General features: G+C 40.6%; 6 protein-coding genes across 8 annotated transcripts; 4 read left to right on the forward strand and 2 right to left on the reverse strand.

Annotated features, from left to right (window-relative positions):
* Window positions 1–1,503: 1,503 nt before the first annotated feature.
* Window positions 1,504–68,107, forward strand: LOC115149079 (androgen receptor). Of its 2 annotated transcripts, none has more exons than XM_029691588.1 (8): window positions 1,504–1,834; window positions 14,972–15,123; window positions 18,348–18,464; window positions 58,578–58,856; window positions 59,059–59,203; window positions 61,840–61,970; window positions 63,411–63,562; window positions 63,731–68,107. In XM_029691588.1, the coding sequence occupies exons 2-8, from the start codon at window positions 14,994–14,996 to the stop codon at window positions 63,887–63,889; spliced, it is 1,113 nt and encodes a 370-aa protein (XP_029547448.1). In that variant the 5' UTR covers window positions 1,504–1,834; window positions 14,972–14,993; the 3' UTR covers window positions 63,890–68,107. The 2 variants fall into 2 exon arrangements, with proteins under 2 accessions (XP_029547448.1, XP_029547446.1); XM_029691586.1 differs by lacking the exon at window positions 1,504–1,834 and adding an exon at window positions 2,203–3,635.
* Window positions 68,108–74,372: 6,265 nt separating this feature from the next.
* Window positions 74,373–121,179, reverse strand: ophn1 (oligophrenin 1). Its single transcript, XM_029691589.1, has 24 exons — window positions 120,658–121,179; window positions 105,447–105,542; window positions 100,744–100,805; window positions 94,836–94,907; window positions 93,420–93,521; window positions 93,098–93,208; window positions 92,498–92,602; window positions 92,230–92,359; window positions 91,124–91,224; window positions 90,789–90,880; window positions 89,945–90,023; window positions 89,677–89,710; window positions 89,458–89,520; window positions 88,359–88,433; window positions 85,676–85,760; window positions 84,688–84,746; window positions 81,893–81,998; window positions 81,318–81,477; window positions 80,969–81,119; window positions 79,294–79,617; window positions 78,934–79,081; window positions 77,499–77,549; window positions 76,558–76,606; window positions 74,373–76,264 (listed from the first exon to the last, which is right to left on the reverse strand). Exons 1-24 carry the CDS (start codon window positions 120,809–120,811, stop codon window positions 76,253–76,255), a joined length of 2,421 nt encoding a protein of 806 aa, XP_029547449.1. The 5' UTR covers window positions 120,812–121,179; the 3' UTR covers window positions 74,373–76,252.
* Window positions 121,180–127,670: 6,491 nt separating this feature from the next.
* Window positions 127,671–134,768, forward strand: LOC115149082 (protein YIPF6). Its single transcript, XM_029691590.1, has 7 exons — window positions 127,671–127,769; window positions 128,310–128,438; window positions 132,052–132,130; window positions 132,420–132,462; window positions 132,581–132,706; window positions 132,885–133,042; window positions 133,311–134,768. The coding sequence occupies exons 1-7, from the start codon at window positions 127,737–127,739 to the stop codon at window positions 133,430–133,432; spliced, it is 690 nt and encodes a 229-aa protein (XP_029547450.1). The 5' UTR covers window positions 127,671–127,736; the 3' UTR covers window positions 133,433–134,768.
* Window positions 134,769–144,739: 9,971 nt separating this feature from the next.
* stard8 (StAR related lipid transfer domain containing 8) lies at window positions 144,740–183,003 on the forward strand. Of its 2 annotated transcripts, XM_029691592.1 has the most exons (15): window positions 144,740–144,941; window positions 145,979–146,012; window positions 159,106–159,177; window positions 162,408–162,489; window positions 167,252–167,315; window positions 167,596–168,914; window positions 169,125–169,298; window positions 170,247–170,406; window positions 170,637–170,835; window positions 171,248–171,458; window positions 178,899–179,013; window positions 179,381–179,602; window positions 180,313–180,530; window positions 181,441–181,617; window positions 182,331–183,003. In XM_029691592.1, the coding sequence occupies exons 1-15, from the start codon at window positions 144,897–144,899 to the stop codon at window positions 182,446–182,448; spliced, it is 3,210 nt and encodes a 1,069-aa protein (XP_029547452.1). In that variant the 5' UTR covers window positions 144,740–144,896; the 3' UTR covers window positions 182,449–183,003. The 2 variants fall into 2 exon arrangements, with proteins under 2 accessions (XP_029547452.1, XP_029547453.1); XM_029691593.1 differs by lacking the exons at window positions 144,740–144,941; window positions 145,979–146,012 and adding an exon at window positions 154,749–155,091.
* Window positions 183,004–186,215: 3,212 nt separating this feature from the next.
* Window positions 186,216–217,442, reverse strand: LOC115148308 (relaxin receptor 2-like). The gene is made up of 18 exons (XM_029690237.1): window positions 217,289–217,442; window positions 211,071–211,232; window positions 210,717–210,788; window positions 210,351–210,456; window positions 210,120–210,191; window positions 208,085–208,156; window positions 207,047–207,118; window positions 206,598–206,669; window positions 206,427–206,501; window positions 206,101–206,172; window positions 190,385–190,456; window positions 190,204–190,275; window positions 189,184–189,255; window positions 189,018–189,089; window positions 188,178–188,407; window positions 187,614–188,024; window positions 186,918–187,130; window positions 186,216–186,781 (listed from the first exon to the last, which is right to left on the reverse strand). The coding sequence occupies exons 1-18, from the start codon at window positions 217,440–217,442 to the stop codon at window positions 186,585–186,587; spliced, it is 2,268 nt and encodes a 755-aa protein (XP_029546097.1). The 3' UTR covers window positions 186,216–186,584.
* A 5,408-nt stretch (window positions 217,443–222,850) lies between these two features.
* On the forward strand, window positions 222,851–228,763 carry steep1 (STING1 ER exit protein 1). Its single transcript, XM_029691594.1, has 7 exons — window positions 222,851–223,105; window positions 223,799–223,916; window positions 224,135–224,176; window positions 224,535–224,679; window positions 225,365–225,454; window positions 225,675–225,767; window positions 228,460–228,763. Exons 1-7 carry the CDS (start codon window positions 222,982–222,984, stop codon window positions 228,520–228,522), a joined length of 675 nt encoding a protein of 224 aa, XP_029547454.1. The 5' UTR covers window positions 222,851–222,981; the 3' UTR covers window positions 228,523–228,763.
* The last annotated feature ends 59,595 nt before the right edge of the window (window positions 228,764–288,358 follow it).

Consider the following 288,358-nt stretch of genomic DNA (forward strand, 5'->3'; position numbering starts at 1 on the left):
TAATGTGACGTGGGTCCTGAAATCCTTGAGTTTCAGGCCACTGTATTAGGGTAGATACTTGTTGTATTGTGTAAAATAATGTAATTTTAATGGTAATATATTCACTTAGGATTTCACTTGGTAAAGATCACAGGACTGAAGATGTATGAATGCAACAACCATGTCACTAACAAATACTGTCATGGGTGGTAACACTACAATTCACTTGAAAGGCAACGTACTCTGGGAAATATGCAAATATGGCTTTACACTAAGCAGTGTGTTAATTTAACACTAAAAGGTGTAGACCCCTATAGTCACTGGACCAGTGTTAAATTGATTTAACACTGGAGAATTTGCTGTGTGCATGTCCACTACACTCAGCCAACTCCAACCTTTTTATTATAGGCTACTTATAGGTCCTCATTTCAACCCAATCTTATCTAAGTAAGACATTTCATGATTTTCATATTTTATATTCACATTGAAATACGTTTGACTGTCTAACCTACTCGTATCAATAGGATATTTATATATACACTACCGTTCAAAATTTTGGGGTCACTCAGAAATGTCCTTGTTTTTGAAAGAAAAGCAAATTTTTTGTCCATTAAAATAACATCTAATTGATCAGAAATACTGTGTAGACATTGTTAACATTGTAAATGACTATTGTAGCCGGAAACGGCTGATTTTTTATGGAATATCTACATAGGCATACAGAGGCCCATTATCAGCAACCATCACCCCTGTGTTCCAATGGCATGTTGAGTTAGCTAATCACTTTAAAAGGCTAATTGATCATTAGAACTTTGGCAATTATGTTAGCACAGCTGAAAACGGTTGTTCTGATTAAAGATGCAATAAAACTGTCCTTCTTCAGACTAGTTGAGTATCTGGAGCATCAGCATTTGTGGGTTTGATTACAGGCTCAAAATGTCCAGAAACAAAGAACTTTCTTCTGAAACTCGTCAGTCTATTCTTGTACTGAGAAATGACTGCAATTCCATGCGAGAAATTGCCAAGAAACTGAAGATCTCATACATCAGTGTTTACTACTCCCTTCACAGAACAGCGCAAACTGCCTCTAACCAGAATAGAAAGAGGAGTGGGAGGACTCAGTGCACAACTCAGCAAGAGGACAAGTACATTAGTGTCTAGTTTGAGAAACAGACGCCTCACAAGTCCTCAACTGGCAGCTTCATTAAATAGTACCTGCAAAACTACTTTGAAGAATCTCAAATATATTTTGATTTGTTTTAACACGTTTTTGCTTACTACATGATTCCATATGTGTTATTTCATAGTTTGATGTCTTCACTATTATTAAACAATGTAGAAAATAGTATAAATAAAGAAAAACCCTTGAATGAGTAAGTGTGTCTAAACTTTTGACTGGTACTGTATATATATACATGTATTTTGAATTACTTTCTGTGGGCCAACTGGCCTTAATCCAATGATATTTATTTAGTCATTTTAAGGAATGCTGCCAAACTCACAGGCTGACGACAAAAAGCGCTCAAGGACATTGGAAGATAACTTTGTCCCTGCGCAAACTTGCAGCAATCCAAACATTCTTAAAAACCAAGCATTAATTGCTGTTCTTCCGGGGTGTGTTCAGTTGTCTGACGAGTTTTTTGGGTGCATCACTCTTTTGTAGGCTTGCAACTTTATGGATATTAAACGTTAGCCTACTAGAGGAGTTTCATGATTGAAACAGGCACCGCTTCCCCCCGGTTACGCATTTGCCAGATTGGACACAGACAACAGGGAAAAATAGCCACGATTATAGTCCATCGACTTCAGAACATCACTTCAGTCAGGACAAATTTCATTTTCGCCTTCATGGATGGTGAGCGCAAATCTGACATTTAGGATACTTCTGTTGGCTTTATAATGTCAAAATGTATGCAGTAACTTTTTTTTATATATGAATCCGTAAGCATTTTATGAAATAACGACATATTTGTTTTCATAACCTTTTTATATAAACTGAGTAAATCATTTTTGGTGTAGGCTAAATATTTCGGACAAAAAATCGATTAAATTACGCAATAGGCCTATCCTCCTATTTTTTAAAGATAGGTCTAATTAGCTGACTCATTGTTTTGTGACTTTTTACTTTCTTGTCAATGAACTTGGTCAATACGTTTACGTTTTCACAAACCTAATTTTTACAACTCAGACGGCCAATCACCGTAAACGCCGTTTTTTTGGACTATGGAGACTCCGGTTGGATTAGGAGGAGTTTGTGACTCCCCAAACCTAGTTTTTCGCGGACCTTTCCAAAACGTTTTCCACAACGTGCAAGCACTGCCGAGTAACACGACTGTCACTGAAAGCCTGGACTTTTGTAGTTCAAAGTACAGTTTCTTGCAGAATAAACAACCCTGGGAGATGCGCCAAACGAGCCGGCAATCACCCCGAAAAGAAATATGGTCAGAAACTGCTCGCAATTCTGATATTGAAGTGAGGGAAGACAACAGCGTTTGTTTTTGCAGAACACTCGAATCAGTGGCATGTCGTATCCATTTTGCCAAAAGCTCAAAAGGGAACAAAGCCGGGTTTTCCTATTTGAACGAATCAGACAATCCAAACGCGAATGAATACGGATCGTGTCGCTCTGGACAGCAAGTCTCCAACACGGAACAACAGTCCTGTCAACCTTCTGTGTCCCATCACGGAAATGAGTTAAATCCTAACAGTGAGGCCTGTGTGGCGAGCAGTTGCTCCAGTTCTGCCTGCAGCACCATCTCAAAAACGGCGAGGGAGCTCTGCAACGCTGTCTCTGTGTCACTGGGATTGACCATGGACGCAAATGAGATGACTGACCTGGGACCTAGTCACGCACCATCCAGCGTAAATCACCAAAGTCAAGAAAACTATTTGTTTGAGGTGCCTCTATTGAAATGTTCTGGAGCTGGAGAAAACGTCTCCATAACAGAATACCAATGCCCCAGTGAGCGCAATGCCAAGCCACTACAAAGTGATAAACAACTAGTTGAGATGTTTCAACGTTCCCCTGCAAACAACCTTACAGAAAAAGTGTCGACTATACAGCACCTTAGCTCCGGACATACATCCACAGATGAACAGGAGTTTAGACTGAATGAAAACAGGGATGACCCGACTTCAAAAGAAACAGATCATTTTTTGAATACAGGAGCTCGCTCAGCGTCTTATCATTTTGACCAACTGTTGCCAGCACACTTCAATCAAACCGAAACAGACAGAAACTCTTCTCCTGTGTTCTACAAACCCCCAGCACATGTCGGTGAAACTGGAGAGACTATGGAGGACAAATATGCTGACTACTTACAACAACAATACAGTGTCAAGATAAAATCTGAGGCCTTTAATAGGCATAATGAACCTGCCGGAACGTCATGGGACTTTCAGTACAGGTATAATGACAATGACAATACACAATATGGACCGAGGCAGGGTATGAATTCATACTTTGCGGGACCGGACACTGCGTTCATTTGTAACCCTCGTGAATTTGAGAGGGGTGGTGGACTTGTGCGCAGAGAGCGGCCAACTCCTGAGCAGTGGTACCCGGGCGAGATGCAAGGGAGGATGACCTATCCCAACTCCCCATGCATAAAGAATGAGGTTGGTGACACTCTGGATGTCTCTTACACAGATGCCAGGTAAGAACTTTATTGACATGCACAAATACACAGAAACACTTTACATTACAGTGCCCTTATTATGGTGTATTTAACCTACATTTGTAATTTCAGTGTGACAAAGCAATCTGTCACCTGTCACATTTTACAATGTTATGGGCTGCATAATTCTTAATTCCCTCTTCCAACAGACTATCACAATGTACTATAATAGGGTGGCTACTGTTATATTGATAATATGTATTTGATGAAAAAAATCAACTACCCCTTTGCCATATGGTAATATTGCAAATTATACAGTTTTGTGTTTATTTTATTATCTTTAATAAATGTAGCACTCTCAGTATTACTCTCTGTGGTGGTTACTGCAGTAGTAACATAGAATAAATTCTGCATAGGTTAGGCCACTATTGATCCTGAAAACAATAGCCGTGAATAGTGTTGAAGGAACAGAAAAAACAACACATTTAACAGTTCAGATTTGTACATCCTAGAGGAATTGCAAAGTTGCACCTCCATATCATTGTCATTACAGCAAATAAAGGTGTTATAAGCCTACTTTGTAGACTACTTTGAGCATCTATAGTTCTAAGCTCTGACTAGTGTATATCCATAGTGCTTGTCTGTTTTTGCTTTTTTAAAGAAATAAGACCTTCTAGGCTTCATTAGAACTTATTTTATTATTATGTTGTCTGTATAACTTTTTCCTAGAATTTGATTGGACACAAAGCCACATGCCGCATGATTTACGTATCTCGATCGCAAAATAATAAATGTGTTGTTGAATTGATTAACAATGCTTTTCATAGGATACTTCGAAAATTAACTCTTGTCCAACTTAAATCCTGCTTGTGGAATGTGCAACTAATATCATGCAAAAAGCAAGCATCATATTTGTACTGTCTGTATTACACTGAGTACGGTCGTTGAGCAAATGTTGTTGTCTTTAATGTTTTACTCACAGTGATTTGGTGTTTGGTGTAGTAGGATGGATGGAATGACACAAATAGAGCCCTTATTGGACCACAGGGTATATGGTGTACACTATTTTCATTCAAAGGTAGTCAAATCAATGTCTCAACCTTAGAGTGAACCTGTAATTTTCAAGAACTTGTCATGTTGCCTACAGAATAAGAGAAATGCATTATATATACAGACTACACTCTTAGGAAAAAAAAGTTCCAAAAGAATTCTTCAGCTGTCCCCATAGGAGAACCCTTTTTGTTCCAGGTAGAACCCTTTTTGGTTCCAGGTATAATAACTCTTTTGGGTTCCATGCGGAACCCTCTGTGGAAAGGGTTATACATGGAACCCAAAAGGGTTCTTCAAAGGGTTCTCCTATGGGGACAACCAAAGAACCCTTTTAGGTTCTAGATAGCATCTTTTTTCCTAAGAGCAGGGTTCCCCAACTGGTAGACCACCAGCCAAAACGTTTTCAGAGATTTTTTATTTTTATAAACTCAAAAAATGTCAGCAAATCAGCTCCAAGTGCTTTTAATTTTGAAAATCTGGTCCAAAGTATTTCCACACATAATAGAGAGACACGTGATTGTATACAAATGTAAGCAGGTGTGAAATTATGTTTTAGTCAAATGTATGTATTTGGGCTTTGTAGGCTGTCAATTTACAGTCTACAAATTATTTGTAATTATGTTACGGCCCCCTGACCAACCACTCACGAAAAATCAGCCCGCAGTTGACTCTAGTTGATGATCCCTGGTGTACAGGCTCTGTGAAGATAGGCTTTTTAGGGGCTGTAACAATTCAATGAGCAGACTTTCTTATCTTTCACACAAGACACTGCATCCCCTAACACTGAGTGGAGGGAGAAGTTTGTTATCGGTCCAGTCACATTTTTTTAACTCAAAAAATGGTTAGTGATGATCTCAATTCCCATATATTCAGAACAAGAAATGCTATAAAATCTTGTTTACGGTATAAACCATTTACTAACATGATCATATGAGATGTGGGCCACTTCATTTAAATTTAGTTACAAGAGATTTAGAAACAACATTCTTCCTTCCTGCCCATGAGAAAGCATTTTTGAATCTGAAACATGTTTGAATCTGTAGCTCAATTATTCCCAACCAGAAGACAAGACTTAGACAATATGCATCTCTATAATATCTGTTACAGGGAGTAATATTTCTCCAACTCAGGATAATAGTGCATCATTGGTGCCCTTACCTGTTGATTCATTTTGCCCTGTAGTTTGGAATTTTGGTATTTGCATTTACAAGATGTTTCTAAGATAGTGAAGTGGTATGGAATTTATATCAAACAGTTGCATGTATTGTAATGGGTAGCAATAACACTAGATTTGCATGTTTGTGTGTACGGCATTCCTCGTTTCCACATTGTCAGAAGTCTGTACATTTAGCACTACTTTGATTAATGTCATTAGACAGAGATCTAGTTTTACATGAGTTAACTGGTGATCTACTTTACTGCCCGTTTGACAGCAGCCCCACATCATTCATACACATGGCCATATTTTAGAATATCTTTGTCTGACTTGGAGAGCTCATCTATATACATTTTTAAATGGTCTGATAGGCCCACTATAACTGAGCCCTAGCTTGAGTTCCTATGTGAATTTGATTGTTTATTGAATTACCCCGTAGACAAAGTAATATTGTCTCTGTCAGAAAATGTTTCACATTGTGGCATTAACACTTACATTGTTCTGATCTGCAATATAACAGCAGCAACTACAATTATACCAAACATAGACCTGTTACATCACATTGAATGCTTTTACGATTTGTATTTTAGTCAACATAAACAGTAACCCCTCTGGTGTGTTCACAGTCCTAGAAGTATCCTATAGCCAGTTTATAACTGTGAAGGGACATCCAGACCATGTCTTTTCAATTATACATGAGTGCTAATTGTTATAGCTTCCTCTATAGCCCTCAAACTCAACCCTGGACCTCGAAGCCAGTTCCACTGCATTCCCCTCTAATCATGGACTGATTTAGACCAAAGCAACTCATTTTTTTCCTTTCAATTAAGACCTAGACAACCAGGTGAGGTTGAATACCCCTGCTCTATAGGATGCTTTTATAAGCAATGTATTATCCAATGGTGTATTTTTTTTTAACGAACTGCAACTATAACAAAGCATGTCTGATCAGGCTTCATCCAACTCTGGAAGTAAACGGAGATAATTCACCAACCATGTGATGTTACGGTGTACTATGGATAAATGTTACAATTGGTCAGTAATAATATATTATCAATAGAGAATATATACTGTGGTTCCAAAAAGATCAGCACAGGAACATGGAACATGGAAGTGTGGAAGAACAAGATAGGCCTCTAAAAGGCTTGTTAGACAAAGGGTCAATTAAGTTGTCAATTTCTGTTGCAGAAATTATGCTCTGTTTGGTGTGAAAATGGATTTTTGTCTTACTAAGCAGTCACTGGCACCTAACACTTATTTTTGGACTGTTCCTTACCTTTAGCTGTCATCACCATGTCATGAGAGGCATATTTGCATATTTGTAACTATTAATGAAGATGACGTTCTATCGTTTCCACATTATAGCAGCCGGACGGATTTCCACCCAATATCACACAGGCAGTATACTTCTTTACACTGTAAGTTTCAGGTTTAAAAAAACAACAACTATTAGTTACCACCACATTGAGCATATTTACTTAACATTTCAGGATGATGGTTTGAGTTTGTAGTTAAATTGAAAAAAAACCCCCAATAAAACATATATTCCTGCATTCGCTATTCAAAATGATATAAAATTTGCTTTAAAACTAACTCTATCCATGAAATGCTGGTGTTTTTAATGAGTTTTCTCTAGAGTATGTCAAATGCGATGCTGTTAGTGCATTCAGTGCATATTGTTTGCTCAGTACTGTTACTATATGTGTGTTTATTCCACCATCACTCCCAATCAGTGTAGGATTAATAATCCCTGTGGTATTTCATCAGAATTGTCTGGCTGTAAAGTTTAATCATCTTTACCAGAGGTGGCTCACCCCTTCCACCACTCCCTCTCTCGGATCACTCTCACTCCCCACTGGACTAAGAGTGGGCTTCATGCCTCAGATCCCTCTTGTCCTATTTGATGTCGCTTCCTTGGCCCCATGGCTCATTATGGCATTGTTTTTATACACTCACAACACAAGCAGGTGGCAGCCTGCAATGCACTGGGCTTTATGACTGGGAACGGTTGTTTTGAATTTGTTTCGTCATTTGAGGTGTGTGTGTGTGTGTGTGTGGGGGGGGGGGGACAAAGGGCTGGATGCACTAATGGTCAGTACTCCACTGCTGCTTTTGATGACCTAACCATCTGATCCACTCACTAAATGAGACAGTGAATTTACCTGAGATTCTAAATTACTCTCCAAATTGCACCTCAAGCGTGAAAGTGCTGTGCTAATGACAATTCGCATGTCAAAGTCACACACCACCTGCAGTGTAAAATATTATATGGATTGCAAGGTCTAAAATGTCTAAGTGCTATTTGCGTCAGTTTTTGAACTTACAAACCATATGGCTATTAGCTCCAATTGGCTTATGGGCAGCATTCTTGATATCAGCCTCCTGTTATATCAAATTCAGAATAGCTTATTATGCTCATGTGGAGTAGTCCTTCACCTAGGCGACATTTATTGGGGGAAATGTTGAATGTGAATTTCATTTCAAACTGGTTAGATGGGGTGGGTAGGGAAGAACCGGGATAAAAGTATAAAAATATTAATAAAAATATTAATAAAAATATTGTTATTTAACCTTTATTTAACTAGGCAAGTCAGTTAAGAACAAATTATTTATTTACAATGACGCCTACCCTGGCCAAACCCAGACGACCCTGGGCCAATTGTGCGCCGCCCAATGGGACTCCCAATCACAAAAATGAAAATGACATATGTTTGGAACCTTAAATAACTAAACACAACTCTACAACCAAAAAACACTTCCTGGTCTGTTTTTTACTTACATCGCTCATAACCAGTTTTTGTTGATAACTCTGCGAAACATGGTGGGACTAGGCTGTTTCTTTGCAGTGAGCTCATCCTCCACATTAGGAACGTGCTGACTTGACTACATCATTCTAGCTTCTGTGTTAGCTAAGAAAATGGGCGTGTTACTTTCGCCACGTGTTACTTTTGCCCCGGCTCTCCCTGACAAAGGACATCCGCTTTGATTCAGTAGAATTCTGTGGTTCCAAGTCTTTGACAGTGAGGCTGAACGGTAATTTCAGAGGAGTAAGATTCTTTCCAATATAAAATGACATACTTTTTTAATCCTTGATGATTTTAACAATACAATTTATAAAGTGGAGATGTTTTGCCTAATAGAGTTTTATGAATAGTCCAAATGGTCAGAACCAGTCTGAAATACAATTATTCAGCTTTTCTGATAATTTCTATTTTCCCCTGCCTTGCCATGCCTGCCCTATACATTCACATTAATACGCCATGTTGACATCCACAGGATATGCCATCAACATATTAATGGCCTGCAGTATTGCCACCTATCCTAAATGCACTTCTCATTTTGGAATTCCAAAAATTCTAACTATTTCCCTGAAATGTTTATTGCAAAAGTGGATAACGTCTACATTTTTTTTTCGGAGGTCTTTGCTGATTTATTTAGATTTTCCCATGATGTCAAGCAAAGAGGCACTGAGTTTGAAGGTAGGCCTTGAAATACATCCACAGGTACATCTCCAATTAACTCAAGTGATGTCAATTAGCCTATCAGAAGTTTCTAAAGCCCACATTTTCCGGAATTTTCCAAGCTGTTTAAAGGCAGAGTCAACTTAGTGTATGTAAACCTCTGACCCACTGGAATTGTGATAGAGTGGAATATAAGTGAAATAATCTGTCTGTAAACAATTGTTGGAAAAATTACTTGTGCCATGCACAAAGTACCGTAATTTCCGGACTATAAGCCGCAACTTTTTTCCCACGCTTTGAACCTCGTGGCTTAAACAATGACGCGGCTAATATATGGATTTTTCCCGCTTTCAATTTTTTTTGAAAGGAGATGACTTCAGTGGTTTCAGTGCATAGGAGGAGGAAGATAGTGACCAATGACTTTCTTGGTAGGCTACTGTTTACTGCTCATTTTTTATTTTTTGTTACAAGCCGTGTTTCGTTAAAGCCTATTTATTTTTGTTACAAGCCGTGTTTCGTTAAAGCCTATTTATTTTTGTTACAAGCCGTGTTTCGTTAAAGCCTATTTATTTTTGTTACAAGCTGTGTTTCGTTAAAGCCTGTGTAAAGTTCATTTGTTTCAATGTACCGGTAGGCACCTGCGGCTTATAGACATGTGCGGCTTATTTATGTTCAAAATAATACTTTTTTTAAAATTCAGTGGGTGCGGCTTATATTCAGGTGCGCTCAATAGTCCGGAAATTATGGTATATGTCCTAACCGACTTGCCAAAACTATAGTTTGTTAACAAGAAATTTGTGGAGTGGTTGAAAAGCGAGTTTTAATGACTCCAACCTAAGTGTATGTAAACTTCTGACTTCAACTGAATATAGTCATGTCAAATGAAATATTTAGCCACTGATAGCTGTTCAGAGGTAACTATGACAAAACTGAGCCTTGTGCTTTATTCCCTTACAGCTGGCCTCTCTTGCTCTAGATTCTGACCGAGAGTCAGTGGGCATTTAGCATACTGCAGAAACTGTAGAGATGACTGTTTTGGTGATTGGTTATAAGCTTTGTCCTTGCCTTCTTTATATAGAGCCTTGACATCTTACATTACGTGTCATTGAATTATAGTTATGTCTGTACACACTGTCCAATCTCTTCCTGTGCTCACGGCTGCAGTAGAGCACCCCTCTTGCCCCCCTGGCCCTGGCACTTCTGTTCTCACCTTTCCCACACTCTCTCATCATCACACCCTCTGTCCAGCTCTAATGGGAGATCAGACAAATTCTGATCTCACTTAGAAACTGTGAATCTGAGGGAGAAAAGTGAAAATGATTCAATAAATCTGGATCTGTTAATAAAATAAAATGTTGGTTAAATGCATTTGAATTCAATCAGCATCCCTTTTGATTTAAACAAAACTTTAATGTAAGAAGTGGTCAGAAAGGGAAGGTTTGGACCTGAATGCCCAAACATTCATGAGATAAAGATGCTCAAAGTTGAGCCATTTTGCCTACTTTACCATACCATGAGACATCCATGTCTTCATCCCTGAAAAATAAGTTTGATATATTTTAAAAGTTCACACACAGTGTTGTCAATCAATTGTATTATTTAAAAAAAGAAAAAAAAAGAATAAAAATAAAATATATAAAAATAAAGGAATACAAATTGTAATTTACAACCTTTAACATAAATGATCGAAAACGTGTAAACTATGATTTTTTTTCTCCATATTTGCATATGTTATAGCTTACACTCTATTTCACATCATCTGAGGTTTTGTGTTGTGCCCACCATCGGTTAAGACATGGCATGCTCTTGAACACAGATTGGGTGTCATTTCAGTCATAGGTCCATTCTATGAATTATATTTCTATCTCTTCAGACCATTGCAATGTTGCTGGTACACCGTTGACATTTAAATTGAATTGACATTTTAACAACTAATTAGTTACTATAACACAGATCCATGTGTCAACTTAAACGGTCAAGTATGTCAACTTAAACGGTCAAGTCTATTCTATTATCTATATTGCTATGATTTAAATAGGTTTCCTATGGAGGATTGACAATAACATTTAAAACAACAGATATACCCATTCAAGTCAACATTCTCTGATGTGTGGATCTCCAAACATCTTTGTGGTATCATTTGAAAGTTGACATTTTATTTGTATTCCCATTTCAGTACATTTATCAGCCAAAACATTGCACCCACCTTGTATTCAAGAGCATGTTATGTCAAAACCGATGGCAGGCACAACACAAAAACCTTAGATGATGTAAAATAGGGTCTAAGCTACAACATATGTGATTATGAATTTTACGCTTTTCTAGATAATTGAATTGTTAAAATGTCATTTCTTAAATAAAATAAATACAATTCTCTAGAAATGATCTTATACTTTGACAACCCTGTTTGTAAGCTTTTAAATGATATCAGTCTCAACCGTTTATCCATTACAGTGGTGAAGACATGGATGTGTCATGGTAGGGTGGGGTATGCAAAATAGGTCAACTTTGAGCACCTTTATTTATTTATTTTTAAAATATTTTTTTCACCTTCATTTAACCAGGTAAGCTAGTTGAGAACAAGTTCTCATTTGCAACTGCGACCTGGCCTAGATAAAGCAAAGCAATTCGACACATACAACAACACAGAGTTACACATGGAATAAACAAAACATACACTCAATAATACAGTAGGACAAAAGAAAACAAAAAGTCTATATACAGTGAGTGCAAATGAGGTAAGTTAAGGCAATAAATAGGCCATGGTGGCGAAGTAATTACAATATAGCAATTAAACACTGGAATGGTAGATGTGCAGAAGATGAATGTGCAAGTAGAGATACTGGGGTGCAAAGGAGCAAGATAAATAAATAAATACATTATGGGGATGAGGTAGGTAGATAGATGGGCTGTTTACAGATGGGCTATGTACAGGTGCAGTGATCTGTGAGCTGCTCTGACAGCTGGTGCTTAAAGCTAGTGAGGGAGATATGAGTCTCCGGCTTCAGTGATTTTTGCAGTTCGTTCCAGTCATTGGCAGCAGAGAATGGGAAGGAAAGACGACCAAAGAAGGAATTTGCTTTGGGGGTGACCAGTGAGATATATCTGCTGGAGCGCGTGCTACGAGTGGGTGCTGCTATCGTGACCAGTGAGCTGAGATAAGGCGGGGCTTTACCTAGCAGAGACTTGTAGATAACCTGTAGCCAGTGGGTTTGGCGACGAGTATGAAACGAGGGCCAACCAACGAGAGCGTACAGGTTGCAATGGTGGGTAGTGTATGGGGCTTTGGTGACAAAACGGATGGCACTGTGATAGACTCCATCCAGTTTTTCGAGTAGAGTGTTGGAGGCTATTTTATAGATGACATTAACGAAGTCGAGGATCGGTAGGATAGTCAGTTTTACGAGGGTATGTTTGGCAGCATGAGTGAAGGATGCTTTGTTGCGATATAGGAAGCCGATTCTAGATTACATTTTGGATTGGAGATGCTTAATGTGAGTCTGGAAGGAGAGTTTACAGTCTAACCAGATACCCAGGTATTTGTAGTTGTCCACGTATTCTAAGTCAGAGCCGTCCAGAGTAGTGATGCTGGACGGGCGAGCAGGTGTGGGCAGTGATCGATTCAATAGCATGCATTTAGTTTTACTTGCGTTTAAGAGCAGTTGGAGGCCACGGAAGGAGAGTTGTATGGCATTGAAGCTCGTCTGGAGATTAGTTAACACAGTGTCCAACGAGGGGCCAGAAGTATACAGAATGGTGTCATCTGCGTAGAGGTGGATCAGAGAATCACCAGCAGCAAGAGCAACATCATTGATGTATACAGAGAAGAGAGTCGGCTCGAGAATTGAACCCTGTGGCACACCCATAGAGACTGCTAGAGGTCCGGACAACAGGCCCTCCGATTTGACACACTGAACTCTATCAGAGAAGTAGTTGGTAAACCAGGTGAGGCAATCATTTGAGAAACCAAGGCTGTCGAGTCTGCCAATAAGAATGTGGTGATTGACAGAGTCGAAAGCTTTGGCCAGGTCGATGAATACGGGTGCACAGTAATGTCTCTTAGCGATGGCGGTTATGATGTCGTTTAGGACCTTGAGCTTGGCTGAGGTGTACCCATGACCAGCTCTGAAACCAGATTGCATAGCGGAGAAGGTACGGTGGGATTCGAAATGGTCGGTAATCTGTTTATTAACTTGGTTTTCGAAGACGTTAGAAAGACAGGGTAGGATAGATATAGGTCTGTAGCAGTTTGGGTCTAGTGTCACCCCCTTGGAAGAGGGGGATGACTGCGGCAGCTTTCCGATTTTTGGGAATCTCAGACGATACGAAAGAGATGTTGAACAGGCTAGTAATAGGGGTTGCAACAATTTTGGCAGATAATTTTAGAAAGAGAGGGTCCAGATTATCTCTTGAATGTTTTGGCATTCAGGTCCAAAAAGTCACTTTCTCGGCACTTCAACAATGGAAAAGTTTGTGGTCATATGCATATCCTTAAAAAACATAGGTGCTGGGCTAATAAAGAATACTAGTAAATAAGAAGAAGGCCTGCACACTCTTTAAGTTCCCAATTCACCACTTATTGCCTATGTTTCGATTTGAAACTAATCTTCGCCAGGTCAAACAAAAAACCTGAAGAAGATCGGTTTCAGATCGAAACGTAGTCAATAAAGCAGTGAATTGGGAGCTTAAAGAGTGTGCGGGCCTTCTTGCTCTTTACTACACCTCTACAATGGGCAAATATGTATGGAAATACTACACCTCTACAATGGGCAAATATGTATGGAAATACTACACCTCTACAATGGGCAAATATGTATGGAAGGTTTCGTTCAAGTCAAAAGGGGTCATTCAATTCAAATGGATTTACCCTTTTCACTATTTCTATAGAACCACACAAATAGGTGATGCACTTGATGGTAGTAGTATTGCACCTGAGCCCTCAATGTGAGGAGTCCTATAGAATGCCAGCCAGAGGCAATCACGTTTCATTTTGATCATGGACTATGGTCCAGATTGGGTGTCAGCTTCTATGTGAGGTGTTGGTCATTTTGCCCCTACTAAGTCAGTGGCTTATAGCTAACCATGTTTATTTTTAGCAGAAGATCAACTTGCTTATGTGACATGCCTTGCATAATGTTAATTTCATCAGAGCAATTGCTCTGTGTTTGTCAATTATCATGTGGACAATGAAGCTCTGCAGTTATACTATGATAGTTTTGATGAATTTGAATATTTTAGACAAGTCCACTAGTCCTTTCTCAATGGTTTAACCCCTATAGAAAAAAATACAGGCCTCAAGCATTAGGTTCATGGTCACTTCATGGTCCTGTATGGCTCAGATGGTAGAACATTGCGCTTGCACTGCCAGGGTTGTGGGTTGATTACCGGGCCCACCCATATGTAAAATGTATGCACGCATGACTGACATAGAAGCTGACACCCAATCTGGACCATAGTCCATGATCAAAATGAAACGTGATTGCCTCTGGCTGGTAAGTCACTTTGGATAAAAGTGTTTGCTACATAGCATGTATTATATTACTTTTGTTAAAATGGCAGGAAACGGCTTATCAGAGTGTATGTAGTGGCAATAGAGAGGCAGAAGATAATAGGAACGCATATACTTATTGAATGATGCTGTTGACTAATTCTGTACTGTTTGTGTATGTTTTTGTTCTTTTCTAAAAGCTTTTACTATATTCCTAAAGGTTTGAGGGTGGCAGCGACCACATGTACCCCATGGAGTTCTTCTTCCCGCCCCAGAGGACCTGTCTGATCTGTGCAGAAGAGGCATCCGGCTGCCACTATGGAGCACTCACCTGTGGCAGCTGCAAAGTGTTCTTCAAGAGAGCTGCAGAAGGTAAGACTTGATTAAGTGATATGCCGTTGCACCTCTCCATACAGAAGACAGAGCAGAGCATTAATGGTGGAAATGGGATCCATATGTCAGAGCCACCTCTCATGCTTTTTGGAAATAATGTCTTTATGTATTACACTGAACAAAAACATACAGTGCATTCAGAAAGTATTCAGATCCCTTGACTTTTTTCACATTTTGTTACGTTACAGCCTTATTCTAAAGTAGATAAAAAAAAAAAAAATGTAATCATTAATCAACACACAATACCCCATAATGACAAACCAAAAACAGGTTTTGAATTTTTTGCAAATGTATAATATATATATAAAACTTTTTACACTTTTTACACTTTTTACATAAGTATTTAGACTCTTTGATATGAGACTCGAAATTGAGCTCAGGTGCATCCTGTTTCCATTGATCATCCTTGAGATTTTTCTACAACTTGATTGGAGTCCACCTGTGGTAAATGTAATTGATTGGACATGATTTGGAAAGGCACACACCTGTCTATATAAGGTCCCACATTTGACAGTGCATGTCAGAGCAAAAACCAAGCCACGAGGTCGAAAGAATTGTCCGTAGAGCTCAGAGACAGGATTTTTGTCAAGGCACAGATCTGGAGAAGGGTATCAAAACATTTCTGTGACATTGAAGGTCCCCAAGAACACAGTGGCCTTTGTCATTCTTAAAAGGAAGAAGTTTGGAACCACCAAGACTCTTCCTAGAGCTGGCCGCCCGGCCAAACTGAGCAATCGGGGGAGAAGGGCCTTGGTAGGTGACCAAGAACCCAATGGTCACTCTGAAAGAACTCCAGAGTTCCTCTGTGGAGATGGGAGACTTTCAGAAGGACAACCATCTCAGCAGCACTCCACCAATAAGGTCTTTATGGTAGGGTGGCCAGACTTAAGCCACTCCTCAGTAAAAGGCACATGACAGCCCGCTTGGAGTTTGTCAAAAGGCACCTAAAGGACTCTCAGACCATGAGAAACAAGATTCTCTGGTCTGATGAAACCAAGATTGAACTCGTTGGCCTGAATGCCAAGCGTCCCGTCTGGAGGAAACCTGGCACCATCCCTACAGTGAAGCATGGTGGTGGCAGCATCATGTTGTGGGGATGTTTATCAGTGGCAGGGACTTTGAGACTAGTCAGGATCGAGGGAAGATGAACAGAGCAAAGTACAGAGAGATCCTTGATGAAAACCTGCTCCAGAGCACTCAGGACCTCAGACTGGGGTGAAGGTTCACCTTCCAACAGGACAAAGACCTTAAGCACACAGCCAATACAATGCAGGAGTGGCTTCGGGACAAGTCTCTGAATGTCCTTGAGTGGCCCAGCCAGAGCCCAGACTTGAACCTGATCGGAGAGACCTGAAAATAGCTGTGCAGCGACGCTCCCCATGCAACCTGACCGAGCTTGAGAGGATCTGCAGAGAAGAATTGGAGAAACTTTCCAAATACAGGTGTGCCAAGCTTGCAGCGTCATATCCAAGAAAACACGAGGCTGTAATCGCTGCCAAAGGTGTTTCAACAAAGTACTGAGTAAAGGGTCTGAATACTTATGTAAATTTAATATTTCAGTTAATTCTTTTTTTCTAAAAACCTGTTTTTGCTTCGTCATTGGGGGTATTGTGTGTAGATTGATGAGGGAAAAAAAGATTGAATCAATTTTAGAATAAGGCTGTAACGTAACAAAATGTGGAAAAAGTCCAGGTGTCTGAATACTATAAATGCAATATGAAACAATTTCAGCAATTTTACTGAGTTACTGTTCACATAAGGAAATCAATCAATTGAAATAAATCATTTGGCCCTAATCTATGGATTTCACATTACTGGGCAGGGGTGCAGCCATGAGTGGGCCTGGGTGGTCATAGGCCCACCCACAGGGGGCCAGGCCCAACCAATTAGAATCCGTTTTTCCCCACAAGGGCTTTATTACAGCCAGAAATACTCCTGTTTCATCAGCTGTCCAGGTGGCTGGTCTCAGACGATCCGGCAGGTGAAGAAGCTGGATGTTGCAGTTCTGGGCTGGTGTGGTTACATGTGATCTGCGGTTGGACGTACTGCCAAATTCTCTAAAACAATGTTGGAGGTGGCTTATGGTAGAGAAATGAACATTCAATTCTCTGACAACAGCTCTGGTGGACATTCCTGCAGTCAGTAGGCCAATTGTATGCTCCCTCAAAACTTGAGATGTCTGTGGGATTGGGTTGAGTGACAAAACTGCACATTTTAGATTGGCCTTTTATTGTCCCTAGGACAAGGTCCACCTCTGTAATGATCATGCTGTTTAATCAGCTTATTGATATGCCACATCTGTCAGGTGGATAGATTTACTTGGCAAAGGAGAAATGCTCAGTAACAGGAATGTAAACAAATTTGTGCACCAAATTTGAGAGGAATAAGCTTTTTGTGCGTGTGGAACATTTCTGGGATCTTTTCTTTCAGCTCATGAAACTTGAGACCAACACTTTTACATGTTGCGTTTATACTTTTGTTCAGTACAGATGTAAATTATGTTATAAGGAAAATTGATAAATGTATTTCAAAGGAAAATTCCCATGGTCCATAGTATGGTTGATTTGAAATATGTCAACAGAAATCTAAAGTTACATTCATCCTAGCCTATCCCTCTGGGAAATCAGATTTAAACACAAACATTCTGAGCTACCAAGGCAAGTTAATCAGGCTTTTACTGACAATTACATCTAATCCATTACTATTTCAGTACAATGGCAGTTTTGGATGCAAAATATTTTTGGATGCAATATAGTTTCTCTTTAATTGACCATGCTCTGCCATGAAAATAACAGAAAACACCAGCTAAAATGCTGCCTTCCAGCTCCTAGGTATTCATTTGTTTTGTTCAGGATTTTCCTTTCTTAATTGAACTGCGCATGGAAGCCGCATAACTGCCATCAAACCATGCCATGTAAAATGATAGATTTGATTAATTCAATATGCTACTTATAGAGCATGTCAATGTACTCTTCAACAAAAGTGTGTACACTGAGGAGATTTTATAGTCTAAGCTTCTGCTTTTTATGATCATCACACTGGACATGATAAGCAAGAGAGCAAAACGTATAACTGTTCCGGCTGTAATCATTCATGATGTAACTAACAACCATGTTACAACTTACAACCATGACGTACCTTTCTTAATCATTCAAAGTAGAATTTCGTATTCTAATTCTTATCTTTGTTTGCATCTTTGTTAGGGAAACAGAAATACCTGTGTGCCAGCAGAAATGACTGCACCATCGATAAGCTGAGAAGGAAGAACTGCCCATCATGTCGACTGAGGAGGTGTTTTGAAGCTGGGATGACCCTCGGAAGTAAATACAACTATTATGTCAATTTCTTAAGTCTATGAGAAATAATCAAAGTACTTAGCCATCCATCCATCCACCCACCCACTGATCGATAATCATGGACAAAAGTTTGTGAATGTACAGTTACATACACTCACCAGCCAGTTTATTAGGTACACCACCCCGTTCACGAAAACATATCGCTCCTACAGACAGTGGCTGTGGGTTGCTATATAAAGCAGGCAGACAGGCATTGAAGCTTTCAGTTACTGTTCGATTGAACGTTAGAATGGGCAAAATAAGTTGTGTGGTATGATCGTCGGTGCCAGGTGCGCCGGATCCAGTATCTCAGAAACAGCCGCCCTCCTGGGCTTTTCACGCCCGACAGAATCTAGGGTTTACCGAGAACGGTGCGACAAACAAAAACATTCAGTCAGCGAAAACAGCTTGTTGATGAGAGAGGTCAAAGGAGAATAGCAAGAATCGTGCAAGATAACAGGTGGGCTACAAACAGACAAATAATGGCGCAGTACAACAGTGGTGTGCAGAACAGCATCTCGGAACACACAACTCGTCGATCCTTGTCACGGATGGGCTATTGCAGCAGATAACCACACCGGGTTCCTCTCCTATCAGCTAAAAACAAGAAGAAGCGGCTCCAATGCTAGACAATTGAGAATTGAGAAGAAAAACATTGACTTAAACATTACAGCGAGTTCAGTTTACTTCAGTCCCAAGACCTCAACCCAATAGCATAGCTGCGGGAAGTAGGGGTGCTGAGGGAACTAAAAAAATACAATAAAAATAGTGCACTTGGCCTTTATTATTCCCCACAGCACCCCCACCCAGCGGCAATGCCCAATAGAGTATCTTTGGGATGAGATGGAACGGGCTGTTCGCGGCATTAATGTACCACTGTCCAATCTACAGCAACTGCGTGATGCCATCGCATCAGCATGGAACAACATTCCTCTGGAATGTTTCCGACACCTTGTAAAATGTCTCCGATACTTCAAGTGGTTCTGGAGGCAAAGGGGGTCCGACCCGATACTAGATGGCTCTACCTAATAAACTGGCCAGTGAGTATATATGGGCCATCCTACAGAAGTGGTGCAAATTGGGGGTTGAAAAAAAGCTCATTTGTATCCTATTTTTCCCCAAACATTCAGCACGTCTTCCAACATACAGTGCCTTCAGAAAGTATTCACACCCCTGACTTTTTCCACATTTTGTTATGTTATAGCCTGAATTTAAAATAGATTCAATTGAGATTTTTGTCTCTGGCCTACACACAATACCCCATAATGTCAGAGTGGAATAACCTATTATTATTATTATTTTTAACAAATTCATAAAAAAAGAAAAGCTGAAATATCTTGAGTCAGTAAGTACCCGAGTATTCCTTTGTTATGGCAAGCCTAAATAAGTTCTGGAGTAAAAATGTGCTTAACAAGTCACATAATAAGTGGTACGGACTCACTTTGTGTGCAATAGTACATTTTAACATGATTTCTTTAATGAGTACCTCATCTCTGTACCCCACAAATACAATTATCTGTAAGGTCCCTCAGTCGAGCAGTACATTTCAAACACAGATTCATCCACAAACTCCAGGGAGGTTGTCCAATGCTTCGCAAAGAAGGTCACCAATGGGTACAAATAAAAAAAGCAGACATTGAATATCCCTTTGAGCATGGGGAAGTTATTAATTACACTATGGATGGTGTATCAATACACCCAGTCACTACAAAGGTACAGGCGTCCTTCTTAACTCAGTTGCCAAAGAGGATGCAAACTGCTCAGGGACTTCACCATTAGGCCAATGGTGACTATAAAACAGTTACAGAGTTTAATGGCTGTGATCGGAGAAAACTAAGGATGGATCAACAACATTGTAGTTATAGTACTCCACAATACTAACCAAACTGACAGAGTGAAAAGAAGGAAGCCTGTACAGAATACAAATATTGCAAAACATGCATCCTGTTTGCAACAAGGCACTAAAGTAATACTGCAAAAAAAATGTGGCAAAGCAATTAACGTTTTGTCCTGAATGCAAAGTGTTATGTTTGGGGCAAATCCAATACAACACCTTACTGAGTACCACTCTCCATATTTTCAAGCATAGTGGTGGTTGCATCATGTTATGAGTGTGCTTGTAATCGTTAAGGGCTGGGGAGTTTTTCAGGATAAAAAATACCACTCTCCATATTTTCAAATACCACTCTCCATATTTTCAAGCATAGTGGTGGTTGCATCATGTTATGAGTGTGCTTGTAATCGTTAAGGGCTGGGGAGTTTTTCAGGATAAAAAAATAAACGGATTGGAGCTAAGCACAGGCAAAAAAGCAGAGGAAAACCTGGTTCAGTCTACTTTCCACCAGACACTGGGAGATGACTCTACCTTTCAGCATATTTGAAATATTTACCTGAATTCCTTACCACTCCACTAAATTTGTCCCTACCGAAACATAGTAAAAAAGTTGCAATAAAGGAAGAACCAGTAGTGATCATTTTGATTAACCTTCTATTACAGATACTTTTTTAAATTTAATTTTCATACAAAATTAACAAAATAGTAAAAACATTGTTTTTTTACCTGATTTTCAAAACCTAGAGAAATATAATCTCTATTGTTCTCTGTAAAATGTTTGTTGATTGTATGAATCTGAAACTTGTTTATCGATTGAATTAGTTATGCATCTAATTCATTATATTGTTAGATGTTTAAATTATTCCTTTACCTATGTTTATTTAGGAAAAATAAGAGGTGTTTCAGTATGAAGTGTCAATCAAATAAATGAATTGAGGACTCTAGATGGATGTGACTTGTTTTAGTATAGACATTGCAAAGACCAAGACCACTAGATCAAGAGTCCGTGGGCCCTTTCTTCAATTGTAAGATACTCAAGTAGAGTAAACTCGAGTATGGTATAGTAGAGTAGAGCACAGAGTACATTAGAGCACAGTACATTAGAGTGCAGTAGAGTATGGTACAGTACAGTAGAGTACGGTACAGTACAATAGAGTACAGCACAATACAATACAGTAGAGAACAGTGAATTACAGTACAGTATAACACATTATAGACATCCAAGTTTTGGCCAAATAGATGTCAATGTTTGGGCTCTTGAAGGGTTGGAGCCCCCTGCTGACTAAGCATCTCAATACTCTACACTTTTTCTTGAAGCGTGCATTTGTCTACTACCCACATGGTGATCCTCTGTAGCTCAGTTGGTAGAGCATGGGGTATGCGACTTTGTAATGGAGATGGCCTCAATGATGCTGCCCATGTTGTCACAGACTCCAAAGATACAAAGAGGAGATCTCTGTATATATCTATGGTTTCATTATAGTTTCGGTTGTGGCCGTTTTGGTTTGGACAATTTTTACATATATTTTACATTAAACTGCAAATTAAAACGTCAAAAAACAAAATTTTTCCATCAATAGAATCAATGTAGGGACATAGGCGGTGGGTGAGTTTCAAGTTTGGGGAAGCTAATTTTCACCATAAAAATTCACCTTTCTAAAAAAGCATTCCATGCATCATCACATTTGTAGACTTATGTAAGATAGCCTACTATTTGTAATGTGATGAGTAGATTGGATACTCATTTAGGCTAATAATATAACTCAATCACTGTTCACAAAAAAAGATTGTTCAATGCATGGCGTATAGCGTAGAGTAGACCTAAGCTATATGCTAGCCTATATCAGACACGCTTCTTCATTCTTTGCATGGGAAAAATGTGGCCTTTTTATAAACAAATGTTATGCAATTCTACTACACTTTATATGACTGGAGACATTAGCAGAATCTTGTTTAATATGACAAGTTGCAAGGGAGCCTACTCTAATGATACTGACAAACAGATCGACATTGTCCATATAATAGGCCTACGAGAAGGGGAGACACAAATAGAATATGACATCCAAAAATTTGGCACTGACCCAATGATAACATTTTTATATGCGCAGTGCGCACTCACCAGGGATATGGTCAATGCTCTTCTCTGGTGCCAAAAAGATAGGCTATACTGTTGTTCACACAATTAAGTTGAGAATTTTGATAACTAAAAGCCAGATTAGAGTATTTTCATTGTATTCTCTTTACAGCAATAGCCATTTGCTTTCCAAACTATGTCTTCCCGTGATTGTATTTTTAAATATTGCGTTATGCCTGGCTGGGCCTCTCTACTTTTCACTGACAGTCGCAACTCAACAATAATCTATTTGTTATTTGCCGTGTAAGCTGCACAAATTGGTTGCGCTGCCCTTCCTTCCGACTGTAGGCAATGCAATTTAATACAATTATTTGAAAATAAGCTAATTATCCTCTGAGGCCAAATCATGCATTAGTAGCCTATTTTGATAGATTTTATTTCTGTATAGGCAGGAGTAGGCTAATTAGGCTATATATTTTGTTGTCAATTTAATTCAATTTACTTTAGGGAAAGCTTCCTTTAGCCTAATGGATGAGCCGCCTATGTGTAGGGAGGTAACTTGATATCATGAGGGAATTGCTTAGACCACACTTACCGGTAGGACTAGATATCTCACGAGCTCTGGCAGAGAAGTAGCCTATATGACCTCTTTAAAAGTATCCTAAATGTACAGATAAACTATCCATCACCAGTAAATGAAGGAACTTCAGAGATAATAGGCTGGTTTATGCTGAGATCAACATGCTTTTATTAGCCTACTAGAATCTCATACAAAAATAGTTTTGTGATAGGCCATCAATTAAAACCCTAGACCCCCTCCAATTCACACACCGCCCCAACAGATCCACAGATGACATAATCTCAATTGCATTCCACACTGCCCTTTTCCACCTGGAAAAAAGGAACACCTATGTGAGAATGCTGTTCATTAACTACAGCTCAGCGTTCAACACCATAGTGCCTACAAAGCTCATCACTAAGCTAAGGACCCAGGGACTAAACACCTCCCTCTGCAACTGGATCCTGGACTTCCTGACGGGACGCCCCCAGGTGGAAAGGGTAGGCAACAACACATCTGCCACGCTGATCCTCATCACTGGGGCACCTCCGGGGTGTGTGCTTAGTGTCCTCCTGTACTCCCTCTTGTACTCACTGTTGAAGTCGTGGCCAAGCATGACTCCAACACCATCATTAAGTTTGCTGACAACAGTGGTAGGCCTGATCACCGACAACGATGAGACAGCCTATGGGGAGAAGGTCAGAGACCTGGCAGTGTGGTGCCAGGACAACAACCTCTGTCTCAATGTGAGCAAGACAAAGGAGCTGATCGTGGACTATAGGAATAGGAGGGCCGAACAACTTACATACACTAAGTTGACGATGGTCATTATGGCCAAACAGTTCTATTTTTGTTTCATCAGACCAGAGGACACTTCTCCAAAAAGTACAATCTTTGTCCCCATGTGCAGTTGCAAACAGTAGTCTGGCTTTTTTTATGGCGGTTTTGGAGCAGTGGCTTCTTTCTTGCTGAGCGGCCTTTAGGTTATGTCGATATAGGACTCGTTTTACTGTGGATATAGATACTTTTGTAGCTGTTTCCTCCAGCATCTTCACAAGGTCCTTTGCTGTTGTTCTGGGATTGATTTGCACTTTTCGCACTAAAGTACGTTCATCTCAAGGAGACAGAACGCATCTCCTTCCTGAGCGGTATGACGGCTGCGTGGTCCCATTTTGTTTATACTTACGTACTATTGTTTGTACAGATGAACATGGTACCTTTAGGCGTTTGGAAATTGCTCGCAAGGATGAACCAGACTTGTGGAGCTCAACAATTTATTTTTGAGGTCTTGGCTGATTTCTTTTGATTTTCCCAAGATGTGAAGCAAAGAGGCAGTGAGTTTGAAGGTAGGCCTTGAAATACATCCACAGGTACACCACCAATTGACTCAAATGATGCCAATTAGCCTATCAGAAGCATCTAAAGCCATGACATAATTTTCTGTAATTTTCCAAGCTGTTTTAAGGCAGAGTCAACTTATTGTATGTAAACTTCTGACCCACTGGAATTGTGATACAGTGAATTATAAATGAAATAATCTGTCTGTAAACAATTGTTGGAAAAGTTACTTGTGTCATGCACAAAGTAGATGTCCTAACCGACTTGCCAAAACTATAGTTTGTGAACAAGAAATTTGTGGAGTAGTTGAAAAACGAGTTTTAATGACTCCAACCTAAGTGTATGTAAACTTACGACTTCAACTGTACATTTCTTGTGTTACTTTTTAATTGATTACATTTTTTTAAACTTATGTTTATTTAGTAAATATTTTATTAACTATATTTCTTGAACTGCATTGCTTGTAAGTAAGCATTTCACTGTTGTGTTTGGTGCATGTGACAAATAAAATGAAAACATAGTAAACTTTCATGATGACACTTCGTTTAATCGTTGAAGTGTTGGCTAATGGTTTACTGAAACATAAGGAAGCTATCCGATTTTCAATAGCACCCATGACAACAACCTATTAATTTGATGATAAGGGAGAACCGTGCATATTGGATGGATTTGGCGGACTGGTTCCAAAATATATCCTCCCATTGCAAGGATCAACTTGCTGTGGCATGCAGTTTTATAGACTCATGCAGTAGTAGCAGTAATAATAATAAACTATTCCTACCTTACTATTCTACGCAAGTTGATGCGTTCTGATTAGACTATTTCAAATACTTCAAGCAATAGTCAAAAGCCACTTTCTGGACCCCAAAAATTCTGAGGTGTGCACAGATTATTTGGACAATAATGTTGTGTGGAGTCGTTTTTTATTAGCGGGAAGAAGTTTAACTAATGTCTAATTCTGTCTTTGGTAAACAAAAGTGTCACAATACATAGGGGCATATTTATCAATCAGGGCATTTGAAGCCGAGCAGAGATCTTCATGCCTTCTGCCAAACCTGGTCTGATATCGCAAAGGAGATTCATCCTGTCCCTTTGGGGATTTAGATTATTAAACAGTATTTTAGGTAGCGCAGATTATCTGCGTGGAGCTGTTTTTACACACACCTGGCCCCTATTCCCAGTGATTAATAATTGTGTCCTTGGTTTACCATTGTCCTGTCGATTATTGTTACAAACAAATTATTATTTACAATGAGGGCCTAGGAACAGTGGGTTAACTGCTTTGTTCTGGGGCAGAACGACAGATTTTCACCTTGTCGGCTCAGGGATTCGATCTAGCAACCTTTCGGTTACTGGCCCAATACTCAAACCACCAGGCTACCTGCTGCCGTTGTGGATTGTGCAGATGATTACGGGTCTAGTCCCGTGTGTTAATCATTGTGCGCGTGTGTTATTATTCAAGGTACTCCTCGCTCTTTTTTTGGGGTTCAACCCTGTGTTTTGTCACGTGTTTGTTTGGTATTCGTCCCTGTGCCTTTACACGGCACGCCGTAATTTGGGTACAATAAAAAACCCTATTACGCATTCCTGCTTCTGTCTCCCGAATCATTCATACCAACGTGACAATTGTGCATGCCCTTGGTGGCAGTCTGGTTGATTACAGCCAAAAGCTGTTTTGTGTGGTTTGTAATGAGTCTCTTATAGAACGTCTTATCAATCAGTTGCCTGAGTACTTCAGTCGTATAGACAGTGTAGTTGTGTACAATAACAGCACCTCCCTTGTCCGCTGGGAGGTTGAATATAATATGTGTCATTCTGGAGATTTAATACTAGAGCCGCCTGGCCTTTTAGCCTATAAGTACCCGCTAGAGAACGTTGCCGGGTGTCACCTTTAGCAGTTCCATCAGATGCATATCAACCTGCAAGCTGCAACAAACATACTATAAGCACGAAGGCTTGATAAATAGTGCATAAACTATTATAAAGTATTAATTGCATGAATAAATATTCATGGAAATATATACATTTTCAAAATAACAACAATAGTTATTTGTTTAGAGGGTCAAGGATATGTTTTGTATAATTCTATAAAGTCCTAGAAAAAACGTAGGCCTGTAGCCTATTTTAATTTCCCTTACAATAAAAACAGAGTGAAATCCATTTAATCAACTTTATTTGTAGATTCGATTAGTAACAGAGTTATAATAATTAATAAAGTCCAGTTACAGCTTCTTTAGACAAAGTAGAAACTAAAAAGTTAAGTCCAGCCAGGTGCACAGGTGAAATAATTTGCTGTATTCCTAAACAAAAGCACCAGTGCATGAACAATTGTTTTCATGAATAGGATATTTTAATTTAATTATGTGTATTGTGTTACTAGTTTTTGCTTAGTAGCCAGAGCAATGCTGGCCACGCAAGTGGTCATGCATATACAGCACGGATATTCTTGGAAAAAGTGACATTTGGAAATAGAGGTTCACCTCTTGAATTATGAGAGTTATTTGACAAAGGTACACCTGCTCGTCGAACATCTCATTCCAAAATCATGGGCATTAATATGGAGTTGGTCCCCCCTTTGCTGCTATAACAGCCTCCACTCTTCTGGGAAGGCTTTCCACTAGATGTTGGAACATTGCTGCGGGGACTTTCTTCCCCGCAGCAATGTTGGGCGATTAGGCCTGGCTCACAGTCAGCGTTCCAATTCATCCCAAATGTGTTCAATGGGGTTGAGGTCAGGGCTCTGTGCAAGCCAGTCAAGTTCTTCCACGCCGATCTCGACAAACCATTTCTGTATGGACCTCGCCTTGCGCACTGTGATGCTGAAACAGGAAAGTGCCTTCCCCAAACCCTTGCCACAAAGTTGGAAGCACAAAATCGTCTAGAATGTCATTGTATGCTGTAGCGTTAAGATTTCCCTTCACTGGAACTAAGGGGCCTAGCCCGAACCATGAAAAACAGCCCCAGACCACCATGCATTCGGGCAGGTAGCGTTCTCCTGGCATCCGCCAAACCCAGATCCATCGGACTGCCAGATGGTGAAGCGTGATTCATCACTCCAGACAACGCGTTTCCACTGCTCCATAGTCCAATGGCGGTGAGCTTTTCACCACTCCAGCCGATACTTGGCATTGCGCATGGTGATCTTAGGCTTGTGTGCAGCTGCTCGGCCATCGGAACCCATTTCATGAAGCTCCCGACGAACAGTTCTTGTGCTGACGTTGCTTCCAGAGGCAGTTTGGAACTTGGTAGTGAGTGTTGCAACCGAGGACAGACAACTTTTACACGCTACGGGCTTCAGCACTCGGCAGCCCCCTTCTGTGAGCTTGTGGGGCCTACCACTTCGCGGCTGAGCCATTGTTGCTCCTATGCGTTTCCACTTCACAATAAGAGCACTTACAGTTGACCGGGGCAGCTCTAGCAGGGAAAACATTTTACAAACTGATTGTTGGAAAGGTGGTATCCTATGACGGTGCCACGTTGAACGGCACAGAGCTCTTCAGTAAGGACATTCTACTACCAATGTTTTGTCTATGGAGATTGCATGGCTGTGTGCTCGATTTTATACACCTGTCAGCAACGGGTATGGCTGAAATAGTCAAATCCACTAATTTGAAGACTTTTTCCACATTTTGTTATGTTACAGCCTTATTCTAAAATAGATTAAATTGTTTTTCTACCCTCATCAATCTACACACAATACCCCATAACTACAAAGCAAAAACAGGTTTTTAGAATTTTTGTCAATTTATAAATAAAAAAATTAAAAGCATTCAGAGCCTTTACTCAGTACTTTGTTGAAGCACCTTTGGCAGCGATTACAGCATTGAGTCTTCTTGGTTATGACGCTACAAGCTTGGCACACCTGTATTTGGGGAATTTCTCTCATTCTTCTCTGCAGATCCTCTCAAGCTCTGTCAGGTTGGATGGGGAGCGTTGCTGCACAGTTATTTTCATCTCCGGAGATGTTCGATCGTGTTCAAGTCTGGGATCTGGCTGGGCCACTCAAGGACATTCAGAGACTTGTCCCAAAGCCACTCCTGCGTTGTCTTGGCTGGGTGCTTAGGGTCGTTGTCCTGTTGGAAGGTGAACCTTCACCCGATCCTGACTAGTCTCCCAGTCCCTGCCACTGAAAAACATCCCCACAGCATGATGCTGGCACCACCATGCTTCACCATAGGGATGGTGCCAGGTTTCCTCCAGACGTCACGGTTGGCCTCCAGGCCAAAGAGTTCAGTCTTGGTTTCATCAGACCAGAGAATCTTGTTTCTCGTGGTCTGTGATTCCTTTAGGTGCCTTTGGCTGAGGAGTGGCTTCTGTCTGGCCACTCGACCATAAAGGCCTGATTGGTGGAGTGCTACAGAGATGGTTGTCGTTCTGGAAGGTTCTTCCATCTCCACAGATGAACTCTGGAGCTCTGTCAGAGTGACCATCGGGTTCTTGGTCACCTCCCTGACCAAGACCCTTCTCCCCCAATTGCTCAGTTTGGCCGGGCAGCCAGCTCTAGGAAGAGTCTTGGGGATTCCTAACTTCTTCCTTTTAACAATGATGGAGGCCACTGTGTTCTTGTGGACCTTCAATGCTGCAAAAATTTTTTCCACCCTTATGCAGATCTATGCCTTGACACAACCCTGTCTCGGAGCTCTACGGACAATTCTTTTGACCTCATGGCTTGGTTTTTGTTCTGACATGCACTGTCAAGTGTGGGAGGTTTTATAGACAGGTGAGTGCCGTTCCAAATCAAGTCCAATTAATTGAATTTACCACAGGTGGACTCCAATCAAGATGTAGAAACATCTCAAGGATGATCAATGGAAACAGGATGCACCTGAGCTCAATTTCGAGTCTCATAGCAAAGGGTCTGAATACTTATGTAAATGAGATATTTCTGTTTTTATTTGTAATACATTTGCAAACATGTCTAAAAACTGTTTTTGCTTCGTCATTATGGGACACTGTGTGTAGATTGATGAGGGAAGATGTTTGTTTAATCTATTTGACAGAACTCTGACAGAGCTTTTTGACAAGAGACGGTGCTGGAGAAGATGGCTGATGTTTTACGTGCTCCTAACCGATTGTGTATTTATGTTCGTTTTTTTGCGTAGTTTGTAACTTTTTTTAAACTTAATTTGTACATAATGTTGCTGCTACCGTCTCTTATGACCGAACATAACTTCATTAGAACAGCGATTACTCACCACGAACTAGCAGAAGCTTTTTTTCCCTTTAACAAGTCCGATGAGCCTGACGTGAACGACATACTGCTTTCCCGGGAACAAGCCCAAATCCCAGTCATTTGCGTGAAGAGATGATGGAGAAAAAGAGGACAAAGGTTGGGCTGCCTTCTGAGAATTCATAAGCGATCGAATACCCCCGCCTTCCGTTCTACTAGCTAACGTGCAATCATTGGAAAATAAAATTGATGACCTACGAGGAAGATTAAACTACCAACGGGACATTCAAAACTGTAATATCTTATGCTTCACGGAGTCGTGGCTGAACGACGACATTATCAACATACAGCTGGTTGGTTATATGCTGTATCGGCAGGATAGAAGAGCGGCGTCTGATAAGACAAGGGCTATGCATGTATGTAAACAACAGCTGGTGCACAATATCTAAGGAAGTCTAGGTTTTTCTCGCCAGAGGCAGAGTATCTCATGATAAGCTGTAGACCACACTATCTACCTAGAGAGTTTTCATCTGTATTTTTCGTAGCTGTCTACATACCTCCACAGACCGATGCTGGCACTAAAACCACACTCAATGAGCTCTATTCCGCCATAAGCAAACAGGAAAACGTTCATCCAGAGGCGGTGCTCCTAGTTGCCGGGGACTTTAATGCAGGGAAACTTAAATCTGTTTTACCAAATTTCTATCAGCATGTTAAATTTGCAACCAGAGGGAAAAAAAACTCTAGACCACCTTTACTCCACACACAGAGACGAGTACAAAGCTCTCCCTCGTCCTCCATTTGGCAAATTTGACCATAATTCTATCCTCCTTATACCTCCTCTTTCTATTCTGGTTAGAGACAGTTTGCACTGTTCTGTGAAGGGAGTAGTACACAGCGTTGTACGAGATCTTCAGTTTCTTGGCAATTTCTCGCATGGAATAGCCTTCATTTCTCAGAACAAGAATAAACTGATGAGTTTCAGAAGGAAATCCTTTGTTTCTGGCCATTTTGAGCCTGTATCGAACCCACAAATGCTGACGCTCCAGATACTCAACTAGTCTGAAGAAGGCAAGTTTTATTGGTTCTTTAAGCAGAACAACAGTTTTCAGCCCTGCTAACAAAATTGCAAAAGGGTTTTCTAATGATCAATTAGCCTTTTAAAATGATAAACTTGGATTAGCTAACACAACGTGCCATTGGAACACAGGAGTGATGGTTGCTGATAATTGGCCTCTGTACGCCTATGTAGATATTCCATTACAAATCTGCCGTTTCCAGCTACAATAGTAATTTACAACATTAACAATGTCTACACTATTTCTGATCAATTTTATGTTATTTTAATGGACAAAAAAATAGCCTTTCTTTCAAAAACAAGGACATTTCTAAGTGATCCCAAAATTTTGAACGGTAGTTTATTTCTAAATTCTAACAAAATACACCAGTGACATCATTTAGGAGATTAAGGTTGTGAGCATACTGTTTCTAATCAGATCGACAAATATCTTCTAATGTATGTGTGTCTACGATGCCATCTTTAGAGCACAGCATTTTCTGCTTGGTTTCCAGAGCTTTGAAAGAGAGAAGTTAATTAGTCTACTACAGATATCTGATGATGCTTCTGTTAGTTAAAGGCGTATTGTGGTGGGTCGGGTGATGTGCCATCACCTGGTGATATTGGTTGGCTTATGACACATTCATTCTACAGTCTTTTAGTGTGTATTTCGGTAGTGACATCAAAAGGTGGGACAGCATTTAAAAAAAAGATGTTTAACAATAAACAAAACTACTAATTAGATCAGTATATTTCAGTGTAATAATATAACAATTCAAGATGTTCTACTGAAATAGCAGTGTTTAAAAAAATTATAAAATCATTAATAATAGTGTTAATTTTCAAACAAGAAGTTTAGGAGTTTGGGACAGCCACCTTTCAATACAAATAGGTGTATAAACAATTACTTTTGACTATATTAATTAAACAATATGTTTGTTATTGCCTTGGATTGAATTTGAACATATCATGATGTAAATAAATGCCCTGTTTGGAGACTTAACAGTTTTTTAAAAATAGTTTTTTGGGGGTGGGACTGCAATTTGCCTCAGTTCTGTAGAATCCCCCATATACAGCATAAGACCCTCAGCACATTTCCAATTTTAGGGCATACAACTGAACTTCAGAGTTAAACTCAGCATGGATTCTTTAGAATAAGTACCAGATTTCTTGTGAATGTTGCAACCCGTACTACACATCTTAGCCAGCTTTGTTGAATCGCTGCATCACAAAGGAGAATACTACTGGTAATCAAGCCCCTGGCTGTGCCACCAGGCAATTTAGACCTATTTCATTCACTTTTCCTTAGCTGTTTGTCGTATGAGGTCTCAAAGATGGACATGTTCTGGACTAATTTTAGTTCTTGTGTTAAATTTTCACTCCCTTCCATTTTCTCATTCTGTTAATGGTGACAACTGCACAGAGAAGCACAAAGTAGACATGAGACACGTGAATTAAAGGAGCAGAAATGCTGGTAATTTAGCCACCAGATGCTGACAAGCCCATGGGGGGAAAATGTGATGTGATGCTGTGATTGTCAGGGAAAAGGTACCTCCATTCCGGATGTAGTTAGAAAGAGCCTTCCTTCTCCTCAGATGCTTCTCTCATGGATTTTTATTGTGCACTGTGTACTTTCTCACAGGTACGTTTTGGACTGTAATTTGAAAGCTCAGACGAGAGCTTCAAATGTGAAAGATTCTTCTCTGATTACGGAATAATGCATTGTTGAATTTGCTACTACTGAAAAACGGAAGAGATCAGTCAAGTATAATTGCATGGAGGTTTTCATTTAGAATGCTGAATTCCATATTACGTTATTACTCTCAGAACTGTAATTACTTTCCATAATAGAACATTTGATATGGCAGTTCATTTTACAGATCCACTTTTCGCTATTTCATTTAGCAGAGGTTCATTGAAAGAGAAAAAACCTTGAAAATATAATCGAATAACCTGGGTGACCTTTTCTTGCTCCCAACCTTCTCATTAGCATATAAAAAGAGACATGTCATATGGTTACAGGATATACTTTCTTTGTTGGCTGAGGCCTAGTAATCAAACCTGGGATTAAATATGTTGTGTCTAGAAGGGTATAGTAACAGTTGAAGGTAATTACACCAACTGCCAATACCCACCCTACCTCTTCTTGCTTAAAAAATTAATTATGACTTGAACTTGAGACTTGGACCTTTTCCCATTATCCAACGGATCATTAAACGTTCCTCTCTGCATTTGCCTTGGTGAAGGGCAATTTAAATACCATGATGAATTCAATGTTTTTGAAGAGTGTAGAAATCTCTAACAAAACTTTGTGCAGGAAAGTAACAAGCAAGTGCCAAAGATTTGTTTGACTGTGCTAGCATATGTTAGTTCACCATTACCTTTATGAAAATGTGTCAATGTATATTGTCACGCCTGCTACCGCTCCCCCTCCCTGACGCTCGAAGGCGCCAGGCTCCCCAGCATTACGCACTCCTCTCACCATCAGTACGCACACATGCCTTTCCACGTCATACGCATCAGCGTATTATTGGACTCACCTGGACTCAATCACCTGTTTATTACCTCCCCTGTATTTGTCAGTTCCCCATCTCTGTTCCTCGCTGCTGCATTGATTGTCGAAAGTCGTTGTTTTGCCCGTGTGCTGACGCTGTGCCTGTCTTGTTTCATGTCTGTTCCTTATTAAATGTTGACTCCCCGTACCTGCTTCTCATCTCCAGCATCGGTCCTTACAGTATATACTACTGTTAGACGATTAAAATCATATTTTTTTATTTAACCTTTATTTAACCAGGCAGGCCAGTTGAGAACAAGTTCTCATTTACAACTGCGACCTGGCCAAGATAAAGCAAAGCAGTGCGACAACAACAACAGAGTTAAACATAAACAAACGTACAGTCAATACCACAATAGAAAAATCAATGTACAGTTAAATAAAAGTCCTGTCTTATCTGGGGGGGGGGTTCTACTAAGATATATGTCATTGTTTTAAGAAGGATCTATTTGATTTTGAATTTTAAGACCCCTTGAAGAATAAAACAATACATACAAAAAATATTTCATGAAACGTTTTATTTGGCCTTACTGATATTAGCCCATATTGAATGACATTTTAGTCATTTAGCAGACGGTCTTGCTCAAGAGCACATCGACAGATTTGTCACCTACAGTGAGGGAAAAAAGTATTTGATCCCCTGCTGATTTTGTACGTTTGCCCACTGACAAAGAAATTATCAGTCTATAATTTTAATGGTAGGTTTATATGAACAGTGAGAGACAGAATAACAACAACAAAAATTCCAGAAAACCGCATGTCAAAAATGTTATAAATTGATTTGCATTTTAATGAGGGAAATAAATATTTTATTTCTGGCTCCTCAATCCTGTAGAAAATGTGTGGGCAGAACTGAAAAAGCGTGTGCGAGCATGGAGGCCTACAAACCTGACTCAGTTACCCCAGCTCTGTCAGGAGGAATGGGCCAAAATTCACCCAACTTATTGTGGGAAGCTTGTGGAAGGCTATCCAAAACATTTGACCCAAGTTAAACAATTTAAAGGCAATGCTACCAAATACTAATTGAGTGTATGTAAACTTCTGACCCACTGGGAATATGATGAAAGAAATAAAAGCTGAAATAAATCATTCTCTCTACTGTTGTTCTGACATTTCACATTCTTAAAATAAAGTGGTGATCCTAACTGACCTAAGACAGGGAATTTTTACTAGGATTAAATGTCAGGAATTGTGAAAAACTGAGTTTTTAAATGTATTTGGCTAAGGTGTATGTAAACTTCTGACTTCAACTGTAGACTAACCAGGTGAATCAATGTAAAAGCTATGATCCCTTATTGATGTCACTTGTTAAATCCACTTCAAATCAGTGTAGATGAAGGGGAGGAGACCGGTTAAAGTAGGATTTTTAAGCCGTGAGACAATTGAGACATGAATTGTGTATGTGTGCCGTTCAGAGGGTGAATGGGCAAGACAAAAGATTTAAACGGGGTATGATAGTTGGTGCCAGGCGCACAGGTTTGAGTGTGTCAAGAACTGCAATGTACGCTTAACAGTTTCCCATGTGTATCAAGCATGTTCCACCACCCAAAGGACATCCTGGCAACTTGACACAACTGTGGGAAGCATTGTAGTCAACACGGGCCAGCATCCTTCTGGAATGCTTTCGACACCTTGTATAGTCCATGTAGAGTGCATCTCAATATTAGGAAGTGTAATGTGGGGCTCAAGTATTAATTCATTTTCAGCTTGACATTGTTTAGCTATACCTACAAATCTGAAATAATACCAAATGCCATGTGTACCTCTTAATTAATAGATCTCCTCCACTCGTCTGAGCCATTTCGTAAAGAATGTGGAAATCAGTATATTGTATATGTTTAGATTTCCTCTAAATTGGGTGAGTTACAGAGAAAACCCATGTCTTTGTTGCCTTTGTTTGGATTGGCATCAGTTTGAAGGAGGCGTAGATCTTAACCTGACCTATTTACTATGTGCAAAGATCAGTGCCAAGATAAGATACTAAAATTGTTAATATATTTGGGAATCCTTGGAGGAATGTTTTAATTATTTTCTTTCTCTAAATTACATGAAAGGTTATTTATTACATCTGAAATAGAAATGTCATGATTTACCAGCTTATTATGATTCAGCTACTGAGGCACTTTTCATTACGCAGATTGAAAAAATAAAATGAACAATAATGCTGGGATCCAAGGGTGCACCGATGGTTCACTCTACATTTCCTTAAAGGGGCAATCTGCAGTTGCTTCATCCATTTTTGGACAAGTGTTTGGTTTTTGCCAGACATAAAGGGAATCATGTCGTCCAACAAGTTTGGGGCATCTAGCCATATAACATTCTTCCAAGAGACTTGACCAGTCTTGACAGGTGCGTTTTGGCAAACTTGAGTTGACTTTTTAAAGACATGAGTCTCGTTATGTCTGGCAAAAACCAAACACTGCATTCCATAGTAAGAACCTCATCCCAATGGTCAAGCATGGTGGTGGTAGTGTGATGGTTTGGGGATGCTTTGCTGCCTCAGGACCTGGATGACTTGCCATCATTGAAAGAACCATGAAATCTGGTCTGTATCAGAGAATTCTAAAGGAGAATGTCAGGCCATCCCTCCATGAGCTGAAGCTTAAGTGCAGCTGGGACATGCAGCAAGACAATGATCCAAAACACACAAGCAAATCTACATCAGAATGGCTGAAAAGCAAGAAATATAACATTTTGGAATGGCCTAGCCAAAGTCTAGACCTAAACCCAATGTTATAGCAGGACCTGAAATGAGCAGTTCATGCTCAAAAACCCACAAATGTTGCTTAGTTAAAGCAGTTCTGCATGGAAGAGTGGGCCAAAATTCCTCCACAGCCATGTGAGAGACTGATCAACAACCACAAGAAAGTGTTTGGTTGCAGTCATTGCAGCTAAAGGTGGCACAACCAGTTATTGAGTGTAAGGGGGCAATAACTTTTCCCACAGGGGCATTGGGTGTTGTATAACTTTGCTAATTAAATAAATAAAATAAGTGTACAAATGTGTTATTTGTTCACTCAGGTTTCCTTTATCTAATATTAGGTTTTGGTTGAAGATCTGATAGCATTCAGTGTAAAAAATATGCAAATATAGAAAAAACAGAAAGTGGGCAAATACTTTTTCACGGCACTTATAGAAAAACAGCATAACACATTACAAACTACACTAATCCCAACGTTAAAATATGGAAACAATTTGTTTGCTGTGTTGAAGTACATCCATTATAATACTGTAACAGTACAGTAAATGATTGCTACATTTGTTCAGCTGCTAATAATATCAAGGTGTATCCCTGTGACATGGTGTGCCCATTGACTCTGCCAAGTGTGACCTTACCAAATGCTCTGCCTACTGTTGCTATGGCCATTGATTCCCAACATACAATCCTCCCCCTCACATTGCTCACCTAGTTATCCTTCACAACTGGTATATTTTTTCTCTGTGGAACATTGGACTCTTTTAACAATTCAACTCTCAAACATGTGTGACACTAAATGCATGACCATGTGTCATCCCTTGCCCTGGTGTATTTATCTTTTATGCATTTGAAACAATTATGGTAATATTCAAGATGAGATTTTTCCTTTCCTGTGGCTGGGTTTCTATGGATGGCTTAGCTAGATAACGTATTGGTAGTACATGATACGTTTTGGGGATTAATATGTTTATATTATATATCTCCACCATTATATTTACAATTGCTTCCAAACATGTATTTCACATGAATAGGCTCTGAGAGGGTTAAAACAGGTGTTCACATGTACAGTATACTGTATAAGAACTGGACAGGTCTTTTCTGGGCCTGTGCTCATAAAGCGATATGCCAAGCTAGAATTTAAATAGTTCTCAGAGCCATGACCTAGTGCCTATGAGGAGGGTAGTGGTAGTGGGGGCTAAGCCTGTTGAGGCACACACTGAGCAAATTCATAATTGTTACTCATTTATTATATTAATAATTTGTTTAATAATACTGTTCTCAATATTACTATGCATGTTTTAAGCATAACGCCCTTCGTTAATGGCACAAACACAAAGACTGAGAATATGAAGTCTCAAGTTCCCATGATTGCATCCAGGTTAGAGCTACTATGCATGCACCACATGTTGAGGGACATCTATAGTCAATGATTCAGGGGCTTCTTAAGCCTGGGATAAACGGGGAAGCAGACTGAAGATCCCATATACGCAAATCCCTTATCCTCTAGATTCCACCTAGTGTCCCACTGTGATGAACTAAACTACTGACCTGAGAAATAACTATGCACAGGAAAACTATTCTCACCTTAGACTTCAACAAAACGTTGTAAAAGCAGCGAGGATGTCTCTTATCAACCTTAGCCATACCATTCAGTTAGAGTATTTGAAATGCCTATTAGGTTATTGATCCGATAGTTGGGATGCAACAATTAGTATTTCTCTGTCACTCACACTCCCACGCAAGTGCCAAGCACGGGGCGGCAGGTAGCCTAGTGGTTAGAGCGTTGGACTAGTAACTGAAAGGTTGCAAGATCGAATCCTCAAGCTGACAAGGTAAAAATCAGTCGTTCTTCCCTTGAACAAGGCAGTTATAACCCACTGTTCCTAGGCTGTCATTGAAAATAAGAATTTGTTCTTAACTAACCTGCCTAGTAAAATAAATCTAGAGGCAGCTGAAATAACCGTGTGAACCTAGAGCTCAGCAACTCCACAGTGTTGGTGTTATCTGGCAGAAATAATTATATTGAGTGAATGGTGGGTTATATACAGTTGAAGTCGGAAGTTTACATACACTTAGGTTGGAGTCATTAAAACTCATTTTTCAACCACTCCACAAATTTCTTGTTAACAAACTATAGTTTTGGCAAGTCGGCTAGGACATCTACTTTGTGCAGTACACAAGTAATTTTTCCAACAACTGTTTACAGACAGATTATTTCACTTATAATTCACTGTATCACAATTCCAGTGGGTCAGAAGTTTACATACACTAAGTTGACTGTGCCTTTAAACAGCTTGGAAATATCCAGAAAATGATGTCATGGCTTTAGAAGCTTCTGATAGGCTACTTGATAATCATTTTAGTTAATTGGAGGTGTACCTGTGGATGTATTTCAAGGCCTACCTTCAAACTCAGTGCCTCTTAGCTTGATGTCATGGGAAAATCAAAAGAAATCAGCCAAGACCTCAGAAAAACAATTGTAGACCTCCACAAGTCTGGTACATCCTTGGGAGCAATTTCCAAACGCCTGAAAGTACCACGTTCATCTGTACAAACAATAGTACGCAAGTATAAACACCATGGGACCACACCGCTGTCATACTGCTCAGGAAGGAGATGCGTTCTGTCTACTAGAGATGAAAGTACTTTGGTGCGAAAAATGCAAATAAATCCCAGAACAACAGCAAAGGACCTTGTGAAGATGCTGGATGAAACAGGTACAAACATATCTATATCCACAGTAAAACGAGTCCTATATCAACATAACTTGAAAGGCCGCTCAGCAAGGAAGAAGCCATGGCTGCAAAATTGCCATAAAAAAAAGCCAGACTACGGTTTGCAACTGCACATGGGGACAAAGATTGTACTTTTTGGAGAAATGTCCTCTGGTCTGATGAAACAAAAATAGAACTGTTTGGCCATAATGACCATCATTATGTTTGGAGGAAAAAGGCAGAGGCTTGCAAGCCAAAGAACACCATCCCAACCGTGAAGCACGGGGGTGGCAGCATCATGTTGTGGGGGTGCTTTGCTGCAGGAGGGACTGGTACACTTCACAAAATAGATGGCATCATGAGGGGCGAAAATTATGTGGATATATTGAAGCAACATCTCAAGGCATCAGTTAGGAAGTTAAAGCTTGGTCGCAAATGGGTCTTCCAAATGGACAATGACCCCAAGCATACTTCCAAAGTTGTGGCCAAATGGCTTAAGGACAACAAAGTCAAGGTATTGGAGTGGCCATCTCAAAGCCCTGACCTCAAACCTATAGAACATTTGTGGGCAGAACTGAAAAAGTGTGTGCGAGCAAGGAGGCCTACAAACCTGCCTCAGTTACACCAGCTCTGTCAGTAGGAATGGGCCAAAATTCACCCAACTTATTGTGGGAAGATTGTGGAAGGCTACAATTTTTAAAGGCAATGCTACCAAATACTAACCACCGTGCTTCTACACCTGCATTGCTTGCTGTTTGGGGTTTTAGGCTGGGTTTCTGTACAGCACTTTGAGATATCAGCTGATGTAAGAAGGGCTTTATAAATACATTTGATTTGATTTGATTAATTGCGTGTATTCTTCTTCTGGCCCACTGGGAATGTGGTGAAAGAAATAAAAGTTGAAATAAATAATTCTCTCGACTATTATTCTGACATTTCACATTCTTAAAATAAAGTGGTGATCCTAACTGACCAAAGGCAGGGAATTTTTACTAGGATTAAATGTCAGGAATTGTGAAAAACTGAGTTTAAATGTATTTGGCTAAGGTGTATGTAAACTTCCGACAGGTGTATCTTTTTTCTAAAATGTCCGCGAGTTCCGGTAATTTAGTGCTAGCAAAGAAGAATGCCGAATGGGTTGATGGTGAGACGTCATTAGTAGAACCTCTTCCCGTAGTGTAAATTATGCTATGTTATGCTTGAAAGTGTACAAAGCAGGATTAGCGTGCACGAGATGCTTAAGGTAACAAATGGAGAGCAGCCATTTTTGTTTTTCCTCTGTCACGTTGAAATTCCTCCGTCTTGTTCGACGGAAGTCCTACCCCTCTGTACTTCCGTTTGATGTCAGCTTTCTGCGATCGTGACCCCTGGGGGAGAAGAATCGTCAGTAAAAAAAAAAGATTCATTATTTGTGTGTCACCAAACGTGTATCACATTTATATCAAGTGGTTACTTATGATATCCAGCCAATCTCAACTGATTTGGATATCGTTGTCTCATTCAATTTAACTAAGAGGTAAAATTGCCAGACTACCTTTTTCAAATGGACATTTTAAATAATATCCAAATTGATTGGTTTCTACAAATGAGACAATTTAACCTTTTAATCATTAATCTTGGTACAGCTACGCTTTCAGGTTAATTAAAGTTTAATTCCCAAATAGCCTATACAGGTTTGAATTATCATTAACATTGATTAATCAGTCAAATTTGCTTTTGCAAAGCTCATTGATTATAACTACCCAGTACTGACGGAAGTCCCGCGTTCGCGGGAATCCCATGTGGCTTCGACCTTAGGGTATGTGAACCTGGTGGTGAATGCACCCTAACGTTTAAACTCCTGGTTACACTTATGATAATCCAGCCATTCTCAATTGATTGGATATCATCGTCTCATTTAATAAATTAAATTGTCGAACATACCTTTTCAGGTTCTTCCAATCAAATGAGACATTTTAAACTTTTCCATATTAACCTAGATGAAGAAATGCTCTCAGGTTAATTAAAGTTGAATTCCCAAATAGCCAATATAGTTTGATTTATCATTAACATTGATTAATCAATTCAATTTACTTTTGCAAATTCATTCACGTCCACCTCCAACATTACTGATGGTTCATTAACGTCTATAAATAGATTAAAATCAAACTTTGGAAAAATAGGAGAAAAAAAATCCCCCCCTCTCAAAAGTTCTAATAATGTGCAAGCTATCAGACGGGGTGGTCCCCACTCCCTCGCTAATTAGTGAACACCTCACACATAAAAGGATTGATCTCTGACCTCAGCAGTGATACCAACCCTAACTATGCCATTAGCGGAAAAAACCAGTAGAAATCGCGACAAAGGCGGAGAGAACTGGGAAACGAATGACAAACGCAGAAAAGGGAAAAATACTGCTAGCTATGAAACTGCGTTTGAAAACTGAACAATTACATTTTAATTATTAAAAGCAATTGCAAAAACTTATGACGATGAACGAGCACAAACTCTTCAACAAAATCGTCTTCTACAGGAACAAAATCGTCTTCTCCAGGAACAACTCAATTTAGCCAAAATGAATTACGACGATGTCCACGCCCAACTAGATAAATCTGACGAGTTATCTACGAACAAGAGCTCGCAACTTGATAACATGCATGAAGTTTTGTTGAACGTAACTCAAAGTAACAATGTTCTACTCCAAATGCTGCAGACCAAAGACGATCAGTTAATGAACATAATGACTAAGTTGGATGACAAATCAGCAGAACTCATTGAAGTCGCTGACCTAATGAATGATGAGAAAACTCAGATGATGAAGATGGAAATATTGATTTCTATGCAAGTGTAGGAAATCTCATCACTGAATCTTTCGCTCCGTACTCAAGACCTCTATCTGCAAACCATGACAGATAAGTTTGAGACCGAACGGAGCAAGTGCGACACTCAGGTGTCCAAAATCAGTACTCTAAGCGCTCAAGTGGACTCTGCAATGCAGCAGAATACCACCCTTAGGTACCATCTGGAGGAATTCCAGAGTGGTCACGCGCTACAGCGTGACTACCCAACCAAGTCTTCTCCTCTTGGCCATTCGGCACTGAGTAATATGGCGCCTCTACACCAACGAAGCCAAAGCTTGGCTTTTCTTCTTGGCCTTTCAGCCCCAATTTCCCCACAGGATGAAGCCAACTTTCCGCCCGCTTGATTCGGAACGCCTTGACAGACTCGTCAAAAATTTCCCCACCTTTGACCCCGTTCCAGGTCAGCCAAACGATACTGAGACATTCCAAGCTGACATAGAGGACACATGGATGGCTGCCCGAACGCTATGGGTTCTAACAGGGTTTACCTGTTGAAGCGAATGTCGAATAGACACATCTACAACAGCAACACGTGCTAAACGACTACGCTAAACTTGAAATTAGAATTCAGTGGTTCTACGACTCGCAAACACAATAGCTCACTGGCTAACACTGTCAAACAAGCTCGGAATTAACACAGCTTACTATCATAGGCTTCGGTCAGCTTACTTTGGCCTACTCACTGAAACAGGAATGGAAGAGCTGTTAACATTCAAACAAATGTTTCTGTCAAACATGTATCCCACCTTCATTACCTACTTGGGCCCTACAGCCCACGTTGGCTTGCCTATCTTACAACAGAGAGCTTGCAAGCACAGCTTTTGAGGCATAAAAAGCTCGCAACACTAAGAGCCCTGACAACTCGGTTTTTAAGTTTGACCAGGTGCATTATGAGGTATTGGAACGTTGAGAGATGATGCACAACAGCGGTTTCTACCACAACTCCAATAACCACCGCGGTCTAAATAACTGTAAAGTATGTCGCCATCGAAACGACTACCACTACAATCGACCTGTTCGCTATGTTCCTGCACCCAACCCACTCAAAGTGTCAGAGCACAAGTGTCACGTGTGCTCCCTCTCCGGCCTCTAGGTCACCAGGCTGCTCGTTATGGCGCACACCTGTCACCATTGTTACTCGCACCTGAGCATCATCAGACTCACCTGGACTCCATCACCTCCCTGATTACCTTCCCTATATATGTCACTCCCTTTGGTTCCTTCCCCAGGCGTCATTGTTTCTGTTCCAGTGTCATGTCTGTGCGTTGTTTGTGTTTTCTTGTTTTGTATTATGTTACGTTTATTTATTAAACACACTCCCTGAACTTGTTTCCCGACTCTCAGCGCACACGTTACAACAAGGGTAACAAAGCGTTAAAGGACGATCAAAACGTAGACCAATGTTCTCTAGAAGTTCCACTATGTGAGGAACTAAAGCGAGAAAAATTTGAGAAAAAGGGTAAAAGATAAGTCATAAGGACTAGACAGGGAATTACCGGATACCAGGTCTGCAGGAATTAACACCTTTAGCAAGGACGTTAAAAATCTAATTTCTCCTGCTCTTACTCGAGACCCTGTCCAGGGCCCGCTCGATCAAGAAACAAGCCCACAGGTTTTGTCTGTAGACTCCGATACAAAAGTTGCAAAGAAAAAGGTCAAAAGCTTCGCTAAAGCCAAGCCCACTCAAAATCCGAAAGTCGATCTGCTTTCACCTTGAACGGAAACGGCACATCACGTTGTTGCAAACGACTGCTTAACTTGTCATTTGCTAATTGTTTCGGGCGCGACAATATCGCTCATCCCTCAAACATTGTTCAATGATCTCAAAAGGGCTTTGAAGCCAACTAAACATTGGTTAAACGTAGAATGATGCGAAACTACACTTTGAGGTTTCCCTCAGACTACCTCGCCACTCACATTGAGAATATTGCGGAAACTACACTTCCAGGATGTATCGCTTGGTCACCCTGTGTATGTTACCAGCCTCAAATTTGAACCCCTGCTACTCGGAGCAGACTTGATGGATCGGTTACTCCCACTGATGGATTGAAACACCAGCCATGTATGGTCACAGTGCCTTCCCCACTGACCACACTGTCTTCCCCCAATGCTAACTGCAACACAGTCATCCACGAGGGGCATCTGTCAAAAGCACGCCTTGAGAAAAATACGTTTCGAAACCTCTCGGTGGAGAATCCGATCCAAGGAGATATTATGATATCTTGACACATTCAAGATCACATTCAACATTCAGATCCGTGAGGTGCAGCATTCCCAGCCGAACCCCGGGGGGGCCCAGATAACCGGATGTTTGTGCTTGATGCTATCCCCTCCTCGGTCCTGGAGTGGGCCCACTCCTCCAGGCTTGCCTGCCACCCAGGCTCCCGTCGGACCCTGGCCTTTGTGTGGCAATACTTTTGGTGGCCTACCAACGGTCCCGGACGTCTCCGCCTGCACGGTCTGTGTGCAGAACATGACTCCTCTGCAAGCAACGGCTGGTCTCCTTCAACCACTGCCTGTCTCTCACTGTCCCTGGGCTCACATATCCCTTTACTTCGTCACGGGTCTTCCCCCGTCTGATGGCAACACCGCCATCCTGACAGTATTGGACTGTTTTCCAAAGCCGCGCACTTTATTCCTCTCCCCAAGCTACCCTCTGCCATAGAGACGGCCCAGCTCATGGTGCAGCAAGTCTTCCGGATCCATGGACTCTCGGTGGACATGGTCTCCGACCAGGGTCCTCAGTTCTCGTCCCCGTTCTGGAAGGCATTCTGCATGCTCATTGGGTTGTCGGCCAGCCTATCCTCCGGGTTCCAACCCCAGTCCAACTGCCAGTCGGAGCAAGCCAATCAAGACCTGGAGATGACTCTTCGCTTCCTTGTCTCCGTCAATCCCACCACTCTGTCAATCCCAAACCTATGTCTCACAGCCCTTTGTCTCCTATTTCCAGGCCCACCCCTCTCCCTCGTCTCATCCATGGCCAACCAGTGTAGACGGTGAGACGCCTCCTGAAGGTTCAACCGTGGGGCAGGTTATTCCAGTACCTGGTTGACTGGGAGGGTTATGGCCCGGAGGAGAGGTGCTGGGTCCCCGCTAGGGACATCCTGGACCCAGGCCTCATCGCTGAGTTCCAACGCCCGCACCCTGGTCAACCAGGTATGCGCCCCTAGGGGGGTACTGTCACACGCTGATCTTTTTCACCTGTCTTTGTGCTTGTCTCCACCCCCTCCAGGTGTCGCTCATCTTCCTCATTATTCCCACTGTATTTATACCTGTGTTCTATGTTTGTCTCTTGCCAGATCGTCTTGTCAGGTCTTACCAGCGTGTTTCCAGTCTCCCTGCTTTCTCATGTTATTTTTCCTAGTTCCCCGGTTCTGACCATTGTGCCTGCCCTGACCCCGAGCCTGCCTGCCGTTCTGTACCTGCCTGACTCTGACCTGTTAACTTCTATGGGCTACGTGGGGGCCCACCTGCGGGACACAGCCAGTGAAATATCAGGGCGGCAAATTCAAAAACAACAAAATGTCATAATTCAACTTTTTCAAAACATACAACTATTTTACACCATTTTAAAGATACACTTTTCTTTGATGTAACCACATTTCTCTTTGATGTAACCACATTGTCTGATTTCAAAAAGGCTTTACAGCGAAAGCAAAACATTAGATTATGTTAGGAGAGTACATAGACAAAAATAATCACACAGCCATTTTCCAAGCAAGGACATGTGTCAATAAAACCCAAAACACAACTAAATGAAGCACTAACCTTTGACGATCTTCATCAGATGACACTCCAAGGACATTATGTTACACAATACATGTATGTTTTGTTCGATAAAGTTCATATTTATATCCACAAACAGCATTTCACATTGGCACGTGATGTTCAGAAAATGTATTCCCACCAAAACGTCCGGTGAATGTGCACATCAATTTACAAAAATACTCATCCTAAACGTTGACAAAATATATAATAATTATTTAAAGAATTATAAATAGACTACCCCTGGATGCAACCGCTGTGTCAGATTTTATAATAGCTTTACGGAGAAAGCACATTTTTCAATATTCTGAGTACATAGCTCAGCCATCACGGTGAGCTATTCAGACACCCGCCAAGTTCGGGGCAACCTAATCTCAGAATTAGTATTAGAAATATTCTCTTACCTTTGCTGATCTCTGTCAGAATGCACTCCCAGGACTACTACTTCCACAAGAAATGTTGTTTTGTTGGAAATAATCCATATTTATGTACAAATACCTCCGTTTTGTTCGTGCGTACAGATCACTTAGCCAAAGGCATAACGCGCGAGCGCGGAACGAGAGACGAAAAGTCAAAATGTTCCATTACCGTACTTAGAAGCATGTCAAACGCTGTTTAAAATCAATCTTTATGGTATTTTTAACGTAAAATGGCGATAATATTCCAACCGGACAATAGCATATTCATTCAAGAAGAAAAAGAAGGAACGGCGTGCTCGCGTGACTGCGCATATCCAATCCCTTTGTTGCTAGGCAATCCACTCAGAAACTGAGCTCCTATTATCTGCCCAGTGACAGGAGAATGCTCAAACCACTTTCTGAAGGCTTTAGACAGCCAATGGAAGCATTAGGAAGTGCAACGTCACCCCACAGACACTGTAGCTTCAATAGAGAATCAAAAGAAGAACTACAATTCTCAGACTTTCCACTTCCTGCTTGGATTTTTCTCAGGTTTATGCCTGCCATATGAGTTCTGTTACACTCACAGACACCATTCAAACAGTTTTAGAAACTTCAGAGTGTTTTCTTTCCAAATCTACTAATAATATGCATATTCTAGTTTCTGGGCCAGAGTAGTAACCTGTTTAAATTGGGTATGTTTTTCATCCGGCCGTGAAAATACTGCCCCCTAGCCCAGACAGGTTAACGTACTTCTGCCTATCCGGACCCCGAGCCTGCCTGCTGTTCTGTATCTTATTGACTCTGCCCTGGATTATGGACCTCTGCCTGCCTTTGACCTGTCTTTTGCCTGGCCCCTGTTTAGGTCAATACACATCTGTGACTCTAGCTGTCTGCATCTGGGTCTTATCCTGAGTTCTGATATGAGATGTTTCTACAACTTGATTGCAGTCCATCTGTGGTAAATTCAATTGACTGGACATGATTTCGAAAGGCACACACCTGTCTATGTAAGGTCCCACAGTTGACAGTGCATGTCAGAGCAAAAACCAAGCCATTAGGTTGAAGGAATTGTCCGTAGAGCTCCGAGACAGGATTGTGTCGAGGCACAGATCTGGGGAAGGGTACCAAATATTTCTGCAGCATTGAAGGTCCCCAAAAATGAGGGGACAAAAATGAGGGGACACGAACAACAGGTATAGGCCTATCAAAAAGGTTATTTATTATAAACCAAAAACTGTTAACTTTAAACAAAGAAAAAGGAATGAGGTGTGGAAATGTCATAATGTAGGGTGTATGTAAAGTGCAGGGATGCATGAATCTGTGTGTGTGAATATGACTGAGTGGAAACTATGTAAAACTACAAAGGAACAAACAAAACAGGATCATACCTGGAGGAACAGAGAGAGAGAGAGAGAAGAGTGGGTAGTGAAGCAGTTTAAATACCCTGAGCCCAGGTGGCTCCAATCACTAACGACCCTCCTCTGCCTGCAGGAGGAACCGCCCCCGCACTGCAGAGGAGGGGCCGTGACACCCCTCTCCTTAAAATGAGGGTCCCACCCTCAACACAAATTTCGACCCAACATATTTAAAACAATCCAAAGTTCCCCCCCCCCAAAAAATAATAAAATAAATTTAAAAACGGATACCAGTCCCGGCTCCTAGCAGTAGCCCCGTGTCCCCTAGCTGACTGTCCGCCCCTCAAACTCGGCAGCCCTGGTACCTGGGGAGCAATTTAAGAGGAAGGAGGCGCAGACAGCCCGCAGGGGTCAGCAGAGAGAAAATACCAACTAGGTTAAAGGAGCACGGGACAGAGCATCAGCAATGATATTATCCTTACCACTATTGTGTCTAATATCGAGGTTGAATGGTTGCAAGAACAAAGGCCAACGCATCAGGCGCTGGTTGGGATTTTGCAGGGTCTTCAGAAAAATAAATGGGTTGTGAACACAGTTAAAGGGGTCAAACCAGAACCAACATAGACTTCGAAGTGCTGTAAAGCCCAAATGAGACCTAAAGCCTCCTTTTCAATTACAGAATAGTTTTGCTGATACTTATTACATTTCCGGGAAAAGAAACTGACTGGACACTCAACATTGTCATCATTTTCCTGGAGAAGCACAGCCCCAGCACCGATTTGACTGGTGTCTACCTGCAATTTGAAAGGTTTCCCAAAATTTGGTGCTGCCAACACGGGTGCCAAACACAAAAGAGCCTTAACTGCATCAAATGCCTCTTGACACTGGGTGGACCAGATAAATTCAGCCTTGGCCTTCAACAGATTGGTCAGTGGGGACACTACTACCGAAAAGTTTTTACAGAAAGCACGGTAGTACCCCGCCATTCCCAGGAAGCGCATCAGTTCTTTCTTTGTGGAGGGCTGTGGGAACTGCTTCACAGCCTGGACCTTGGCTTCCACGGGACAGACAACACCCTGACCAACAACCTTGCCTAGGTATGTGACTGTAGCTTTGGCAAACTCACACTTTGCCAAATTGATAGTCAACCTGGCCTACACCAGTCTTTCGAACAGGGCTTGCACTCTCCAGACATGCTCCTCCCAGGAGTCAGAGTAGACGACCACATCGTCCAAATACACGGCACACCCTTCCAGACCTGAGACCACCCGATTCGTCAGCCTCTGGAAGGTGGCTGGAGCATTCCGCAAGCCATCACTGTATAAGAGAACAAACCAGATGGAGTTATAAAGGCAGCAATCTCACAAGCTCTTTTGGTAAGGGGCACTTGCCAATATCCCTTTAAAAGATCACATTTGCTAACATACTTTGCTGACCCAACTTGATCGATACAGTCCTCCATCCTAGGAAGAGGGTAAAGGTCTGCTTTAGTAACATTGTTAACTTTTCTATAATCAGTGGAAGGTCTGGAAGTGGAATCAGACTTTTTGACCAGAAGACAGGGTGAAGCCCAATTTGAACATGGCTCCGCAATACCATTGTCCAACATATACTGCACCTCTGTTTCCAATTGCAGTTTCTTCTCCTCAGATACACGATAAAATCTGTTTGATAGGCTTAGCATCTCCGATGTCTATGTCATGCTCAATTAAGTGGGTTTGCGATAGAGTGTCAGAAAACAAAAAAGGGTAGCTTCTAATAAGAGCTACCAATTCATCACGTTTCTCAGAGTCTAAATGATCTACCAAAACCCCAAGGTTTTGCAAAGTCTGGGAGTTTTTCAACCGACCTTGTAAGACCTCATCCGAAACCCTAACTACATCCTCTTCTCCCCCCTCCACAAAGTTAAAGCCACAAGATGCAGTGACTGGAGCAGCAGTCAATGCTGACCTCACTGCTGGAGTGCCTTCCACTTTGCTTAGATCCCGGGAGTGGTAACATTTTAACAGGTTCACATGGCATAATTTAGAGGACTTCCTATGACCAGGGGTTTCAATAAGATAGTTCAAATATGACACTTTACGCAACACAGTGAAAGGACCACAGTATTTTGCCTGAAAAGGTGAACTTACAAGAGGCAGAAGAGCAAGTACACGATCACCAGGACTAAACTCACGGAGCTCAGCCTGTCCGTCATATTTCAGTTTCATTTTCTGTTGAGAACATTTTAGTTTTTCTTTCGCCAGTTCACCAGCCCTATACAACTTCAGCCTAAAACCATTTACATAGTCAATAAGGTTCCGAGGTGGTTCCTCAGGCAAACAACCATCCTGCAGCACTGCTAAAGGCCCATGCACCTTATAACCAAACACTAAGTAATTTGGGCTAAACCCTGTGCTTTCCTGCACTACTTCACGAGCAGCTAGTAACAGCCAAGGTAACCCCTCTTCCCAATCTGCAGACAGTTCTGTACAGTATGCACGAAGCAAGGATTTTAAAGTTTGATGAAAACGTTCCAAAGCTCCCTGACTAGGCATGGAATGCAGTAGACTTATTGTGTTGAACTTTAAGCTGTTTGAGAACCTGAGCAAATAAATGGGAGGTAAAATTAGACCTCTGATCTGACTGGATGATTTTTGGAATCCCAAATGTTGAAATAAATTGAGTTAACGCTTTAACTACTGATTTTGAAGTTAAGGTACGCAAGGAAAAAGCTGCCGGATATCAAGTTGCTTGACACATAACAGTTAATAAGTAACTATGACCTGACTTGGACCGTGGTAAAGGCCCAACACAATTGATAATAATATGCTCAAAAGGTTGCCCTGCGGCTGGTATTGGATACAAAGGTGCTGGCTTTACAACCTGGTTTGGCTTGCTTGTATGCTGACATGTATGACAAGTTTTAATAAACTGAGCTACATCCCCCTTTAAACGTGGCCAGAAAAAAATAACGGAGTACGCGATCATAAGTTTTACGAACACACATATGACCTGCCACATCACCATGTGAAGTTTGCAACGCTTTATTTCGCAAAGTAGTAGGTACAACTATTTGAAAGACTGGTTCTCCTAGACCCTGATCATAGTGTGGAACCCATTTCCTAACCAACAGCCCATCAAGAAGAAAATAACACTGAGCACTATTCCTCACCACTGAATCAGGAACAACTTTATCAAACAGATGAGCCAAGGTAGTATCGGCCTTTTGCTCAGCCATCAATGAATCTCTTGAACTAGTCAACTGTTCTAACTGGAGTTTGACTGGCAACTCAAGACTTTCTGGCTTACTCTCAACCTTATTACGAGAGGCAGCGTGGGTAACAGCACAAACTGGAAATACCTCAGGAGATACACAGTTGCGATCTGGAGATACCCTTGCTGGGGACACTGAAGGTTGCTTCGTAAAGATGTTTAGTTTGCCATCTGCCCACACCTTACTACCTGCCAAGTCATTCCCCAAAATCATGTGGACTCCCTCTACTGGCAACTGGGGTCTAACCCCAACATCTACATCACCCTCTACCAGACCACATTTTAGGGTAACTTCATGTAAAGGAGAAGAGAATGGAACTAAACCCATACCACGTACCATTACACAACTGCCAGTATCAGAATCCTTAGAGAACGGCAAAACAGATTCCAGAATAAAATAATCTAAAGCTCCAGTGTCTCTTAAGATCTTGATTGAAACATTTTGGTTGCCATCTACCAGGGACACTACACCATCTGAAATAAAGGCTGAAAAAGCTGGCATCACAGCAGGTTTAACTTGACCTGATTTTTTTTATTTAAGTAGAGGACAATCTTTCTTCCAATGTCCTTTAACTAAACAGTAGCGACAGGTATTAGCATTAACCGGTGCTTTAAGTCCTCCAGACCCAAACTTCTGCTGAGCCCTTTGGAAAGAAGCTCCAAAAAAAGGTGACCTACTATTCCTAGAAGTAAAGTTATTTTTATGGTACATGTCACTGTTTGACTCAAAATGGCTTTTATGTGTTAGCCTCTACTCAATTCAATTCGCATGACATAACAATATACATATTGCCACTCTACTCATCTGCAAGGACTGCTGCATCCCTTGGAGACTTAACTTTACGTTCATTCATGTATGTAGCAACCTGGTCACACACAGAATTTTTGAACTGTTCTAACACAATCAAATTAGACAGACCCTCAAAAGTACTAACTTCAGAAGCTGTACACCAACGATTAAATGCAGAAGTCAAATCACGAACAAACTCAGAATAGGTTTGTGAATCTAACTTTTTCCTGTAACGAAAACGTTGACGATATGCCTCTGGCACAAGCTCGTAGACCTTCATAACTGCTGATTTAACTTTAGCATACACTTTACTGTCAGCTACACTCAGTGCTGCAAAAGCCTCACGTGCTTTACCTGTAAGTAAACATTGCAACAACACAGTCATGTCCAAATCTGACCAAGCTCTAGCTTCTGCAATATGCTCAAATAAAGCAAAGTATGTGTCTGGATCTGACTCATCAAATTTAGGCAACAAACGAAGATTCTGTGAAACATCAAACTGTGGTAGTCCTTCTGGTCTATTAGCGCGATTGAGAAATGCTATCTCCAACTGCATTTGCAACATCTCCCTCTGCTGCTCAAAAATTAATGAAGGGCTAGACTGAAAACTTGTACCCTAACTACTAGCAGACTGACCCCAAAAAAACACCTATTTCCCTAAGACCCTGCTTTAATTTAGCTTTAACAGTCTCTTTAATTTTTTTTAGCAACAATCTCAATCTGATAATGTTCAGCAATTTCAATTAACTGCTCCTTAGTACACAACTCTAAGGCTACCTCTGAAGGAGCTTGAACAAAACTACTCAGAATGGAAGACATTTTCCTCAACCAACACAACTATTACAAATGCTAAAAAAAAATACACAACTCACCTGCTGTCAGTCTGGGTTCAAGGACAGGAGCCACACCCCACTATCCTCCAAAAACAACTACCTAACTGGCCCTGGTCTTCGTGCAGTCACATGTGGTGGGGTTTTATGCACACAAAACCAGTGGAGTGGAAAAGACAACCAGAACTGGCGGCCCCCCATAACCACGGAGGTGCTCCCGAGCCGATGTAGGGGAAAAGGAAAAGGGAAGCTCTACCCACGTTCACTGCCACCTAAAACAAAAACACCACGAGCCTCCTATTGACACTCGATGATAAGCCTGAACAGGAGAGGACTCCCACTTGAACAAAAACCCAGAAAAACCCAGAGTGAATTGCTAACCAAATTTAGCTACCAAGCTAACTGAACCAAAATAACACATGGCTCTCAACGCTCTCTTCAACAATATTGGCCCAACCAAAACATCCCCTCAAACAAAAAATTTGGCAATCTGAACTAAACTAACCCAAGTTAACTATAAAACAATAGTCAAATAAGCCAAATTACAAATAAACAAACCTATCAATAATAAAGCAAAGACAATCTAGACAAAACCTTAACCAACTATGACAAAATGTTAAAGTAAACTAAAATACTAAAGTAAGACTAAAGTACAATTAACTTTAATTTACAGACGAGCCCCCACTTGTCACAGGCCGGCTCATAGCCTGTGGCAAAAATGAGGGGACACGAACAACAGGTATAGGCCAATCAAAAAGGTTCTTTATTATAAACCAAAAACTATTAACTTTAAACAAAGAAAAAGGAATGAGATGTGGAAATGTCATAACGTAGGGTGTATGTAAAGTGCAGGGATGCATGAAGTTGTGTGTGTGTGAATATGACTGAGTGGAAACTACGCAAAACTACAAAGGAACAAACAAAACAGGATCATACCTGGAGGAGCAGAGAGAGAGAGAAGAGTGGTTAGAGAAGCAGTTTAAATACCCTGAGCCCAGGTGGCTCAAATCACTAACGACCCTCCTCTGCCTGCAGGAGGAACCGCCCCTGCACTGCAGAGGAGGGGCCGTAACAGTATATAAATACACAGTTTGAAAAACAGTATCAAGGAAACAGGAAGTGTCCAGTCTCTATATACAATACATGGGACAGCATCGTTGGCTGTGTGTGTTTGAGTGTGTGTGTACAGTGCCTTCGGAAAGTATTCATACCCCTTGACTTTTTCCACATTTTAAGTTACAGCCTTATTCTAAAATGGATGAAATTGTTTTTTCCCCTTATCAATAGACACACATTACCCCATAATGACAAAGTAAAAACAGGTTTTTAGAATTGTTTGCTAATTTATATAATAAATAAATAAAAAATATCACATTTACATAAGTATTCAGACCCTTTAACTCAGTACTTTGTTGAAGCACCTTTGGCAGCAATTACAGCATCAAGTCTTCTTGGGTATGACGCTACAAGCTTGGCACACCTGTATTTGGGGAATTTCATCTCATTCTTCTCTGCAGATCCTCTCGAGCACTGTCAGGTTGGATGGGGAGCGTCGCTGCACAGTTATTTTCAGGTCTCTCCAGAGATGTTAGATCGGGTTCAAGTCCGGGCTCTGGCTGGGCCACTCAAGGACATTCAGAGACTTATCCCAAAGCCACTCCTGCGTTGTCTTGGCTGGGTGCTTAGGGTCGTTGTCCTGTTGGAAGGTGAATCTTGACCAGAGAATCTTGTTTCTCATGGTCTGAGAGTCTTTAGCTACCCTTTGGCAATGTCATGTGCCTTTTACTGAGGAGTGGCTTCCATCTGAACACTCTACCATAAAGGCTTGATTGGTGGGGTGCTGCAGAGATGGTTGTCCTTCTGGAAGGTTCTCCCATCTCCACAGATGAACTCTGGAGCTCTGTCAGAGTGACCATTGGGTTCTTGGTCACCTCCCTGACCAAGGCTCTTCTCCCCCGATTGCTCAGTTTGGCCAGGCGGCCAGCTCTATGAATAGTCTTGTTGGTTCCCAACTTCTTTCATTGTGTTCTTGGGGACCTTCAATGCTGCCAACATTTTTTGATACCCTTCCCCAGATCTGTGCCGAGACAGGACACAATCCTGTCTCGGAGCTCTACGGACAATTCCTTCGACCTCATGGCTTGGTTTTTGCTCTGACATGCACTGTCAACTGTGGGACCTTATATAGACAGGTGTGTGTCTTTCCAAATCATGTGCAGTCAATTGAATTTACCACAGGTGAACTCCAATCAACTTGTAGAAACATCTTAAGGATGATCAAAAGAAACAGGATGCACCTGAACTAAATTTTGAGTCTCATAGCAAAGGGTCTGAATATTTATGTAAATAAGGTATGTTTTTTTTATACATTTGCAAACATTTACAAAAACTGTTTTTGCTTTGTCATTATGGGGTATTGTGTGTAGATGGCTGAAAAAAGTTATCTTTAATCAATTTTAGAATAAGGCTGTAACGTAACAAAATGTGGAAAAAGTCAAGGAGTCTGAATACTTTATGAGGGCACTGTATGTACATGTGTTTGTGAGTATGGGCGTATGCATGTGTGTGAGTGTATATGTGAGTACAAGAGTCTGCTTGTGTATGAGGTGTGTCTGTGTTGTTAAGAACACTTTTTTCTGTTGATTTTTCCCTATTATACAAATGGGTGGGTCTAACACTGAATACTGATTTGTTAAAATTGCATTCCAGCCGGTGTCTATTACACAATTTGCCACCGGGTAAATCTATGACGTTAAAATGCCTATTTACTCTGTTCCTTCTGACTGCGCAATCCACTATCTCATCAGCCCAGCCAGGCAACTTATAAACTTGATCTCCACTTTAAAAAGCATCTATCTCGACCTTATCTCACATTTCTTTTAGACTAACATTTAGTTTTCAACAGCCGAGATTTGTATAAACCTTGCTGTCTGTCTCTCCGACATTTGCAACATTATCTATAAATTATCATTAGAAAACCCTTTTGCAATTATGTTAGCACACCTGAAAACTGTTGTCCTGATTAAAGAAGCAATAAAACTAGCCTTCTTTAGAATAGTTGAGTATCTGGAGCATCAGCATTTGTGGGTTCGATTACAGGCTCAAAATGTCCAGAAACAAAGAACTTTCTTCTGAAACTCGTCAATCTATTATTGTTCTGAGAAATTAAGGCTATTCCATGCGAGAAATTGGCAAGAAACTGAAGATCTCGACTCCTCACAAGTCCTCAACTGGCAGCTTCATTAAATAGTACCCGCAAAACAGCAGTCTCAACGTCAACAGTGAAGAGGCGACTCCGGGATGCTGGCATTGTAGGCAGAGTTGCAAAGAAAAAGACATATCTCAGACTGGCCAATAAAAAGAAAAGATTAAGAACACAGACACTGGACAGAGGAACTCTGCCTAGAAGGCCAGCATCCTGGAGTCACCTCTTCACTGTTGATGTTGAGACTGGTGTTTTGCGGGTGCTGTTTAATGAAGCTGCCAGTTGAAGACTCTGAAGAATTTATTTGGGCTACAATTTCTGAGGCTGGTAACTCGAATAAACTTGTCCTCTGCAGCAGAGGTAACTCTGGGTCTTCCTTTACTGTGGCGGTCCTCATGAGAGCCAGTTTCATCAAAGCTCTTGATGGTTTTTGCGACTGCACTTTTCCAGATTGACTGACCTTCATGTCCTAAAGTAATGATGGACTGTCGTCTCTCTTTGCTTATTTGAGCTGTTCTTAACATAATATGGACTTGGTCTTTTACCAAATAGGGCTATCTTCTGTGTCACAACACAACTGATTGGCTCAAACACATTAAGAAGGAAAGAAATTCCATAAATTAACGAAGCACACCTGTTAATTGAAATGCATTCCAGGTGACTACCTCATGAAGCTGGTTGAGAGAATTCCAAGAGTGTGCAAAGCTGTCATCAAGGCGTGGCTGCTTTGAAGAATCTCAAATATACAGTTGAAGTCGGAAGTTTACATACACCTTGGCCAAATAAATTTTAACTGAGTTTTTCACAATTCCTGACATTTAATCCTAGTAAAAATTCCCTGTCTGAGGTCAGTTAGGATCACCACTTTATTTTAAGAATGTGAAATGTCAGAATAATAGTAGAGAGAATGACTTATTTCAGCTTTTATTTCTTTCATCACATTCCCAGTGGGTCAGAAGTTTACATACACTCAAATAGTATTTGATAGCATTGCCTTTAAATTGTTTAACTTGGGTCAAACGTTTCGGGTAGCCTTCCACAAGCTTCCCACAATAAGTTGGGTGAATTTTGGCCCATTCTTCCTGACAGAGCTGGGGTAACTGAGTCAGGTTTGTAGGCCTCCTTGCTCGACACGCTATTTCAGTTCTGCCCACAAATGTTCTGTAGGTTTGAGGTCAGGGCTTTGTGATGACCACTCCAATACCTTGACTTTGTTGTCCTTAAGCCATTTTGCCACAACTTTGGAAGTATGCTTGGAGTCGTTGTCCATTTGGAAGACCCATTTGCGACCAAGCTTTAACTTCTTGACTGATGTCTTGAGATCAATATATCCACATAATTTTCCTGCCTCCTGATGCCATTTATTTTGTGAAGTGCACCAGTCCCTCCTGCAGCAAAGCTCCCCCACAACATGCTGCCACCCCCGTGCTTCACGGTTGGGATGGTGTTCTTCGGCTTGCAAGCCTCCCCCTTTATGGCCAAACAGTTCTATTTTTGTTTCATCAGACCAGAGATAATTTCTCCAAAAAGTACGATCTTTGTCCCCATGTGCAGTTGCAAACCGTAGACTGGCTTTCTTATGGCGGTTTTGGAGCAGTGGCTTCTTCCTTGCGGCCTTTCAGGTTATGTCGATAGAGGACTCATTTTACTGTGGATATAGATAATTTTGTACCTGTTTCCTCCAGCATCTTCACAAGGTCCTTTGCTGTTGTTCTGGGATTGATTTGCACTTTTCACACCAAAGTATGTTCATCTCAAGGAGACCAAACACATCTCCTTCATGAGCGGTATGATGGCTGCGTGGTCCCATGGTGTTCATACTTGCGTACTATTGTTTGTACGGATGAACGTGGTACCTTCAGGAGTTTGGAAATTGCTCCCAAGGTTGAACCAGACTTGTGGAGGTCTACAAATTTTTTTCTGAGGTCTTGGCTGATTCTTTTGATTTTCCCATGATGTCAAGCAAAGAGGCACTGAGTTTGAAGGTAGGCCTTGCCAATTAGCCTATCAGAAGCTTCTAAAGCCATGATATCATTTTCTGGAATGTTCCAAGCTGTTTAAAGGCACAGTTAACGTAGTGTATGTAAACTTCTGACCCACTGAAATTGTGATACAGTGAATTATAAGTGAAATAATCTGTCTGTAAACAATTGTTGGTAAAATTACTTGTGTCATGAGTAGATGTCCTAACCAACTAAATTCCCCAAATACAGGTGTGCAAAACTTGTAGCGTCATACCCAAGAAGACTTGATGCTGTAATTGCTGCCAAAGGTGCTTCAACAAAGTACTGAGTTAAAGGGTCTGAATACTTATGTAAATGTGATATATTTTTTTCATATAAATTAGCAAACAGTTCTAAAAACCTGTTATTACTTTGTCATTATGGGGTATTGTGTGTAGATTTATGTGGAAACATTGTATTTAGTCAATTTTAGAATAAGGCTGTAATGTAACAAAATTTGGAAAAAGTAAAGGAGTCTGAATACTTTCCGAAGGCACTGTATATCATAATTAAACTTTGAATGGGACATTATTTGAAAGAAGTTGGCTTTTCACTATAGCTTACAGTGTGACATATCTTCTTAGTCTCACCTGTCAAGAGTATGCTCTCCCTTGGTACGTCCTTCTTTGTTGTTCTTTTGTTACATTTAAACTTTCATTGCTCTCACGTTTTCCTTTCCTCTGATTTGGCAATTGTTAACAGTGTTGTGGAAATTCATGAAAACTGAGAGAGACTTTGTCATTTCTTCAAAAAATCATCTTTATTTAATATTTTTTAATTATTGCAATAATGAAGCTGGTCTACCGCACGCTCTCAGGTGTGTTGCTGAGAGTTTAACCTTTAATGAAAAAAACAGATCTTTTATAGGAGACCTAAAAATGCTTAGTCAGGGCTGGTTCCACCCCTCCAATGCTGATCGGGGGGCATCATAAGTCACCTTGGGTTAATCTCCTGTGGGCATCTGCACCCGGTGCCATTTCCCAGATGCAAGAATGATTAGACGCATTTTTTTTTTATTTAACCTTTATTTAACCAGGTAGGCAAGTTGAGAACAAGTTCTCATTTACAATTGCGACCTGGCCAAGATAAAGCAAAGCAGTTCGACAACATACAACAACACAGAGTTACACATGGAGTAAAACAACATACAATCAATGATGCAGTAGAAAAAAAATAAGACTATATACAATGTGAGCAAATGACGTGAGATAAGGGAGGTAAAGGCAAAAAAATGCCATGGTGGCAAAGTAAATAAAGTATAGCAAGAAAAACACTGGAATGGTAGATTTGTAGTTTGAAGAAAGTTCAAAGTTAAAATATAAATAATATGGTGCAAAGGAGCAAAATAAATAAAATAAATAAGGGATTGTTCTACTCCTCCAGGCTATCTCTATCTCGGGTCACACACACCACATCTTATCTATGGAATGCCAGCTGTAGGTTATTATCACCAAGTCATGAATCAATAGTCAGCTCAAGCTCCAGAGGCCCAATCAGTCCCAAAGACACAGATGAGAGAGTACTCATCAAAGCTATTAGAGATGCATAAACAGTATTATAGCATAATCTTGTAATTTCTCTTACAACAGCTGCACCAAATATTACACTATTCTTCTACCATTACTCATCCGTGTCCCATTTCTTGACCTTATGTAGCACGTAAACTGAAGAAGATTGTACAGCTGAAGAGTCTGGAGGAGGATCTGCCCACCCAAGGCCCCACTGATGCCATCCAGGGAGTCTCTCCCCAATCCGGCCTGAGCTTCCATTCCCAGCTGGTGTTCCTTAACATCTTGGAGTCCATTGAGCCAGAGGTGGTAAATGCGGGACATGACCAATGCCAGCCGGACTCAGCTGCAGCGCTGCTCACCAGCCTCAACGAACTCGGGGAGCGCCAACTTGTCAAAGTGGTCAAGTGGGCCAAAGGCTTGCCAGGTACAGTACTGGAATAGAAGGAATGTATTTCCATGTTGTCCTTGATAAGTTAATTGTTTAGAAGATGTCATTTGATTTATAACAAGTTTGCAATGGCATTGCAGCACATTGGAGGTAGTGAAGGCATGTATCATATTTTGATAATTATATTGTAATCAATGATGGTTATCCATTTCCATGTGGTTATTCATTTTCTTCTCAGGGTTTCGGAATCTGCATGTGGAGGACCAAATGACAGTCATCCAGCATTCATGGATGGGGGTGATGGTGTTCGGCTTGGGATGGAGGTCATACAAGAATGCCAACGGCAGAATGCTCTATTTCGCTCCGGACCTTGTTTTCAATGAGTATGTGATACGATGTGATAGTGAATTCAATTATCTCCTCTAAATTACCTTATTACCACCAGGGCCACCAACTCAGTGTTGTCCCCATTATGTTGGTGGAGATTTCCTCCAGTGAGTTGGCTGTAATAAGTATGGCAGATACCAATTTTCATTTTTTTGTCCATCTCTTTCTGTCCCTATCTTTCTCACCGATATGTCTAGAATTACATGTGCACAAGGGCTTACAAACCTGTCTTTCAGTAACATTTAGATTTAATTTCCCTTCTTTGCTAGGCATTGGAAAACCTTCCTGGTCTTTGTGTTTGAAATTCACTGCTCGACTGAGGGACCTTACAGATAATTGTATGTGTGGGGTACAGAGATGAGGTAGTCAATCAAAAACATGCTAAACACTATTATTTCACACAGAGTGAGTCCATGCAACTTATTATGTATCTTGTCAAGCACATTTTTACTCCTGAACTTATTTAGACTTACCATAACAAAAGGGGTTGAATACTTATTCACTCAAGACACTTCAGCTTTTCATTGGTAATTCATTAGTAAACATTTCTAAAAATATAATTCCACTTTGACACTATGGGGTATTGTGTGTAGGCCAGTGACAGCAAATCTCAATTTAATAGATTTTAAATGCAGGCTGAAACACAGCAAAATATGGAAAAAGTCAAGGGGTGTGAATCCTTTCTGAAGGGAAGTAGTGATATTTAGTTCAGATCTGAATATTACTGAGTACACTAGTATCATAGATGACTGAGGGAGTTCAATAACATTTAATGTAATTCATTACTGAGGAATGTGCACAGATTTACACTATATATACACAAAAGTATGTGGACCCCCTTCAATTAGTTTGTTTTGTCTATTTCAGCCACACCCGTTGCTGACAGGTGTATAAAATCGAGCACACAACCATGCAATCTCAATAGAAAAACAAATCAACAGTAATTTTCAGCATCTTTTTGTAATGGTCTCTTTTTCTATGGTCTCTAAAGCGCTCAGTGACTTTCAATATGGCACCAACAAGTCAGTTTGTCAAATTTCTGCCCTGCTAGAACTGCCCCGGTCAACTGTAAGTGCTGTTGTGAAGTGGAAACATCTAGGCCACACAAGCTCACAGAATGGGACCGCCAAGTGCTGAATCGTAGCGCGCAAAAATAGTCTGTTCTCGGTTGCAACACACTGCCGAGTTACAAACTGCCTCTGGAAGCAACGTCAGAACAAGAACTGTTCGTCGGGAGCTTCATGAAATTAATGGTGTTCCATGGCCGAGCAGACGCACACAAGTCTAAAATCACCATGCGCAATGACACGCGTCGGCTGAAGTGGTGCAAAGCTTACTAGGCCCCTTTGTTCCAGTGAACAGCATACAATGACATTCTAGACGAAACTGTGCTTTCAACTTCGTGGTAACAGTTTGGGGAAGGCCCTATCCTGTTTCAGCATGACAATGCTCCCGTGCACAAAGCGAGGTCCATATAGAATTATTTTTTTTAGATTCGTGTGGAAGAAATTGACTTGCCTGCTCGGAGTCCTGACCTCAACCCCATCGAACACCTTTGGGATTAATTGGAACACTGACTGCGAGCCAGACCCAATCGCCCAACAACAGTGCCCAACCTCACTAATGTTCTTGTGGCTGAATGGAAGCAAGTCCCTGCAGCAATGTTCCAACATTTACTTGAAAGCCTTCCCAGAAGAGTGGAGGCTGTTATAGCAGAAAAGGCCCATGAGTTTGGAATGAGATGTTCGACATGGAGGTGTCCTCATACCTTTGGTCATGTAGTGTATATTACCTATAATGAATGCATTATTATTGGTAATATAAAAATGTTGGAACTAGAGCACCCTTATTAGCATTGATCCATGTAGCTAAGTAATATAGAGAATATAACCTTCTAACATGTACTATAAGCAGTGTTGGGGAAGATTATATAGTTTACCAAGCTACCACACTGGAAGAAGTTAAGCTACACTAAAGCTACCCTTGAGTAAAATATAGTTCACTACATCCAAACTATTTTGTAATATTTATCATATCTAGATCTGAAATGTCATAGACTACAAATTGCAAGAACAGATCACTTCTGAGTCAGATGTTAACAGAATGTGTCATTTAGCCTATGAAACACAAAAACTATGATTCAAGTGAGAATTAGGCAGGTCTGATGCCGAAAAAGGAAATTCTTTCATACTTCTTTATGCAAAAAATGTGTGTCAGCTTCCAGTAGCTACATCTCCACATGACATTGTTTTTTTATTAACTGCAAAAAATGTAAATAAAAAGATTCAGTACCAATCACTGCAATCCTGTATTGACGGTATACCCTGCGGGCACAACTGGTTGAGATAACATCATTACAACCAGATTTGCCCGCTTAGCAGTAGGTCAAAGGTCACATATAACTATCCTCAAAAAGAGGGAGGACGCCAATTTTGTAATCATAAGTTTCACATACTGGTCTCGCCATCTTATCCTCTCATCTATTTGCCCCCTCTATACATAATCTCTCATAGCAACAGATGATTCCTTTCTTAATATATTCCCCATAGGCTACCCCCCCAGTCTTTTTATTGGCTCATTCTCAATATACTGCATCTCACCCTGTTCCTCCTCTCTTTTCTCACGTCTCCAGCCATCGGATGCACATCTCCAGCATGTTCGATCACTGCATACGGATGAGACACCTCTCCCAGGAGTTTGTCCTGCTGCAAGTCACTCAGGAAGAGTTCCTCTGCATGAAGGCCCTGCTCCTCTTCAGCATCAGTGAGTGTTGTTGCCCAGACAAAGGCTGAGAGGTCCATTAACAGACTATAGAAAGCATCACATTGTGTATTTCTTCTTTCATGAAATTGACTTGCAAGCAATTTCCTCTATGCCATTTTCATAATGCTGTCGAAATGGAGTGTAATTTGAGATATACTACATGACCAAAAGTATGTGCACATCTGCTCGTCGAACATCTCATTCCAAAATCTAGGGCATTAATATGGAGTTGGTACCCCCTTTGCTGCTATAACAGTCTCCACTCTTCTGGAAAGGCTTTCCACTAGATGTTGGAACATTGCTGCATGGCCTTGCTTCCATTCAGCCACAAGAGTATTAGTGAGGTCGGGCACTGATGTTGGGTGATTAGACCTGACTCGCAGTCGGCATTCCAATTCATCCCAAAAGTGCTCAATGGGGATGAGGTCAGGGCTCTGTGCAGGTCAGTCAAGTTCTTCCACATCGATTGACAAACCATTTCTGCATGGACCTCACTTTGTGCATGGGAGCATTGTAATGCTGAAACAGGAAAGGGCATTCCCCAAACTGTTGCCACAAAGTTGGAAGCACAGAATTGTCTAGAATGTCATTGTATGCTGTAGCATTAAGGTTTCCTTTCACTGGAACTAAGGGCCCTAGCCCGAAACATGAAAAACAGCCCCAGACCATTATTCCTCCTCCACCAAACTTTATAGTTGGCACTATGCATTGGGGCGGGTAGTGTTCTCCTAGCATCCGCCAAACCCAGATTCGTCCGTTGGACTGCCAGATGGTGAAGTGGGATTGGTTCATCACTCCAGAGAACGCGTTTCCACTGCTCCAATGTCGGCAAGCTTTACACCACTCCAGCAGATGCTTGTCATTGTGCTATGGTGATTTTAGGCTTATGTGCAGCTGCTCGGCCATGGAATACCATTTCATGAAGCTCCCGACAAACAGTTCTTGTGCTGATGTTGCTTCCAGAAGCAGTTTGGAACTCTGTAGTGAGTGTTGCAACCGAGGACAGATGATTTTTACGCGCTACGTGCTTCAGCACTCGACGGTCCCGTTCTGTGAGCTTGCATGGCCTACCACTTCACAGCTGAGCCGTTGTTGCTCCTAGAAGTTTCCACTTCACAATAACAGCACTTACAGTTGACCAGGGCAGCTCTAGCAGGGCAGAAAGTTTCCGCATTGAAAATCACTGAGCTCTTCAGTAAGGCCATTCTACTGCCAATGTTTGTCTATGGAAATTGCATGGCTGTGTGCTCAATTTTATACACCTGTCAGCAACAGGTTTGGCTGAAATAGCCAAATCCGCTAATTTGAAAGGATGTCCACATACTTTAGTATATACAGTATAGTGTAGCTTCCATTGAAACCAAACAGTGCATTTTTTATAGTTTAACAACAGAGATTCAATATTGTGGACAAAACAGCTACATGCGGTCTCATTTGCAGTTCCAGTGGACGGTCTTAAGAGTCAGAAGTACTTTGATGAATTGCGGCTGACCTACATCAATGAACTTGGTCGCGTCATTAACTATGGAAGGAAGTCCAACTGCTCTCAGAGGTTGTATCAACTCACCCGTCTCATGGATTCCCTCCAACCGGTGAGAGACAATGTGTATCCTCAGTAACTGTATTTGATTTATTCTGTTGTCATAGCAGATTTTATCATACATTAAGTTATGAAATTCTTTGTTTTCCAAAGCAAAATTGTAGAATGTGACAGAATTGTAACTTTTGTCTTGTCGCTGTCTATTTTTCCAACCCCCCAGGTTGTGAGGAAACTCCAGCAGTTTACATTTGATCTGTTTGTCCAGGCCCAGTCTCTGCCCAACAAGGTCAACTTTCCAGAGATGATTGCAGAGATAATCTCAGTACATTTGCCAAAGATCCTGGCAGGCTTGGCCAAACCAATCCTGTTCCACAAGTAGCAGGATTTGCCATCATACTGAGAAGAATCCAATCCAAGCTGCCTCTATATACTTCAGCCAAGGCTCTGTAGTGTTTCCCTTGTAATGTTCTCTCTCTCCCTTTTATGTAATAGCTCAATGTACCATTTCTGAAATCATTTATCATTACAGTAGTTTAGCCGCTTATCAGACATAATTGAGCTAATTTTCTCAGAAGGGCAGCAAGGTTTTAGCATTTATTTCAAGTTGCAAGGTGTCACCTTGTTGACAGCCCAATCTGTCCTGTATTTCAAGAAGAAAAAAATACACAAGACTAGTAGTGTTATGTCAAATGTAAGAAACAGAAGAGTATCATCCATTGACTAGATGAAGACAAAACTAAACAAAATGCAGAAACAGTTAAACATAGCTATGCATATCTCTACTTTAGGAACTTGCATGAGATTGTGCTATGCAAACAAAAAATATTACCAAAAGGAATGTGAAACAGTCATTTGCAGTATACTCTTACATACACAGTCTATCTGTATTTACTAGCTAACTACTCAACGGTTGTATCTGACTGACTATGGTGTACAACAATGCTATTTTCAATATACATATACAATGCATACATCACTACATGTATTGTACAGTATTTAAAACTTTCTTGCTAGTTATTTAGGTAGTGAACAAACAGTAATTCTAATGGTACGGTCATACTTTCATCAATTCACCCAAAGTGACTAACTAATTCCAGACACAAAGCGAGACAATTGGAATGAATAACTTTCCAGAATATTTTCAGTGGCAGTGGATCTCTATTGAGTTATTTAAAAGGAAATTATAGTATGAAACCTTTTAAAACTTGGCTGCACATTTAGTCTGCATGTAGTTTCAGATGACTCTTCTGCGTCACACATGATAGTACTGTGCCCAAGTTAGTTGGTCAAACTGAACATACTCAATCTATCAATGCTGAAAATCCTCTAAGGTTTAACGCGGCCTGAATATTTGCATTCTTTAGTTCATCAGAACATACAGAGGTGCATGCGCCATGTGTTTGTAGATGTTAGAATGATTTAATCGTTATTGAAAACAACAGGGGCGGATCTTTGGTTTTAGAGGTGGGGGGACATAGCGTGCCAAATTCATGTGGCCATTTGTAACCAACAATTGCTCTATCATGAGGTCCATTAAATGCAAACAAATGTTCAAACCAGGGGAGAACGAATGCCTCTTCTCGTTGAAGCCTTGAAGTTCAAGTCCGACCGTGGTACTGCAGGCATTGTTTGAAGAAAACAGGATCCCCCATTATAGTGAATGGGAAAATAGCAATCTTCGTGGTCAATCGTGTAAAAAAAAATAACAATCATGGTGCCAATAATTGCCTCTATTACACCAAATGTATGTCCCCGAACCAATTATTTTAAAAATCGCACAAGGACAATTTAGTAGCTAATGGCAGCCTGCAGTATCCCAGTCAGCCTTCAACTTTAGTTACTCAATGAGAGGGGGCAGCATAGAGCTAGCCTGTAACGTCACTTCCTGGAGTAGCTCAAACTGCGCATGATATGTACGCATGATACGCCATCTTAACAGGCTTCCTTGGCTTCAAATGCTCTATTGAGTCTTCACATAGGAATGAATGGTGTCCATTCATATAGTCATTAGTTCAAACTGAGTGACATTTTTGTTCAGGTACCTCAACAAAATAAAACTTTGGATTCAAGGATAGCACAAAACAATAGTTTAATTCAACAAATTCCCTGTCTTTGTTTTTATATGCCAACTGTGGCTTAAATTACTTAATAAAACCAAACAGTTTCATATTAGGTGAAATGCATTATCACATTAAGAATGTAATTATATGCCTTTAAAATGCTGAAATCTTCATGTAGATATCTTGAAAACAGAAAAAAACTCCAGAAAGATCCCATTTTCATGGTCTTCGACATCTGATTGAACAAATGGTGGTATCCTAGTGGTTAGAGCGTTGGGCCAGTAACTGACAGATTGGAATCTCCAAGCTGACAAGGTGAATAATCTGTTCATGTGCCCTTAAGCAAGGCACTTAACCCTAATTGCTCCTGTTAGACGCTCTGGATAAGAACTGGTGCACCTGGCACCGACAATCATACCACGCTCAAATTCACTTAGGTCACTTGTTTTGCCCATCCTAACATTAAATTGAACAGTAACTGAATGCCTCAATGCCCGTCTGCCTTCTTTATACAGCAAGCCACAGCCACGTGACTCACTGTCGGTAGGAAGAACCATTTCATGAAAGGGGTGAATAAAAACTGGCCACTGAGTGTATATCTCTTCAATAGCTTGTGCATAAAGCTGTATTTACATTGTGACTTAAACCCTTTCTCTATAACGCATATTACTGTCAATTGACATGTGAGAAATATTTGTTGTTGACGACCATAATTCTTATAAAAATGGACTGCAATTCTCCAAGTAGCTCAATTCAATCAAACCCCATTGCAATTTTCAAACAGTAGCATGTATATAAATATACTATTTCCCTTACAAACAAATCGATCAATTGTATTTTATAAAGTTATTTTTACATTAGCAGTTGTCCAAAGTGCTAAACAAAATGGCAAAATGGTTTTGGTAAAAACCGCAAATGAAGACACTTGTACATTACAGAAGTTGTGTACACAAGGATACTGCATAAATATTGCTACAGCAGATTTGATGGAATTCAGTCCTAGGTTACAATTGCTCACCTGAAAATATCTGACATTTTCTCTTCTGGAGAGACATAGGCTATGCCTATAAGCAATGACATTGTTAATTTGAATGTTTAATACATCAGATGACAATTTGTTAAAACCATGGGTACATACTGTACATTGATTGGTATTGTTTTATTCATTTGTTACTCATCTTGAGAAGAAAATATACTCATTACAGGGTTTTCCTTAAAAAACATCTCAAATCAGGCAACCCAAATTGGAAAATATCTTTGAGTACGAATTCAAAATGTACTATAGGGCCCTATAATTATATATATATATATATTTTTTGTCAAATTCAGTTTAGTATTTTCCCCATTTACGTTTTCTGATTTCAGATTGGTTTTCAATTTTTGTTTTGCACTGTAAAAATTACAATACCCACAATACAGTTATCATTAGCATCGCTAACTGGTTACACAAAGTGCAGCCACCACACAGACAGGGGCATTCCCATGCCATTGCTTCTTCAGAAAGTTTCAGGAAAAAAAATAACAGATGCATCATTTTCATATCTTGTGAGGAACTTGTGCAAATAAACATTTGATTCATATTCTACTAAATTCAACACACTTTTGAATATTGTTGAAATCCGTTTATGTCTGCAGATTTTATAGGGCCCTAAATATGAAGGCCATATAATTGCCTTAAAAAAGCATAGATGTTATACCATATATTATTTTACAGTTCATGTAACTTTTAAATAATCTGTAAAGTAAAATGAGCAGCAGTTGTGTCTACCATACTGAGTCCACATTACTTAACTTGAATTCTGAGGTAAATAGATTTAAGGAAATTATCAAAGATAAAGCTATTTCTCTTTATAAACCCAGTAATCATGCAATTACTATTTTGTTTATTATTATACATGTTTTCAACATTTTTAGATTGACTTGGAGAACAGGATTGCTCTGTCAAGCAAAAAAACGATTTTCCATCATTAACTTTACTTTAAAATGTACCATGGTAGACCAACATTGAAATGTCCATATAAGCCTACAAGTAAATGACATCACAAATATATTAAAGTCAAAATGGACATAGCTGTATAAATGTATACATTTGTATATTAACCTGTTATGTGTAAATGGTACAATTACTTTGTGTACATGTTACTGACATTTTATGTCTGTTACAAAATGTAATGGCTGAACATTTTTCTTACAAAATCAATTGTTAATGCTTTTTGACTACCTTCTGTAGTAGTATTGATTTAAATATTTTTATGAGTAAAATGCAAAGTTGCATGACTTCTTAAAGATATGAGGCAATTCTGACCATCAAAATGGTGTTACCGAATCTTTGAAAGTTTGTTGTATTTTTACAACGTCTCTTATGTGAAGTGACTATTATTGAATGAGTCTATTTAAGAATGACCCCCACCCGTAACCTGTAAATTGATTGTCCATTTTCAGCTATTGATATGATTTGTCAGGTAGGTCTTAGTGTACATGTTGTGTTCCTTGTTTATTTTCCTTTGCATATTATTAAAAACAATCAAAAGTGTAAATGTGTTTCACTTACTTTAAAATGTACATACGGTAGTTGTTTCATGTTAACTTTCCTTATATTTTTCATAAATCTCTGAACCCAGAACCAAATCTTGTGTGCACTATCTAGCTAACTATTTGGTTTATGTTTGGGGGTTAAAATCTGAGTGCAAAAGGGAGATTCAGCTCCTCCCCACTATGTAAAATCTGGCCTCCACTTCGATCACTACCTTGAATCGTCAAGAGAATCAGTGATGCTGTGCTCTTACCCGGAAAATGTTTGTTCCCCCATCTCAGATGAAGCAAGTATCGGCAACAGATGTCTACATTTGTGTTAATATTCTGTCACAAGAGTTTAGCTATATACCATGAAATGACGTGGCATTTTTACTTCCGGGTTCTTGTTTTGTTGGCTAAGAATGAGTCTCAAATTTGCATCGTCAGTCATTCAAATGCGGTCGTTTAAGATACATTTTAAAATGTATACGTGTTTCTCTGTAAAATGTACTTACAAAAGGACAGTTTAAATTATTTGACGGCCAAGAAGAAGCACGAGGCCTTAAAGTTGGAATGGTTTCATTTGAATGACAACTCTCACCAGGGCTATACTGTACAGTACGTCTATCTTTCAAAAAAGTATAATTAGGAAGTCAGGAGCGATAGCATTGCAGAATACACAACATGCAAATCGAAATTTGGTAGCGCATCAGCAGTTTTCCTCTTATGTCAGCCACTGACAGTCAATCTATTAGCCCATGTCAGCCACTGACAGTCAATCTATTAGCCCATGTCAGCTAACATTTTATAGATTGCTAGGTAAGTTGGTCCAGCCAGCTAATTAAACCTTGTAGTAATCATAGCCAAATTACTGAGAGGAAACCAAAGCCACATGCCCAGGGGCCCTGTCTTCCAGGGGCCCCCCATTGATTTTGTTAGTCTCTCACTCAGATGACTTATGCCATGTTCATATGCTATGGCAAAATGTGTAGAACTGCAAGGAAGTAGAATTAAAACTGCAACATTTTCTCTCTATTCCATGACACAATAAGTAGAATCGCATGAAATTTGTTTTAAAACTGCCCTTAGAAACTTGGTTGCAATGGTAAAAATGTAATGCATCTTTAATACTGGTAATCAGAATGTGTTACGTATCAAATTATATTGCTATGATTTGATTAACGTTTGAATTGTAATTTCATTAAAAAAAGCAGTTGTTTCAAGACCTAAAATACAATGTTTTACATTTTATATTTAAGCAATAAGGCACGAGGGGGTGTGGTATATGGCCAATATACCAAGGCATTAGGGCTGTTCCTTAGTACGACGCAACGCGGAGTGCCGGGATACAGCCCTTAGCCGTGGTATATTGGCCATATACCACAAACCCCAGAGATGCCTTATTGATATTACAAACCGGTTACCAACATAATTAGAGCAGTAAAAATACATGTTTTGTCATACCCGTTGTATACGGTCTGATATACCACGGCTGTCAGCCAGTCAGCATCTAGGGCTCAAACAACCCAGTTTATAATTCTAAATGAAACATGTCTATTTGTTCAGTCCAGGGCCCACCAGGCCAAAGGTTTGAGCACTCCTGCCGTAAGTACTTTATATAATACAAAAAAAGTTCTGCAGTATAAACCACTTGCATTATGTTTTGTCATTGATACACAGTTACACATCAAATGTTTTGGTTGATATTGAACTGTCATTAAGTATTTTTCACAGTTGCAAATCCGGGGGACAAATGCCACCACAGTTCAATAATTACATATAAATTCAATACAACTTGTCCCCTTAGGGCAATTAATAACTGTGTCTGCTTATTGACAAAAATAATAGAATCCAATCTATCTTGTAAATTCCTTCTTGATAAGACCATAGAGCATTTTGAACAGGTTATTAGTACGCTTTAAAACTAGAAGCTGGCTCCCCTGGATTCTTAAGGAAACGCAGCTGTTTTTATATGAATATCAAATAATTTCTGGATATCTATTAAAAACCTCACTGTAATAGATTTCCATGAAACTGACAAAAATAGGTTTTTAGCAAAACAATATTTCTTAAGCAAGAAAGAATTTTGCTGGGACTGCCTGGGGGGAGTCTGAGTGGGGAGGCGAAAACTAGCTGTAATGATTTTTTCCCCCTCAGTAATCTACACACAATACACCATAATGACAAAGCAAAAACTGTTCAGACATTTTTGTAATAAATAAATCACACACACACACCACAGGAAACCACATCACATTTACATACAGTACCAGTCAAAAGTTTGGACACCTACTCAATCCAGGGTTTTTATTTTTACTATTTTCTACATTGTAGAATAAGTGTGAAGACGTAGTTTTGACGTATATGGAATCAGGTAACCAAAAAAAGTGTTAAAACAAATAAAATATATTTTGTGTTGGAGGTAAGCAGCCACCCTTTGCCTTGATGACAGCTTTGCACAATCTTGGCATTCTCTCAACTAGCGTCATGAGGTAGTCACCTGGAATGCATGCCAATTAACAGGTGTGCCTTGTTAAAAGTTAATTTGTGGAATTTCTTTCTTTCCTTAATGCGTTTGAGTCAGTTGCGTTGTGACAAGGCAGGGGTGGTATACAGAAGATAGGGCTATTTGGAGAAAGATCAAGTCCATATTATGGCAAGAACAGCTCAAATAAGCAAAGAGAAATGACAGTCCACCATTAATTTAAGACATGAAGGTCAGTCACTCCGGAAAATGTCAAGAACTTTTAAAGTTTCTTCAAGTGCAGTCGCAAAAACCATCAAGCGTTATGATGAAACTGGCTCTCATGAGGACCGCCACAGGAAAGGAAGACAGAGTTCTTTGCTGCAGAGGATAAGTTCATTAGAGTGACCAACCTCAGAAATTGGAGCCCAAATAAATGCTTCACAGAGTTCAAGTAACAGACAAATGTTCTGAGTAGACTGCGTGAATCAGGCCTTCATGGTCAAATTGCTGCAAAGAAACCCCTACTAAAGGACACCAAGAAGAAGATACTTGCTTGGGCCAAGAAACATGACCAATTGATATTAAGACTTGTGGAAATCTGTCCTTTGGTCTGATGAGTAAAATGTGAGACTTTTGGTTCCAAACACCATGTCTTTGTGAGATGCAGAGTAGGTGAATGGATGATCTCTGCATGTGTGGTTCCCACTGTGAAGCATGGAGGTGGTGTGATGGTACTTTGCTGGTGACACTGTCAGTGATTTATTTAGAATTCAAGGCACACTTAACCAGCATGGCTACCACAACATTCTGCAACAATACGTAATCCCATCTGGTTTGTCAGCAGGACAATGACCCAAAACAAAACTCCAGGCTGGGTAAGGGCTATTTGACCAAGAAGGAGAGTGATGGAGTACTGCATCAGATGACCTGGCCTCCACAATCACATGACCTCAACCCAATTGAGATGGTTTGGGATGAGTTGGACCACAGAGTGAAGGAAAAGCAGCCAACAAATGCTCTGTGTATGTGGGAACTCCTTCAAGACTGTTGGAAAGCTGTTGAGAGAATGCCAAGAGTGTGCAAAGCTATCAAGGCAAAGGGTGGCTACTTTGAAGAATCTAAAATATATTTTGATTTGTTCAACACTTTTTTGGTTACTACATGATTCCATGTGTTATTTCATGGTTTTGATGTCTTCACTATTATTTATTCTACAATGTAGAAAATAGTAAAAATAAAGAAAAAGCCAGCAATGAGTAGGTGTCCAAACTTTTGACTGATACTGTAAGTATTCAGACCCTTTAACTCAGTACTTTGCTGAAGCACCTTTGGCAGAGATTACAGCTTCAAGTCTTCTTGTGTAAGACACTACAAGCTTGGCACACCTGTATTTGGGGAGTTTCTCCCATTCTTCTCTGCAAATCCTCTCAAGCGCTGTCAGGTTGGATGGTGAGCGTCGCTGCAAAGATTTTCGATTAGGTTCAAGTCCGGGCTCAGGCTGGGCCACTCAAGGACATTCAGCGACTTGTATCAAAGCCACTCCTGCTTTATATTGGCTGTGTGCCTCGGGTCATTGTCCTGTTGGAAGGTGAACCTTCGCTCCAGTCTGAGGTCCTGAGTGCTCTGGAGCAGGATTTCATCAAGGATCTCTCTGTACTTTGCTCCGTTCATCTTTCCCTTGATCCGGACTAGTCTCCCAGTCCCTGCTGCTGAAAAATATCTCCACAGCATGATGCTGCCACCACCATGCTTCACCATAGGGATGGTGCCAGGTTTCCTTCAGACGTGACGCTTGGCATTCAGGCCAAAGAGTTTAATCTTGGTTTCATCAGACCAGAGAACCTCGTTTCTCATGGTCTGAGTCTCCAAGCGGGCTGTCATGGGCCTTTTAATGAGGAGCGGCTTCTGTGTGGCCACTACCACAAAAGGTCTGATTGGTGGAGTGCTGCAGAGATGGTTGTCCTTCTGGAAGGTTCCCCCATCTCCACAGAGGAACTCTCGAGCTCTGTCAGTGACCATCGTGTTCTTGGACACGTCCTTGACCAAGGCCCTTCTCCTCCGATTGGTCAGTTGACTGGGCGGCAAGCTCTTGGAATAGGCTTGGTGGTTCGAAATTTCTTCCATTTAAGAATGATGGGGGGGACCCGTCAATGCTTCCAAAATGTTTTGGTACCTTTCCAAATCATGTCCAATCAATTGAATTTACCACAGGTGGACTGAAATCAAGTTGTAGAAACATCAAGGATGATCAATGTTAACTGGATGCTCCGGAGCTCATTGTCCAGTCTCATAGCAAAGGGTCTGAATACTTATGTAAATAATTTTATTTTACATTTTCTTTATAAAAACATGTTTTTGCTTTGTCATTATGGGGTATGGGTGTAGATTGGATTTTTTTAGAGTAAGGCTGTAATATAACAAAATGTGGAAAATGTCTTGTTTGTTTTTTAGTCCTCATTTGGACTAATCTTCCAAGATATTGCACATGAACATATCTTCCAATATGTTCATGTGCAATATTTAAGACATTGGTACTGTAGCCCGCATAAAACCAAACTGTTGACTTTATTTTCCCACGACTGCACGGCCAAGCATGACTCCAACACCATCATTAAGTTTGCTGACGACAACAGTGGAAGGCCTGATCACAGACAACGATGATACAGCCTATAGGGAGGAGGTCAGAGACCTGGCAGTGTGGTACCAGGACAACAACCTCTCCCTCAATGTGAGCAAGACAAAGGAGATGATCGTGGACTACAGGAAAAGGAGGGGCGAACAGACCCCCATTAACAACGACGGGGCTGTAGTGGAGCGGGTCGAGAGTTAAGTTCTTTGGTGTCCACATCACCAACAAACTATCATGGTCCAAACACACCACGACAGTCATGAAGAGGGCACGCAACACCTTTTCCCCCTCAGGAGACTGAAAAGATTTGTCATGGGTCCCCAGATCCTCAAAACGTTCTACAGCTGCACCATCGAGAGCATCCTGATCGGGTGCATCACCGCCTGGTATGGCAATTTCGCGGCATCTGACCCTAAGGCGCTACAGAGGGTAGTGCATACGGCCCAATACATTACTGTGGCCAAGCTTCCTGCCATAGAGGACCTATATACTAGGCGGTGTCAGAGGAAGGCCCCAAAAAAATTGTCCAAGACTCAAGTCATAGAGTGTTCTCTCTGCTACTGCACGGCAATCGGTACTGGAGCGTCAAGTCTAGGCCCAAAATGCTCCTTAACAGCTTCTGCCCCCAAGCCATAAGTCTGCTGAACAATTAATCAAATGGCCACCGGAGTATTTACATTGACATCCCCTTTGTTTTTACACTGCTGCTACTCGCTGTTTACTATCCATCTATCTATGCATAGTCACTTTACCCCCACCTACATGTACAAATTACCTCAACTAACCTGTATCCCTGCACACTGACTCGGTACTAGAACCCCCTGTATATAGCCTTGCTGTTGTTATGTAATCTTGTGTTACTTTAGTTTATTTAGCAATGAACTGCATTGTTGGTTAAAGGCTTGTAAGTAAGCATTTCGCGGATAAGGTCTACAGCTGTTGGATTTGGCACATGTGTGACAAATAACATTTGATTTGACTGCTGCATGTATCATGGCCACTGTTCATCGAAGTCTCCCTTTTCTCAAATTCTGACAATGAAAATCCCTCTTAGAAAAAAAACACATTGGAGTAACTTTATACAGTATTCTCTTGCCCTGCATTTGAGTTCTAGTTGTTTTTTTTGTGATGTGGATATGACCACGCTAGTCCCCTTATGCTCAACTAATTAACCATTCTGATCACACTTCAATGTTTTTGAGAAAGAGTGGAAAGTTGATTTATTTTACTTTTCATGCTGATACATGGGGCATGTTTCTTGATAAATCAATACAACACTTACACAATGCATACAATGGAAAAAGAAAAGCTGACAATTAGTTTAAGAAAGGACATTGAAGAGCATATTTGTTTTATACAATCAACATAAAAACATCAATACAGCTGTTGCTGTTAAATATTTTGTTGACAGACAGGATCAAGCAGGTAAGAGAGACAAGACAAGGAATGTTTCTTTGTCCAAATGTTCACAGAAATCAAAATGGGAGTGAAGACAATTTTAAGATGAGCCAAAAACCTCTTGGAATTCTAATGACGAGCTCTTACCTGCGCTGTCAATCATTCACAAAATATTCTGAGACAGAAATCATTGAAGACAAACTGTTTTAATGCTATACATATTAGCTTTGCATAAACCTCCCTTCACAATATAATGCTTTCTTAAAATTACACAGTATTCTCCATTGTGAGGTTATCTGCAATGGTGCAAGCCACAAACAGGTATAACAGTTGCTAGTACTATGTAGCAATGTGGCCCCACACTAGGTACAATGTACAGTAGCTGCCAATGTAATTACCATGTAAATGATGGCCTTAGTGACACTACATACGAAGTAGGACCAAAAGAAACAATATTGGAGTGTTGTATGAATGACAGTACCCACATGGAAATAGAGAGATGCCAACAAACGGTTAAAAAAAAACAATTGCAAACATTTGAACTGCTGATCATTCTAATAAACCAGTGGTTATTTGGATTCCACAATCTAAAATAATTTAGTTAAGAGTTCTTAAAGCTGAGCTCCGCATTAGGTGAAACAGCGCCACTGGTCGCCCCAGGCGCATTTGTTACATGTTTTGTTTATGAAGAAGAGGACAGAGGAGCATCCAGCATTGTGGTGAAAATTTAAAAAATAAATTTTATTACATACTCTGCTGTTCTATCGCGTGTGCAAGGATGTGCAATGATGTCCTACAAAATAAATAAAACATATTTGAAGTAACATCTTCGTTGGACGTGGCAGTTTCACCGCTACGTATTCCAGCTTTAAGGGTTCTTAAGAACATGGGAATGATGAAATACATCTAACTAGATCTAACAAAGACACAGCATTCTGTAGTGTGACAGTGTGGATAATTTGTTACTTATCATTGTTGGTATAGTAGGACTAACCTCAAGCTTAACCAAATGTATTATGGTATTCAGCACATCAGAATTTCCGTGGTCTGTTTTCATTCATCAAAGTGCATCATGAACAGAGTAGATAGCAATGCATATAACTCAACTCAGACTTTCTTAGAACCTGCACCTTTTGTTATCAGTTTTGATTTAAGATGCTAGTTAATAATATTGTGCTACAGCTGAGCAACTTGGGGTGCTTTAATGTCAACCTGGAACAATAGGGTACTACATTATAGAATATGTGAATTCCAAATGGTATCAGGTAGCTACAGTAGCTTTTTTGTTGTTGAGCAGTTTAAAATTTAATGTGAAACGTGTCATAATATTGTGTGTCAAATTCCTGGATACTGGAACTAGCCACTTGGACCAGGATTAATTTAGTTAACACATTATATAGAGTTGATCCCATATAATATCGATCCAGATGCCAAAAGCTAAAAGATGCGGATCAGACGGAGACATGTAAAGGCATCCTATCTAGACCGGAGCTCCTTTATCATAAGTTAAACAACATGTTAATTGGGTCCCTTATAACAACAAGCAGGAGGATATCCACTGACAGGACAAAAGTGCTGTCATTCTGAGAGCACGCCTCCATTCCACAACAGGACAGTGTGTGTCCAGATACTCACTGCAGTTCCACAGGAGTAGAGGCCATGGTAACAGACTAATCAACTTAAATTCTAAAGGAAAATAAAGATTGGTTTTGATTACAAAGTGCAAAATAAATCGTTTTTGTAAAATCTATTTAAAGATTTATGGGCCAAATAAGTTCATAAAAGCTGAGCAAGGCCTATTTCAAACCATAACATGCATCTGAAATACAGTTTCAGGTACACGTATGAAGCCAAGCTATTATCTCAACTACCTCTAAATCACCTCTGCAGCATCTCACTCAAACCATTACCCTCCCTCTGTCTGCCTGTTCCCAAAATGGAGGGGGTGGGAGAGAGAAAGAAATTATAGGACATCATACCTCTTCTTTCACATTGAGCAAAGTAGATGCTGGAGGTGAGACCGATGAGCTACATGAGGGAAGCAGAACACATTACACATGAAATATGCAACAATGTCAGATGCAAATACCATTTTAAAAATACATTAGAATTTCTCCAACAGTTACAGTTTGCAAGCACAACTATTGACTAGATTAACCCGTTAGCTTGAAAGCTTCTACTTCATTATTCTGTATGTGCTTTACCTGTCTGGCTTGTGTATACACAATTCTTTTATTATGAAATACTCTTAAAATTGATGGAAGTTCATCATTACAGTACATCACAGCATACAATCATTTACTGGATTTGAACCAAACAGGCAATGAGGCTACGAATAATTTGACATTTGAGGTTGGCCTCTATGCTTAATTTGGGACAAAACAACAGCTGTGCAGTCTGTGCCCCTCTTCTTTATTTAGTCTGAAACTCAAGGTGGCTCTGTCAAGGTTTTACTCAGAGTTACCAGGTTACACCTGACACCAGGAAGCCACATAATCACTGAATGTAACATCAGCTCAATCCCTTGTTTAAAGCTTTTTAGTGGAAAACAATGTAGGTCTGTGGCAGTAAGATTGTTAGTGGGGAAAAAATGTATGTCTGTGACAGTTATCACAAGCTTATCACGTCAGTCATACAAGCATGGACATAGTCTGATGATCAAGATTGGTTTCAATATTCACTTGAGCTACTTCAAGACAACATCTCAGCATCTTAAATTATAAATCGTCAAACAACCTGAGATCAATAGTTCATCATTAAAGTGAACTGATCGATTTATTTCTCAGCCGTCACAGGGATGCATTATGTTTAAACAACTTGGCTTTGCAGCATGTTGAGGCCTTGCCAACCCTGACTGTATCCACTGCCATCTCGTCACCTAACAAAGGGGTGTGTGGAGATAGTTTTGTTTTGAACCTACCTTCCAAATTGCCTTGAAGCGTTCTCAAAAAACTTGGCTTTGGAAGCAACACTGGAGAAAGAGAAAGACAGATTCATCCCAGATGATCCCTGAGACATGTTGGGCTTTACAGCAGACCAAACACTCTTGGAGTACAATGACAAAACGTTATGGGCAACGTTTTCTGCCCACTAAATAGCCCTGACAATGTGAAAATGGCATGTTACTTAGGATGTTACAAAACAATAATATTTAAAATAGACAGGAGGGCATGTAATTCAAAAGGAGTTTGGAACAGTGCAGCTTGTGATCTCATCTGTTGTGCACACTGTTTACTTGAGATGCACGTACATTATTGCCATTATCTCATTTTAATTAGCTATATTTTTCCTTCTCCTTCCTTTGTACTTTTATTATGTTATGATGTGAAGCACTTTGTTACTCGTATTGAAAAGCGTTATTAAAAAAATGAAGTGCTTATTATTGTAAAAGAGAGCTTTTGAGATGCACCAGAGTGCATTTTGTTGGCGTTTAGTGGGCAGAAAAATTCACCCTAAATATACACTGAGTATACTAAACATTGGGAACACCGTACTAATATTGAGCACCCCCCATTTTGCCCTCAGAACAGCTTCAATTAGTTGGGGCATGGACTCTGCAAGGTGTCGAAAGCGTTCCACAGGGATGCTGGCCCATGTTGACTCCAATGCTTCCCACAATTGTGCCAAGTTGGCTGGATGTCCTTTGGGAAGTGGATCATTCTTGATACACATGGGAAACTGTTGAGCGTAAAAAAAACAGCAGCATTGCAGTTCTTGACACAAACTGGTGCACCTGGCACCTACTACCATACCCCGTTCAAAGGCGCTTAAATATTTTGTCTTGCCCATTCACCCTCTGAATGGCACACATACACAATACATGTCCCAATTGTCTCAAGGCTTAAAAATCCTTCTTTAACCTGTCTCCACCCCTTCATCTACACTGATTGAAGTGTTTAACAAATGACATCAATAAGGGATCATAGTTTTCACCTGGATTCACCCGGTTAGTCTATGTCATGGAATAGCAGGTGTTCTTAATGTTTTGTATACTCAGTGTTATGGCATCGCACTGCATACCCCTAGTAAAACAGGAGCAGGCATGTACAGAGTACAAGACTGGTCATTGGGGAGTAGCAAATTGTAGGTTATTTTGTAGCTACAATGTGATAAATTGACACTGAAATCACAGTGGGGAATATCTGAACACACTAGCGAAAGAGTAAAATCTTTGACCTAAATGCAGCCAATGGAATTAGTATGTTGTGAAGGGTTCAAAAAACATTTAACAAGACTTACAAGGACTGGAGAAAGACCAAAAGGAAACACATCATTTTGTGATTGTTCTCTTGATTAAGATTTTAATCAGTCTGGATGGAATGTCTGGGTCTGGCTGAGTTCTAAGGTCTACTCACTACGACGCCGGGGTGTCCTCGCTGGGGGTTGCAGTGGGGCTCTTGTGGAGTGCAGGGTATCGGCTAGGGGGGTCAGGGGGTCTGGTTGGAGGTCTGCAGATGGCAGGCTTCTCAGCCGGAGACCTCGTTTTGATCAAACCGTCACTTTCTGCAGCAATACAAGGAACGAAAACCTTAGCTTCCATAACAGAACCAAGAGCTAACACAATGAAATCCACTTTCAACCTTCTTTCTCATTGAACATGATATCAGTACCACAGAGCAGCTAGGTACTGTACTGCTGCACTGTTGTTAAGCGGAGTATAAAATGCAGTCTAGAATTCATAGCGTGTTTGTATAGGCCACAGGTTGTTCCGCTACCTTCTCGAATGACCGCAACACTTCGAGGTGGTCTTCTGCCTTGGAAGGACTGCGCTCGGTTCACAGTGACTCCCGTCTCTCCATTGGCTGTTGCATCTGGCCTCTGACCTCCATCAGGTAGCTTTGCAACTTGTTTGGCTACGTCAGAGTCTGAGTGTTTGTCCTTGCGGATGGATGCCCTGGGCAGGAGGGCCTGCCTCTGAGGAGGTTCCCGAGGGAGCCGTGGAGGGGCAGTTATGGGTTTGGTCCTCTGGAGAGGTGTTGGGCTCGTTGGGGTGTCCCCGCCAGCATCCACCCCCTCTGGTCTGCTACCATTCTGCTCATCTGTGAGACAAACACAGGAACATTTTCAAATCAACATACAAATAGAGTACACATTCAGCCCAGGCATATCCCTGGATTACCTTCTTGTGGTTGGGTTTAGTGCAGAGGTTGTTTTAACTGATTTTGAACTTGATATCATTACTTCTCCTGAGCTCCTACCTATCACGAGTAGTATACTTCTACTTACAGAATGGTATGTCTATACATGTAGTATGAGTGATCGTAGCATATTTTAATAGCATACCTATTAGAAAATGAATAATTAAACCCAATAAAAAAATAAATTAACCATTATAAAAATAAATGAAACATTATATGATTTTATTGGTTTATTTGGATCTCATTAGCTTTTGCAGAAACATCTGGTACTCTTCCTAAGGTTCCAAGAGTATTATAAAAGCAAGTCTAATGTTGGCATTTGGGCGGATGCATTTAATCACAAAACCTTTACAGTTAAATACATTTGTCGATTAATAGTCTGAGCTGGAGAAAAATATGGTTTTAAGGAAAGTGAATTGTGTATAACAATGATCTATTTATCTAGGAGATTAAAAGTAAACAGGTGACTGGGTTGCATTCTCATCTGGAGTCATGATGTTGGCCAGGTTTCCAGTGGTACATACACTATTCAAATGCTGCGAGGGATTTAGACAGGTGGTAGTTTGTTGTCAAGCAAATCGGAACTGGTTATTTGGTGACTACAAGCAGGAACTCAGAAGAGTGATAAATAAAATACCACACAATGAGGGGAGGACACGCTGCAAGTGTTCCACATCTTTCCATACGACAGTAAATGAAAGGCATGACTCACACAGACAATTAACCCCAAGTTAAAAGAGATATAAATTACATGATTTAGCCTGAAGCAATAACTTCCATTCAGTGAGCATGGCCTAAGCAAGACCTCAAACTGCCTTTCTTTAAGTGCAGTTAACAAAAACAATTAATGGTTCAACTTGGCTGAGGAGGAGGTCGTAGTAAGCCAACATCTGGATATGCCATTGGCCACTATGCAAAAAAATGTAATGCTTATTGTTTACGAATCAACAAAATGGCTTGATAATAATGTCCCATCAAAGGGAATGCGATTAATGTAAAGATCAAACATTTAGAAAGAAAAGTAAAAGCACCATTCTATTTTTGCAATTCACAACGAGTACTTAAGATTCACACTTGCAGTAATACTGTGCCCAGAATAAACGTCAGCCACCAACTGTATAAATCACCTTACACATACCAAGTGTACACTGTAATAATCCTAATATAATTATTTGCATTCACAGGACAAGGGATGGTAATGATAATAATGGTGATAATAAGGATGATGATTAAACCAGAGGCTGATAATTACTCTCAGTGTTCTGGAGCTGGCCATAATTAACTGCTGGGTAGACGCGGGGCGTGCGCTTGGAGATGGTGATTGGTTGCCGTTTCCTTGGGGTAATCCTTGGAGGCGGCATGGGTGGGGCTGTGGAACTCTCCTCTGGTGCAGTGCAGAAGATCTGTAATCACCCCAGCACATCCAAAAGGACTTACATTTTATAGACATTCAACTTGAGAACATGCATTTAATAAAATCTAGAATGTAGTGTACCATGGAATACTTGAATGTTTATGATGCCACAGTGCATTAAATAACGATCACATGACTCTTGAGCTCTTTGCAAAGGAGGAAAGGTAATGACATTTTTCAAATTCACCTTGGTGTAGTCCTCGATTAGAATCTCAACAACAATGTTCTGGAACTTTATATCCAACATGGCTGCCACAGTCTCTTCCTCTGCCCTCATCAGGGTGGGGCCAAAGATCACACCCATGTTGGAGGGAGTCATCAGGTTGTCTCCACTGTTGCTGCAGACACTGCCAACAGGAATCCAGACGGGTTCGTAAACAACATGATTCTCTAAAGACATGTCCAACAGGAAAAACACCTCTCAAATAGGGAACAAGTTAATGCCAGTTAATGTCAATTTATAATTGCACAACTACAATTAATGCATTAAATAAAAGTATTATTTTAGGAAGATTGGACCGGTATTTTCCTGTTTAAAATTTACATTAACACTATGCATAGATGCATGAGTCTCAGTCAGATACTTTACCCATCTGAACAGATGCCACTTAATCCCTTCACTGATACACATGCAACACAACACCACAAATGCATTTACAAAACAAGAAAAGGCCTAAATAAGCATAACTTGTATAACTTCATCAGTTAGGAGGCACAGAGAGACTGAAGCACAGTGGCATGTCATATCAGGTTAGCTCTTACTTCACCAGGTGTTGGATCAGTAGGCTTAGCATTTCTCGATTCTTCTCTGGGAGTTTGTATGTCAGGGAGTGGATTGCACCCAGTCGATCATCTAGACTATCTGATTCTAAGAAACAAGATACATTTTTTTTTTACATGAGCAATAACTGACATATTGTCCATTAGTTAGATTGAGACCTATTATGTTAAGAGCAATGTGAAAGTATTAATTGGTAATTAACACAATCCATATAACACACACACACACACACACACGTCAAAAGTTTGAACGCCTACTCATTCAAGGGTTTTTCTTAATTTTTTACTATTTTCTGCATTGTAGAATAATAGTGAAGACATAAACTATGAAATAACACATATAGAATCATGTAGAAACCAAAAAGTGTTAAACAAATCAAAATCTATTTTATATTTGAGATTCTTCAAATAGCCAACCTTTGCCTTGATGACAGCTTTGCACACACTTGGCATTCTCTCAACCAGCTTCATGAAGTAGTCACCTGGAATGCATTTCAACTAAAAGGTGTGCCTGGTTAAAAGTTAATTTGTGGAATTTCTTTCCTTCTCAATGCGTTTGAGCCAATCAGTTGTATTATGACAAGGAAGTGGGGGTAGTATACAGAAGATACCCCTATTTTGTAAAAGACCAAGTCCATATTATGGCAAGAACAGCTCAAATAGGCAAAGAGAAATGACAGTCCATCATTCATTTACGACATGAAGGTCAGTCAATAGGGAAAATGTCAAGAACTTTGAAAGTTTCTTCAAGAGCAGTCGTAATAACCATCAAGCGCTATGACGAAACTGGCTCTCACGAGGACCGCCACAGGAAAGGAAGACCCAGAGTTAGCTCTGCTGCAGAGGATAAGTTCATTGGAGTTATCAGCCTCAGAAATTGCAACTCAAATAAATTCTTCAGAGTTCAAGTAACAGACAACGCAACATCAACCGTTCAGAGGAGGCTATGTGAATTAGACCTTCATGGTCAAATTGTTGCAAAGAATCATCCACTACTAAAAGGACACCAATAAGAAGAAGAGACTAGCTTGGGCTTGGTCTGGAGTCCAAATTGGAGATTTTTGTTTCAACCGCCGTGTCTTTGTGAGACGCGGTGTGGGTGAATGAATGATCTCTGCAAGTGTGGTTCCCACCGTGAAGCATGGAGGAGGTGATGTTATGGTGTGGGGGTGCTTTGCTGGTGACACTGTGATTTATTTACAATTTAAGGCACACTTAACCAGCATGGCTACCACAGCATTCTACAGCGATACGCCATCCCATCTGGTTTGGGCTTAGTGGGACTATCATTTGTTATTCAACAGGACCATGACCCAACACACCTCCAGGCTGTGTACAGTATGGGCTATTTTACCAAGAAGGAGAGTGATGGAGTGCTGCATCAGATAACCTGGCCTCCACAATCCCCCGACCTCAACCAAATTGAGATGGTTTGGGTTGAGTCGGACCACAGAGTGAAGGGAAAGCAGCCAACATGTGCTCTGCATATGTGGGAAGTCCTTCAAGACTGTTGGAAAAGCATTCCAGGTGAAGCTGGTTGAGAGAATGCCAAGTGTGTGCAAAGCTGCCATCAATTTGAAATATATTTTGATTTGGGTAACACTTTTTTGGTTTATATGAATAGACATTGTGTATGAGAAAGTTCATCAGCAAAGCCTAATCCTCATCCCAGTCAAAACATTTCAGGTGTCCAGTTGCACACCTGCTGCTACATTGTGGTGTAATGTGAACCTCAAAAAGTTAAGATAAGCTCCCATGCCCCAGGACACCATCTCAGTTAACAGGTTTAGAGCTGGTGTATAACATGCTTTTACAATGGTTTTACCATTTAATTATGGCATGTTCAAACACAATATGGAGTTTTTCACACCCCCTATGATACTGTGGATCCAGTCTGTGGAGAAACGGACCAAAACAAAATTACGTTAGGAGGCAAGGGACTAGGATCCCCCGCAGGAGAACTGAATAAGATATCCAGAGGTAGGAACTTTAATTGACTGGATCTAATAAAAGAAAATGCCTGATGCTATTATACCCTTTTTCTTTGTTATTGCTTTTTGTCAAAAGGGAACACACAGATGGTGTGTGTATTTTTATAAAAAAATGTATAAAGAAAAAAATAAATAAATAGGGATTTGACTTTAAATTTACTGTACTGAACAGAGAGAATGTTTTTCTCCCCTTCCCTTTTATAGCTGTAACCCAGCCTGTTGAACTTGAGAGTGAACTCACTCTGATGGAGAACAAATGTACAATTAACTGTAGAAAGAGCACTTGGAAGACATAAAACAAGATGTGGAAGTAAACCACCTGTTGCTCAGCTCCCAAAGCCAACCTTAAATATAATTTTACATTTTAGTCATATCCAGTGACAGTAGTGAGCGCATACATTTTTATATTTTATTCGTACTGGCCCAGCGTGGTAATCGAACCCACAACCCTGGTGTTGCAAGAGCACTGCTCTACTAACTGTGCTACACATTACTTCTAATGACTTGTACGATACCCAAAAAGTGTTTGACAAAAACATGCCCTCGCATGAGAAGGAAAAGTAAAATGTGCCATGAGACTATCCTAAAGATCTATAAATCTGTCCTACTACTGTACATGTTTTGATAACAGAAATCCATCAGTTCAGTGGACTGGTACAGATTTTCTTTTTAAAGTGTGTAAGCCATGTGCAAATAAAATGTTATCGGATCTTGAAGTGGGTCTGAATAATTGTTTCTCCAAGTCATTGTTGTTTTTACATCAGTAAGTGTGAAAACACATCTTACTTGCTGCTAAGATGAGGTCCCTGTTGAGACCGTAGGTCATCAGAGGCTCTGTTAAACTCCTGTGGATGAACACACGCGATCAGGTAAACAAGTACAGTACAAATACTCCAACACTCACATCATACCCTAAAACAGCCTTTTTAATAACTGCTACTGAATTGTTGCTTATGCACTTTCAGCATCAACAAGTGCTACAGTACTCATTCTGAATGAATTTAAGAGTCCACTGACAAAGGTCTACTTATCAAAATGTTCCTTCCTAGTCTGAAATTAGACTTAACAATGCAGTATTAAGGCATGAGTGACCAAAGGCCTAATGTAAGCCTTCAAGCAGCTGCCTGGCCTCCTCAAAGTGTGGAGACAAAACCTGGGAGTAAATCATTATGAGGGGTATTGGGGGAGGATAAAAACCTGGCCTTGAAGACAAGAGGCCTTGAAGACAAGAGGCCTTGTCACTGAGCACTTTAAACAGCAAACAATTATACTAGGCCCATGGAGCAGAGAGAAACCTCTCATCCTTTGCCAGCATAGATGATTACAACTTTAATATGTAGTATATCTAAATCACAGCACATAACTTATTTCAAAACATGGCATTATATTTTCTCATAAAACAAAGAATACAGTCCGGAAATTGCAGAGTGCTGTTTCTCCCTCTTTAAATGTGTCTAATTTAGAAGCTGAGTGCTAATGGGCATCAAACAAAGCTTGGTCTAACATCGTTCTATAGAACATGTTGTTCCAGAGCAACTGGCTCTTGAATGTCACCTGCTAGATGATTTAAGACAGGGGTGTCAAACTCCTTCCATGGAGGGCCTAGTGTCTGCGGGTTTTTCTTTTTTCTTTTCAATTAAGACCTAGACAACCAGCTGAGGGGGAGTTTCCCACTAATTAGTGACCTTAATTAATCAATCAAGTATAGAGGAGCCTTTAAAGGAGGTGCCTATAAAGAATGAGTTTGACAACATTTAACAGGACAGGAACATACCGGAGATAAAACTTCATGGCACTTGTGATGGTTTTAATGTCCCAGTCACTGCTGTGGAAATCCACATCCCCTGGGCATTTCTGGTCTACAGGAAGAGGAGAAAGCCGATTAAAAACAAACAAGAAAACACAATTCTGAAGAGTGACAAGTACAGGTTAAACTCAAATAAAGCATACTATTTAATAGCAAATAAACCTGAAACACCTCGCAGCCCTCCCAAAACAAATAAACAGCAAACCAGTTATAATTTGAAAAAAATAAGGATAAACGCTTTAATTAGAAACACTATTCATACCAATTTTAAACACTTCTACAAAAATCTGAATTAAATAGTTGGACTGATCCTACAGCCTTCTTAGACTCAATAACTTTGAAACAACCATCAGCAGCTAGAAAAAGATTAAAAAAATCACCCAAGAAGAAATATTAGACACTAAAACATTAGCGCAGAGGAAAGCACAATGGGCATCTTTCCCATATCATTTTATTTGATATTCTGGGACAAAGTAGTGCCCCTATTTACTCAAATGACAACACACGTCACTCAATTCAGTACTTCTGAGTTTCATGTATCAAACAGTTATTTCAGTTATATTAAAAAATATGGAGTCCCCGTCAGATTACAGACCCATAAATGTAATAAATTGTGACAATAAAATAATAACAATACTCATAAGCAACAGAATGGCAGAAGTATTACCAGACTTGATACATATTAAGCCAACATGGTTTATTAGAAATATACACTTACAAATAAAACATGTCAGTATAATACAGTACTCTAAAAAACAAGATGTATCAATAATGGCTGTTGATACTGAAAAGGCTTTTCACCGTCGAGTGGCCTTTTCTATTCAAAACTTTGGAAGCCTTCAACTTTCCACCTGAAATAATACATTTCATAAAAATGCTGGCATGCATCCCACTTTTTTCTCTCTGCTCCATGAGCCCCCCCCCCCAAGAATTACATATTAAAAATGACCACTGGGTACGAGTTTGCGATGTCCTCTCTCCCCCCTCAAGTTTGCACTGACAATACGTGAAAATAGTCTGGGGATTAGCATGCGCATCTTCCATATGTAACCATTGTTCCTCTTTAGTGCATTTAACAAGTAAAAGCCTTTCGTGACGAGTTGATAGAATCTCAAGATATAAAATTAACGTGAAAAAAATGAAATTATGGCAATAGGATAAATACAATTTAACTTATGATCTACAGCAATCCTTTAAGTGAACCGTAAAAAAATGTACATACTTAGGATATTTAAGTGACAATAAAACAAATATATTAAGATAACTTTATCCCAGATCTAATTCAGATCTAATTCAATTGAATAATCTCCCCATAAATGTAACAAGTAGAATTAACCTCTTTAGAATGGCATGGCTACCAAAGTTTGTATATTTATTCTCAGTAATACCAATTACCCCACCAAAGACATTCTTAAAAAAAAAAGTATACTCGGCCATAACAGACTTCATATGGGCAAATAAAACTCAGAATAATTAGGAACGTTTTACATCCCTAAATCGGAGGGTGGTTTTAACCTTCTAGATTTGGAATTGTATCAACTCGTCGCCCAAGGCTTTTACTCACGACATATTGTTAAATACACTAAAGAGGAACAATGGTTACATATTGAAGATGCGCATGCTCATCCCCAGACTACTTGTTAAAAAAATATATATATAAAAAAAATATGAAAAAAGTAAAAATATTACAAAAAAAATTAAGCAGAAATGGTAAACCTTTTTTTTTTTTTACAGGGGCCCTTGCAAACACATTCTGCTTAGTGTTCTTTTTTTTATTTTCTCAAGGTCACTGGCAAGTTATCTACAGTAGGTGCAGCCAGTTGAAATATCTGACTGTATTGGTGAATTAAAGTATTCATTTACTTTCCGAGTTTGTCTCAGATTATTTTATTCATCTTAAAATGCAAGTAAATATAAAATGCCAGTGTCTTTTGCACTGTTTCCACAACAATAAAACTATTATGGCGGGTTGGATACAAGATTATGATATTGATACAATATTATGATAAATTAAGCCTTTGCAGTAGCACAGTGACATCTAGTTTAATATTGGAAAAAATAAATGTTATATCCGGTCACAGTCATCTGCTTTAGGGGCAAGGGAATTACATAAACTACTTCATAAATATACATTTGGTGCTTTTTAATATTGCATCAAAATCTGCTGTGCGTTTGCCTGGCTACCCAAAATACTTGCTCCGCCCAAACGCTACGCCACACCCACGGACATTACTTTGTTCTCCGCAATGAGTCTGGATCTGTGTAGCTCCCTGACGACTTCTAGAATGCCAGCACATTCTAACCGTTCTGATTGGTCCAACAAAAACTGCTGAGTTGGGCCAGAGTCAGAACACACATGGGTAAAGCAGCTTTTTAAAAATGTGTCATTGGCTTTGATAGTATGATTAGTTAGAAATGATCCAATCACTGAGGTCTTAATTTTGCACAACAACTGTCTCAACCGTCTCAAAAAAAGCAGAATAATTCAGTTTGAGTTCTCAGGCGTGCCAGTAAAACAGGGAAATGTAACAGTTTAATCTCTGTACTGTGCTTCAAACAGCCCCTCTGCATGAAACATTCTTCAATCCCATCTATCTATCTATCTATCTATCGAGAGAGCGAGAACATGTTGACTAGGTAATTTCCTCACCAAAGAAAGCATTTAAAAGCTTCTGCACTTGGATGTTACTGCCAACAGTTCTGTATACTCCTTCTTGTGTGAGTCCTGTAAAAGAGAGAAGGAGAGAGTGGGTGGGGCTTAGGTAAAAGGAAAGAAAAGGGGGAGTTTCCTCCAGAGAAATTCAGAGCAGTGGAAATGTACAGGCTGTTCCTCAGTGCAGGCCTGTATCAACTGGAGTGAAAATAGGGACGTAGCAGACAACGCCTTCACAACGTTAGCCTACTTCCCAGCCTCTTCCAAATGAATGATTTGCTTCACTGCTCCAGTGGATGGCTGGAGTTTATGTTATCATACGAGGCCTGTATATCTTACTGGTTGTGAAAGATAAGAGGATAATTTAATGTATGTATAATGTATGCCATTTAGCAGACGCTTTTATCTAAAGAGACTTACAGTCATGCGTTAATACATTTAATGCATGGTTGGCCCCGGGAATCGAACCCGCAATCCTGGCTTTGCAAGCGCCATGCTCAACCAACTAAACCATACAGGACCATAGTGCTGGTGCCTCACCAAACTCGTAAATAAATTGGACGAGTGAATTAGGGAGGGCTGAAGTGAGAATGGAATCTAAAGAATTTGAGCAGCTTGAGCGATAGCAGTTGAATGTGCCCACACATTTAACAGTTTTCTGATGCCACATGGTAATATACTCTCTCTGGAGTAATACATTTGTTGCCTACATAGTGGCATGATTCTTAAAAAGCTATGTATAGTACTGGTGCGTTATTAGTTATATTGCTGTAAACAAAGTAAAACAGCAAATGTAGTATGGACTGAAGTGCTCTACTATAAGGACATTTATTGTGGTGAGCTAAATGGCAAAGTTAAGCTTCCTGACTGGACGTCATAATGCAGCCGTTGTGTTTTTATTTACTGCTGGCCTTTGGTGAGAAAGATCATTTAGGATAGCAGTGAGGCTTTAGAGTCCCTCATTTCAAACACAACTCATCTCTGCCCTCTAATGGGCAATATGGAAAACTGACTAGACTATGACGAAACTGGCATGAAATCTGATAGGCGGCATACAAAACGCATGGTATGGGCTATAACTTTCTGGTTACCTTACCTTTAGTTTCAACGAAGTTAATGCATTTTCTTACAAACTTGAATCCAACTTCATTCAATTCCACTGTGGAAGACAAGTAACATTTAACAGATTTCACAAGCAGTGGAATGACAAACAAATGTGTCTTTACGGATGTTCAGTGAGATTAATACGGTTTAATTTACTATATTATACTGCAGTAAAAAACAACAAATAATGAACATTGGTAATGGTACATACTTTCAGCTTGCTTGTGAATTGGGGAATGATAAATCTGGAATGAAAGGACAATGTAAAACACCAAAAACGAATATCTCTGGAGCTTTCTGTGGCCATCATAAAAATAACCCTGAATATATGATATTATTATAAAGATCCGACTTTCATTATCATATTTCATTACCAAAGAAAAACAGCAAGATTAGGAATATAAAACACAATGCCTTTACAGTACAGAATAACATTTGGACCAAGGGGGCTGTATGGACCCTCCAGTAAAGAAACTCACAGGCTCTTTTCCATCCATGGCCTCCATCCATAACTTCCTGTTGGCCTCTGAAACAGCCTGGAGAGTGACAGGTATGTTTCTATGGTGATAGGAACAAGTGTCACAGTTAGTGCATAGACAATATAGCATGTTTGACTAATATATATATATTTTTTAATTGGCTGGTGTCTGAGCTCCCTTTTTTAGTTTAGTTTATTAAATCGACCATTAAAAAAACAAGCACACATAAAACGTGAAAAAGCCTTGCATGCACATTAGTAAAATCATCAAAGATATCACAATAAAGTCTGAGACTTATTTCCATTGTGGTCCCTCTGTCTGATAAAAATACACCTTATGGAATAGCGTGGAAGTAACAAACATGGGCACAGACACATGCATGCACACACAATAACATACGCACTATGCACATGTACACATGGATTTTTCATTGTAGATATGTGGTAGTGGAGTATGGGCCTGAGGGCACACAATGTGTTGTGAATTCTGTGAATGCCTTGGCAGCAGCTAATGTGGATCCATAATAAATACAATGAAATGTTAGTGTACGGCTTGCGTCCCTCTGCTGTAAATATTGTAAAGAATGCCTTGCTTGTATAAATGAGTTCATGGTGTTCCCTTCCCCTGAAATCACTGAGTTTGCCATCTACTTCCAGCAGGAAGTAGGCACCTGCTGCCAACTGATTGTTTGGGCTATCATCCACTCGGTACATACACACACTCAGCGTCCTTGTAGACCACCTGTTCACCTCACTGCTCAAAATTGTTTATACCACAAGGCATGTATGATCTTATACGAAGTTTACCTCATCTCGAAGTCTCAAAGTGGCTTGTTTGTACTAACCTCTCGTAAGTTTCGATATCAAAGCAGAAGCGCTTGTCTATGGACTCGGTCTTTCGGCGGAAGCAGGATTTAAGCTTCAGCTCTGTGGGGCCCTGGAAGAAAGCATCACAGTGTGTGGGTAAAAGGAAGGTGGAGAGGCCTAGAGAGATAATCTCTACATTACAGTTTTGGAGAAAGTAAAAAAAAAAATTTTTAAATACTAAAAGAAAAATACAAAAAAACAATCATTATATGAGCACATATGCATTTGAATAATTTCATTGACTTATATCAGAGATGAACAAATAGTTGTTCAAGTGTCTAATGAAGATTCTATGACCAATTTTATGACCTACCTGTTTGGTTGCGGGTTTTGGTTCAGCAGGGACCATGACAAACAGCTTGCTGTCTTTGTGATACTTGCAGTAGTACTTCACCCATGACACACCCAAGGCCCCTGGGAGAGCAGGGTGATAGGATATCATGCCAGGGCTCATTCAATACAACATGTTGAGAGGAATATAGCAGGTTCGTTCCACCAATTAGGTGCCTTTTGAGAAGTGTAACTTGGTTGAAATTCACTTTTGATTTCACCTAATTTTAACATTGTAATAAAGAGCGCATGTTAAACCTAAAAAAAAACTACTTTCCAATCTCAAGATATAATAAGTGCCTATATAGAGCCAAATAAAGTAATAGGTTGACCGTAACAGGGTTGACGATAAATAAATCCCCTTGTGAAAGGGGGAATGGAAGCTTATTGTGTGCAACAGGGAGTGGCAAATGAATGAAACATTTATTTTTAAACATGAACTTGATTAATCAATTCTTGCCCATCTATCTATGGGTAACAGGGTTGACGTGTTTATGCTCGACCTGCTCAGTTTTCCACCATAAAAATGGCCAAAAAGTGTAGAACCAGCTCACCTGCTTTTACGTTATGATTTGACTATTAGATGTTCAATGCTTTTTAATGGAATAGTTTCACCTTATTAAAACGAGAGTTCAGTTCAAGTACCAGGGTTGACCTTAAATGAGGGACAGACAAATGAATCACTAACCACCTGAAAGAAATAATATTCAGAAATTACTTTTTCAAAGGAACAAAATAATATTCCGAAATTATTTTTTCAAAGGAACAAAATAATTTGGTCTTTACAATGATTGTGAAAGTTGGAGAAATGTAGGGATTAAGTGAGTTAAAATCTTTCTAGAAGTGACATGGGGTTGATGAGGGACATGTCAAAATGCTGAATTTTGGCACTTTAGCAAGCCTTTATTAATATAAAAAATCTGATTGCTTGAATTTTCCATGTGGTCTATATTAAAGAGCACTTAATTTAATATAACAGGCTTTTAAAATTCAATATTGGTGCACAATTTCTACTTAAAATATCAAAGGGTACTCATTTTGTGGGAAGACACAGCAGGTTTACGAACAAACTGTAACATGAATACGTACACTTCTCCTGAGAGTACAGGTAGCCCTCAATGGTTGGCTGGCCGTGCATTTTGCCGATCTGGGTTGGATGCTTCATTCTCTTCATCAGCTCCTCCATCTCCTCACGAGTGCTCTCAAAGTGGTTCCGCGTCTGCAGATAACAGCAAAACAGTCCATGTTGGATGGTTATAAGAAAGCCCTATTACAGCTTCCTGAAGTCCTAACCAGACCCATCACCACCATCATTAGGCATCATCATTGAGTCTCATTATCATCGGTAGCTACTCACATTCTGCAAGCTGAGCTGCAGCTCCTGCTTATAGGGCATGAAGTCCTGAGTCATCTCCACCGTCAGGTTGTTGAGTGTTAGGATACTGTGAAGAAATGCCAGCACCTGTCCATTGAAAACACAACATACAATTATATTGATAATCATTCAGAAAATGGTCCTGTCACTATATTCTTCTAATGGGCAAATGTATTTCATAATACTTAATGAAGTGAAGTGTAAGAGTTCACCTCCATACCTGCCTTGAGTACCAGATTTCTAGGCTCTCACAGCTGTTCAAAGGCTGTTCTTAACACTCACTCATAATGTACTCTAACACTAACCTATTTCTACTCTAGCATTTAGGCCCAATGAGAAATCAATGCAATTGTGAGTAATTGTTTCCTAGTGCCATGCTAGACTTGCCTTCCTTAATATGCAGGTGTTCAGAGGTAACTATAGTTAGTTCAGGATGAGGGCTATTGATCCACTGTGGCCGTATCATATAATAGGTTACACAGGCAGCATCTATAGCCTTGTGTGTGTGTATGTATGGATAGCCATGCAGCAACACAGGGAGGCGTAAACAGGAAGTGTGGGAGACAAGAAGAAAGCACTTACAGGCTCCACCACATCAAACTTCTTTCGGTCCTGCACCTGCTGGATCTGGTACACATACTCCACTGACGACTCATAGAAGTTCAGCCTCTCTTTGTCCAGCAGCTCGTCAGCCTGTGGAGGAATCAAATGGTGATTACAAAAGCAGCTTATTTCCAATTAGTCTTCATAAGTGTTATTAGCTCATCTTTAAGCCATTGAGCTAGTTAAGTTATCCAATTATGGAGCATTAATATACAATAAAGACATTTTACAAACAAAACTTTGTAAAATAAAATCCATTGAACTCTTTACAGGAAGCCTATGTTAAGGGATTTCCACCAACCTCCTGCAGCTGAATTTCCTTCTTCTTAGCAGACAAATTCAGATGTTTATCTAACTGAGAGTAATATTTTTCGCTCTCTTTCTCAAACTTCTTCCTTCTTTCCTAAAAGAACGAAGTTGATTCAATTACACCATAATTCAACAAAACATTCACAATCTTTTTTTCAGCGTGAGACTTCATCATGAGTCAAGAAGAATAATAGCAAGATCTTAATCACAACAGTTTGTACATGCACATGTTGCTCCACACAGCCATAACTGGCCTTGATCTGTTGAGATCAGAGTTTCCCCAACCCCCTCCTGGGGGACCACAAAACAGTCCACATTTTTGTTCTAGCCTTGCACATCTGATTCAACTACTCAAGGGCTTGGTTATTACTTGAATCAGGTGTGTTAGTGCAGGGCTATAACAAAACTGGACTGTAACAAAACTGGACTGTCTGGGAGGTCACCCAGGACAGAGTTGGGGAACACTGGTGTACATAGTCCTGCCAACACATTTGGAAGGCCTAGCATTTGTTTAAGATCATGTCTCAGCTGAGGTCATCTGTAGTTGATTACAGACGCCAAAGCACTCTAGTCCACAACCCATTTTGGACTCAGACACAGCTGCCTTGGCAGAGAGGACAGAGGCACACAAAGGGTGAGTTGGAGAAAGAGACGCTAACACTTTTTGAAAGCAAATTCCATGTTTTTAGTACAAACACTGAGCCTAATACAATATGTACTAGAAAGATCTCAAATCAATTGTAGTCAAAAGTAGGTCAACAGACCAAGGGTATGTGAAAAATGGATATCCAGTCCAGAACCACTAGGCAGCTCCAGTTTTCCATAGGCAGCTTTCGAAAACTCAGTTGATTTATTTAGCGATTATACATTTTCCACATGTATACTGTGCAGTACAACACTAGCGGTGTTACTACACCCCATCTGACAGTCAATCTAAAAGGCACAATTCAGTCAACCTGCATTGCAGCATAAGCAATCATAGAACTAGTACATTTGAATAGTCTTTGCAATGGTAAAAAAGTTTAACGTTGATCAACTGGGGCAGTTTATGGGGGCACTGGGTAAGTATACTAAAGAGATACATTTAGTTTGACTGAAAGCCTTGCTGAATAAGGTTGGTGTCATGGTGAGTTTCCAGCTAAATTTTCACAGCAAGCAAATCTGTAGGAGGATGCCATCTCAGCGACACATGAGAGTGGTTTATATGTACTGCCAAAACTCAGATCCTCTTTTCTCCCATCATGTGCACACACTTCTTAGAAGGAAAGAGTGCTGCTTCAGCTCATGAATGTCTAATAGAAAGTGAGTATACTCAACAATCCAATCCAACAACCCATAATTGTAAAATGTACATACTGAAGTATCCATCCCCCTAAATAAATGAATAAAAAGCTCTATATGAACTCACTTTTGTCACTCCTATTTGCTCCTTGCGAAACTTCTCCAGTGGCTTGATAAGCAGATCACAAGCATTCTGAACCTGAACCAGGGAAGAAAAGAAATGTGCATGACATATTTACAGTGCCGTCCGTAATTATTGGGAAAGTGATGCATTGCTTTATTCTTTCAGCTCTATACTCCAAAAGTTTGTATTTGAAATCAAACAATGACTATGGAGGTTAAACTGGAGACTGTCAGCTTTAATTTGAGGGTATTTCCATCCATATCGGAGAACCGTTTAGACATTTCAGGGCACCAAAAATATTGGGACAAATTCACTTGTGTATTAAAGTTGTGGAACGTTTAGTATTTGGTCCCATATTCCTAGCATGCAATGATTACACCAAGCTTGTGACTACAAACTTGTTGGATGCATTTGCGTTTCAGATTATTTTGTTCCCAATAAAATTAAATGGTAAATAACGTAGTGTCATTTTGGAGTCACTTATTGTAAATAAAACACTTCTACATTAATGTGGATTCTACCATGATTACAGATAGTCCTGAATGTATCGTGAATGAGTGAAAAAGTTAGACGCACAAATATCATACCCAAAACATGCTAACCTCTCACCTTTACAATAAGAGGGGTATATTTGTGCATCTCACTCACGATACATTCAGGACTATCCGTAATCATGGTAGCATGCATATTAATGTAGAAGTATTTAGAAACATATTGTTAGTTACAATAAAATGGACTCAATATAACACAATACATTATTTAGCATTCATTTATATTGGTCACAAAATAATCTGAAACACAACAAAAACAAAAAGCAAATGCAGCCAACAAGTTTGTAGAGTCATAAGCTTGATGTAATCATTGCGTGCTAGGAATATGGAACCAAATACTAAACTTTTGAACATTTTATTACACATAAGTGAATTTGTCCCATTACTTTTGCTCCCCTAAAATGGTGGGGGACGGGACTATGTACAAAAAGTGCTGTAATTTCTAAACGGTTCACCCGATATAGATGAAAATAACTACAATTAAAAGCTGACAGTCCACACTAACTTCATAGTCATTGTATCATTTAAAATACAAAAGTGCAGGAGTACAGAGCTAAAATAATAAAAAATGCTTCACTGTCCCAATAATTACGGAGGGCACTGTATGTTCTGGCTGAAAAGATTTGGGATGGGCCCTCGGATCCTCAAAAAGTTCTATAGCTGCAACATCGAGAGCATCTTGACTGGCTGTATTATCACTTTGCATGGCAAATGCACCGCTCTCTACCACAATTGGCAAACTGTCTAAACTGTTTTTTTGCTTTGTCATTATGGGGCATTGTGTGTAGATTGAAGATGTATTTTTTTCATTTAATCCATTTTAGAATAAGGCTGTAACGTAACACAATGTGGAAATAGGAAAGGGGGGTCTTAATACTTTCCGAATGCACTGTACACACACACTACACTGACACAAAACCCACACACAATGACAACACAGTTTTACACTCATCATATCCTGCTGCTACTCTGTTCTTTATTTTAGTCCTATTATCTATCCTGATGCCTAGTCACTTTAGCCTGCCTTCATGTACATATCTTCCTGAAACACCTCGTACCCCTGCACATTGATCTGGTACTATGTATAGCTCCCTTATGTATTTTACGCCTATTTAATTTTTTTAAAAATGTTTAACTCCGCATTGCTGGGAAGGCAGCATTTCACTAAAATGTACACCCGCTGTATTCAGTGGATGTAACAAATACAATTTTATTTTACCATTTGGCAAAAACATTCATGCATTACATTAAACACACAAGGTGAGTTATGATAAGAATGCATGAAAAGGGGAAACCAGCAACTATAAGCCTAGAAATCAAACAAATAAACAGCGAGATCTCTTGCACTCCAGCAGGTGTTGCTCTTCTTCCCCTCAAAAAGAGCATCAGCTGTGTTTAAAAACATTCTTAAAGCATCCAGAAAGCCTAGTATAATAGGATGTGCTGCTTTTCACTGCACGCTGATAATGCAGTGTCACGACATAATGACTTCTAAAGCACAAAGCCACAGACTAGAGTTCATTCCAGGGCCCAGATCTTCACTACTTTTTAATCTGGATCAGAATGATCCAGATTCTGTAATCCTCTTTTTTGCAATTCAGGGTCAGATCAATTTGGCCGTTAAGTAATTTATGATTATTTATTTTTGTATTAAAAAAATTAATGAATAATCATAATAATAATAATAATAATAATAATAATAATAATTCAGAGAGGATCATTCTGATTGAGATATCAAGATCACAGAATCCAGATTTTCAGTGCTTTGAAAAGTCCTACACCTTGCCATAGTGGACAGGTTGTGGTACTTCTGGACTATTTGCATTGTGTGTGTCCCTCCCCCCAACCCCTCTTTTACACTGCTGCTACTCTGTTTATCATGTATGCATAGTCACTTTAACCATACATTCATGTACATACTACCTTAATTAGCCTGAGTAACCCGTGCCCCCGCACATTGGCTACCCGGGCTGTCTGCATTGTGTCCCGCCACCCACCAACCCCTCTTTTACGCTGCTACTACTACTCTGTTTAGCATATATGCATAGTCACTTTAACCACACCTACATACTACCTTAATTAGCCCGACTAAGTGGTGCCTGTATATAGCCTCGCTACTATTATTTCACTGTTATTTTTAAAAAATAATTGTAAAAAAAAAAATCTCTTTACTTATCTATTGTTCACCTAACACCCATTTTTTACTTAAAATTTGTACCCTTGGTTAGGGCCTGTCGGTAAGCATTTCACTGTAAGGTCTGCTGTATTTGGCACACGTGACATTTTTTATTTATTTATTTTTTAAATAAAACATTGTTTTGATAGGAAAACAGGAGTAACCTACATGAAAAAAAGGTACATACAGTGCATTCGGACAGTATTCAGACCTAGACTTTTTCCACATTTTGTTACGTTACAGCCTTATTCTAAAATTGATGAAGTTGTTATTTTTTCCTCATCAATCTACACACAAAACCCCATAAAGGACAAAGCTAAAACAGTTAAGAAATGTTAGCAAATGTATATATCTATAAAAAAAAGGTACGTAAATCTCACATTTACATAAGTATTCAGACCCTTTACTCAGTACTTAGTTGAAGCATCATTGGCAGAGTTCACAGCCGAGTCTTTTTGGATATGACGCGACAAGCTTGACAAAGCCGTTATTCCACTTTCTCCCATTCTTCTCTGCAGATCCTCTCAAGCGCTGTCAGGTCGGATGGGGAGCGTCACTGCACAGCTATTTTCAGGTCTTTCCAGAGATGTACAATCAGATTCAAGTATGGGCTCTGGCTGGGCCACTCAAGGACATTCAGAAACTGGCTGTGTGCTTAGGGTCGTTGTCCTGTTGGATGGTGAAATGTCGCCCCAGTCTGAGGACCTGAGAGCTCTGGAGGAAGTTTCATCAAGGATCTCACTGTACTTTGAGCCGTTCATCTTTTCGCATGGCTTGGTTTTTGCTCTGATATGCACTGTTAACTCTGGGACCTCGTATAGACATGTGCGTGACCTTTCAAATCATGTCCAATCAATTACATTTACCACAGGTGGACTCCAATCAAGTTGTAGAAACAAAGAATGATCAATGGAAACAGGATACACCTGAACTCAATTTCAAGTCTCATAGCAAAGGGTCTGAATGCTTATTTACATAAGGTATGTTTATTTGTAATAAATCTGCACAAAAGTCTAAACTTTTTTTTTTGCTTTGTCCTTGTGGGGTATTGTGTGTAGATGGAGGAAAATGTTTTGTTTAATACATTTTAGAGTAAGGCTGTAAAGCCTTATTCTAAAATGTGGAAAAAATTAAGGGTCCGAATACTTTCTGAATGCACTGTAGATGAAAAGAGAACCTGCCTGCATATCACTTATAAATAAGTAGATGCATCTATTTGACACTTCTCAATATAACAACTGCACACATACCAACAGACCAGTCAAAAGTTTGGACAACTACTCATGCAAAGGTTTTTCTTTATTTTTACAATTTTCTACATTGTAGAATATTAGTGAAGACATACATTAATGAAATAACACACATTGAATCATTTAGTAACCCCCCAAAAAAAGTGTTAAATCAAAATATATTTGAGATTCTTCAAAGAGCCACCCTTTGCCTTTGACAGCCTTGCACCCTCTTTGCATTCTCTCAACCAGCTTCATGAGGTAGTCACCTGGAATGCATTTCAACCAACAGGTGTGCTTTGTTATAAGTTCATTTGTGGAATTTCTTTCCTTCTCAATGTGTTTGAGCCAATCAGTTGTTGTGTTGTGACAATGTAGGGGTGGTAAACAGAAAACCCTATTTGGTAAAAGACCAAGTCCATATTATGGCAAGAACAGCTCAAATAAGCAAAGAGAAAACGACAGTCTATCATTACTTTAAGACATGAAGGTCAGTGAATCTGGAAAATGTCAAGAACTTTGAAAGTTTCTTCAAGTGCAGTCGCAAAAAACATCAAGCGCTATGATGAAACTGGCTCTCATGAGGACCGCCACAGGAAAGGAAGACCCAGAGTTACCTCTGCTGCAGAAAAGTTCCTTAGAGTTAACTTCACCTCAGATTGCAGCCCAAATAAATACTTCAGAGTTCATGTAACAGGACATCAACTGTTCAGAGTAGACTGTGTGAATCAGGCCTTCATGGTTGAATTGCTGCAAAGAAACCATTACTAAATGATGCCAATAAGAAGAAGAGACTTGCTTGGGCCAAGAAACATGAGCAATGGACATTAGACCGGTGGAAATCTGTGCTTTGGTCTGATGAGTCCCAATTTGAGATTTTTGGTTCCAACCAGTGTCTTTGAGACGCAGAGTAGGTGAAGAGATGATCTCCGCATGTGTGGTTCCCACCGTGAAGCATGGAGGTAGTGGTGTGATGGTGCATTGCTGGTGACACTGTCAGTGATTTAATTTAGAATTCAAGGCACACTTAACCAGCATGGCTACCACAGCGATACGCCATCCCATCTGGTTTGCGCTTAGTGGGACTATCATTTGTTTTTCAACAGGACAATGACCCAACACACCACCAGGCTGTGTAAGGGGTATTTGACCAAGAAGGAGAGTCATGGGGTGATGCATCTTATGACCTGGCCTCCACAATCACCCGACCTCAACCCAATTGAGATGGTTTGGGATGAGTTGGACCACAGTGAAGGAAAAGCAGTCTACTAGTGTTCAGCATGTGGGAACTCCTTCAAGACTGTTGGAAAAACATTCCAGGTAAAGCTGGTTGAGAGAATGCCAAGAATGTGCAATGCTGTCATCAAGGTAAAGGCTACTTTGAAGAATCTCAAATATAAAATATATTTTGATTTGTTTAACACCTTTTTTGGTTACTACATGATTCCATAGGGGTTATTTCATAGTGTTGGTGTCTTCCCTATTATTATACAATGTAGAAAATGGTATAAATAAAGAAAAACCCTTGAATGAGTAGGTGTCCAAACATTTGACTGGTACTGTATACTGTGGTCAATTCAACATAATGAACCTTTGGTTTTCAGATGTAAGAAAGTTCTTTAAACCTTTAGATACCTTGACATATCTTGGTTGTAGTGCCATTCAAATGTTTAAATCCACCGTTTCAGTGATAATCCTTATTTTCAGAATCAAAACAATCCTAAATCACTACCATTGAGTTATGAAAAACGCAAAAACGACATACAATCCTGATTAAAGGTCAGATTGGATTACCAAATTCTTATCCCTATATGGAGGATAAGAATCTAATTTTTCTGCCTTGAAAATCCCAATTCTATCATTTAGTCCTAACCGATTGTCAGAATCCAGTCAGATATCTTTTGAAAAACTGGGCACAGGAAGCCAGTTCCAGAGAAGTGCTGCTGATAACCCACCAGCATCATCCGGTCATCCTCCACTTCCTGTAGGAGACCAGCAAACTCTTGGAAAGACTCCGCTGTGGACAAACATAGATATGTTATCCATGTTTAGTGAGATAATTGGGCAAAAATGGCACAGGGGAGGATATGAAATCAATATAGGATAGCATAAGATTGTGTGCCATAACATGAAAATGTGTTTCACATCCTAATTCCATGAAGTAAATTACACTGAAACATCAATACAGCTGTTGCTACACAGACTCAATGCTAGGGGGTAAAGTAATAAGGCTGACTACAGCCATATATAGATTAAACTCAAAAACAATATATTTTAAGTCTTTAGGTCTTAAGTCAAAAAAGGACATTTACATGAGCATCACAAGGCCTACTTCACCCACCAAGGTTTTCCAGCACACAGCTTTGAACCTACAGCAGCTATGTTGGACTATTTAAGTGATAATGGCAGAGAAACCAGTGTTTGGAGGATGGCACGGGTGTTAGGCCCGACACGAAGTCAAGGGCCGACCCAGTCGTTCTAAATGTTCCATTGCCATACTGACTGGCAACGTTCTAGTAACACTTATTTCGATACATCCATAACAATATGTTGATAACCCGTTAGGGCTCCCCAGTGGCGCAGCGATCTAAGGCCCTTCACCTCAGTGCTAGAGGCGTCACTACAGACCCTGGTTCGATTCCAGGCTGTATCACAAACGGCCGTGATTGGGAGTCCGATAGAGCGGTGCCCAATTGGCCCAGCATCGTCCGGGTTAGGCCGTCATTGTAAATAAGAATTTGTCCTTAACTGACTTGCTTAGTTAAATAAAAGGTTAAATTAAAATGTAATAAAAAAAAATAAGCTGATGGGGGCCGATTTCGCCTGGCAAAGAAAATGTGCTCACTCCTCAGGACGTTCAGAGGAGCTAGCCAACAACACAGCTATAGTAACACAATCACGTCAAACAGAAGGAAAGACCGCAAATAAGCTGCGTTTAGTTTACCTTCTTTCAATATATATACACACGCATACAGTGGGGGGGAAAAAGTATTTGATCCCCTGCTGATTTTGTATGTTTGCCCACTTACAAAGAAATGATCAGTCTATAATTTTAATAGTAGGTTTATTTGAACAGTGAGAGACAGAATGATTTGCATTTTAATGAGGGAAATAAGTATTTGACCCCTCTGCAAAACATGACTTAGTACTTGGTGGCAAAACCCTTGTTGGCAGTCAGAGGTCAGATGTTTCTTGTAGTTGGCCACCAAGTTTGCACACATCTCAGGAGGGATTTTGTCCCACTCCTCTTTGCAGATCTTCTCCAAGTCATTAAGGTTTCGAGGCTGACGTTTGGCAACTCGAACCTTCAGCTCCCTCCACAGATTTTCTATGGGATTAAGGTCTGGAGACTGGCTCGGCCACTCCAGGACCTTAATTTGCTTCTTCTTGAGCCACTCCTTTGTTGCCTTGGCCGTGTGTTTTGGGTCATTGTCATGCTGGAACACCCATCCACGACCCATTTTCAATGCCCTGGCTGAGGGAAGGAGGTTTTCACCCAAGATTTGACGGTACATGGCCCCGTCAATCGTCCCTTTGATGCAGTGAAGTCGTCCTGTCCCCTTAGCAGAAAAACACCCCCAAAGCATAATGTTTCCACCTCCATGTTTGACGGTGGAGATGGTGTTCTTGGGGTCATAGGCAGCATTCCTCCTCCTCCAAACACGGCGTGTTGAGTTGATGTCAAAGAGCTCCATTTTGGTCTCATCTGACCACAACACTTTCACCAGTTGTCCTCTGAGTCATTCAGATGATCATTGGCAATCTTCAGACGGGCATGTATATGTATTCTTGAGCAGGGGGACCTTGCGGGCGCTGCAGGATTTCAGTCCTTCACGGCGTAGTGTGCTACCAATTGTTTTCTTGGTGACTATGGTCCCAGCTGCCTTGAGATCATTGACAAGATCCTCCCGTGTAGTTCGGGGCTGATTCCTCACTGTTCTCATGATCATTGCAACTCCACGAGGTGAGATCTTGCATGGAGCCCCAGGCCAAGGGATATTGAGTTCTTTTGTGTTTCTACGATTTGCGAATAATCGCACCAAATGTCACCTTCTCACCAAGCTGCTTGGCGATGGTGTTGTAGCCCATTCCAGCCTTGTGTAGGTCTACAATCTTGTCCCTGACATCCTTGGAGAGCTCTTTGGTCTTGGCCATGGTGGAGAGTTTGGAATCTGATTGATTGCTTCTGTGGACAGGTGTATTTTATACAGGTAACAAACTGAGATTAGGAGCACTCCCTTTAAGAGTGTGCTCCTAATCTCAGCTCGTTACCTGTATAAAAGACACCTGGGAGCCAGAAATCTTTCTGGTCAAATACTTATTTCCCTCATTAAAATGCAAATCAATTTATAACATTTTTGACATGCGTTTTTTTCTGGATATTTTTGTTGTTATTCTGTCTCTCACTGTTCAAATAAACCTACCATTAAAATTATAGACTGGTCATTTCTTTGTCAGTGGGCAAATGTACAAAATCAGCAGGGGATCAAATACTTTTCCCCCCCACTGTACATATACACACAGTTGAAGTCGGAAGTTTACATACACTTACGTTGGAGTCATTAAAACTTGTTTTTCAACCACTCCACAAATGTCTTGTTAACAAACTATAATTTTGGCAAGTCGGTTAGGACATCTACTTTGTGCATGACAAGTAATTTTTCAATTGTTTACAGACAGATTATTTCACTGTATCACAATTCCAGTGGGTCAGAAGTGGGTTTAGAAGCTTCTGATAGGCTATTTGATAATCATTTTAGTCAATTGGAGGTGTACCCGTGGATGTATTTCAAGGCCTACCTTCAAACTCGGTGCTTGACATCATGGGAAAATCAAAATAAATCATCCAAGACCTAAACATTTTTTTGTAGCCCTCCACAAGTCTGGTTCATCCTTAGGAGCAATTTCCAAACACCGTTCATCTGTACAAACAATAGTACAAAAGTATAAACACCATGGGACCACGTAGCCGTCATACCGCTCAGGAAGGAGACGCATTGTGTCTCCTGGAGATGAACGTACTTTGGTGCAAAAAGTGCAAATCAATCCCAGAACAGCAAAGGACCTTGTGAAGATGCTGGAAGAAACCGGTACAAAATTATCTATATCCACAGTAAAACGAGTCCTATAGCGACACAACCTGAAAGACCGCTCAGCAAGGAAGAAGCTACTGCTCCAAAACCGACATAAAAAATTCCAGACTACAGTTTGTAACTGCACATGGGGACAAAGATCGTACTTTTTGGAGTAATGTCCTCTGGTCTGATGAAACAAAAATACAAATGTTTGGCCATAATGACCATAGTTATGTTTGGAGGAAAAGGAGGAGGCTTGCAAGCGGAAGAAAACCATCCCAACCGTGAAGCACGGGGGTGGCAGCATCATGTTGTGGGGTGCTTTGCTGCAGGAGGGACTGGTACACTTCACAAAATAGATGGCATCATGAGGGAGGAAAATTATGTGGATATATTGAAGCAACATCTCAAGACATCAGTCAAGAAGTTAAAGCTTGGTCGCAAATGGGTCTTCCAAATGGACAATGACCCCAAGCATACTTCTAAAGTTGTGGAAAAATGGCTTCAGGACAACAAAGTCAAGGTATTGGAGTGGCCATCACAAAGCCCTGACCTCAAACCTATATAACATTTGTGAGGAGAACTGAAAAAGCGTGTGCGAACAAGGAGGCCTACAAACCTGACTCAGCTACACCAGTTCTGTCAGGAGGAATGAGCCAAAATTCACCCAACTTATTGTGTGAAGCTTGTGGAAAGGCTACCCGAAACATTTGACCCAAGTTAAACAATTTAAAGGCAATGCTACCAAATACTAATTGAGTGCATGTAAACTTCTGACCCACTGGGAATGTGATGAAAGAAATAAAATCTGAAATAGATCATTCTCGCTACTATTATTCTGGCATTTCACATTCTTAAAATAAAGTTATCCTAACTGACCTAAGAATGTTTTTTGCTAAGGTGTATGTAAACTTCCAACTTCAACTGTGTGTGTGTGTGTGTGATATGTCTTTCCATAAAAATGATGCCAGCTGAATCAGGATTTCGACTGGCTGAGAAACACTGCCTGCCTGGCTGTCTGTCCCGACACGTTCATTACTACGAGACAGCAGGAGATAGAATTTGAATACTGAAACAATCTTGCAAATGTCGGAGAGACAGACAGCAAGGTTCATACAAATCTCCGCTGTTGAAAACAAATGTTAGCCTTAAAGAAATGTGAGATAATGTCTACATGCTTTTTATAGTGGATATCAAGTTTATAAGTTTCTTGACTGGGATGATGAGACAGTGAATTGTGTAGTCAGATGGAACAGAGTAAATAGGCATTTTAATGTCATAGATTTAGCTGGTGGCAATTTGTGGAATGCATTTTTAACCAATCAGCATTAGACCCAACCGTTGTACAATGCCCTTCAAACAATGTGTAGGCAGGTTGCTTCGGATTCACACCATCACAAGCAACCTAATTTATACTCTTCGAGGAGGTGCTCCCACAATAATGTGATTTTTACTGCATACAAGGTAATGTATTGCATGCTTTCCACCCCACACTAAGACATTATTCCCATTAGTCTTAGACTGACCATTGAGGACCATTGAGGTAAGTGTTTGTGTGACATCACATCCCTATATGAACTTACCAATATTAATCTCGTCATCTGTCAGGGAATCACCAATGAAGTCGAACTGGAACACGTTGAGTGTCTGGGAGAACTTATGAACTGCCACAGAATAACCTTAATAAAAACACATACATTGCATATTATCAACACAATCTACATAATTTGGTAAACTGTGATTGTTATTTTGATTGCCAAATATTGGGCTTAAATGTGTTTGTTAATCCTACAGCTATTGGATGCAGTAATCATGAGCCTATGAACCAGTTACACTGTTAGCACTGAGGCAGTGTGCCCTAGTAGGAAGACCACTTAGTGCAGGGTGAGCTGCACAATCAAGTCTACTTCTGATAAGCTTCACAGTAAAGCATTAAAAACAATCAAGCAACCCAGAAGTGCTTAAAAAAAAGAAAAAAAGGCTGCATATGTTAATATGGGCTAAGAAACAAGGTCCATGAAGTCAATAACTTGCTTGTAACAGATGACATTCATATTCTTAAACTCACTTAGATAATACAGTGGTAGCAATACATGGTTATAACATTTATCGAAAAGACAGAAATGCCAACGGGGGCAGTGTTGCGGTCTATATAAAGAACCACATTCCTGTTAAGCCTAGAGACTTTCTAATGTTAAATACTGTTGAAGTAATATGGCTACAGGCTCATCTACCTCACCTAAAGCCCATTTTTGTGGGAAGCTGTTATAGACCACCAAGTGCTAACAGTCAGTATCAAATCAAATTTTATTGGTCACATACACATGGTTAGCAGATGTTATTGCGAGTGTAGCGAAACGCTTATGCTTCTAGTTCCGACAGTGCAGCAATACCTAACATGTAATGTAACAATTCCACAACAACTACCTAATACACAAAAATCTAAGTAAAGGAATGGAATAAGAATATATACATATAAATATATGGATGAGCAATGACAGAGCGGCACAGGCAATATGCAAAAATTGTATAAAATACAGTGTGATATATTGCATACATACAACAATAAAGTGACATTATTAAAGTGACTAGTGATCCATTTATTAAAAATCAGCCAATGACTTCAAGTCTGTATGTAAACAGCAATCACTGTGTTAGTGATGGCTGTTTAACAGTCCGATGGCCTTGAGATAGACGCCATTTTGTTTCCTACCTTCTTCACCACCTGGAGCGGCCTGTCTGGATAACATATGTGAAATGCTTGATAATGTATGTGATAGAGAAGTATATATTCTGGGTGATTTAAAATATTGACTGAATCTCATCAAGAAAAAACTTCAAACTGTAACTAGTGCCTGCAACCTGGTTCAGGTTGTCAGTCAACCTACCAGGGTATTTACAAACAGCACAGGAATTAAATCAACATATATTGATAACATCTTTACTAATGCTGCAGAAATTTGCTTTAAAGCAGTATCCAAATCCATAGTATGTAGTGATTACAATATAATAGCCATATCTAGGAAAACCAAAGTACCAAAGGCTGGGCCTAATAGTGTATAAAGAGGTCATACAAGAAATTTCATAGTGATTCATATGTTTATGTAAAGAATATTTGCTGGTCTGTGGTGTGTAATGGGGAGCAACCAGACGCTGCACTTGGAATGCCCCTTTTGCCAGAGTGCATAAAACCCCTCGTGAAGAATTAACACATCGACCAAGAAAGCGGATGGTAGTGAACCGGATGTCACGAATGGTTAGAATCTAGGAGACCAGAAAAACATGGAGCGTGGCTGTACATTGAAATCTCTAGAGATCAGTACATTGCTGGGTTGCTACGGGCATGTAAAATGGTTCTAGCTCTACATTAGACCAGCGTGACAGACCATGTGAGCTGAAAGGTATGAAATGGTTAGAAACTCTGAAACTCTCTCGAAGAAGACTACACGGGAACATTCAGTGTGCAGCTGTTTAAGTACTTTAGTCTAGTAAACTCGACCGAGAACCACCGGGTGGTACTTTGAAAGTTCCATTCTAACGAACACTTCCTCTGGAAGAGCTGTTCGAACAGACACTTCGAGACAGAGAAGCTACAGCTGCAAAGGACATGGTGACCTCTGGTGGACAACCAGAAACTTTGTTGAATTACTCCCCATAGATGGATCGGGTGTTTTCAACAGAAACAGCAAAGCCATACACAATTAAATATGTACATTGCAATTTTTTAGAATGAGCGGCCATTCATATGCAAAGTATTTGCATTACCACGAGCCTAGTTATCAGCTGTATGTACGATAGTGGAAGTCCTTTGTCTCTCCCTTTCCCTCTCTTTTGAATCCGACATTTTGTGTAACAAGCAGTCATCTCGGTTTAGTCCACTAGGGACTTTTCATTGCATTGTGTAGTAATCAATGTGTAAGCTATCTTGTGTGATTATTTTGTTAGTAAATAAATAAGCCAATTTGTATATTGCTGATTCAGAATTTATGCTAGGGTTCGTGCAGTTATCCAAGAGTTTTGCGACATTCAGAATGAGACTGATAAGGTAAATAAAAATTTATGAATTGACTGTGACTGATGTAAGATATATTTATATCTTTAGAGTTTAGTCGGGAGATAGTAACTCATTAAATAACTTTTCCTGTGGTGCCCCAGATTACTACTTATTTGTTATATGATTAATTTAAATTGTGTAATAATTGAATGTGGTATGTCACAATCAAACAATGATTGTCACGACAGCAAGTTGAGGTGACTAAACTGCTTGGAGTTACCCTGGATTGGTCAAAACATATTGATAAAACAGTAGCTAAGATGGGGAGATGTCTGTCCATAATAAAGCGGTAGTGTGCATTCTTAACACTAATCAACAAGGCAGGTCCTACAGGCCCTTGTTTGGTCGCACCTGGACTACTGTTCAGTAGTGTGGTCAGGTGCCACAAAGAGGGACTTGGGAAAATTGCAGTTGGCTCAGAACAGGGCAGCACGGCTGGCCATTAAAAATACAAGGAGGGCTAACATGACATGCATGTCAATCTCTCATGGCTCAAAGTAGAAGAGAGATTGACATCATCATTATTAGTTTTCGTAAGAGGTGTTGACAAGCTGAAGGGACTGAGCTGTCTGTTTAAAATACCCATGCACACCCCACAAGACATGCCACCAGAGGTCTCTTTACAGTCACCAAGTCCAGAACAGACTATGGGAGGAGCACGGTACTACATAGAGCCATGACTCTATGGAACTCTATTCCACAACAGGTAACTGACGCAAGCAGTAGAATCAGATTTAAAAAGAAAGTAAATATACAACTTATGGAACAGTGGGAACTGTGAAGTAACAAACATAGGCCCAAACACAGGCACAGACACATGCATACACATGATAACATGCACACTGTACTGTATGGATTTTGTCTGGTAGATATGTGGTAGTGGAGTATGGGCCTGAGGGCACACAATGTGTTGTGAATTCTGTAATTTATGTATTGTAATGTTTAAAAAAAAAAATGTATAGCTGCCTTAATTTTGCTGGACCCCAGGAAGAGTCGCCGCTGCCAGGGATCCATAATAAATACAAGTATCGTGTAACGTGGCAAGGAAACAAAGAAGGAAGTGGATGTAACTTTTTTAGGAAAACAGCTCTGATGTTGGAAACAAATATCCTTATGTTGTCATCAAGTCACAATGCTTTAGGACCAAAGCGTTTGTCTACTTCATGTTTTCATTTGGTTTGCTAACCAATTGGCTAGGTGTCAAGATCAAGCTTCTTAGTTAAAGCAGAGACATTCAATCCCCTCCTGGATCAAGAGCCCTGTTGCCTAAATGGTTTATTTTTTATAGCGCTCCTTGTGTGCACATTCGGATATACCGTATGGTATAGCAAAGGTATGACAATCTGGATACGTAATCATCCGAAGTGGTTTCAACAGGCTCTTCCGTTGCGACGCCGCCGAAAGCCCATCTGCTAGCCCCGGCCCGCTAGCTGCCTGAATCGCCGGATTAACAAGTTAAGCTTTATTTGATGTATAACACTTGTATTTTCATGAATGTTAAATATTAATATTTCTGTAATTTGAATTTCGTGTTCTGCAATTTCACCGGATGTTGTCAAGGTGTGCCGCTAGCGGGACGCCTAGCCATAACAGGTTTTAACCTTTATTTAACTAGGCAAGTCAGTTAAGAACAAATTCTTATTTACAATGACGGCCTACACAAAGCTCCACAGATACATAGAATATCTGCTTTGAGAAGTCTATGTTCTCTCTCTCTCTTCTCTTCTCTTCTCTTCTCTAGCTTTATTTTGATGTATTACACTTGTGATTTTATGAAAGTTAAATATTTATAATACTGTAGTTTCAATTTCACGCTCTGCAATTTCACCGGATATTGGCCAGGTGGGATGCTACCGTCCTACCTGCCCATAAGAAGTTAACTTCTGTAACTGTAAAAGCCTTGGTTTCATGCATGTTAACATCAGAAGCCTCCTCCATAAGTTTGTTTTATTCACTGCTTTAGCATACTCTGCCAACCCTGATGTCCTAACCATGTCTGAATCCTGGCTTAGGAAGGCCACCAAAAATCCAGACATTTCCACAAAAGTCCCCAACTACAACATTTTCCAACAAGATAGAACTGCCAAAAGGGGCAGTTGCAATCTACTGCAGAGATAGCCTGCAGAGTTCTGTCATACTATCCAGGTCTGTGCCCAAACAATTAGAGATTCTACTTTAAAAAAATCCACCTTTCCAGAAACAAGTCTCTCACTGTTGCCGCTTGTTATAGACCCCCCCCCCCTCAGCCCCCAGCTGAGCACTGGACACCATATGTGAATTGATTGCCCCCCATCTATCTTCAGAGCTCGTACTGTTAGGTGACCTAAACTGGGACATGCTTAACACCCCGGCCGTCCTACTAGATGCCCTCAATCTCACACAAATGATCAAGGAACCTACCAGGTACAACCCTAAATCCATAACCATGGGCACCCTCTTAGATATCATCCTGACTAACTTGCCCTCTAAATACACCTCTGCTGTCTTCAACCAGGATCTCAGCAATCACTGCCTCATTGCCTGCGTCCATAATGGATCCGTTTGACCACCCATCACTGTCAAACGCTCCCTAAAACACTTCAGCGAGCAGGCCTTTCTAAACGACCTGGCCCGGGTATCCTGGAAGGATATTGACCTCATCCCGTCAGTAGAGGATGCCTGGTTGCTCTTTAAAAGTGCTTTCCTCACCATCTTAAATAAGCATGCCCCATTCAACAACATTGAGAACTAAGAACAGATATAGCCCTTGGATCACCCCAGCCTTGACCAGCACAAAAACATCCTGTGGCGTTCTGCATTAGCATCGAATAGCCCCCGCGATATGCAACTTTTCAGGGAAGTCAGGAACCAATATACACAGTCAGTTAGGAAAGCTAAGGCTAGCTTTTTCAAACAGAAATTTGCATCCTGTAGCACTAATTCCAAACATTTTTGGGACACTGAAGTCCATGGAGAATAAGTGCACCTCCAAGCTGCCCACTGCACTGAGGCTAGGAAAATCTTAGCCTTCCCTGTAGCTCAGTTGGTAGAGCATGGTGTTTGCAACGCCAGGGTTGTGGGTTCGATTCCCACGGGGGGCCAGCACAGAAAAAAAATTTAAGTCGCTCTGGATAAGAGCGTCTGCTAAATGACTAAAATGCAACACTGTCACCAGCTGGCCATGCTTTCCACCTGGCTCCCGCTACCCCGGCCAACAGCTCTGCACCCCCTGCATCAACTTGCCCAAACCCCAGCCCGCTTCTCCTTCACCCAAATCCAGACAGCTGATGTTCTGAAAGAGCTGCAAAATCTGGATCCCTACAAATCAGCTGTGCTAGATAATTTTAGAAAGAGAGGGTCCAGATTATCTGCTGAAATTGTTGCAACCCCTATTACTAGCCTGTTGAACCTCTTTCGTATTGTCTGAGATCCCCAAAGATTGGAAAGCTGCAGCGAACATCCCCCTCTTCAAAGGGGGAAACACTCTAGTCGCAAACTGTTATAGACCTATATCCATCCTGCCCTGCCTTTCTAAAATCTTTGAAAGCCAAGTTAACAAAACAGATCACCGACCATTTCGAATCCCACCGTACCTTCTCCACTATGCAATCTGGTTTCCGAGCTGGTCATGGGTGCACCTCAGCCACGCTCAAGGTCCTAAACAATATAACCGCCATCGATAAAAGACAGTACTGTGCAGCAGTCTTCATCGACCTGGCCAAGGCTTTCGACTCTGTCAATCACCGCATTCTTATCTGCAGACTCAATAGCCTTGGTTTCTCAAATGACTGCCTCGCCTGGTTCACCAACTACTTCTCAGACAGAGTTCAGTGTGTCAAATCGGAGGGCCTGTTGTCCGGACCTCTAGCAGTCTATGGGGGTGCCACAGGGCTAAATTCTCGGGCCGATTCTCTCTGTATATATCAATGTCGTCGCTCTTGCTGCTGGTGATTCTCTGATCCACCTCTACGCAGACGACATCATTCTGTATATATCTGGCCCTTCTTTGGACACTGTGTTAAACCTCCAAAACGAGCTTCAATACCATACAACACTCCTTCCGTGGCCTACAACTGCTCTTAAATGCTAGTAAAACTAAATACATGCTCTTCAACCGATTGCTGCCCACACCCACCCGCCCGACTAGCATCACTACTCTGGACGGTTCTGACTTAGAATATGTGGACAACTACAAATACCTAGGTGCCTGATTAGACTGTAAACTCTCCTTCCAGAGTCACATTAAGCATCTCCAATCCAAAGTTAAATCTAGACTTGGCTTCCTATTTCGCAACAAAGCATCCTTCACTCATGCTGCCAAACATACCCTCATAAAACAGACTATCCTACCGATCCTTGACTTTGGCGATGTAATTTACAAAATAGCCCACAACACTATACTCAGCAAACTGAATGTAGTCCATCACAGTGCCATCAGTTTTGTCACCAAAGCCCCATATACTACCCACCACTGCGACCTGTATGCTCTCGTTGGCTGGCCGTCGCTTCATATTTGTCGCCAAACCCACTGGATCCAGGTCATCTATACGTCTTTGCTAGGTAAAGCCCCGCCTTATCTCAGCTCACTGGTCACCATAGCAACGCCCACCATAGCACATGCTCCAGCAGGTACATTTCACTGGTCATCCCCAAAGCCAACACCTTGTTTGGCTGCCTTTCCTTCCAGTTCTCAGCTGCCAATGACTGGAACGAATTGCAAAAATCTCTGAAGCTGGAGTCATATCTCTCCCTCTAACTTTAAGCATCAGCTGTCAGAACAGCTTACCAATCACTGTACCTGTACACAGCCAATCTGTAAATAGCACACCCAACTACCTCATCCCCATATTGTTATTTATCTTCTTGCGCTTTTGCACCCCAGTATGTCTACTTGCACATCTATCACTCCAGTTTTAATGCTAAATTGTTATTATTTCGTCTCTATGGCCTATTTATTGCCTCACCTCCCTAATATTCTACATTTGCACACACTGTACATAGATTTTTCTAGTGTTGTTGACTGTACGTTTGTTAATTCCATGTGTAGCTCTGTGTTGTTGGTTGTGTCGCACTGCTTTGCTTTATCTTGGCCTGGTCGCAGTTGTAAATTATAACTTGTCCTCAACTGGCCTACCTGGTTAAATAAAGGTGAAATAAAACAAATAAAAAAATGTTAGTCATCTGTCAAGTGCTCTAATGATTGAAGACAGTCATTACTGTAAGATTTCAAATTATGGAATAAGTCCAACATCAGATCATTCATTCGGCGAAGGTTTCACCACACCCAGTGATGGAGGAATCACATTTGGTGAAACAATAACTATCAAACCAATGAATTAAGTGAGAATGTCAGAGAAACTGGTGTTTGGAGGATATATTGGCATGGATGTTAGGCCCAAGAAGAAATCGAAGGCTGGCAAACCATGCCAATATATTCTCAACACAGGCATCAAGGGCATTATAACATTTATACAACGGTTTACCAACATATTCAAATAATGCTTTACATACTTTCATTAAAAACGTTTTGATTATTCATACTATTTCATCCTTCCACAGGATAGTCGTTCCCAGTCGTTCAGGACTCAGCCGTTCAGTCTTTGTTCTCAATGTTCCATTGCAATATTGGCTGGCAACGTTCTTATCCCTTGCTTGCTTGCTAGCTAGCTAGCTAGCCAGCCAGCCAGCCAGCCAGCTAGCCAGCCAGCCAGCCAACGAACTACGGCTAACTTACAGCCACATCAAAAGTGCAGCCAGAATAACAGCAAAGTAGCTGCATTTGCATAAGCTGATTTCTAGTAACATTTATTTGGATACATCCATAACAATGATCGAAATTAGGCGCGATTTTGCCTGGCATAGAAAAATTGCTCACTCGTGAGGACACTCGTTGTTCAAAGGAGCTAGCCAACAACACAGCTAACACAATCACTTCAAAATAAAGCTGGAAAGACTGCAAACTAGCTGCACTTAACGTTGCCTGCGTGCGTCTCGTCCCAACACGTTTATTACTATGGAACCGCTAGAGATCGAATTTGAATACTGAAACAATGTTGCCCTCCGTCTCTCCGACATTTGCAAGGTTTATACAAATATCCGCTGTTGAAAACAAATGTTAGTCTAAAAGAAATGTGAGATAATGTCTAGATGCTTTTTATAGTGGAGAGCAAGTTTAGAAATTGCTTGGCTGGGCTGGTGAGACAGTGGATCACGCAGTCAGATTAAACAGAGTAAATAGACATTTTAATGTCATAGATTTAGCCGGTGGTAACTTGTGGAATAGACACCAGCTGGAATGCTGTTACCCAATCAGCCTTCAAGATTAGACCCACCCATTGTATAATATACAGATAAATAAGACATGGACATGCTAATGGCTAGAATGGTTCTTCAGGTTGGGGCATAGATCAACAAGGTAAAACACTACAAGAGCTGTGGGCAAACTCAGCTCTAGGTTCAGCCTACTCCGCTGGACCCAGAATTAGGAACGTTGCTACACTGCTTAATTGCCGACTCCTGCTCTGCTGCCAAATACATTTTCTTAAATTACATCAGAAGAGGCGTGTCAAATTCCTTTCACCTCAGAGGTGTGCCAATGAGGAGGCCCAAGATAGACAGACTAGTGAAACCGGTATGAAATAGCTGGCTAGTTAGCGGTGCGCGCTAGAAACATTTGAATCGGTGAAGTCACTCGCTCAGAGTCCTTGAAGTAGTGGTTTCCCCTGCTCTGCAAGGACCGGGGCTTTGTGGAGCAATAGGTAACAGTCCTTCAACGGTGACTGTTGATGTGTGCAGAGGGTCCCTGGTTCAAGCCCAGGTTGGGGAGAGGAGAGGGACAGAAGCAATACTGTTACACAGGGCTGCAGTGGAGCAGGTTGAGATCTTCAAGTTCCTCTGAGTCCAAATCACTAAAGACTTAAAATGGTCCAAACACACACTCTACACGTGCACGGTCCTGAAGAAAGTGTGACAGGGCCTCTTCCCCCTCAGGAGGTTGAAATAGTTTGGAATGGGCCCTCAAAGTCCTACAGCTGTTACCATAGAGCATCTTGACTGGCTGCATCACTGCCTAGTATGGCAACAGCACTGCCCTCGATCGCATAGCACTACAGAGGGTGATGTGGACAGCTCCCTGCCATCCAGGACACCTATATCAGGTGGTATGGAAAGAAAGCCCGGAAAATCGTTAGTCTATGGCTTGGGTGGTTGGAGTCTATTCTCTCTGCTTCCACACGGCAAGCGTACTGGTGCATCAAGTCTGACACCAACAGGCTCTTGAACAGCTTCTATCCCAAGGAATAAGACCGATAAATAGCCAACAAAATAAAACAAATTGTATTTGTCACACGCGCCGAATACAGATGTATTTACTAAATAAACTAAAGTAAAAAAATATATATATCTAAATCAAAAAGTAACAATACATTTACATAACAATAATGAGGCTATATACAGGGGGTACCATGAGGGCCATGATTAGTTTAGTTGTCCAGCAGTCTTTTGGCTTGGAGGTAGAAGCTATTAAGGAGCCTTTTGGTCCTAGACTTTACGCTCCGGTACCGCTTGCCGTGCAGTAGCAGAGAGAACAGTCTGACTTGGGTGACTGAATAACGACACGGACTGAGTTAACCTTGTATCTTTATTGACCTTTTGTTTTTGCACTGTCTCTATGCACACTCACAGGGCCCTACACACTCACTCCATCCTCTGCTTACTCACACATAATATGCACATACATTTATACAGACTCTACACACACCCACTCACATACAAGCTGCTGCTACTCTGTGCATATCCTGTTGCCTAGTCAACCCTATACATATCTACCCCTATCACTCCAGTATCCCTGCACATTGTAAATATGGAATTGGAACTGACCCTGTATATACTAAAGTATGCGTACACTTGTGTTCTTCATATTTCTCATGTTTTTCTTGTATTACATTGTTATTGATTATTACAATGTTATTGATTATTACAATGTTATTGATTATTACATTGTTATTGATTATTACATTGTTATTGATTATTACATTGTTATTGATTATTACATTGTTATTGATTATTACATTGTTAGATTGAGTTAGCAAGAATGGCATTTCACTGTACTTGCGCATGTGACAAGAAAAACTTGAAATAATAACCCATCCTTTCAGTCAAAGGAAAAGCTATAATTAGGGTTTTTCATTTTTTATAAAGTCCACCTCCTGAGTTTTACACAACACTGAGTGTATAAAACATTAAGTACACCTTACTAATATGGAGTTGCACCCTCTTTTGCCCTCAGAACAGGCTCAATTCAGCAGCGCATGGACTCTACTATGCATCGAAAGCATTCCACAGGGATACTGGCCCATGTAGACTAATGCTTCCCACAGTTGTGTCAAGTTGGCTGGATGTCCTTTGGGTGGTGGACCATTCTTGATACACACAGGAAACTGTTGAGCATGAAAAACCCAGCAGCGTTGCAGTTCTTGACACACTAAAACCAGTGCACCTGCCACCTACTACCATACCCTGGAAATATTTTGTCTTGCCATTCACCCTCTGAATGGCACACATACACAATCCATGTCTCAAGGCTTAAAATCCTTCTTTAACCCGTCTCCTCCCCTTCATCGACACTGATTGAACTGGATATAAGAGGTGACATCAATAATGGATCATAGCTTTCAGCTGGATTCACCTGGTCAGTCTGTCATCGAAAGAGCAGTAGGGCTGGGAATTGCCAGGGACCTCACGATACGACATTATCACAATACTTACGTGCAGGTACAATATATACTGCTCAAAAAAATAAAGGGAACACTTAAACAACACAATGTAACTCCAAGTCAATCACACATCTGTGAAATCAAACTGTCCACTTAGGAAGCAACACTGATTGACAATAAATTTCACATGCTGTTGTGCAAATGGAATAGACAACAGGTGGAAATTATAGGCAATTAGCAAGACACCCCCAATAAAGGAGTGGTTCGGCAGGTGGTGACCACAGACCACTTCTCAGTTCTTATGCTTCCTGGCTGATGTTTTGGTCACTTTTGAATGCTGGCGGTGCTTTCACTCTAGTGGTAGCATGAGACGGAGTCTACAACCCACACACGTGGCTCAGGTAGTGCAGCTCATCCAGGATGGCACATCAATGTGAGCTGTGGCAAGAAGATTTGCTGTGTCTGTCAGTGTAGTGTCCAGAGCATGGAGGCGCTACCAGGAGACAGACCAGTACATCAGGAGACGTGGAGGAGGCCGTAGGAAGGCAACAACCCAGCAGCAGGACCGCTACCTCCGCCTTTTTGCAAGGAGGAGCAGGAGGAGCACTGCCAGAGCCCTGCAAAATGACCTCCAGCAGGCCACAAATGTGCATGTGTCTGCTCAAACGGCCAGAAACAGACTCCATGAGGGTGGTATGAGGGCCCGACGTCCACAGGTGGGGGTTGTGCTTACAGCCCAACACCGTGCAGGACGTTTGGCATTTGCCAGAGAACACCAAGATTGGCAAATTCGCCACTGGCGCCCTGTGCTCTTCACAGATGAAGCAGGTTCACACTGAGCACATGTGACAGATGTGACAGAGTCTGGAGACGCCGTGGAGAACGTTCTGCTGCCTGCAACATCCTCCAGCATGACCGGTTTGGCGGTGGGTCAGTCATGGTGTGGGGTGGCATTTCTTTGGGGGGCCGCACAGCCCTCCATGTGCTCGCCAGAGGTAGCCTGACTGCCATTAGGTACCGAGATGAGATCCTCAGACCCCTTGTGAGACCATATGCTGGTGCGGTTGGCCCTGGGTTCCTCCTAATGCAAGACAATGCTAGACCTCATGTGGCTGGAGTGTGTCAGCAGTTCCTGCAAGAGGAAGGCATTGATGCTATGGACTGGCCCACCCGTTCCCCAGACCTGAATCCAATTGAGTACATCTGGGACATCATGTCTCGCTCCATCCACCAACGCCACGTTGCACCACAGACTGTCCAGGAGTTGGCGGATGCTTTAGTCCAGGTCTGGGAGGAGATCCCTCAGGAGACCATCCGCCACCTCATCAGGAGCATGCCCAGGCATTGTAGGGAGGTCATACAGGCACGTGGAGGCCACACACACTACTGAGCCTCATTTTGACTTGTTTTAAGGACATTACATCAAAGTTGGATCAGCCTGTAGTGTGGTTTTCCACTTTAATTTTGAGTGTGACTCCAAATCCAGACCTCCATGGGTTGATAAATTGGATTTCCATTGATTATTTTTGTGTGATTTTGTTGTCAGCACATTCAACTATGTAAAGAAAAAAGTATTTAAGAAGATTATTTCTTTCATTCAGATCTAGGATGGGTTGTTTAAGTGTTCCCTTTATTTTTTTGAGCAGTGTATATTGCGATCCTATACTGTGATTTGACGTTCCAAACATATTGCTCAGTATGTGTCTGCTGCAGAGATACAAGAAAGCATGAGAAAACACGTTTTGATCAGTCAGGTAAACAAAAGTGCTGAAAACATATTGGCTCACTATATAAAAAGAAGCTGGAGAACAAGCTATAGGATGAAAAATACTGTTTTTACTCAGGTACAGCAGACTAGCGCTAGCAAACGCCACACACAGTACCTACATATATCATTAACTCCACTTCAAAAAAATATGATAAATATTTTCGGGATGGTAAAACACTCAGTGTAAACTTCAATGACTAAAACCAGATATAAAGTATAAAGAAAATATAATGGAGCAATTTATTGGAGCCCCCACTGACTTTGCTATAATGTTTTAGTCACTCAAACATAAGAACACGGCACAAGCCATTGCAAAATTTGTGGAATTGCAGGAAATTAGCTTTAACAATAAAAAACAAAAAAAGTCTCTGCCCCATGGCAAAATGTGTAAAATTGCAGCTTTAAAACAGCAACATTATGTCTCAGCAGCCAAGAGGGTCTCTAAAATGTATGGTCGGAGAGTATGCCATTGGCCACGCCCACTACCACACGCCTCCCCCCCCACACTAACTTTACCACCGCTGCTAAAGAAATCCTAGGGGACTCACTGTGGACTTGTTTGCACCCCCAGATGGGTGTTGTTAGGCCTATGACTTATGATAAATCAGTATATCATGGGAGGGGAACTCTTATTTCAGACCAATCCCTTGTACCTCGACAATGAACACTCTTCAAGTGATCCCCCAGTTATCACCAAGACTGAATAAGTGACATATCCCCTACTCAGCACTTCATCTCTCTTTACAATGGCAGTTTCTGTTTTCAAGATAAAAAGCTTGACATTGGTGATTTGGCTACGGAATGGAATCTTGGTGGGTCAAACAATGCAAATACTGTTCCAGTCATTTGGTCCTATACCAAGAGACAGTGGTACTCATGGAGAATGTCCAAGAGCTGACGTTTGGGATTGGCACAGTGGTACTTCGGTGAAATACTGAAGTTAGCCTTCAATAGCTTAAGTAAGATCAACTCCAACAGTGCAAAAGGCATCAACCAAGTTTTTGTAAACACAAGGGCAAACACACTGGTCAGCATACATTATTTGGTTGATGAGTTGTACATTTTTGCTTCCTTGAGACCTGCAAAGGCAGCATTCTCGCTTTTTATGTAGAGTAGAATATCACATGGCAGTGGTTTTGGTGGAGAGAAAACAGGAAGGAAAAGAGACAGGACCATGGCATGGATAATAAACGCAGAGCACGACAACACTGACAAAAACATGGTTATAACGTATGCTACAAGTTCATCTTGTGTATAATAAGGAATCACTAAGGGCTTCCATTGCTTACTTATGCTTGTTTAGCACGTGGTTTGGGTGTGGTTATAGACTGTGCTGCAAACATCAAATCATATTTTTCTATGATTGAAACATTTATGCCTACCTACATAAGGCCTCTAAATGATTCCTGATCTTGACTCCATAGGCTATCCACCATCAGTGTTCTGTGGATTTGGACTGACTTTAATGAAGCATAGTAAACAAGGTGCATGAGTCACATGTGGGGCGGCAGGTAGCCTAGTGGTTAGAGCATTGGACTACTAACCGAAAGGTTGCAAGATGCCCGAGCTGACAAGGTAAAAATCTGTCATTCTGCCCCTGAACAAGGCAGTTAACCCACTGTTCCTAGGCCGTCATTGAAAATAAGAATTTGTTCTTATCTGACATGCCTAGTTAAATAAAAGGCAAACATGCACAAGTCAGCATGGAATGAGTCATAGCAGGGTTCAGAGTTCATTTACAATGTAGCTTTAAGTTGTCTATCAGGTCATGTTTTTGACATCTTAAGTCGGTTACATAAAGAATAGTTTGCTGTCACAGCCCACTGCCATCCACTCATTTCTCATCAAGAAAAGTTAAATGTTAGGCTGATAAATTGGTTGAAATTGTGTTCTCGTAATTCAGCTGCTAATCAAATGATGAACTTGCGGTTGAAGTGCATTCACACATGTATTTTTACAGGAATCCATCAGGACAACAGATGCAAGGGGTCAGATGGGTTTAATTTGGAGAGGGCCAGCCCTCTCCCCTTTTCACACCACTGCACAGTGTGCATCTTTCAAATTGGCTAGAGTAGATTCTTTCCATCTGTCAGGCTCTGCTTCACCATATCTAATCAGATTATCTAGTGGTCAAGTGAAAGCATCAGGCAGGCTTTGTTTTTGGAAACAATTGCCCAACAATGAGGTTCCTCTCCTACAAACAGTGGGTAGGCTGTCTCGTGAGCCACAAACAGCCTATAAAGTAATACATTAAAAAGGGTAGAAAGAGAGAAGCTTACCCTTGATTGCATTGATTACACTGTTGCCATCTTTGATTACATCTTTGAGAAATTTGCTTGTTCTTTCCAATTCTAATTCATAGCATTTTAGTCTTTCTCTAAAATCCGGACTATCCCCATAGCAGTCGCTGAACTCAAGCGGAGGATGCCCCATTACTTATTTGTAGAATGCTGTGCAGCAGCCTAGATGTTGGAATGAGAAGTCTTCGGATTAAAACAACATATTGCAGAACATTGATCAATTTTCCAGGTTGAGATTTGGTTAGCCCGCTCCTCCAAAAATGAATGTAGTCGAACCGGACCCGTGAAACGCAGTAATTCTTGATGAGAGATTCTTGAAGCATTCATTCATCAAGTAAACAATGTTAGGTGATTTTTGTTATAAAGTATCTTCGAGTATATCTGGGTCCCGTTTTTTACATCTCATAAATGTTTTTTCCTTGGGATACTTTTTCCTTTTTGCGGGGGTTAAAATAGTGACTTGCGAAAAGCGGGTTGGCCAAGCACATCCTCCTTTCACACCCATAGTAGAATTCTTAAAGGGACAGCTACACAAAAATATTTTCCATATGCACGATTTTGATGATATAAAATTGGAGATGTGTTAATACATTGTGATATTTGACTGCCTTTGTCTATTCATTTGTGTTTACTTCGTGTCAACTTGACAAGGCAAGAGAATATACTTTTTTTGTTCTCTGAACCACTCTTGAACAGTGCAACGGCATAGTCAAATGTTCCATAATTTGCTAATATGCTGTGTTCATAAATGGTAAAAATATACAACTGGGAAAAATCCAACTGGTAATTAGTAACTAGTGGGAAACTCCTCTATCATCCCTGAGCTCCAACTTCTCCCACATGCTGACCTCCCCTAATAAGGATATTACCTCTATAACAGCATTTTCCACAGTTAAATCCAACAACAAAACATTATTTATAAAACGCAATCTATTAATATAGATTTTGAACATTTCATTTGTCTAAAAGCATGGTAGCTGTACCTTTAGTGTATCGTTGACGAAGCTTGTTAGTCATTAGCCAATCAGCATTTCTCAACAAGTTCAAAGCAAGTAAATGCTTACAACTGGTATTTGCGAGTTCACAACTAGTAATTACCAATTGGCTATGAACGCAGCATTATTATTAACTGCTGCTGTAAACACATTTTCTATAAAAATGTCTATACCCACCAGCATATACATATATATTTATATTCCAGACTCTGACATTGCTCGTTCAAAATTTTCTACATTTCTAAATTCCTTTATTTTCATTTTTGGGATTTGCGTGTATAATATTGTTAGGTATTACTGCATTGTTGGAGCTAGGAACATAAGCAGTTCGCTACACTCACGATAACATTTGCAAAATATATGTACGCAACCAAATAAAATTTGATTTGATATTGGGCAGATTTGATTATGCTGAGCCACTAGACACCGGTCTATGGCCCGGGATTTGAAAAGGCAAAAGCGGTGAGGGAGGAGTACCCTTTTCAAATCGAACAGTAATCTGTGCTGCTTGGTCATGTTGTCAACAAGGCAGCATGGCATCATCCAGAAACATACAACATATCTTTTCCATAAAATATATGTTTGAATTTTCTAAATGTACTGAACAAAAATATAAATGCAACATGCAACAATTTGTAAGATTATTTTTATTTATTTGTTTATTTAACTTTTTTTTAGCTAGGCAAGTCAGTTATGAACAAATTGTTATTTACAATGACGGCCTACCCCGGCCAAATCCGGATGACACAGGGCCAATTGCTTGCCGCCCTATGGGACAGCCGGATGTGATACAGCCTGGAATCAAACCAGGGACTGTAGTGACGCCTCTTGCACTGAGATGCAGTGACTTACACCGCTGCGCCACTCGGGAGCCAAGTTATGGTTACAGTTCATATAAGGAAATCAGTCAATTGAAATGAATTCATTAGCCCTATTCTATGGATTTCACATGACTGGGCAGGGATGCAGCCATGGGTGGGCCTAGGAGGGCATATGCAGACAGGCCCACCCACTGGGGAGTCAGGCCCAGCCAATCAGAATGAGTTTTTCCCAACAAAATGACTTTATTACAGACAGAAATACTCCTTATCAAAAGCAATCACTTTTGCATGTGAAAACACAGAATCTTACTCATTACTCCATGTGTTTAATTACGTCACTTTTTTTGAGCCGACTTCACCATGGGCTTTGAACGGGGCACCTGGCTCATGCCTGGGACGCAGCCCGGTTCCAAAAAGAATACTATCAACTTTCACTTGGTGCAAAACACGCCTAGTGAAAGTTAATTTGGTACCCGGAGCCAGATTAATCGAATCCCCTTATAATAAACTGGGTAGTTTGGGTCCTGGATGCTGATTAGCTGAAAGCCAAGGTATAATATCAAACAATACCATGGGTATTATGCAAAATTACTTGTTTACAGTTCTAATTATGTTGGTAAACAGTTTATAATAGCAATAAGGCACCTTTGGGGGTTTGTGGTATATTTCCAATAATATACCATGGCTAAGGGCTGTATCCAGGAACTCAGCATTGCTTTGTGCATAAGAACAGCCCTTATCCTTGGTATATTGGCCAAAAAACCACACCTCCTCAGGCCTTATTGCTCAATTATATAGCTCAGTGATTATTTGCATCAGTCACCGTTTATACTAGTATTGCATCCTAACCGTAATGTATTCCTTTTGAATAAGTGCTAATCTTAGAAATTCTCAAAACATCTTAGTAATTCTAAAACATAAACATTTGTCTACTTTGTCTAGTTTGTCAGCTTTTTTTCTCTCCAGCCTGTAACTCCAGCCTGTAACTTTGGTTATTAATGATGCATAACCAAATGAGAAGGTGATATTTACCACTAACCTTGTCCACAGGCTATTGCACACAGGACTCCCTAAAAACACATAACTTCGATACAAGTAACTTTTCATAGGAGAGGAGGTTAGGAGAGCATTTTCACTAAGCCTAACCCTTTTCGTAATCTTAACCTAATTCTCCTAACCTGCTATGAAAAATTGTAGCTGTATCAAAGTGGCGTGTTTTTTCAGAATCTCTATTGTGAACAGCACATATACTGTAAGCCTGGTACATCAACGATTCCAAGGTGGCCTTAGTGGGAGTGACCATACTAAGTAAAGTATTTGTGCTTGTGGTGTGCTAGCGTACAGGTAGGGTTAGGGGGAAGTTGTTGTGGGAGAAGATTGGTTGGTAGATTAAGCCAAATAAGCCCATGCCTATGCGCCGGGAGTTTCTCTCAGTCTTTTTTTACCCATCCACCACCTTCGGAGGACTCGGTTTTACAACTTTTCTGCTACATATACATACATTTTACATATACATTTTACGTACATGGTACTTTTATATACAGCAATCACATAACAATAATACATTGCTTCTCTCAGTCTTTCTGTATTAGCAAGTTCGACGTGTTGGTACAACAGACTTCATGAATTAAAAAGGAAAAGCTGAAATGTCTTGAGTCAATATGTATCCAACCCCTTTGTTATGGCAAGCATAATAAGTTCAGGAGTAAACATTTCCTTAACAAGTCACATAATGAGTTGCATGGACTCACTCTCAAATCAAATCAAATCAAATTGTATTAGTCACATGTGCCAAATACAACCTTACAGTGAAATGCTAACTTACGAGCCCCTAACCAACAGTGCAGTTTCAAAAAATACGGATAAGAATAAGAGATAAAAGTAACAAGTAATTAAAGAGCAGCAGTAAAAAAATAACAATATATACAGGGGGGGTGCCGGTACAGAGTTAATGTGCGGGGGCACCGGTTAGTTGAGGTAGTATGTACATGTAGGTAGAGTTATTAAAGTGACTATGCATAGATAACAACAGAGAGTGGCAGTGGTGTGGAGGGGGGGGAGTCATTTGACTAGATGTTCAGGAGTCTTATGGCTTGGGGGTAGAAGCTGTTTAAAAGCCTCTTGGACTTAGACTTGGTGCTCCGGTACTGCTTGCCATGTGGTAGCAGAGAGAACAGTCTTTGACTCGGGTGGCCGGAGTATTTGACAATTTTTAGGGCCTTCCTCTGACACCGCCTGGTATAGAGGTCCTGGATGGTAGGAAGCTTGGCCCCAGTGATGTACTGGGCCATTCGCACTACCCTCTGTAGTGCCTTGCGGTCGGAGGCCAAGTAGTTGCCATACCAGGCAGTGATGCAACTAGTCAGGATGCTCTCGATGGTGCAGCTGTAGAACCTTTTGAGGATCTGAGGAACCATGCCAAATCTTTTCAGTCTCCTGAGGGAGAATAGGTTTTGTCGAGCCCGCTTCACGACTGTCATGGTGTGCTTGGACCCTGTTAGTTTGTTGGTGATGTGGACACCAAGGAATTTGAAGCTCTCAACCTGCTCCACTGCAGCCCCGTCGATGAGAATGGGGGCGTGTTCGGTCCTCTTTTTCCTGTAGTCCACAATCATCTCCTTTGTCTTGATCACATTGAGGGAGAGGTTGTTGACCTGGCACCACATGGCCAGGTCTCTGACCTCCTCCCTATAGGCTGTGTCATTGTTGTTGGTGATCAGGGCTACCACTGTTGTGTTGTCTGCAAATTTAATGATGGTGTTGGAGTCGTGCCTGGCCGTGCAATCATGAGTGAACAGGGAATACAGGAGGGGGCTGAGCATGCACCCATGAGTGGTCCCAGTGTTGAGGATCAGCGTGGCGGATGTGTCGTTACCTACCCTTACTACCTGGAGGCGGCCCGTCAGGAAGTCCAGGATCCAGTTGTAGAGGGAGGTGTTTAGTTCCAGGGTCCTTAGCTTATTGATGAGCCTTGAGGGCACCATGGTAGTCAATGAATAGCAATCTCACATACAGTAGGTTTTCCTTTTGTCCAGGTGGGAAAGGGCAGTGTTGAGTGCAATAGAGACGGCTTCATCTGTGGATCTGTTGGGGCGGTATGCAAATTGGAGTGGGTCTAGGGTTTCTGGGATGATGATTTTGATGTGAACCATGACCAGACTTTCAAAGCACTTCATGGCTACAGACGTGATTGCTACGGGTCGGTAGTCATTTAGGCAGGTTACCTTAGTGTTCTTGGGCACAGGGACTATGGTGGTCTGCTTAAAATGTTGGTATTACAGACTCGGACAGGAAGAGGTTGAAAATGTCAGTGAAGACACTTGCTAGTTGGTCAGCGCATGCTCGCAGTACATGTCCTGGTAATCCGTCTGGCCCTGCGGCCTTGTGAATGTTGACCTGTTTAAAGGTCTTACTCACATCGGCTGCGGAGAGCGTGATCACACAGTCTTCTGGTACAGCTGGTGCTCTCATGCATGTTTCAGTGTTATTTGCCTCAAAGCGAGCATAGAAGTAGTTTAGCTCATCCGGTAGGCTCATGTCACTGGGCAGCTCTCGGCTCTGCTTCCCTTTGTAGTCTGTAATAGTTTGCAGGCCCTGCCACATCCAAGGAGCGTCAGAGCCGGTGTAGAACGACTCGATCTTAGTCCTGTATTGACGCTTTGCCTGTTTAATGGTTCGTCGGAGGGCATAGCGGGATTTCCTATAAGCTTCCGGGTTAAGAGTCCCACTCCTTGAAAGTGGCAGATCTAGCCTTTAGCTCCGTGTGAATTCTGCCTGTAATCCATGGCTTCTGGTTGGGGTATGTACGTACGGTCACTGTGGGGACGACGTCATCGATGCACTTATTGATGAAGCCAATGACAGGAATCCCTCAACATATTCCAGTCTGTGCCAGCAAAACAGCCCTGTAGTTTAGCATCTGCTTCATCTGATCACTGTTTTATTGATCTAGATGCTGGTGCTTCCTGCTTACATTTTTGCTTGTAAGCAGGAATCAGGAGGATGGAATTATGGTCAGATTTGCCAAATGGAGGGCGAGGGAGAGCTTTGTATGCATCTCTGTGTGTGGAGTATAGGTGGTCCAGAGTTATTTTACCGCTGGTTGCACATTTAACATGCTGATAGAAATTTGGTAAAACTGATATGCGTTTCCCTACATTAAAGTCCCTGACTACTAGGAGCGCCGCCTCTGGGTGCGCTTATGGCGGAATACAGCTCATTCAATGCTATCTTAGTGCCAGCCTCTGACTGTGGTGGTATGTAAACAGCTACAAAGAATACAGATGAAAACTCTCTCGGTAGGTAGTGTGGTCTGCAGCTTATCATGAGAAACTCTACCAGAGGCGAGCAATTGCTTGAGACCTCCTTAGATATCGTGCACCAGCTGTTGTTTACAAAAATACATAGACCGCCTCCCCTTGTCTTACCAGATGCCTCTATTCTATCCTGCTGGTACATTGTATAACCAGCCAGCTGTATGTTGATATTGTCGTCGTTCAGCCACGACTCCGTGAAGGATAAGATGTTACAGTTTTTAATGTCCCGTTGGTAGTTTAATCTTCCCAGTAACTCGTCCATTCTATTGCATGTTTGCTAGCAGAATTGAGGGAAGTGGGGGTTTATTCGATCGCCTCTGACTTCTCAGAAGGTAGCCGGCTCTCAGGCCTCTCTTTCTGCGCCTACTCTTGAAGCAGATCACTGGGGTCGGGGCTTGTTCCCGAGGGAGCCGTATATCCTCCGCCTCGGGCTCATTAGAGTTGTGAAAGAAGAAAAAGGATTCTGCTGGTCCGTGGTGAGTAATCGCAGTCCTGATGTCTGGAAGTTATTTTCGGTATGTACAAAAAGAGTAAAAAAATAAGTTACAAACAACGCAGATAAACAAACAAAAAAACAGAATCGGTTGCTAAAATGTAAAGCGTCTGCCTTCTGCTCTGGAGCCATCAGTGTGCAATAATAGTGTTTACATAATTTTTAAATTACTTTATTGAGCTTCACAATCAATTTAAGATACTTTCGGATGATTTGGACATGATATGCGAAAATTGCTAATATCGGTCCCATGACTTGAATTGGATTTGTGCCACAAAAGCTAAAACGTTAGCATGTGGAAACTTCCCAACTGGTGTTTACGATTTCACAACGGTAAATACCACCTTCCCACTTAGTTGGAACGCAGCATTAGCCACTTGACATCCTGTTCAAAACATTTGGATGACGTTTCATATCCGTGTGGACAGAGAAAATGGCTGAAGTGGAGGAGACAAGTAAACTTATGGTAAGAAGAAAGCACATAACGTAACTATTCGTGTTCATATATAAAACATTTACATAGTATACATTAATGTTTTTGTAGGCGTGGTGTTAATATTAAATACAGATGAGGGAATGTCAACATTGGTGTTGAAGTTGGCTAGCACTACACATCCAACACTCCATGGATAGGAAAACGCTTGCAGTATCATTGTTGTACGTTCAGTAAAGTCACCGTCCATGCAAAAGTTCTCAATGACTTCCAAAACCTGGAGAGAGAATTGATTAGTTCTTTAACTAGCCATGTAAACAATGGCTCGTTGCGGGACGAAGCAAGAGGGAGAACAGTAGCTATCTACCGTTACTGTATTATCTGTCTGTTTAGCCAAGCTAGCTCTCCACCATGCATGTGCCAACAGCAGCACCCAAACCACATTTTGTAATAAGACCGCATTGAATTATCATGAAGAAACTAACTTTATAGCTAAGCTGAAATAGAATAATCGGTTGTCATTATTGAGAGCCAAATGTCTCATTTATTTGTACCTGTGTATCTTATTTCCAGTTTGCAGGTCTGTCAGATGTGTCCATTTCAGGGGACATTCCTGTTGAGGGGGAGATCAATGTCCCTGTTGGAACACCGAGTCAGGACAAAGAATACTCCACACTGGATGAACCTGTCAAAGACACAATAGTAAGATTTCCCTCTTTGTGTACATACTGCCAAGTGCAGTCAAAAATTTGATTCCCCCCCCCCCGGGTTTTATATCAAATTGTACAACAGCTGATGAAACTAACACTGTAAAAGTGTGATAGTTGCTGGTTGAAAATACAATCGACACAGGACCTTCTAATCAGCAGGTTTGCATGGATGGGAGTTTCGGCTTTCCATGGTAACATCACCATGCGGAAAATTGGTTAATTAAGTAATAAAACATGACAACCAGAGGATTATCGTGTAATAAATCCCTTTTAGGGCCTTATTGCTTTTATAAAACGGTTGCCAACATTTAAAAAGATTAACGTCATGTTTTCATTAAAAAAGGTTATTTAAATAACCTTTTCGGCCGCCTTTCCTTCCTGTTCTCTGCTGCCAATGACTGGAACGAACTGCAAAAATCACTGAAGCTGGAGACCCATATCTCCCTCACTAGCTTTCAGCACCAGCTGTCAGAGCAGCTCACAGATCACTGCACCTGTACATAGCTCATCTGTAAATAGCCCATCCAACAACCACATCCCCATACTGTTATTTATTTTATTTTTTTTGCTCCTTTGCACCCCAATATCTCTACTTGCACACATCTTCTGCACATCTATCACTCCAGTGTTTAATTGCTATATTGTAATTATTTCGCCACTATGGCCTATTTATTGCCTTACCTCCCTTATCCTACCTCATTTGCACACATTGTATATAGACTTTTTCTGTTGTATTATTGACTTTTGTTTATTCCATGTGTAACTCTGTGTTGTTGTGTCGCACTGTTATGCTTTATCTTGGCCATGTCGCAGTTGTAAATGAGAACTTGTTCTCAACTAGCCTACCTGGATAAATAAAGGTGAAATAAAATAAATGAGTAAATTTGATTAGTTTGATTTTATCCTTCCACCAGACGATATAGTCGGGAGCAAAAGCCAGTTGTTAGTTCTGAAGTTGCTAACCAAACAGGCTGGTCATGAATTATTTTGGGATGTTTTGACCCAGTCGTTCATTCTATTCATCCCACGATGCTATGCTAAACAAATCATTGGCATGTAGGTAGCTGGCTAGCATAGATTCAATGATGATGAGAGACAAGAACTTCAATAAATAATGTTTTAATAAATATTGTATAAATGGGCAACAAGAACTTCATCAAATAATGATTTGTTAAATAATATATGAATAAGCAAAAAACAGCAGATTGTCAAGTCAATAATATAACATTAACGTCAGTTATGAAGGCTAGCTAGGCAAATGACGTTACTCCTCCTTTGTGTGTAGTTGGCTAGCTAGCTAGCAATCACATCAAGCAACTGAAATAACAGCAAGCTATGTGCATTTTCTTTGGATATATCCATTATAATGATTCTGATAAATTAATTATCTTGTCTCAGAGAAGCTGCCAGTCTCGTCACAGTCATGCATGGCGCGGTGGAGATGGCAAAAATAAACTGCAACATGTTGCACAGGTCAGATGGGCACACAGCGAGGCTTACATTAACCTCCGCTGTACCAAACCAAATGCTAGGCAAGAAGCATGCGGCAATAATGTCTTGACTCTTTTTTTCCCCCCCCAGGGGAGATGAAGTTTATGAATGCCTGGTTGGGTTGCGGATTAGTGGATGCCCATTGTTACTTGAATTTTAATTAAGGTATCTTTCGGGAATTATTGTGAATAACTCCCTGCTAGTGTAACCGATGTGAAATGGCTAGTTAGTTAGCGGTGGTGCGCGCTAATAGCATTTCAATCAGTGACGTCACTCGCTCTGAGACTTGAAGTAGGGTTTCCCCTTGCGTTGCAAGGGACGCGGCTTTTGTGGCGCGATGGGTAACGATGCTTCGTGGGTGTCAGTTGTTGATGTGTGCAAGGGTCCCTGGTTCGAGCCCAGGTTGGGGCGAAGAGAGGGACGGAACCTACACTGTTACATTGGTGCCGTGACCCGGATCATTGGTTGCTGCGGAAAAGGAGGAGGTCAAAAGGGGGGTGAGTGTAACCGATGTGAAATGGCTAGTTAGTTAGTGGTGGTGCGCGCTAACAGCATTTCAATCACTGACGTCACTCGCTCTGAGACTTGAAGTAGGGTTTCCCCTTGCGTTGCAAGGGCCGCGGCTTTTGTGGCGCGATGGGTAACGATGCTTCGTGGGTGTCAGTTGTTGATGTGTGCAAGGGTCCCTGGTTCGAGCCCAGGTTGGGGCGAAGAGAGGGACGGAACCTACACTGTTACACTATCAACCAATCAGCATCCAGGATTCGAACAACCTGTTTTATAATTAAGTGATAATGCCCAACAAGCTGGTGTTTGGCAAACCGTGCTAATATATCCTCCAAACACCAGCTAAAAGGGCATCATCACTTTTATACAACGGGTTACCAACGTATTCAAATAATGATTGACATATTTTAATTTTAAAAACTATTCATACTATTTCATCCTTCCACAAGATATTGTCCCGACACAAATCTAGGGTTGCTACCGAAGCCGGCTGGTCGTTCGTTCTATCAGTTCGGTTGCCAGAGATGCGACACAGTTGTTCATTCTTTTTGTTCTGTATCTATGGACGTGACCCAGTCATTCTTTTTAAATGTTCCATTGTCATACTGGCTGGCAACATTCTTATCCCATGCTTGCTAGCTAGCCAACTACGGCGAACATAGTCACTTCAAAAAGTGTATCAAGAATAACAGAAAAATAGCTGCATTTGTTTAAGCTGTTTTCTAGTAACATTTATTTGGATACATCCATAACAATGAGCTAATGAGGTGTGATTTCGTCTGACATCGAAATTGTGCTCTCTCATCAGGACACTGTTGTTTAGAGGAGCTAGCCAGCAACACAGCTAACACAATCACTTCAAACTGAAGCTGGAAAGACTGCAAACTAGCTGCACTTTGTTTCTTTTTACCTTTTTTCAATTGACATTTCTTTGTATATATCCATAAAATGATGCCAGATGATTCATGATTTCTACTCCCGACACGTTCATTACTATGGGACAGCAGGAGATGGAATTTGAATATTGAAACAATGTTGAAATGTCAGAGAGACAGACTGCAAGGTTTATACAAATCTCCGCTGTTGAAAACAAGATGTTAGTCTAAAAGACGTGAGATAATGTCTAGATGTTTTTTATAGTGGAGATCAGGTTTATTAAGTGCCTGGCTGGGCTGATGAGACAGTGGATTGCGCTGTCAGATGGAACAGAGTAAATCAGCATTTTAACATCAGATTTAGCTGGTGGTAATTTGTGGAATAGACACCAGCTGGAATGCACTTTTAACCAATCAGCATGCAGGATTAGACACATCTGTTGCATAATAGACCAATAACAAAGAGAGTTCCAAACCTCTCTGCCAATAACGGCTAGTTTTCAGTTTTCCCCTCCCACTCAGACCACTCTTATTCTTGCTTGAGAAATAGTTTTTTGCTAAAAAGCTATTTTTGCCTATTTGAAATCTATTACAGTAAGGTACTTTTTACCCAGAAATTATTTGATAGTGAAATAAAAATGTATGCATTTAATGACACCTTTAATTTGGCCCTTCCCTGATACATGGCATTTTAAAATCTCTACTAAAATCTCCCTCATGTCTCATTTACAGTTGCGAGATCTGAAAGCAGTGGGGAAAAAGTTTGTTCATGTGATGTATCCCAAGAAGAGTTCAGCGCTACTGAGAGACTGTGAGTACTGTGTACTTTGAAAGATGAATTCATCTTTTAAACTATTCCAACACAATGAACAAGTGGTGTTATATGATGTGACATAGCTGTATCTAACTTGGTAATATATTTAACCAATGTGTACAAGAATAACAGTATAATGATATGAAAAACATATTTAATGACATTTATTATTATTTTATTCTATATTATTTTAGCTCTCTCCAATACTACCTAGGGAAATGTGACAATGCTAAATGTGTTTGATGTTTTAGTAGGAATATTGTGTTTACTTCGTCTTCTTTTCCAGGGGACTTGTGGGGACCATTATTGCTCTGCGTGACACTGGCTCTGTGAGTATTCCCGTTTCAATGTAGTAGCAGAATATGACTGCTAACACTCTTTGAGAATGAAGGATGACTAGAGAAGGATGAGCTATGGATTGATAATGTTTCCTTCCTGTTTTTTTAGGATGCTGCAGGGGGGTTCAGTTGACAGTAAGGATGACGGAGGGCCCCAGTTTGCAGAGGTGTTTGTGATCATCTGGTTTGGATCTTTCATCATCACACTGAACTCGAAGCTGTTGGGAGGCACCATGTACGTGTCTGTCATTTCCAACTGCCCAACTTTATAGCTGGCTTCCAATCATTATAGTGAAATTATTCCAGTATTAAAAATATTGACATGAGAGCATTTAAACATGCAAAAACTGTAATATGATTAGTTCCTTAATTTAATTTATTCATTGAAATGCCTGTTTTCCCTCCCTCCCTAGATCTTTTTTCCAGAGCCTGTGTGTGCTAGGCTACTGCATCATGCCTCTGACCGTGGCAATGGTTGTCTGTAGGCTAGTGCTGCTGGGTGGGTCTCGGAGGTTCAGCTTTATCGTCCGACTAATTGTGGTCACAGCATCATTCAGTTGGTCCACGTTTGGTAAGGAAGGTCCTTTTCATAAGGAGACAATTATATTTGTTTAAATTTAGTTGGCTATATTTATTGGTGCAAACACACCTCTACAAACACATTGACTATTTGCAGTCATACTGACTTCCAGTAGGTGGAGCTGTTGCATAAAGATTCACCTTCTAATGTTCCTCATAACATTAGTACTACATTTGAATATATTATTACTGTCTAATCTTATCATAAAACAAGTCACTGATAACTCATGAGTGTATGTATGTATATGAATTCCCCCCAGCCTCTACAGCTTTCTTAGCAGATTGCCAGCCTCCCAATCGCAAAGCTTTGGTGGTGTATCCCGTCTTCCTTTTTTATTTTGTCATTGGATGGATGATTCTCACATTCTCACCGTCTGCGTAACAGTGGACTTATCTCTCAACTGAACTTATCCCAATCCTTTTGGAATAAAAGGATACAAATCAACACCTTGCCATTTGTGAAAGCTGAGTGGAGTGTTGGGAGTACTTTTGATGGAAAACGTATGTTTTTTTGGAGCAACAAGGAAAATGGTGAGATATTAACCATAGTGCACAATGCTTTGCCTCTTTCTCTTTTTGTGGCTCTATTATTGCTAAGCTTAGCTAAGAACTACAGTGGAGTACAGTGGACAAAAGAGTCAAAGTGAGTCCCTATAAGGATGTCAGAAAAGCCTATCTGCTTGATTAAACAAGCTCTCTGTGTCTCACATGAAGAGATTACTTATCTCAATTGTTTCCTGCCTTGTAAATGATCTTATAATGCCAACTAAGGTTCCTACACTAAGCACATTCCCCACTGTAATGCTAATAATTCATCATAACATGTAGACTAGCAGGAATAAAGGGGACCATGCCATCTACATTGTATGTGTCATGGTCTATTGCCATTTACTTATGAATATGTGATGCCAGTATGTATACAGTACACTGCCTCACTACATCCTACTACATATGCCCTATCACTCAAACACTGCTTGGAAACAGGTTTCTGTTTTATTTAGGAATACGTAAAACATTTTCAAGTAGTATTATCTTATTCAGAAGGTAGGACTTGATTATCCACGGATAGTAAGTGGCAGTGTTGCTCGATTTTGATATGCGCAACCTATAAAGTATGTAGGTGGCTGTAGTTTACATTTTCACATTTTTACTTTCACAAAGTTATGTTAAAATATATCTATACATTTCCGGTTCTCTCTCAATATTTGAATGTCATTCTATTAAAACAGAAATGCTGTGAGAAAAAAAACAATGGCACCCTCCAAAACCTGACTCATTTCTATTTGTTTCGATAATTGTGTTTTTATTTAAATGTTGTAATATGGTACAAAATCAGGGATTCCTGTCTTAAAGACATTGATTGAATTAGAAGCTAAATGGGGAATGATGGTGGAATAAGAGTCCTTGGTATACAAATTTCTTCTGTCACTAGCGATATAGCTCCAATATTATGCAAGAACTCTGGACTACACCAGCAGCAGTTAAACTGAAAAGAATATTTTGATTAGTTTGATAGCCTGTCAGAAGCCTCTGATTGTTATGGGTTAGTTTGCCAACATATGTGTAGCTCCTGACTGTTGACTCAAGGCGTGTGTGAAGAGAAATCATTTATTGGGAGTATAACCTGCCCTGAAACCTCTTAAGTTTGTACTCTGTTTAAATAAAGCCCCTCTAGAGATTTTTTTCTTCTGAAAATCATAGCACTTTCAAAACCCCAAGCAATGCAAATGTGTCTGTTTCCATGATGTTTGTACTTTTGTATAACACTGTAAACTTATAATAACTAACGGGAAGTAAATGCATCCATTCCCTTTGAAATTAATAGTTTTTGTGAAGCTACTTAGGCTACATGGTGCTGAATTACGGTGAGTAGTCCCTCCTCACGGCTGCCCATGTGCCTTAATGTTGGTGATATGGTTGTTACTGACAAGAAGCACATGGCTGAGCTCTAATCACTTCAGTAAGTCAGGATTCCTATTTGATTCAGCCGTGCCTCCTTGCCCATCTAACATTTCCTCATCACATTCCCTTCTAATGCGACTAGCCCTGATGCTCTTCCCTCTTTTTCCCCTGCCCCGCTACAGAGTTTTTCCCTGCAGGCAGTCACTGAGTCCGAGGTGCTAAAGGAGCTCCTTAAACTTCACCTCCAAAAAACTTCTGGGTCAGATGGTTTAGACCAGGCCAGGGCGATTATTTTTCATGGATGGCCATATTAGAATATATTTTTGCCATCGCGGGCCAGAATCATATTACAGGATTATCCATCATGTGTATAACTGTGTTGACAGATATATCTACTGTAAATCACGTCCAGATATGCTACTTATTTAACATGCACAGAAATAAACCAATCCATGTTCCCTTTTTGGTAGGTATTTTCATTATTAAACATGCAATAAACTACACGGAGGGAAAAGTACGCTGTGCATTCAGCACCACGGACAGAACTCTTGTTAATGGGTATGCACAAAAACACAAGAAAGAGAGAGCTCAACATTACATTGAAACTACTCAGTCAGTGTGAGGAGTGATGTCTCTGATGGGTATTGACTAGAGCAGTGAAGTCAGTTTCTAACGTTGCTATGCGCAGGATTGCTGAGAGGTGAGAGTAAGATATGATCTGTGCTTTGACTTGTTATATTTCATCACTGAAAATGTCTGTTAACATACATAGGTTGACCCAAACATCTGAGCAGGACTCCTAATCTTTGGAAAGTTTTGTTCATCGAGAGATGCATAGAACCACATAAGTGACATTGTTTTGAATTGTTCTCCAATCACTTCGTCAGACTGAAGATCGATAAGCTCAAGTTGCAGGTCAGTGGTAGCGTTATTCACATTGAAGGTGAAAGGAGAGGAAACCAACACCATGCCATTTTCCAACACTTTGAAATCCTCAAAATGATGAGAAAACACCGTTCAATGTTCGCAGCAGCAATGTATACTTCTCACGCTGGTCATCTGATAGGGAACAGACTAGTAGTGTCGGAAGGTGGGTGAGATTGTTGGCTTCTACTTGGCGGGTCAAGAGTAGTACATTTCCCTTGAAGGCTTTGACAAGGCTGTAAATCTGATGTGCAAAAAGGCCCTTCCCTTGTAGTTTGGAATTCAGTTCATTCATGAGTGCCAGGATGTCCACGGTGAAGGCAAAATCAGCCAACCATTTATCTTGCAGTTGAGGGAAATCCACATATTTTCCTTTCATTTGCAGAAACTCAGCAATCTCCAACTTCAGGTCCCACACCCTTTTAAGCACTTTCCCCAAACTCATCCATCTCACGTTTGTGTGGTAGGGGAGATCTGCATGACCCGACTGTCTCTTCCAGCAGGGAGACAAACTGCCTGTGTTTTAAAGATTTTGCTCTTATTAAGTTTACCACTTTAGTGACTGTATCCACAACATGGCTCATTTTCAGAACACATTTACAGAACACCTGATGAATAATGTAATGCAGGAAAATAATTTTCTGATCTGGTTTGAGTTCAGCTACTTGATCTTCTATCCTTTTCAAAAGGCCAATGTTTTGTCCTGTCAAGTTTGGGCACCCATCAGTGGTCAGACTGGATAACTTTTCAAAACTCAGTCCCAGCTTTAACACACTTATTAACCACCTCCAATAAACCTTTCCCTCTGTTTGTGCTCTTCATTGACTGCACTGAAGCAAGCTCCTCTGTAATTTAAAAGTCTGGGGTTATGCCTCGTAAGAATATCAACAACTGCGCCATGTCACGTGCATCACTGCTCTCATCCAGGTCCATGGAGAAATAGATGAAATTCTTTACTTTTCAACTGTTGTTCCATATTCTCTGCGATGTCCTCAACACGCCATGTCACTGTTCGTCTTGACAGGGAAACATTTTCAAACAGCTCTTTCTTGTCGGGACAAAGTTTTGCTGCAGAGTCAATTAAATATTCTTTAATGAATTCGCCCTCAGCGAATGATTTGCTATGTTTAGAAATTTTGTGGGACAGTACATAGCTAGCTCTCGCAATTCCGTCATTTGCTGAATGCAGTTGCTGAAGTCCTTGCTGCTTTTGCAACTGAAAAAGCAACTCTTTCGATGCACTTGGCCTCTGCTCAGAAGACATTTTCCTATGCTTCATCTGGAATAGTCAGGAGAAGTTGTAGTTTTTCAAGACAGCGATGCTCTCTTTTCACACTAAGCACACAGCTTTCCCTGATACCTCAATAAAGAAACATTTAGATGTCCACTCTTGCTGGAACACCCTACATTCATTGTCTACTTTCTTTTTCTTTGAAATCTTTGAAAAACTAATTTTTGCGCAATTTCTAGCTAGCTACTATTTGTAACTGTGACGTGTGTGTCAGCCTGTCAGTCACTCTGTCCTCGTGCAGTTGTTATTTATACGTGCCTTCAAAATAAATGTTCCACAAGCGGTGAGAGTTGAATCATTACACAAAGACGAGTATTCATTGGGCTTTTCATTTGAATAACAAATACGTTTTCAAAATTTTACTATTGAAAATTCTTTATGTGATATGAGCATGATTCCGCGGGACGTATTGAATCAGGTCACGGGCCTGGGCCTTTGCCCAGGCCTGGTTTAGACTCTTCCTTCATTAAGGTTGCTGCCCCTATCATTTTTTACCTGGCTCTCCTCTCTTGGGAGGTTCCCATTGCTTGGAAGGCAGCCACGGTGTGTCCTTTATTTAAAAGTGGAGATCAAGCTGATCCTAACTGTTATAGGCCTATTTATATAGTGCCCTGTTCATCAAAAGTGTTGGGAAAAACTTGTCAATAATCAACTGACTGGCTTTCTTGATGTCAATAGTATTCTCTCTGGTATGCAATCTGTAATCCACTCATGTTATGGATGTGTCCTTGCAACCTTAAAGGTCCTCAATGATGTCACCATTGCCCTTGATTCTAAGCAATGTTGTGCTGCTATTTTTATTGACTTGGCCAAAGCTTTTGATACGGTAGACCATTCCATTCTTGTGGGCCGGCTAAGGAGTATTATGTCTCTGAGGGGACTTTGGCCTGATTTGCTAACTACCTCTCTCAACGATTGCAGTGTATAAAGTCAGAACATCTGCTGTCTCAGCCACTGCCTGTCACCAAGGGAGTACCCCAAGGCTCGATCCTAGGCCCCACACTCTTCTCAATTTACATCAACAACATAGCTCAGGCAGTAGGAAGCTCTCTCATCTATGTATATGCAGATAATACAGTCTGGCCCCTCCCCGGATTTTGTGTTAAACACTACAACAAAGCTTTCTTAGTGTCCAATAATCTTTCTCTGCCATTAACCTTGTTCTGAACACCTCCAAAACAAAGGTCATGTGGTTTGGTAAGAAGAATGCCCCTCTCCCCACAGGTGTGATTACAACCTCTGAGGGTTTAGAGCTTAAGGTAGTCAGCTCATACTAGTACTTGGGAGTATGGCTAGACGGTACACTGTCCTTCTCTCAGCACATATCAAAGCTGCAGGTTAAAGTTAAATCTAGACTTGGTTTCCTCTATTGTAATCGCTCCTCTTTAATCCCAGTTGCCAAACTAACCCTGATTTAGATGACCATCCTACACATGCTAGATTACGGAAACGTCATTTATAGATTGGCTGGTAAGGGTGCTCTCGAGCGGCTAGATATTCTTTACCATTCGGCCATCAGATTTGCCACCAATGCTCCTTATAGGACACATCACTGCACTCTATACTCCTCTGTAAACTGGTCATCTCTGCATACCCATCACAAGACTGACTTGTTGATGCTTATTTATAAAACCCTCTTAGGCCTCACTCCCCCCATCTGAGATATTTACTGCAGCCCTCATCCTCCACATACAACACCTGTTCTGCCAGTCACATTCTGTTAAAGGTCCCCAAAGCACACACATCCCTGGGTCACTCGTATATTCAGTTCGCTGCAGCTAGTGACTGGAACGAGCTGCAACAAACACTCAAACTGGACAGTTTTATCTCAATCTCTTCATTCAAACACTCAATCATGAACAGTGTTACTGACAGTTGTGGCTGCTTTGCATGATGTATTGTTGTCTCTACCTTCTGGCCCTTTGTGCTGTTGTCTGTGCGCAATAATGTTTGTACCAGTCAAGCAGTGAATATCAAACACAGATTCAACAACGAAAATGTAAATCTAGGGTAAGACCTGAAAATGGTTGTCTACCAATGATCACCAACCAATTTGACAGAGCTTGAAGAATTTGGAAAAGAATAATGTGCAAATATTGTGCAATCCAGGTATGGAAAGCTCTTCGAGACTTACAGTGGCTTGAGAAAGTATTCATACTCCTTGGCATTTTTCCTATTTTGTTGCTTTACAACCTGGAATTAAAATAGATTTTTGGGGGGTTTGTATCATTTGATTTACACAACATACCTACCACTTTAAAGATGCTAAATATTTTTTCTTATGAAACAAACAATTAAGTAAAGAAATTTGAAAACTTAAGCGTGCATAACTATTCACCCCCCAAAGTCAATATTTTGTAGAGCCACCTTTTGCAGCAATTACAGCTGCAAGTCTCTTGGGGTATTTATTTATTTATTTACCGTTATTTTACCAGGTAAGTTGACTGAGAACACATTCTCATTTACAGCAACGACCTGGGGAATAGTTTCAGGGGAGAAGAGGGGGATGAATGAGCCAGTTGTAAGCTGGGGATGATTAGATGGTATGTCTCTATAAGGTTGGCACATCTAGCCACTGGGATTTCTGCCCATACTTCAAGGCAAAACTGCTCCAGCTCCTTCAAGTTGGATGGGTTCCGCTGGTGTACAGCAATCTTTAAGTCATACCACAGATTCTCAATTGGATTAAGGTCTGGGCTTTGACTAGGCCATTCCAAGACATTTACGTTTCCCCTTAATCCACTCAAGTGTTGCTTTAGCAGTATGCTTAGGGTCATTTTCCTGCTGGAATGTGAACCTCCGTCCCAGTCTCAAATCTCTGGAAGACTGAAACAGGTTTCCCTCCAGAATTTCCCTGTATTTAGCGCCATCCATCATTCCTTCAATTCTGTCCAGTTTCCCAGTCCATTCCGATGAAAAACATCCCCACAGCATGATGCTGCCACCACTCTGCTTCACTGTGGGGATGGTGTTCTCAGGGTGATGCGAAGTGTTGGGTTTGCGCCAGACATAGCATTTTCCTTGATGGCCAAAAAGCTACATTTTGGTCTCATCTGACCAGAGTACTTTCTTCCGTATGTTTGGGGAGTCGCCCACATGCCTTTTGGCGAACACCAAACTTGTTTGCTTATTTTTTTCTTTAAAGTGATCCTTTGGACAGATACTCCAATCTCCGCTGTGGAGCTTCGCAGCTCCTTCAGGGTTATCTTTGGTCTCTTTGTTTCCTCTCTGATTAATGCCCTCCTTGCCTGGTCCGTGAATTTTGGTGTGCGGCCCTCTCTCGGCAGGTTTGTTGTGGTGCCATATTCTTTCCATTTTTTAATAATGGATTTTATGGTGCTCCGTGGGATGTTCAAAGTTTCTGATATTATGTTATAACCCAACCCTATTCTGTACTTATCCACAACTTTGTCCCTGATCTGTTTGGAGCGCACCTTGGTCTTCATGGTGCTGTTTGCTTGGTGGTGCCCCTTGCTTGGTGTTGCAGACTCTGGGGCCTTTCAGAACAGGTGTATATATACTGAGATCATGTGACAGATCATGTGACACTTAGATTGCACATAGGTGGACTTTATTTAACTAATTATGTAACTACTGTCGATAATTGGTTGCACCAGATATTATTTAGGGGCTTCATAGCAAAGGGGGTGAATACATATGCATGCACCACTTTTCCGTTTTACATTTTCTTTCTTTTTTTGAAACAAGTAATTTTTTTAATTTCACTTCACCAATTTGGACTAATTTATGTATGTCCATGACATGAAATCCAAATAATGGATTTCCATTTAAATTACAGATTATAATGCAACAAAATAGGAAAATGCCAAGGGGGATGAATACTTTTGCATGGCACTGAACCCAGAAAGGCTCACCGATGTAATCACTGTCAAAGGTGCTTCTGGGGTATGAATTCTTATGTACATTTGATATTTATGTATTTAATTGTCTATAAGGTTGCTAAAATGTCTAAAAACATGTTTTCACTTTGTCATCATGTAGTATTATGTGTTTAATCAATTTATAATTCAGACTGGAACACAACAAAATGTAGCATAAGTCAAGGGTTATGTATAATTTATGAAGGCACTGTATGCCTCATCACAGTTCTATCTTGGAGATCTACAGACAGTTCCTTGGATTTCATGGTATAGTTTCTGCTCTGACATGCACTGTCAACTGTGGGACCTTAGACAGGTGTGTATATTTCTAAATCATGTCCAAACAATTGAATTGGCCACAATTCAATTGAATTGACTCCAATCAAGTTGTGATGACATCTCAAGGATGATCAAAGGAAATTGGGTGCACCTGAGCTCAATTTGGAGTGTCATAACAAAGGGGTGTGAATACTTACAGTTGAAGTCGGAAGTTTACATACACCTTAGCCAAATACATTTAAATTCCTGACATTTAATCTGAGTACAAATTCCCTGTCTTGGGTAAGTTAGGATCACCACCTTATTTTAAAAATGTGAAATGTCAGAAAATTAGTAGAGATTAATTTATTTCAGCTTTTATTTCATTCATCACATTCCCAGTGGGTCAGAAGTTTACATACACTCAATTAGTATTTGGTAGCATTGCCTTTAAATTGTGTAACTTGGGTCAAATGTTTCGGGTAGCCTTCCACACGCTAAGTTGGGTGAATTTTGGCCCATTCCTCCTGACAGAGCTGGTGTAACTGAGTCAGGTTTGTAGGCCTCCTTGCTCGCACACGCTTTTTCAGTTCTCCCCACAAATTTTCTATAGGATTGAGGTCAGGGCTTTGTGATGGCTACTCCAATACCTTGACTTTGTTGTCCTTAAGTGATTTTACCACAACTTTGGAAGTATGCTTGGGGTCATTGTCCATTTGGAAGACCCATTTGCAACCAAGCTTTAACTTCCTGACGGATGTCTTGAGATGTTGCTTCAATATATCCACATAATTTTCGCCCCTCATGATGCCATCTATTTTGTGAAGTGCACCTGTCCCTCCTGCAGCAAAGCACCCCCACAACAGGATGGTGTTCTTTGGCTTGCAAGCCTCCCCTTTTGTCCTCCAAACATAACGATGGTCATTATGGTCAAACAGTTCTATTTTTGTTTCATCAGACCAGAGGACATTTCTCCAAAAAGTACAATTTTTGTCCCCATGTGCAGTTGCAAACCGTAGTCTGGCTTTTTTTATGGCGGTTTTGGAGCAGTGGCTTCTTCCTTGCTGAGTGGCCTTTCAGGTTATGTCGATATAGGACTCGTTTTACTCTGGATATAGATACTTTTGCACCTGTTTCCTCCAGCATCTTCACAAGGTCCTTTGTTGTTGTTCTGGGATTGATTTGCACTTTTCACATCAAAGTACGTTCATCTCTAGGAGACAGAACGTGTCTCCTTCCTGAGTGGTATGACGGCTCAAAACGCAGCAGGAATGTGGATGCTCATCTTGTATTTATTTTAAAATAAAGAGAACACCAAAATAACAAAACGAAGAACTCACGAACAACAAAACAGTCTTGTCAGGCTCACACAGGCAAAACAAGAAACAATCTCCCACAAACACTTAACCAAACACATACCCATATATAGGACTCTCAATCAGAGGCAATTAGAAAACACCTGCCTCCAATTGAGAGTCCAACCCCAATAAACTAGACAAAGAAATACAAAAGACTAGAGACCACATAGAAATACAAACCTAGAACATAAACCCGGAAATAATAAATCAAACACCCTACTACATAAAACACCACCCCGAACCACATAAACAAAATACCCTCTGCCACGTCCTGACCAAACTACAATAACAAATAACCCTTATACTGGTCAGGACGTGACATCAGTTGGATGGGTTTTTCTCTCCATAATTATTGAAGTTCCCACAAATACCAGAGACGACTTCTATTAGGCCTATCTGAAACTCTTCTAAGACCTTGATGGGACTGAACACCATCACCAACAGAACAGAGCCGATACAGCAACTTAATTTAAGTTATTTCCTATTACCATCTCACCTCCATTATTTAAGTCCACCAAAGCTTTAGATGGATCTTTGGAAAAATAACTATCTTGGCCCAGGAGGCAACAGGTTGATATACTTGTAGAGGAGGAAAAGCCGGTAAGATTGCCACTTCCCCTGAGTTGAGAGGTCAGGCTTAAGTGCCAGCGGGCAGACACTTTTTCTATGGTATGTCTATCACATCACCCATTATGAATCTGTTATAATATCTTCAACAAACAGTGTTCTAGAAATGTCCCTCAAGCAACACTGTTCTTTTTCTCAGTGGACATGTGCATTTACTGGTACAGGTCTGTTCAATTACCAATGAGCTTTTGTATTAGGCCTGTCTCTTATAGCAAGCAACACACATACACATTGTTTGTGTCATGAAAACAAAGACATGTAATGAATGCATGTAGTGTAGAAAAATGCATTGCCAAAAGGCACTGTGATGAATTCCAAGAGGACTTGAAAAATTCTAAGTATGACTGGCATGCAATCCCCACCAGGTCAAGTGTTTTCGCATAGATGACAATAATTATATTGTTGCCATCCCCACAATATAGAAAAAATCCATTATTGTCATTGTTGACAGCTCGCCATTTATTCTGCAATATGTTTGTCATTCTGCAAGGTGCTTGCTTCTCTATGCATTTACGATAGTGCCACAAACAATACATGTGTGTTCTATATTCTGCATGTAGTCAAGAGTGAAAGACATCTGATTGAAGGCCATACATCACCAGTCATTTCAAATTCAATCAAATGTATTTTATAAAGCACTTACTTCAGCAGTTGTCACATAGTGCTATACAATTCAAGGGTTCTATGAGGACTCTATGACATTGTAACCACGTTTATGTTATTGTTGGGGATAAAAACACCAGATTATGTAGTCTTTGAGTTTTGTTGACTTAATATATTGGAAATCCATAAAAATACAAAATATTCAGATACTTGGAAGCCAAAGACAATGTTGATCGGCATGCTTGCTTTCATCATGACAGGCCTGAATGACAATATTAATCAAAATAGGTGTGCTATCCTGGTTAGTTGAACACACAGTATTGTATTTGAGATGGGGCATAGAAATATAACAATATTGTCCATTGTTCTGTTGTAACGCATCACACGGTGCGTGGGTATAGCATGGTTCCAGAGGACATTCCGTGGCCTTCGCACATTGGGACTTCATTGCATTCTATATCAGTCAACAGTTGTTTATGTGTTCACTCATCATTGAAATTTGTAAATGTAGTATTTTCCATTACTGGGGGCTGGGAGGATTATGGTCTTAAATTGCTTAGAACTGTCATGAAATCCCTTCAGTAGTTCTGATACACTGTGCTTCCGCTCCTGAACAACAGAGAGAGTGAGAGAGACAGATACTGCATGCCGAGCCCCGCCTAAGCTGCAGTGAATCCAGCCATCTATTGGTTTCAGAGCTACATTATACTGTATGCTGTTTTTTGTGGCCTTTTTTTCCAGTTCCAGAGTCCAGTGCTTCAGCCATTGGTATGCATAAAGCATCCGTTGGATCAGGCTTGTGCTACTGCTGTGATTTACTGTCCCAAGCCCTGCCCACTTCCCTCAGCCAGCTTCTCAACATCCTGCCTCCCAGCTCCAGCTCCAGCTCCAACTCCAGCGCTGGGCTGTGGTGGACACTGAACAGCCATGCAGGACCCAGCACCTTTGGCCCCCCTGTGACCTCGGATACAGGACCTGGGACCTTTCATAGGACACCTGAACATGGCCTTTTTCAGCTGTTTGTGCTCATTGTTTGGAAGAGCAAAGGTAAGAACAATTTTTTTAACGTAAACAAACTTTTAAAAAGTTTAAAATATTTTGGTATATTGTTTGAAATGTGTACTGGTAAAGATAAGAATGAATGTGATAAAGATAATCTGTTTTTAAATGTAGATTTAAGTATTTATCATACTCCAACTGTGTTTTGGTCATGTATGGCTCAGTTGGTAGCTTGCAACGCCAAGATTGTGGCTTCGATTCCTAGGACCATCCATACGTAAAAATGCATGCCCACAAGACTGTAAGTCCCTTTGGATAAAAGCGTCTGTTAAATGACATATATTATTACTATATATTTTGTATTTAATGGGGTTCTCTGCTTTTTAAGAAGTCATTCTAACTCATTGTAATAAGAAACTCCTTACTTATTTTTTTATAAACTACATATGTATATAGTTGCAGTTATATACTATTGTTCGGAAAGAAACATTAAAATAGGAGAGTTCTCATAACTTGCTACAGTTTCATAGTAGTGGTCTGTTCAGCATGTGACTCCCAAAGTAACGGACATTCCAGGCAGTTGGGAGTGGGTGTAGGAATGGAGTGAAGGTTGGCTTGTTTTCAGTGAGCATGCTCTCAAGGAGGTGTTAGCCCAGAGTTACCGCAGCAACGGGATTCAAATGTAGCCTTTCACAAGCTTCCACTTGGAGCCAATAGTGCTCCTTTTAGAAAGTTCTGACATCATTGAAAATGTAAGATCATAATATAAGGCTGGAACTACACAGAATAGTTGATTCTTTGTTGAATAAATGTCACAGTCTACTACATTTCTCAAGTCTTACTTAATTTGTCTAATTTTACTTCAAGAATGTTGTGCATATGACCCATATATAACAAAGTTGTAACTTAAATAATGTTTTCTAACAATGTATTGACAACACATTTAAAATACATATCTTAGAAAATATATGTTATATGTTATATGTTAGAAAATAAATAAAGAGTTACTGCACTTGATGCTGCAAAACATTCCATCTGAAACATTCCAAGTATGGAAATGACATGCTCTATTTTCCTTCTTTCAGCTGATGTCCTCATCATGGGGCTACAAGAGAGCAGGTAAGGATAAGAGACTGACTATCATTCAGAGAAAATTGATTTAAGAGCAAAGCATTGAGAGCAAATATGTGCATCTCTTTTGTTATTGTTGGTTAATCAAATTGTCTACTCCATAAGTATTATATTACAGACAGCTTAATGCATACATTTAAATTATATTTGTAAGCTAAACAAACAAACAAAAAATATTATGTACAGTACCAGTCAAAAGTTTGGACACACCTACTCATTCAAGGGTTTTTCTTTATTTTCACTATTTTCACCATTGTAGAACAATAGTGAAAACATCAAAACTATCAAAACAAATATTTTATATTTGAGATTCTTCAAAGTAGCCACCGTTTGCCTTGATGACAGCTTTGCACACTCTTGGCATTCTCTCAACCAGCTTCACCTGGAATGCTTTTATAACAGTCTTGAAGGAGTTCCCACATATGCTGAGCATTTGTTGGCTGCTTTTCCTTCACTCTGCGGTCCAACTCATCCCAAACCATCTCAATTGGGTTGAGGTCAGGTGATTGTGGAGGCCAGGTCATCTGAGGCAGCACTCAATCACTCTCCTTCTTGGTCAAATAGTCCTTACACAGCCTGGAGGTGTGTTGAGTTATTGTCCAGTTTAAAAACAAAGGATAGTCCCACTAAGCGCAAACTAGATGGGATGGCGTATCGCTGCAGAATGCTGTGGTAGCCATGCTGGTTAAGTGTGCCTTGAATTCTAAATAAATCACTGACAGTATCACCAGCAAAGCAACATCAAACCTCTGCTTCAATGCTTCACGTTGGGAACCACACATGCAGAGATCATCCGTTCACCTACTCTGCGTCTCTCAAAGACAAGGTAGTTGGAACCCAAAATCTCAAGTTTGGACTCATCAGACCAAAGGACAGATTTCAACCGTTCTAATGTCAATTTCTAGTGTTTCTTGGCCCAAGCAAGTCTCTTCTTATTTTTGGGGTCCTTTAGTAGTGGTTTCTTTGCAGCAATTCGACCACGAAGACCTGATTCACGCAGTCTTCTCTGAACAGTTGATATTGAGATGTGTCTGTTACTTGTAAAGCATTTATTTGGGCTGCAATCTGAGGTGCAGTTAACTCTAATGAACTTATCCTCTGCAGCAGAGGTAACTCTGGGTCTTCCTTTCCTGTGGTGGTCCTCATGAGAGCCAGTTTCGTCATACCGTTAATGGTTTTTGAGACTGCACTTGAAAATATTTTCTGGATTGACTGACCTTCATGTCTTAAAGTAATGATGGACTGCCATTTCTCTTTACTTATTTGAGCTGTTCTTGCTACAATATGAATTTGATCCCCACCCACCTTGTCACAACACAACTGATTGGCCCAAACGCGTTAAGAAGGAAAGAAATTCCACAATTTAACTTTTAACAAGGCACACCTGTTAATGAATGACAAAACAAGGTATTTCTGTTTTTTATTTTTAATACATCTGCAAAAATGTCCAAAACCCTGTTTTTGTTTTGTCATTATGGGGTATTGTGTGTAGATCGATGAGGACATTTTTTTCTTTAATCGATTTTAGAATAAGACTGTAACGTAAGAAAGTGTGGAAAAAGGGAAGGGGTCTGAATACTTTCCGAATGTACTGGACAATTTATTGAATTCCAGACATGGGTTATATTAGCTTCTGACTGAACATCACTTGTTGTTCATCTTCAAAGTAGAAGTCTACACTGCTGTTTCCGCTATGCATCATGATTTGAAGGACAATTATAGCCATGAACTTAATATCCCACACCACACCAGAGAGTACTGTAGTAGTCTATGCATCGTGTGCCATTCATTTATTGCAGCGGGAAAGTCTGAAAGATGAATTCAGTATATCTTCATTGAATACAGGACATAACTACAAATTACTTCACAGACTACATCTGGAAAATGCTCTAGGTCAGGAAGTTTGAAAAGTCAAAAGAAAGTTATAACGGACAAGGGTTGCTGCTGAGAATGGATAGTGAAACTTGTAATGGTTATAAATCAAAGTCCCCAACTTTTCAAACTCAAGACTGCACGCATAAAGCGAGTGCTTTATTGCAAAGGAATTTAGACCACCAACATGTTGCAGGTAAATTGTAAAAGTAGGCTATGCCTAAGTCTGTAATTGGTTAATCTATTAAATAGGCAACCACCGCAAAACATCAATTATGACATTTTTTACTGCCAGACTGTCTTCACAGCTACACTTTCCACTCAATTAATGGCTGCAAATCCTGATCAACCTATTCATTTTAGTTTAGTTACTGGGAAAGGATTGCACATCAATTTAAGCTATGGTATTGTCGTCTACAACAGAGTGCTGTTGAAGACAGAGCTATAGGCTATATTAAAATATGTTTAGGTAGGCTATGGATGCATCCAGATGATCCTGTAATAGCTTTAGCTCTATCTAAAGAAGGCCCACCTTTCATCGACAGCCTTCAAATAGGAAGCTACCCAGGGCACCCAGTCATAATGCAGACACAACTGTCTCTCATGAGCTAGCTGTGTTATCATGTATGTATTTGCTAATAAACAGAAAGACATGCTTCTCATACTGTGAAATGCAACAAGATGAGCAGTCCCTTTTGTTTCACATTTTTTCATTATATTTGTCATTTCCTCTCATCCTTTTCCTTTGAGCCCATTTGAACTCAGTTCCATAGAAGAGATATGATAGGCTTAATAAAGCAACAGCTGCTCTCCAATCACAGGCTCAGGTTTAAAGGCCATGGTTTCCCTAGAGACAGCCCAGTGCCATTAATAACATGGTGAAGGGCTGAGGGTGGTGCTTTTTCTACTATGAAAGATTTTAGAGCTTCTAAAAAATCATAGATCTAGATGAGATTAGAATTGTCTCCTTTAAATAATACTTCAATGACCTTATTACTACGATCTTCAATGTTTAGGGAAAAAGCTATATGGGTGGATTATGTCCTAGTCTCATGCATAGGACTTGATGTCAGAATGTAAATGTACTGCAAAGCAGGCCTACCTAGCTGTAATTACAAGGGCTCTGTTCAGTGAACATTATAATTTAAACCTCTTATTTATGGTAATGCTCTTTCTACTGACAGTTGCACAGGTGATTGCAGTCATGTGGAAATGTTGTTGATCATTGTATCTATTCTATATCCCTCTTGTGAAAGTGTTTCTCCTTTATAATATCACAGACAAAGCATGTTCCACCCTACCAGGCATTGCACAAATTGTCCTATACTATAGTAAGAGGTGACATGATTCAGGATTTATGGCAGGCAATGAACTCAGTAAAAAGGAAAAATCCTGTTGAGATGAAACAAGAATGAAAGGGTATATCTGACATATTATATATAATTTCTTCAGGCGATGGAAAGTTGTGTGGCACTGAGCGCAGCCATGTGTTGGGCACCAGTGCTTGACTTTGACAGAAATAGGAGACGGTACTCATTTTGGATGCCGGTACTGTTTATTATTTAGGTGCAGGAGTTCCACAATACTTTTGAGCGGATATTCTATAAGAGGTGCAGGATCTCAAGCAGTAGAAGATTTGAGGTGCTGGTACTCAGCTCCGGTGAGCTCTTACCCAAGTTAAGCACTAGGTGGGCACACAGCATCACATGGACTACCCACTCTGAGGAATGACAATGGTGTGAGGTATTGGGCACATGTCATCCTGGTAGTGGAAGAGATATAAACAGTGTATGGTCTGTTCTTTTTGATTGATTTATGATTGATTTGTTGTTACTCATTCTGTTCCAAAATTGAAATTTGAGGAGCAGGTGCAGGTTCATGACCTATGTGAGAAATGTGAGTGTTTGTACATATTGAATGTTTGTGTATTGGAATATTACAGCAGGGTATATACCATTTTTAGAACAATTTTCGAAAGTAAGGTTTAATTACGCAAAGAAAAAGATCAGAGAAGCAGACCAGTGTTTAGGAAGATTATGACATTATGACATGTTCTAGTCTACCAGCCTCCTCTAATAACTCATTTCCTGAGAGGTCAGCTCTTCTGTACCACACCTTTTCCTTTTGCTGTCTGTGTTACATATTCACTGTAGTTTCCCAGAAGGACATATCTCCCTCTGAACCCATCTGCCGGTATGCAAGGAAATGTCTGTCATGGATTAGTCATAGAAATGGAAAATGAAAAGAGAGAAAGTTCCAAACTGCTTCTGAACTTTGATCTGATCATGAACATCAGGCCCTAATGGCCTTTCCTCGGGTAGATTTAGGTTATCTGGAAACAGTTATGAAGAGTATGCCATCATATAGTGTACTATTGCAAAGCTTTATGTGGAAGGTTGAAGGTTAAACTTGTGTTGCTCTACAATACGATAACAGCTAGGTCCACTGGCCTTGAGCTTGACCTCTCAAACGGCAAAGATACTATACAGACAGGGACAAAACAAGTAGAGGGAAAAGATGTTAAGAAGACTACAGACAGTATTTCAGTATGTCATTTAACCCCACAAACCCCACACAAACACCCCCAAGAGTGATGTCAAGTATTTGTATTTGTATTTATTATGGATCCCCATTAGCTGCTGCCAAAGCAGCAGATACTCTTCCTGGGGTCCAGCAAAATTAAGGCAGTTTATACAATTTTAAAACATTACAATACATTCACAGATTTCACAACACACTGTGTGCTCTCAGGCCCCTACTCCACCACCACCACATATCTACAATACTAATCCATGTGTATGTATTGTGTGTGTGTGTGTGTGTGTGTGTGTGTGTGTGTGTGTGTGTGTGTGTGTGTGTGTGTGTGTGTGTGTGTGTGTGTGTGTGTGTGTGTGTGTGTGTGTGTGTGTGTGTGTGTGTGTGTGTGTGTGTGTGTGCCAATGTTTGTGTTGCTTCACAGTCCCCGCTGTTCCATAATGTGTTTTTTTAATCTGTTTTTAAAATCTAATTTTACTGCTTGCGTCAGTTACTTGATGTGGAATTGAGTTCCCTGTAGTCATGGCTCTGTGTAGTACTCTGTGCCTCCCATAGTCTGTTCTGGACTTGGGGACTGTGAAGAGACCACTTGTGGCATGTCTTGTGGGGTGTGCATGGGTGTCCGAGCTGTGTGCCAGTAGTTTAGACAGACAGCTTGGTGCATTCAACATGTCAATACCTCTCATAAATAAAAGTAGTGATGAAGTCAATCTCTCCTTCACTTTCAGCCCGGAGAAATTGACATATTAATATTAGCTCTCTGTGTACACTACCGTTCAAAAGTTTGGGGTCACTTAGAAGTGTCCTTGTTTTTCAAAGAAAAGCACATTTTTGTCTGTTAAAATAACATCAAATTGATTAGAAATACAGTGCAGACAATGTTAATGTTGTAAATTACTATTGTAGCTGGAAACGGCAGATTTTTTATGGAATATCTACATAGGCGTATAGAGGCCCATTATCTGCAACCATCACTCCTGTGTTCCATTGGCACGTTGTGTTAGCTAATCCAAGCTTATCATTTTAAAAGGCTAATTGATCAACAGAAAACCCTTTTGCAATTTTGTTAGCAGGGCTGAAAACTGTTGTTCTGATTAAAGAAGCAATAAAACTGCCCTTCTTTAGACTAGTTGAGTATCTGGAGCATCAGCATTTGTGGGTTCGATTGCAGGCTCAAAATGGCTAGAAACAAAGCACTTTCTTCTGAAACTCGTCAGTCTATTCTTGTTCTGAGAAATTAAGGTTATTCCATGCAAGAAATTGCCAAGAAACTGAAGATCTCATACAACGGTGTGTACTACTCCCTTCACAGAACAGCGCAAACTGGCTCTAACCAGAATAGAAAGAGGAGTGGGAGGCCCCGGTGCACAACTGAGCAAAAGGACAAGTACATTAGAGTGTTTAGTTTAAGAAACAAACGCTTCACAAGTCCTCAACTGGCAGCTTCATTAAATAGTACCCGCAAAACACCAGTCTCAACATCAACAGTGAAGAGGCGACTCCGGGATGCTGGCCTTCTAGGCAGAGTTCCTCTGTCCAATGTCTGTGTTCTTTTGACCATCTTAATCTTTTATTGTTATTGGCCAGTCTGAGATATGACTTTTTCTTTGCAACTCTTGCAAAAGGGTTTTCTAATGATCAAGTAGCCTTTTAAAATGATAAACTTGGATTTATTACAAGATTTAATTGAAGTTCAGGGTTTAGTGAGTGTTTTGTTCCAAATACAATGCTTTTAATATTAGAAATATTTAGGACTAACTTATTCCTTGTCACCCACTCTGAAACTAACTGCAGCTCTTTGTTGAGTGTTGCAGTCATTTTAGTCGCTGTAGTAGCTGACGTGTATAGTGTTGAGTCATCCGCATACATAGACACTCTGGCATTACTCAAAGTCAGTGGCATGTTGTTAGCAAAAATTGATAAAAGCAAGGGGCCTAAACAGCTACCCTGGGGAATTCCTGATTCTAACTGGATTGTATTTGAGAGGCTTCCATTAAAGAACACCCTCTGTAACTCTTTATCCACATTATAGCAGGGGGTGTAAAGACATAACACATACATTTTTCCAGCAGCAAACTATGATCGATAATGTCAAAAGCTGCACTGAAGTCTAACAAAACAGCCCCCACAATCATTTTATCATCATCATTTCTCTCAGCCAATCATCAGTCATTTGTGTAAGTGCTATGCTTGTTGAGTGTCCTTCCCTATAAGCACGCAGAAATTCTGTTGTCAATTTCTTTACTGTGAAATAGCATTGTATCTGGTCAAACACCATTTTTTCCAGAAGTTTACTAAGGGTTGGTAACAGGCTGATTGGTTGGCTATTTGAGCCAGTAATGTGATGATACAAGTGCCGAAAGCACAATTCTGTCTTGAACAATAGTATGTGTATGTGTATTTGGTCTTGGTTTTTGTGATTTCCAGATGTTTTCCCAGTCGTACAACACAGGGATGTACAGTGCCTTCAGAAAGTATCCACACCTCTTGAAGTTTTCCCATTTTGTTGTGTTATAGCTTGAATTTAAAATGGATACAATTTAGATTTTTTGGTCTCTGGCCTACACACAATACCCCATAATGTCAAAGTGGAATTATGTTATTTGGCATTTTTACAAATTAATAAAAAATGAAAAGCTGAAATGTCTTGAGTCAATAAGTATTCAACATCATTGTTAAGGCAAGCCTAAATATGTTCAGCAGTAAAAATGTGCTTAACATATCACATAGTAAGTTGCATGTACTCTGTGTGCAATAATAGTGTTAACATGATTTTTGAATGACTACCTAATCTCTGCACTCCACATATACTAATCGCTGTGATGGGAGAAAACTGAGGATGGATGAACAACATTGAAGTTACTCCACAATACTAACTTAATTGACAGAGTGAAAAGAAGGAAGCCTGTACAGAATACAAATATTCCAAAACTTACATCCTGTTTGCCACAGGGCACTAAAGTAATACTCCTGAGTGGCTCCTGAGTGGCGCAGCAGTCTAAGGCACTGCATCTCAGTGCTTGAGGCGTCACTACAGACACCCTGGTTTGAATTCAGGCTGTATCACAACCGGCCGTGATTGGGAGTCCCATAGGGCGGTGCACAATTGGCCCAGCGTCGTCCAGGTTTGGCCGGTGTAGGCCGTCATTGTAAATAAGAATTTGTTCTCAACTGACTTGCCTAGTTAAATAAAGGTTAAATATATATTATTTATATACTGCAAAAAAATGTGGGGCAAATCCAATACAACACATTACTGAGTACCACGCTCCATATTTTCAAGCATAGTGGTGGCTGCATCATGTTATGGGTATGCTTATAATCGTTGAAGACTGGGGAGTATTTGAGGGGGAAAAAATACAGAATGGAGTTAAGCACATGCTTTCCACCAGACACTGGGAGATTAATTCACCTTTCAGCAAGACAATAACCTAAATCACAAGGCTAAATCGACACTGGAGTCGGCCACTCATGTTCCTGAGTGGCCGAGTTACAGTTTTGACTTAAATATACTATGGCACAACCTGAAAATGGTTGTCTAGCAATGATCAACAAACAATTTGATAGAGCTTGAAGAATTTTGAAAACAATTATGGTCAAATATTGCACAATCCAGGTGTAGAAAGTTCTTAGAGACTTACAGCTGTAATCACTGCCAAAGATGCTTCTACAAAGTATTGACTCAGGGGTGTGAATATTTATGTCAATTAGATATTTCTGTGTTTCATTTTCAATAAATGAGCAAAAATGTCTAAAAACTTGTTTTCACTTTGTCATTATGAGGTATTGTGTGTAGAGTGGTGAGAAAAAAAATATTTAATCAATTTTGAATTCAAGCTGTAACACAACAAAATGTAGAATAAGTCAAGGGGTAGGAATGCTTTCTGAAGGCACTGTATATTGTTTCCTCTCAGATCTGGCTTGTTGGCTTGTTTCAACAAGTCTGCTGTGTGAACAGAGCTCTCACAGCCTACAGTTCCTCCCTTGGTTTGATAACATTTGTGACAGCTTCAGAGATATGTTTAAATAGTTTAAATAAATAACTATTTCAGAGGTGTCATAGATTTTAGAAGTTAAACAAGAAAGTTATTTACTGAAGCTCTGAAAGGACAGTCAGGGAAACAGTTTTAGGCCTAAATTTAGGGTAGTTAAGTAAAAAGAATAAAACATGTTATAATTGTGCATACAGTTATAGTTTGAAAGGAAGAGATTGAACCATCTTTCTGTATTAAAGTTGTGGTTTTTAAGTCTGTGTTAGAGTTTGCGAAAGCCTGTAATTCACCCCCTCACTAGCTCAAATGGTATGGCCTTCCTGGAGGGGGGTGGGGTGTCTGAGGTGGGACAGTTGTTCAAGAGGAACCAGATGGTTTTCAGCATGAATGGGGTCATGAAGGGCAGGTTCTGTTAGGCTGGTACAGTTGTTCGCATATAGAAACGTAGCGATAACTGGAATCCCTGGCTTCAGTTCCCTTGCTTGGTTTCTTTTGCCTGCTTGAAACTGTTCTTCTTGGATTTGTGTAACTAACTCTCAATCACTTATGGAATCTGTAAAGTTTTGACCTCCACCACCAGGCTACTGTTGAGTGTTTTGGGCTTCAATCCCCTTTTTATTTGTTAATGAGTGGTCGGACTAAGTTTCAGCAACTGCTAGGGAAAAATGGTGAGTATGAGACTTATCCTTTCTGAAATGATCTTATTTTTAGTTAGTTTATTTACATGTCAGTATATTATGGAGACCCATGGAGAGAAAAAGAGAGGGACAATTAGAGCATATGATTGATTTCTTCTTCTTAAAAAAGTTCAGAAAGATCTATTAAGATTTTACTGATTAAGAATTAAAAACATAGAATGAAAGGTATGATTTAGAAAGCTTATGATGTGCTTTGAAAAGACGTTCTGTCTTCTAAAGAAATGATCTTTTTAGAGTCATTATACAGCTGTATCTACTTCTAAATACATTCTGATTCATTTTTAAAGCCCATTGTAGTGAACAATTAAGCAGCTTTTAACCTTATGCTAATTATATATTATAATGTTAAAGCCATCTGTGTCGAGAGAATGAGACTTTGAACTCCTGATGTCACCACACACGCTCAATCCTGTTGGAATTTTAATCAAATGGAAATGTACAGTAAGACTTGTTGATCGTGTGGGCTTTGAACCCTTGGTGATCAATGGCTTGCATTGTGGTAGCTTAGCCGTCCATTGAAAAGTTGGGTTTGAAACAATGGCAGCCTTACATCTCCTGCGAACAATACCAATTATTCAGTTTTGAAAGAGAAATGGGAATGCAGGGATTTGTGGTCACTGAGAGAATATCCCCTCTCTGTCTTTGGACCACTGTGTTTTTCTTGTGTTTATGGTGAAGTACTGATAATAACATTTGCATTAATTCAGAGAATAATAAAAGTTGTTTGAAATCGAAAGTTATGTTTTTTTTAAGGTATAAAATGGTATCAAATATAAATGGTATGAAAAAAGGCACACACATTTCATTCCTCTATTTGTAGATTTTTAGGTAATACTTTGAAGAATGTGGAACTCGTACCACAGCAAGGCTTTTTAGGCCAATCACAATGTTGGCTAATTTATTTTCTGGTTTTAATAGTCCTCAGTAATTTCCCTGAGAAGTACAGCAGTCAGAGAAGAACATGATCATTAAATAGCACGTAAACGATTGGTTATGTAGTAATTGATGCCCTCAGCAGCACAGAGAACACACTATATTATAAAATATGAAGAGCCCCTTAGCACACTCTGTGGTATAAACGTCTCCCTTTGTGTCAACACTCCCTCCCAGTGCTGGGGATTTCCTGTCGGCCATTAGCCTCCCATCCACCCTACCCCAGTCTGCCCCGCATGGCTCTCTCTCTTCTCTGTGGTGTCAAACCATCTTCTCCTCAGATGAGGAGTTTAAACAGAAGCAACACCTCCACCACCAGAGAGATAGACATCTCTCCTGATCAGTACTCTCTCCCCCAACTCAACCCAGAGATAGGCACCGACCGTTCTGCCCCTTTGCTCACCTCACACCCAGACAGGGAAACAACAGCTCGCTCTGTGGTTAACCTTCACTTCACTCTTGATAAAAAGGCAGCACTCTGCTCCCTCATAGAGAACCAGGTCTTCCCCGTCTAACCTTCAAGTCAACTTGACAGGCAGGCAGGAGAAAGATAGGCAGGCAGCCCTCCTGCTCACCTCTCACCCCAAGAACAATAGTCCTCCCTTCTGTTCACCCCCAACCCCTGAAGAGACTGCCACATTTACATTCAGACACAACAGTCATAAAATCTACAGAACGTGACTGGTCAAAACTCATAGTCTAATCAAGCATAGTAACAAGTCTCATAAAAATGCTTTGCTTCACCTTCTGTCCAACTTTCAAAGTGCTGATGAATGAAAAGACTGTTGTTGAAGTGTCTGTAATATGATTTACATGAATGCAGCAAATCCCCTTATTTTTTTGTAAACATATGCTAGCAATTTAAGGAATTCAATCGTCACTTGTAGAAATTCAGTATGGCATCCATATTATATACTTAATTAAGCTTGTTGATGGTGGTAGTGAAGTGCAGAAGTCAGAGGAGAACATGATCAGTGTTCCCTTTTAAGGAGCTCTGAATGACGACTTGTTAATGGATATCATAAGGTGAATGCACCAATTTGTAAGTCGCTCTGGATAAGAGCGTCTGCTAAATGACGTAAATGTAAATGTAATACTCCCCAAGTCTCAGCTGTTCAGGTATCTGATGGTGTCAATGTTCAATGGGCGGCTTCAAGCCTCAGCATGAGGGAAGGACTAGACTCCAATTGGCAGGCGGCTCAAATGAAAACCGTAGAGAAGGAAAACCAGATGGTAACGCTGGTCAGGATGCTGCACTTTCCTCAAGGCAAATCTGTTTGAAGTTTCAACAGCTTTCCAGCTGCTTCTCTGACTGATTACAGGGGAGGGACAGTCGATCTTTAGAGATGAGAGGAAGGATATGGAATATTATACTATTTTTGCAGTGAAGGAGCTTTCTGACATACAGTACCAATGGGAGATTCCTCTAAGCGTCAGTCACTGTAGTAGTTTCTTCGTCTTTCTTCTTGGGTGTCTTAGGTTTTGACTTTCCTGTTGGAAATTAGTCATGTTGCTTACTGACCTCAAAGCAGAGAGGATTCTGCTGGTTTGGCTTAAATATGTAATAGAAACCCATGAACTAAGAAGGCATGAGGTTAACCAAGTCTCAATGGTAGAAGTGTATGTCATGTAGCTATTTTAGTTTCAGTGGGTGGCTTGTACTGTTTGAGTATGTATTCAATGAGTAATCCCAATGAGTCTGCATATAGGCTACAACTGGCCTTTTCCTGGAGCCAGTGTGCTGTAGGGTAGGGCAGTTAGGGAGGAGATATCTGCATGGGAAGGAAGCATGGCTTCCCTGGGGACCCACACAGCTCACTCTACAGGTCTTTCAGCTTGGAACTCATGAATTAACGAGAGGTCCCTTACAATTATACTCATCATCTCAATAACGATATAGGCCACACAGATTTAGTTCATGTTCCTTTGATATCAATTGTGATGTTCTGAATAACTGAGTAGACTGGTAATTTGGCAATTGTTCAGATACCGCTCTATACCTTCTGAAAGTTGATGTTGCGAAGACCTATTTCGCAAATTCTCTTTTACTGCTGGAGTTTCAGGCTTTCCCTGGTGGATAGTACAGTGCTTGAGAACACAGGCCTCAGTTATGATATCCAGTCGGAGCTCTGGGTATATGGGAGTTAAGGAATGTCATAAGGAGGTGGAGTCTCCCGGAGAGGAAAAGAGAGGGACAATTTAGACGTGAGTCAAACATACAGTAGTCTATAGTACAGTAAACTGATGCAAGAGGTCTTTGTGTGAAAGGCTCACTGGTTATTGTATGTCCATTCATTACCTTTTAGATAAACTATCTTCATATAGAGAGAGGTACTCACACACACAATCTATGAATTGTCTCTCCATTAAAAATCCAACGCTGTAGACTACTAATTAAATATTTACTAAGCAGGAAGATGAATGTACAATTTTGCGATCTTAACCATTTTCTGAATTTTCAAAGCATGGGTTGAATTTCATAATGGGCTTCATTTGTAACCTTCCGAGGATATGTTCTTCACATATTAGAATTTTGTGGTCAGACCTCATAAATATGTTCTATTTACCTCGTATGTTGCCAGGTGGTTATCTGAACCAACCATATTGCTAAAAGGCCACATTGACAATCTACCGGAGGCAGTAATGTCAGTGCATCCACATATCCCATCCAGATGAGGTCTTACAGACGTGTTTAGTTTCTATGAATTTTTGCCTGTGTCAAGCCAATGTCATGCAGTAGTGACAGTATTGTTAAACTGTGGAATGTTGTAAAGTCAAATAAAATGATAAACCAACTTGATAGATAAGCCTCTGCTTTGCCTCCTAGCATTGGGGTCTTTCATTTGGCCATCATCATTGCCTTCTATCAGGCTCTCCGAATCTGGTTGGAGGAATATGTATAGTGAAACTAATGAGGAACTTTTGGCTTTATGTAACAAGTCAAGTCATAGCAACCACCTAACTTTTCATTTAGAAGACGTACTTAGGTTGTAACTGTAGTACAATACATGTGTCTGTGTATCTTTATGCGTTTTATTTTTTCCTTTTCAGAACTGGAGGCTAAAGAAGCTTGTAATTGGCTGCGGGCTGCTGGATTTCCGCAATATGCCCAGCTCTACGAAGGTAATCAATAGATGTCCCTGTGGTTTATGGACTCTAGACTCTATAATGGTCAACCAAGTTAATATGACTACTATGGTCCAGAGAGACTCATTGTGTTTGGTTAGCTCCTACAGTACAGACAGGTTTGCATCCATGAACTTCTAGCTCATCAATGCATGCACAGTACTATAGTAAAATGAAACAAACCACATTTGCTGCTATATACACAATGTAATCATCTCACATCACCAATTACTGTACTGTGTTAAAGGATGTTAGAGCTAAATTTGGGTACCAAAATATACCTGACTGTAGGCTACATGTCACTTATGATGCAGAAGCTGTCAATGAGCAGTGTTATTTGCCTCCACTCAGCAGTCTTCTAATCAAGCTATCCCCATGTCTAGCAAACATGATCATTTAACATGCTGCTTTCATCAGGTTGAAAGCTAATTTACAGTGGGTTGCAAAAGTATTCACCCCCTTGGCATTTTTCCTATTTTGTTGCCTTACAACCTGGAATTAAAATTGATTTTTTGGGGGGGTTTGTATCATTTGATTTACACAACATACCTACCACTTTGAAGATGCTAAATATTTTTCCCTGTGAAACAAACAACAAATAAGACAAAAAAATGAAAACTTAAGCGTGCATAACTATTCACCCCTCCCAAAGTCAATACTTTGTAGAGACACCTTTTGCAGCAATTACAGCTGCAAGTCTCTTGGGGTATGTCTCTATAAGCTTGGCACATTTAGCCACTGGGATTTTTACCCATTCTTCAAGGCAAAACTGCTCCAGCTCCTTCAAGTTGGATATGTTCCACTGGTGTACAGCAATCTTTAAGTCATACCACAGATTCTCAATTGGATTGACGTCTGGGCTTTGACTAGGCCATTCCAAGACATGTAAATGTTTCCCCTTAAACCACTCAAGTGTTGCTTTAGCAGTATGCTAGGGTCATTTTCCTGCTGGAAGGTGAACTTCCGTCCCAGTCTCAAATCTCTGGATGACTGAAACAGGTTTCCCTCCAGAATTTCCCTGTATTTAGCGTCATCCATCATTCCTTCAATTCTGACCAGTTTCCCAGTCCCTGCCGATGAAAAACATCCCCACAGCATGATGCTGACACCGCCAAGCTTCCCTGTGGGGATGGTGTTCTCGGGGTGATGAGAGGTGTTGGGTTTGCGCCAGACATAGCATTTTCCTTGATGGCCAAAAAGCTACATTTTAGTCTCATCTGACCAGAGTACCTTCTTCCATATGTTTGGGGAGTCTCCCACATGCCTTTTGGCGAACACCAAACGTGTTTGCTTATTTTTTTCTTTAAGTAAGGTTTTTTTTCTGGCCAGTCTTCCGTAAAGCCCAGCTCTGTGGAGTGTACGGCTTAAAGTGGTCCTATGGACAGATACTCCAATCTCCGCTGTGGAGCTTTGCAGCTCCTTCAGGGTTATGTTTCGTTTCTTTGTTTCCTCTCTGATTAATGCCCTCTTTGCCTGGTTGAGTTTTGGTGGGTGGCCCTCTCTTCGCAGGTTTGTTGTGGTGCCCAGTCTTTCCATTTTTTTATAATGGACTTAATGGTGCTCCGTGGGATGTTCAAAGTTTCTGATATTTTTCTATAACCCAACCCTGATCTGTAATTTTCCACAACTTTGTCCCTGACCTGTTTGGAGAGCTCCTTGGTCTTCATGGTGCCTCTTGCTTGGTGGTGCCCCTTGCTTAGTGATGTTGCAGACTCTGGGGCCTTTCAGAACAGGTGTATATATACTGAGATCATATGACAGATCATGTGACACTTAGATTGCGCACAGGTGGACTTTAGTTAACTAATTATATGACTTCTGAAGGTAATTGGTTGCACCAGATCTTTTTAGGGGCTTCATAGTAAAGGGGGTGAATAAATATGCACGCACCACTTTTCCGTTTTTTTATTTTGAATTTTTTCATTTCACTTTACCAATTTGGACTATTTTGTGTATGTCCATTACATGAAATCCAAATAAAAATCTATTTAAATTACAGGTTGTAATGCAATAAAATAGGAAAAACTCCAAGGGGGATGAATACTTTTGCAAGGCACTGTAATTGCAATACCCAATTATTGTTGAACGAATCGCATTCTCTCAATTTGTTGGTTGAGCAATGCATATTCTATGGAGAATGAACTTCACAGGTAAATCATAGATCAAAGTCTGACAAATTTGAAATGCCCAAAGTTCAATGTTGATAATTCACATGAATTAGACATGAAGGAAATGCACCACTGCCAGTCAGAATAAGCTGTAGTGAAAGACAAGAGTGAAAGCATTATGACTAAACCTTGTTAATGCTTGCAGTTGGTTGGTGGTACTGTATATGTTAACAAATAATCTCCTTATTCTCAGCCTTAATCTAAACAATCTTAATTGTTTATCAACTTTGTTCTAAATGCCAGGAGGTAGTACTCATCAGATGTAAGGAAAGCACCCTCTCCTAACAGTGTAGCCTCTGCAAAAGGGAAGTAGAGAGAAACAAAAGCTGGAAATGAGAAGCCTCTGGAATGTTGTGTGACGAACAGTTTTCTTTCTCTAATATCCCTACGCACACAAAAATAGCCCCTCGTTAAGCCACATAGAATTTTTAACCACTTTTTACAGTTTTAATCAAACTGTTGTAAAAAAAATCATGAGATTTGGAGATTAGTCCATAGCATCCAGTCATTGATCAGTAATGTAAAGGCTTGTCAAACTGTTTAATTTTGCTGATTTAGTCGCGAATACATAATACTGTATAAAATGCATGCATTGCCAAGGACTGCAGGCAGCATGTCTCAAAATGAATGTCTGCACATGCCCGGTTGGCATGAATTTTATATCATAGACATTTACATTTTAGTCATTTATCAGACACTCTTATCCAGAGCGACTTACAGTCGTGAGCGCATACATTTTCATACTTTTTTTGTACTGGTCCCCTATGGAAATCGAACCCAGGACCCTGCCGTTGCAAGCGCCATGCTCTACCAACTGAGCTACATGGGACCACCTTTAATGTTTAAAAGAGAGTAATATTTATGACCTCAAGAGGTTGGTCATGTTTTCCTAGAATCTGACCAAATCACCCAACAGTATAACCTACCCGCAAACATACATTCATAAATTTGATATGGCCATATGCTGTTATTCTGGTGTCTTTGGTGCCGGGAGAGTAAAGTTCCCATAAAAAAAGTCTAAACACACCTATTAACATATCCCCCTCTCTTGATCTGCAGCGGGACAGTTTCCTTTAGACATCTCCTCTGTGAAAAAAGACCATGGGTTTCTGGACCAGGATTCACTGAAGTCACTATGCAGGTAAGGCATTCACATTTCCATTACCTTTCACGTCTGCATCCAAGTCTCATACTATGAGGTATGCTATGCATTGTTGGTAATGATTTTGCAATTCTTAAAAATGAACTTGAATTAAAATGATTTTATATTTGTTTTCTGGGAAGTATAGGAATCCCACTATAATGATGTGGATTGTTATCGTTGCTATTATAAATACAATAATTTATTTTACACTTTTTGTTAAGAATATTTACAATAATTATTCATACCCATATCCATCTTTTGAGGTGTGATAAAGAGGGTTTTCACTGCTGGTCATTGACTCAAACATCAGTTGCACAAATCTATAAAAAAAAAATACTCAGTTGAACAGAGTTCTGGTTGGTGGCAAACTATAACTTGAGTTGATATACTTTGTGTGTTTCTGTGTGTGTGTGTGTGTGTGTGTATGTGTGTGTGTGTGTGTGTTTCTGTGTGTGTATTTGTGTGTAAGAGCAGTAGAGACATGGTGACTGAATTTCCAATCAAATCCCAGTAAATCACCTGAGCTCCCAGAGTCACCATGCTGCCAGATTGTCCTCAGAGGAGTAGCTATGAATCTATTCTCTCAGAATACAAATATACACTTCTAAAAAATATAGGACAGCTGGGCATTCCAATAAATATGTAATTGAGAACATGGCATGTATGACTAATCAAATTTTTCTCAAGATAGCACATTTCTTATGAAAAGAAAATGATTGAGTGATATTGTTACATTGATTAGCATTAATCAGTGATATGTTTAAGATCAGTCTTATATCTCATTAATTATTGTAAAAATATTGTCAATATTGTCAACACCAGAATAAATAATGAAGGCAGAGAGAGGCCTTTCGATATGATACGATACAATAATGATAAAGACAAACTTTTTTACTGTCTACCAAGTTCCAACTATGGAAACTTTGAGCTGTAAGAGAAAAGTTGAACTGCTGTCTGTCTTCAGAAAAAGGACATGAATCAAGCATAAAATTAAACGTGTTAAAGTTCACTGTAGACTTTCTGACTCTTGAAATGTATGAAATATAATTTGACACATTTTTCCTAAATAAACCTGTTAGTGAAATGCCTCACATACAGACTCATTTAAATCTGTGGTGCAGCAATTGACATGGTGTGAAATTCAGTCTGGGGTGGCGTGATGTAAAAATAAAACAGCCTGGCTCAAGGCCTGCATATCTGCATACTCGTGCTCTGAAAAAGTAATGCATTTTGAGCCATCAACGATGTGTGAGCCTTGAATTTTTTTTTCTGGGACGGGGGGACGGGGACAGAGGTTGGCGTTTTCATTCACTATCAAGTCGTGTGGGACCTAAAATAGCTCCTTAAAAATATAAACTAATGCATGAGATGCAAACTGATCTGGAACACAATTTCTAAGGGGAGCCATGGGAGTAGTCCTTGAAAACATTGAAAATATTACACATTGACATGAAAAACAGAATGTTTTGTTTTTGTGAATACTGACAACTCTATTTCTTATCAACTAACAAGCTAAGCGACCTATCTAACCAACGACATGACCCTATTTTTTTGTTATTGTTAAGAAATTTGAAACAGAGAATACTGCTATTGTCAGATAATTTATAGATAGCTATCTACACTGAACAAAAATATAAACGCAACATGTAAAGTGTTGGTCTCATGTTTCATGAGCTTAATTAAAATATCCAAGAAATGGTCCATATGCACAAAAAGCTTATTTCTCAAAAATTGTGCGTACAAATTTGTTTACATCCCTGTTAGTGAGAATGTATCTTTTGCCAAGATAATCCATGCCAGGTGTGGCATATCAAGAAGCTGATTAAACAGCATGATCATTACACAGGTGTACTTTGTGCTGGGGACAATAAAAGGCCACTCTAAAATGTGCAGTTTTGTCACACATCACAATGCAACATACAGTGGGGGAAAAAAGTATTTGATCCCCTGCTAATTTTGTACGTTTGCCCACTGACAAAGAAATGATCAGTCTATAATTTTAATGGTAGGTTTATTTGAACAGTAAGAGACAGAATAACAACAAAAATATCCAGAAAAACGCGTCAGAAATGTTATAAATTGATTTGCATTTTAATGAGGGAAATAAGTATTTGACCCCCCCTCAATCAGAAAGATTTCTGGCTCCCAGGTGTCTTTTATACAGGTAACGAGCCGAGATTAGGAGCACACTCTTAAAGGGAGTGCTCCTAACCGCAGCTTGTTACCTGTAAAAAAGACACCTGTCCATAGAAGCAATCAATCAATCAGATTCCAAACTCTCCACCATGGTCAAGACCAAAGAGCTCTCCAAGGATGTCAGGGACAAGATTGTAGACCTACACAATGCTGGAATGGGCTACAAGACCATCGCCAAGCAGCTTGGTAAGAAGGTGACAACATTTGGTGTGATTATTCGCAAATGGAAGAAACACAAAAGAACTGTCAATATCCCTCGGCCTGGGGCTCCATGCAAGATCTCACCTCGTGGAGTTGCAATGATCATGAGAACGGTGAGGAATCAGCCCAGAACTACACGGGAGGATCTTGTCAATGATCTCAAGGCAGCTGGGACCATAGTCACCAAGAAAACAATTGGTAACACACTACGCCGTGAAGGACTGAAATCCTGCAGCGCCCGCAAGGTCCCCCTGCTCAAGAATACATATACATGCCCGTCTGAAGTTTGCCAATGAACATCTGAATGACTCAGAGGACAACTGGTGAAAGTGTTGTGGTCAGATGAGACCAAAATGGAGCTCTTTGACATCAACTCAACTCACCGTGTTTGGAGGAGGAATGCTGCCTATGACCCCAAGAACACCATCTCCACCGTCAAACATGGAGGGGGTGTTTTTCTGCTAAGGGGATAGGACAACTTCACCACATCAAAGGGACAATGGACGGGGCCATGTACCGTCAAATCTTGGGTGAGAACCTCCTTCCCTCAGCCAGGGCATTGAAAATGGGTCGTGGATGGGTGTTCCAGCATGACAATGACCCAAAACACACGGCCAAGGCAACAAAGGAGTGGCTCAAGAAGAAGCACATTAAGGTCCTGGAGGGGCCTAGCCAGTCTCCAGACCTTAATCCCATAGAAAATCTGTGGAGGGAGCTGAAGGTTCGAGTTGCCAAACTTCAGCCTCGAAACCTTAATGATTTGGAGAAGATCTGCAAAGAGGAGTGAGACAAAATCCCTCCTGAGATGTGTGCAAACCTGGTGGCCAACTACAAGAAACGTCTGACCTCTGATTGCCAACAAGGGTTTTGCCACCAAGTACTAAGTCATGTTTTGCAGAGGGGTCAAATACTTATTACCCTCATTAAAATGCAAATCATTTTATAACATTTTTGACATGCGTTTTTCTGGATTTGTTTGTTGTTATTCTGTCTCTCACTGTTCAAATAAACCTACTATTAAAATTATAGACTGATCATTTCTTTGTAAGTGGGCAAACATACAAAATCAGCAGGGGATCAAATACTTTTTTCCCCCACTGTATGTCTCAAGTTTTGAAGGAGCATGCAATTGGCATGCTGACTGCAGGAATATCCACCAAAGCTGTTGCCAGAGAATTTAATGTTAATTTCTCTACCATATGCCGCCTGGAACGGCATTTTAGAGAATTTGGCAGAACGTCCAACCGGCCTCACAACCGCAGACCACGTGTAACCAAGCCAGACCAGGACCTCCACATCTAGCTTCTTCACCTGCGGGATCGTCTTAGACCAGCCACCCGGACAGCTGATGAAACTGTGGGATTGCGCAACCAAAGAATTTATGCACAAACTGTCAGAAACCGTCTCAGGGAAGCTCATCTGCATGATTGCCGTCCTCACCAGGTTCTTGACCTGACTGTAGTTCGGCGTCGTAACTGACTTCAGCGGGAAAATGCTCACCTTCGATGGCCAATGGCACGCTGGAGAAGTGTGTTCTTCACAGATTAATTCCGGTTTCAACTATACCGGCCAGATGGCAGACTGCATGTATGGTGTCATGTGGGCAAGCAGTTTGCTGATGTCAACGTTGTGAACAGAGAGGCTATGGTATGGGCAGGGATAAGCTATGGACAACGAACACAATTGCATTTTATAGATGGAAATTTGAATGCACAGAGATACCGTGGCGAGATCCTGAGACCAACTGTCGTGCCATTCATCCGTGACCATCATCTCATGTTTCATAATGAGAATGCACGGCCCCATTTTGCAAGGATCTGTACACAATTCCTGGAAGTGGAAAATGTCCATGTTCTTCCATGGCCTGCATACTCACCAGACATGTCACCCATTGAGCATGTTTGGGATGCTCTGGATCGACGTGTATGGCAGCGTGTCCAGTTCCCCCCAATATCTAGCAACTTCACACAGCCATTGAAGAGGAATGGGACAACATTCCACAGGCCACAATCAACAGCCTGATCAACTCTATGGAAAGGAGATGTGTCACGCGGCATGAAAAAAACAGTGGTCACTGACTGGTTCTCTGATCCATGCCTCTACCTTTTTTTAAGGTATCCGTGGCCAACAGATGCATATCTGTATTCCCAGTCGTGAAATCCATGGATTAGGGCCTAATTTATTTATTTACATTGACTGATTTCCTTATATGAACTGTAACACAGTCAAATCTTTGAAATTGTTGCACGTTGCGTTCATATTTTTGTTCAGTGTAATTTGAATTAGCACTGCACTTGTAAAAAAAACAAATATTTTGATATTTCCTGTGTTTTTTCATTTGATCTCTTTCATTTCCATGTAGGAGGCTGTCAACCTTGAACAAGTGTGCCTCCATGAGACTGGAGGTCCATTTTCAGTGCAAACAGGTGAGTAGACCTGCACATAAGATCTGTCTGTCTCAAAGTTTGTTGTGTGCAGGCCAGCCACTAGATCCACTGCTATAGCTTGTTACATGTCTCTCTGACTTTCACAGTCTATATGAGTTTGCTTGACGGCCTTGTATATTACAATTGTTTTATTTTCCATTGTACATGCACAAATAAGTATATATTTGCTTTGCACTTAGACATAGCCCTTGTCAATGCAAATTATCCTTCCATAACCATGTTATAAAATGGTCTCTAATTTGTCTATCATCTGATGCAGAGTGAAGACTCTGAGGAGGATGACCTGTGTGCCATCAGTGACCGCTGGGCATTCCAGCGAGAGAGTAAGACATGGTCCCGACTGCGTACCCTCTCCCCACACATCTCCCCTAACATGGAGGTCCACTCCTCCACCACCCTGCACCCCTTGAGGGCCTCTGCCAGTAGTGAGAGCATCCTGAGTGACTTCAGCAACCTGGAGGTCACCTCCACCCACAGCAGTAGCAGCCTGAGTGTGAAGAGTGACAACCCCTCCAGTCAGGTCACCAGCACGGCAGAGCCCTACACCCTTACCTCCCACCATGACTCCCATGGTTCCCACTCTCCCAATGGATCCGCTTGTGAGGACCAGCCTGTGTCTCCCAAAGACCTGCTTGCTGTTCCTGTCAGCAGAGAGAAGACCAAGAGGTGTTCCAATACCTTCCTGAAGAGAATGGAGTCGTTCAAGAGAAAGGATAAAGAGAGCGAAGTGACAGATGGCCAAGTTGTGATCTCTCCGCTGCAGTTCCCTCTAACCCCTGGCAGTTTGCATTGCACTTCCAATGAAAGTCTTCCTGGTTTAAAAAATAACACTACAGAAAAGAGCAGTGTAAATTACAGCAGAAAAGCCCATACTATCTGTCGCACAGGCCGTAGGTCCCCAGTTGTGGACAGAGCTAATGCGAAGAGCAGTTGGCTCTATCTAGAGGACTATGACATGGCAGGGTGGAAGGGGGCTAAACAGGTTATTCAGAAGAGTGGCTATAAAAATGGACTGGATTGTCTGGTTCATCTGCCAATGGACCACAAGCCAGGCACGTTCCCCAAGTCCCTATCCATCGAGAGCCTGTGCACTACTTCCACCTCTCACGAGCTGCGTGAATTGCAGATGGAGGACGTAAACCTCTCCCTGGGCAGCAGTCATGAGTCCCAGGAATTCAACATGTTTCCTAGAAGAAGAAACTCGTGTTCCTCAGTGGGGAGCATCTATGACAATGTGAATGAGGTTAGTGGCAGTTCAGACGAGTTGAGAGAAAAGGTCTTTGAGCACCTGGATGATATCCTTCAACATGTCCATGGCCTTCAGCAGAATATAGACCAGTGGTCCAAGAAGGTGTGTCAGGAGCTCAGTGACAAGCATGAGGAAGAGGAGGACACTGACGAGACCAGAGAAACAACATTCTCCTCCAGCCTCCATTTTGAGGAGCAGTCTATGTCAGATGTAGGCACGATGGCCAGTGACTACGACAGCACAGGAAACTCTTTGAATGAGGTGGAGGATGTTGAGACAAGAGAACGAAGGGACTCAGGAGTGGGTGCTTCCTTAACCAGGCCAAGCAGGTAAACATACATTGTTATACATAAAGATGATAACATGTTCAGGTTCATCAATATTTTAACAAATGTCAAATAGCTCTTGACATTTAGACAGTATAATAGTAAAAACACATAAATTAATTGATTTAATCGCCTCTAAGATATACCACAAATGGGCACTCATATAGATCAAAACATTGACCTTTATTCCCAATACATTTCCCCTCTCTCTAGGAAGCTACGGTGGCATAGTTTCCAGAACTCCCACAGGCCGAGCCTGACTTCAGCCTCCCAGGAAATTAACCGCCAGTCAGCCGCTCAGCTCAACCTTCTGCAAAAGTTCTCTCTACTCCGGCTCACTGCTATAATGGAGAAATACTGCGAACCCAACAAACATGGCTGGAGCTGGTGAGTGGAGGGCCCTTGGGTGTGGAGAGTGGAGATTGAAAAATAGATAAAAGGCAGAGACGTAGGGAAGTGCACTTTATTATACTGTCCCTTTCATATGCATTTAGTCAGGGCAGTGAGTATTGTTTTGTGGTAAGGATATTGCTTTTTAAAATGCATCATATATGTTTTTCCATATGGCAAGGCCTTTGATCTACATTTATGCAGCTAATGAATAGTAGTATATAGAAAGCTGTTAAAACGTTAGATTTGTAAAATTTCGCAACTGTCTCATTCAGCTCTTATTTCTCATGCGGATGACTCTTGCTTCTCAACAATCAATCACATCATACACAATGAAACCATTATCTATAATTTCAGTGGCCATTTTAGCACATGCTCAGTTAGCAGGTTTTATTCTCCATCCAAAAAGGTTCAAACTTTAATTTCTCTTGCATCATCAGCCATGTGCTGTCACCCAATCAGGCTTCATCCCTTAGTGTAAAAGCATTATGTGAATATGCATCAGACAAAATTGAAACCGTTTTGTTCCAAAATAGACTGATTAGGATTTGGCGATAGACCAAACCGTTTTCATCCAAAAAAGACATCAGGTGTCCAAGGAGAATATCTAATGTTACCTGTGGTGCTGTTTGGGTAGTTTCTGCCTTTTTTCCACTAGGTTGAATGACTACCAATTCACCCACAACACATCCAAACAGTTTTCATCCAAACAGATTTCATCCAAACAGTTCAAACATTTTTCATCCAAAAATGACATCAGATGTACAAGGAAAATATCTAATGTTACCTGTGGTGCTGTTTGCATAGTTTCTACCCTTTTCCCACTCCGTTTAGACTAACAAATCACCCACAACACATCCAATTTGACAAGATTACATGTATTTCAGGTAACAACCTGAACATGAAAAGATTGAATCTAGTCCCCCTTTTCCTCTGTTTTGGCAGGTCTATTCCTAAGTTTATGAAGAGGAGTAAGGTCCCTGACTATAGGGACAAACAGGTTTTTGGTGTTCCACCAATCATCAATGTCCAAAGGAGTGGGCAACCCCTACCCCAGAGCATCCAGCAGGCCATGCGCTACCTCCGCAGCCAATGTCTGGAAAAGGTAGTCACCTCATCCCCTCAAAGTAAACGTGTTCCCTCATGCTACAGTGTGTATAACCTTATGATTTTAGTATGTGTTCCACTCCAGATATGTTATGTTACTGTATTTCTATTGTAGTGAGATTTCATGTACTTGGTGATACATTATATATTATCATGCATTGAAGTTTATGAATAATGCTAATACACCAATGACATTATCAACTGTTTTTCACTCCTATTCCTGTCAAGGTTGGCATTTTCCGTAAGTCTGGGGTGAAGTCTCGGATCCAGACTCTGCGGCAGCTGAATGAAAATTCCCCAGACCACGTGAGGTACCAGGGCCAATCAGCCTACGATGTGGCCGACCTGCTGAAACAGTACTTCAGAGACCTGCCTGAGCCTGTCCTCACCACCAAGCTCACTGAAACCTTCCTGCAGATCTACCAATGTGAGTCAGTGGCTCTAAGTGCTCCCGTCTCATCCACTCTGGGAAGCTCTGACCCCTGTGTCTGGTTTAAATTGCCCTTCAGCATACACTTATCAGATTGAAGTCATTGACTAGATAAAGTCTCCTTTGAGAAGTCAATCAACTAATTGATAGGCACAGTAATCATACTGTACTCTATGATGTCCTCCAGCTAGGATTTTACAGCTAGAGTTAGGGTTTATCGAGGTTTTGCAAACATGGCATTACGTTACTGTCTGTATTTGATGTCTGGTTATGATGTATATGGAATGTCTACTGCTATAATTACCAGGTGCATTCAAATGTCATCAGTTTTGTCATCAGTATCATGCTAAGATCTTAAAACCAACATAGCAATTCACATTCAGATGTATCTGTCATGTGTGTTTCCCAGGTGTCCCGAAAGACATGCGTCTTCAGGCGGCCCAGGCTGCAGTCATCCTTCTGCCTGACGAGAACCGGGAGGTACTGCAGACCCTGCTCTACTTCCTCAGTGACATCGCCTCTGCTGAGGAGAATCAGATGACAGCTGGGAACCTGGCCCTGTGCCTGGCCCCCTCCATCCTACACCTCAACATTTCCAAGAAAGAGGGCACCTCCCCCAGGTATGTACTGGTATTCGTGTTTCTGTGTATGTTTTCATCATGGCATGTTTTGATTTGTATTGGCGTGTGTTGCCTGGCACTTAGGGGCAGATTCAGACTTAAGACAGTTACACTTTTCCTAGACATTCCTTTCCTATGCACTTCTCAGTAGTTGGTATTCAGACTTACCTATTGCAGGCGCATAATACGCTCTACGGATGTGGCTACCTTGCTCACACTAAATAAATGTAATTCAACTGCTGAAAACCCTCCCACTTGCTGGCCAACAGTTTTTCTCGTGGAGTTTTCATTCAATAGGGTTTTCAGTAAATTGATCTTAAGCCATCCCTTTAATAGGGTTTTCAGTAAACTGATCTTAAGCCATCCCTTTATATATGGTGTACCTTTAATAACAATTTTGTAGACAAACTCACTAGAATACATAGAGAGAACGAATACATAGAGAGAACAAATTCTGAACATGGGGATCAATGAAAGAAAGCCGTCTAAATACAGTACCAGTCAAAAGTTTGGACACACCTACTCATTCAAGGGTTTTTCTTTATTTTTACTATTTTCTACATTGTAGAATAATATTGAAGACATCAAAACTGTGAAATAACACATATGGAATCATGTAGTTACCAAAAAAGTGTTAATAAACATGTCAAAATATATTTTATATATTAGATTCTTCAAAGTAGCCACCCTTTGCCAATTTGGACTCATATAACCAAAGGACAGATTTCCACTGTTCTAATGTCCATTGCTCATGTTTCTTGGCCCAAGCAAGTCTCTTATTATTATTGGTGTACTTTAGTAGTGGTTTCTTTGCAGCAATTTGACCATGAAAGCATGATTCACGTAGTCTCCTCTGAACAGTTGATGTGGAGATAATATAGATAATATGGACTTGGTCTTTTACCAAATAGGGCTATCTTCTGTATACCTTGTCACAACACAACTGATTGGCTCAAACGCATTAAGAAGGAAAGAACTTCCACAAATTAACATTTAACAAGGACACCTGTTAATTGAAATGCATTCCAGGTGACTACCTCATGAAGCTGGTTGAGAGAATGCCAAGAGTGTGCAAAGCTGTCATCAAGGCAAAGGGTGGCTACTTTGAAGAATCTCAAATATAAAATATATTTTGATTTGTTTAACACTTGATTCCATATGTGTTATTTCATAGTGTTGATGTCATCACAACTTTCTACATTGTAGAAAATAGTAAAAATAAAGAAAAACCCTGGAATGAATAGGTGTTCCCAAACTTTCGACTGGTACCATATATGCATATTCATCTCTGTTTCAGCACTAACTGGTAGATATAGAAATACACTGATCTTGTAGATTATTTTGGCACATTTTTGGGTTAGGAAAGTATGTAAGTATGAATCATAAAAAACAGGTTTGGAGAGCCTTTATGGAAACAATATATTGAGGAATGACAAATATAGTGGTTTGATTCATCCTGAAAGTTGCCATATTCAAGTTCAATCCATTAAATGTTGGAAGTTGGAAAAAAGTGGACAAGAGGGGTTAAACAATAGTTCTATAAATGTGGTCTGAGTTCCATAATTTTTCAAATGCACTACATGTCCCAAATGATTGCACGTTAGCCTAATATGATCCACTATTGCTAGCGACCATCAGGAACAATTTACACTGACGTGACAGAGGAAAGAAAGGTAAACAGAATGGAATAAATTGATGCAAAATGTTGGCTACAAATTGAAGGAAACTAACACTAAAGTGACACTAGACAGTAATAAATGTACACTGGGTATACCAAACATTAGGAACACCTTCCTAATATTGAGTTGCACCCCCCCCCCCCCGATATGCCCTCAGACCAACTTCAATTCGTCGGGGCATGGACTCTACAAGATGCCGAAAGCATTCCACAGGGATACTGGCCCATGTTGACTCCTTTTGCTTCCCACAGTTGTGTCAAGTTGGTTGGATGTCCTTTGGGTGGTGGACCATTCTTGATACACGCGGGAAACTGTTGAGTGTGAAAAACCCAGCAGCGTTGCAGTACACAAACTGGTGCGACTGGCACCTACTACCATACCCTGTTCAAAGGCACTTACATTTTTTGTCTTGCCCACCCATGTCTCAGTTGTCTCAAGGCTTAATTTTTTTTTTACCTGTTTCCTCCCCTTTATCTACACTGATTGAAGTGGATTTAACAAGTGACATCAATAAGGGATCGTAGCTTTCCTCACACGTCAAGGTGGTTGAATTTTTAGGAAATTAAGTCAAGGTCAGAATACGGTGTATCTGTAGACACCAGTGGCAGTCGGTGCCATTTAAGATGAAGGAGCGTGATAAAAAAACATTATGAGCATGGCCTTATTTATGTTACAGCATATTGGATGACTGTCATTCATATTCTATTCACCCAGCACAATGTAACATCGATAGGCTTGGGCTACTACATGAACATTTCCTGTACCCATCATGAGGTTGCTTCAACCTAGCTTGTGAATGAAAGTTTACAATGTATGTGCACAGGTTGAGAGAATTTTGAGTAGTCAAGGTGACAGACAGTGACACATTCAATACCGCCTTGCACACTCTTGCCTGCATCTACAGTAGCTGATCTAGGGTGTGATCATCAGTCCAACAGTTGTAAATGAGAGCTATTATTGGACAAATTCACTTATGTTTTGTTCCGTTTGTTTCCATTTAAGAAGCGTTTTTCAACAGAATCTACAGAATGAATACACCACAATCACACGCAAACAGTTCACTTTCATAGCAGCCACATAAAAACAGCATGAACATTTTGTTCATTGTATATATAATTTATTCTCGCAACTATCTATGCGCTCTCCTCCTCTTGCCTCATCCCTTCGCTTGTAGACTTCAGTGCACAACACATCAGCTGTCTGTGACCAGGCAAATAAAACTTTCCAAGCCAAACCTTCATATCATGACAGCTAAACGCTACACACAGCATCGTCAACTAGAACTGACGTGTTAGTAAACCCACTACAATCATGCAGTACAGTGTAAAGTCAAAAAATGGTTTAGCAGTTACACAGGCAGGACCCGGTGGCAAGAAATTAATTAAACAAAAAGCTTGCCTTGACTTGGAAGAGTTCTAGTGTTGGATAGCCATAGCCAGCTAGCTAACATAGCATCCCTCTCTGTTTGAGCCGGGTGTTTGAGTAGGCTGAGCTAGCTAGCTGCATAAGCAGTTTAGCAGTTACACTGGTTGGCCCCGGTGGCAATAAATGAATAAAACCAAACGTTTACCTTGACTTGGAAGAGTTCCAGTGTTGGATAGCCATAGCCAGCTAGCTAATATAGCATCCCTTTCTGTTTGAGCCTGGTGTACACTAAACTTGCTAGCTGCATTGGATAGCTAATTGAAAGTTAAAAAAAAAAATACAACCAAATACAGCTAGCTCTCTCTCTCTTGCTTTTCCTAAATTTTGGAAGAAATGAATTTGTACAGAACTGTTCAACTCTTGTCTTTCTCTCTCTTTGAGTCAACTACTCACCACATTTCATGCACTGCAGTGCTAGCTAGCTTTAGCATTCAGTACTAGATTAATTCAGAGATTAATTCTCTGATCCTTTGATTGGGTGGACAACATGTCAGTTCATGCTGCAAGAGGTCTGATAGGTTGGAGGACATCCTCCAGAAGTTGTCATAATTACTGTGTATATCTCGTTTCAGGTAAGACCCAAATGCAGACTGTGTTGAAGTAACAATGTTTATTACAGTAACAGGGGCAGGCAAACGACAGGTCAAGGCAGGCAGGGGTCGATAATCCAGAGTAGTGGCAAAAGCACAGGATGGCAGGCAGGCTCAGGGTCAGGCAGAGGTCGGTAATCCAGAGAAGGAGCAAAGGCACAGGACGGCAGGCAGGCTCAGGGTCAGGCAGAGTGGTCAGGCAGGCGGGCTCAGAGTCAGGACAGGCAAAGGTCAAAACCAGGAGAGCGAGAAAAAGAGAGACTGGGGAAAAGCATGCAAATACAGTATGTCTTGACAATTAATTCACAGTGTAAAGCACCAAGTTCCTGACATCTATCACCACTTTCACTGTAAATTCAAATCCCTCAGGGAGTGATCATTTTTCCTTCGAAATTTTGATTTTCAATTGCAGTCATTACCTTGAAAATTAAGATTAAGAATGAAGATTTCTTCAGCCTTGTTCACAAACACTGCTAGGGCCTTATAATCATACAGTATTATAATACATATATTGCATTGATGTGTATCCCTAAATGTAGGCCTATATATTTTTATATGCATTTTTGTAATTATCTACTTCGTTATTTGACTTCAGGACCAACAGTGGAGTGACATTTCCTTAAAAAAAAAATACCCTAAATGGGTTTTGAACTCAACAATCAGCCAACAATCCAACTGTCTTAGCGGACTGTGCCACCAACCAGTTATGGTAGTTGGGTGAAAAAATGCAAACACTTGACAAGACCACCATCATCTTTGATTTCGTTTTAGCTACGTATAATCCTTGTAGATGTTATTTCTTTCGTAAAAGCACATAGAGGTGTACAAAACGATAAGCAAAAACATGGAATTCTGTCATATATCCAGAAATGTGCCTTACGGCCTTTTTGAATTTTGTGTAACATCAGTAGCATTGTCAAGGAAGCATCATGCAAAATTAGGGCTGCCAAACAGTTAAGATAATGAATCGAGTTAATGATTATATGATATTACAGTTTGTTTCCATATGACTGGTTTCACATTCATCTCCGAGGATCATCTAAAACAATTGCTATGTGTAATTAGAATGCCCTTCTCCAAACGGATTACTCATTTACCTAGCTCTTATCAATAGCTCATCAATTTGAATGTTTTTCATGGCATTTTCACCATAAACAACACAAAGTCACTGTAACATACATCCATTAATGCTCCCAATTTTTAAGTGGGCCTACTTCCTCTTATCAATGTTCTTGAAGTTAAACACTTGCGTGCAAGCGCACACACACACACACACACACACACACACACACACACACACACACACACACACACACACAGTGTGTCCAACAACTGCAGACCACATGTAACCACACCAGCCCAGGACCTCCACATTCAGCTTCTTCACCTGCGGGATTGTCTTAGAACAGCCACCTGGAAAACTGAGGAGTATTTCTGCCTGTAATAAAGCCCTTGTGTGGGGAAGAACTCAATCTGATTGGCTGGACATTGCTGCACCCCTGCCCAGTCAAGTGAAATCCATAGATTAGGGCCTAATGAATTTATTTCAATTGACTTATTTCCTTATATAAACTGTAACTCAGTAAAATTGTTTCAATTGTTGCATGTTGCGTTTATATTCTTGTTCAGAATGTTATGAATTCCACAGAAGATATTAACAACAGACCAGCCAGGTCTGAGTTCATGTAAAATATAATAGCTACAGCTTTTGGATCTAGCCTAGGCTACTTATCCATGTTCTTCAACATGAACTAGTCACAAGCTGCTACTTCTACAATTGGGATAATTTGCTAAATCTTTTGATCTGAGAACTAAAAGTTTTCCTTCAAATTTGTTCTTCAAAATTTGCACGCATAGTGAACTGAAATAGACTAACAGCACTACCTGAAAAGGTATCTGTGCGTTAGAGACCTGTCTAACGGTTTCCACTAGTTACAGTCAAAATTGGCTATATCGAGAGAGAAAAAAATCATGAAAACAAAAATGTGCTTTTTGGTCTTAATTTAAGGTTAGGCATAAGGTTAACGGTGTGGTTAAGGTTAGGGTTATGTGTAAAATCAGATTTTAAGAAGATAAATGGTTGAATAGGCGGGGCGTATGACTTTGTGGCTGTGGTAACTAGTGACGACCCTCTAACGCCGAGAAAGCCCAGATTCACACTCACCAGCTCTGCAACCGTTATAATGCCAAAATACGTTCTTTGATCACCAAATATATGGAGTTTCGCTGCCCATTTTTGACCGGTTGCTTGTAAAAATAAATGTACGCCTTTTTTGCAAGTACAGACCGGTCGTAACGGGAGTAAATTAAGATAGTTGCTCACCGAAACTACATATTTGGTGATCAACGAACGTATTTTGACATTATAACGCTTGCAGAGCAGGTGAAGAGGAATTTGAATCTGAGATTTTGGGGCGTTAGAGAAGCCTAGATACGTTTAGCGCTATCGTGCCTGTCATGTGCTGTTTAAAAGGGTCAGTGCAACCCGCAATTCGGGGGGTTCCAGCATGTGGGCATTCCTTCATCTACAAGAACACCCCCCCCCCCCCCCCCCCCCCCCCCCCCCCAAGGCAACATCTTCATGCTTGTGTGACACTTTTGATATTCTGGATTTCCCCTGCTTGTGTGATTAAAATGTGGGTAAAAATGGAAATAAAAGTATTATCAGATTTTTTTCAGGGACAAAGGACACTGTCTACCGCTGTAATAGCTAGCTACCACTGTTGCCCCAGCTCCTGTGTACCAGAGTCCTTTACAGTGTCGCCCCGCCTGCTTTATACCGGAGACCTCCTACTAGCTTGCTAACACATAGTGTCTTTCGCTCCTGCCTGCCGATCATCTGCCCTCGCCGTCTTTACCAGAACTGCTGGAATACAGTGCCAGAAAGGCGAAAGCGATGGACACTGCCTACCGGTGTACTAGCTAGCGAGCTACCTCTTCTTCTGTGGGGTTTATCAGCAGTTGGCATTCAACGTTATAGTGCAGTACCACCACCTACTGTACTGGAGAGCCCCCACCTCCCGCCTGTGCACCGGAGTCTTAGCTTAATTAAAAAAGGACCAATAAAAGTGTAAAGAGGGGTTCCTGCAGATGCAGGAATGCCCACATGCAGGAACGCCCCGGTTTGCGGGCCGCAGTTGCACCCTTCTCATTAATGGCATCCAAAAAATCACGCCATTAAAAATGTTGCGTGTTATTAACGCGTTAGCTTTGACAGCCTTATTCAAAATATATCGCACATTCCACTTATCAAGACCATTGGTAACAAACTAATCCAAGCAGTTGGATGGTTTAACATTCTCCCTCTGGTGGCCAAATTGAACTTTAACAAATGCATTGGATGATGGTTCTACCGTTTAAGGTATATGATAGGTTAATTCATTATTTAGTTACCATATTTAATTATCTGCTCAGCATCGTGGCTAATTGTGCCAGGTTTTCCTATGAGAAAAGCTAGCAGCTATCCATTTAAGACCAATGGCTTAAAACAATGGTTTTAGCAAAAGCTTTGGACCAGTGGTTTCCCTCTGGGCTAAAGAAATGTACGAACTGCTGCATATTATTAACATCCTCATGGATGTATCATGTCAAAATAAAGCCCACACAAAACTACCGAGGACTGACAGTGTTGGACCATTTCATTTCCTCATCAAAATGCTGCATATTAACAACATTGTACTGCTGTTGAACTCAAAGCTGAGAGAACGATTGTGATGTGTGTTAACTATGTTCCATCTTTGTGGAAGATTAATCCACCGAAGGGGGGCAGGGGGAAAACCGGACCACAAGGACCTGAGTGAGAACATGGCTGCCACTCAAGGACTCAGCCACATGATTGTGGAGTGCAAGAAATTATTCCAGGTATTATACATAATATATGCACAGTCCTTGAAGTAAAACAATCTCTTTTCTGAATAGGATGATCCCTCAGAACAATCAATCTGTAACAAAACACCACCCACATGCATTGACTATTTATTGTCCAAAAAATGTGAGCCATTTGAAGAGTGGTTTATTTTTAGAAAGCATTTATTTAAGAATAAATGAAATAGACATGGTTTCACAGTTTACAGTGTATAGAGTAAATGCCATGTCGGATATGAACTTGATGTACTTTCACAGAGGAATTCAGTAGGCTGCTCTATATGCACTGTACATGACAACCGCTGTATATGTATTTTTATTCATTAAAAAAATAACCCAGTTGACCTCTAATTTGGTGCGACAGATCCCTCATGAGATGATGCTGCAGTCGCGGAACTCCTATGTCGCAGCAGATGCCCAGCCACTCCCTCTCCACGGCTTGGGTCTGAACATGAAGGGTGAGCCTGTGGATTACAGAGCCTACCTGGAGGATAATATCCAGGCTCTACTGCGGGAGTCCACAGAGAAGAGCAAAGGATGGCACAGCGCCCTGGGCCCAGAAAACACAGAGCTGACATACAAGAAGGTACTGCTCAGTGACACTGCTGCATACTGATACTACGCTGTCTGTTCTCATACAAAACCAGAATGTACTGCTCAATAACACACTAGTGCAGAGGTCGGCAACAGGCAGCCCGTAGTGATGGCCTGCAAGTGATTTTTTTGGCCCCCAATTTTTTAGCTATGGTTTTTGTTTTTGGTCAACATTTTTTTTTCTTTAGGAAGTCTGTTCCCAAGTATTCCCACAAAAAAAGAGACATGTGATCATGTCTCAATGTAATCAAGGTATGAAATAATTTTTTTATTTTCAAATACAATCTCTCTTTGGGCTTAGTTGTGGTCAATTTGCAGTGTACAAATGATTATAATTATTTTCTACCCCCCGGACCATTCGCTCCGATGACAATCAGCCTGCGGCTGGATCTAGTTGCCTCCCCATGCATCCATGTTTGTCAATGTTGTTATTTTAAAGATACATTTTGCTTAGATTTTTCCCTGCATTGTCACAACAGTATGGCCTTCAATCATTGTATGATTGGAAAATGTTTAATTCCCTTTTTTACCGTAAGCCTTCATGGATAATTGAATTTACCATTTGGCATAGCTTCTTTGGTTGTTAGAATGAAGTAAATTCTGTCCATTTTGAAGAGTGATGGCATTTTAGCTAGCTTGTTAAAGCTCCAGTATACTTTTCAGTCCTGAACCATAATCTCACAATGCATTTGTTCTATTCAGGTAGGGGACGGCCATCCCATCCGTCTTTGGAAAGTGACCACCGAGATCGAGGCCCCGCCCCAGACAGTGTTGCACAGAGTTCTGCGTGAGCGCCACCTGTGGGATGACGACCTGCTCCACAGCCGTGTAATCGAGGCTCTAGAGAACAACACAGAGGTGTATCACTATGTGACAGACAGCATGGCACCTCATCCCCGCAGGGACTTCGTAGTGCTGAGGTACACATGGAGGGCGAGATTAGCTCATCAATAATTGTCTGTCTTGCCTGGGGCTCTATCCAAGGCTTCATTTGGAGACATTGGTGGAAGGGCAGAGTGGCCAGAAGCCGATCATACATGTGTCTGCCCTTTTCGCAGGTCTAGTCAAGTTGTCAGTTCAGTAAGGTGCGGTGCGGTGTTAAAGGCCCAGTGCAGTCAAAAATGGTTGGAATAATACTGTGAAATTGTGAAAATTGTGATAATGCCCTTTTAGTGTAAGATCTGTTGAAAAGACTGCCTGACACTTCTGCCTGTTTTGGTGGGATGGAGTTTTGGCCTTCCATGGGGATATCACTATGTTGTAAATTAGTTAATACACCAATAGGAAAGAGAGTTCCAACCTCTCTGCCAATAACAGTAAATGTTTTGTTTTCCCTTTCCCACTCACACCACTCCTAGAGAGTCCATGGCATTTTCACCATAAACAACACAAAAGTCACTGTAACATACAGCTATTAATGCTCCCAATGTTTAAGTAGGCCTACTTCCTCTTATCAATGTTCTTGAAGTTAAACACTTGTGTGCACACGCGCACACACACACACACACACACACACACACACATACTCAAGTATTGTTAAAGCTTCAGGCATTCTAAATGAGTGTTCTCCTAATTTCTGATTGGAGGGTTCACTATAAGAAAAAATAACTGGCTCTTGTTTGAGAAATTTACCTTTGCTAAGAATCTATTTTGTTTCTTTTATTACCATTTTAACTAAAAACAATCACAGTAAGGTACTTAATTGTAACCCAGAAATGATTTCATATTGAGATGAAAACTGCTGCATTGGACCTTTACATCTTGCCTCACGCTGTTGATTTAAACTAAAGATGACAGTAATGACCCTTGCTGTATTTTTCTCCTGCTTAGGCAGTGGTGTAGTGACCTTCCTCAGGGCCTGTGTCTGCTAGTGTCCTCCTCTGTGGACCATGACAATGTGCACCTGGAGGCAGGGCTACGGGCAGTGCTGCTCACCTCACGGGTCCTGATTGAGCCCTCAGGGATGGGCCGGTCCAGGCTGACGCATTACTGCAGAGCAGACCTCAGGTAGGGATCCAGCTTCTCATCTATGCATTCATTTCCATTGGACTTGACTCATGTATTTCAATGATGATTTAAATGGCTAATTGATTAACTGCCTATGAACATAGTCTGTACATAATCCATCTGTAAATAGCCCACCCAAACTACCTACCTTATCCCCATATTGTTTTTATTTACTTTTCTACTCTTTTGCACACCAGTATCTCTACTTGCACATCATCATCTGCTCATTTATCACTCCAGTGTTAATCTGCTAAATTGTAATTACTTCACCACTATGGCCTATTTATTGCCTACCTTCTCACGCCATTTGCACACACTGTATATAGACTTTCTTTTTTTCTATTGTGTTATTGACTGTACGCTTGTTTATTCCATGTGTAACTCTGTGTTGTTGTTTGTGTCGCACTGCTTTGCTTTATCTTGGCCAGGTCGCAGTTGTAAATGAGAACTTGTTCTCAACTGGCCTACCTGGTTAAATAAAGGTGAAATCAAAAAAACAACAACATGTTGACCTAGAGCTCATGCAATTCATTTGGAACTTTCAAACATTGGCATAATTACCATTCAAATAATTATGCAACATAAACATGTTGTGTGAAAGAAACTCTAATTCCATTGAAATATCCTTCTGATGAGTGGGGGTACCTCCCCAGCTATTGAATTGTGTAACTGGATACGAATTTCTTATTTGACCTTTTGTTGTAATTTTTCAGGGGACGATCACCTGAGTGGTACAACAAAGTGTTTGGCCATCTCTGTGCGGTGGAGGTTGCTAGGATACGGGGCTCCTTCCCTGTGCTGACAGTGAAAGGAACCGAGACAAAGCTTTGAACTTTGAGAAGGACCGCCGGCCCACTTGAGACACGTGCTGCCTATAGCACACAATGACTCAAATGAAGGGTGCCTATCTGTAGCATTATATTACATCTGCCTGATAAACTCTCCAGTGTCATCAACAGGGGACTGTTAGGATGTGGACTCTCACTCAGATTGCACTGATGCCCCATGAGGAGCCACTGAGGAAATGTCAGCAATATTTACAAATCAAAATCAGCCTATGCATTAACTGACCCTAAAACATTAAAATGTACCATGAAAGAAAGTAAATAGACAGTTTCTTTATGCAAAAGCCATTCTTTTGAAAGCTTTATGAGTCCCACCGCGACATCCGTGCGATTTGGACTTCTTACCCCTTTAACATCATGTGTTTGAGCTACAGATTTCTGGGTTGTACTATTGGATTCATCTATTTCTTCTTCATCTGTGTGATTAACGGGGCTGAGCTAGAGCGGAGTCTGTGAGACTGGTGGATCCCGAAAGGGCCCGGGGCCGGATCTTTTTACAAAATAATAGAGAGTCCGAATGGTTTGAGCTACACTATTAAAAGCTATCTATGAAAAGTTGGGATTCTCACAAATACAGACATGTAACATGTTTTGCTTTATGACACACAAGCTACACAACGGGTGTTAGAAGGTAAGGGGTTCTTCTACATAGAAGATCATAGGAAATCCCAGGACATAGTGTCTATAATACTGTAAGGGGTTCTTCTACATAGAAGATCACAGGAAATCCCAGGACATAGTGTCTATAATACTGTAAGGGGTTCTTCTACATAGAAGATCATAGGAAATCCCAGGACATAGTGTCTATAATACTGTAAGGGGTTCTTCTACATAGAAGATCACAGGAAATCCCAGGACATAGTGTCTATAATACTGTAAGGGGTTATTCTACATAGAAGATCATAGGAAATCCCAGGACATAGCGTCTATAATGCTGTAATAAGCACACATAGTTGCTGTCACAAACTCTAAACTCCACAAAGTTGTCACTGACTACCGTAATTTCCAGACTATTAAGCGCACCTGAATATAAGCCGCACCCACTGAATTAAAAAAAATATATTACTTTTAACATAAATAAGCCGCACATCAGCCGCCGTCTATCAGCCGCCGGTGCCTACCGGTACATTGAAACAAATTAACTTTACACAGGCTTTAACGAAACACGGCTTGTAACAAAAATAAATAGGCTTTAACGAAGCACGGCTTGTAACAAAAATAAATAGGCTTTAACGAAACACGGCTTGTAACAAAAATAAATAGGCTTTAACAAAACACGGCTTGTAACAAAAATAAATAGGCTTTAACGAAACACGGCTTCTAACAAAAAATAAAAAAATAGCAGTAAGCTTTAGTTGTCTTTTTCCTCACGCTGCTGTTTCCAACGTCTTATCATCGACTCATTAAGATCAAGCTCCCGTGCAGCAGCTCTATTTCCTTTTCCAACAGCCAGATCAATCGCCTTCAACTTGAAAGCTGCATCATATGCATTTCTCCGTGGCTTTGCCATGATGAGGGTGACAAAATGACTACCGTAATCAGAATGATGGGAAGTTTGAGAGCGCTCGATTTAATCTAAACAGTAAACAAAAAAGTTGTTTGACCTTAACCTGTTCGGCAATTTCATTGGTCTAATGAAAGCTTCATGCCGCCAAAAAACTGAGCACGTCACAGAATGTTTTTTAAAAAAATTAAAAATTTAAAGCGGGAAAAATCCATATATTAGCCGCGTCATTGTTTAAGCCGCGAGGTTCAAAGCCTGGGAAAAAAGTTGCGGCTTATAGTCCGAAATTTACGGTAGTTGGATATTAATTTCCCACTGAGCAAACCATTTCTGTGCTTACAGCATTCATAGCAATTCATTTTTATCTGGTTTTGCTTTGGCTTTTATTTTTTTATTGACTTTTGACAATAAAACACATGAATGCAACTGTTTATGTCACATTGTTGCCCTGGTTGCCCTGAAAAGAAAATGGTTAAACACTTAATTGTGAAGCTAAATATAATGGCTGGACATGCAGATAAATGAAAATAAAATAAATGAAAAGCCAATTTTTGCTGGTGTCTCGGGACTGAAAGGGTTAATGCTGACTTATCAAGACTTATGGCGATGATGCCAAAATGCCATGGAATGTTTTTAGCTGCAACTAGCTTTACACAATAATTCAGGAGAGCTCTATAGAAACCATTCATGTTTGTACTGTATGCTATGCAATTTCTTCATGATAAATTCACAGAGCTAATATATTTTACTATTGTCATTAGATGTGTCTCAAACTTGAGAATGGCACCTTACCTTGCTATTTCAATAGCTAGCCTCAGTGTTGATAATGCAAACATACTTAGATGTTAGAGAGAAAAGGATTTGTTACTGAGGCTTAGTGGGTGGTAGTGTGTCTTAAAACATTGTGCATTTTCAGGCCTTGCTTCAGCCCTACATTCTCAGTAACTGTTTATTTTACTCAAGTGTTTATCATAAGAGGGGACTCTACTACTCTGGACTTCCTGTTATGTCTCTTATTTTTACTCTTCTCTTTAAAAGTCTAACTGGTTAACCTCCTCTCACTCTAATCTAGCTATTGCTTAGCTGCTATATAGATCATTCTTCTTCCTCAGAACTTCAGAAGTTTAGAAACAGGAACAGAGCCATTTGTGAAATAGGCAAATATCTGTCCACCAAGCACCAAACTATAAGATATAAGCATGGAGCTCAAACATTTGCATAATTCACACTTTGATGTCAATTTAAGATTTATTCATGAGTAATTGCTTGTCAGGATTTGCGATCACAATGAGAAGGGACAAGGATCATGACACGCTCGACAGACAACCTGAGCTTTAGACAGCGTTTGTGTAGATTGCGTAATTACTGTGTGTGTCTGCAGTATTATTGTATTTTATTGTGTCTCAGTAATCCGTGTTTTATTTATGTCTGTATGAATGAGTCTTTGTATGTCACAGGAATGTGACTACCTCTGTCTGTACAGAATCGAACCATTGACGTATTTTTCTGTTGGGCATTATGTACAGGAATGATTTTTAATTAGATCTAATCTTAATCTGAGTTATGCAATGGGTGGAAGTGCAATGACTAAATGCATGTAACTTTTTTCAGTGTTTCCATATGCTTTACATACATACATTAATAGCCCGTACACCTAAATGGGATTACTCCCATTGAATAACTAATGTAATGAACATAATTTAAACAATTGTGGGGAAGTAATAGCCATAAACACAAGTATTACATATCTGTGAACTACAGGGTAGTTTTGAGTGAATACTACTTGTAACATAACAGGCCCTTGTTAAGTATTGTACTCAATGAAGCAGTTGTAAATAACTTGCATTTTAGCCCACATCAACGTGTTCATCTTATTTGTCTTATCTAAAACTATTTACTCTTCCTTTACTACCTATTTGTATTATACTGCTCTGACTGTAAAATAGAGTAGAAAATCAATAAACAAATATTGAAAAACAAATGAATGTTATTTTGAGTTCTGGCTTTGTGAAATGTGTAATTTCTCTCCCAATATCCCCCCGGACCTTTTTCACCATCATTTGTTTCCAATTGTCACAGTTGAGCTTCAGAGGCAAGTAGTAACATTGCATCCGAATGTCAAATTTATCAAACCAAAGAAAATGTCACACCCTAAAACCCAAAACACCTCACTCATTTACACCTTTTCAATTACATATATTTTTTCAATATTTTTTATTATACATTTATACAATACAATTTGTGTAATATCAATTGGGTACGCAAAATAATTTGTGATTCTGCACATCTGTGTTTACAATAACTGTATTCACATTCAACATTTGTTAATAAATTGGTTCCCAGAAAACGTGTTCTTTTACAGGTAAAGAATGATTACAAGAATACATCTCTCCCCCTATCAAATAAGGACATGGGTAGCCAACCCTCCTCCTGGAGAGCCACTCAGTATGCAGGCTTTGCTCAAGCCCTGCTCAAACACACTGATCCTACTAATCAGAAGCGTAGCCAGATCTTGATGTTTTAAATTTAGTGTGTTCCAGAAGAGCTGGAACAAAAGCCTGCATACCCAGGCAGTAGCTCTCCAAGTGGACGGTTGGCCAACGGTTGGGTCCTTTTCGTTAAGGGGGAGCGCTGGGGTTCTGATAGGCTTCAGATACTTTTTGGGACGTGTCTCTGAGCCCAGCCTGTTTGCACTTGGCCTTCAAGCAGAGTTTGAGTTTGTCCTGGAAGGAGCTGGCAGTGATGGTGTACAGAATGGGGTTTAGGGCACTATTGATGGGCAGGATGAAGATCACCACCCATAGAACGATCGTTCCTGGAGGACAGGGAGGAAGAGGAGGAGGAGAGGGTGGAGGAGGAGCCGGAGGAATAGGACGAGGAGTTCACAAAGATTAAACATAATGATAGCAATTGAATTGTAGTAATCATATAACCACATGCATCTGGTTTACCTGCTATTTCCACTCGTAAAAGGGAGAGGATCTTTAGGATGAATATAGGTGTCCAACACATGGCATCTGTGAAAACGATGAAGAAAAACCTCTTGGCTATAGAGACCTCCTTGTTGTAGACAGACTGTCTTGCTGTCTTGGCTGTTTTCTGTACAGAGTAAAACATGCTGGTGTAGGAGAAGACAATCATGATGAATGCAAAGAGATTCAACCCTGAAAGACAAAATGTGAAAAGCATGCTTTCATCACACTTTACAATATACCCGTCCTAACATATGTATTGAATAAAACTAAATTATGTCAGTAAAACCACAATCCGCGTAAAGGTATTGCAAAACTTGCTGAAATTTGGGATCTATCTTTTCTCATGGAGATTTGAACTCATTGGAACTGATTAGAACTAATTGGTATATAATAAGTCTAGCTGAGATCTAAGATGATGATGATGAGATTATAAACCCTTTTTTTCATGGCAGTCTCATGTCCCCCCAGGGAAATACATGGAACACAATCCAAGGCCTGTGCAATTCCAACCTCATTTTATATCATCCCCATTATCTTGTTGATTCACCACCATCAGAGCTGATTCCTATCCCAGTGAGCTCAATACATTTTCAAACAAAAGGACACATTTTCAACCAAAAATATGTATTTTCAGCGTATTTTTTTATGTGCTCATACGAATGTTCCTCTTACCCAGAAATATTCCAGTGGAGTAGCATCGGGCCCCTGGTTTCTCCATCTCGTCTGAGTGAAGTGGAAAACACACTCCATTCCTGCCATAGTAATTCCCGAACGTCTGCTTGTCCCATAAGGGAATGACGGCAATAATGAAGCCCAGGACCCAGATGAAGATGAGATAGCAGAGCGTCTGTTTACGTCCGGCTCTGTAGTTGTGGAAGGGGAACACAATGCACAGGTACTTCTCCAGAGTCATGTAGGTCAGAAGCATAACTGACACCTCAGTGGACAGCATGGCCAGACAGCCAATCAACTGGCACTGCAGGCTCTCCATCCACAGCTGGGCGTGTCTGTTGTACTCTCCACAGTACTTGATGTCAAACGCACCGATGAAGAACAGGTAGACTCCCATGAGGCAGTCAGCACCTAACAGATATAGCATGGATTTCAGGGATCTTAGTTAGTATGTATACTTTGTTATGAGAGGAGTTTTATGAATCTCAATAAATAATGAGTTACCTAAGTACAAGGTAATGAGAAGTGATTGCTGCACTCGTTGTGGTGAGGTAGTCTACTCACAGCACAGTGATATGATGGCCATGGTGTGGTGCTGGTTTTCAGACGCAATGCAAGACCTCAGGCAGATCACAAAGATGTTGCCGAAGCAGATGATGAAGGCCACCACCCACACAAAAACACGAAGGATGATGTTCGCAAGAAGATTCTCAAATGTTGAAATTCCGTCAGTGTTTGGCTTGCAACTTCGCACATTAGGAGAGTAGCCACAGTATTCAAATTTCTTAAAATAACTGGGTCAGGAAAAAAGATACAAATAATTTCACAATGAATCACCTTTGAACAAACTTCTGAAGTTTTACTTTTATCTTGATATGGTTGACAGTTGTATGAAGAGAGATTATCTAACAAATGGATACAGTTATACAGAGTCTTAAACTGCCCTCTAACTAGACTTTGGTGCTTTATATGCAGTGTGGACCTGACCTGTGCTGACTAAACATTATTTGTAGTAACAATACCTCACTGTACACTAAGCAATACAGCTGTTAGGAGTCCATTTACTGTATAATGGCCCAATTAAGCCTGTACACGCTGCTAACAAGTCGTTGATCCACTATTTGTAAGTAGCTTATCAAACACTTTTAAAAAGTCCTGTATTATGCATGCACAAGAAGCCATGAATTCATTACTTGTTGGTAGGTAATTGGCAATGAATCTTTAGACATTTACGCATGCTATATTTATTCCATGTTTTTACCCTGTAAAGTAAGCTTATAACACATTAAATGAATTAAATCCCAATTAGAAGCTTCTACATGCTTAGTGCCTTACTGTTTATACAGTATGAAATAAAATGTTGTTGACATAAGAATAATAATTGAAGACAGAATATATACTCACATATGGGACAAGTTGCTAAGAGAGCGAAACATCTGAATACTGATGTTTGGTATTTCAACCTCCTCTATACTCCTGAGGGGAGCAAAAACGTTACTCTTTCTCCAATTCCTTAAAGCTAGTAGACCATGACACATAAGTACAGTATGAAATAAAAACTATTACTTACAGGGATTGCAAATTGACAAACATGTCAAACTGATCATCATAGATATGAGTTAGAGGGTTATTTGAGATGTTCCTGAGAGAAGAGGGGGGACATCAAGATTATATCACTTTGATTTATCACCCCTGTCTCTGTGGTCAACATGGCCTCAAGGCCAGGTTGATGGAAGACTCATTGAACAGTGAAGTTAATAAACTGCAACTCAACAATATACAGTTAGCATTTCTCCTACTTGATCGTACAAAGTGGATCAAACGCTTTCAATAAATCCATTCTAAGTAACAATAACATATTTCAAAATAGTATATACACTGAGTACACAAAACATTAAGACACCTGCTCTTTCTATGACATAAACTATGAATCCAGGTGAAAGCTATGATCTCTTATTGATGTCACTTGTTAAATCCACTTCAATCCGTTTTGATGAAGGGAAGGAGACAGGTTAAAGAAGGATTTTTAAGCCTTGAGACAATTGAGACATAGATTGTGTATGTGCCATTCAGAGAGTGAATGGGAAAGACAAAAGACTGAAGTGCATTTGAAAGGGTTGGCAGGTAGCCTAGTGGTTAAGCACGTTGGGCAAGTGACAAAGGTTGCTGGTTCAAATCCCTGAGACCTGGTTTGAATCTATGTGCCCTTGAGCAAGGCACTTAACCCTAATTTCCCTGGATAAGAGCATCTGCTGAATGACTAAAATGTAAAGGGGTATGGTGTCAGGTGCACTGGTTTATGTCAAGAATTGCAATGCTGCTGGGTTTTTCATGCTCAATAGTTTCCTATGTGTATCAAGAATGGTCCACCAGCCAACTTGACACAACTGTGGGAAGCGTTTGAGTCAACATGGGCCAGCATCCCTGTGGAAAACTTTCGACACCTTGTGGAGTCCATGTCCCGATGATTTGAGGCTGTTCTGAGGGTAAAAGCAGGGGGTGCAACTCAATATATGGAAGGTATTTTTAATGTTTGGTATACTCAGCGTATATTAGGGCTAGGATTCAAATAGCAATTGGATATACTCACAACTGTTTTAGGTTTAGAAGATTTCTAAACATAGTTGGGGAGAACTCCTCAAATTTGTTTACAGATATGTCCCTGGAATGATAAAAAAATATATTTTCAACAATGAAATACATTACTGTATTTGGACATTTTACAGCATTATTTGACCCATATAATGTTGTGTTAAGTACAGTTAACTCACAGGTCTATCAGGTTTGGCATTCCAAAAAATATTCCCTCCTCAATGGTATGTACTCTGTTTTTTCGAAGAGCCCTGCAAAATAAATGCAAAATAAATGTCCCTATAAGTGGTAATTGTTGATCAAGAACCTACTAACTAGACCAACTACATGACTTGAATAGTAGTAGGGCCTACAATAATTTACATACACTGCTTGTTAGATTTTATTTGGAGTTGAATCTGGATAGTAGGTATATCCTAAAGATATTGGGTACTATTTATATAAAAGCAAAACAAATTCTTTCCTCCCACTAATACCTATCAAACTCAATTTGATGTGTTGCTACTTATCCCTCACTAGATGAAATCCAGCCCAGCCTCAATAATCGCACATCGAATGTGGATCAAGTGTTCAAGTGTTTGTCTGCTGGTTCGGCCACTGTGTTTTAGGGACCACCTGCATTTTTCACCTGATTCTGCAATTAAAAGTGGTGCGCACTCTGCAAATTACATTCAGAGGTGATAAGTACTCTCCACCAGCACACGATATTGGTGTCTGGGCACTTCTCGAACACACTCTGTGTGTACGTATTTTGAAGCATGCATCGATGTAAGCTTAACGGAAATTATGCACAGAAATATGATGCAACCACATAAAAATCAATGGCAGATATTATTTGAGCGGAAGCGAGAGAAAATACACTCTGACTTCGGAAATAAATGTTGCCTATTCACATCTTATATGTTGCCTGACAACAATATTTTATCTTGATATGTTAATAAATACAGTTTATTAGGAATGTATTCAGACCCGTTAACTTTTTCCACATTTTGTTATGTTACAGCCTTATTCTAAAATTGATAAAAAATGTATTTTTATTCCTCAATCTACACAAAATACCACATAATGACAAAGCAAAAACAAGTTTTTAGAAATGTTTGTAAATGCAAATGCCACATTTTTTTTTAAATGTATACATCATATTTACATAAGTATTCAGACCCTTTAGTCAGTACTTTGTTGAAGCACCTTTGGCAGAGATTACAGCCTTGAGTCTTCTCGCTACACGCTTGGCACACCTGTATTTGGGGAGTTTCTCCCATTCTTCTCTGCAGATCCACTCAAGCTCTGTCAGGTTGGATGGGGAGCGTTGCTGCACAGCTATTTTTAAGTCTCTCCAGAGAAGTTCGATCGGGTTCAAGTCCAGGCAAAGGCTACTCAAGGACATTCAGAGACTTGTCCCTGAAGCCACCCCTGCGTTGTCATGGCTGTGTGCTTAGGGTCGTTGCCCTGTTGGAAGGTGATCCTTCGCCCCAGTCTGAGGTCCTGAGCGCTCTAGAGAGGGATTTCATCAAGGATCTCGCTGTACTTTGCTACGTTCATCTTTCCCTCAATCTTGACTAGTCTCCCAGTCCCTGCCACTGAAAAACATCCCCACAGCATGATGGTGCCACCACCATGCTTCACCGTAGGGATGGTATTGGCTTGGTTTCCTCCAGAAGTGGTGCTTGGCATTCAGGCCAAAGAGTTCAATCTTGCTTTCATCAGACCAGAGAATCTTGTTTCTCATGGCCTGTGAGTCCTTTAGGTGCCTTTTGGCAAACTCCAAGCAGGCTTCCATTTGAGGAGTGGCTTCTATCTGGCCACTCTACCATAAAGGCCTGATTGGTGGAGTGCTGCAGAGACGGTTGTCCTTCTGGAAGGTTCTCCCATCTCCACAGAAGAACTCTGGAGCCCTGTCAGATTGACCATAGGGTTCTTGCTCATCTCCCTGACCAAGGCCCTTCTCCCCTGATTGCTCAGTTTGGCCGGGCAGCCAGGTCAAGGAAGAGTCTTGGTGGTTCCAAAATCTTCCATTTAAGAATGATGAAGGCCACTGTGTTATTTGCGACCTTCAGTGCTGCAGAAATGTTTTGGTACCCTTTCCCAGATCTGTGCTTTGACACAATCCTGTCTCGGAACTCTACGGACAATTCCTTCGACCCCATGGCTTTGTTTTTTCTCTGACATGCGCTGTAAAATGTGGGGCTTTATATAGACAGACGCAATCGCAATCACACTGCTCTAACCCATCTGGACAAGAGGAATACCTATGTAAGAATGCTGTTTATCGACTACAGCTCAGCATTTAACACCATAGCACCCTCCAAACTCGTCATTAAGCTCGAGACCCTGGGTCTCGACCCTGCCCTGTGCAACTGGGTCCTGGACTTTCTGACGGGACGCCCCCAGGTGGTGAGGGTAGGAAACAACATCTCCACCCCGCTGATCCTCAACACTGGGGCCCCACAAGGGTGCGTTCTCAGCCCTCTCCTGTACTCCCTGTTCACCCATGACTGTGTGGCCATGCACGCCTCCAACTTAATCATCAAGTTTGCAGACGACACTACAGTGGTAGGCTTGATTACCAACAACGACGAGACGGCCTACAGGGAGGAGGTGAGGGCCCTCGGAGTGTGGTGTCAGGAAAATAACCTCACACTCAACGTCAACAAACAAAGGAGATGATCGTGGACTTCAGGAAACAGCAGAGGGAGCACCCCCCTATCCACATCGACGGGACAGTAGTGGAGAAGGTAGAAAGTTTTAAGTTCCTCGGCGTACACATCACGGAAAAACTGAAATGGTCCACCCACACAGACAGCGTGGTGAAGAAGGTGCAACAGCACCTCTTCAACCTCAGGAGGCTGAAGAAATTTGGCTTGTCACCATAAACACTCACAAACTTCTACAGATGCACAATCGAGAGCATCCTGTTGGGCTGTATCACCGCCTGGTACGGCAACTGCTCCGCCCACAACCGTAAGGCTCTCCAGAGGGTAGTGAGGTCTGCACAACGCATCACCGGGGGCAAACTACCTGCCCTCCAGGACACCTACACCACCCGATGTCACAAGGCCAAAAAGATCATCAAGGACAACAACCACCCAAGCCACTGCCTGTTCACCCCGCTATCATCCAGAAGGCAAGGTCAGTACATGTGCATCAAAGCTAGGACCGAGAGACTGAAAAACAGCTTCTATTTCAAGGCAGTCAAACTGTTAAACAGCCATCACTAACATTGAGTGGCTGCTGCCAACATACTGACTCTAATCTCTAGCCACTTAATAATTCAAAATTGTGTGTAATAAATGTATCACTAGTCACTTTAAACAATGCCACTTTATATAATGTTTACATAACCTACATTACTCATCTCATATGTATATACTGTACTCTACTGTAAAATGCTCTTTTTATATACACTGCTCAAAAAATAAAGGGAACACTTAAACAACACAATGTAACTCCAAGTCAATCACACTTCTGTGAAATCAAACTGTCCACTTAGGAAGCAACACTGATTGACACTAAATTTCACATGCTGTTGTGCAAATGGAATAGACAACAGGTGGAAATTATAGGCAATTAGCAAGACACCCCCAATAAAGGAGTGGTTCTGCAGGTGGGGACCACAGACCACTTCTCAGTTCCTATGCTTCCTGGCTGATGTTTTGGTCACTTTTGAATGCTGGCGGTGCTTTCACTCTAGCGGTAGCATGAGACGGAGTCTACAACCCACTCAAGTGGCTCAGGTAGTGCAGCTCATCCAGGATGGCACATCAATGCAAGCTGTGGCAAGAAGGTTTGCTGTGTCTGTCAGCGTAGTGTCCAGAGCATGGAGGCGCTACCAGGAGACAGGCCAGTATATCAGGAGACGTGGAGGAGGCCGTAGGAGGGCAACAACCCAGCAGCAGGAACGCTACCTCCGCCTTTGTGCAAGGAGGAGCAGGAGAAGCACTGCCAGAGCCCTGCAAAATGACCTCCAGCAGGCCACAAATGTGCATGTGTCTGCTCAAACGGTCAGAAACAGACTCCATGAGGGTGGTATGAGGGCCCGACGTCCACAGGTGGGGGTTGTGCTTACAGCCCAACACCGTGCAGGACGTTTGGCATTTGCCAGAGAACACCACGATTGGCAAATTCGCCACTGGCGCCCTGTGCTCTTCACAGATGAAAGCAGGTTCACACTGAGCACGTGACAGACGTGACAGAGTCTGGAGACGCTGTGGAGAACGTTCTGCTGCCTGCAACATCCTCCAGCATGACCGGTTTGGCGGTGGGTCAGTCATGGTGTGGGGTGGCATTTCTTTGGGGGGGCCGCACAGCACTCCATGTGCTCGCCAGAGGTAGCCTGACTGCCATTAGGTACGGAGATGAGATCCTCAGACCCCTTGTGAGACCATATGCTGGTGCGGTTGGCCCTGGGTTCCTCCTAATGCAAGACAATGCTAGACCTCATGTGGCTGGAGTGTGTCAGCAGTTCCTGCAAGAGGAAGGCATTGATGCTATGGACTGGCCCGCCCGTTCCCCAGACCTGAATCCAATTGAGCACATCTGGGACATCATGTCTCGCTCCATCCACCAACGCCACGTTGCACCACAGACTGTCCAGGAGTTGGCGGATGCTTTAGTCCAGGTCTGGGAGGAGATCCCTCAGGAGACCATCCGCCACCTCATCAGGAGCATGCCCAGGCGTTGTAGGGAGGTCATACAGGCACGTGGAGGCCACACACACTACTGAGCCTCATTTTGACTTGTTTTAAGGACATTACATCAAAGTTGGATCAGCCTGTAGTGTGGTTTTCCACTTTAATTTTGAGTGTGATTCCAAATCCAGACCTCCATGGGTTGATAAATTGGATTTCCATTGATTATTTTTGTGTGATTTTGTTGTCAGCACATTCAACTATGTAAAGAAAAAAGTATTTAATAAGATTATTTCTTTCATTCAGATCTAGGATGTGTTGTTTAAGTGTTCCCTTTCTTTTTTTGAGCAGTATATTTATATGTACATATTCCTATTCATTCCTTTACACTTGTGTTTATAAGGTATTTGTTGTGAAATTGTTAGATTACTTGTTAGATATTACTGCATGGTCGGAACTAGAAGCACAAGCATTTCGCTACACTCGCACTAACATCTGCTAACCATGTGTAAGTGACCAATAAAATTTGATTTGATGTGTGCATTTCCAAATCATGTCCAATCAATTGAATTTACCACAGGTGGATTCCAATCAAGATGTAGAAACATGTCAAGGATGATCAATGGAAACAGGATGCACCTGAGCTCAATTTCGAGTCTCATAGCAAAGGGTCTGAATACTTATGTAAATAATGTATCTGTTTTAAAAAATATATATATATACATTTGCAAGCATTTCTAAAAACCTGTTTTCGCTTTGTCATTATGGGGTATTGTGTGTAGATTGATGAGGAAAATGTCTTATTTAATCTATTTTAGAATAAGGCTGTAACATAACAAAATGTGGAAAAAGTGAAGGGGTCTGAATACTTTCCGTATGCACTATACGGTCGTGGCCAAAAGTTTTGAGAATGACACAAATATTAATTTTCACAAAGTCTGCTGCTTCAGTGTCTTTAGATATTTTTGTCAGATGTTACTATGGAATACTGAAGTATAACTGCAAGCCTTTCATAAGTGTCAAAGGCTTTTATTGACAATTACATGAAGTTGATACAAAGAGTCAATATTTGCAGTGTTGACCCTTCTTTTTCAAGACCTCTGCAATCCGCCCTGGCATGCTGTCAATTAACTTCTGGGCCACATCCTGACTGATGGCAGCCCATTCTTGCATAATCAATGCTTGGAGTTTGTCAGAATTTGTGGGCTTTTGTTTGTCCACCCGCCTCTTGAGGATTGACCACAAGTTCTCAATGGGATTAAGGTCTGGGGAGTTTCCTGGCCATGGACCCAAAATATCGATGTTTTGTTCCCCGAGCCACTTAGTTGTCACTTTTGCCTTATGGCAAGGTGCTCCATCATGCTGGAAAAGGCATTGTTCGTCACCAAACTGTTCATGGATGGTTGGGAGAAGTTGCTATCGAAGGATGTGTTGGTACCATTCTTTATTCATGGCTGTGTTCTTAGGCAATATTGTGAGTGAGCCCACTCCCTTGGCTGAGAAGCAACCCCACAAATGAATGGTCTCAGGATGCTTTACTGTTGGCATGACACAGGACTGATGGTAGTGCTCACCTTGTCTTCTCCGAACAAGCTTTTTTCCGGATGCCACAAACAATCGGAAAGGGGATTCATCATAGAAAATGACTTTACCCCTGTCCTCAGCAGTCCAATCCTTCTACCTAATGCAGAATATCAGTCTGTCCCTGATGTTTTTCCTGGAGAGAAGTGGCTTCTTTGCTGCCCTTCTTGACTCCAGGCCATCCTCCAAAAGTCTTCGCCTCACTGTGCGTGCAGATGCACTCACACCTGCCTTCTGCCATTCCTGAGCAAGCTCTGTACTGGTGGTGCCCCGATCCCACAGCTGAATCAACTTTAGGAGATGGTCCTGGTGCTTGCTGGACTTTCTTGGGCGCCCTGAAGCCTTCTTCACAACAATTGAATCACTCTCCTTGAAGTTCTTGATGATCCGATAAATGCTTGATTTAGGTGCAATCTTACTGGCAGCAATATCCTTGCCTGTGAAGCCCTTTTTGTGCAAAGCAATGATGATGGCACATGTTTCCTTGCAGGTAACCATGATTGACAGAGGAAGAACAATGATTCCAAGCACCACCCTCCTTTTGAAGTTTCCAGTCTGTTATTCGAACTCAATCAGCATGACAGAGTGATCTCCAGCCTTGTCCTCGTCAACACTCACACCTGTGTTAACGAGAGAATCACTGACATGATGTCAGCTGGTCCTTTTGTAACAAGGCTGAAATGCAGTGGAAATGTTTTTTAGTGATTCAGTTCATTTGCATGGCAAAGAGGGACTTGCAATTCATCTGATCACTCTTCATAACATTCTGGAGTATATGCAAATTGCAATCATACAAACTGAGGCAGCAGACTTTGTGAAAATTAATATTTGTGTCATTCTCCAAACTTTTGGCCACGACTGTACATGCTGTGTTCATTTTGGCATGTTTACCTGCCATCGCAAACCCATAGTTTGTCAATAGGGCAAACTGGATAGATACTACTGTTTGCTAGCCTGATAGCCAATAAAGAATTGTCAGCTAGCTAGCTACCCACAAATAATTGACGTCTACCCATTAGTTTTAGATCATTTTTGCCTGTTCATCTGTCTGGTTAGCTACCTTAATACGATTCACATACAGCTAGCTTGTGGCGAAATCCTGCACGGAGCCTTCACCGTGCGCTGCCACTTTAAGAGGGCATCAGCAGTCAGAAAGGATAAAATGAAGATAGCTCTTCTGGCTCTCTGGGAGGGAGCTCTCGGCAGGCGCGGCAGTTTGATCGGGGTGTGCAATGCTGCAGAAGTCTTGTTTATTTTTAGCGTGCTGAGTTTGTAAAGTGTTTAACTCGATCATCGATGTTACTGCTCTAGACCGTGATTGCTATCTTTTGGGACCACACCAGTTATTGATCGCATGGATTAGTAGCAACATTGTTTGCGAAGCTTTGACATACAAACAAACAAACCATCAGACGAACAGACAGTGTAACGGCAAGCCTGAAGTCAATAGCTAAGACCCACCCCCTCTCTCTCCCCTTTATCGCTCCAGTGCTTTTCACTGCAGCAGACTTTTTTTCAATGCGCTTCCCTTTGATGTTCAGTGTCGCTGGAGAAGTATTTGGGTTGACATTTTACTTAAAAGGGAGGTTACCTGCAAGTTTGTGTATTGTTATTTGAACTGTATTGAGGTGGTGTGGTACTAATTATATGTGGCCAAGAAGATTTTTGACATTTTATGGCCTTTGTTTTGTCTATGAACACCCACACATTCATACCCTCTGTACTCCTCCACTGGGAGTTAATACAGATTATTGCAAATCCTCTAATGTTGATGACTGGGTTCTGTCTTGTAAATTGTTTATATGAAGTTGCCGTTCAATTGCTCTGCCATTATTAATGGTTGGGTTACCCCTGTGCTGGGATGTGTGTTTTTATATGGTGTGTCTTATCATTTCTCTGCAATGGCTATCTGGCAAACAGGCTACACTATAGGCAGTCTCTTCTGCTGATGTGTGTGGGTCTGGTAGTGGTACTCTCTCTATCCTACTCTTTTCCTTTCGGCAGGGTTAATACCTGCCTGGCACCCGAACAAAATCTTTATCTTTACCTCTCTCTAACAATCTCGCTACAGAATTGAACAATCCCACTACAAGCTGATAGTTATGAAGTAAAACGTTTGCTTTGTGTATCTTGTTTTGTCTCTGGTTCCTGGTTGGAAGAAGGTTCAGTGAATGGAGAGGTGCAGTGTCAGGTAATACAGTAGCGGGAATGCTAGTGCTTCTCAAATGTAGTGTTTTATGAGTTCTCCACACTCTGGTCCTCACAAGAATGTACTCAAGAGAACGTCCTCGGAGAATGCACTCGGAGCATGAGGGTGTTAAGCATGTGTAACAGTGTAGGTTCCGTCCCTCTCTTCGCCCCAACCTGGGCTCGAACCAGGGACCCTTGCACACATCAACAACTGACACCCCACGAAGCATAGTTACCCATCGCGCCACAAAAGCCACGGCCCTTGCAACTCAAGGGGAAACCCTACTTCAAGTCTCAGAGCGAGTGACTTCACTGATTGAAACGCTATTAGCGCGCACCACCGCTAACTAACTAGCCATTTCACATCGGTTACACATGGTAGTATGCATATTGAGAAACACCCAAAGAGTCTACCAGAGGCTTTCCAGATTCTCGACCCCACATGGTCTCCACCATCACCTTCAATTGAGAGAGAGAAAGCATGAAACACACTAAGAATGTCACTGCCGATAGGTAGGCTGTTCCTTCTCTTGCTAGAACAAAAGCGGTACCTGCTACTTGCTGACCTGGTAGCAGCGAACCCGATTCTACATGTAAAATCGCAAAAGAGAGAAATAGTAATGGCGTCTTTTTGTAGGCACTAACTCCGCAATGGTTCGTTAAACAAAGTCTAGGGAGAACATGAGTGGAGTTTTTGTAGAGTTTATAGATAAATGCCAAAAATAAGGTATGTGGTAAACACAGGTTCAAGAGATCTTAGTCTTCCCTGTGGCTCAGTTGGTAGAGCATGGTGTGTGCAATGCCAGGGTTGTGGGTTCAATTCCCACGGGGGGCCAGTACAAAAATGCTTGAAATGTATACATTCACTACTGTAAGTCGCTCTGGATAAGAGTGTCTGCTAAATTACTTAAATGTAATCTTATGTTTTGTTCTATGAGATAATCTTCATTAGTTTATGTCACTTTTTGTGAATTTGGAAGAATTTCTATCATTTATAAAAGCTTCATAAATTCTAAAGGTCATGTTAACTGACTGCTATTATCTCTATTATTCTACAATGTTGTAAATAGTAGAACATCTCATAGAACAAAACGTGTTACCCTCAGATTGTGTTAACCTCAGACCTTATTTTCCGTGTTCATCCCAAAATCCTATTCTTTCGCCATTCATTCCCCCCCCCCCATAATGATGGCTGAATGAACCCAGAGATGAAGGGGAAGAGAGGCCCAACTCGGAGGAAAATCTCTCTCTCCAGCAGGTGCCAATTTTTCTTTGATTCGCCCACCAAGCAAGGACTTTTTGTATGGTCAAGAAAAACATTTATGGCTTATTTGCTACGTGAGATTTATTTGATCAAATAGAAGTTTCATAACGCTTAAGTTGTTACATGTGTACTGATATACAGTACCATTCAAAAGTTTGGACACCTACACATTTATTTACTATTTTCTACATTGTAGAATAACAGTGGTGACATCAAAACTATGAAATAACACATATGGAAACATGTAGTAACCAAAAAAGTGTTAAACATATGAAAATATATTTGAGATTCTTCAAAGTAGTCACCCTTTGCCTTGATGAAAGCCTTGCACACTCTTGGCATTCTCTCAAGCAGCATCATGAGGTAGTCAATTGTAATGCATTTCAATTAACAGGTGTGCCTTGTTAATTTAGCGCTGATCCCATAATCGGGATCAACATCCTGCAAAAAATCAGAGTGCCATATTCATAACCAAATCCATAACCAAATCTAATAATTTCTATTTCTCAAACATAGGACTATTTTACACCGTTTTATAGATACACTTCTCCTGAATCGAACCACGTTGTCCGATTTCAAAAAGGCTTTACAGTGAAAGCAAAGCATTACATTATGTTAGGAGAGTACATCGTCAAAATAGCCACACCGCCATTTTCCGACCAACCACATGCATCACAAATAACCAAAACACAGCTAAATGAAGCACTAACCTTTGACAATCTTCATCAGATGACACTCCTAGGATATCATGTTACACAATACATGCATTATTTTGTTCGATAAAGTTCATATTTATACACTGCTCAAAAAAATAAAGGGAACACTTATAAACAACACATCCTAGATCTGAATGAAATAAATAATCTTATTAAATACTTTTTTCTTTACATAGTTGAATGTGCTGACAACAAAATCACACCAAAATAATCAATGGAAATCCAATTTATCAACCCATGGAGGTCTGGATTTGGAGTCACACTCAAAATTAAAGTGGAAAACCACACTACAGACTGATCCAACTTTGATGTAATGTCCTTAAAACAAGTCAAAATGACGCTCAGTAGTGTGTGTGGCCTCCACGTGCCTGTATGACCTCCCTACAACGCCTGGGCATGCTCCTGATGAGGTGGCGGATGGTCTCCTGAGGGATCTCCTGCCAGACCTGGACTAAAGCATTCGCCAACTCCTGGACAGTCTGTGGTGCAACGTGGCGTTGGTGGATGGAGCGAGACATGATGTCCCAGGTGTGCTCAATTGGATTCAGATCTGGGGAACGGGCGGGCCAGTCCATAGCATCAATGCCTTCCTCTTGCAGGAACTGCTGACACACTCCAGCCACATGAGGTCTAGCATTGTCTTGCATTAGGAGGAACCCAGGGCCAACCGCACCAGCATATGGTCTCACAAGGGGTCTGAGGATCTCATCTCGGTACCTAATGGCAGTCAGGCTACCTCTGGCGAGCACATGGAGGGCTGTGCGGCCCCCCAAAGAAATGCCACCCCACACCATGACTGACCCACCGCCAAACCGGTCATGCTGGAGGATGTTGCAGGCAGCAGAACGTTCTCCACGGCGTCTCCAGACTCTGTCACGTCTGTCACGTATTCAGTGTGAAACTGCTTTCATCTGTGAAGAGCACAGGGCGCCAGTGGCGAATTTGCCAATCTTGGTGTTCTCTGGCAAATGCCAAACGTCCTGCACGGTGTTGGGCTGTAAGCACAACCCCCACCTGTGGATGGCGGGCCCTCATACCACCCTCATGGAGTCTGTACCTGACCGTTTGAGCAGACACATGCACATTTGTTGCCTTCTGGAGGTTATTTTGCAGGGCTCTGGCAGTGCTCCTCCTGCTCCTCCTTGCACAAAGGCGGAGGTAGCGGTCCTGCTGCTGGGTTGTAGCCCTCCTACGGCCTCCTCCACGTCTCCTGATGTACTGGCCTGTCTCCTGGTAGCGCCTCCATGCTCTGGACACTACGCTGACAGACACAGCAAACCTTCTTGCCACAGCTCGCATTGATGTGACATCTTGGATGAGCTGCACTACCTGAGCCACTTGTGTGGGTTGTAGACTCCGTCTCATGCTACCACTAGAGTGAAAGCACTGCCAACATTCAAAAGTGACCAAAACATCAGCCAGGAATCATAGGAACTGAGAAGTGGTCTGTGGTCCACCTGCAGAACCACTCCTTTATTGGGGGTGTCTTGCTAATTGCCTATAATTTCCACCTGTTGTCTATTCCATTTGCACAACAGCATGTGAAATTTAGTGTCAATCAGTGTTGCTTCCTAAGTGGACAGTTTGATTTCTCAGAAGTGGGATTGACTTGAAGTTACATTGTGTTGTTTAAGTGTTCCCTTTTTTTTTTTTTTGAGCAGTATATATAAAAACAGCATTTTACATCGGCGCGTGATGTTCAGAAAATATTTTTCCTCAAATGCATCCGGTGGATCAGCGCTGCAATTTACTAAAATACTATTCGAAAACATTTTTAAAATGTAATATTGTCATTCAAAGAATTATAGATTAACATCTCGTGAATGCAACCGCATTGCCAGATTTAAAAATAACTTTACTGGGAAATCACACTTTGCAATAAATGAAGTGCTATGCTCAGAAAAATAGGCTAGGCGATACAGGTTAGCGCCATCTTGGAACCATCTAAAATCAAATATACTATTGTAAATATTCCCTTACCTTTGATTATCTTCATCAGAAGGCACTTCCAGGAATCCCAGGTCCACAACAAATGTAGTTTTTTTCGAAAAAGTTAAAAATGTATGTCCCAATAGCTCCTTCTTGTTAGCGCGTTCCTGAAGGCTACTCAAAATGTACTGAAGCGCGCGGGACTTGTCGTCACAAATGTGCAAAAAATATATATTTACGTTCGTTCAAACATGTCAAACGTTGTATAACATAAATCTTTAGGGCCTTTTTCAACCAGAGCTTCAATAATATTCAAGGCAGACGATTGCATTATCTTACTAAACATTTCGGAAGGGGAGGCTACCCATGGGCGCCCGCGTCATAGTAGTAATGGCCCTCCCCCTATGACCAACTTTCCAATTCTCTCTTCCGGTCAGTTTCTACCAGAGAAGACTCAAACCACTTTGTAAAGACTGTTGACATCTAGTGGAAGCCTTAGGAATTGCTCAATGAATCCTAACTCACGGTGTGTTTCATAGGCAAAGTGGTGAAGGTGATTCCACAAATCAGATTTCCACTTCCTGTTAGGATCTGTCTCAGGGTTTTGACTTCCATATGAGTTCTGTTATACTCACAGACACCATTCAAACAGTTTTAGAAACTTTAGAGTGTTTTCTATCCAAATCTACTAATTATATGCATATCCTAGCTTCTGAGTTTGAGTAGGAGGCCGTTTAAAATGGGCACGTATTTTTTTCCAAATTCGCTGTAGCGCCCCCTATCCTTAAGGAGCTATAAGAGGTTAATTTGTGGAATTTCTTTCCTTAATGCGTTTGAGCCAATCAGCTGTGCTGTGACAAGGTAGGGGTGGTATAAAGAAGATAGCCCTATTTGGTAAAAGACCAAGTCCGTATTATGGCAAGAACAGCTCAAATAAGCATTATTACTTTAAGACATGAAGGTCAGTCAATCCGGAAAATGTCAAGAACTTTTAAAGTTTCTTCAAGTGCAGTCGCAAAAACCATCAAGCGCTCTGATGAAACTGGCTCTCATGAGGACCGCCACCGGAAAGGAAGACCCAGAGTTACCTCTGCTGCAGAGCATAAGTTCATTGGAGTTAACTGCACCTCAGATTGCAGCCCAAATAAATACTTAACATTTAACATTTTTAACATTTAAATCATTTAGCAGACGCTCTTATCCAGAGCGACTTACAAATTGGTGCATTCAACTTCACAGAGTTCAAGTAACACACATCTCAACATCAACTGTTCAGAGTCTGCGTGAATCAGGCCTTCATGGTCGAATCGCTGCAAAGAATCCACTACTGAAGGACACCAATAAGAAGAGACTTGATTGGGCCTTAGAAACACGAGCAATGGACATTAGACCAGTGGAAATCTGTCCTTTGGTCTGATGAGTCCAAATTTGAGATATTTTTTGCTTCCAACCGCTGTGTCTTTGTGACGCAGAGTAAGTGAATGGATGATATTCGCATGTGTGGTTTCCACCATTAGGCATGGAGGAGATGGTGTGGGGCTGCTTTGCTGGTGACACTCTCAGTGATTTATTTAGAATTCAAGGCACTCTTAACCAGCATGGATACCACGACATTCTGCAATGATGCGCCATCCCATCTGTTTTGCGCTTAGTGGGTCTATCATTTTGTTTTTCAACCGGGCAATGACCCAATACACACCTCCAGGCTGTGTAAGGGCTATTTGACCAAGGAGGGTGATGGAGTGCTGCATCAGATGGCCTGGCCTCCACATTCACCCGACCTCAACCCAATTGAGATGGTTTGGAATGAGTTGGACCACAGAGTGAAGGAAAAGCAGCCAACAAGTGCTCAGCATATGTGGGAACTCCTTCAAGACTGTTGGAAAAGCATTCCTCAAGAAGCTGTTTGAGAGAATGCCAAGAGTGTGCCAAGCTGTCATAAAGGCAAAGGGTGGCTACTTTGAAGAATCTCAAATATAAAATTTATTTTGATTTGTTTAACACTTTTTTGGTTACTACATGATTCCATATGTGTTATTTCAGTTGTGATGTCTTCACTATTATTATACAATGTAGAAAATAGTACAAATGAAGAAATACCCTTGAATGAGTAGTTGTCCAAACTTTTGTCTGGTACTGTTTGTAGCACATTTGAAATCCCATTAACTTTGAGAAAAAAACACATTATATTGGAGTTGTCTCGAGATGGCTATACATTTTCATGAAATGAGGCTAGTAGCATAGCATCTCTCGCAATTGAATACAGGCGATTGACGTCAACAACCCTAATCGAATATTTAAAAAGGATTACAATAATGAGATTTATCAACCAATTCAAAGAAAGGATAGGCGGGAGCTAGACAGCTCACCATTCCACTTTGTGGACAACGTCTCCCATTCTGAGGGCAGAGAGACATGTATGTTGTCAGTATATCCATAATCTTTGATGAACCAGAGGTAACTCATTTTAGGACTACAAGCTGGTGAGCTATCCTCGTCAGTATCCAAAAACTAGACTATGAGCCAATCGGAGAGCACAAATCCTCACGTTGGGGAGCCAACAATAAAAATAAAATAAAAATAATTAAAGGAAAAAATAGGGCATTTTCCTTTAAACTAGCTAACCACGGTAGCTTGATTAATTATAATGAAATCACAATGGATTAACTAGTTTCCATGAATCAGATGCCTGCGTTAGCTGCTGAGTTAGTGCCTTGTCCTTAGCTAGCCATCTAGCTATGTTGTGTGAGCTAGCGAATATGCTAACGTTAGCAAGCTAACTAAACATTTGGCTATGGGCTGGCATTATGGGATTATGAGAGAATTAAATTGTTTCTTTGTCATCTTGCTAGGGAGTAATCTAGCTGTAGACATCTGGCTAGTATCATCAACAAGGGCTTTCTATAAAATAGCTAAATGTTTGCAGATAGCTTCGAATCTAGACCATAAGCAATACGCACAGATATGCATTGCCAAGCAATTCTATTTTAAGGCTGAGTGGCTGACGACTTCCAAGGTCATGGTTGTGTGAACACAAATAGGTTGACTGCCGACACTCTGTTCAGAGGTGTTAAGTACTTTAGGCAGGCAAACTTTTGACAATCCTACCGGTGTCTGAGCTTTAATACACCCCACACATTTCAGAATTTTTCTTCCCTGACTGTACTGATTGCCTCTAAGGCCATGTGTGATGGAGAGAGTAATCACCAATGATAGAAACTGCCAACGTAATGTGTGTGGGCTCCAATGGTCTCACACCCTCAGCCTGAATTTCATTACCAGCTGTAATAGTGCAGCGGCTCCAGACTGAAGTACATAGCTTTAGCACCAGCGTCACTTACCAGTCTGGGTTTTACAGCAGGAAATTTGTCCTTGGGGTAGGACAACATTTATTTTGAAATATAAATCATATGAAAACCAAGCAAGTGTCTTCTTTCATTGCGTTCATCTCTCTAGTGTAGTTGTAATTGTTGTAAAATAAATTAATGAATGTGAAGGCATTCTATGCAGTTGGATTTGGTACAAAGATTACAAAATATTGTAAAGGAGTTGAGGAAAATATCTATTTTTAATTAAACATAACTCACAATACTGTCAGAGTGGTGCAGTTTTGAAAGCTGGAAACCCACAAAGATGATATCCTGTTCCCCTCCAGTTCTCTGTGAAAAAGATGTCAGGCCATTCTGGCATTAATTCATGATATCAGCATCAGTATCTGGTAGTTGGTAAATGCTCAAAGTAGTGTTTTGATGAGAAAATGGTACATTTCTGAAAACAGATACTGTTGCAGAGTGATTATGGCAAACATTCATAAATAATAAACATGGTTATGAGGAAACATGATTTAAGCGTTGTCAAATACAGTAAAATATATTTTCCATCATAGTGGGTTAGATGTTATTCTGTTACTTACAGCCAGTTTAATCTAGGCATTTCCAGGCAGACAGATTTCTTGGGGATGGATTCTAGGGAATTATTCAGCAAAGACCTGCAGCCAAATTAAATTTAAAAGAGTGTGTTGGTTAAATGATGATATAAATCTCATGAGCTCTTAAAGTGAGAAGCACAGTGGCATGATACTTACAGGAAAAATAAAGATTTCAGGCCCTCAAACGATTTCTGTCTCATAGATGTGATTCTATTTTCGTCAAGAATCCTACACCCAGAGTAAACAGAGAAATATATCCATTTGTGTCCTACTCCACCCTCCACGCTAGTTAGAAATCGCTCCAGAAACTACCTCCAACTTCCTACTAACTGCACACAGAGACAACAATGGTGTCCATGAGTTCCTCTGTTTCTGGGTATATAGCAAAAAGGGCCTAATTGCCAAAATCTCAAACTATCCCTTTAAGGTCAATGAGAACAACTGCCCAGTGCAGCACATTTCCCAACAAGATATACAGGTGTTTTTGTATCAATGAGATAAATACTGTCTACAAATCTCATGAATCCCACTGAGACACTGAAGCATTTCCTAATGAAGGTCTCTTTAAGGTCACTGAAAAAAATTCTCCAAACCAGTTCACTTACAGCCACTCCAGGTTCGAGAGGTCTCCAAAAATGCCAGCCTTCAACGATGTAATCCGATTCTGACTGAGAAATCTTAGCACAGCAGGCCAGTTTTACAGGGAGGGAAAAACATACATCAAAGGGGATGAGGATGTACATTTTAAGATGAAAAGCCAGATAATTATAATGATAATAATAATAATAATATAGTAAAGAAAACAATATTGACAAAGGGACAGTTGTAAATGCAGATCTTACTTCTGCACTTCCACTGCTTGCAAGTAATATGGAATGTGGTAAGGTAGGGTAACACATCCACCTGTTCCTCATGCAAATTCTATCTGAGACTATTAGGACAGAGCACTGACACATTTTCCTTGTCATTGTTTGTTTCCCACAGCCTTACACCGATAACACCCTGGGACCCTCTGCAGAGGAGAGACACTAAATCAAATCACGTTTTATTTGTCACATGCGCCGAATACAACAGGTGTAGACTTATCTGTGAAGTGCTTACTTACGAGCCCTTTCCCACTAACATGAAGCTGGATGTGAAAATAGCTGTGACAAGTGAAAAGTAGGAGTAGTTGATTTTGCTGTTAACTATCCAAGACTATCTGTCAGAGTGACTAGTATATAATCTCCAAGATGTCCTGTGCAAATCCAGACAGAGGAGGTTGAAAGGTTTTCATGTCTTCCTTTTAATTACAGACCAGCCGGGCTTCATCTGATTTATGTCTACTAGACCTGGGCACTTCACACGTCTTAGGTTTGAATAGCGGAGAAAGACTACAGTATCTGAATCTGAATCTATTTACACTTCTCAAGGATGCGCCAGTAAATGAGTCAGTGTATTCATTGACTGGTTCTCTTTGATTTCCCTACATATTTTGTTCTCAAGGAGCTCAACATACATTGTCACATCCTACAGTATTACATACTACATAACTTACAATACCTTTTCATGAAGTGTGATGTAGGGCAACCATTAGAGGTGATGTAGGGATGTACGCATGGTACCGCAGGTCAGACCGTGGCCCATAATGAATTAGGACTTACAGTCTTCTTAGTGAGTAGAGTCCTGAGAATGCCTGCTTGGAGATTCTTTTGATCCTGTTGTCTTCCAGGTGTCTGTGGAACAGAAACATATTCAAAGGTTTTAATGACAAAGCCCTGGTATAATAAGAAAATAAGATCTCATCAATAATGAGACACAACTACATGATGATCGTCAGAGCGAGGATAAATATATTGAGGATTATGTTAGTATGTGACAAACACCACTTTCTTAATGGACAACTTTCTTACAACATTGGCTTTATTGTTCAGTTGAATGGAAATACTGTACCATTCAAGGCCACACATTGTTGGTGGATGCAGTCCTCTGTTAATGGTGTAACAAAGAGAGACTGGACAATCTGGACAATTATTTATGTAGGACATTCCACAAAACATTTGAACATTCAACAGAAGTGGCTCTTGAAGGTAAAGGTACCGCTACATTCTGCTTTTTCATAAGTATGGATGAATTGATTATTGACAAATTATTTTGTGGTATTTTATTGTCCAGGGTTTTAAACCCTCTTTGTGATTTGAATGAAGACTAATTCACATTAGACATTGCATGCATTTAAAGGTCCTGAACAGTCATCCTATTTCCCAAGTAAAATATCAATATTTGTTCCCGTTTTAAAATTATGTACATTTTCTCAAATTCGGAGCATCTCTCATTTCCAACTATCAGTAAGGCTGATGGACCAGGCTGAGTTGGTGGGAAGCTAATAGGCTGAGTGGGTGGGGAGCTCACCTTGACTCACAGTTCTTTGAAACTCCTATGTCAATCAACTTGGACACAATGTTGCAGTGAAATCATCTCAAGCAAACAAGATTGATATTGCATGCAACATCCAATCCTGTCATACATCAGATGATGGTTTCACAAATTATTTGGTTATTGTAACAGCATTTATATAAATAGAATTCTGGTGGTAAAATGTATAGCCAAAATGAAACTGCCAGCACTGTTATATCAAGCTAGCTATGTAGCTCAGTTCATGTTGGACACTTTCAGTTGAAACTGGACAGGGAAAGGTCTCGGTTCACTTCATAAATTATACATCTCAGGTTTGACATATCCCATATGTTGCAGTTCGCAGAGGCACTGACAGGTGTGTTGACATGACAACTGGGTGGGAGTTCCGATCAGAATCATAGCCTACATTTCTACCCTCTTTTTCCATGCAGGATGGATGAAGACCTAGCTAGCCAGTAACTAGCTAACACCAAACACTTATAGTTTCCCCCTTTATCTGTATCTTTGACAGAAAGCATAGGCAGCAGCTCTATAGAGATGATGACTTGGAATGAAATAATAAAGTCATCAAATAAAACAAATGTAACATACACAACAACTGAAATATTTTATTTAAATAAAGTAATGTGAATAAATGATGGTTAACAAGTGATAATCAGTACTGGGCATTCACTACCATCATGGGACTTGTATTAATTGTTTTATTCTGTGTTAACAGAATTCATCCCACATAATGCATTGTGCATTTTTTATTTATTTTATTTTTACATTAATCAAAACTGTGATTTTTAAATAATCAAACCGAAATCGAACCGACCTCAAAAAGCACTAATCGCTCAGTACTACCTGGAGGCAGAACTGAGCGATTTCCCTTTAGATATTACAGCTGCAAAGTCAAAGTTGGCTATACTGTAAAAATTCTATTTGCTTTTTGGTCTTAATTTAAGGTTAGGGTTAGCAGTGTGGTTATGGTTAGGTTTAAAATCTGATTTTATGACTTTGTGGCTGTGCTAGCTACTGACCACTGCATAGCTGCCTCCAGAATAAGATTCATGCCGAAAAATGCTAACCTGCCCAGTAATCAAACTTAACCAATGTACCAGCAACAGTAATTTTTCATACTTTGGTCCATCCCATTTGATCTGGTTTCACCCAGATATCATCCAAATCGAAGAAAAACTTGTTTTGGACTGTTCAGGACATTTAAACAGATTGAACATAAACACTTGTCAGAGTCAGTGCAGAGAAAGAAGGAAAGGTCAAAAAGGGTTTCACACTCACAGTCTCTCAAGGTGTCTGTAGCGGATGAACTGGTCTGGTTGGAGAGCTGTTATCTGGTTGCTGTTCAGCTCACTGAGGGTAGAGAGAGCTGCTAGTTTGACTGCCAATACAGCATCATAGATGTACACATTTTGTCCAGATGTTACAATAGGAATCTACTCTAGCAATCCCAATACCTATAACTGTGCTCTGGTGTTATACTTCACAAGGGTAGGAATCCAGTTTACTCACAGAGCTGTTATATTGGAAGACACAGCTGGGACGCTGAATAGTCCCTTTTTGTTACAGTTAACTCTCCCGGCCTCACAGAAGCATACCTCTGGGAACACGTCCAGCACTGCAGAAAAGAAGCACAGAAGAAACATACACACACATGTAGATAGATGCCCCACATACCATTTCCTGGAATTATTGTTTCTTAGAATTGCTCAAATTTATTTAGACTATTTACAGTAACAGAATGATGTGAATGGATGACCTCAATGTATGATTTGAAATGGGTTGATGCATTTTTAGCTTTAGTTAATGTATTAATTTAAACCAGTGCAACATTAGATATGTAAATAATTGCATTTGCTTCTGAAAATGTATACTCACTGCATTCCTTGGACTCTTCAACATTTTTCTTCATAAAGGCATCAAAAAGATGTGGCCACCCGCTGTTGTCCACTGTTCAGGGAAAGACAATAGAGACATATTTAATTTTTGTGCATTTGTATATCTTTGTGCGGAACTTAATTGTGGGAAGTTATCAACATGTTTGTTCATATTTTGTGTGACCTTGACAAATTGCTTGATGAATATCTCAGTACAGATGCATTGAAGCAGAAATTAGTCTTCTAAATGCTATCTTATTTCCCCCACCCCTGCCCTCCCTCCCACTTCAACAACCAGACAGTGCACACTAACCATCTGTTTACCCTCCTGAAGCTGCTGTGGTTCAAGACTCACCACAGTTCTCCTCATCAGCTCCATTAGCACAGTCCTGGACCCCATTGCAGTGGTAGAGCTGGGGCAGGCACACAGACAGGTTGCCACAAGGGAACTGGCCCAGTGGGCAGACATCAGCACCAGAATAGAGGCTGCTGTCTGTGGATGATTCTGGAGGAGACACTCAAACATATCTGATTCAATCCAAAACGACATTAAATAACTTTCTTATTCAGGTTTCCTAGAGCATGGCCGTATTTTGAGTATCAATGGACAGAAGCAATCAAAAACAAGATAATGAAGTCATATAGGCAATATCAGGCGGTGTCAGAGGAAGTCCCAAAAATTGTCAGTCTCCAGCCACCGAAGCACTAGTTCTCTCTAATACCGCATGACAAATTGTACCATTACACCAAGTCTAGAACCAACAGGACCCTGAACAGCTTCTACCCCCAAGCCGTGAGACTGCTAAACAAGACTGGTAAATGGCTAACTGGACTATATGCATTGACCCTTGCTCTAATTCTCTTACACTGATTCTATGCGCACACAATGGACTCTACTCACACATACTTACACTGACACCCCAACACACATATACAGTACATAGGCCCTTACACACACATGTGCATACATGCATACTGACGCCATGTACACAAGCACACACTTTCACACTCACCAAATACGCTGCTGCTACTGTCTATCTTGTTGCCTAGTCACTTTACCCCTCCAAATTTTATTGGTACAGCCTGAAATAAAAATGTATTAAAGTATGTTTTTTTCTCACGCATCTACAGTGCCTTCGGAAAGTATTCAGACCCCTTGACTTTTTCAAAATATCAAAATATATTATAAAATGGATCAATTACAATAAAATCCTCTGTAATCCACACACAATATCCCATAATGACAAAGTGAAAACAGGTTTTTAGAAATGTTTGCAAATTTATTACAAATCATGGTAAACAATTTTTACACTTGAATTTATTTAGGCTTGCCATAACAAATGGGCTGAATACTTATTCCCTCCAGATACTTCAGCTTTTCATTTGTAAGTCATTATTACACATTTCTAAAAACACAATTCTACTTTGACATTATAGGGTATTGTGTGTGTGTGTGTAGGCCAGTGACTAACTCTCAATTGAACCCATTTTAAATTCATGGCTGTAACACAAATGTTGTTACACAACAAAATGTGGACAAAGTCTTGTTACTCATTGTTATTCACTGTGTATTTATTCCTTTTGTCACTATTTATATAATAATTTTAAAAAGTTTAATCTATCTTGAACTTTGCATCATTGGAAAATAACTTGTAATATTTAATTTGACATAGAAAATACAGAGAAATATGACATGTAAAACTGATGAAAAACTGAAAACATTGTATGAGCATAATGGCTTTGTATATGGCCTGCTTGGAGGTATCAGGAAACAGCTAAGTGCACCTATTTGTTACTGTCAAATTTCATATGGAGACCATAGATTTATTCTAAATAATGCATGACATTTATTGAGCGCCTGTGGTTAAATACAGTTATTGAAATAAAAACTAATGATCAGGCTTTTTGATATATAACAAGCAGACAGTCCTACATCAAAGACCTTGATGATACATGACATCTATGATGGTAGTTTTTGCCTTCTTGTCAAGATGTCTGAGTTCGAGATGCTGTCAGGTCACATGACTGATGGAAGCTGTGCTTAGAACACTGACTGATCTGCCACCACTCGTGTGACCTCACAGCCTCAAGACGTCACGCAGGTTCCCCTTCGTTCCCCCACATTCCCCATAGTAGCAGTGGAACAGCTTCGGGGGTGGAATGGAGGTTTTTCTTCTAAATTAATACAACAGTTTGCCACACGTGTATTAAAAAATAAAAACTTTATACAAGTTCACTTTACTGTTAAATTGTTTGTATTTGTAGAACTGAGATACCCAAAAGAATAAAGACAGACAGTTTGTTACTGTACATTTAATTTCACACAATGCACATCGTAAATGTGATGCTCTGCATAATTTCAAGCAACATCCCACTTGGCACAAACTGGTTGACTCAGTCATTTCATTATAATTTGTCAACCTATTGCTACGTGGAAAATACATTGGATTTGAAAACAGTAGATTGGATGTGTTGTTTTTAGGGTGACTTTTCAACCACAGGATTATTTAATAATGCTAACCAAACTTCAATATAGACAAACCTTGTATAGAATATGTTGAATTTGTACATCTAAAACATCAGATCTTCAACATTATATCCACTATCAGTCTGGGCAGCTCCTCCTACAGAAGAATTTATCAATCTACAGCTACCCTTTGGACTCCCAGCCAAGGTTTTAACCAAGCCCTGCTAAGCTATGCTATTTGTCACTTACTATTACCAATGTGCTATCATGAGAATGATTGTTGAGAGAACTCAACTGAAAAACAAGATAGATTCCCTGTTTCTATCGAAGTCATTCCAAAGGGTAGGTTTAATAAAGCAAATGAAATGTGACCATACTTTATCACTCATATCAATGATATTTAGGCCTACAGTATGTAGCATTTAAGTCATCAACAATTGTTTCAACTAAATCCAGAATTCAACTAAAAACATTTGTTTTGGTAAAAACAGTAGGATAAATACACATGTAGGTAGAATCCGATTTCAAATGTAATAATATTTAATATTATACAACAGATGTGTCTAATGTTGATTGGTAAAAACTGCATTCTAGCCTGTGTCCATTCCATAAATTACCACCGGCTAAATCTATGATGTTAAAATGACTTACTCTGTTCCATCTGACTGTGCAATCCACTGTCTCATCAGCCCAGTCAGCCAATTTATAAACTTTATCTCCACTATAAAAAGCATCTAGACATCATCTCACATTTCTTTAGACTAACATTAAGTTTTCAACAGCGGAGATTTGTATAAATTGCTGTCTCTCCGACATTTTGTACATTGTTTCAATATTAAAATTCGATTTCCAGCTGTCGCATAGTAATGAACATGTCGGGATGAGACAGATAGGCAGGCAGCTTTTCTCAGAAATCATGAATTAGCATAATTTGTATGGATTTATACAAAGAAATATCAATAGAAAACAGGTCAAATGAAACGAAGCTAGTTTGCAGTCTTTCCAGCTTCAGTTTGAAGTGATTGTGTTAGCTGTGTTGTTGGCTAGCTCCTCTGAACAACAGTGTCCTGACGAGAGAGCACATTTTCTATACCAGGTGAATTAGCATTGTTATGGATATATCCAAATAAATGTCACTAGAAACAGCTTAAACAAATGCAGCTAATTTGAAGTTTTCTGGCTGCATTGTTTGACATGACTAAGTTAGCGGTAGTTGGCTGGCTAGCAAGCAAGGGATAAGAACGTTGCCAGCCAGTATGACAATAGAACATTTAAAAAGCGAACAACTGGGTCGCGTCCATAGATCCAGAACAAAAAGACTAAACGACTGGGTCGTGTCTCTGGCAACCGAACTGATAGAATGAATGACCAGCCGGCTTGGGTAGCAACCCTAGATTTGTGTTGAGACTATATCTTGAGGAAGGATGGAATGGTATTAATAAATTAATCAAAATCACGTTTTTAATTAAAATATGTAAATCATTATTTTAATATGGTAATCCATTGAATAAAAGTGATAATGCCCTCGAAGCTGGTGTTTGGAGGCTATATTGGCATGGTTTTCTGTCCCTCTGTCCTTCCATATGGATATTTGTCTGCATTGTCAATCAAACACAATTCAATATTACTTTTATAATACAGTATATAGCCTAAAGTTAAGGCTTTTAAACTAATTAAACATTCAACTGTAAAATGAGTACCACATCCAGGGCCACATTGAGGTTACTATAACTATACATTTCTTCTTATGTAATCATATATGAAGTGTACGTGTTCAAGATAGCATGCATAGGTTTTCGCAAGACTGGAGAGATCGTCACAATTGCTGTAATAATCTGTGCAGAATCTTGAACGGCATTGATCACTTGCACCATGTACTTTTCATGTAATCTCAACTGCAGTTCAGGTCATTTGGTTCTGCTATTAGATGAAGCACAGTGATAACACTGTTGTATAAATAAGCAACATATCAGACATTGTTTATCCATTGGAATTTGGTTGTGCTTTCAGACGGTTGAAAGCATAATGATAACACATTGAAAATTCAACTAATTTTGGCTGTCTTTTTGAGTGGGTGAATTATACACTCAGTAGCTGGTTTATTAGGTACACCCATCCAGTACCAGGTCGGACCTCCCTTTGCCTCCAGAACAGTCTGAATTCTTCAGGGCATGGAAACGTTGCTCAATTAGTATAAAGGGACCTAACGTGTGCCAGGAAAACATTCCCCACATCATTACACCACCGCCACTAGCATGTGCCATTGACACCAGGCAGGATGGGGCCATGGACTCATGCTGTTATTTGCCATATTCTGACGATTCAAGAACTGGGATTTGTCAGACCAGGGAATGTTTTTCCACTCTTCAATTGTCTAGTGAAGGTGATCGCATGCCCACTGGAGCCGCTTCTTCTTGTTTTTAGCAGATAGGATTGGAACCCGATGTGGTCGTCTGCTGCAATAGCCCATCCGTGACAAGGACTGACGAGTTGTACGTTCCGAGATGCCGTTCTGCGCCGTTATTTGGGGCCCGCCTGTTATCTTGCACGATTCTTGCCATTCTCCTTAGACCTCTCATCAACAAGCTGTTTTCACTCACATTATTGCTGCTGACTGGATGTTTTTTGCACCATTCTCTGTAAACCCTAGACACTGTCGTGTGTGAAAAGCCCAGGAGGCCAGCCTTTTCTGAGATACTGGAACTGGCACACTTGGCACCGACGATCGTACCATGCTCAAAGTTACTTAGGTCACTAATTTTGCCCATTCTAAAGTTCAATCAAACATTTATTTATTTATTTAACTAGGCAAGTCCATTAAGAACAAATTCTTATTTACAATGACAGCCTAGGAACAGTGTGTTAACTGTCTTGTTCAGGGACAGAAAGATAGATTTTTACCTTGTCAGCTAAGTGATTAGATCTAGCAACCTTTCGGTTACCAGCCCAATACTCTAACCACTAGGCTACCTGCCACCTCCATGCCTGTCTGCCTGCTTTATATAGCAAGCTACGGCCTCATGACTGTCTGTAGTGTACCTAACAACTGGCCACTGATTGTAGGTTGTAATCTCATTGATCAACATCTCAACCAAATATTACCCAATTATCCACGTTGAAATGACAGGGTGTGCCCAGTGGGATACCACACGAACTCATTCAACAGTTTAATTTCCATAAACATGTGGTTCTTTCAATCATACATTGCTTCTGTTCAGTGCAGTTACTAAATGTGGGCCTTACATTAGTGCTTTTCTTATCATAAAACAACAGCAAGTCCTTCCATGTTTAACACTATTTCACATTCTGCAAACAATCACTGCAAAATACAGGACAAGGGGAATCCAAACAAAATCTGTATCTAAATGAGTGTATGTCTACTCTATAGAGACACTAATGTATTCAGGAATGCAGTGTGGCATCACACTGATACAATTTCCTCATCACCTTCCATCCACACTGTTTCTCAGGAGATATGGTTTTTTTCCTGTTTATTTTTAATAATGAATGTGCTTCTGAGTTGAGTTGGATTTAAACATACAATAAGCTAGTTATGATTCTCATCTATTGTGGGATATGTACTAATAATAATACATATGATGAATACTAATCATTTTTGAGCAGAAGGGTTATTCCTGTGGTGAAAAGCATTCAATACTCATACAATAATGATGGTGATGAGGTAACAGATATAATTATTATCCAAATGGGTTAATACATGATTAATTGTATGATACTCATATTCAGAATCATAATTACTGTTACCTTAATGTTTAAAACGCTATTTTGAGGAAGATGTCATACTTAATAGACTAACGCAAAACAAGTATAATGTAATGCTGCGTGTCAATGGCCCCATTATACTCAGGAGGGAAATTCATATATTATTTAGCAGACATTCACAGGCAATTCAAACCATCCGTGTATGTAATCACAAATAAGCTGTAAGGACTTTAAGTGCCATACATTAACAGTTTGATTCAACTTCTTCACTTTTCACTAATGAGAATGAAGTGCACATTATTCATAGATTCAGGCATAATCAAATTATTATTCCGTCTATACAGTTTTTATCCTATTATTGATACTCATATGAACTGACTTACCTATGACGTCTGTCAGAGAAATATAAATGAGGATGCATAAAGGGTGCATTATAGGAGCAGTAACGAGAGGCATCTCTTGCTGTAGTCCTGATCCAAGTGATCGCAAGCGAGGCTGAGGCTCCACTGAGGCTCCACTGTCAGGTCTCTCAAACATATAACCACTTACAGTTACATGCGTGCAGTGCAGAGCACATACAGTACATACTCTCTCTCTCTCTCTTTTACTCACTCACTCTTTCTCTCTCAAACACACAGACACACAGACAGACACACACACACACACACACACACACACAAACACACACACACACACACACACACACACACACACACACACACACACACACACACACACACACACACACACACACACACACACACACACACACACACACATTGCATTGGCTGAACATCCACTCATATAATTACTCTACCAATGTGTCAGAAAACAATACAACAATAGCTGGTGATCTCTTGACTACCTACCTGGTACTGTACACTGCATTGTCTGGATGAGGAGCGGTGTCTCATCAATCACAAAAAAGACAGAATTTCTGCCACAGAGTAACATCCAGTTTCAGATTTAACAGTTTTTTCAAAAGGGATTTACAGGGATTTTGTATTTCACAACTTTTTACCTGCTTTATTACAAAATGTGTTTTTATCGCTTTGGTACATTTTCAGAACTATGTTGTAAAATTTCACAACTCTTAGCACAAAACTCAAAACAAATCATCAAAAACATTTTCAATTAAAATGGTCCACCCACACAGACAGTGTGGTGAAGGTGACGCAACAGTGCCTCTTCATCCTCAGGAGGCTAAAGAAATTTGAGCCCTCAACCGCAGGGCTCTCCAGAGGGTGGTGCAGTCTGCCCAACGCATCACCGGGGGCTCGCTGCCTGCCCTCCAGGACACCTACAGCACCCAGTGTCACAGGAAGACCAAAAGGATCATCAAGGACATCAACCACCTGAGCCACAGCCTGTTCACCCCGCTAACATCCAGAAATCGAGGTCAGTACAGTTGCATCAAAGCTGGGAGCGAGAGACTGAAAAAACGCTTCTATCTCAAGGCCATCAGACTGTTAAATAGCCATCATTATCCGGCTACCACCCGGCTACTCAACCCTGCACCTTAGAGGCTGCTGCCCTATGTACATAGACATGGAATCACTGGTAACTTTAGTAATGGGACACTAGTCACTTTTTAATAATGTTTACATACTTCTTGACTCAATTCATATGTACAGTACCAGTCAAAAGTTTCAACACACCTACTCATTCAAGGGTTTTTCTTTATTTTTACTATTTTATACATTGTAGAATAACACAAATGGAATCATGTAATAATCCAAAAAGTGTTAAATAAATCAAAATATATTTTATATTTGAGATTATTCAAAGCAGCCACCCTTTGCCTTGATTTTTCACCAAACCTAATCAGGGTTTCATCTAGAAATACCTTTCATATAAAGTAATCGCCTTTCACAATGCAATGCTCACAATACTTTTCATATGATTCTATTCTTATTTGTTGAAATACATTTGACCATCAATGAAATCAACTGCACTTAATGGTTAATCACTTAACCGTTTGGTAAACCTATAGATTTTAAACTGGTTTGTCTACTACACTGCTCAAAAAAATAAAGGGAACACTTAAACAACACAATGTAACTCCAAGTCAATCACACTTCTGTGAAATCAAACACAATTCCTGACATTTAATCAGAGTAAAAGTTCCCTGTCTTAGGTCAGTTAGGATCACCACTTTATTTTAAGAATGTGAAATGTCAGAATAATTGTAGAGAGAATGATTTATTTCAGCTTTTATTTCTTTCATCACATTCCCAATGGGTCAAAAGTTTACATACACTCAATTAGTATTTGGTAGCATTGCCTTTAGATTGTTTAACTTGGGTCAAACGTTTTGCGTAGCCTTCAACAAGCTTCCCACAATAAGTTGGGTGAATTTTGGCCCATTCCTCCTGACAGAGCTGGTGTAACTGAGTCAGGTTTGTAGGCCTCCTTGCTCGCACACGCTTTTTCAGTTCTGCCCACAAATTTTCTATAGGATTGAGGTCAGTGCTTTGTGATGGCCACTCCAATACCTTGACTTTGTTGTCCTTAAGCCATTTTTCCACAACTTTGGAAGTATGCTTAGGGTCATTGTCCATTTGGAAGACCCATTTGCGACCAAGCTTTAACTTCCTGACTGATGTCTTGAGATGTTGCTTCAATATATCCACATAATTGTCCTGCCTCATGATGCCATCTATTTTGTGAAGTGCACCAGTCCCTCCTGCAGCAAAGCACCTCCACAACATGATGCTGCCCGTGCTTCACGGTTGGGATGGTGTTCTTCCGCTTGCAAGCCTCCCCCTTTTTCCTTCAAACATAACAATGGTCATTATGGTCAAACAGTTCTATTTTTGTTTCATCAGACCAGAGGACATTTCTCCAAAAAGTACAATCTTTGTCCCCATGTGTAGTTGCAAACCGTAGTCTGGCTTTTTTATGGCGGTTTTGGAGCAGTGGCTTCTTCCTTGCTGAGCGCCCTTTCAGGTTATGTCGATATATGACTCGTTTTACTGTGGATATAGATACTTCTGTACCTATTTCCTCCAGCATCTTCACAAGGTCCTTTGCTGTTGTTCTGGGATTGATTTGCACTTTTCGCACCAAAGTACGTTCATCTCTAGGAGACAGAACGCGTCTCCTTCCTGAGCGGTATGACAGCTGCGTGGTCCCATGCTGTTTATACTTTTGTACTATTGTTTGTACAGATGAACGTGGTACCTTCAGGCGTTTGGCTCCCAAGGATGAACCAGACCTGTGGAGGTCTACAATTTTTTTTCCGCGGTCTTGGATGATTTATTTTTATTTTCCCATGATGTCAAGCAAAGAGGCAGTGAGTTTGAAGGTAGGCCTTGAAATACATCCACACGTACACCTCCAATTGACTCAAATGATGTCAATTAGCCTATCAGAAGCTTCTAAAGCCATGACATCATTTTCCGGAATTTTCCAAGCTGTTTAAAGGCACAGTCAACTTAGCGTATGTAAACTTCTGATCTACTGGAATTGTGATACAGTGAATTATAAGTGAAATAATATGTCTGTAAACAATTGTTGGAAAAATTACTTGTGTCATGCACAAGTAATCGCCCGCCTTACCGACTTGCCCAAACTATAGTTTGTTAGCAAAAAATTTGTGGAGTGGTTGAAAAATTAGTTTTAATGAATCCAACCTAAGTGTATGTAAACTTCCGACTTCAACTGTATATAGTTTTTGAAAACTACAGCAATAAATTGTGTTTGTGTTTGTAAAGTATAAAGATCTAAATTACATGTATGATAACCATACATAATGACTACTCATTATTGCTAATTGATTTCACAGTAGTAACTACAATTGGTCACCATATACATGTAAAAGGGGGTGTGTGAGCACTTGCAATTTCTTTCAACATGGAAAAGGATAGACAGCAAGGGAGAGGAAGAAATCAAAGCGCTCATGGACAAGGGGCCTGCCAGAGAGGTGGGTATGGGCCCCTTCAAAGAAGTGGTCATCAGAGAGAGGGAGGCAGATGCCAGGGAACTGTTGTCTAATGAAGTCCGGCCCATCGTCGTTGACCATGTGATAAACAGAGGCCTTACCGTGGCAGAGGATTCCCTATTAGTTCACCCCAATCTGAAAAGATCAACTGTCATTTTGATCATGAGAACATTTCACCAAGAAAAACCGTAAGTCTGCTGGATATGCTTACCATTTATGCTTTACCATTACATTTACAATAAATTACATATTGTAATGCGTGTAAATTCACAAAACATGTTACAGTATTCTTCCAGTATAATCTATTGACAGTATACTCTGTTCTACCCTCAGAATTGACAGAAGACCCCATGGTGGTGGCCGTGTGCTGACCGACCAGCAGGAGTGGGCAGTGGTGGAAATGGTGAGGGCCAGGAATGACATACGGCTGTCTGAAATAAAGCAGGCCATTGAGGAGAACGATGACACCTTTGCCAGTGTGGCATCCATCAGCCTACCAACAATCGCCGGCCTTTTGAAGAGTCACAAGGTATCAATGAAACACATTTACCTGGTGCCTTTTGAGAGAAACAACAACCAGGTGAAACAACTGCGGGCCGATTATGTTCAGGTAGAGCACTATATACTGTATTACTGTTACTATTTGATGTGCATGCTACTTCACAATATCCTTGTAGAACTATACTGTAAAAATAACTAACCAAAATATATCTTTAGAGGGTGATGGTGCTTGATACTGCTGTGAACCACCACAAGTACATGTATATCTTTGTTGATGAAGCAGGCTTCAACCTTGCCAAAACTCGGTGCCATGGGCGGAACCTCATCTGCCAATGTGTAACCGTCAAAGTGCCTGGACAACGTGGGGGAAACATCTCCATGTGTGCAGCTATCTCAGAAAATGGTGTGGTAGGAAGATGTTGTGGTTCCACCCTCCTGGCCATGGATGAGGCATGCGATGACATCACTGCGGACCAATGTCAAGCTTGGATTTGTCATGCCAAAAGGTTTTTCCTGCGGTGTGTGAACAAGGAGGACATTCCCTGTGATGTGGATGAGAATTTATGGCCAAATGCTCAAGACAGGCTTGATGCAAATTAATGAGTGTTAAATGTTATGTTTTATTTTCATTATTTTCCTTTGTTTGATTTATTTTCTTACATTTGATTACAGACAGTACACCTATGTTGCAATTATATCTGGAAAATTACGTTTTTTCCACATGAATGATTGTAGAGACTGTTTTCATTGATCACACCTTTGATTACACATTGAATAGATATTATGGAAATTATAGATTTACTGTCAATTTTGTTGGGCAATGTAAGTGTATTGACTAATGGGCTCCTGAGCGGCGCAACAGTCAAAGGCACTGCATCTCAGTGCAAGAGGCGTCACTACAGTACCTGGTTTGAATCCAGCCTGTATCACATCCGGCTATGATTGGGAGTCCCATAGGACAGTGCACAATTGGCCCAGCGTTGTCCAGGTTTGGCTGGGTAGGCCATCATTGTAAATAAGAATGTGTTCTTTACTGATTTGCCTACTTAAAACAATTTGAAGAATGTGTAATTTACAGTACTAGCATATTTCAGCACTTCTAAGGAAACACATATCTTGCATTGTTTGCTATTTGATTGACTGGTAGTTAAAACGACGAAATTGATTGATTAACTGGTAGTTAAAATGACGAAATTGTGTTGTGTAATCACCAAAACCACTCATTACATTTCACAATAAACTTATGTTGAATCAATTGTTGTGTTGAGAGGTGTTTACAATCCGAATGACAGATTTTGAATGAAAGACTGGCTGCGTTACAAGTGTGACCAGTTTGGAGTTTTAGACTAAAACTTGTGAAAATGCACCACGTACTTGTGAAAATAGTACCAAAGCGATTAAAAACAAAACAAAAAAAAACGGTTGTTATTTTACTTCAACACCGCCACCTATCGGGAGTGCTGGACAAGAAACGTTTTATACACGCCTTTATATGACGTACTAATAACCACGTAATCATTAATCGACAAGCTAGCAGCATGCTAACGTAGTTAGATAAAGCAAAACGTTTTTTGTCTATTGAATTTTTGCCTACCCCGTTTGCCCAATTTGAAGTAGCTAACTTTAGGAACAATGCCGAAAGTCGTCTCACGAAGTGTTGTTTGTTCAGACACCCGAGATCGAGAGGAATACGATGACGGCGAAAAGCCTCTTCATGTTTATTATTGTCTGTGTGGGCAAATGGTGTTGGTTCTCGGTGAGTAGCTAACTAGTTAGCTGGCTAGCCATGGTAGTTAGCAAACGTTGGCTAGCTCTAGTATTCAAAATGTGTTTCGAAAGTTCTGTATTTGATCTATAGCTAGGTAGTTAATCAAGAATAACATGTCATAGAGAGCGCTAGCTAGTTTTCCGGGTAAACGTGGCCCTAGGTAGGTAGGTAGGTAGGTAGGTAGTTAGCTAGCTAACTTAGCTGCTACCACCACCACAAATATTAGTTTAGCACTAGCTAACAGTAGCTACCTCGGCCAATGTGTTACGCAGGCTGATAAGAGGCAGGGAAGTTACATTGCGGATTTTCACAGTCAATTACCTAGACAGGAGAAAGCTTTCAAATATTTCATCACACCACAGCCTTTAGTGCATCTATTTTTGTTGACCTCAAACCATCAGTATCACGCGCTGTTTACAGGGTGTAATGTTATTTCCCGTGAGTATTGAATAAGCAGACAATGTGTCGGGTTATTTAGGATGCCTATTGCCCAGCTATAAAGTGGAGGTGAATAAGAATGTTGTTTCAGCCTTTTTATATTGTCTTACCATAGTTCAGCTTATGGTTTCACAATCTTGAGCTACCTTAGAGAAAGTACAGCCCGTTTTTGCAGACTTGTCAAATGTTGTATTAGGACACGAAACTGACATGCCATCATGTTATTTCCCCTTGATTTTACAGACTGTCAACTGGAGAAACTACCGATGCGGCCACGAGACAAAGCAAGAGTAATAGATGCTGCCAAACATGCACATAAGTTCTGTAATGTAGAAGACGATGAGAATGTTTACATAAAAAGGTACTGAAAAGTTCACTGCTCATCTTGGTCTACTATCTAAATATCATGCTGATGAGCCTTCCACACCACCCATCTGTATCATTATTCATCAGTTTGATCTCAAATGTGAAAATTGCTTTGTGGTATTTGGCTACTCAATTTCAGTTGGTAAATGTGTTACTGAAAAAATGCCCAAAATATGAAACGTATGCAGATTGGTATTGTTTTTTTCATCACAGGGCAGAGGGAATTGAAAGGCAGTATCGCAAGAAATGTGGAAAGTAAGTTTGATTTTTACAGTGTAATTTAAATATGAGTGATTTTTAGGTTTCACAGTTGAACTGTAGGCCAAATAGCCTACTCTTAATCAACTTTGAGACTAATATAATTGTTATACGCTGTAATATTATTTATAACTATTGTTTAGTTACATTTTATGTAACTTATTTCTTCTCTTCTTTGGTCCTCATCCAAAGCCTCTGAGAACCGCTCCTCAGTTCTCAGCCACAATTATAAATATAACACACAAAAATGGAAGAAAATGGAAGAGTAAACTCAAGTGAACAGAAAAGAATACAAATGTTACATTTCAAAATGGACTGGCTGACCTGTCTTCTTTTGTTCTGTCTTTCTGAACAGGTGTGGCCTACTTCTTTTCTATCAACACCAAATGAAGAATACTCCAGTTACATTCATCGTTGATGGAGCTGTCGTTAAGTTTGGTCTTGGGATTGGGAATACCAGTGTCTACAGTCAAAAGCCAGAGGCTCCTAAAAAAGTCAGGGTATGTGACACGTTTCCTCAGATTTTCAGTTTTGTAGTTAAACTAATAATTTGCATTCATTAAACAGTTTCTTCCCAATTTCGATCTTGTCTCATTGCTGCAACTCCCCAACGGATTCCGGAGAAGCGAAGGTGGAGTCATGCGTCCTCCGAAACATGACCCGCCTAACCGCGCTCCTTAACACCCACCAGCTTAACCCGGAAGCCAGCCGCACGAATGTGTCGGAGGAAAGGGTCAGCCTGCAGGCACCCAACCCGCCACAAGGAGTCGCTAGTGCGCGACATGCCAAGTAAAGCACCCCCAGCCAAGCCCTACCCTAACCCGGACGACACTGGGCCAATTGTGGGCCGTGCTATGGGACTCCCAGGCGACGGCCGGTTGGGAATGAACCCGGGTCTGTAGTAACGCTTCTAGCACTGCAATGCAGTGCCTTAGATTGCTGCGCTACTCGGGAGGCCCAGTAATTTATTTTTTATTACATGATTGGTCCGAAAACTGTCAAGGCTTAGTGTGTTAAATTTGTCCATTGTGCTGTCAGTCAGTATTTCTGAGCAGACAAAGAGGACATGAAATCCCATTTATGTTCCCACGCTTCATTGATAGCCCAACTTCAATGAGGAAAAATCAAATACAAATGTTCCTTTCCTTGAATTTAGCGTTTTTTTTTTATTCATCCTTATACCAGGTAATGATGACAAAAAGGACCAAAGACATGGGGAAATTCAGCTCTGTCACCGTGTCTACCGTTGATGAGGAGGAAGAGGAAATTGAGGCGGTAGGTTTGCAGTTATGGTGTTTCGTGTGTGTGTGTGTTAAAGATTACATTTTGAATTGTTTAATTAAATCTTCAGCCCGAAGCCTAATCTTAAACCTGAAGATTATATGCAAGTCATTTTCCCAACCCTAAAATGATGTTGCTGGCTGGATGAACATGTGCTCAGAAACTGTAGACATGATTATACAATACATATTATTGTTTGTTTCATCTTCTTCAGAGAGAAATTGCTGACTCATATGCCCAGAATGCTAAAGTGATTGAGAAGCAGTTGGAAAGGAAGGGGATGAGCAAGAAGAGACTACAAGAGCTGGTGAGGATTCCAATTCCATTCCTGTCAAGTGTTTTGAGCTTTATCCTGATCCTAGTGTGATCTTAATAGGATTTCTGACTCAGTTACCCAGTGTACACAACCATACAACTGTTATGTATTGGTCATACACTTAAGGTATACATGTAACATTTCAACCTGCAACTACTGCCAAATATCAATTACATACAGTGCACTCGGAAACTATTCAGACCCCTTGACTTTTTCTACATTTTGTTACGTTACAGCCTTATTCTTATTCTAAATGGAATATAAATAAAAACTGTTACTAATCAATCTGCACCCCATAATGACAAAGTGAAAACAGGTTTGTTAAAAAAAAACTTGCTAAGTATTCAGACCGTTTACTACGAGACTCGAAAAAGCTCAGGTGCATCCTGTTTCCATTGATCATCCTTGATTGGAGTCCACCTGTGGTAAATTCAATTGATTGGACATGATTTGGAAAGGCACACACCTGGTCCCACAGATAAGGTCCCACAGTGGACAGTGCATGTCAGAGAAAAAACCAAGCCGTGAGGTCAAAGGAATTGTCCGTAGAGCTCCGAGACAGGATTGCATCGAGTCACAGATCTGGGAAAGGGTACCAAAAAATGTTGGCAGCATTTAAGGTCCCCAGGAACACAGTGGCCTCCATCATTCTTAAATGGAAGAAGTTTGGAACCACCATGACTCTTCCTAGAGCTCGCCGCCCGGCCAAACTGAGCAATCGGGGGAGAAGGTCCTTGGTCAGGAAGGTGAATAAGAACCCGATGATAACTCTGACAGAGCTCCAGAGTTTCTCTGTGGAGATGGGAGAACCTTCCAGAAGGACAACCAACTCTGCAGCACTCCACCAAGAAGGCCTTTATGGTAGAGTGGCCAGACAGAAGCCACTCCTCAGTAAAAGTCGCATGACAGCCTGCTTGGAGTTTGCCAAAAGGCACCTGAAGGACTCTCAGACCATGAGAAACTAGATTCTCTGGTCTGATGTAACCAATATTTAGCTCTTTGACCTGAATGCCAAGCGTCACGTCTGGAGGAAACCTGGCACCATCCCTACGGTGGAGCATGGTGGTGGCAACATCAGCGGCAGGGACTGGGAGACTAGTCAGGATTGAGGGAAAGATGAATGGAGCAAAGTACAGAGAGATCCTTGATGAAAACCTGCTCCAGAGCACTCAGGACCTCAGACTGGGGTGACGATTCACCTTCCAACAGGACAACAATCCTAAGCACACAGTCAAGACAATGCAGGAGTGGCTTCGGGATAAGTCTCTGAATGTCCTTGAGCGGCCCAGCCAGAGCCCGGACTTGAACCCGATGGAACATCTCTGGAGAGACCTGAAAATAGCTGTGCAGCGATACTCCCCATCCAACCTGACAGAGCTTGAGAGGATCTGCAGAGAAGAATGGGAGAAACTCCCCAAATACAGATGTGCCAAGCTTATCACGTCATACCCAAGAAGACTGAAGGCTGGAATCGCTGCCTAAGGTCCTTCAACAAAGTACTGAGTAAAGGATCTGAATACTTATGTAAATGTTATATTTACGTTTTGATATATTATACATTTGCAAACATTTCTGAATCAGTTTTTGCTTTGTCATTATGGGGTAGTGTGTGTAGATTGAGGGGGACATTATTTTGTTGTCCATTTTAGGTTAGGGCTGTAACGAAACAAAGTGGAAAAAGTGAAGGGGTCTGAATACTTTCTGAATGCAGCAGTAGCAAAGGAATAGAAATCCACAAATAAAATATACTTTTTAGAACGCTGCAAATCAGCTTTTTTTAACCCAACTAGCCTGGTGTGTGTGTGCGCGCAATTTCCTGTATCACGATTTGGTTCTTATTCAAAGTTGACAACAATAGCAGAAACATTACCCATACAAATCTTCTTCATGTCCTGTCAATGGATGTTTTTTGGATTATGATAAGGTAAGAAGCAATACAAAGCCATTCTAACCTTTTCTAAGCAGTGTCCTTCAAAAAAACAAAGAAATCCAATTAATTGCTAAAACATTTCGTGTTCCTTTCAAAGGCCCTACAGGCACAATGCAACCGTTATGTCACCATCAAATCATTTCTGGGTAACATTTTTGTACCCTATTGTTATAGTTTTCCATTAAAATTGTAAAAAATAAACAAATAGCTTGGCAGAGATTCTGAACTTTCTTTGTTAATGGTTTATTTAAGCACTAAGACCCGAGGGGGTGTGGTATATGGCCAATATACCACAGCTAAGGGCTGTTCTTAAGCACGGCGCAATGCAGAGTGCCTCTATACCGCCATTAGCCGTGGTATATTGGCCATATATCACAAACCCCGGAGGTGCCTTATTGCTTTTATTAATTGATTACCAACGTAATTAGAGCATTGAAAATAAATGTTTTGTTATACCTGTAATATACCACGGCCAATCAGCATTCAGAGCTCAAACCGCCCAGTTTATAATAAAAGGTATACCGCCTGGTGATGTCACCAGCCAAGCCAAAACTCCACCCATGCAAAACCTGCAGATTAGAAGGTCCTGTGTAGATTGTATTATTAGGAAATAACACTGATTAAATTTGAGACTTTTTACAGTGTTAGTTTCATCAGCTGTTGTACAATATGATTCAAAACACAGGGAAAATATAATTTTGACTGCACTGGGCCTTTTTTAATATACAAATAAAAAAGTATTTCTATCAACAGGCTGAACTGGAGGCAAAGACAACCAAGATGAAAGGCACCCTCATCGATAACCAGTTCAAATAGAGGGATATGGGATGTGAGAGAAGCAGGACAGTTGTACATACTTTTTAACTCAAATGTACATAGAGATTTGCCCTCTATGGCCCCTTTGAAATGTATTATGAAGCATTTTGGCTATGTTTTATATACTGTAAGAAAATTGTTATGTTGATTTAGAATTAAATGTGGAGCAGTTACATACAGTAATGTTATTTTGAATTTGATTTGTCTATTCAGCTGAGAAATAAAATGTGCTTGAATTAAGTATTGATGCTTGAAGTACTATTGCACTATATATGGAAACCACATCAGGAAAAGTGGTTATGGATTTAACAGGAATGCACACTTACATGAGATGAATTCCAATTTGTATTATTTTGTCACAACTGTTCTATAATGTGTATTTCTATGTTTTATGTGGATCCCAGGAAGAGTAGCTGCTGCACGTGCAGTAGCTAATATGGATCCTAATAAACTAAACTGCAGGTGAAGGTGCTGCTTTGTTTGGAACTATTGATGGCCCTTTGCCAGGTAGAGTTGCTTGCCTTTGACTGACCCAAACTTCTGTCCGTCTAAGACTCCATCGAGTTGCATGATAACATACAGTGCCTTGCAAAAGTATTCATCCCCTTGGTGTTTTTCCTATTTTGTTTTATTACAACCTGTAATTTAAATAGATTTTTATTTGGATTTCATGTAACGGACATACACAAAATAGTCCAAATTGGTGAAGTGAAAAAGGAAAAAAAATGACTTGTTTTGGAAAAAAAATGTAAATAGGGAAAGTGGTGCGTGCGTGTGTATTCACCCCTTTGCTATGAAGCCCCTAAATAAGATCTGGTGCAACTAATTACCTCCAGAAGTCACATAATTAGTTTGATTGCACACAGGTAGACTTTATTTGTGTCACATGATCTCAGTATATATACACCTGTTCTGAAAGGCCCCAGAGTCTGCAACACCACTAAGCAAGGGGCACAATGAAGACAGAGTGCTCCAAACAGGTCAGGGACAAAGTTGTGGAGAAGTACAGATCAGGGTTGGGTTATAAAAAAAATATCAGAAACTTTGAACATCCCACCATTAAATCCATTATTAAATAATAGAAAGAATATGGCACTGCAACAAACCTGCCAAGAGAGGGCTGCCCACCAAAACTCATGGACCAGGCAAGGCGTGCATTAATCAGAGAGGCAACAAAGAGATTGGAGTGTCTGTCCATAGGATCACTTTAAGCCATACACTCCACAGAGCTGGGCTTTACGGAAGAGTGGCCAGAAAAAAAGCCATTGCTTAAAGAAAAGAATAAGCAAACACGTTTAGTGTTCGTCAAAAGGCATGTGGGAGACTCCCCAAACATATGGAAGAAGGTACTCTGGTCAGATGAGACTAAAATGTAGCTTTTTGGCAATCAAGGAAAATGCTATGTCTGGCACAAACCCAACATCTCTCATCACCCCGAGGACAACATCCCCACAGTGAAGCATGGTGGTGGCAGTATAATGCTGTGGGGATGTTTTTCCATCGGCAGGGACTGGGAAACTGGTCAGAATTGAAGGAATGATGGATGGCACTAAATCCAGGGAAATTCTTGAGGGAAACCTGTTTCATCTTCCAGAGATTTGTGACTGGGACGGAGGATTACCTTCCAGCAGGACAATGACCCTAAGCATACTGCTAGGGGAAACATTTAAATGTCTTGGAATGGCCTAGTCAAAGCCCAGACCTCAATCCAATTGAGAATCTGTGGTATGACCTTAAAGATTGCTGTATACCAGCGGAACCCATCCAACTTGAAGAAGCTGGAGCAGTTTTGCCTTGAGGAATGGGCAAATATCCCAGTGGCTAGATGTGCCAAGCTTATAGAGACATACCCCAAGATACTTTCAGCTGTAATTGCTGCAAAAGGTGACTCTACAAAGTATTGACTTTGGGGTGGCGAATAGTTATGCACGCTCAAGTTTTCTGTTTTTTGTCTTATTTCTTGTTTGTTTCACAAGAAAAAATATGTTGCATCTTCAAAGTGGTAGGCATGTTGTGTAAATCAAATGATACAAACACACAAAAATCTATTTTAATTCCAGGTTGTAATGCAACAAAATAGGGGGGTGAATACTTTTGCATGCCACGGTATGCTGTGCAGTAGAAACCAGTTATGCCTGCTGCTTACAGCAATGTCACGAGAAAAATGCAGTGGTAGCAGCTTCATATCTATCTCCTGAAAAATATATGCTTTTTAATAGTTTAATTTGGTTTAATATGATCAAAAATATTTTGATATGAATTGAAACGGCAAGAGAAAGTGGTGACTTGGGAGATGATGTCAGGTGGAATTCACTGAACTTTACCACACTGCCAGATCAATTGTTTTAGAGTCAAAATGCTATGATATGTTTTCATGAAGCATCTTAATGGGGCTGTACATTGAGACATCTGAGATCAAACGTGTCTATTAATGAGTGTAAGGCAAATACAACCATATTCCGCAGTTATGATTATACCAGGAGGAAGGCATGAATTTTAAGTACCCTCTATGCATGATAGGAAACAGCCCTTGTTGAGCAGCATGTTAAGGGAAAAGGTTATCCCTACTCCAGCTGGTTTGGACTGGGACTTGCTTAAAAGGCAATGAGGATGTGAAGCTCAGGAAAGCCACTCATGCACAGGTAATGAGAGCTGAGGCAAAATCAAATCAAATCAAATGTATTTATATAGCCCTTCTTACATCAGCTGATATCACAAAGTGCTGTACAGAAACCCAGCCTAAAACCCCAAACAGCAAGCAATGCAGGTGTAGAAGCACGGTGGCTAGGAAAAACTCCCTAGACAGGCCAAAACCTAGGAAGAAACCTAGAGAGGAACCAGGCAGATTTTCAATAAGTACACTATTAGTGCACACTAATAATTCGATATTAAATGGATTATGGCAGCATGGAAAATTATGCAATAGTCATGTAAACACATTACTCTGCTTGTCTTAATCGGCGTAAAGTCAAAATCGAAGTAAGCATACACCGAATAAAAACACCTGGTTTTCTGAGCAATCTTTCGAATTATTAGGACATGTAAACACCTTAATCGGCAATTCAGCGGTGTATTTGTTCTGCGCATGTGCTAGCACGAGCTGAGCAAACCTCCTTCTTTAGTGCTAGTGGAGTGTGTTCAGAACAACTGAATGTATGGGTAGTAGAAGTCGTTTTCACTTAACTTTATATGTCAGATTCAGAATCAAATATGTTTCCCAAAAATAACATGTTTGCTGTGACTATTTTCTGCATTCATCAGAGTGCCATCAGGTAGCTTAATTTCAGATTTGTTCATGTAAACAGGATTATTAGGGAAATCTATCTTCTTGCAAAGCATGTACATGTTTTAATCAAACTATTTTATTAATCTATCAACAATAATTGCGTTATTGTGTGCATGTAACAATACTCAGGTTGTAAATAAAACTCAGGGATCAAGTCTAAATTACTACACTACACCGGCAGCTGTGTATTAATAAGGGGTTTATACCCTACATTTAATCAATCTTAGGTTTTTTGATTAATCCTTGAAGCCACTTAAAGTTGTCTGGCTGTGCAAAAGAATGCAGTATGATAGGACTCAAAATAATTGCTCAAGGGTTAACCAGAGTATGGATGAAGGAAAATAATCATCCAGTTCCCAAGTCACTGCACCCAATTAATGTGCAAAATATTATGTTTTAGAGAATATTGCTTTTGAGGACAGATCTTATCCACTTTACAGAACAACCACAGGCTTAGTCATAGACTGTATTGTATGCCAATTTACAGGACATAGTTACAGTACATGCATGAACTTACAACTATACATATCCCCAAAGTATAAGAAACCTAAAATGTTACAAAACGTGATTATGATTGACAAAATAATCAAACAATATACTTATATTGACAGATTTATAAACTTCTCTCTTTTTTTGTGCAAATGTGTGGATGTTGATGTTTTTTTTGTTCAGTATGGGATAGGAGAGTTCTGGTAGCAGCCTGTTTTCATCAGTGGTAGGATGTTCTCCAAGAGGAAATAGGAGTTTCTACACATAGAGTAAAACTTGTTTATTGCCTGACGTGGTTGATGTGCAAGAACAGATTAACTGTTTACAGAGCTCGATTGCCACCTGGTGGTGTACAGAAGCACATCCATCCATGTAATAAGAGCAATGTGTAGATCAGTATTTAACTAAAGCAGTAGCATACATGTTGTACAAATATGTGAAATAACTCAGTTTTTCCGAGAATAAATCATTATTCCAGCAATAATGAGTGCAAGAAGTGTCAGCTGTATAAGGAGGAACAGGGGCATGTTGAAATAAGAACTGTGGTGTTCAATACTGACAAGCTGTCATCCTAACTTAATGGGGTATGTTAAGTTGATCTGTTTTTATAGGACATGGGCTTGCTGACGGGAGGAGAATGCATTATTGTCACCTTATAGCCACCGCAGCTGTAGTGACCAAGCTGGACATCTAAATTAGGCCATTACGATTGAATTACAGCCTACATTTTGTAGAAGTGTTTTACCATTATGCTTTTATGTTCTCTAATTGTAGATTTTATTTTTTGTCTTCGTAGGGTTTTACTATCCTATCAATCCATCAATAACATTGTTTTTTAAAGCCTTTTTTACATCAGCAGATGTCACAAAGTTCTTATACAGAAACCCAGCCTAAACCTCCAAAGAGCAAGCAATGCAGGTCTAGAATCCCGGTGGCTAGGAAAAACTCCCTAGAAAATCAGGAACCTAAGAAGAAACCTAGAGAGGAACCAGGGTTTGAGGTTTGGCCAGTCCTCTCCTGGCTGTGCCCAGTGATGATTATAAGAGTACATGGCCATTAAGGTCAGATTGTTCTTCAAGTTCTTCATAGATGACCAGCAGGGTGAAATAATAATCACAGTGGTTGTAAAGGGTGCAACAGGTAAACACCTCAAGAGTAAATGTCAGTTGGCTTTTCGTAGCCGAGCATGCAGAGGTTGAGACAGCAGGTGCGGTAGAAAGAGGGTGTTGATGATACTATGATGATCCTACTTTACAACCGCTCAGCAGCTGACAACCAATAGACTTGTATCATATAGTTCCACTTGGTGGCAGCATTAAGTCAAAGTTGTGTTCTATATATTGATGAGACTGTTCAAGGAGAAGCGGAACTACTCAGTTTAGTTTGATTTTAGTGGTCAAAGGGTTATCCAGCCAAGTAACTAGGCAAAATTATTGAAAGATGTTTGTACATTGAATAATGCACATTGGAAATAAATATGTAAGCCTATTCAGTTTACCAGTGCCCTTTTTTAGTGAGTCTTTGCAATGAAGTAAAAAAAAAAAATCAGTATGTTGGAATAGGAAACTTAACACAATTTCAAAAACATCAGGGCTAACTAACAGTGTTAGTTTAAATGACGGGAAAAAAATCAGGATTGGGTGCAATCAGTACCCAGCACGGTGTCCTATTACAATTACATACCCAAAATTGGCATGCCTGCACATTTCAAAACACAAGTAGGTTATAAACATAATTTAAGCTTGAGTGTTCCCTAATTTGTATTGATTGCTTGGGTAAAAGCGCCAGAGTTTTTGAAGTAATAACTCTACCAATTTTTAGTATTTTCAAGGGGAAACATTTTTGGATCAGCGCCCTCAATTTAACTTTGAAAAGCAAATGTATTTTGGATAGGTTCTAAACAACTACAAAAATGTTTCATACGATGGTGTGTACCTGGTTGATTCATAATTCTACACAATCTGATGATATGAAAATTCAAAAGGTTGCATACAGTTCGTGTTTAATTTACAGTGCAGTGTTATTGTGTTTTGGTGATAATTTTGTCTAAAGCCTACTAGCACAACTACTAGCACCACATTTCAGTCAGAATTTCTCTGCTCTGCTGACTTTCATGTGTTTCTAATTGACCTTTTCTCCCTCCATTATTCCCTGTATCCCTGGGGGAGATCAGCTCTTATTCTATCCATCCTGCATTACAGGAAATAGTCACATCATCGATGTGGAGCGATACTGCAGTGTGTTAATGGTAGGGGGTGATACTTTAGAGAAATCTGACACTACAAGCAATCTTGCCAATATTGGCATGCATTACATATCAGCACCAGAACGTATAGATGAGATTACATATACACTACATGACCTAGAGGTTGAATATCAGATCAATTCAACAGGGACTAATGAAGTGGGTTAGGCCATTAATATAGGAAATGATGGCATGAAATGCATTATTCACGTTTGGAGAATTGAGTGTGTAACTCAAAACCACGAAAGTGCAAGTCCAGCATGTCAAGTAACAACAGACTGAGACCACAGACCAGGCATTTAACCAGTAAAGGAGGAACCTTTGCCCCAGTCTTAATCTTTGTTGTTTTTAATTGCTATTAAACTGTGAAGACAATACAGAAATCATGCCATAGTGGTACATTGATGTACATTGATGTGTGATTGCCTCCAAATTGTGCCAGTCCAGGTGTATGTCAGTCCTGCAGTTTTCCATTTAGTGTTCAGGTGTAGAAAAAAAGTTACATTGAGATACATTTGGAGAGTCAATAGCACATTTCATGCATCTTGGAATATGGACTAGAGGAGAAATACCTAAGCAATGGAATGGCAAGAAGCCTTGTTCAGTATTTTCAAACACAGTAATATATCTATAATACAATGATCTAGTACCACCCATAAAGTACCACACAACAAGTGAGTGTAACAAGTCTCAATAGAGATGCATGATGCTGTGCTGTCCTTGGTGCTAGCTGGTGATTGAGAAGACAGGAACAGTGGGGTTCTCTCTCATGCTGCCCTGTGGAGATAATGGCTCACTGATGTGGTTAATACAGACGGGCACCAGTCTGCAGCCTCGGTGACATCTCAATCAAGCGAGAAGGGCACCTTGTTGATACACAATTAATCCTCTCATTACTCGTGTGATCAGGCCTGCCTCACCAAGGGGCCACGCATTATGATCCGATTAGAGAGCAGTAATTGGGGGAGGGATCACATGCTCCTTTTGTTTCACTGGGAGGGTGAGTTCCTGGTTATCACTATCACACACTATCTATCTGAACAGTGAGGCTTTGTAAACAGACATGTACGCTCGGTCAGTCACATGATACAAATGAATGTATCAAATTTTATTTGTCACATGCACCGAATACAACAGGTGTAGACCTTACTATGAAATGCTTACTTACAAGCCCTTAACCAACAATGCAGTTCAAGAAATAGAGTTAAGAAAATAAACTAAAGTAAAAAATAGAATAAAAGGTAACAAAATAAAATAACAATAACGAGGCTATATACAGGGGGTACCGGTACCGGGTCAATGTGCGCGGATACAGGTCAGTCGAGGTAGTTTGTACATGTAGGTAGGGGTACAGCCATCCACAGTACAGCAGTACAGTACAGCAGTAGGGTACAGCTATTGCAGTAAAATGCAGTAAAATTCGGATTAATTCAAGTTGATTAATGTTAAATTAATTTGTAAAGTATAGGCCTACAGTAGGTTTCTTGTCTGAATACCAATATTTATTGGTATTCCAATTCCAACATGAATGGGGGAATTACAATCAAAGACAGTTTTTGTCATTGCATGCAGTAAGTACACCGTACTGTCTTTGACAGTAACATTTCATCTGTCTGTATATATTGAGCTCTGGTTCATTGCACTGTAGATGAAAATAATTTAATTATCATGTATCTTGACAAATATAGTGAATTATTTCATGACATGTAAATATGGTGGATGTATATCAAACAACAAACTAAACTATTATGTAAATGAAAACGTTATGCACTTCCATTTCTAAATTGCCATGAATGTATCATATCAAAAGAGAGGAATGCCTTTGAGATGAAACCAGAGAGAGACTCAATGGGTGCAATGACAAATGACTGTTAGACATGGCAGATGTCTCTTCAAGTCCCAATGGAGCATTTACTATTCATTGATTTACACCCTAAGATCAAAAGGGCTTAATTTTACAAGACGATGTGTATCATGTTGTTGCTGATATTAAATATGTTTCTGGGCCAAAGTTAATCCACTAGTCCAAAGTGATGGGTTTTTCCCCTAAAATTACATTGGAAATGCTATCTTGCATGGACATTCTCTGTACTCATGACTAAAGCATGGCATCTACTGGCTTACTTGCCATGTCTTATGATATTTGGCTTGCTGCTGAGATCCCCATAGTCCTATGAAACCTGCCTTCCAGCCCTCCAGAACCTCAACTTAGCTACAGCTTATGGGAGGTTTGGATGGTGGACTGGCTGCCCACAACACTATCAATTATCTGCCCATGTAATTAATCAGCCTGCAGTGGATTCTCTATGCCATGAAAAAACCTTGCCTCATGCAGAACAGATAAGTCAATCAAACAAACAATGCTCTTTAAATGTGAGCACAGGCCTACTGCAAAACACTAGCAAACAACAGCTACTAGGCCTATAGCTGTATAAAACAACAAGTGATTCAAATATGGTCATTTGTTACTTAATTGTAATCTATCAACATTTCCACATTTGGTCAGCTTTCCGAGCAAAGTTGCTTCTATGTAGTCTAGTGAAACTGCCAATGAAACAAAAAACATTGGAGAGGACCCTGCTCGGACCCCTTACGTAAGCAAACTGTTTATTTTGAAATAAATAGACATGCAAGTTTTGGATTACAAGTTCAAGCGGCAGGCCTTTTGTGCTCTCAATTGAAGAGCATTCGTGTGGAAGTGATACTTCCTGACATTGGGCCCACATGAACTAAGTTATGTGAAATGGACCTCATCAGCACCAATCATATCAGCTCCTCTGAGACAGTGGGAAACTGGGAATGCAAGCTCTGCTAGCGACCTAGTTGGGATCTTAAAGAGACAAAGGCACATTTTGTTTAGGAACATTTCTTGACATCATGCTCGGATTAACATTTATTAAATGAAGAGACCATTCAGTGCATGTATACGAAGCTAAGAAGCACCGTGTTTATGCAGTATCAAATCAAATGTTATTGTCACATGCTTCATAAACAACAGGTGTAGACTAACAGTGAAATGCTTACGGGTCCTTTTTCAACAATGCAACAATAAATAAAAAATGTAAAAACAAATATAACTATAAACAGTGACACGAGAAATAAATACAATATAAATACTGCCCTTGTGGAAAACCTTTAGAAGGGACAGCGCTGTCCATGAACTCCCATACTGAAAGCCACAATTATTATATTCTTTCTGACAACGTGTTAGTGAAATCTCAGATTGGGACTGACATATATCAACCTGGCTGTATTGACCTGCAGCAATGTCCCTCACCGACTCTGTCACATGACATCACCTGTTTTTCTGTTTCAGCAAATAAATAGCATTCTGTCCCCTGCTCCAGACTGCCCATGTGGCACACTGTTAGAGGAGTTGTGTTAGCAACAGTAACTTAAAAACAAAAGGAAAGTGTTGCCAACCCCACCAAGTCTATAGTCTAAAGTGGAAACAAGGCCCCATTTTAAGAATGCTGCTCAACTGTTGCAATTATGACATGCTAATGAATAATGATCAGCACAGGGAGAAAAAAAAGGGAGAGAAAAAAAATCTCGCATACATGTCTAGTTTTAAATGAACTGTTTGGTCCTGGAATTTCCATGAAGCTAGCAATGACCATGCACTCATGCCAATCAAAAATAACAAAACAAAAACTAAAAAGTTAATTAAATATTATAAATATGCCAAAGAATGCAATATCAAAGTTTTTGATAAATTATTGGACTGAATTACTGATAAATTCTAATTGGATGATTTCAGTATTTTTCAATTGTTGCTTTTACAGCTTCTGTGCCATTTTTATAAAGCCTGGTTTGTACCTAAACAGAGAACTATACAAATGTATGTCAACACATTACTGGCATACTTTACTGTATGTTCCCTGACCCAATCTAACAATGACAGGTTAATAGAGAAGGGAACCAGGCAGCTGCTAGTGGAGCCTCGCTGAGTGCTGCTGATCAGGATGAGGGAATGATTGGATGAGATGGCTCCTCTAATGGATGTGAAAACATGATCTGCCTCCATATCTACTGTGGGAGCACATAGGAGGAAATTAATCTTCCACAGGAACATGAATTTAAGAGGAAAAGTAATCAAACCCTCACTGCTCAACAGAGGACTCATTATATAGGTACTACAGAGACATGAAGTGGGTCTCTACGAGCAGACATGAACATTAAATGAGACAGCAATATTAGACAGATAATCTATTTTTACAATGGTATATGTGGGATAGGGAAAAAAGTAGTAACTCAATTACTGTAAGAGGGCTGTATCACTTCAACTGTACATAAAATAAACAGCCTGATTTAACACATTATACTGTATAAACATACATTTACAACAATTTACAGCTATGATTAAAAAAACACACATAGTCAAAATAAAATTACTGCGATTATCTAGATGTTTAGCTACTTTGGGGCATGAAAAGTAGTAGTTAGGGTTGGATTGACAATTACTCACGCTATTCGAAACATTAGTAGGAAGGGAAATTATTGGGACCAATCCAGTTAGTTTGTGATGCACCAAGTAACAATCTCAAAAGCCTTCGTCAATTTAAACTACAGAGAGAGGATTATTTCCCCAGCCTTAGCTGTTGTTTTATTTAGACCTCAAATGTTAGACGATAACTCTAATAACCCGCATGCCTTGTGTTCCCTTACCACTGCCCTCTCAACAACCTTCAAAAAGGTACCATGTTTTTGGAATCTCGCCCTCAGGGCTAGATTGAACTTGTTGATTAATGGGTGCCATAATTTCTCCTTGTACTTTTTTTTTCAAATGCATTTTTTCCCTAGGCAGACGTGTAGCCTGCATGACCTCAGCGCAGGAACCACATCTGCTCAGTGCACTTTACACTTGGTAGGGCATGCTCAGAAGTGCACCTCTCACTGCTTTGACCTGAAGGCCTTTTATGTCTCACTCTCACTGTGTCATGCCGCTCAACAGAACAGGGGTCCGGGGCACTGCTGTGGCTGCACCATGACACTAAACACCAGTAAAGGATTTGTTACACCTTATAATCATTTTCATGAATAAGCCAATATACATTTTTATAAAATGTGAATAAATGAGTAAATATTTTATAAATAATTATACATTTTTAAATGAATTTGAATGCTTTTAACATTATTTAATACAAATATTTATACATAATGATATACACAATATGTAATTAGTACAATGTACATTATTTATAGATCATTTGTTAGTGCTTATTCATGACAGTTATTATTGCGTTTCACCCAGGGTTTTTTGGGCAGGTAGAAGAACTTTTGTTACACGTTGTGATTATTTTCACACACACACCCCAACAGCGAAACAATCTTACGGAGAACTTCTCATATCACTTAATTTTTCTCCCTCGGCTTTACTTGAGCATTCACACTCTCATAAAAAAAATATATATTAAAATGTACTTTCAAATCTCTTAATAACTTATAGACCAATAAAAGCACAAAGGAATATAAACATGTTAAAGTGAAAGTGATTTTTTTTTGTATTCTAATTTTTTAGAGTGATTGGAATTCACATCACTCCATTAAATAGGGTTGTTTTTCCTTTCCTTACGTTCAGTTCATTTTGATTGTAGACCGTCATTGAAAATAAGAATTTGTTCTTAACTGACTTGCCTAGTTAAAAAAAGGTTAAATAAAATAACATAAATAAATACAATTTTCAAGGATATCTGAACAGAGAATCTTTTTTTTCTTCCTTTCTGTTGTCTCTTCTAATCATATTCCCTAATTTCTGCCATCTACAGGGAAAGCAGAGGACGCGCCACAACCTAATGAATTCCGCCTGGCCTTTCTTTATCTACTTGGCATTATAAGTTTGAGAGCTGTGTTTTAATTTGTATTGAGTAAACAATATGGGATTGTATATGCAATAATGCTATAATTATACCCGCGGGTTGTATTTCCTCAAAGGAAATTAAGCGGGCATGTCATCCTAAATCTCAAAATGCAATGGAAATTACTTCCAGATTTCACTGCATCTTAGAGTTCATGGTCTCGGACCACGCTGCATAGTTCTCTCAAAGGCTTCGCATCACCCTCTGCGGATTTATTCTAACCTCTTATAGGGGCACAGAGAGGTTGCATGGAAAACTGTAAAAACAGAATGCCATATTGCCATGAATTTGCATACGCAGTGTAAAAATGGCTCTCTGGATCTCTTTAATTCAGCTGACCCTATCAGGCTGTGGAGCAAGTCAAGGCGTGGCAGTCGTCTCAGGATTGTGAGCTCCCCTATTAGTATTGGCATGCGTGTGAAGACCACAGAGAATGGGCTTGGAGCATATTTATTTTCTTTTAGCTGTCCCATCCCTCCCACTAAAGCTCTCTGGATTTTATGAGCTATACTCCCGCAGAATGTGCTGTATTCTGGTGATGAAAATAATGTTTTCAAGTGATTTGTTGTTCTTTTGTTTGAATAACAAAGCATAAAGTTAGAGTCAGCTAACTTTATTTTAGGGGAGTTTTGTATCCCTATCGCAGGACATACGGTGCCTTACGAAAATATTCATACCCCTTGACTTATTCCACATTTTGTTGTATTACAGCCTGAATTCAAAATTGATTAAATCTTTTTTTTCAATCTCACCCATCTTACACACAATACCCCATAATGACAAAGTGAATGCACGTTTTTAGAATTTTTTTAAAAGTTCTTGAAAATGAAATATAAGTATGTATTCACACCCCTGAGTTAATACTTTGTGGAAGCACCTTTGGCAGCGATGACATCTGTGTCTTTCTGGGTAAGTCTCTAAGAACTTTCCACACCTGGATTGTGCAACATTTAACTATTATTATTTGAAAAATTCTTCAAGCGCTGCCAAATTGGTTGTTGATCATTGCGAGACAACCATTTTCAGGTTTTGCCATAGATTTGTGTAGATTTATATCAAAACTGTATCTCGGCCACTGAGGAGCATTCACTGTTTTCTTGGTAAGCAACTCCAGTATAGATTTGGCCTTGTGTTTTAAGTTATTGTCCTGCTGAAAAGTGAATTAATCTCCAAGTGTCTGCTGGAAAGCAGACTAAACCAGGTTTTCCTCTAGGATTTTGCTTGTGCTAAGCTCCATTCTGTTTCTTTTTATCCTGAAAAACTCCCGTCATTAACGATTACAAGCAAACCTGTTACATGATGCAGCCACCACTATGCTTGAAAATATGGAGGGTGGTACTCGGTAATGTGTTGTATTTGTATTTTCCCCAAACATGACACTTTGTATTCAGGACATAAGGTGAATTACTTTCCCATATATTTTGCAACATTACTTTAGTGCCTTGTTGCAAACAGGATGCAATTTTTTGAATATTTGTATTCTGTACAGGCTTCCTTATTTTCACTCTGTCATTTAGGCTAGTATTGTGGAGTAAATACAATGTTGTTGATCCATCCTCAGTTTTCTCCTATCACAGCCATTAAACTCTACATCTTTTAAAGTCACCATAGGCCTCATGGTGAAATCCCAAAGCGGTTTCCTTCCTCTCCGGCCACTGAGTTGGAGGGAGCCTATATCTTTGTAGTGACTGGGTGTATTGATACACCATTCAAAGTGTGATTAATAACTTCACCATGCTCAAAGGGATATACAATGTCTGCTTTTTTTATTTGTACCCATCTACCAATAAGTGATATTCTTTGTGAGACATTTGAAAACCTCCCTGGTCTTTGTGATTGAATCTGTGTTTGAAATGCACTGCTCGACTGAGGGACCTTACAGATATTTGTATGTGTGGTATACAGAGATGAGGTAGTCATTCAAAAATCATGTTAAACACTATTGCACACAGAGTGAGTCAATGCAACTTATATCACTTGTAAAGCACATTTTTACTCCTGAACATATTTAGGTTTGCCATAACAAAGAGGTTGAATGCTTATTGACTCAAGACATTTCAGGGTTTCATTTTTTATTAAATTTGTTAAATATATTACAGTACCAGTGAAAAGTTTGTAACACCTACTCATTAAAGGGTTTTTCTTTCTTTTTACTATTTTCTACATTGTAGAATAGTAGTGAAGACATCAAAACTATGAAATAACACATATGGAATCATGTAGTAACCAAAAAGTGTTAAACAAATCAAAATATAATCTTCAAAGTAGCCACCCTTTGCCTTGATGAAAGCTTTCCACACTCTGGCATTCTCTCAACCAGCTTCACCTGAAATGCTTTTCCAATAGTCTTGAAGGAATGCCCACATATGCTGAGCACTTGTTGGCTGCTTTTGCTTCACTCTGCGGTCCGACTCATCCCAAACCATCTCAATTTGGTTGAGGTCGGGTGATTGTGGAGGCCAGGTCATCTGATGCAGCACTCCATCACTCTCCTTCTTGGTCAAATAGCCCTTACACAGCCTGGAGGTGTGTTTGGTCATTGTCCTGTTGAAAAACAAATGATAGTCCCACTAAGCGCAAACCGATGGGATGGCATATCACTGCAGAATGCTGTGGTAGCCATGCTGGTTAAGTGTAGTTGAAATTTAAATAAATCACTGAGAGTGTCACCAGCAAAGCACCCCCACACCATCACACCTCCTCCTCCATGCTTTATGGTGGGAATCACACATGCGGAGATCATCCATTGACCTACTCCGCATCTCACAAAGACATGGTGGTTGGAAGAGTAAAATATCAATTTGTACTCGGACAGATTTCCACCGGTCTATTGTCCATTGCTTGTGTTTCTTGGCCCAAGCAAGTCTCTTCTTATTAATGGTGTCCTTTAGTAGTGGTTTCTTTGCAGAAATTCGACCACGAAGGCCTGATTCATGCAGTCTCCTCTGAACAGTTGATGTGGAGATGTGTCTGTTACTTGAACTCTGTGAAGCATTTATTTGGGCAGCAATTTCTTAAGCCGGTAACTCTAATGAACTTATCCTCTGCAGCAGAGGTAATTCTGGGTCTTCCTTTCCTGTGGCGGTCCTCATGAGAGACAGTTTCATCATAGCACTTAATGGTTTTTGCGACTGCACTTGAAGAAACTTGAAAAGTTCTTGAAATTTTCCGTATTGACTGACCTTCATGTCTTAAATCAACCTCTTAAGGATTCATTTTCGCCTAAAATGACATACCCAAATCTAACTGCCTGTAGCACAGGTCCTGAAGCAAGGATATGCATATTATTGGTACCATTTGAAGGGAAACACTTTGAAGTTTATGGAAATGTGAAAGGAATGTAGTAGAATATAACACAATCGATCCGGTAAAGGATAATGCAAAGAAAAAACTAACCGTTCTTTTGTATTTTTTTGTACCATCAGCTTTGAAATGCAAGAGAAAGGCCATAATGTATTATTCCAGCCCAGCTGCGATTGAGATTTTGGCCACTAGATGGCAGCAGTGCATGTGCAAATGTTTAGACTGATCCAATGAACCATTGCATTTCTGTTCAAAATGTTGTATCAAGACTGCCCGAATGTGCCTAATTTGTTTATTAATAACCTTTCATGTTCAAAATTGTGCACTCTCCTCAAACAATAGTGTGGTATTCTTTCACTGTACTAGCTACTGTAAATTGGACAGTGCAGTTAGATTAACAAGAATTTAACTTTCTGCCAATATCAGATATGTCTATGTCCTGGGAAATTTTCTTGTTACTTACAACCTCATGCTAATCGCATTTGCCTACGTTAGCTCAACCATCCCATGGAAGGGACACCGATCCCGAAGAAGTTTTAATGATGCTATTTGGAAAAGACCTAGTCTTTTACCAAATTGGGCTGTCTTCTGTATACCAACCCTACCTTGTCACAACACAACTGATTGGCTCAAAAGCATTAATAAGGAAAGAAATTCCACAAATTAACTTTTAACAAAGCACACCTGTTAATTGAAATGCATTCCAGGTGACTACCTCATGAAGCTGGTTGAGAGAATGCCAAGAGTGTGCAAAGCTGTCATCAAGGCAAAGGGTGGCTACTTTAAAGAATTTGTTTAACTCTTTTTTGGTTACTACATTATTCCATGTGTTATTTCATAGTTTTGATGTCATAGTTATTCTACAATGTTGAAAACTAGTACAAATAAAAACTCTTGAATGAGTAGGTGTGTCCAAACCTTTGACTGGTACTGTATGTATAATTCCACTTTGAAATTATGGGGTGTTGTGTGTAGGCCAGTGACAATAACATCTCAATTTAATCAATTTTAAAATCAGGCTATAACACAACAACATGTGGAAAATGTCAAGGGGTGTGAATACTTTCTGAAGGCACTGTATGGCTGTAGAATACAACCCTTTCACAATGATCAAATATGCTGAAGCTCGTCCAAGGACTTTTCCATTTGAAATCACTGAGGATAGATTTTTGAGGGGTAACTGCTGTTGTCCAAGCCAACTCCCACTGGGCACACACTGGTTGAAACAACATTGTTTCAAAATAATTGAAAGGAAATTATGTTGAACCAAATACAAGTCCCTTTAAAAGAATATAATTAATTAACAGGCTTACTTTTTATCCTGATTTGCTCTACTATATGAGCACACACCTCTAGTGCAGGAATACATTGCCAGTAATTTGTGTTACTGTTGGTTCTTGCCCTAACTGTTGTACATGGTTCCTGCCACAAGGGGTAGATGTGGTCATGTCATCGAGCTAGCAAGCCTCCCCATTAAGTCATTAACTGTCTTTCACAAAGCGTTTTAGATAGCAACAAAATACTCATTCAAAGTCTAATCTAAAGGATTTGCAGATCAATTTGTATATGCCCCTATAAACTGTATCACACCAGATGGGATCTCTTTTTCTTTTTACATAAATATACTTCTTTATGAGCCCATAAGTGGGAAATAATGTCTGAATACTTGGCCCTGCGATTACACCACAGGTGAGCCAAACAGACTAATATAATTTGCATGTGAATGAATTATATTAACACAGAGAGCCATCAATTGGAAATGGGGAATCCTTATCAGCTTTCATGGATATTAGTATGTTAATGTGGGTGGGCTCATTAATGAGTGTTGCCAATTTCTTTTTGTACTCAGTATTAATAGAGTAAAGAAAAGGAGCAGACAGGACCATGCATTCAGGTTTTTATCTCTGTACAGTAGGTTGTCTGTCTCTTAGCTAGTGAAGCTGTCTCACAGTGACTTGCTTTTAGGCTTTTCGAAGTGCTCATCATATTTGAGGGTGAAGCCGCATGGGTTGTTCTTAGACTTAAAGAACATATCCCATGATATTTATAGTTTTATGTAATGATAATCCCTTTTACATCAGTGGGACTCCTATCATTGACACATATACATAGTTTACCACTACAGAGCAGCCTGCAGGGGAAAGTTACTGCAGTTACACTACCGCTCACTTTTAACCAGTTTATTCTTATATATAAAGGGAAAGGTGTTTGATCATATCCACTAGACACATAAACATGCTCCTTTAAATATAAATGCTTTGTCCACATACTGTACATTATCTATGTCCGGCCTGTCCTGATGCCACACAGATACAATTTTGAAACATTATGAAATACCAGTTGCATGCTTCCCCGTTACTGTAGACATAAATCTTACAGGAAAGAGCCTAGCTCTTTATGAGAATAACTCAGACTCATACCCTAAATTGATCAGGGACATGGTGCGATGGCTTTTTACGAAAGTGTTTTATGCAAAGCTCTTGTCACATTTTCCTGAGTGCACATTTCAAGTTGTCAGTTTACAGAGGTGTTGGGTTCTCCACTGCTATTTACTGGACCAAGTAACCTGTGACCTGTTAAAGGGGTCAGCCACGTGAATATATTCTAAATAATGAATGCTAAGGCTGACACCAGACATGAATTTGCTATTTATCATCCTTCACTTTAGATATTCTGGGCAAAGATGGGTTTATTTTTAAGGGAATGAGATGGAATAGACAGATGTGTCGGTGTCATGTACATGCTTCCCCAAACAAAAGTTTCCCAAGGGAGGGGATTTCTGTAGAAAGTATCAGTCTTTCTATTTAAGGACTTAACAAACTCAAGCTTTTACCTCCTTCACAGTACTGAAATTGTAATCAAAGCATGCCTGTTTACATATAAATCTCTAAAATGTCAACACCTTTAACATACGATACAAATGGCACCTTTAACATGAAGTGACAAACGTGCAGGACCTGGGCAACAGCCATTTCTTGGTTCTTGATATGAATAAGCTAATAATACTTTCATCTGGGTTTTTAAATTTAGGAGGATACAAAAACGACTCATTTACATATTCATTACTGTGCCAGCTAATTGATAAAAAGCTAATGAAAGCATGCTCTTTCTCATTAAGAGAAGGGATTTCCTTTACTCAATGCTTTTTCTCCATTTCAGCCCGTCTCTATAACAGGATTAGCCTAGGAGTTAAGAACATTAGGGAATACCTTTGACATGTGTGAGCATTGGGCTTATACTGTCCTCTGTGAGAATATGTACATTCAACTATATTAACATGTCCATTTAAATATTCATACAAACAGTACACTGAACAGTTAAATTGCCATAAAATATGTTATTTTTCTCAGGACCACCTAAAGCTGCAATACTGCCTTAATAGTTTTCCAGTACAGGTGCTCTCAATTAAGTCATTATCAGATTTAGTTGATCTGTGATGACCACTAAGTTTAACCACATCAGATAAGAATTGTGAGCCATCACTGACAGTTTTAAAGTGCCATAGCCCCAAAGGAAGGCAAAAGCCACTCTGACAAAATCATGACTGCACGTTCAAAATGTAAATTTCCAGGACGTTGAGACAAGGGTGATGTGAACACCTAGGTATTTTTATCACACTGTACAGGTCTAACCTTCGCCTCCATTGGAAAGTGTCATAGAGCATCCCTGGCTCCTCAGAGACACTTCCTGAAATTCTCCTCCATGTAAAATGTATGGCAATTGTGCATAAAAAATTACTTTTGTAAAAAATGTAGTACTTTTAAATTAAGGGAGGCATAGTTTCAAAATGTGTCGGAGCCCATTGAGATTTGTGCATGTTTCCATGTCTTCTCATCATATTGGTTTCAAGCAGTGTTTGTATATTGCAAATGCTCCAGATGTGCTAGTTTTTGTCTTAGGGTTTTTGGCATTGTGTCAGCGTCAGTCATTATGTGTTAAGCTGTCCCTGTGGTAAAGCATCAATGTATAAGCACCTGGAGGTATGTGTCAGAGCTGGTCTGTGATGCACTGCACTGCTCGCATGCTCACCCAAAATATCACATCCGATATGCTAACCATGGCACCCTAGATCCAACATAAAAATGTGTGGCTTTTACCATGGCATGCAATACCGTATAGGCCTAAGTTGATTTAGAACATCCGTCATTTAGCCACATTCAGTTGACCATAGCTATGCATTAGATGTGGCTGTAAAGTATACAGTATAGCATAGAGTGCATTCAAAAAGTATTCACACCCCTTGACTTTTCCACATTTTGTTGTGTTACAGCCTGAATTTAAAATGTATTAAATTGAAGTGTTTTGTCACTGGCCTACATACAACACCCATAATGTAGATTATTATTATTATTATTATATATTTTTTTTTTTTACAGTTTTACAAATGAATAGAAAATGAATAGCTGAAATGTCTTTAGTCAATAAGTATTCAACCCCTTTGTTATGGCAAGCCTAAATAAGTTCAGGAGTACAAATTTGCTTAACAAGTCACATAATAAGTAGCATGGACTCACTCTGTGTGCAATAAGTGTTTAAACATGACTTTTGAATGACTACCTCAATTAACTGTAAGGCCCCTTAGTCGTGAAAGGGAATTTCAAACACAGATTCAACCACAAAGATCAAGGAGGTTTTCCAATGCCTCGCAAAGAAGGGCACCTATTGGTACAGTAGATGGGTAAAAAGAAAAAAGCAGACATTGAATATCCCTTTGAGCATGGTAAATTTATTAATAACTTTTTGGATGGTGTAGCAATACACCCAGTCACTACAAAGATACAGGCGCCCTTCCTAACTCAGTTGCCTGAGAGGAAGGAAACCGCTCCGGGATTTCACCATGAGGCCAATGGTGAATTTAAAACAGTTAGAGTTTAATGGTTGTGATAGGAGAAAACTGAGGATGAATCAACAACCTTGTAGTTACTCCAAAATACTAATCTAAATAACAGAGTTAAAAGAAGGAAGCCTGTACAGAATACATATATTCCAAAACATGCATCCTGTTTGCAACAAGGCACAAAGTACTGTTGCAAACATGTGGCAAAGCAATTAACTTTTTGTCATGAATATGTTATACCCCTGAAAAGGGGAAATATATAAATAAATCACACAGAGATGTAGCTTTGGCTTCAAGTCACTTGTAAATGAGTGTTTTTCATATAAAATCATCAACCATTTACATATAGAATGTTTCACAAATGCACAAAATATCTTCATGTAAACATGTATAAACTTGTATTAATTTGTATTTAGTGCTTTAGATTACAACAACATTCACATTTCCCAAAAGTTTTCCATTGCTCCCATTCAACCACACACACAGGAGCTGTGAGCGCGGTCTCTCTCGGGCACGCTCTGATCACGAAGTCACCTCGCGGAAGTGAGCAGCCTTCTAGCAAGCTAGCAAAATGGCTAATGGTTAATTTCCAAGTTATCTAAACATATATCTAACACATTTATATTGTTTTACACATGTTTGCTGCTGACTAAATATCACACAGTTAACATCTGTAACATTCTGACGAACTAATACATTCAAAATCGCATTCGTACCTGAAAGGGGGAAATACAGAAGAGCTGGGACCTCTTCCTTGGGTAAGTCCACAGGTAAGTCCATTGTCTCTTCTGGCAGATGCATCTCAGTTCATTTGTCACCATAGCAACACCCACCCATAGCACGCGCTCCAGCAGGTATATTGCACTGGTCATCCCCAAAGCCAACACTTCCTTTGGCCGCCTTTGCTTCCAGTTCTCTGCTGCCAATGACTGGAACGAATGGCAAAAATCTCTGAAGCTGGAGTCTTATATCTCCCTCTCTAACTTTAAGCATCAGCTGTCTGAGCAGTTTACCGCTCACAGTACCTGTACACAGCCAATCTGTAAATAGCACACCCGACTACCTCATCCATACATTATTACTTACCCTCTTGCACCCCAGTATCTCTACTTGCACATCATCATCTGCACATCTGTCACTCTAGTATTAATGCTAAATTGTAATTATTTTTGCCTCTAGGGCCTATTTATTTCCTACCTCCCTACTCTTCTACATTTGCACACACTGTACATAGATTTTTCTATTTTTCTATTTTCTATTTTTCTTTTGTATTGTATTTTTCAGTCGTATTGACTGTACGTTTGTTTATGTGTAACTCTGTGTTGTTGTTTTTGTCAATTGCTTTGCTTTATCTTGGCCAGGTCGCAGTTGTAAATGAGAACTTGTTCTAAACTGGCCTACCTGGTTAAATAAAGGTGAAATAAAAATAAATAAATAAAATTGGTTTGTCCACAGGTTTGTCCTGTTTGGGGTCAACTGCGTGTACTTTAGCTTCTTTCTGGGTACGTCCAAGATGGTATTTCATATCTGTAGTATTCATCATCATCGTCATAGTCATCCTGTTCGTGTTCTTCCATTTGTCCATTACTTTGGTTTGTTCCTCTTTTCTTTGGCTTGGAGTTTTGCTGTTTGAACTTTCAGGGGCAGGTAGTCACACGGTAATGTAAGACTCACCTGGACCGTCCTTTTCCTTGTTCAGGTTTCAGTTTGTAGATGAGAATGTCTTCTCCAACCTGGCGTACAACTGTGTGAATGTTTTTTATTTTCTACATTTTTAAAAGATTTTTTAATTGAATATCCGAAACATACAATATACTTGCAGTGAAGCCGCTCAACAACTGCATCATACCAGTCATCCAACAGACTCCCATTCAGAGCGACACACAGAAGCATCCAGGGTCAATGTCCTGCTCAAGGGCACGTTGACAGATCTCCCACCAGGCCAAAAAATGTGAACCCGAACCCTCCAAGATCCCCCACAGTTCCCCAATAGCTGTCCCTCAACCATTCGAGACCCCTCCCACATTCCACCCCCAAGAAGAAAAATACAAATAAAAAATACAATTAATTCCATTCCCCACCCCCAAGAACCCCCCGATGCACCAACAACCAAGAGAATGAACTAAAGATAAAAAAGAAAAAGACAGAAGAAAACAGCAAACAACAATGCAAAAAAAATAAATGAATACAAATAAATGTAAAACAAAGGACATCAAGGACAGCTACAATCATAACCGCAATGCCAACTGTATATGTTTGTGTGCATGTCTGGCACTATTACAATGTATGTGTGTGTTCTTGTACGCGTTCATTTGAATGAGAGTGTGTGTATATGCATGTGTACAAACACCTGCATGGCATCAGCCTCAGGCAAACTGGCATTAGTTGTCATTCAAACATACTTTTTATTATGTTTTATTTTCACTTAAAAAAGTGTCTTTGACCATCATTCTATCTCCCGCACAGCAACTCCACTCCCACTTGTCTCCAATTCCACATCCCAACCCTCAGCTTCCCTCAGCCCATCCCATCTATCTCTGCTGGCCACCCACTTCGGGTTTCTACGCAACACATATCTTTCAACTATGATGTGATGTTTAACGCACAATTTCAATCTATCTAATCGAATAGAATCCACAGATTGCGAGTTGAAGATAAATACTTTTACTAAGAGTATTAGTAATTAACTAACCCGGTCTCTCCAGGTCTCCTAAAAGTACTATTTCTAGGGTCAATTTTAGATCAAGGCTAGGCATTTTCAGCCATTCCTGAACCTGAGACCAGAAACAGGCTACCTGAGGGCAATACCAAAAGAAATGGTCTATTGATTCTGTATCCTCACAACAAAATCTGCAGAGCTTTGATGATTTTATGCCCCACATATTCAACATTTTGTTGGTGGCAAACATTCTATATAATAATTTTAGCTAAAAAGCACGTCTTGAATTATTGCGTTGTTTTATATATCAACTTATACACCCTGTACCATGGAATCGGTACATAAAAAATCTCTTCCCAACTATTTTGCAATCTGTATGGCACAGTTGTCAACATCCTGGTCCTCAAATGAAACTGGTATACTTTCCTATTTATGCTATTTGTATTCCTCCGCCAGTTTTGATCCTATATATTGGGCAGACAGACCAGTTCCCCACCTCCTCCCGCTGCCACCTGCTTCCTCCATTTTTGTGGTAATGCTGTAATCAATTGGTTGTACTCTTGGATTGAGCAGACCTTCCCGTACATTTCTGATAACTCCATGAAGGACATAACTCTACCATTCCAATTTACAATATATTTTAAGAACAAAATACCCTTTTCAAACATCTTTCCCATAAATACAGGTATTTTATCAACCAGCACATTTGAGTTCAGCCATAATATTTGTTGTATCTTTTCAGGGAGATGAAATTGAAATTGTAGCCAGCTCTGCAATGCTTGTTTGAAAAAGAGAGATACTTTGAAAAAGTATCATTTTCAATTAATCGAAAATGAGACATGGTAATCTGCACAAAGGCAAAAAGGCAATTTTTAAACAATTGATGAGCTTTTCTTAGTAATCTACTTGATAACCATTTAGGGTTCAAGTAAAACTTTTGAATAAGTGAAGCTTTTAGAGAGAGGTTTAGTGCTTATATATATTTTTTATATATATTTATTTTGTCTGATTTAGAGTCCCAGATAAAGCGAAATAGTTTTTGCTCACATGATTTGAAAAATGAATTATCAGGAGTAGGCAGCTCCATAAGTAAGTGAGTAAACTGAGATATGACTATGGAGTTAAATCAGGGCAATTTTTACATAATTAGACAGGTATTTACCGCTCCATGGTTGCAGGATCTTGTCTAAGTTTTCTATTGAAATTCATTGTGGAGAGCTTTGTGATATGAATACCAAGTATGTCTACTTCACCATCAGCACATTTTATAGGTAAACGGCAGGGTAATGTAAAAGTAGTATTTTTTAAATATCCAATACGTAATATTGTACACTTATCATGATTAGGTTTTAGTCCAGAGAGTACAGAAAAGTTGTCTAGATCTTCAATGAGACATTGCAGGAATCTAGCTTGCAGACTTAATATAAAACTTGAGTCATCGGCATACATGGACACCTTTGTTTTTAAGCCTTGGATTTCTAATCCTCTAATGTTGTTATTGGATCTGATTTTAATAGCTAGCATTTCGATGGCCATATCGAATAGATATGGTGACAGCGGACACCCTTGTTTAACTCTTCTTGACAATTCAAAACTCTGTGAGAAGTAGCCGTTATTTACTATTTTACACCTGGGGTTGCTATACATAAGTTTTTACCCATTTTATAAGAGAATTACCGAAAATTTAAAAATCCAGGCATTTATAAATAAAATCCAGTCTTTATCAAATTCCTTTTCAAAATCCGCTATAAATAACAGGCCTGGCTTCTTAGATGTTTCATGATGTTCTATTATTTCTAGTAGTTGTCGTATATTATCTCCAATGTATCGTCCATGTAAAAAAACAGTCTGATCAGGATGAACAATATCTGGTAAAACCCTTTTAATTCTGAGTGCTATGCATTTCGCTAGTATTTTTGCATCACAACGTTGAAGTGTAAGGGGCCTCCAGTTTTTTAGATAGACTGGGTCTTTATATTTACCATCTGGGTCTTGTTTTAATAATAGAGAAATCAGACATTCCTGCTGAGTACCTGACAGACTACCATTTCTATAGGAGTAGTTAAAACAATCTAACAATGGAGCTTTTAGTGTATCAAAAAAGGCTTGATATACCTCTACCGGTATGCCATCAAGCCCTTGGGTTTTTCCAGGCTGAAAGGATTTAATAGACTCAAAAAGTTCATCCTCTGTAATTTGGCCTTTGCACTGATCTTTCTGTACATTTGTTAATTTTCAATTTTTTTTATATTATTTGGAAAGAATTCCTTTCCGTAATCTTCATTCAGTTGGAGAGGATGAGACGGAAAAGAGAACATCTGCCTAAAATAATTAGCTTCCTCTTTTAAAATATAATTCGAAGAATCATAGATGACTCCGTCTTCAGTAACGAGTTTCTGTAAATTATTTTTGTTAGCGTTCCTGTATTGGAGATTCAGGAAGAATTTGGTGCATTTTTCTCCATATTCCATCCAGTTTTCTTTATTTTTGTAATAGATGACATTAGATCGTTCTTGAATAATTCCTCAAGTTCTTTTTTCTCTCCTCAAACATATTTTGTATCTCTGTAGTATCGTTTTTATTGCTATCTACCTGTACTATTAGTTCATGGATTTCCCTTGTTAGTCTTGTCTCTTTAGCTAGAAACATATTTTTATTATTGATGAATATTGAATTGAATGACCTCTGAAGGTACATTTAAAGGTATCCCAAACAATAAGGGGATTTGCTGAACCTATATTATATTGTAAAAATTCAGTTATAATATTACTTTGTCTTAGTTAAAAATAAGTTGTCCTCCAGTAAACTTTGATTAAATATCCAATATCCCCGTCCATGTGGAAAAACTATAAGTTATGTGGATGCCAATTAGATGATGATCCGATCGCATTCTGTCTCCTATTAAAACTTTTTAAACCTTTGATGCAAGCGGGAAAGAGACAAGAAAGTAGTCAAGACGACTAGCTTGATTAAGTCTCCTCCATGTATATCTCACTGGGTCGGGGTTTTTCGTCTCCAAACATCCACTATTTCTAATATGTCCATAATATTTGTGATTTCCTTAAGGGAATGGTGATGATAGTTTGTAGAGTGATTACATTTATGGTCCATTGAGGCACTTAACACTGTATTATCATCTCCGACCATAATGATTTGATCATTTTGTTGCCTGTAAGTTCAATAAATTGATATAAATGTTTTCAAAGAAGTATGGATCATCCTGATTTGGACCATATAGATTATTGAGCCAAATCTCTTTTTTGTCCACTTTCATAATCAAAATCATCCACCTTCCTTGCAATTCATTCCTGACTATTTGCACATTCAGATCGACATTTTTGTTAATTAAAATCATCACACCTTTTGAGATTCTTTGTCCATGACAGAAAATTATTTCACCACCCCATTCCTTTTTCCACGCAACATCATCTAAGGATTTAGAGTGAGTTTCCTGTAAACAGAATACAGTTGAAGTCGGACGTTTACACTTAGGTTGGAGTCATTAAAACTCATTTTTCAACCACTCCACAAATTTCTTGTTAACAAACTATAGTTTTGGCAAGTCGGTTAGGACATTTACATTTACATTTACATTTAAGTCATTTAGCAGACGCTCTTATCCAGAGCGACTTACAAATTGGTGCATTCACCTTATGATATCCAGTGGAACAACCACTTTACAATAGTACATCTAAATCTTTTAGGGGGGGGGGTTAGAAGGATTACTTTGTCCTATCCCAGGTATTCCTTAAAGAGGTGAGGTTTCAGGTGTCTCCGGAAGGTGGTGATTGACTCCGCTGTCCTGGCAGCGAACAGTTTTGACTGGGCTGAGCGGGAACTGTGCTTCCTCAGATGTAGGGGGGCCAGCAGGACATCTACTTTGTGCATGAAACAAGTCATTTTTCCAACAATTGTTTACAGACAGATTATTTCACTTATAATTCACTGTATCACAATTCCAGTGGGTCAGAAGTTTACATACACTAAGTTGACTGCGCCTTTACACAGCTTGGAAAATTCCAGAAAATGATGTCATGGCTTTAGAAGCTTCTGATAGGCTAATTTACATAATTTGAGTCAATTGGAGGTGTACCTGTGGATGCATTTCAAGGCCTACCTTCAAACTCAGTGCCTCTTTGCTTGACATCATGGGGAAATCAGCCTAGACCTCAGAAAATAATTGTCGACCTCCACAAGTCTGGTTCATCCTTGGGAGCAATTTCCAAACGCCTGAAGGTACCACGTTCATCTGTACAAACAACAGTACGCAAGTATATACACCATGGGACCACGCAGCCATCATAGCGCTCAGGAAGGAGACGCGTTCTGTCTCCTAGAGATGAATGTACTTTGGTGCGAAAAGTGCAAATCAATCCCAGAATAACAGCAAAGGACCTTGTGAAGATTCTGGAGGAAACAGGTACAAAAGTATCTATATCCAGAGTAAAACGAGTCCTATATCGACATAACCCGAAAGGCGGCTCAGCAAGGAAGAAGCCACTGCTCCAAAACTGCCACAAAAAAAGCAGACTACGGTTTGCAACTGCACATGGGGACATAGATCGTACTTTTTGGAGAAATGTCCTCTGGTCTGATGAAACAATAGAACTGTTTGGCCATAATGACCATTGTTATGTTTGGAGGAAAAAGGGGGAGGCTTGCAAGCGGAAGAACACCATCCCAACCATGAAGGACGGGAGTGGCAGCATCATGTTGTGGGGGTGTTTTGCTGCAGGAGGGACTGGTGCACTTCACAAAATAGATGGCATCATGAGGGGTGAAAATTATGTGGATATATTGAAGCAACATCTCAAGACATCAGTCAGGAAGTTAAAGCTTGGTCGCAAATGGGTCTTTGAAATGGACATTGACCCCAAGCATACTTCCAAAGTTGTGGCAAAATGGCTTAAGGACAACAAAGTCAAGATATTGGAGTGGCCATCACAAAGCCCTGAACTCAATCCCATAGACAATTTGTGGGCAGAACTGAAAAAGTTTGTGCAAGCATGGAGGCCTACAAACCTGACTCAGTTACACCAGCTCTGTCAAGAGGAATGGGCCAAAATTCACCCAACTTATTGTGGGAAGCTTGTGGAAGACCTGTTCCCTCGGGAGAGGAGAGCGTGAGTGCCCTCGTTTCCTCCCTGACGGGCCGAGCTCTGGAGTGGGCAAATGCTGTCTGGAATGGTCCAGACTCGGCGAGGGACCACTACCCAGAGTTCACCCGCCGCTTTCGGGCCGTGTTCGACCACCCTCCGGAAGGAAGAACGGCGGGTGAGAGGCTGTTCCACCTCAGGCAGGAGACGAGGAGCGCGAAGGACTTCGCGCTGGAGTTCAGGACCTTGGCTGCTGGGGCGGGGTGGAACGACAGGTCCCTTATAGACCATTACCGGTGCAGTCTCCGGGCGGACGTCCGCAGGGAGCTAGTCTGTCGAGACACCGCTCTGTCCCTGGATGAGCTTATCGATATGTCCATCCGTCTGGACAATCTGCTGGCTGCCCGCGGGCGTTCAGAAAGGGTCCTGTCCGTTCCACCCCCGTGCACCCCCACCCCTACTCCGATGGAGGTGTGGGGGGGGGGGGCGGCTGTGCCAAGGGGCACTGGAGGAGGTGGCTCCTCCTGCACCAGCTGTGGTCGGAGAGGACACACGGCCGACCGGTGCTGGAGGAGCCAGTCTGGGAGTCGAGAGGGCAGGCAGAACACTTCTCGGTCACCCCAGGTGAGTCAGCACCAGATTCACCCAGATCCCCCTGTTGGTCACGTGTTCTTACCTATTTTGTTTTCAGATTTTTTTCCCTCTTCCCAGCATAGGGCGCTAGTTGATTCAGGCGCAGCTGGGAACATTATTGATCGCGGACTTGCCATTATGCTGGGCATTCCGCGAGTGCCGATAGATTCTCCCTTCCCCGTGCACTCCCTAGATAGTCGACCATTAGGGTCAGGGCTAGTCAGGGAGTCTACGGTTCCACTGGACATGGTGATGCAGGGGAATCATAAGGAACGGATTAGTTTTTTCCTTATCGATTCGCCTGCGTTTCCGGTGGTGCTGGGGGTCCCCTGGCTGGCTGATCACAATCCCCGGATTTCGTGGAAACAGGGGGTTCCCCAGGGGTGGTCAGAGGAGTGTTCAGGGAAGTGTCTAGGAGTTTCCATAGGTGCCATGTCGGTGGAGAGTCCAGACCAGGTGTCCACCGTGCGCATTCCCCCTGAATACGCCGATTTGGCGATCGCTTTCTGTAAAAAGAGGGCGACCAAATTACCACCTCATCGACAGGGGGATTGTGCGATAGATCTCCAGGTTAACGCTGCGCTTCCCAAGAGTCACGTGTACCCCTTGTCACAGGAGGAGACGGTGGCTATGGAGACATATGTCATGGAATCTCTGAGACAGGGGTACATTCGGCCCTCCATCTCACCCGCCTCCTCGAGTTTCTTTTTTGTGAAGAAAAAGGAGGGAGGTCTGCGTCCGTGCATTGATTACAGAGGTCTAAATGCGATCACGGTGGGGTTTAGTTACCCGCTACCTCTCATCGCTACGGCGGTGGAATCATTTCACGAAGCAAAGTTCTTCACAAAACTGGACCTCAGGAGCGCGTATAACCTGATGCGTATCAAGGAGGGAGACGAGTGGAAAACTGCATTTAGTACCACATCGGGCCATTATGAGTACCTTGTCATGCCGTATGGGTTGAAGAATGCTCCAGCCGTCTTTCAATCCTTTGTAGACGAGATTCTCAGGGACCTGCACGGGCAGGGCGTGATTGTCTATATCGATGATATTCTGATATATTCCGCCACCCGCTCCGCGCATGTGTCCCTGGTGCGCAAGGTGCTTGGTAGACTGCTGGAGCATGACCTATATGTTAAGGCTGAGAAATGTGTGAAGGAAGTGCAGCGGTTCTTAGGCTTTGCCAATTACTACCGGAGGTTTATCCGGGGTTTTGGCCAGGTAGCGGCTCCTATTACCTCATTGCTGAAGGGGGGGGCCGGTGCGTTTGCGGTGGTCGACGGAGGCGGACGGAGCCTTCAAGAAGTTGAAGGCGATGTTCACCGAAGCACCCGTGTTGGCGCATCCGGACCCGTCTCTAGCATTCATAGTAGAGGTGGACGCATCCGAGGCTGGGGTGGGTGCCGTGCTATCACAGCGCTCGGGTGCGCCATTGAAACTCTGCCCCTGCGCTTTCTTTTTGAAGAAGCTCAGTTCGGCGGAGCGTAACTATGATGTTGGGACAGGGAGTTGCTAGCGGTGGTAAAAGCCTTGAGGGTGTGGCGATACTGGCTTGAGGGGGCTAAGCACCCCTTTCTCTTCTGGACCGACCATCGAAATCTGGAGTACATCCAGGCAGCTAGGAGACTGAATCCGCGTCAGGCAAGGTGGGCCATGTTCTTCGACCGGTTTAGGTTTACGATCTCCTATAGACCAGGCTCCCTGAACACGAGGGCCGACGCGCTGTCCCGTCTTTATGACACGGAGGACCGGCCCATCGATCCAACTCCCATCATTCCAGCGTCTAGGCTGGTGGCACCTGTGGTATGGGAGGTGGACGCGGACATCAAGCGGGCATTAGTATTGGAACCTGCGCCTGCACGGTGTCCCGTTGGTCGCAAGTACATGCCGCTCGGTGTTCGTGATCTTTTGATTCGGTGGGCGCACACGCTACCCACTTCGGGCCATCCTGGTGTGGCGAGGACAGTGCGGAGTCTCAGGGGGAAGTACTGGTGGCCCACCTTAGCTAAGGACGTGAGGTTCTATGTCTCTTCCTGTTCGGTGTGCGCCCAGAGTAAGGTTCCTAGGCATCTCCCTAGAGGGAGGTTACAGCCCCTCCCTGTTCCACAACAGCCATGGTCGCACCTGTCAGTAGACTTCCTGACAGATCTTCCCCCGTCTCAGGGGAGCACTACGATCCTGGTGGTTGTGGATCGGTTTTCTAAGTCCTGCCATCTCCTCCCATTGCCCGGTCTCCCTACGGCCCTGCAGACTGCGGAGGACCTATTTACCCACGTAGGACATTGGGACATTGGGCATTGGACATTGTCTCTGATCAAGGTTCCCAGTTCACATCCAGGGTCTGGAAAGCGTTTATGGAGCGGCTGGGGGTCTCGGTCAGTATGACCTCCGGTTATCACCCCGAGAGTAATGGGCAGGCGAAGAGGGTGAACCAGGAGGTGGGCAGGTTTCTGAGGTCGTATTGCCAGGACCGGCCAAGGGAGTGGGCGAGGTACATTCCTTGGGCGGAGTTAGCCCAGAACTCACTTTGTCACTCCTCTACTAACTTATCACCCTTTCAGTGTGTTTTGGGTTACCAGCCAGTCCTGGCACCATGGCACCCGAGCCAGACTGAGGCTCCTGCGGTGGAGGACTGGGTACAGCGCTCCAAGGAGACCTGGAGAGCCATCCAGGAATCCCTGAAGGAGGCCAGTGGACGGCAGAAGAGGAGCGCTGACCGCCACCGCAGTGAGGCACCCGTGTTCGTACCGGGGGACAGGGTCTGGCTCTCGACCCGGAATCTGCCCCTCCGCGTGCCCTGCCAGAAGCTGGGGCCGCAGTGTGTGGGGCCCTTTAAAATCCTGAGGAGGATAAACGAGGTGTGTTATCGGTTATAACTCCCTTCCTATTAACGTATTAACCCCTCGTTTCATGTGTCTCTCCTCAGGCCGGTGGTAGCTGGTCCCCTGCAGGAAGGTGAGGTGACGGAGGTCCCTCCGCCCCCTCTGGACATCGGGGGGTCCCCGGCGTACAGCATACGGGCCATTCTGGACTCGAGACGCTGGGTGAGGGGCCTGCAGTACCTCGTTGACTGGGAGGGGTACGGTCCGGAGGAGAGGTGCTGGGTGCCGGCGGAGGACGTCTTGGACCCATCCATGTTGAGGGATTTCCATCGCCTCCGTCCGGATCGCCCTGCGCCTCGCCCTCCGGGTCGTCCTCGAGGCCGGTGTCGGCGCGCTGCAGGAGCCGCGCGTCAGGAGGGGGGTACTGTCACGATTCCCACCGACGGTGGCGCCCCCTCCTGCTCAGGTGGCGCTCGGCGGTTGTCGTCACTGGCCTATTAGCTGCCACTGATTCCCTTTTTGTTTTTCCCCTGTTTGTAATTGTGTGCACCTGTTCTGAGTGGGGGTGATTAGCGGGGCTATTTATATTAGCTGGTCCGCCTTTTCTTTGTGCGGGATTGCGTTTATTTCATTGTTTGCTGTGCGTGGTGACACGCTGTTTGTTGTACATTGTCAGTGGTGCGTGTGTTTTGCGCAAGCTGTGTTTTGTCCCTTGTGTTTGGGGCACATTGTTTGGTAGTGCGCTCTGTGCGCTGTTTGGGTTGGCTTGTCGTTTAGCCATTGTGCCTATTAAAGCCAATACCCTGAATCGCTGCTTCCTGCACTTGATTCCTCGTCAGCAAACACCCACGCCTTACACCATCAGAGGTATTATGACTTTCAAAATTATAGCTTTCAAATTTCTGATATTTACAATGCCACAGATGTTAGAAAATTGAGACAAGATATTATGTAGGTAGTCAATCTGAGTAGGTTGATGTGTATGATATTGGATGTGATTTAGTGAGAGTGTGTACGATGTCTGTATAAGAGTAAGTCTATAATGTGTGATGTCCAAATAAATAATTACTCCGCCTATTTGCATGGTTGAGTGTCTATGTGTGTAACATGTAGTGAGTATAGCCTTAATATTCATGATGATAATTGTAATCCATATCGTATCACCGTCATAGTTGCATCATCATTACCTTTAACATCATTGAAAAACACATCCCAGCATTTCCATAGCAATTCACGTTTCACATGACCATGCAAGAGACCTTGCATTACTCTAGAGACAACTTCACTACAGTACACATGTATTCCGTACAATATGTTATTGGCGTACAACTGTGGGAATGTTGTCTTCCCAGTGATTACGAAGTTTGCCTGTACCTACACATGGTGTCATGTTTCTGATGAGGACATGATCGCCTGGTTGCAACACTGAGGTTCTGACTTTGCTGTTGTAGTTCCTTTAACCTTTCTGATTACTCTTTAATGTTCTCCCTTGCGATTTCGTATGCTTCCTGCATTTCTTGTTTCCATTTCTTTCAGTACTCTTGAGGATTTCTGTTTTCTGACCCTGAGTTCAAGGTAAAGAGCATGCCAATGGGTAAAATGGAGAGAATCCTGTTACTTCACAGTGAGTACAGTTATATGCATACAGCAGCTTGTCAATGTACTCCGTCCACTTTGTGAGAGTCTTGAGCATCTGTAATACCATTCTATTAAAGCGTTCAACCTGTCCATACCCCTGCGGATGGTAGGGAGTTGTCCTTGACCCTGGGATGCCACAGAACTTCTGCAGTTCCTGGGGTTGAAATGTCCCTCCTTGATCGTTATGTATTCTTGTAGGAAATCTGAATTTCAGAGCGTAGTCATAGTCTGCCACTATTTTGCCTGATTTTGAGGTTGTAGCATGCACCTGGGCAAAGCGCGTGAAATGGTCGACTATCACTAGTACAGTAAATATTCAGACCCCTTTCCTTTTCCACATTTTGTTACGTTACAGCCTTATTCTATTTTTTTTATCCATCAATCTGCACACATTATCCCCTAATGACGAAGTGAAAACAGGTTTTTAGAAATGTTAGCAAATTTATGAAAAACAAAAAACAGAAATACCTTATTTACATAAGTATTCAGACTCTGATATGAGACTCGAAATTGAGCTCAGGTACATCCTGTTTCCATTGATCATCCTTGAGATGTTTCTACAGCTTGATTGAGGTCCACCTGTGGTAAATTCAATTGATTGGACATGATTTGGAATGGCACACACCTGTCTATATAAGGTCCCACAGCTGACCAAAAAAACAAGCCATGAGGTTGATGGGAATTGTCCGTAACGCTCCGAGACAGGATTGTGTCGAGGCACATATCTGGGGAAGGGTACCAAACAAATGTCTGCAGCATTGAAGGTCCACAGGTACACAGTGGCCTCCATTATTCTTCAATGGTAGAAGTTTGGAACCACCAAGACTCTTCCTATGTTTTTCAGCAGAAATGACTGGGAGACTAGTCAGGATCAAGGGAAAGATGAATGGAGGAAAACCTGCTCCAGAGCACTCAGGACCTCAGACTGGGCCGAAGGTTCACCTTCCAACAACCCTAAGCACACAGCCAAGACAACGCAGGAGTGGCTTCGGGACAAGTCTCTGAATGTCCTTGGGTGGCCCAGCCAGAGCCCGGAGCCCAGAGCCCGAACCCGATCTAACATCTCTGGAGAGTCCTGAAAATAGCTGTGCATTGACACTCCCTATCCAATCTGACAGCGCTTGAGAGGATCTGCAGAGAATAATGGGAGAAACTTCCCAAATACAGGTGTGCCAAGCTTGTAGTGTCATACCCAAGAAGACTCAAGGCTGTAATCGCTGCCAAAGGTTCTGAATACTTATGTAAATGTGATTTCATTTTTTTTTTAAATACATTTCCAAAAATTTCAAAAAACATGTTTTTGCTTTGTCATTATGGGGTACTGTGTGTACATTGATGAGGAAACAAAACAGTTTAATCAATTTTAGAATAGGGCTGTAAGGTAACAAAACATGAAAAAAGTCAAGGTGTCTGAATACTTTCCGAATGAACTGTATATACTCATAACTGTCCTTGTATTTGTCTAAGTGTAGGAAGTCTACGGATACAAGTTCAAATGGCAGAGTTGTCACTATGTTGGTCATTGGTGCTCTCGTTTCACGTCAAGGTTTTTTCTGTTTCAGGCAAGTGCAGCTTCTTATTACATGATGCACTTTCTCATATCAGCGATGTTGTGCGATCTACAACTTGATGGCCCATTTCGTCATGTAGTTCCTTCAAGACTGTAGCCTTGTACTTCTCTGGCAACACCAGTTGCTTTCTGACTACTGCCTTGAGATAGAGGATACCATCCTCATCCAAGTTGAGCTTGTCCCACTCTCGAAGAAGACATCTGCTTTCCATGTTGAATGTTTTCAGTTCTTGCCCTGTTGGTTTTGAACTTGACGGTTTGTGTTCCATCACTGGTCCGATGCGCTCATCTTCTCTCTGTGTCTATCGTATCTCTGCTTTTGAGAAAGGCCTGTGCTATCTGGTTTCTGTTGTTGCTGCATACATAGCAGAGACTGCCATTGACCAGGATATGCGAGTTCTGCAATCCATCTGCACCCTGTTGCGTTCAGCTTGACACTTGACAAGACGTAGGTAAGGGGATTTTCAAGTTTCAAGTTCCTTGGTGTCCACATCACCAACGAACTATCATGGTCCAAACACACCAAGACAGCTGTGAAGAAGGCACGACATCCTCTTTTCCCCCTCAGGAGACTGAAAAGATTTGGCATGGGTCCCCAGGTCCTCAAAAAGTTCTACGGCTGCACCATCGAGAGCATCCTGACCGGTTGCATCACCCCCTGGTTTGGCAACTGCTCAGCATCTGAAAGTAAGGCACTACAGAGGGCAGTGCGTACAGCCCAGTAAATCACTTGGGCCAAGCTTCCTGACATCCCTGACCTATATACTAGGCGGTGTCAGAGGAAGACTCCAGTCACCCAAATCATAGACTGTTCTCTCTACTACCGCAAGGCAAGCGGTAGACTGCTGCTACTCACTGTTTATTATCTATGCATAGTCACTTTAGAAATTACCTCGACTAACCTGTACCCCTGCACATTGACTCAGTACCGGTATCCCCTGTATATAGCCTCGTTATTGTTATGTAATTTTCTTGTGTTACTTTTTGATTTTCTTGTATTTTTTTACTTTAGTTTATTTAGTAAATACTTTCTTAACTCTACTTCTTGAACTGCGTTGTTGGTTAAGGGTTTGTAAGAAAGCATTTCACGGTAAGGTCTACACCTCGGTGGATATGACAAATACAATTTTATTTGTTTTGTTGCCACTGTACACTGTGAAGGTCGATGCATAGTATAAGTAGTCGCAGAACTTTACTGTGATTGACCAGTACAGGGCTAGAAACTAATTTTCCTGAGTGGAGATTGTAGTTTTTCTCAGGTCCAGTCAAGGTTCGAGACGCATAGGCTATGACACACAGTTTTCAGTCTTGTTTCTGATACAACACATCTCCTTAACCTTTGTCTGATGCGTCTGTGTGAAGAATAAACGTCTCTGAGAAGTTTGTAGAACGTTTGTAGAACAACTAAAGTTACATTAATAACTCTAAGTTAAGCATATAGGAGTACCTATTTCTTTGTTTACTGCTCAACACAGAATAGCCGCGTGTGGGCACTCCCTCAAATCGTTTCTATAAAATATTTATATTTTATTCAGCTTCGTTCAATTGTATTCTTCATACTATAAAATAATATAAAATAATGCCATGGAATTCTGCTAAATGAACTAGTGTAGCCCACAGCCATTTGGCATAGTCACATCAGGACATAACATATGGACAAATCAGAGTATGCTATTCTGTTCTTCTGAAATAGACTAGATTTTCTTCATATCATGCTTCTTTAGACCTATCTAAAATAAATAATGGATTTATTGTGAAGGCTTGTAGGCTATGTGTGGAAGCCAGAAGATGCTAAATGTGTTTATGTTAATTCACGGTCAATTACCATGAGACCGACAGTTATTTGCTTAACAATCACCGGCTGACGAAATTTCGTGACTTCCACTTGATTATGCCAACTTGATTATGCCATTCATAGTGCAAATTTAGACAAAATAAAAAGACCTAGCTAGCTAAGACAAAGTCATGTGTGTACCTGTAACTTCGTCAGGAGACCTTGTGAGCAGGTTGTAGAGCGGGCTAGCAATGTGTGAGAAGTCTTTGATGTATTGCTTATAGTAGCTCAGCAACCTGATGATTCCTCTGAGCTTTCCTACTGTACTTGGTCTTTGGTCCTTCGGAGCACTGACTGCTGCAGTATCAGCTGGATCGATTTTGCTTCCCTCGGCAGACACTATTCTCCATAAATAGCGAATCACCACTTTGAATATCTCACACTTGCTAGGCTTCAGCTTTATCCCATATAGTCTGTCTCTGTAGTACTTTTCTAAAATCATTGACATGGTTCTCAAAGCTATTGCTGAAGACGAGGGTGTCATCCAGATACAGGACACAGATATCATCTCTCAAGCCATCCAAACGTTCCTCCATACAGCGCTGAGTCCAAATAGAATCTGAACCCACTCATACAGGCTCCAGGGGATCACAAGGCTGTCATGGGCTTGCTTTTCTTTGACATGAACCCTTGGTGATAAACTGTTCCCTGATCCAAGGCTGTCCATGATATCCTGTACTCTGGGTATTGGCTGGCGATCAGGGTGAGTCTTCCTGTTCAGCTCCCAGTAGTCTATGCACAGTCGTAAGCTGCCGTCCTTTTTCCTTATACACATACTGTACGACTGGGGAGGAGTGAAGAGAGTTGGACTTCTCCACCCTGCCCTATGCTATCAGGTCATGTAGGTAGTATTTCATCTCTTTGTATAATGGCATCGTCATGGACAGGTAGGTTCGTGCAAGTTGATCACTGTCTTTCAATGAAATGCTCAGATCCAGATTCTCAATGCAGCCAATGTCACTGTCTGTTTTGGAAAATGATCTTCATTCCTCTCTCAACATTTGGTTAATGATTTGTTGCTGCTGGGTGGCTCAGATCAACAAGAGGATCCCATAAGTCTTCAGTATTTTCACTCTGTGTCTGAACTCTGTTGACAGCAACAGTGTGAGGTTGATGACAGTTCTCCAGCATGGTGGCGGGATAATCTGACTTTATTTCCTGCACAGTGCCAATTACTGTTCGCCCTGTTAACATCATGCCGTGGTCGGTGAAGTTGTGAACATCAATGATGACATGTGGAGAGGCATATTTTCTCAGCTTTACTATAGTCTCACTGAACTCAAGTCCTTCTGCCCACTGAGGGTTTACATCAGGCACTGGGATGACTCGTTTTTAAAAATATTTCAGCTGCCTCTGAGGCCAGTTTGAAAGTCACTTCTATCCAACCTACATAAGGCATGTTTATTCCATTGGCAGCTACTATCTGTAGTGAGTCAGGTGAGTAAATTATATCTGAAACATTCTCAAGTTTTCATCTTCCCACAGTTCATCAATACACATCTGAGAGCCAGTGTCCCACTGACCCTGTAGATAGTAGGAAAACAGTACCTTGTTGAACTCTAAGGCAGTTACAGTAGAAGGCTGGTTTACCTTAGCAGAAGTAATCTTTGTTACATTTGTCTTCATACAGGAATACGATCTTTGTGTGCAGTGTTTTCAGTGTTTAGCCCAGTGTTCATTTTGAGATTCTCTCCAACAGTAGTGTTTTCTTACAGGAAGAGCACTGTTTCAGTCCTTGGCCCTTTTCTCTCATTCCACAGGTTGTATAGTGTTGGGACGTGTTTATGTGACTGGTTACTCCCTGTCCAAAGGGGGCAACCTGTCTTCATTTAAAGCAGGGGTTGGCAACTCCAGTCCTCGAGGGCCTGATTGGTGTCACACCTTTTCTCCATCCCTAGCAAACACAGCTGATTAATCAAATTGCATTCTAAACTGAAGATCATGATTAGGTGATTATTGGAGTCAGGTGTGTTAGCTGGGGCCCGATTTGTTTCAGTGTCGTTTACATTTTAGTTAACAAGCTCCTGCATCTCACTTTCCTTTTGTTTTAGTGAAAGCCTTACTTGCTCTTGCTCTGTTTATAGTTTGTTCTTATTTGCTTTGTCTGTCGAGATAAATCTCATTTATCATGTCTTTAAGGTTCAACAGTTCAGACATACCATCATCCTCTAGGTCTTTTACTTCTTCCCGTTCAACATATTTTATAACGTGAAACAAGGGTCATGCGAGTTTCACCAGTTAGATTCTCTTGGTTTGGTCCTGATATTTTCAAAGTCACTTATTTAAATGAGATTAATTGTCTTTAGTCAGTTTATACAATGCTCCTTTCACTTCTACTTTCTCTTCTAATACTGGTTTCATTTTAATAGCAAAAAAGTTCACGCTTTTAATGAAGGTTCTCTTTTTTACTAAATGCACCTTGCTGCTCCCTGATGTTCCCTCTGACCTCGGTTTGCAAGCACTCCTTCTACAGTGTCTGTCGAACCTCCAACGTAGCCCTCTGTCACACTCTAAGTTGGTATTGAAGATGAATATCTTTTTCCTATCTTGTGGAGACGATCTTAAGTGTATTCATCTCAGCGAAGCCTCCAAAATGTTATACCCCTGAAAGAGGGAAATCTAGAAATAAATCACACGATGTAGCTTTGGCTTCAAGTCACTTGTAATGACAGTGTTTCATATAAAATGATCAACCAACCAAAATAGAATGTGTCACAAATGCACAAAATATTTTATCTCAAATGACATAACTGTTACAATTGTTCAATAAACCAGTATTGTCTCATTTATACATTACAATGGCATTTTTTTTGTTATCCCTCATTTTAAATTCACACGCTGAAATGCAATGACAAAACTTTAAACCTTTTAAAATGCATCACATGTCCCACTAATTATTATCACCATGACATGAGTAAGATGGCGCAACTTTGCAGTATTATTTTTTGTTGTTATTTCTTACATTATTCGCCCGTAAAGTTTTTGTATTAACTTTTTGATATCAGAGCAGTGGTAACTAACCAGCATTCTAACCAGAAATATTTTTCTGAATCAAAACATTAAAATATGACTTTCCCAAATTGGACCCTTTGTTCTTACCCCCAAAGGCAATTTAACTTATCCCAGAGGCTGCTCCAAGACACCCCAGGTCAAAGAAGAGGTATTGAGTGGACTTCTAGTCCGACTCATCCACCGCTTCAGAGTATTTTACTTGCTGATGTTCAGTCCCTGAACAAAATGATATCAGGGACTGCAACATATTCTGTTTCACGGAATCATGGCTCTCTCCGAATATACTGTCCCCATCCATACAGCCAGCTGGGTTCTCAGTACATCGCACAGACAGGAATAAAGAACTGGAAGAAAAAATGTCTATGATTAAATATTCATGGTGTGATTGTGATAACATACAGGAACTCAAGTGGTTTTGTTCAGCCGACCTAGAATACCTCACAAAGAAATGCCGACCATATAACCTCGCAAGATAATTCTCTTCAGTTAGTCACAGCTGTGTATATTTCCCCGCAAGCCGATACCACGACGGCCCTCAAGGAACTACAGTTGTAGTCAAAAGTTTTGAGAATGACACAAATATACATTTTCAAAGTCTGTTGCCTCAGTTTGTATGATGGCAATTTGCATATACTCCAGAATGTTATGAAGAGTGATCAGATTAATTGCAATTAATTGCAAAGTCCCTCTTTGCCATGCAAATGTACTGAATCCCCCAAAAACATTTCCACTGCCAGAAAAGGACCAGCTGACATGTCAGTGATTCTCTCGTTAACACAGGTGTGAGTGTTGATGAGGACAAGGCTGGAGATCACCCTGTCATGCTGATTGAGTTTGAATAACAGACTGGAAGCTTCAAAAGGAGGGTGGTGCTTGGAATCATTGTTCTTCCTCTGTCAACCATGGTTACCTGCCAGGAAACACGTGCCATCATCATCATTGCTTTGCACAAAAAGGGCTTCACGGGTAAGGATATTGCTGCCAGTAAGATTGCACCTAAATCAACCATTTATAGGATCATCAAGAACTTCAAGGAGAGCGGTTCAATTGTTGTGAAGAAGGCTTCAGGGCGCCCAAGAAAGTCCAGCAAGCACCGGGACCGTCTCCTAAAGTTGATTCAGCTGCGGGATCGGGGCACCACCAGTACAGAGCTTGCTCAGGAATGGCAGAAGGCAGGTGTGAGTGCATCTGCAAGCACAGTGAGGCAAAGACTTTTCGAGGATGGCCTGGTGTCAAGAAGGACAGCAAAGAAGCCACTTCTCTCTAGGAAAAACATCAGGGACAGACTGATATTCTGCAAAAGGTACAGGGATTGGACTGCTGAGGACTGGGGTAAAGTAATTTTCTCTGATGAATCCCCTTTCCGATTGTTTGTGGCATCCGAAAAAAAGCTTGTCCGGAGAAGACAAGGTGAGTGCTGCCATCAGTCCTGTGTCATGCCAACAGTAAAGCATCCTGAGACCATTCATGTGTGGGGTTGCTTCTCAGCCAAGGGAATGGGCTCACTCACAATTTTGCCTAAGAACAAAGCCATGAATAAAGAATGGTACCAACACATCCTCCGAGAGCAACTTCTCCCAACCATCCAGGAACAGTTTGGTGATGAACAATGCCTTTTCCAGCATGATGGAGCACCTTGCCATAAGGCAAAAGTGACAACTAAGTGGCTCGGGGAACAAAACATCAATATTTTGGGTCCATGGTCAGGAAACTCCCCAGACCTTAATCTCATTGAGAACTTGTGGTCAATCCCAAAGAGGCGGATTGACAAACAAAAACACATAAATTATGATAAACTCCAAGCATTGATTATGCAAGAATGGGCTGCCATCAGTCAGGATGTGGCCCAGAAGTTAATTGACAGCATGCCAGGGCGGATTGCACAGGTCTTGAAAAAGAAGGGTCAACACTGCAAATATTGACTCTTTGCATCAACTTCATGTAATTGTCTATAAAAGCCTTAGACACTTATGAAAGGCTTGTAATTATACTTCAGTATTCCATAGTAACATCTGACAAAAATATCTAAAGACACTGAGTCAGCAGACTTTGTGAAAATGTATATTTGTGTCATTCTCAAAACTTAGTAGTAGTACTCGTGCTTCAAAAACTCTTGACCATTGTTACTCTCCCTTCCGGGAAGGCTCCAAGGCCCTCTCCTGCCCTCCATTCGGCAAATCAGATCAGATTCTGCTCATCCCTTCCTATAGGCAGACACTCAAACAGGAAGAACCCATGCTAAGGTCTATTCAACGCTGGTCTGACCAATCGGAATTCACGCTTGAAGATTGTTTTGATCACGCAGACTAGGAGCCGTTCCGGGTTGCCTCTGAGAATAACATTGACATATACACTGACACGGCGCCTGAGTTAATCAGGAAGGGTATAGGGGATGTTGTTCCCACTGTGACTATTAAAACCTACCCAAACCAAAAACCGTGTATAGATGGCAGCATTCGCGCAAAACTGATAGCGCGAACCACCACATTTAACCACGGTAAGTTGACTGGGAAAATGGTTGAATAAAAACAGTGCAGTTTTGCCCTCCAAAAGGCAATCAAACAGGGAAAACATCAGTACAGAGACAAAGTGGAGTCGCAATTCAACGGCTCAGACACGAGATATATGTGGCAGGGACTCCAGACAAATGGAAAACAGAAAGGAAATACTGCTCATGCTCCCATGTGATATTTGTGACCGACCGCCTTGATTCGGTCTTATGTAGCAGAATTTGAAACAGTGTTTTTTACATTGGATAAAAACAAAGACACAGAGCCAAAAAATGGTATATCATACACTGCATTTAAGGAACAATTGGAAAGTAATTCTGTTTTGAAAGTTGATTAACTTGTAACCTCACTTTTGAGAAAATGGCCTTCCAGAAAGTGGAGAGCAACAGTTTTACTACGTGATCCATTTAAAAAAAAAGCAGAGTTAGACAGGATTACTTAAACATACTGACCAGCTCAAATAGACAGAAGCGTGCTATATGGCAGACCAATCCGAATTCATCTCTCAGCATGTCCAGCCCAATCATTATCTCAGCCAATCATTGTACGAATAACATTGTATTTTAACAATGTTATTCGTATTTACAGATGGCATAGAAGTTTGTTATTAAGCCCCTTAAAGGTCACATGTTCCAGAAGGTATTTCTGTCAAAAAAATGCATTTGATTAAAAAAAAGTAAAGAAAAAACATAAAAAAACAATTCGAACATATTGAAACTATTAAAAACAGTTTCAAGTCAAGGACATATTGAAACTTTTTTATAAAAGGTTTAACGTTAAGGCCAAGACGAGACAGTGTGTTGAGCCTGTGGATCCAGAAAGATTACTTTTGAAGAAGTTTCCCCTCAATGTCCCCTCCAGACAATCACGGATTACAAAGGGAAAACCAGCCATGTCGCGGACACTGACGTCTTGCTCCCAGACATGCTAAACACCTTCTTCACCCGCTTTGAGGATAACACAGTGCCCCCGACGTGGGTCGCTCCCGAGGACTGTGGGCTCTCGTTCTCCATGGCCGACGTAAGACATTTAAGCGTGTTAACCCTTGCAAGGTTGCCGGCCCAGACGGCATCCCTAGCCGGGTCCACAGAGCAAGCACAGACCAGCTGGCTGTGGTGTTTACGGACATATTCAAACTCTCCCTATCCCAGTCTGCTGTCCCCACTTGCTTCAAGATGTCCACCAAGTTAACTGTAGCACTCACTTCTGTCAGCATGAAGTGCTTTGAGCGGCTAATTAAGGATCATATCACCTGCACCTTACCTGACACCCTAGAACCACTTAAATTTGCATACAGCACAAATAGATCCACAGACAATGCAATCCCCATCACACTGCCCTATCCCATCTGGACAAGAGGAGTACCAATGTAAGAATGCTGTTCATTGACTACAGCTCAGCCTTCAACACCATAGTACCCTCAAAGCTCATCATTAAAACCTCTTTGGGATAGGGGGCAGTATTTTCACGTCCGGATGAAAAACGTGCCCAGAGTAAACTGCCTGCTACTCAGGCTCAGAAGGTAGGGTAGGATATGCATATTATTAGTAGATTTGGATAGAAAACACTCTGAAGTTTCTAAAACTGTTTGAATGGTGTCTGTGAGTATAACAGAAGTCATATGGCAGGAAAAAAAACAGAGAAAAATCCAACCAGGAAGTGGGAAATCTGAGGCTTGTAGTTTTTCAAGTGAATCCCTATCCAATTTGTAGTGTTAACGGGGTCATGTTGCACTTTCTAAGGCTTCCACTAGATGACAACAGTCTTTAGAACGTTGTTTCAGGCTTTTACTGTGAATATGGAGCGAACAAGAGCTCCTGGAACCAGGTGTCCCAGGATAATGCATGATTTCAGTCACGCGCTCAGCCTTGGGAGCGAGCTGACTTCATCTTCATTCCTAAATAGAAAGGAATCGTCCGGTTGGAATTTTATTTAAGATTTATGTTAACAACCTAAAGATTGATTCTATACATCGTTTAACATGATTCTACAAACTGTAGTATAACTTTTTGGACTTCAAGTAACACTCTGTGAAGCATTTACTGGGGCTGCAATCTGAGGTGCAGTTAACTTTCATGAACTTATCCTCTGCAGCAGAGGTAACTCTGGGTCTTCCTTTCCTGTGGCGACCCTCATGAGAGCCAGTTTCATCACAGCACTTGATGGTTTTTGCGACTGCACTTGAAGAGACTGTGGTTTTTCTCTTCTTATTTGAGCTGTTTTTGCCATAATATTGACTTGGTCTTTTACCAAATAGGGCTATCTTCTGTATACCACCTCTACCTTGTCACAACACAACTGATTGGCTGAAACGCATTAAGAAGGAAAGAAATTCCACAAATTAACTTTTAACAAGGCACACCTGTTAATTGAAATGCACTCCAGGTGACTACCTCATGAAGCTGGTTGAGAGCATGCCAAGAGTGTGCAAATCTGTCATCAAAGCAAAGGGTGGTTACTTTGAAGAATCTGAAATTTAACAAATATTTTGATTTGTTTAATTAACACTTTTTTTGGTTACTACGTAAATCCATGTGTTATTTCATAGTTTTAATGTCTTCACTATTATTCTACAATGTAGAAAATAGCAAAAATCAACAAAACTCCTTGAATGAGTAGGTGTGTACAAGCTTTGAACTGGTACTGTAGGTCCTGGATGGCAGGAAGCTTGGCACCAGTGATGTACTAGGCCATATGCACTACCCTCTGTACCGCCTTACGGTCAGATGCCGAGCACTTGCCACACCAGGCAGTGATGCAACCGGTCAGGATTTTCTCGATGTTGCAGCTGTAGAACTTTTTGAGGATCTGGGTACCCATGCCAAATCTTTGTTGTCTCCTGAGGGTGAAAAGGTGCTTTTGTGCCCTCTTCAAGACTGTTGTGGTGTGTTTGGACCATGATAGTTTGTTGGGGATGTGTACACCAAGGAACTTGAAACTCTCGAACCGCTCCACTACAGCCCCATCGATATGAATGGGGGAGTGTTCGGCCCACCTTTTCCTGTAGTCCCCGATCAGCTCCTTTGTCTTGCTCACATTGAGGGAGAGGTTGTTGTCCTGGCACCACACTGCCAGGTCTCTCACCTCCTCCCTATAGGCTGTCTCATCGTTGGGGGTAATCAGGCCTACCACCGTTGTGTTGTCAGCAAACTTAATGATGGTGTTGGAGTCGTGCTTGGCCACGCAGTCATGGGTGAACATGGGGTACAGGAGGGGACTAAGCACGATCCCCTGAGGGTCCCCCATGTTGAGGATCAGCTTGGCAGATGTGTTGTTGCCAACCCTTACCACCTGGGGGTGGTCTGTCAGGAAGTCCAAGATCCAGTTGCAGAGGGAGGTGTTTAGTCCCAGGGTCCTTAGCTTAGTGATGAGCTTTGTGGGCACTATGGTGTTGAACGCTAACCTGTAGTCAATGAACAGCATTCTCACATAGGTGTTCTTTTTGTCCAGGTGGGAAAGGTTAGTGTGGAGTGATTGAGATTGTGGGTCTGTTGGGGCAGTATGTGAATTGGAGTGGGTCTAAGATTTCCGGGATGATGTTGTTGATGTGAGCCATGACCAGCCTTTCAAAGCACTTCGTGGCTACCGACTTGAGTGCAACAAGGCAGTAGTCATTTAGGCAGGTTACCTTTGCTTTCTTGGGCACAGGTACTATGGTGGCCTGCTTGAAACATGTAGGTATTACAGACTCGGTCAGGGAGAGGTTGAAAATGTCAGTGAAGACACTTGCCAGTTGGTCTGTGCATGCTCTGAGTACACATGCTGGTAATCCGTCTGACCCCGTGGTCTTGTGAATGTTTACCTGTTTAAAGGTCTTGCTCACATCGGTGACGCAGAGCATGATCATACAGTCGTCAGGAACTACTGGTGCTCTCATGTATGCTTCAGTGTTTCTTGCCTCGAAGTCAGCATAAAAGGTATTTATCTCGTCTGGTAAGCTTGTGTCACTGGGCAGCTCGTGGCTGGGTTCCCCTTTGTAGTCCATAATAGTTTGAAAAGCCCTGCCACATCCGACGAGCATCAGAGCTGGTGTAGTAGGATTCAGTCTTAGTCCTGTATTGACACTTTGCCTGTTTGATGGTTTGTCTGAGGGTATAGCAGGATTTCTTATAAGTGTTCGGATTAGTGTTCTGCTCCTTGAAAGCGGGAGCTCTAGCCTGTAGCTCGGTGCGGATGTTGCCTGTAATCCATGGTTTCTGGTTGGGATATGTACTTCACTATGGGGACAACGTCATCAATGTAGGTTATTGATGAAGCCGGTGACTGAGATGACATCCTCCTCAATGCCATTGGATGAATCCCAGACATCCCAGACAACTTGATTGAACAAAATGTGCATGTATTGTATAACATAATGTCCTAGGAGTGTCATCTGATGAAGATCATCAAAGGTTAGTGCTTCATTTAGCTGTGTTTTGGTTTTTGTGACATATATGCTTGCTTGGAAAATGGCTGTGTGATTGTTTTTGGCTATGTACTCTCCTAACATAATCTAATGTTTTTGCTTTCGCTGTAAAGCCTTTTTGAAATTGGACAATGTGGTTAGATTAACGAGAGTCTTGTCTTTAAAATGGTGTAAAATAGTCGTATGTTTGAAAAATTGAAATTATTGCATTTTTTAGGTTTTTGTATTTCGCGCCACGTTCTTCCATTGGATATTGGCAAGGCGTTCCGCTAGCGGAACATCTGTCCTCAACAGGATATTTCAAACAGACAATAGCATATTCAATAGAAAGGAAAAACAACGAAGGGCGCGCACTCGGTCACACGCAAAACCAGCACTGCATGATTCTACAGTCCACTGAGAGAAAGGTCTCATTCTTCTTAATTTTTCAGAGAACAAGCCTGAAACAATGTCTAAAGACTGTTGACATCTAGTGGAAGCCATAGGAACTGCAATCTGGGTCCTAACCCATTAGATACTCTATAGGCATTCAATTGAAAATACCCACATAAAAAAAAATCACACTTTCTGGATGGATTTTCCTCAGGTTTTTGCCTGCCATATCGATTATGTTATACTCACAGACATTATTTTAACAGTTTTGGAAACTTTAGGTGTTTTCTATCCAAATCTACCAATTATATGCATATCCTAGCTTCTGGGCCTGAGTAACAGGCAGTTTACTTTGGGCACGCTTCTCATCCAGACGTCGAAATACTGCCCCCAAGCCATAAGAAGTTTTAATGTCCCGTTGGTTGGAGAGTCTGGAACGGAGATCCTCTAGTAAAATGGATGGTAGAGGCAAGTTACCCACTCGCTGGCAAATTCTCACAAAGCACCCCAATCTCCACCCCCTGTATTTCCGTCTTTTCTTCACACGAATGATAGGGATTTGGCCTGGTCTCGGAGAAGCAGTATATCCTTCACGTCAGATTCATTAAAGAAAAAATCTTTCTCCAGTTTGAGGTGAGTAATCGCTGTTCTGATATCCAGAAGCTCTTTTTTTCATAAGAGACGGTGGTAGCAGCAACATTATGTACAAAATAAGTTATGAACAATGCAATAAAACACACACAAAATAGCACAGTTGGTTAGGAGCCCGTAAAACGGCAGTCATCCCCTCCGGCGCCATTATCTACACATCCAGAAGGCGAGGTCAGTACAGGTGCATGAAAGCTGGGACCGAGAGACTGAAAAGCAGTTTCTATCTCAAGGCCATCAGACTGTTCAATTGCCATCACCAGCTGGACTTCACCCAGTTTCCTGACCTGAACTTAGTCACTGTCACTAGCCGGCTACCACCCAGTTACTCAACCCTGCACCTTAGAGGATGCTGCCCTATGTACATAGACATGGAATCACTGGTCACTTTAATAATGGAACACTTGTCACTTTAATAATGGAACACTTGTCACTTTAATAATGTTTACATACTGTTTTACTTACTTACTTCACACCTATATACTGTATTCTAGTCATTGCCATCTTAATCAGCTATTGCTGTATATATATACATATATATAGAACACCTACTCATTCAAAATGTTAGATTCTTCAAAGTAGCCACCCTTTGCCTTGATGACAGCTTTGGACACTCTTACCACATTTTATATTGTTTTAAACATGTTTGCTACTGACTAAATAACACACAGTAACATCTGTAACATTCTGACATGAGCAAATACATTCGAAATTACAGTCATTCCTGAAAGGGGGACATTAATCACATGGAGACGTACAGTAGCTACGGCTTCAAGTCACTTGAAGTACCGTGCGCCCCATAGCAATTCCTAGGTATAAACAATCAAACTCAGATCAGACATCAATAGAGCACACAGATTGTATTATCAACATTTAGATACAGTTGAAGTCGGAAGGTTGCATACACTTAGGTTGGAGTCATTAAAACTCGTTTTTTCTACCACTCCACAAATTTCTTGTTAACGAAATATAGTTTTGGCAAGCTGGTTAGGACATCTACTTTGTGCATGATGCAAGTAATTTTTCCAACAATTGTTTACAGACAGATTATTTCACTTATAATTCACTGTATCACAATTTCAGTGGGTCAGAAATTCACATACACTAAGTTGACTGTGCCTTTAAACAGCTTGGAAAATTCCAATAAATTATGTAATGGTTTTAGAAGGCTAATTGACATAATTTGAGTCAGTTGGATGTATACCTGTGGATGTATTTCAAGGACTACCTTCAAACTCAGTGCCTCTTAGCTTGACATCATTGGAAAATCAAAAGAAATCAGCCAAGACCTCAGAAAAAAAATTGTAGACCTCCACAAGTCTGGTTCATCCTTGGGAGCAATTTCCAAATGCCTGAAGGTACCACATTCATCTGTACACACAATAGCACGCAAGTATAAACACCATGGGACCACGCAGCCGTCATACCGCTAAGGAAGGAGATGCATTGTCTCCTAGAGATGAACGTACTTTGGTGCGAAAGGTGCAAATCAATCCCAGAACAACAGCAAAGGACCTTGTGAAGATGCTGGAGGAAACAGGTACAAAATTATCCATATCCACAGTAAAATGAGTCCTATATCGACATAACCAGTACAAAAAAAAATTTGTATGAAATGTATGCATTCACTTCTGTAAGTCGCTCTAGATAAGAACGTCTGCTAAATGACTAAAAATGTCAAATGTAATAACCTGAAAGGCCACTCAAGGAAGAAGGAAGCAAGGAAGAAGCCACTGCTCCAAAACCACCATAAAAAAGCCAGACTACGGTTTACAACTGCACATGGGGACAAATATTGTACTTTTTGGAAAAATGTCCTCTGGTCTGATGAAACAAAAATAGAACTGTTTGGGCATAATGACAATCGTTGTGTTTGGAGGAAAAAGGGGGAGGCTTGCAAGCCGAAGAACACCATCCCAACCGTGAAGCACGGGGGTGGCAGCATCATGTTGTGGGGGTGCTTTGCTGAAGGAGGGACTGGTGCACTTCACAAAATAGATGGCATCAGGAGCAAGGAAAATGATGTGGATATATTGAAGCAATATCTCAAGTCATCAGTCAGGAAGTTAAAGCTTGGTCGCAAATGGGTCTTCCAAATGGACAATGACCCCAAGCATACTTCCAAAGTTGTGGCAAAATGGCTTAAGGACAACAAAGTCAAGGTATTGGTGTGGCCATCACAAAGCCCTGACCTCAATCCTTTTGAAAATTTGTGGGAAGAACTGAAAAAGCGTGTGCGAGCAAAGGCGGCCTACAAACCTGATTCAGTTACACCAGCTCTGTCAGGAGGAATGGGCCAAAATTCACCCAACTTATTGTGGGAAGCCTGTGGAAGGCTATCCGAAACGTTTGACCCAAGTTAAACAATTTAAAGGCAATGGTACCTAATATTAATTGAGTGTATGTAAACTTCTGACCCACTGGGAATGTGATGAAAGAAATAAAAGCTGAAATAAATCATTCTCTCTACAATTATTCTGACATTTCACATTCTTAAAATAAAGTGGTGATCCTAACTGACCTTAGACAGGGAATTCTTACTAGGATTAAATGTCAGAAATGGTGAAATACCGAGTTTAAATATATTTGGCTAAGGTGTATGTAAACTTCCGACTTCAACTGAAAATGAATAGCATTTTACTTACTGGTACACATGATTCTGTACTATTTCATTATTTTTAAGGCACTTTTAATTCTATCACATATACAAAGGGTTATGTTAGGAGCAAATCCAATACAACACATATGCAATACTGAGTACCACTCTCCATATTTTCAAGCAAAGTGGTGGCTGCATCATGTTATGGGTATGCTTGTAAATATTAAGTACTGGGGAGTTTTTCAGGATAAAAAAGAAACGGAATGGAGCTAATCACAGGCGAACTCCTTGAAGACAACCTGGTTCATTCTGCTTTCCACCAGACACTGGAATATGAATTCCCATTCAGCAGGACAATAACCTACAACAGGCAAAATCTACACTGGCGTTGCTTACCAAGAAGACAGTGAATGTTCCTGAGCTCAGAGACTTACCCAGAAAGACTCACAGCTGTAATCACTGCCTAAGGTGCTTTTAAAAAGTATTGACTCATGAGTGTGAATACTTATGTAAATGCTATAATTCTCTATTTCATTTTCAATAAAATAATCTTTTTTTTTTATTCTAAAAACCTGTTTTAATGTTGTCATTATGGGGTATTGTGTGTAGATGGGTGAGAAAAAAATCCTATTTCATGCATTTTCAATTCTGTCTAACACAACAAAATGTGAAATTAGTCTGAAGGCACTGTATAGTTAGAAATCACAATGTGCAGCAAATAGCAATGTCAAATTTGATGTGTATTATGTGTCAAAAACTGACTAACAGCAGTGCCGAAGAAAAACATAGTCATCACTGATATCTAAATGATTATTTTCAATCGGAAACTGAAACATAGCATTTCATTTCACAGATTTTCCAACTCAGTCAACATTAAATGAATCATGGTCTGTGTCAAAACCTGTCTGTGCTTTATCCCTGTCAATGAAAGTAAGAAAGCTCAACAAAGCCCATACTTTTAAGGGAATTGGACAAAAGTACAATTTTGTGCAGTCTAGGAATTTATCTTTAATTATTCATTGGAAATCATAATTATTCTGATATCCAAAGTTATTATGGACTCTGAGTTGCTCTGATTTGGGCTTCAAAGTGCTGATGGCAGATGCGGTTTTTGTTCTGAAAACATTTATCCAGGCCATTCTATAAGGCTGTCTCAGTCATGGGCTGTCTTTAATGTAGCTTTTAAACACTGACTTTGACTGCACATTTCATTAACAGTTTAGTAAGCTGCTAATGCTTTCATGCATATTTTAAAACTGAAATTGTATCCATCTGGCACACACTGAATTATTGATAACATTAAAAGCACAGTGTAGTATGTTTTCAACGAGCCAATTGGGACTGTCAGGTCTACCCACAAGTTCAGTACTAGAATGTAATCTTGAAATTCAAAGCAGAAGCATAATTTACCTAGTGAAGAAATTTGTTAATGCTGGTGCCATTCACTCTCCCTGAAAAAGCTTTGTCCGTAACTTTTATTCATATTTACAAATGGTATAGGCACTAGTAGGATTTTGTCATGTTTTATGGATGACCTTTCCTCTTAATATGTCACTGACCTTCAAACTGTGACACTGCAGCTGCAAGTAACTCTTCCATCATCCTTCATTTAGACTGTTCATTCGAGGTAAAGAAAACAATTTCTTACAACCAATAGAATAAGGACTCTAAATGTTTTACTCATTACTAGTCTTAGCAACAACAATAAAACACTAAAGCATTTAGCCTTGCAGTAATTGCATCATGTAGTGTCCTTCCTCCTCTGTGGTCCTTGAACGTTTTGTAGGACACTAATGGAGCCATCCCTCTGGGCCCATTACTACTGGCCTGTTTGCTGCTTTGATGGGGAACAGAGATTCCAAGAGCTCTCCAGATCAATAGGCTGCTGTGTTTAGCTTCGTCTGCAGATGAGATGTTAAAAACAAGAGGAGAAGAAAGCTTTATGCTTGTCAGGTAGGTAGCATGGTGTATGATGATGATGTGTTAAAGAGAATCTCTGGTGCTTTTGTGTACTTTTTTGGCAGTAGCTCTGGCACTTCTACTACAACATTATACCACTTCTACTATAACATCCTCCCACTTCTACTACAACATCCTACTACTTCTATTACAACAACATCCTCCCACTTCTACTACAACACCCTACTACTTCTATTACAACAACATCCTACCACTTCTACTATAACATCCTCCCACTTCTACTACAACATCCTACTACTTCTATTACAACAACATCCTACCACTTCTACTATAACATGCTACCAATTCTACAACATTCTACCACTTCTATTACAACAACATCCTACCACTTCTACTATAACATCCTACTACTTCTACTACAACATCCTAACACCTCTACTACAACATCCTACTACTTCTATTACAACAACATCCTACCACTTCTACTATAACATCCTACCACTTCTACTATAACATGCTACCAATTCTACAACATTCTACCACTTCTATTACAACAACATCCTACCACTTCTACTATAACATCCTACTACTTCTACTACAACATCCTAACACCTCTACTACAACATCATACCACTTCTACTATAACATCCTACCACTTCTACTACAACATCCTACCACTTCTACTACAACATCCTACTACTTCTATTACAACAACATCCTACCACTTCTACTATAACATCCTACCACTTCTACTATAACATCCTACCACTTCTACTACAACATCCTACCACTTATATTACAACAACATCCTACCACTGCTACTACAACATCCTACCACTTCTACTACAACATCCTACCACTTCTATTATAACAACATCCTACCACTGCTACTAAAACATCCTACCACTTCTACTACAACATCCTACCACTTCTTTTACAACAACATCCTACCACTGCTACTACAACATCCTACCACTTCTACAACAACATCCTACCACTTCTATTAGAACAACATCCTAACACTTCTTCGACAACATCCTACCACTTACCAACCCCAATTTCAAACATTACCTTTAATGTACTGTAACCCAAATGTGATTTTGATAGTGCTGCCTTGGTAATATAAATATGTTATTTTACCTCTCTACATATTCTGTTGCCCCATAGCAAATAGTGTGTATTGAGCCAGTTAATGTAGCTGTCATGTATCTGAGCAATATGGTCCAAATACATTATACATACTCATTAATTTATGGCTGTGTGGAAAAATATGATACATGACTGTAATCAAGGGACAAATGAAGTTTAAGTTAATTCAAGAATATAATTTAGCTGTGTTCTGACTGAATTTGTCCCATGGATCAATGGAGCTATGGTTAATTTAGCTATCATAAGCGAGCAAAACGTTATACTATTGACCTTTATGTTTTGCATGAAATAGATTGAACAGCAAATCCTTTGGCCTAGTTATGCTATTGATTGTTATAAGCACTGTTTGTTTTACTAATGTCAGAAAGACAAATGGGTCTGCTGGAGCTCACAATGTAATCCAGGAGTGAAAATATGTCTTCAATTGGTCGCCTTTTACGAGTCATTTGTCATTCTGTAGGCTTGGATTCTCCACTTACACAACCCTATTGTACAGTTAGTATCTACCAGCATAAAATGAAAATGTTAATGTAATGAAAATACCATAAGTAGATACTATTAAACCAATTAAATGACCCTTACTTTTGTTAGGACAACCATGAACTGTACTGCATGCAACTGTTGATTGCCATATGTTTCATGTCCTTTGAGGTTCAAAAAGTCAGTGTGTCCTTAGGAAGTGTTGAAAGCATTCCAAAAAACAATACACATAAATATTTGGGTCTAAAATCCCCAAGCAAATGTTATACATCCACAAATTGTTAACAAATTGTTCAAGCTGGAACGTTAAATACACGTCCATCTGTTTATGACTTGGGCAGTGTCTTTGATCTCATCTCTTCAGAGAGAGTGCCCCTGCTTCACTGTCCTGCAAAGGTAGAATAATTTAAATCACACTTATTCACGCCTTTTCAAGAAGACGTATATCTTTTGTTTGTAGAGTTGACAAGTTAAATGCATGTACACTCTTTAGTTTATTGTGTGTAATGATAACCAACTGAAGTAATGGTCCAGTCCACTCTTTGCAAACATTGCTCTGTGATTTTCCTGAAATGATTCATCCTAATTGCAATGGTTGTTGACCCTGCACAGATTTCATCCAGGCTTCCATCAAGAATTTATCAAGTTCAACTGAAGTTTCTGTACTCAAGTTCAAACTCTGCATTTGTGTATATTTTTACGAGGTTCAGTCATCCAATTTACCAAGTTGTCATCCAGTATTTTCTAATGATCTTTTGCTAGCCAATGTGTTGAGCCAATAAAGTACCCATGGCCAGTCAGACAATGCCTTGTCAGATGAAATTGATTTTCATGCCTCGCTCCCAAGCACACAGAAACCATTAGGAGCTCCAGTTTGCAGGCATTCATAAACCCCTGCAGCAATGAGTTGTTTTTTGGGATATCTTGTTTGCTTTGCTTATTTTGAATAGATCAGGGTCATGGTTGGAGGGGGCACAAAAGAAGCATGCCATAGCTGCAGGGCAGATGTAACATCCCTAATGGAGCCTCACTGTGATTTTCAGACCATGACACTCTCACAGACAGACAGCATGAAGCCTTTCAATTCTCCAGCGCTTTTGTTTTGAGTGAATAAAAGCAACATTTTGGACATATATATTATGTCAATTGTTGGTTATCCTGTGCATGTAACAACTGTATGGCAATTACTGTGTGTGTGTGTGTGTGTGTGTGTGTGTGTGTGTGTGTGTGTGTGTGTGTGTGTGTGTGTGTGTGTGTTACTTACGTAGCAGTTCCATGGTTTTCCATATTCCATATGGTCGGTAACCTTGTAGCATGGTCACAGTGTGTTATAGGTGAAAAGCTGTGAAGCAGTGATTTGTATTAGGCTACTAGTCAGTGTAGACCTTTTCGAAATAGACCTAGTTTTTTGCCGTTGTCAGTGTTTGTTGTATTTACAAGCTGTGGAATATTTGGAGGCGCTAATTTCACAGCTTTAAGGCACACATGCAGTGGAATAATCTGTGTGCTGTTGCGGTGACATAACTGGGCTGAGTTAGAGGGAGGGAGGGGCAAATAGGTCACAGCTCCAGCAGACAGCATATTGATTTCTAAAGGTTTCTATGGGAGTCATTATTTCAGCTCTAGTTGTTCAGAAGGGTTGTAGGGTATTAATGGGCATAGCAGTGTACACTGAGCGTACAAAACATTAAGGACACCTTTCCAATATTGAGTTGCACTCCCCCTCTTTTGCCCACCGAACAGACTCAATTCGTCAGGGCATGGACTCTACAAGGTGTCAAAAACGTTCCACAGGGATGCTGGCCCATGTTGACTCCAATGTTTCCCACAGTTGTGTCAAGTTGGCTGGATGTCCTTTGGGTGGTGGACCATTCTTGATACACACGGGAAACTGTTGAGTGTGAAAAACCCAGCAGCATTGCAGTTCTTGACACAAACCGGTGTGCCTGGCACCTACTACCATACCCCATTCAAAGGCACATAAATCTTTTGTCTTGCTCATTCACCTTCTGAAAGGCACACATACACAATCCATGTCTCAATTGCCTCAATGCTTAAAAATACTTATTTGGCCTGTCTCCTCCCCTTCATCTACACTGATTGAAGTGGATTTAACAAATGAGATCTATAAGGGATTGTAGCTTTCACCTGCATTCACCAGGTCAGTCTTAGTCATGGCAAGAGCAGGTGTCCTTAATGTTTTGTACACTCAGTGTATACTGTACAGTACAAGAGATTCACTTGCTTGTGAGTTGATCATTGAATGTGAGTTGATACCAACTCGACTACACTTGTGAAAACTTTTGATATCTTATTAACTGTAGGCTTTGAATACACAGATACACACAGTATATACATAGCCTTACAGGTTATTTATCTGAAGTACTTTGGTATATCAGACACAGACACCTCTAATGAGGTGAAGCTTAACATTTGATCAATGCCTCTGCTTTAATCCTGACCCTGATCCAGGGCTCCTGCCTGTCATGCTCTGTCAGACTAGCCATCAGTCCAGGGGGATTGATCTAGTGACAGGGACAAAGCCCAGTCCAGAGTACACAGAGCTCCAGGGCTAATTAATTATATCGGATGATCTTTGATATCAGTAACAGGTACCATGGTATTTCTATATGTGTTGTTGTTGTCATTGCTCAACGTACTTCAAATGAATTAGCCTATAAAAATTACATTATGTTTGGATTATGGATTCAACCATCATTCAATAATTTTGTATTTTATATCTGACTAAGGTCTACTTAGTCACATAATAAGGTCTACTTCCAGATTGAGGTGTAATGTCAACCATAGGAAGTTATCCCTCATCTGTATAGTAGCAGGAAACATCTCAAATCTTCCCAGTGCATGAAGGGCACATCTAGGCAGCCATTTGCTTCTGTCATCCCTGTGTCTCTTCTGGTGCTGAGGGCAGTGTTGCGTGTTACAGCTGCTCCACCACAGGCTGCATGAATTAAGCTGCTGCTACTCCCACAAGCTACTGAGCTCTCAAACCAGGAGGCTAATGACTACATCCGTCCTGTCAATCACACAACCAAAAATAAGTTAACTCAGTACTCCCTGTGGAGCACAAGGATGCACGCCTTGCTGGTGATGGACAGTCTTCTGGACATTTCTTTTCTGTTGTTTTCCGCAGCCTTCACCCTCACAATATGCTGACTGACTGTCTTTGCCCATATCCCTGGCAGTGGTGTGTGGCGTATCCCTAGCAGTGTGGTGTGGTGTTTCATCTGGCTTAAATGAGAAGATCGTTGTGCCCAAAGATGCTCCTAAATAGCTGCTCAACATGTGTAAAATATGTATCATTAGCCTTCACGCGGGCTTAATTTGTTACCATTTTCCGTGAGGAGATTACAGGTAAGAGGACACTGCCCATCATGTGACGCAAATGGCAAAGTGATCACTTATGGCATTACCTTGGCTCTGAAATGCCAACCCCCGAACACTATAAATTCTAAATGCTTGCCAGAGTGATGTATCGTATACTTTAGTTACCCTCACTTGTATTTTTAGCACTGCGTGACAGCCTAGCGCTGAAGTTGTAAAGTGTTATTGTTAAGACTCTTGTTAACCTTTCCTTGTTTCTTGCACTCAATGCATAATCATGCCATGCAGGCCTTGCTAGTCTCTTTGGATAAGCTGCCCAGTGAATAAATGCAAAGGTAAATAAGATAAAACATATACTCATAAACATATCCACTGACTGCTGTGTTTTCACCATGCTGAGTTGGTGAGCAGGAAAATATGTCCTAAGAAATGAGGTATATATATTTATGAGAGTGGAGCAGGATCCTACATAATCTATAACTGAAAGTGTTCATTTAGATGTTTACATTGTCCAGCAATATAATACAGTACAATATAATTAAAATGTTCTTGTTATTTTACAGAAGCGTACTGACAGTTCAACAAGACAGTTCCATTAAATGATATCAACCAACATCAAATGCTTGCTTGCAGCTGCATGACAATAGGTCAGAGCGCTGTTTAACCATGAGTAAGTACAGTAGAACCACTGAGCCCAGTATCCAACTGAGCTTGGTCCTGAGCCGGTGGATGCCTGTGGAACATAAAATAAAGAAATTAACTCGCTGGCAGCCAATATGTGATAAACTGTCCCAGCAGCAGGAGGGGGTTTCATGAAGCGAGATTAATGACTTAGTTATATACAGTTTGTAAATATTATGAATCTGTTCAGGGTTTTCAGGTTCACGGCGAACACTCAATTTATGGACTAGTCAGACAGTTACTATTTAACTCGCAATCTCAAAATGGATGCAGTACAAAATGATTAGGAAAATCTTAGCTTTTTTTGTAATGTAATTCTGGAATCATGCTATACCTCTGCATGAAGTACTAAGATGCAACAAATTACCTGTCATTGTTTTACAGCTCTCCAAAGTATATTTTAAATATGAATAAAATGTAGTCAGTAACCAGGTTTCCATCTAACCTTTTTATGCGAGTAAAGTGCATGCTGTATAAAACAACAGGCCTTATGGAAATAGAACTAAATAAACTTTACAAATGTCGACAAAACAAAATACACTAGACAAGGTGGGATCTTTTTGTGAAATGAATTATGCGAGAAATGTTGGTGGAAACGCTTTTAATGTGAAAATATTGATATAATAACTATCAAATCGAAGTAAACTGGGAATTTAACTGCAAAAGGTATTTTTATGTGCAACAAGTCAATTTGATGGAAACATCTCTGGTAGGAAAATGCACATATTTTTATGAAAATCTGTTGCCAATTGGATGGAAACCTAGCTAGTAGCTATGTTACCCTTAACTTGTCCATTAACTTTTTTTGACATTTAGAAAGTGTCACGTCCTGACCAGTAAAGGGGTTATTTGTTATTGTAGTTTGGTCAGGACGTGGCAGGGGGTGTTTGTTTAGAGTGTTTCGGGGTTTGTTGGGCTATGTTCTTATGTAAGAGGGGTGTTTGTTTTATGTGTTTCGGGGTTTGTGGTTAATGTTTGATGTTAGTATATTTCTATGTTCGTTCTAGTCTTTCAATTTCTATGTTTAGTTAATGGGGTTGACCTTCAATTGGAAGCAGCTGCTCCTCGTTGCTTCTAATTGAAGGTCCTATTTAAGAGGGGTGTTTTCTATGGGATTTTGTGGGTAGTTGTTCCTAGTTTAGTGTTTGTGCACCTGACAGGACTGTTTCGTTTTGTTCTTTTTTTGTATACGTATTTATTTGTTTCTCCTTCTTCAAAATAAAAAGATGAGTATACATATTCCCGCTGCATTTTGGTCCAATCCTTACGACAAATGTTTGCATAGAAAATAGATTTCCTGCTAGGGTGCGTTTCCATTTAACTATCTGGACGCAATGACGTCACACCCCAAAAATGAATGTAGTGGTTGAAGTGTGCCCATTATCCTTTCAGGCAAATTACACATTAATACATTTGCAACAGCCTGTATGCCCTCCCACCTATCTGATTCGTGTCTCAGGTAGACCACAAAGTCAGCATGGATAGAATGTAATAATTGACTAATATTTGACATTCAAATAATTCTCATGTGCCAACGTATCACCACGGTCCGTGCCATGGTGAACACTCATTTAGATCTGAAATAATTGGATGGTGAAACTTGCCAGCCAACCAGAAAAGCAAGGTGAAGCAATTCAGACATTGTTGAAAGTCAGGACAATTTTTGTCCTGCAAAGAAACATTATTTTTACAGTTTAACAAATGTATTTAGTAAGCAGTAGACATTTAGAATTAAATGTGGAGTGGAGCTTTGTGCCGTGGTAAGGTTGGACCGAGATGCAGAGAAGAGACCAGACGAGGAATCAGTGGGTAAGGATAAATGTAATACTTTACTGAGAAACGGTAGCCGCAGGATCACAGTACACTTAAAAACAACAAACACTAAGTCTCAAACTTACTCAGGAAACAAATACACACAGTAAACAATTGAAGCTTTTGCAAAGGACAACAGAAAACACACCTCTTTTAACAGGGAAAAATTAAATTGGACACACGTGAGTGTCGTTAATGACTTTAGGACTGTCTCTGCTCCCCTCTGGTGACAGCTTTATAGTTACGCGGTGACATCATATGCGCCGCGCACTTTCAAAATTATAATTGGCAATAATAATTTATTTGAAAAACACAGTTTCCATAATGTACAATAAAGAAAGTTCAAGAAAATAAAAATCCACCCCTTTCTAAAGGATAAAAATGTTGTCGATCTTGAAAATGTCTCCAATATCTGACGTTTCCATTACATACACTACATGACCAAAAGTATGTGGACATCTCATTCCAACATCTTGGGCATTAATATGGAGTTGGTCCCCCCTTTGCTGCTATAACAGCCTCCACTCTTCTGGGAAGGCTTTTCACTAGATGTTGGACCATTGCTGCGGGGACTTGCTTTCATTCAGCCACAAGAGCATTAGTGAGGTCGGGCACTGATGTTGGGCGATTAGGCCT

Source organism: Salmo trutta, chromosome 15, assembly GCF_901001165.1.
Source record: "Salmo trutta chromosome 15, fSalTru1.1, whole genome shotgun sequence".
Classification (NCBI taxonomy): domain Eukaryota; kingdom Metazoa; phylum Chordata; class Actinopteri; order Salmoniformes; family Salmonidae; genus Salmo; species Salmo trutta.

What these genes read in the sequence shown, in the direction of transcription:
- steep1 (XM_029691594.1), top strand. Translation starts at nt 222,982, where the DNA reads ATGCCGAAAGTCGTCTCACGAAGTGTTGTTTGTTCAGACACCCGAGAT. An exon ending in GCAAATGGTGTTGGTTCTCG is followed by an intron (nt 223,106 to 223,798) that starts GTGAGTAGCTAA and finishes TTGATTTTACAG; the next exon opens with ACTGTCAACTGGAGAAACTA. An exon ending in GAGAATGTTTACATAAAAAG is followed by an intron (nt 223,917 to 224,134) that starts GTACTGAAAAGT and finishes TTTTCATCACAG; the next exon opens with GGCAGAGGGAATTGAAAGGC.
- stard8 (XM_029691592.1), top strand. Translation starts at nt 144,897, where the DNA reads ATGGCCTTTTTCAGCTGTTTGTGCTCATTGTTTGGAAGAGCAAAG. An exon ending in CATTGTTTGGAAGAGCAAAG is followed by an intron (nt 144,942 to 145,978) that starts GTAAGAACAATT and finishes TCCTTCTTTCAG; the next exon opens with CTGATGTCCTCATCATGGGG. An exon ending in TCCATTTTCAGTGCAAACAG is followed by an intron (nt 167,316 to 167,595) that starts GTGAGTAGACCT and finishes CATCTGATGCAG; the next exon opens with AGTGAAGACTCTGAGGAGGA.
- LOC115149079 (XM_029691586.1), top strand. Translation starts at nt 2,203, where the DNA reads ATGGAGACTCCGGTTGGATTAGGAGGAGTTTGTGACTCCCCAAACCTA. An exon ending in CTTCAAGAGAGCTGCAGAAG is followed by an intron (nt 15,124 to 18,347) that starts GTAAGACTTGAT and finishes CATCTTTGTTAG; the next exon opens with GGAAACAGAAATACCTGTGT. An exon ending in AGCTGGGATGACCCTCGGAA is followed by an intron (nt 18,465 to 58,577) that starts GTAAATACAACT and finishes GACCTTATGTAG; the next exon opens with CACGTAAACTGAAGAAGATT.
- ophn1 (XM_029691589.1), bottom strand. Translation starts at nt 120,811, where the DNA reads ATGGGGCATCCTCCGCTTGAGTTCAGCGACTGCTATGGGGATAGTCCG. An exon ending in TAATCGAGGACTACACCAAG is followed by an intron (nt 81,120 to 81,317) that starts GTGAATTTGAAA and finishes GGGTGATTACAG; the next exon opens with ATCTTCTGCACTGCACCAGA. An exon ending in GCTTCAAGGCAATTTGGAAG is followed by an intron (nt 76,607 to 77,498) that starts GTAGGTTCAAAA and finishes TCCCTCATGTAG; the next exon opens with CTCATCGGTCTCACCTCCAG.
- LOC115149082 (XM_029691590.1), top strand. Translation starts at nt 127,737, where the DNA reads ATGGCTGAAGTGGAGGAGACAAGTAAACTTATG. An exon ending in TTCAGCGCTACTGAGAGACT is followed by an intron (nt 132,131 to 132,419) that starts GTGAGTACTGTG and finishes CTTCTTTTCCAG; the next exon opens with GGGACTTGTGGGGACCATTA. An exon ending in CTCTGCGTGACACTGGCTCT is followed by an intron (nt 132,463 to 132,580) that starts GTGAGTATTCCC and finishes CTGTTTTTTTAG; the next exon opens with GATGCTGCAGGGGGGTTCAG.
- LOC115148308 (XM_029690237.1), bottom strand. Translation starts at nt 217,442, where the DNA reads ATGTTTGAGAGACCTGACAGTGGAGCCTCAGTGGAGCCTCAGCCTCGC. An exon ending in CTCTCGAACCTGGAGTGGCT is followed by an intron (nt 206,670 to 207,046) that starts GTAAGTGAACTG and finishes CTCTGGGTGTAG; the next exon opens with GATTCTTGACGAAAATAGAA. An exon ending in ATGCCAAACCTGATAGACCT is followed by an intron (nt 190,276 to 190,384) that starts GTGAGTTAACTG and finishes TTATCATTCCAG; the next exon opens with GGACATATCTGTAAACAAAT.